Here is a 288,358-nt window from a genome sequence, read left to right on the forward strand (position 1 = left end):
TCATGGACTGTCTCTGGTTTTAACCTCTGATTTTTATGGATATTTATTGGAACTGTTTTTAACCTCCACAATATCCTTGTGTTTATGGATTATTTATTGATTGAACAATTGCTCTGCACTGCTTTTGGAAACTTTAATTTGTTGTAAGGCCACACACCAAATTTTGTAAAGAAAGAAAGCAAATAGTTGATTATAGACTTGATCAAATAAAAATGAAGTCTGCAAGATTGACATCACATTAGGTTTGGTTAAAAAATAAGATATGCATCTGCAAATGTGATGCATTGAGCAAAAGCTAAAAGATGTTGTGGTTTTGCTCAGGCAGTTTTTGAAATAAGTAATCAAGTAGGTCAAGAGATCAAGAACTACAGACACTCTTATTATGTTTTATTACTGAGAGTCCAAGTTAGTTTAAATGATCCCTAACTGAGATAAACACTGATGGGACAGAAATGCCTTTGCATAGTATTTATTAAATGAAGAAAGAGTTTCAATTAACAATTTGAAATTCTGGACCTGAAAAGACAAAGACTGTAGAAAACAAAAAAATATATATATATATATATATATAAATCTTAAAATGCATCTCATAATTCAAACTTTTTGTTCAAAACATTTTACCTTGCTAAAAACAGAGACACATGAACATATAGATTATACTAAAATTAAACCTCACATCCTTTTAGAAGATAAAAGAGTTTCTAATATAAAAACAAAAAAAAAAATTACAATTGATATGTAATTTGTTATTTTTACACAATAAAGTTTTAGACATATCCATCGCACTGTTTAAGTGGCTTCATGCTCAATATCATCATATTCCAGTGGTAAAGTGTACTCCGCAGCAGCATGAGAATCTGTGAAAGACAAATTAAAAAGAAGGCTCAAAGAACAGTTGAACTTGCCAAAATCTCAGTAGTAAAAATGGCTGTAGGTACTTAAAATAATTGCTTTTATAAAAGTGACATAAAAATAATTTTTTGTATCTGCATTAACCAACAATGGATGAGATGCCTGTCAAATACAGCTGGGATTCCAAACCTGTTTCAAGTCAAGACATCTCTAACATTCTTACCTCTGGTTGAGGACAACTAAGACCCCATCTAAGAAAATGACATATGCCCTATACAGTGGAGGAAATAATTATTTGACCCCTCACTGATTTTGTAAGTTTGTTCAATGACAAAGAAATGAAAAGTCTCAGAACAGTATCATTTCAATGGTAGGTTTATTTCAACAGTGGCAGATTGCACATCAAAAGGAAAATCGAAAAAATAACTTTAAATAAAAGATAGAAATTGATTTGCATTTCATTGAGGGAAATAAGTTTTTGAACCCTCTAACAAAAAAAGACTTAATACTTAGTGGAAAAACCCTTGTTTGCAAGCACAGAGGTCAAACGTTTCTTGTAATTGATGACCAAGTTTGCGCACATTTTAGGAGGAATGTTGGTCCACTCCTCTTTGCAGATCATCTCTAAATCCCTAAGGTTTCGAGGCTGTCTCTGTGCTACTCTGAGCTTGAGCTCCCTCCATAGGTTTTCTATTGGATTAAGGTCCGGAGACTGACTAGGCCACTCCATGACCTTAATGTGCTTCTTCTTGAGCCACTCCTTTGTTGCCTTTGCTGTATGTTTTGGGTCATTGTCGTGCTGGAACACCCATCCACGACCCATTTTCAGTTTCCTGGCAGAGGGAAGGAGATTGTCGCTCAGGATTTTACGATACATGGCTCAGTCCATTTTCCCGTTAATACGATTAAGTTGTCCTGTGCCCTTAGCAGAAAAACACCCCCAAAGCAAAATGTTTCCACCCCCATGCTTGACGGTGGGGACGGTGTTTTGGGGTCATAGGCAGCATTTTTCTTCCTCCAAACACAGCGAGTTGAGTTAATGCCAAAGAGCTCTATTTTGGTCTCATCAGACCACAGCACCTTCTCCCAGTCACTCTCTGAATCATTCAGGTGTTCATTGGCAAACTTCAGACGGGCCTGCACATGTGCCTTCTTGAGCAGGGGGACCTTGCGAGCCCTGCAGGATTTTAACCCATTGCGGTGTAATGTGTTTCCAATGGTTTTCTTGGTGACTGTGGTCCCTGCTAATTTGAGGTCATTAACTAACTCCTCCCGTGTAGTTCTAGGATTCTTTTCACCTTTCTCAGAACCATTGACACCCCACGAGGTGAGATCTTGCGTGGAGCCCCAGAGCGAGGTCGATTGATGGTCATTTTGTGCTCCTTCCATTTTCGAACAATCACACCAACAGTTGTCACCTTCTCTCCCAGCTTCTTGCTAATGGTTTTGTAGCCCATTCCAGCCTTGTGCAGGTCTACAATTTTGTCTCTGACATCCTTGGACAGCTCTTTGGTCTTTCCCATGTTGTAGAGTGTGGAGTCTGCTTGATTGATTGATTCTGTGGACAGGTGTCTTTTATACAGGTGACTAGTTAAGACAGGTGTCCTTAATGAGGGTGACTAATTGAGTAGAAGTGTCTAACCACTCTGTGGGAGCCAGAACTCTTAATGGTTGGTAGGGGTTCAAAAACTTGTTTCCCTCAATGAAATGCAAATCAATTTCTATCTTTTATTTAAAGTTATTTTTTCGATTTTCCTTTTGATGTGCAATCTGCCACTGTTGAAATAAACCTACCATTGAAATGATACTGTTCTGAGACTTTTCATTTCTTTGTCATTGGACAAATTTACAAAATCAGTGAGGGGTCAAATAATTATTTCCTCCACTGTATGCCTATAATAAACTGCTATACACACTTACAGTACAGTATCCTGTTTAAGTGTATGTAATAAATGTATATAAAATGTATCTAAAAACAATACAAGTTATGGAAACATATTCTATGCTGGCAAAAATGTTCACGATACACAGTGAAAATTTTAGGTTTGAATATTCTTAAACAATTTGACCATTCTGGGCTGCAACTGACTTAATAATAATTGCATACAGGAGAAAGTAGGGTGAAATGACACCTTTTATTGGCTAACTAAATAGATTACAAATGCAAGCTTTTGAGGCAGCTAAGGCCCCTTCATCAGGCAAGGTGTAACAAAGAAACTGAAAATATTCTTGCTTATGTTGGGACAGCAAAGTAATTTTTTTCTTTCATCTTAACAACATTTTTGTTCAAATGTTAGCAAAATGACTAAACCTTAGATGAACTAACCATGAAAGAAGAGAACAATTAACTAATAAAATGTAGAGATAAGATAACCATCACTAGAGAAAGTCCTGTAAGGTTTTTTTGAAATGCATTGTCTGTAAGATAGGCCTCTGATGTAGTCAGCTAGTCAATCAGTTTGTTAGCCCACATATCTGGACATAAAACTCTTGCCTCTATTCGGACCATTTTGAAGAGTATTGAATTTAAGCATAAGTTTGTATTTCCATTCTCTCCACTCCTGTTGGGTCTTGAAATTACCAATAAGCACAGTGACCCTCATATCCTTTATGCTGTGGCCATTACTGTTAAAGTGTAATTGCTTGTCATTTTCCACATGTAGACATGTTGGACTTCTTGTTTTGAATCCTTTCAGTGTGGAAACATTTTCCTCACAAAAGGACATTTTTGCAAAGGGTGTAAGACATCAAATGGCTTTTTAACTCAGAACTGGGTATTTGTTTCTCTGAGTGCTCCACAATTCTGACAAAAAGGAGTTTCATTTTCAAACTACTGTCATTGGCAATTTCAAATAGTTTCTTCTGTGACTTCAACTCAAACTGTTTGTTATCTTTTTTTTTTAATTCAATTACTGATCCAATTCAATTGATGATTGTGTAGCTCTTGCAAAAAGTTCCTGAAGTCTAATATTGGAGGTCAGGAGCCATCTTTGGTGACACTGGATGTTCCAAGTTCCTTGTGAAAAAGCAAGAAAATTTCTATGTAGCGTAATCTCCCAGTCCGAGTTTTCATATAAATGCTCAGATTTTATCTACAAATTAATTATGCTGTGTTTACGAGCCATGCATGCTGTGATTCAGGCTAATTAAAGTTGAAATATTTCAAACAAGTATGCAAGCTTCAGAACCTATGAATGTTTTCAAAACAGGGAGTGAACTGCGAGTTCCCAGAAGACAGAAATGAACACAGCACTTTGCACAGTTAAATACTCATTGAAAAACTACACAGTTTGGCAAACAGTTTGGTCTGTGTTTAGTGTGCATGCTTTGAAATTTTTAGAGTTTACCAACCTCATCCCCCATTCCTTTAGCAGCAAGTGTTTTCATGGTGAAGCATGCAGTTTATTTCCAAAGCATTTGCAACCTTGGTTTTTATCAAAGCGATGATGCCACTATGCTTACCTGTCATGGCACCATTCATACAGACCCCATTCAATGAGGCCAATTTGCCTGCAAAAACACATCAAAAATTTCAAAAACATTCTAACCTATTGTGTGTCTCTAGATTGCTTTGTAGTTGAAGCTCCTCCACAAATTTCCAGTCTTCACTAAGTCAGACATATTAGCTGTGCTGCGTTATCTACATGTGCTTTCACCCAACTTCAGTTCAAACCAGGGTCTGTCTTTAACCTGTTCTAGCCTTTGTTCTGCTATTACCAGTCTGGAACACATCTGATACTTGTCTGCACACAGTGTTGACAATGGAAGTGTCAAGCAATTCCAAAACTATGTCTTTGGTTGCAGGCAAAATCAGATCTTCTCCAATTGTGTGTGTCTTCTGTAGTAAGTGTAAGTGTAACTTTCCCTGAACAGATGGCGCCAGTCAGGACAGCCACGGTTGTTTAGTTGCTGCTTATGTATTGTGTTGTTTTTGTCTGTTAACTTTGCCTTTATCAACAGTATGAGAATTATTTACACCGTGATCAGCTCCTATCTGTTGGGTTTGGACTTCATTTATCCTCAACCGATCAAGAACACTTACATATGGATTTACTAGGTATGAACCCTCCAACTGCAGACTAGGACTCCCAGCCAGGTAACTTGCAAATGAAATAGAGAAGGGGGAAGCGTACAGAATCTCTTGTGCAGTTCAGAAGCTGCGCTTTTTGAGTGCCTCTGCCCGGTCTAGTTTTATCCAATGTCAGATTATTAGACTAACTTAATCTTCTTCTCTTAACAAGTAAGGATTATTTTCTTTCTTCGGCATATTGCTCTGTGGAGACATGACTTAATGCATTAGCTCCCAACTACCAGGGTTTCTGAGCACATAGAGATGCTGATTGTTACAACAAGTCATATTAACGAAAAACTACTCCAGCAAAATGGAACTACTCGCTATTAACTGTAAGCCATTCTATTCACCTCGTAAATTATTTTGCAATAATTGTCGTTGGAGTTTACATTCTCAGGTGAAAGTGAATGAAGTACAGCAGTAGTTATTAGATTTCCTTACTAGTTTGGAAAGCAGTTATGCAAATTCCCTACTTATAGTGATGGGCTGCTTTAATAATGTGTACCTAACCACTGAGCTTCCCAGATACAAACAGCTTGTTTAATGCCCCACGAGGGATGGTAAGACTTTGGATCACTGCTATTGTGCTATAAAGGACATATACCAGGCTTTACCTTGCACCCTGCTGGGTATTTCTGATCATGTTATGCTATAGTTGCTATCCACTTATAAACTAAGCCTAAAATTAAGAACATCTATACATTTATGGACTGATAAGTCAGTTGAATCATTACAAGATTGTTTGGATGATACAAATTTTTAAAAATGTTTGTGAAAACATTCATGAGCTGACTGATATTGTTACTTCTTATATAAGCTTCTGTGAAGAGGTTTGCATTCCCAGCAAAACTATTGTGATTTTCAACAACAGAAAGTCGTGGTTCACCAAAGAACTAAGGAATATTCGTCAAATAAAAAAAAGCCCATAAAACTTGTAATATGAATGCTTTCAGAAAGGCCAGGAATAGGCTAAACAGTGCAACCAGATATGCTATATGGAAACAGAAAAATAAACTGGAGCTTCAGTTTTCAGCAAACAATAGCTGCTCTGTATAGAGAAGCCTTCAGTCTGCTATGAATTACAAAAAGACATCTCCCAGTGCTTATTCAGGCTCATCCCTCCCTGGTAATCTTAACAAGTTTTTTAGCAGATTTGAACAACAAATTAGCTGAAAATCTACAGTTCCTCTGCTCCTCCAGTTCTGAAGTGGTTTTGACACCAGCTACTTTTTCACAATAGCCTCACCCTTCTTCTTCCATTTCTATCAAAGAATATAGAGTCTGGAAGCAACAGAGAACTGAAAAAAGTCAGCCGGTCCAGATTCTTTCTCACCTGCAACAATCAAACACAGTGCTAGGAAGCTTGCTTCTCTCTTTACATACATCTGTATCCAGCCTCTTGCTCAGTTTACCAGTCAATAGTCAAGTCAAGTCAAGTTGGGGAGCATCCACTGGTACAGTGTGTTGCCGCACCCACTACATGAGGAAACAAATTGGGATCCCGGTTGGCAACCCCCCAGGCAGGCACGCGGTCCAGTCCCACCCTCCAGAAATGACCCTCTATGTGCCGCAGCCAGGCGTTATATGGGTAGCCCCTTGACCTGCTCCAGCCACTCGCATCCCCAACAATGAGGATCTTACGTGCTGTCGATTTTCATAAAGCATTCGACTCAGTTGATCAAGCTGCCCTGTGGGACAGCCTGAGGGTTTGCTGGATATCATGGCCGGCTTGTACACTGGTACTGTGAGTGCTGTGCAGAGTGGAGGCAGAACTGGATAGCGTCCATGTCTCGCAACCATATAGCAAGACCGGAAGCACCACTACTCTAAAGACTTGGACCTTCGTCCTTTTGCATAGATATCAGGAGCGCCACACACCCCTTTCCAGCGACCTCATGAACCCCCCATGCTCTCCCAATCCGTTTACTGACTTCATAGGAAGAGTCACCAGAGACATGAATGTCACTGCCAATGTAAGTAAACCTCTCGACAAGGTCAACACTCTCTCCGCAAACAGACACACTGCTGATGGCTGTGCCCAAGAGGTCATTAAAGGCCTGTATCTTGGATTTTATTTAGGACACTCGCAAGCCCAGGCTACCAGACTCCTCGCTCAGTCTCTCAAGCGCCCCGATCAGAGCATCCATTGACTCAGAGAACATCACAGCATCGTCAGTAAAGTCAAGATTCGTGAATCTTTCACCAACAGATGCCCAAAAGCCACTGGACCTCATGACCTTGCCCAACACCCAGTCCATACAAGCATTGAACAGAGTAGGAGCAAGAACATACCCCTGATGAACCCCAGAATCAACTGGGAAAAACACAGAGGTTCTGCCTCCACTCTGCACAGCACTCACAGTACCAGTGTACAAGCTGGCCATGATATCCAGCAACCTCGAGGGGATCCTGCAAACCCTCAGGCTGTCCCACAGGGCAGCTTGATAAACTGAGTCGAAAGCTTTATGAAAAACGACAAAGGCTGCAAAGAAACTCTGCTGATATTCGCGTTTGTGCTCCATGTGAACCCTTAGTGCCAGGATGCGGTCGATGGTAGACTTCTTAGGTGTAAAACCAGACTGTTCCAGTTGCTAGTAGGTGAGCAAGTGATCACTGATCCTATTGGGGACGACCCTAGCAAGGAACTTACCCGGCACCGAGAGCAGTGTTATCCCCCTGTAGTTGCTGCAATCCAGGCGATCACCCTTCCCTTTCCAGAAAATAATAATAATAATTCTTTGCATTTATATAGCACTTTTCTCACTACTCAAAGTGCTAAGCAATTGCAGGTTAAGGGCCTTGCTCAAGGGCCCAACAGTGCAGAGTCCCTTTTGGCATTTAGGAATGACAAGTCCCATTTTCCAGTCAGTTGGGATGATGCCAGTCCTCCAAATGGAAGCAAAGATAGCAATACCAGGAGGACAGCCTTACCACCTGGATACCACAGATCCCTGAAGCCTTTCCCCCTTCAGCTGGTTCACCACCTGTGCAATCTCAGTAAGATTGGGTGGTTAACAGCTAATTGGAGGATCAGCCTCAAGAACCGTGGACCCAGAGATATCCAGCATCCTAGACAGAGTATCAGCTTTAAACAACTGCTCAAAGTAGCAGCCTAGCGGGTCACAACTACAGTGTCATCCGTAAGGACTGTTCCTTCAGCCACCCTGACTGCGACTCCCCGAGGAACAGATTCAGATGTGCATGATGCTTCAATTACTGTCTAAGCAGGACGTGGGTCACTAGACCACAGATGGTGTGTCACTTGCTCTCAGATTCCTCTAACAAACACTGTTTTTTTACCATACCAGATCACTTTAAATCTTTTGTTATTGTTCCTGTTCCCAAAAGTGATAAAATAAGAGACCCCAGTGATTACAGGCCCATTGCTCTTACATCAGTGCTAATGAAAGTATTTGAACAACTTGTTCCAACTCATCTGAATTCTGTCACTGCTGCTGATCTTGACCCTCTTCATTTTACAAATTGAGAAAATAGATCTGTGGATGATGCCAACATGGTCCTTCACTTTGTACTGGAGCATATGGACTCTAAAGGAACTTATGCCAGAAAAAATATTTGTAGACCAGTTCAGATTTTAACACCATTGTCCCTGAACAGTTGTTAACTAATCTTCTACAGAAATTAATCCTTGTATCTGTAAATGTACCAGAAACAATGCATTTGTGTGGGCTCCCACCTCTTAGACTGGCTCCGTATTAGCAAATCATTACCTCAAGATTGTATAAATTCCCTCCTCTTTATTCACTGTACACCAATGATTGTAGGTCCACTGATCCTGACACAACATTATTGGTCTAATTACTAATGGTAATGAAACAGCTTATGGAAAAGAGGTGTCTCATCTTGTGCCTCCAACAACCTAGTCCTCAATGTCACTAACAGAGTGGAAATGGTCATTGACTTTCGCAAATAGCACTTACAACCTCTCTCACTAGAAATTAATGATTCTGCAGTCAATATGGTGGAATCATTCAAATGTTTGGGCACAAGTATCACTAACACTCTCAGCTGGGACATTAACGCCACTGCCATCACTAAAAAGGCTCAGCAGCAACTGTACTTCTTATGCCAAGTAAAGAAATTAAATATTTCCAAGCCAATCCTAGTACAATTTTACAAAGCCATAATTGAAATTGTAATCACATTCTTCATTATTGTCTGGTTTGGTTTAGCAATGGCACACTCCAAAAATAAATCTGCTGAGAAAATAATAGGCTGTGCTCTTCCATCTGTTGCAATCTTTTGTGCATCTCGTGTCACTAGCCACGTCATAAGGATCTTCACAGACTCAGCTCACTCTGCTCATCACTTATTCCAAAAACCCCTCTCTGGTAAACTGTTCAGGTCAACTAACAGACACCTCAATAGTTTTTCCCAGAGCTATAGCCCTCTCAAACTCTTGACTTAGTTTGTCTTCTTTGTATATTCATGCATTCTGTCATATACTGTATGAAGGTGTGTGTGTGTGTGTGTGTGTGTGTACGTATGTGTACACACTACACACTCACACTTTCACTTACACATCTTCTTTATAATTGTATTATTCTGTAACATTGTAAGTTTTTCTTTTTAACTTATGCTAATTACTTTACTTGTAAGTGATGTTGTGTTCTGTTATAAGCAGCTCCAAATCTACAAAGTCAAATTCCTGCACATTAATTACTGGGTACGGGTGAATAAAAGGATTTCTGATTCTGATTTACTTAGGTGATGTAATAGGATGCCAAAAAACTGTTACTTGCTACGTGAAAGTACTCACCTGTTTCACTAGCAGTGCTGGTTGTTTTTGTAAGATGTCAACATGTTTCCTGATATCAGTTAAATGTTTTGTGTTAAATTTCATCCCAACTTTGTCATTTGTTTGACAGAATTTCTTGGCAAAGAAGGCATTTGGTATAATCAAGGACATCTGGGTATTTCTTGATAAAACCCCTATTCAAACCCTTGAATTGTTTATGGTTTCACACAACTGAACTCTGCTCCTGAAAACTAACAGAAATTTTCAACTCTATCAATACATTTTACTGTTAATAAGATACTTGTTTGTGAACAGGTTCCCCCACCAGTTAGAAACTTTTTGTATTCTAAATGAAACGATTATTCTCAATAGCCTGGATTGTATGTCCAACTAGTCAAATATATGGATGTATCTTGCCTTTCGTAAGTTGCCTGGAGTAACAAAAAAATACATAAAAAAGTGTTGTCTTTAGTGTAACCCATATCAAGCTGGCAGTGTGGCACATGTGCATACCTATTTTGGTGTTTTCTAAAGGATCCTCAGCATCATCATAAGTGTAAGACAGCTCATCATGAAATACATTTTCTGTAGAGAGAAGAGTTTATACAAAAAAAAAAAAAACAAAACATACGTATTATTAAAGTAGAGCTTAATCAGATTTGTCTTCACTGACCACTTAGGGTATGATCTTATGGAATATTTATTGTTTATCTGTCAGCTTTTCTCCATTCATTACATGATTTACAGACAGAATTTTTTTTTCTGACACTGTGACAAATTTATTGCCCAAATGGCAAGAGGCTGCAAGTATAGAGTACTCATTTAAAATGGCATAGAGAAAAGCAGGGTCACACAGAAAGTCTCCATGTCTCCAAGACAAAGACAAGTGTTTGGTTGGTTAGGGGGTGGTTTGTTCCAGACAAAATGGCAGGGAATCTACAGTACAAAAAAGAATGAAAAAGGTAGTCTGGGCATAAGCATACAATACCTTCTTAAGACAACTGGATGTGGGAGACAGTGAGGCCATGTTGTCTATCTAAAAAAGCATTGCCATTGAGTCTCAGCCCTTTTTCAACTACTACAGTGGTACCATTGTTAATGGACTTCTATGTGAGTGTTCTAGTGCCAATGTAGTGCAACCCCTGGTCCCAGAATTGTGATTTAAAGGCAACTCACAGGCAGAGTACAATTGAATCTGGAGGCAACCACCACTTGTGGAAAAAGTTCCATTGGCAAGAGGGGTAGAGTCATAATTGAGGGAGAGAGAGAGAAGTGAGAACATGAGTGTTTAGCACTTTAGTAGACAGTAAGCCCATTCATCAGGTAGACAGTGGCATAAGCCTGTATAGGCAGGCCAAGAGGGCCACCTGAATTTTATTTAACTTACTACTTATTTGTATGTTTTTGTTTCCTGTAACCATTCATCATCCCCTTGGTTTATTTTTGAGTAATAAAAGCACCACATTTCTTTATTCTTTTGTTCATCAATTACATTGTCAATATATTTTTTCTTCTAAACATTGTTTTACTCTTATTACTCATTCCTTTTCAAATAATTTTCTACAATTGATTTGATGAATATCAGCTTGCACATAATGATATATAATGAAATATTGAAAAGTGAAAATTTGTCATTGCCTACCAAGAATATGGCTATCTATGGCATATTCTCTAGTGCTTTAAATTGAACTCTGTTTACTATCCTATGTTTATACAGTATAAGAATATGCTGTGCATTACCTTGCAGGTCTTCAGTTTTTTCTATTGCAATGTCATCATAGTAGCCAGAGCCATCTGTCTCCAAAGAAGCCACTTTCCCACCTGAGATAATCATACAATGTTTGTTAAATTATAGTGATTCAAATGAAAACAATAAAACAAATGCAATAAATGTACAAACTACAATTTTCAGTGTTTACCTATAACATAGTCTCGTTCATTGTTCTCAATGTCCTCAGAGCCAAATGGTAGGTCATCTGGTAGAATACTCCCAAACAATAGGAGTCAAAGTCAGTTTGAGATAGTTTTTAAATTTTCTCAGTCACTAATTGTAAGAAGTCATCCAACCAACCAAAAATTAAGTAAACTTGTTAAGTCCTTTACAAGAACGTTGGGGAACTGTAGGCCATCCGAGCAGCATATGATGTTAAGTCCAGTGCAGGGAAAATGAGTGAATATAGGTGTGCTGAATTGTCCCTTGTAATGGAATAACATTTCATCCAGGGTGGACCACTGCCTTGGACCCAGCGCTAAAGGGATAAACATTGGCCTCCACCTATCTTAACTATCAGTATATACTATGAATAAAACAGGTTCATAAAATTGACAATTACAAGAATGTCATTGCTATTTCCAAACAACCCATAGCCATTTCAAGTGTATTTTATTGAGACTAAATATTGTTGTGCCGTTTGTGCGGCGTGGGTGAAAAAACTGGTCCACGACAAAGATATCCGTCAGGAAGCCTTTAATAATTAACTGAACATTATTCAGAATTATTCAGCAATACATTGGCATTGACTTTAATGAAAAAGATGCTGCTTAACAGGTCATTGCTTTAGCTTAGAGTACAGAGCGCTTTTAGTGTGCGTCAATACACCAAGCCTGTAAGCAAACAACCAAAAAATGCACGCTTTAACTGTGCATAACAACCAAGATAACTCACCACGTGTCAAGGTCACCCTGAACATTAGACGTTAAAACAACAGCCCTGAACTTTTTCTGGTCACTACACTATCAATGCATTGGACTCCCAAATGTTACTCCCAAACATGGTATTCTTTATAAAAGTTAAATAGCTTTAAACTGAACATTAAATGCACTCATAGTTTCCAAAATAGGTGTAAATGAGCTTCAATAGATTTTTCCAGCATTGCGCTAATGTACAATAGTTCACCCTTATTTAGAATGAAAAATGTGTAACATCAACTTTAACCTTTAATATCCGTGCCCTGTCATTATCAAATGAAGAACTCATGATGAGCTTTGTACCTTCTTTATTAAAGTTAATGAGTATTGTTGAAAAGACATTTTAGCATTTTGAAAAACACAAGCAACACATTAACCACAACACAGAAACAGCTAATGTGGTATTTCTCTGTTTAGATTTTTTTTTCTTTTTCATCCATATACTGTGTATAGTTAACATTAAATTAGCTCTGTTTTACCAGGACACTGTTATTATGAGTACAGTCAACCCTCGTTTATCGCGGTTAATCCGTTCCAGACTCTGCCGCGATAAATGAATTTCCGCGAAGTAGGATTCTTTATTTATAAATCGAATATTTTCGCAGTTAAAGCATAGAAAACCTGTTTACGACCTTCTAAATACAGTAATCCCTCCTCGATTGTGGGGGTTGCGTTCCAGACCCCCCCGCGATAGGTGAAAATCCGTGAAGTAGAAACCATATGTTTGTATGGTTATTTTTATATATTTTAAGCCCTTATAAACTCTCCCTCACTGTTAACATTATTAGAGCCCTCTAGACATGAAATAACACCCTTTAGTCAAACGTTTAAACTGTGCTTCATTACAAGACAGAGATGGCAGTTCTTTCTCACAATTAAAAGAATGCAAACATATCTTATCTTCAAAGGAGCACCGTGAAAAGCAGATAATGTCAGAGAGAGCGCTCGTTAAGAAAAGCAAACAATCAAAAAATCAATACGTGCTTTTAAGTATACAGAAACACCGCGGTAAAGCGGCATTTTGTAGAGGAGCGTCCTATCTTCTAGGCAAACAGCCACTGTGTAAACAGCCCCCTCTGCTCACACCCACTCCGTCAGGCAGAGAGAATGAGAGAGACAGATAGAAGCAAACAAAACAAGCGCCACGCGGGAAGCATATCTTATAGCATTAAGGAGTTTTAGTTAATATGTAATACATGCTCTGATTGGGTAGCTTCTAAGCCATCCGCCAATAGCGTCCCTTGTATGAAATCAACTGGGCAATCAAATTGAGGAAGCATGTAACCTAAATTAAAAGACCCATTGTCCGCAGAAAGCGGTGAAGCAGCGAAAAATCCGTGATATATATAGATGTGCTTACATTTAAAATCCGCGATAGAGTGAAGCCGCGAAAGTCGAAGCGCGATATAGCGAGGGATTACTGTATTTGTTATTGTTGATTTCTTGGTTTAATATTTAGCTCACCACTGCTGGTGAGGATTGTTTGTGTTTTTGATGAATATGATGCTTGTCATTTCAGTTAAGAGGAATGGGGTTGGAGATGGTGGTTTGAATCGTTGTGAATAGAAACCAACGTGCAAGTTACTTTTTCTATTCCTCCTGAGTTTCTAATTCTGTAATTTATTCGTCAGTTTACTGGCTACTCACTTTTTTCATCCAATATCATAAAAAGCTTCCTGGAAAGCTGAAACAGTCTACAATTTTGATCAATCAATAAATTCTATAAGCTGCAACGTTAAAGGTCTCAATCACTATCTTAAGAGAAACAAAACAAAAGACCCGTGTGTGTGCGTAAGTGTATGGAGCAGTCCACTCTGCTTACACTCAACCACAGCCACTAGATGGCGCATGCATGAACTTTTACATTTTTTTTGGTGCATGTGGGCACCTCAGTTCTCACTACGATGTGTATGTGTGCATGTGTGTGTGTGCCTGTGTGATCAACCACACCCTTGTGAGTTGGTGTGAATTCTGTGGAAGATGTAGAAGCTTATATAAGTGTAACTTGTACTTGGTAAGATGGCTTATGCATGCACTTTCAAATTTTTTCAGCGCTGGCATGTGCCTCACTTCTCATTCAAGCCAAGCAGACAAACTCAGTTTTGTAGTACATGCATACTGTACGTTCAAAAAATGAGCTACCATATGTTTTCCTGAGACAGGTTCCAGCCTGTCCCACTTAGTTTGTGACACAGCTGCACTTGACTAATATCTGTCTTGGACAATATGACCTGTCCCGGCCCACTTAGCTGATGCCTCTGCAAGTTCACCAATATAGTAAAATTGCTAGGGAGGTTGTTTTCTGTCCCAAAGACCACACGCAGCTAGTATCATACATTCTTTAACAAATATACTATTTATGCAGTAAGGATATGTTTTGAATCAAAAGAGAAAATTTTTCTGTTCAAATATGATAAGAAAACAATTCCACTTATAGCCACTCAAGTAGTGTCTACTTTAAAAGATACTGATGGTTGAAAATTTTTACTTAAAGTACTTGTATTAGTACCTAGTAAGGACACTCATAATCTTTTAATGGCTGGAAACCTTCATTGTTTATTAAATCAACACTTACACATGTCCTCAGCAACTGCCCTAATAACATCTATAGGGGGAGTTACATAGTTTATTAAAGATTGTAATCTGTTTGACTCAATATAATTTTTCTATACAAATTTGAGAGAATGTTCTTTGCGATTGTCAGTACAATGGAGCAGCAATTAATGCCACCACGTAATCAGATCAGAAAGTTCTTTTTATTCAAATGATATGTTTTCGTATGTCTCAGAACCATATTAATGTATGTAATCAGTATTAAACTTACTAGGAAAATTTTAAGATGTCTCTCGATTGAAGATAAATTTGAATTAAAGCATGCCTCCTTCAGTGAAATGTCTTGCAAATCAGACCAAGCCAGGTCAATTTTCACTGTTGTACATACGCAAAGGCTTAATCTGCCCAACTGAAAGAATCATAATCTACCTTCTATAGCAATATTCTATATTATCTCAAACTGGAAAAACAATTCTTGTAAGGATCTCTTCTGATTGTTTTCTGACATGCCAGGCTCATGCTAAACTTTTTGATACATTTAATTTGCTGTTGTATCCTACTGAATCCTAAAAGAACCATCTTATTTAGGGCTCTGCAGACATATATTTCACATTGCTGGGTCTAGGTTGACTGCTGAGTTTCATGTATTATTTTCGAAACATACAATTGTTACTACTATTATTATTGTTAATACTATTATTTTCATTTTGTTTGATTAGGTTTACTTTGACATCATGTTTTAATTCATAAAAACAAACCTAAAATACATAAGATGAAACGTTTGATTAGCCACCAGTACTGTTCACCATTACTTAAGGCTTTGTGTGTCTGCTGAAGGTGATTTCATGTACTCCTTGTACTTCATCTTACCTTTTGTCTGTGCTCTATAAGTTCTCTGTCTGGCCAGATTGTACCCAATTTCCTCATAGACTGCATTATTGATAGGAACAGGTTTATCCATGGCCATTCCTGTTAGAAGATACAAGGACACACTCACTGGTTCCTCTGTCCAAAGTTTGATAAACCACCATTACAAAAGTTTAGTGGTTCAGAATTGCTTGTACTTAATGTGTATTACTTAATCTGTATTACTAGAGCTTTCACATTTATTTGAGTCCTGCAGTTTTCTGCGCTTATTGGGTGTTTTGCAAATAACAGAGGTGGCCAGTTGTGATCTTTAAGGAGTAGAGTTACGTCATGTCAGGCAGCCATAGCTGGAAGAAAACAGGTTTTGTGCTTTTGTCATTTACTCTCAATATTTTTAGCTTTTTTGTAGTGTTCCAGAGATGAAATATCAGTCCAAGTGACCCTTTCTTTCTATAATTCTGGAGAAGATTGTCTTTCTACAGATGCAAATGTCTTTAAATGAAAATGGCATTTTTGAAGTATTTCAGTCTGGTTATAAGTCACACCGCAGCACAGAGTCTCCACTTTTAAGGGTTCTATATTATCTTTTATTAAATAAATGACTTTACGATACTGTTGTCCAGTTGCTTTTAGATCTGACTGCAGCATCTGATACAGCTGATCATGCTATCTTTATTTTCTATCTTGAGCAGTCTGTGGGTATTTGGGGAACTGCTTTAGGTTGGTTCAGGTCATACCTCACTGGCAGAAGCTTTTCAGTCAGCTTGGGCAATTTCTCCTCATCCTCAGACCCTATCACCTGCGGGGTCCCTCAAGGATCTATTCAGGGGCCTATTCTTTTTTCCCCTGTGTTGCCCTTGGGATCTATATCTTCCTACTGAAACAGATCAAATCAAATTCTCTTTGACCTTTATTGAAATGTCTGGAAGACATAATAATATGGATGTCACAGTATTTCTTTAATTTATATGACAAAAAAACAAAAATTGTCTGTTTTGGAACCTCTGATTTTAATTGTGCTCCTACAAGTAATCATGGCCCTTTGACAAATTACTGCAAACCCTTTGCAAAAAGAGTTTACAGTAAAAAAAAAGTGCTGTGATTTTTGATAATGCCCTTAAATTTGAAAACAAATTAACTGCATTGTGTGACATGTGAGTCCCTGTCTTACACACCAAAAAATGAGGCTGAGTCTCAGTACTTTAGTAAAACCAACTTTATTCAGCTTGAAAAAGGAACAGCAGTGTTATTTATTGTAGTGGGATCTGCCACTCTCCTATACACAGACACTGCAGTCGGGCAGGGTAATGGCCAGGTTAGTTTCCCTGCATTTATAATGTCCCTTGCATCACCCATTGACAGCAAGCACTTATAGTGCGACTGCGATCGACTCAGATCTGCTTTAGCTGTGAGCCGCTTCCTCGTTAGGAGCTTCAGGTTGCCTGAAACCTGAACTGATAAACTGTCTTCCGCAGACGCATCAATCGTTCTTCGGGACACTCTTCAGTCTGTCATGCTAATGGGGGGAGTCCCAAACAAGTTTAGAAACCTTACAATTGTTAAAGCCTGTTTCTATCAGCTGAGAGTATTAGCTAAAGTCAAGCCTTTTCTTTCTGTAGATGATTTTGAAAAACTGTTTCATATGTTTGTCGTTTCTCAACTTGACTACTGCAATTCATTAAACACTGGAGTTAATCAGTCATCTCTTGCTCATCTACAGTTAGTCAGTAATGCTGCTGCTGGGCTTTTAACAGGAACATGGAAACAGAATTACATCTCACCAATTTTAGTTCTCTCCACTGGCTTCCTGCTCGCTGCAGGATCAGGTTTAAAATTTCACTGGTTTTAACTTCTTGAATGGTTTAGCCCCCTTTTATCTTATTGACCTCTTACACCCTTATTCTCCTTCACTGTCACTGAGGTCTTCTGATCAGAAGTTATTGGTTGTGCTGAAATCTAGACTGAAACTTATCGGGGGACCATGGTTTTGCAATAGCTGCCCCTAAGCTTTGGAAGAGTCTGCCCTTTTCTATTAGGTCAGCACCAACTTTGGTTAGTTTTAAATCTAATCTGAATGCTTTCCTATTTACCTTAACTTTTTAAACTTTTTGTTTTGTTTATACTATTATGCTATTTATTTAATCTGTTTTTGATGTATTTATTTTTATCTATATATGTATTGTGTATGTATGGAAGCTGTATAGCACTTTGGTCAACTTCTGTTGTTTTAAATGTGCTTTATAAATAAATTGACTTGACCTGACAAAGATGGTTGTCATGTTAAGATGTCATAAAGTGTGGTGACATGATTCTATGTATATAATCACTTTCCTAGCATGTAATGTCATGCAAGTGTAGTCCTGGTAGCCATTTCGCACCACACTATAAGGTAGCCTGCTCAATTGGAAAACTCTTAGCAAATCTCCTCATTTTAGAAAAGTCACACTCTGTCATGTTTCATGGGTTTTTTGGTTGTTCTTAGTAATTTTTTCTCTTTTGTTTGTGCTTTTTTGACATTCATTGTTGTGTGTTTTGTACTCTTTTTTATTGTGTTCCTGTTTATTTGCTTTGCTATTGTACTACATTTTGCCAAAGTTCTTGTTTATTTTATACTTTTTGTAGTTACCTTTCTTTAAAGTCCTATTTCTTTGAAGCTGCCCAACCAGCAGGACTAATATGAGGAAGAGAAGAGCTCCAAGTACAATACAGACAATCATGAGGATGGGCTGGTATGGGAAAGCCTTGATGTTGGGGACTTCTGTTTAAAAGAGTCAAATAAAAAGAAGTGAGACACACTAACTACATTCTGCTATCCCAACAGACATGACAGTAAATGACATGATAAAGACAAGAACAAAAGTGAGTTTACAAATGTTCGCCTGACCTTTTGAAGCCTTGATCTCCTGTGCAAATCCTAAAGAAAAAAATAACTTATTTGAATGGTCCACAGTTAACCTGAGAGTAAAAACACTTTTGGACTTTTCAACATTTTTAAGAAAGAACACTGTCTAGCAATATTCCAGTCATGCAAATTCATGGCTGTTGCACCTTAGAGTCAGTTTTTTGGGAAGAATTTCCCTTCTTATAACACTTGCATACACAACTTCCCACACAAAAGTCTGAGTTTATAAAAGACAACTTGACGGGAAAGCTTGTGTATATTTGCAGCAACTCTGATCCATCCATCCACCCATCCAGTATCCAACCCGCTATATCCTAACTACAGGGTCACGGGGGTCACCTGGAGCCAATCCCAGCCAACACAGGGCACAAGGCAGAAAACAAACCCCAGGCAGGGCGCCAGCCAACCGCAGAACTCTGATCCATGCATACACAATATCTTTGAGAAAGTGGAGAATGATGACGTCCTTAATCAAGAAGGGAAATTAACTCAAACACGCTAAATAATAATTAATGTCACCAAGCTGTTATGATAACATGCGCTGTCGTAATATTCACATTAAACTTCAAAGGTAAGGAATATGATGCATATACTTTATTTTAGCTTCCTTTTAAGAGCGCCAATACTTATTTGGACTGAATAATTTTTGTTTTTTCATCAGTTTATATAGGCCACCTTTTGTAGCAAACCCTAGCACTGTAAAAACACAGGTGTGATTCACTCCCTGCATACAGTAAGCATTACAGCTTATTTATAGTCTAATAATGTCATACAAAATGGCTTGTTTGGTACTGCTTGAAGACTATGCAAATGGTAATACACAGAAGGATTGAACTTTTTTTTTTTGGTCTCGTCCGTTGCGAGAGATGGACATCTGAAGCGGAGTTCCGGTAGCAGCGGTGTTATTTTTCATTTTATCTTCTTATTATCCTGTGATATCCTGTATTTATCCAACCTGAGGGGCACTACTACAGTATATGCAAGCATATATAAACATGGCCAACAAGAAAGGGTTCTGAAAGAAACGAAAACTAAAGCTACATCCAAGCTCAGATCGGCAAGCCCAAGTTCAACCTCAAGGTACAGCCTTTCAGAGACTGACCTGGATCACACTCCTCGGGACCATGGTCTGCTACATCATCTCCAGCTGAGAGCGAAATGGGGAGTGAATGTACGAGTGCGAGTGACGCAGGTCACAGTAGCTCGCCGATTGGAGAAGATCATCTGAAACTGGAAAAGGCCTTGCAGTCCGCGCTTTCAACTACTCCATGCGAGCTGAGAAAACCAGCTGCAGTAGAGCCCACCACCTCACCTACGGTGCATGAAAGCACAAATGATCTGTCTGAACTGAACTCAAGCAGAGCTCAAGCAAGAGATAAAGAAAGATATAAAGAAAAGCGAGAAGGCAAATGAGAAGTCAAGGAAAATGCAAATGAGAAGCTAAATGAGAAGCTGCAACAGACATGGCAGCAGGATAATAAAGACTTGGAGAAATGCATATGTATTCGCTTTGAGGCTGTCTTTAAAGATATGGTGGGTAAAATTGAAGAGCACATTCAGGAAACCTCGTGTAAACTGAGCATATTTGCTGATCAACTGGAGGATGTCAAGGAGACATTCATGACTCGGATTGAAACAGCCGAAAATCTAGCTGCCAGTGCTGAAGAAAAAGCAACAACTGCCAACTCCGAATGCAAAAAACTCGGAGACAGACTTGCTGCTTTGGAAGATGGAAGCAGAAGGAATAATATTAGAATCGAAGGTCTACCTGAGAATCGAGAAAGTCCAAACCCAGTGAAATTCGCAGCTGAACTATTTTCTAAAATAATTGGAGAGGACTTTAAAGCAGATTCTGAGATAGCAGCGGCTTATTGCGTACGCGGATCAAATACCATTAGACCTAGATCTTTTATTATTCGCTTCGAGAGATTATTATTTAAGCTAGAGGTGATGGCACGCCTCAGACACAAGCAAGAGAATATATATGAAAATAACCACTTTCATATCTTCCCTGATTTCTCTCCAGCAACAGCTACTAAACGTGCAGCCTTCTACAACATTAAACAGCAGTTACGGCAAGCCAATATCAAATACAGCCTCCTGCCAAACTGAAAGTGGAATTGCACGGTCAATTCTATGTCTTCGCCAGCAAGGAAGAAGCAGAAAAGGAATTAAGAAAGCTGATCTGAAAGCTATTCTGAAACACAATAGTGAGTAAATAACCTACTGTTTGATCTATTTGTTAAGATACAGGTTTTTATCATTATATATCCTCTTTATTACTCGGATGCTATCTGTTTATGTTTTAATTAAAGTTATAGACATTTGTGCTTAATTCTTTTTTTTCATTTTATTTTTTTAATCTTATTTATTTATTTATTCTCTACCCTAAAGGAGACTGTTTAACATCATACCCTTGGTTTATTGTTATTGTTATTATTGCATTAAGACTTACTATGCTTATTCTGGACCACTTTCTAACACCATTCCCCGGGTTTATTATCCGGGTTTATTATCTTAATACATTAAGATTGCTGAAGATTATATATATTTTAAGTTCATAGTTTGTTAATGATTATGTTTTAGGCATATAGTATTTAAACTATATTGGCAATAGATATCTCTATTTTTTAATCCTAAAACACGCGTGGGGCTTGTTTTGCTTTGTAAGTGCTCTGTCTCTGGGTATGTCAGAGGACTGTGACTGTGTGAAGTGGGGTCCAGCTTCACATGGGGAGGCAAAATGGAAGGGTGGGGGGTTAAGGGGGGAGAGAAAGAGAGCAGGCTATATCTATATCTAATCTATCCTTTTAATCTTTATAATTATAACTACCAATGTAACAATAGGCTGCATGGCAATAACTCTTGGGGAAATAGGAAATTAAGGTTAAAGCTGTCTCACTTCCAGTTAAGACTATAAAATGACATCAAAAATTCAGAATCAATGTCTCCATGATGGGACACTTAACTGTGAGCTGGAATGTTAAAAGCCTGAATCACAAATTAAAGAGAAAGAAAGTAGTCTCTCACCTAACAGGTTTAAACACTAAAATAGTATTTTTACAGGAGACCCACTTACTAAGCAAGGATCAGTTCTGGCTGCAAAAGGACTGGACTGGCCAAATGTTCCATTCTAGCTTTACAAAGAAAACTAGAGGTGTGGGAATTCTCATACATAGAACAGTCTCATTTGTAGCATCAGATGTAGTATTGGATCCTGAAAGGAGATATGTGATGGTCATGGGTAACCTATCTAACTGTAAAATGCTTATGCACCTAATTTCGATGATAAGGAATTTATACAAAATTTATTTGCATCCATTCCCAATGTGAACACTCATAAAATTACAATGGCTGGGGACTTTAATTGTGTTTTAAATCCACTCTTAGATAGGACTTCTATCACAGGGGGGACGACATCTAACACTGCAAAGATAATTACAAAGTTTATAACTGATCACAACTTATCAGACCCTGGAGGTTTTTAAACCCAAACTCAAGAACATATTCTTTCTACTCACCAGTACATCATTGCTACTCAAGAATTGATTATTTCTTTATAGATAATAATTTCTTGCCTACGATTAAATCTTGCAAATACAATGCTATTGTTATTTCTGACCATGCACCTCTGATCTTGGAGCTAAAGTTACTATGCCCCACACACTCACCTCGCAGATGGCGTCTCAACCCGCTTCTATTAGCAGACGAGAATTGTACAGAATTTATATCCAAACAAATCAGTTTCTTCCTAGAGACAAATACATCCTCAGAGATTTCTGCAGGAATACTCTGGGAAACTCTTAAGGCCTTCTTAAGAGGACAGATTATCTCATATCTTTCCCACAGAAATAAATTAGAAACCAAGAAAGTAGCAGAGCTAAAAAGCGAAATTACTAGAATAGATGAAGAACATGCCAGGCTTCCAAGCGAGGCTCTACATAGGAAAAGGCAGGCTCTGCATTCAGAACTAAACCTCTTGACAACTAAAGAAACTGAACAACTAATTTATAAATCCAGACATCATTACTATGAACATGGAGAGAAAGCTAATAAGCTTTTAGCTCAACAAATTCACAAGCAAGAAGTCCGCAACGCAATCCCAGTAATCACCAACACGAATGGAGACAAAATCATTGACCACAAAAATATAATGCACACATTTAGAGACTACTATAAATCCTTATATTCTACTGAGTTTAAAGAAGACAACACACAATCTAATGCATTTCTGGATACATTACAGATACCACAAATAGACACTTTTAGTGTGGAGGATAAACCTCTGGCATTATCAGAATTACTAGATGCTATAAAGTCACTTCAAGGAGGGAAAGCAGCAGGCCCTGATGGCTACCCTGCAGAATTTTATAAGAAATTCTCCGCTCAGCTAGCTCCCCTCCTATTAGCAACATTTACAGAAGCCAGAGACAATCAAACTCTTCCTCAAACTTTTCGCCAAGCATTAATCACCATTTTTCCTAAACAAAATAAGGACTTATTACAATGTGCATCATACAGACCAATTTCACTTTTAAATAATGACGTTAAAATACTCTCAAAAATCATAGCTAGAAGGATGGAGAAAGTGCTCCCTTCAGTAATATCACAAGATCAAACTGGATTTATCAAGGGTCGACACTTATCTTCAAATCTTCGATGCCTGTTTAATGTAATATACTCACCAACTAAGTCAAACACCCCAGAAATATTATTATCATTGGATGCAGAAAAAGCATTTGACATGATTTAATGGAAATACCTTTTTACTACATTGGAGAAATTTGAGTTTGACCTGAACATAGATCAAACTATTGCATACCAATCCAGAAGCTTCAATTTGTATCTATAATAATAAAAGGCAAAGCCCTCACTCACTCACTCACTCACTCACTGACTCATCACTAATTCTCCAACTTCCCGTGTGGGTGGAAGGCTGAAATTTGGCAGGTTCATTCCTTACAGCTTCCTTACAAAAGTTGGGCAGGTTTCATTTCGAAATTCTACGCGTAATGGTCATAACTGGAAGCTGTTTTCTCCATTTACTGTAATGGAGATGAGCTTGAACGCCGTGGGGGCGGAGTTTCGTGTGACATCACGCCTCCCACGTAATCACGCAGTACATAGAAAACCAGGAAGACCTCCAAAAAGCGCTGAAGAAAACATGCATTATATAATTGAGAAGGCAGCGAAACAATAAGAAGCGAGCGAGTGACATATACAACCATATTTATGAGTTCTGCTACTTCGGAAATAAAGCACGATGTAAACCTACACTTTAAATTAAGTTCATAGACAGGCTGCGCTGGCGTTTGTAATTTAGTGCCTGCCCATATAAGGCCTCCGTCAGCGGCAATCAATAGCAAACTCCACTAAATATTCACGGGTGAAGGACTGTGCTTATGCAGAGGAAGATGAGATGGTCAGGGTGGTGTTTGGTACAAACTCAGCGAAACTGCGAGAGAAAGTTTTAAGTGCCAGGACTAAGGTAACATTAAATACAGCCATGGACATAGCACGAGATGGCACCAGCACAGCTGGGAAACTTCGATGCATGTACACGAGTGGCTCACGTGAACTGGCGCAGTGCACAGATAAAAGCAACAGTTCCAAAAGCGCTGAACAAAACCGAATTACACAATTGAAAAGGCAGCAAAAAATATGAAGCGTCTGATACATACAAGCATATTCATAAATCCAGCTACTGCGGAAACAAAGCACACGTTGGAAAAAGTCAATGTCCCGCTAAAGGAAGACAGTGTAAAAAAACCCATGCATGCAGTGTGTCAGGTCTCAGATAAAGAAGAAGACGAGCTGTTTATTGATGCAGTAAGAAACGAATCGATGAATGAAACCTGTCATCTTTACAGCGATTGACAAACACGGAATGTAACTTGAACACAACACATCCTACAAATACGAACCTGATTGAAAGAAATAATGATAATCAAATCCTTGATGACAGCAACACTCAGTAACACTCACAAAACAAATACTGTATATTGACAGTCATGTTACGTTATTTTTAAAATGTTCCCTTTTCTTTTTCTAGCTTTTTTAACACACTACTTCTCTGCTGCGATACGCGGGTATATATATATGTATATATATATCCCGATCTACATACTCGAATAATGGATACTTTATTCGCCATCAATGATTGTTTTGGTAAAGCCATACTCAGTGTATTCATTAGATGAGCGGTAAAAAGTAAGAGCGAGGGAGGATGACTTATTGAGGCATGCAGGCTGTAGTGCGCGTCAACTCTATCTGAATTGCGATCACATTTAAAAAATATATCTTTTCAAGTTCTATTTAGTCCATATGTGTCAAACTCAAGGGCGCGGGCCACATCCGCCCGGCGTGTAATTATATCCGCCCGTGAGATCATTTTATATACTGTATTATTGTTATTAATGGCCGGGTATATGAAGCGCTGGTAACACAATAAACTACAGATCCCATAATGCAGCGCTTCAGCTGCCTTGCCAACACTTACGCGTTAATCAAGTCTAGCTTATGATGCTGCAAGTTATTGCGAAGCTAGCTCACACGATGCTGAAGAGAAAAGTTGATTCTGAAAATAGAGCCTTTAAAACCGATGGGAGGCTGAGTATATGTTTACTGAACCCGTGTGTCTCATTTGTGGAGCTAATGTGGCTGTAATTACAGAATTTAATCTAAGACGGCACTATGAGACAAAACATCAGGGTAACCTGAATGCAATGCAGAAGATACAGAAAGCAGAAGAATTAAATAAGAATCTGACACTTCAGCGGACTTTTTACCCGTGCACAATCACAAAGTGATTTCAAGTGAAGCTGCTTTTATGGGAGACACAAATGCACCAGTGCAACTTGCCCCACTTTCCCTGTTGCCAAGTAATGTTAAACCAAGTCGTCACTACGGTGTTCCCAAATCGCACTTTGCTGATAAACTGAGCGCACTGAGTTTGCACGGCGCTTTGGTGACTTTGAAGAACAAAAAAAGTCCGTCTACATGCGGCTCGAACCTTGTGCATGTTTGGTAGCACATATCTGTGTGAGAAGCTCTTCTCAGTGATAAAGACTAACAAAACAGCACACAGGAGTCGCCTCACTGATGAGCACCTGCAATCCATCCTGAGAATCTCCACAACACAGAACCTCACACCAAACATAAACGAACTTGTTGCCAAAAAAAGATGCCAGGCATCCAGCTCTAAAATGACATATGAGCAAAGACAACTGAATGATTTGATTTGTTATTGCACGTAAGAGCGGGAGTCAACCGTTTTAACAAACAGCGTATTGCACTGATACTGAAATAGCTGTGTGTGTAAATATGTAGATATGTATGTATATGTATATATATGTTTATATATGTGTGTGTGTATGTATGTATATATATATATATATATGTATTTGTGTGTATATATGTGTGTGTATGTATGTATATGTGTGTATGTGTGATGGCGAATAAAGTATCCATTATTCGAGTATGTAGAGCGGGATATATATATATACATATATATATATACCCGCGTCGCAGCTGAGAAGTAGTGTGTTAAAAAAGGTAGAAAAAGAAAAGGGAACATTTTAAAAATAACGTAACATGACTGTCAATATACAGTATTTGTTTTGTGAGTGTTACTGAGTGTTGCTGTCATCAAGGATTTGATTATCATTATTTCTTTCAATCAGGTTCGTATTTGTAGGATGTGTTGTGTTCAAGTTACATTCCGTGTTTGTCAATCGTTGTAAAGATGACAGGTTTCATTCATCGATTCGTTTCTTACTGCATCAATAAACAGCTCCTCTTCTTCTTTATCTGAGACCTGACACACTGCATGCACGGGTTTTTTTTACACTGTCTTCCTTTAGCGGGACATTGACTTTTTCCACCGTGTGCTTTGTTTCCACAGTAGCTGCATTTATGAATATGCTTATCAGACGCTTCATATTTTTTGCTGCCTTTTCAATTGTGTAATTCGGTTTTTGTTCAGCACTCTTTGGAACTGTTGCTTTTTATCTGTGCACTGCGTCAGTTCACGTGAGCCACTCGGTGTACTTGCATCGAAGGTTCCCAGCTGTGCTGGTGCCATCTCGTGCTATGTCCATAGCTTTATTTAATGTTATCTTAGTCCTGGCACTTAAAACTTTCTCTCGCAGTTTCGCTGAGTTTGTGTCAAACACCACCCTCACCATCTCATCTTCCTCTCCATAAGCACAGTCCTTCACCCGTGAATATTTACCCGTGGCAGTTTGCTATTGGATTGCCGCTGACGGACGGCCTTATATGGGCAGGCACTAAATTACAAACGCCAGCGGCAGCCTGTCTATGAACTTAATTTAAAGTGTAGGTTTACATCGTGCTTTGTTTCCGAAGTAGCAGAACTCATGAATATGGTTGTATATGTCAATCGCTCGCTTCTTATTGTTTTCGCTGCCTTCTCAATTATATAATGCATGTTTTCTTGAGCGCTTTTTTGAGGTCTTCCTGGTTTTCTATGTACTGCATGATTACGTGGGAGGCGTGATGATGTCACACGAAACTCCCCCACGGCGTTGAAGCTCATCTCCATTACAGTAAATGGAGAAAAACTGCTTCCAGTTATGACCATTACGCGTAGAATTTCGATATAAAACCTGCCCAACTTTTGTAAGGAAGCTGTAAGGAATGAGCCTGCCAAATTTCAGCCTTCCACCCACACGGGAAGTTGGAGAATTAGTGATGAGTCAGTGAGTGAGTGAGTCAGTGAGTGAGTGAGTGAGTGAGTGAGTGAGTGAGTGAGTGAGTCAGTGAGTGAGGGCTTTGCCTTTTATTAGTATAGATATATATATATATATATATATGACAGCAACACTCATCACTCACAACAGTGACAAAACAATTACATTGACAATCATGTTACGTTATTTTCAAAATGTTTCCTTTTCTTTTCATTGCTTCTTTAACACACTACTTCTCCGCTGCGAAGCGCGGGTATTTTGCTAGTCAACAATATTTGTTCAGACTACTTTAAACTAAAATGTGGTACCAGACAAGGATGCCCCTTGTCACCGCTGCTGCTTGCAATCGCCATTGAACCACTGGCAATACACTGTCGAAATGCTGATCAGATAAAGGGGATTATCAGAGAAGGAGTGGAACAGGAAATTTCTCTATATGCAGATAATATGGTACTGTATATATCAGACCCACAAAATTCTGTGCCTGCAGTCTTAACAGCACTCACAGAATTTCAAAAGATCTCTGGGCTCAGAATTAATCTGAATAAAAGTGTACTCTTTCCAGTGAATTCTCAAGCATATAATATTAGATTAGACACCTTACCTTTTATCATTGCAGAACAGTTTAAATACCTAGGGGTAAACATCACAAGTAAACATAAAGCTCTTTATCAACAAAATGTCGCCATCTGCATGGAAAAAGTTAAGCAAGACTTGCATAGATGGTCAACCCTTCATCTCATTCTAGCTGGAAGAATTAACACTGTTAAGATGAATATTCTTCCTAAGCTCCTTTTTTTATTTCAAAACATTCCAATATACATCAATGAATAATTTTTTAAGCAATTAGATACAACAATAACCTCATTTATTTGGAATTCAAAACATCCACGTATCCAAAGAGCGACCCTACAAAGACAAAAGGCAAAAGGTGGCATGGCTCTACCTAACTTCCAGTTTTATTACTGGGCAGCAAACATACAAGCTATAAAAACCTGGACTCAAATAGATGAACATACACAGGCCTGGGGCCTCATGTATAATGCCATTCGTAGAATTCGCACTATAACATGACGTAAGCACAAAAGCCGAAATGTGCTTACACACAGAAAATTCCAGATGCAGGAATCTGTGCGTTCTCCAACTTCCGTGTTCTTCCACTCCCTAAATCCCGATCAGTGTGGAAACTAACGCATGTGCACGCGTCTTCTGTCCTGCCCCATCTCCTCCCAGAATTAAGCATCTTTGAATATGCAAATCAATATAAATAGACCTTAAGCTCAGCATTCTGTGAAAAGGCAATGGCAACAGCAAGACGGAAAAATATAAGAATTTCAGCGAATACCAAGTGGAGGCAAAGAAAAACATACTATTTGTTGGTTTATACAGTGGTATAATCAACAAAAGGAAGCTGATCGAGTGACATAGCGTGTTGGAGAAACAAGCTCAAGTTCACAAAGTCGCACAGTGGCCGACATAAAAAAGAAGTTGCCACATATCAAACTCGCCGTGAAAAGGCAAGACGTAGCCCACCGTCTGAGTGTTAGATGGAAGCTTAGGGTACAGTGAAAAAAAAAGGCACAGAGTAGGAAAAAAGCACGACTTCAATCTCGAAATATCCACTTTAATCACATAGTTTATTTTGTCATTAAAGTAGAACATAAACTTCATCTTAAAATCATTTAATTTACTAGATTCTCAAATCCCATCGTAACTAAAGTAGCATGTTAAATGCTTTGTTTTGTATTTGATCTTCAATGTGCTGTATATGTGTGAATCACTATGTGCTTCCATTCTTTCTCTTTCTCTGACAGGACACAGAATCCATTACATTTGTGATATTACAGCTCTCTGAATAATTAAAATACTGAGATGTATACGTGATATCATTTTCATGATGATTGGAATGAAAGCATGTTATTAAGAACACGATGGCGCAGTGATTGTTCATGTCTCACACAAGATGCTGCTGCACCATGCGCGGGACCTTCGATGAAATAATTTATTGTAGCAGTACTGTCTCTTTCAAATGTAGTAACCTTCAATTCTTGTCCTTACTTTTCTTTCCCCAAATACCCAATCGCCACACAAGCAGCTCTGTAATAGACGTTAACCCATCTGTAAGCTTACAACGACGATTCTTCAAAACTTTTAAGAACATTGAAATATCTTCATAGTATGTGTTTAATTATTCTATCCATCTCTACTTCCAGTGTTGCGCCAGTCTCAGCAAATATACAGCAGCGGCACCGTGTCCTCACATGTTTAATTATTAGCAATACAGATTATTTAAATGAAGTTAAAGTTTTATCTGTATAATATAATCAACATATTTTGCTGCATTTCATCTTACAAATGATACTGTCATCATATGTAAATACACGCTTTATAAAGTGACGCAGGTTGTGTAATATTATAACTGTAGTGCAAGTTTACAGTGGGGTAATCGTACTTATAAGTACAAACAGTTCTACAAGGAGCAATTGATTAAGTACTTTTAAAGTTCTTGGGATGAAACTGTTTCTGAACCGTGAGGTCTGTACAGGAAATGCTTTGAAACGTTTTGCCGTGGCTGAGGCAGCATGGGCTTGATGCTGTATACCGATAATTCTCTTTCTGATCAGCTGCTGCTGTGATTCCCCACTCAGATACAGTCATATAAATACTCCGAGTGGTGCAGTGAGAGTAATATGGAAAAAGATGATCCGCTGTGGCAACCCTTAAAGAGAGCAACTGAAAGAAGAAAAAGAAGAAGAAGAAGGTACAGTGAGAGTAACAACGCTAAAGCAGTTATGGTATTTGGAATACTATGGCCATTCCCTGGACCATTATATTGTTACAAGTTAATTACAATCAGATGCATTACACTAATAAACAATATGCTGTTAGTTTCAGTGTATTTATAAAGCCGCGTCAGGAAAATAAACAGTAACCACACAGGAACAGTAGCACTGCTTTGATGCTGGGTGCCGCCAGTCTGCAAAACTGAGCGGAGAACTTGCGTACAACAAGGTATGAGGTACCGTGCAGACTTATTTTGCTAAACTGGAAGAATCCTAACTCTTTTCTTTTAAGTCAGTGGGTAACTGATGTTTTATACTATTTGAAACTGGAAAAAATCAAATACTCAGTGAGAAGATCTGTACAGATTTTTTTCAAAACATGGCAGGATCTATGGCGTTATTTCAGTGCCACTATTCTGAGCGCACGTAAAAAAATATTGCAAGTGCAAGTGTTGCATTTTGAGGAGAAATTTATTTTGAGCGTACAAAAGCTGAATTTGAGTGAACAAAATTCATTGCTGCGTGCAAAAAATGTATTTCAGTGTTTGCACTTATCCATATACACACACACAATAGCACCCCCTCTCGCTCAGTTTTTTCATTTGCGCTTGCTCGCAATGTGTTGCTTGCGCTCACAACATTCTCTGCTGCGAGCGCTCAACTCTCTGTACACCGTTGTAAGTGTGCCACAAAACCAACCAATCACAGACTTGGTTTCAAAAATTCTGATTGGCTCTTACGGTCTCCAATCAGCTCGCTAGCTGCTGCATTCCGGAAACAGTCCGAAATGTAGCTAAATCCAGCTAAACTCAATTAAACCGCAATTTGCGGATAATATCTTTAATTATTTTATTTTAAAATATATCATTTGTTAAGACTATCGTTGGTGTAGTATAATGTAGTTGCATTATACAACCATGCCAACTGACTGTTTCCGGAATGCAGCAGCTAGCGAGCTGATTGGAGACCGTAAGAGCCAATCAGAATTTTTGAAACCAAGTCTGTGATTGGTTGGTTTTGTGGCACACTTATAACGGTGTACAGAGAGTTGAGCGCTCGCAGCAGAGAATGTTGTGAGCGCAAGCAACACATTGCGAGCAAGCGCAAATGAAAAACTGAGCGAGAGGGGTGCTATTGTGTGTGTGTATATGGATAAGTGCAAACACTGAAATACATTTTTTGCACGCAGCAATGAATTTTGTTCACTCAAATTCAGCTTTTGTACGCTCAAAATAAATTTCTCTTCAAAATGCAACACTTGCACTTGCAATCTTTTTTTACGTGCGCTCAATATTTTTTTACGTGTGCTCAGAATAGTGGCACTGAAATAACGCCATAAGGATCTAATCAGTAATATTTTAGAATAAGCTCTTAAAGCCCAGAGGAAGCAATTATTTCTGTATTTCTTTTTCTTCTCCATTCATCTCTATTGGCTTATCAAACTCATCAATTTAGGTATGTTTACAAGCCTTAAGTTTTACTCCGTTGGCCTTGCTCTCTCTCGCAGGGGTGGTGGTCGACTTGTTCTCAATCCTACTTTTTGTAAAAATTGATTGATTTGTATGGAATGATTGCAATAAAATTAACGAAATTTCAAAAAAAAAAAAAAAAGAAGGAATGAACTTTAAGGGAATGGTCAGAATTTTTTGGCCATGATGATGACTGATTCACGAGCTGATTTAAACTTTCAAGAGTCATTCTCTTGGAACAATGTGCTCAGTTGGCCAAATCATTAGAAAGACAGACCATCCTTTTTTATTTCTTGCTGTTGTTTCTTTGCACTTTGCTTACAAATTTTGAATTCTTAACTAAAATAAATTAGTTGGGTAGTATTTTTTTGCTGTTTTCACCTTCCCTTTTATTAATTATCACAATTTGTTTTCCTTGCCTCTTCTCAAATAGTTAATCTTCTATTATGGACCTCTCTAGCACTGTTTATTTTAAAAAGAAATGTCATTTTGCATCAAATAATACAGTTTTGAACATTTTTGTTATAGTATACATTTGTGTATCTGTGTCACTGCTATGAGACTGTCCAGTAAAATATAGGAAAAAAATTAACTGTAATTATAATGTACACCACATTCTTCCTCACCTGTACACTTCACTCCTGCATCCTCCTTGTGTACACAGTCATTTTTTCCCAGGGGTTCATGTTGGCAGTCCCACAAGTGAGCTTCAGTTCCCCTGCACTTCACTTTGTTTAGCCAGATGACACCACTTCCACCTCCAAACTCCAGTTCTGCACTCACAGCGTCTCCACAGCGAAGCTGTCGACAGACCACCTTCACATCCTTAAGGTCCCAGTCATCATCACAGACTGTGCCCCAGGTGTCTCCATATTTTATTTCTACTCGCCCTGAGCAGTTATCAGTTCCTCCAGCCAGTCTTAATTCTAGGGGCTCTGTAACAGAAACCCAGGGTCATTAATTTGTTTTAGATTCACTTTACTGTGTGTCTTAAAAAATTATGAGCTCACCTGTGCAGTGCTTCTGAGTGAGGTCCTCTGAACAGGGCTTTTGCTTGTTGGTGTTGACTTTAATCGTTCCTGAAAATCATTAAATGGAAAGATAAAGTTAGCCATGACTGTATTATATTCACCTTTGAAGTCTTAATTTAAGGCACAATGGTGCTTATGGTGCATTCCTAGATCGCGAACAAAGACATCTGTCATATATGATGCCTGAAAATTATATTTTAATATGTGAATTTTGAGAAATATAATGACAATGAGTATATTATAAAAGCTATTGCATCTGTTTAAACAATCCTTATGTTTTAAGTCATTGTTGCTTAGAATTAACTGCCTTCACCCATAAGACAACAAGTCTGACTCAACAAATATAATAATAAAATAGACAGAACTATACCTGCTCTACCATTTCAAGTGAATTTAGAATGTTTACTGAATAAGCTGTCATTCAGAGAGATTTCACCAATGGATGATTATGAAGTGCTCAGGCATACCCTGGATATATGGCTGCTTTCTTAATATTCAAAAGATAAAAAACAACACTTTATTTATAAGAAGAACACTTATCCCCTTTGAATATTTCTGAGTCACTTTAAAATTATTGATGACTAGCAAAACACCCGTGCTTCGCAGCGGAGAAGTAGTACGTTGAAGAAGTAATGAAAAAGAAAAGGAAACCATTTTGAAAATAACGTAACATGATTGTCAATGTAATTGTTTTGTCACTGTTATGAGTGTTGCTGTCATATATATATACACACACATATAAACATACTGTATATATACATATACACATATACATATATACATATACATACATATGTTCATATATACATATAGACATATATATATATATATATATACACATACATATTGTCACGCACGAGTGTTTGAGGAACAGCGGATCGACCCGGTTTGCTTCGGAAAACGTTCCTTTATGGGTCGACAGCAGTGTACTAACTTGTCTTTCTTTCCTTCTTCAGAAAGTCCAAAACCTCACAGCCGTAAACAACGCCTGGACGGCTATAGGAAGCATACACTTCCGGGTCTATTCAACCCCTCTGTTGACCCTTGATGACGTCACAATCCCAGAATCCATCACGACTATCCCAGCATTCCTCACATCAATGTCCGGTCCGCCTCCATAAAATGTCCGTCCTTTCTCCCTTCAGTGTCTTTTGATTTCTTGTATGAAACGACTGACGAAACATTTTGTTACAGTATACGGGGCTAAAACCCCAAACCTTAAACAATTCTTGCCTCTGTATTACAATATATATATATACACACATACACCCACATATATACATACTAGCAAAATACCCGCGCTTTGCAGCGGAGAAGTAGAGTGTTAAAGAAGCAATGAAAAAGAAAAGAAAACATTTTGAAAATAACGTAACATGATTGTCAATGTAATTGTTTTGTCACTGTTGTGAGTGATGAGTGTTGCTGTCATATATATATATATATATACATATATACATATACACATATATACATACATATATATATACATACATATATACACATACATCCACATATATATACATATATACATATATATCTACATATACTGTACACACATACATATACATACACACACATATATACACACAAATCTATACTAATAAAAGGCAAAGCCCTCACTCACTCACTCACTCACTCACTCACTCACTCATCACTAATTCTCCAACTTCCCGTGTGGGTGGAAGGCTGAAATTTGGCAGGTTCATTCCTTACAGCTTCCTTACAAAAGTTGGGCAGGTTTTATATCGAAATTCTACGCGTAATGGTCATAACTGGAAGCTGTTTTTCTCCATTTACTGTAATGGAGATGAGCTTGAACGCCGTGGGGGCGGAGTTTCGTGTGACATCATCACGCCTCCCACGTAATCACGCAGTACATAGAAAACCAGGAAGACCTCAAAAAAGCGCTGAAGAAAACATGCATTATATAATTGAGAAGGCAGCGAAACAATAAGAAGCGAGCGAGTGACATATACAACCATATTCATGAGTTCTGCTACTTGAAACAAAGCAATGTAAACCTACACTTTAAATTAAGTTCATAGACAGGCTGCGCTGGCGTTTGTAATTTAGTGCCTGCCCATATAAGGCCGTCCGTCAGCGGCAATCCAATAGCAAACTCCACTAAATATTCACGGGTGAAGGACTGTGCTTATGGAGAGGAAGATGAGATGGTCAGGGTGGTGTTTGACACAAACTCAGCGAAACTGCGAGAGAAAGTTTTAAGTGCCAGGACTAAGGTAACATTAAATACAGCCATGGACATAGCACGAGATGGCACCAGCACAGCTGGGAACCTTCGATGCATGTACACCGAAGGCTCACGTGAACTGGCGCAGTGCACAGATAAAAGCAACAGTTCCAAAGAGCTGAACAAAACCGAATTACACAATTGAAAAGGCAGCAAAAAATATGAAGCGTCTGATACATACAAGCATATTCATAAATCCAGCTACTGCGGAAACAAAGCACACGGTGGAAAAAGTCAATGTCCCGCTAAAGGAAGACAGTGTAAAAAACCCGTGCATGCAGTGTGTCAGGTCTCAGATAAAGAAGAAGACGAGCTGTTTATTGATGCAGTAAGAAACGAATCGATGAATGAAACCTGTCATCTTTACAACGATTGACAAACACGGAATGTAACTTGAACACAACACATCCTACAAATACGAACCTGATTGAAAGAAATAATGATAATCAAATCCTTGATGACAGCAACACTCAGTAACACTCACAAAACAAATACTGTATATTGACAGTCATGTTACGTTATTTTTAAAATGTTCCCTTTTCTTTTCATAGCTTCTTTAACACACTACTTCTCCGCTGAGATACGCGGGTATATATATATGTATATATATATCCCGATCTACATACTCGAATAATGGATACTTTATTCGCCATCAATGATTGTTTTGGTAAAGCCATACTCAGTGTATTCATTAGATGAGCGGTAAAAAGTAAGAGCGAGGGAGGATGACTTATTGAGGCATGCAGGCTGTAGTGCTTGCGTCAACTCTATCTGAATTGCGATCACATTTGAAAAAATATATCTTTTCAAGTTCTATTTAGTCCATATGTGTCAAACTCAAGGGCGAGGCCACATCCGCCCGGCGTAATTATATCCGCCCGCGAGATCATTTTATATACTGTATTATTGTTATTAATGGCCGGGTATATGAAGCGCTGGTAACACAATAAACTACAGATCCCATAATGCAGCGCTTCAGCTGCCTTGCCGAACACTTACGCGTTAATCAAGTCTAGCTTATGATGCTGCAAGTTATTGCGAAGCTAGCTCACACGATGCTGAAGAGAAAAGTTGATTCTGAAAATAGAGCCTTTAAAACCGATGGGAGGCTGAGTATATGTTTACTGAACCGTGTGTCTCATTTGTGGAGCTAATGTGGCTGTAATTACAGAATTTAATCTAAGACGGCACTATGAGACCTGAATGCAATGCAGAAGATACAGAAAGCAGAAGAATTAAATAAGAATCTGACACTTCAGCGGACGTTTTACCGTGCACAATCACAAAGTGATTTCAAGTGAAGCTGCTTTTATGGGAGACACAAATGCACCAGTGCAACTTGCCCCACTTTCCTGTTGCCAAGTAATGTTAAACCAAGTCGTCACTACGGTGTTCCCAAATCGCACTTTGCTGATAAACTGAGCGCACTGAGTTTGCACGGCGCTTTGGTGACTTTGAAGAACAAAAAGTCCGTCTACATGCGGCTCGAACCTTGTGCATGTTTGGTAGCACATATCTGTGTGAGAAGCTCTTCTCAGTGATAAAGACTAACAAAACAGCACACAGGAGTCGCCTCACTGATGAGCACCTGCAATCCATCCTGAGAATCTCCACAACACAGAACCTCACACCAAACATAAACGAACTTGTTGCCAAAAAAGATGCCAGGCGTCCAGCTCTAAAATGACATATGAGCAAAGACAACTGAATGATTTGATTTGTTATTGCTGAAAGGAACACATTTTATTTATATTTCCAGGTTTTGTTATGCAGCATGTTCATATTTGAATTTGTATAATTTTGACAGGATATATTTTTATGGAGAGCAAAATCTTTTGGGATATTTAAAATCTAAGTTTATTTTTTATATAAAATTACATAAGAGTAAAGAAATTTGAATGTTTGTTCTTTTAACGTTTACTTTATTTCTAACTTGTATAATTTAGACAGGATATATTTTTATGGAGAGCAAAATATTATAAGTTGTTTAAGGTTTGAGTTGATTTATTCACGAATAATATTCCTGTCTGTTTTTACCATTCCTACCAAAGATATTTCTGTCGACTAAATAAAAATTCCTTCTATTTAAAATTTAAATAGAACTTGAACAAATACTGATAGTTCATAATATCCACGCAGACTTGCACGTAAGAGCGGAGTTATCCGTTTTAGCAAGCAGCGTATTGCACTGATACTGAAATAGCTGTGTGTGTATATATGTAGATATGTATGTATATGTATATATATGTTTATATATGTGTGTGTGTATGTATGTATGTGTGTATATGTATGTATGTGTATATATGTAGATATATATATGTGTATGTATATATGTGTATATATGTGTATATGTATAGATATGTATATATATATGTTTATGTGTGTGTGTGTAAATAAATAAATATATATATGTGTATATATATATGTATATATGTATATGTATATATATATACTAGCAAAATACCCACGCTTCGCAGCGGAGAAGTATTGTGTTAAAGAAGCAATGAAAAGAAAAGGAAACATTTTGAAAATAACGTAACCTGATTGTCAATGTAATTGTTTTGTCACTGTTGTGAGTGATGAGTGTTGTTGTCATATATATATATATATATATTTACACACACACACATAAACATATATATATATACATATCTATACATATACACATATATACATACATATATATCTACATATATACACACACATATATACACACAAATACATATATATATATATACATACATACACACACACATATATAAACATATATATACATATACATACATATCTACATATATACACACACAGCTATTTCAGTATCAGTGCAATACGCTGTTTGTTAAAACGGTTGACTCCCGCTCTTACGTGCAATAACAAATCAAATCATTCAGTTGTCTTTGCTCATATGTCATTTTAGAGCTGTTCGCCTGGCATCTTTTTTTGGCCACAAGTTCGTTTCTGTTTGGTGTGAGGTTCTGTGTTGTGGAGATTCTCAGGATGGATTGCAGGTGCTCATCAGTGAGGCGACTCCTGTGTGCTGTTTTGTTAGTCTTTATCACTGAGAAGAGCTTCTCACACAGATATGTGCTACCAAACATGCACAAGGTTCGAGCCGCATGTAGACGGACTTTTTTTGTTCTTCAAAGTCACCAAAGCGCCGTGCAAACTCAGTGCGCAATAACTCTAGTAAGCGGTAAGTGTTGGCAAGGCAGCTGAAGCGCTGCATTATGGGATCTGTAGTTTATTGTGTTACCAGCGCTTCATATACCCGGCTTTAATAACAATAATACAGTATATAAAATGATCTCGGGCGGATATAATTACACGCGAGCGGATGTGGCCCGCGGCCCTTGAGTTTGACACATATGGACTAAATAGAACTTGAAAAGATATATTTTTTCAAATGTGATCGCGCAATTCAGATAGAGTTGACGCCAAGACTACAGCCTGCATGCCTCAATGAGTCATCCTCCCTCGCTCTTACTTTTTACCGTTCATCTAATGAATACACTGAGTATGGCTTTACCAAAACAATCATTGATGGCGAATAAAGTATCCATTATTCGAGTATGTAGAGCGGGATATATATATATATATAAATATATATATACCCGCGTATCGCAGCGGAGAAGTAGTGTGTTAAAAAAGGTAGAAAAGAAAAGGGAACATTTTAAAAATAACGTAACATGACTGTCAATATACAGTATTTGTTTTGTGAGTGTTACTGAGTGTTGCTGTCATCAAGGATTTGATTATCATTATTTCTTTCAATCAGGTTCGTATTTGTAGGATGTGTTGTGTTCAAGTTACATTCCGTGTTTGTCAATCGCTGTAAAGATGACAGGTTTCATTCATCGATTCGTTTCTTACTCCATCAATAAACAGCTCGTCTTCTTCTTTATCTGAGACCTGACACACTGCATGCACTGGTTTTTTACACTGTCTTCCTTTAGCGGGACATTGACTTTTCCACCGTGTGCTTTGTTTCCACAGTAGCTGCATTTATGAATATGCCTGTATGTATCAGACGCTTCATATTTTTTGCTGCCTTTTCAATTGTGTAATTCGGTTTTGTTCAGCTCTTTGGAACTGTTGCTTTTATCTGTGCACCGCGCCAGTTCATGTGAGCCACTCGGTGTACTTGCATCGAAGGTTCCCAGCTGTGCTGGTGCCATCTCATGCTATGTCCATAGCTTTATTTAATGTTACCTTAGTCCTGGCACTTAAAACTTTCTCTCGCAGTTTCGCTGAGTTTGTGTCAAACACCACCTGACCATCTCATCTTCCTCTCCATAAGCACAGTCCTTCACCCGTGAATATTTACCCGTGGCAGTTTGCTATTGGATTGCCGCTGACGGACGGCCTTATATGGGCAGGCACTAAATTACAAACGCCAGCGCAGCCTGTCTATGAACTTAATTTAAAGTGTAGGTTTACATGCGTGCTTTGTTTCCGAGTAGCAGAACTCATGAATATGGTTGTATATGTCACTCGCTCGCTTCTTATTGTTTCGCTGCCTTCTCAATTATATAATGCATGTTTTCTTCAGCGCTTTTTTGAGGTCTTCCTGGTTTTCTATGTACTGCGTGATTACGTGGGAGGCGTGATGATGTCACACGAAACTCCGCCCCCACGGCGTTGAAGCTCATCTCCATTACAGTAAATGGAGAAAAACTGCTTCCAGTTATGACCATTACGCGTAGAATTTCGATATAAAACCTGCCCAACTTTTGTAAGGAAGCTGTAAGGAATGAACCTGCCAAATTTCAGCCTTCCACCCACACGGGAAGTTGGAGAATTAGTGATGAGTCAGTGAGTGAGTGAGTGAGTGAGTGAGTGAGGGCTTTGCCTTTTATTAGTATAGATATATATATATATATGACAACACTCATCACTCACAACAGTGACAAAACAATTACATTGACAATCATGTTACGTTATTTTCAAAATGTTTCCTTTTCTTTTTCATTGCTTCTTTAACACACTACTTCTCCGCTGCGAAGCGCGGGTATTTTGCTAGTACATATATATATACATACACACACATATATAAACATATATATATATACATACATATCTACATATATACATATACACACACACATGCACACGCACACATATATAAATATACACATATATACAGTCTTTGGGGTTCGAGCAACTGTTGCTGGGGGTGCCAGAATCCATGAAGGAAGAAAAATGAAAAACATTATTTGTACAAAATCTTAATTTATCCATTCCTAAATAATTAAATGGGCAGGCTATTTTGTATCAGTGCAATACACTGTTTGTTAAAACGGATGACTCCCGCTCTTACGTGCAAGTCTGCCCGGATATTATGAACTATCGTATCTGTTCAAGTTCTATTTAAATTTTAAATAGAAGGAATTTTTATTTAGTTGACAGAATATTATTCCAGAATAAATCAACTCAAACCTTAAATAACTTATGATATTTTGCTCTCCATAAAAATATATCCTGTCTAAATTATACAAGTTAGAAATAAAGTAAACTTTAAAAGAACAAACATTCAAATTTCTTTACTCTTATGTAATTTTATATAAAAAATAAACTTAAATTTTAAATATCCCAAAAGATTTTGCTCTGCATAAAAATATATCCTGTCAAAATTATACAAATTCAAATATGAACATGCTGCATAACAAAACCTGGAAATATAAATAAAATTTGTTCTTTTCAGCAATAACAAATCAAATCATTCAGTTGTCTTTGCTCTTATGTCATTTTATCAGAGCTGGACGTGTGGCATCTTTTTTTGGCAACAAGTTCGTTTATGTTTGGTGTGAGGTTCTGTGTTGTGGAGATTCTCAGGATGGACTGCAGGTGCTCATCAGTGAGGCGACTCCTGTGTGCTGTTTTGTTAGTCTTAATGACTGAGAAGAGCTTCTCACACAGATATGTGGTAACAAACATGCACAAGGTTCAAGCAGCATGTAGACGGAGCTGAAGCATTTTTGCGGGAATGGAATGAATAAACTGTGCGGGCCGTGCAGTATCGTACTTTGCCTTCAGTATGACATTACACTGCAGCTCAATCACCTCCATCTGAATCTGCACAGGTGCAGTTTCCACATCGACGGCAAATGGGTTGCGAAACAACTCAAAATTCTTTTTTTGTTCTTCAAAGCCACCAAAGCGCTGTGCGAACTCAGTGCACAGTGCGCTCAGTTTATCAGCAAAGTGCGTATTTGGGAACACTGTAGTGCCGACTTGGTTCAACATTACTTGGCAACAGGGAAAGTGGGGAAAGTTGCACTGGTGCATTTTCTTCACTTGAAATCACTTTGTGATTTTACACGGGTAAAAACGTCTGCTGAAGTGTCAGATTCTTCTTTAACTCTTCTGCTTTCTGTATCTTGTGCACTGCATTCAGGTCTTTCAGGTTATCTTGATGTTTTGTCTCATTGTACCGTCTTAGATTAAATTCTGTAATTACAGCCACATTAACTCCACAAAAGAGACACACGGGTTTACCGGCAATGTCAGTAAACATATACTCAGCCTCCCAACGGTTTTTAAAGGCTCTATGTTCAGAATCACCTTTTCTTTTTGGCATCGTGTGGGCTAGCTTCGCAATAACTTGCAGCATCATAAGCAAGACTTGATTAACGCGGTGTTCGGCAAGGCAGCTGAAGCGCTGCATTATGGGATCTGTAGTTTATTGTATTACCAGCGCTTCATATCCCCGGGCCATTAATAACAACAATATATAAAATGATCTCGCGGGCGGATATAATTACACGCCGGGCCGGATGTGGCCTGCGGACCTTGACTTTGATACATATGGACTAAATAGAACTTGAAAAGATATATTTTTTCAAATGTGATCGCGCAATTCAGATCAAGTTGACGCGCACTACAGTACATTGAGCCCGCGTGCTATTGTGGTTTTGCCTGCGTGCCTCAAAAAGTTACCCTCCCCTCACTCTTACTTTTTTACCGTTCATCTAATGAATATACTGAGTATGGCTTTACCAAAACAATCATTGATCACGAATAAAGTATCCATTATTCATAAAGCTTCAACTGGTGATCTGTCTTTCTGCGTTAACCGCATATTTTTTCATACGTCTGAAACCAAGGGGATGCGAGGCTAAAATGAATCAGTAAGCGCGCATAGGTACTCAGGGAATCCCCTCTCGGGAATCGAACCTCGGACGCCGGTGCTAGAGGTGACGCTTTTACTATTGCGCCACGGCGTGTGGTTTGTCTATTTGAGAGTAGCAGTGTAATTCGGTTTTTGTTCAGCACTCTTTGGAACTGTCATTTTTTGTCTGCGCACTGCGTCAGTTCACGTGAGCCGCTGAATATGGTTTTCTATGTACTGCGTCATTACATGGGAGGTGTGATGATGTCACACGAAACTCCGCCCCCCACGGCTTTTGAGCTCAACTCCATTACAGTATATGCAGAAAAATAGCTTCCAGTTATGACCATTACGCGTAGAATTTCGAAATGAAACCTGCCCAACTTTTGTAAGGAAGCTGTAAGGAATGAACCTGCCAAATTTCAGCCTTCTACCTACACGGGAAGCTGGAGAATTAGTGATGAGTCAGTCAGTCAGTCAGTCAGTGAGTCAGTCAGTGAGTCAGTCAGTCAGTGAGGGCTTTGCCTTTTGTTAGTATAGATATATACATATATATATATACCATATATATACATATCTACACACATACATATACACACATACTGTACATACACATACACATACATATATATACACGCATACATACATACACACACATATATATATACATACACACACATATATAAACATATATATACATATACACATATACATATACATACATATCTACATATATACACACATACATATACATACATATATATATACATATATACCCTTTGGGGTGTGAGCAGATGTTGCTGGGGGTGCCAGAATCCATTGAGGAAGAAAAATGAAAAACATTATTTGTACAAAATCTTAATTTATTTATCCATTCCTAAATAATTAAATGGGCAGGCTATTTCGTATCAGTGCAATATGCTGCTTGTTAAAACGGATGACTTCCGCTCTTACGCGCACTTAGTGCTGCGTGGGTATTATGAACTATCGTATCTGTTCAAGTTCTATTTAAATTTTAAATATATGTAATTTTTATTTAGTCGACAGAAATATCTTTGGTAGGAATGTAAGTTAAATTTAGTTTTTATATTGCATGCATTTTTTTTCACCATAGAAATGTAAAGACTAAATTCAACTTACATTCCTACCAAAGATATTTCTGTCGACTAAATAGAACCTACTTTTATCCAAATAGAACTTGAAAAGATATATTTTTTTCGAATCTGATTGCGCATTTTAGATCGACTTGACGCGCACTACATCGAGCCCGCGTGCTATTGTGCTCTCGCATGCCTGCCTCAATAAGTCACCGTCACTTCACTCTTACTTTTTTACTGTTCATTTAATCATGGCTAGTTGTGAAAAAAATTGAAAATGGAAGGAGGATTACACTGAGTATGGCTTTACCAAAACAATTATTGATGGCGAATAAAGTATCCATTATTCATAAACCTTCAATGGGTAATCTGTATTTCTGCATTAACCTCATATTTTTTTATACTTCTTCTCAATCCAAGAGGGTGCGAAATCTGCATTGTCCCGGCACTTAAAAGATTCTCTTGCAGTTTCGTTGAGTTTGTGCCAAACACCACCCTGACCATCTCATCTTTGTTTCCATAAGCACAGCCCTAAACCCACAAATACTTATCTGTAGAGTGTTTCTATTGGATTGCCGCTGACAGACGGCCTTATATGGGCAGGCACTCAATTACGTGGGAGGCGTGACGATAAGAGATGCAACTCCACCTCACACGGCGACAGAGCTGTAGGTTATGGCCGGTATATATGTACATAAGTAGGTTGCAGTTATGACTGTTACGCGTAGAATATCGAAATGAAACCTGTCTAACTTTTGTAAGTAAGCTGTAAGGAATGAGCCTGCCAAATTTCAGCCTTCTACCTACACGGGAAGTTAGAGAATTAATGATGAGTGAGTCAGTCAGTCAGTCAAGTGAGGCTTTGCCTTTTATTAGTATAGATATAGAAGGCATAATTTATGCTTTATATCCCCTATTTTCACCGTCCTTACAAGACAAGAATGCAGACTTTTCAATTGTTCATCAAAGTAGACAAAAAACTCTTGTGGAGTTTTCTTGGGTCTTAGAAGCTGTTTGTTTCAAAACGCTTAGCTACATTAAAAGACAAGTGCTATTTTCATGTAATGTTCCACAAGTTTGTGCCTCCATCGTCAGTCTGTATGTGAATGTTAAAGTGGTGCAGTTAGCTGAGAGTATATGAAAAATACCATTCATCAGGGAGAATGTGTTCAACTAAGAATACACTTTAATTCTTTGCCTAAATTACTTTCCTGAGATAATTAGGGTCTCTCCTATTCAAGTTAGAATTAAACCTTCAAGAGTTGATTCAGTTCTCATCCAGAACATAGCATCAATGCCAAAAACACTTAAAGACTAAGATGTTATCATTAATTGAACCCTGTGGCCAGTGAAGGGCAGTCAAAGCAGACCCCTACACACCCAAAAATAAACCAATGAAGTCCTGGTAAACAAAAAAGGGAAATTGTATAAACAAATACACACGGGAAGGTAAATATAGAAGGAGAAATTACACAATGTTAAGAAAAATAAAAGAAACTAACATCCTCTCTGATTCTACCTAATTACAACTGTGAGATCCTTTGTATCACATGTGGTAGCTGGTTCAATAACCCATAAACAAAGCATTAACTACCTTGTTTCCACAAACCCCGGGTAGGGCACCAGCCCACAGCAGATGCCATTTTTAGTGCAATCTTTTTTTTTTTTTTTGCACCTTCACAATACAATCAGAATGTACGGCGGCGTATTTGAGCCACAGAGAAAAAAAATAAGGATGTAATGAAAATGTCTATTTTGTGATTAAAGTGGAAATTTCGGCTTTAAACTCGAAATGTCCACTTTAACCTCATAGTTTACTTTACCATTAAAGCAGACCATCATAAACATCATCTTTAAACTGACCCAGTTGTTAAATCGCTACGTGCTTCTGGGGTTTCCTCCTGACCAGACAGCAGCAGCAACCAGCATTGCCACACAGAACAGATTAAATTTATAATATTTCAGCTCTCTGCACATTTAGAATTCTCAGATTTATACTTGATTTCACTTTCATGATGAAATTCATTAAAATATGTATGTTACATTTACAGATAAATCGTTAACTTTGTTTAAATAATGAATACTGTTAATAGTTACATATATGGGGTGGCACGGTGGTAGAGTGGTAGCGCTGCAGTCCCGCTGGGAGCCATGTCCCTTGTGTTCCCTGCCTGAAGTTTGCATGTTTTCCTGGTGGGTTTCCACAGTGGGCTCAGTTTTCCATCCAAAGACATGAAGGTTTGGGGATTTGGTGAAGCTACAATGATGTTAGTGTATGTGTGTGCTTGTGTTCACCTTGCGATGAGCTGATGCTCTGGCCAGTGATTTTGTTTCTGTCTGGCGCTGATGCTTGCTGAAATGGGCGCATCCCCGAATTGATGGATGTAATAATTCTGCTTCAAAATTTATTGCTACCTTGTGTAAGTCGAGTGTAATTGTGGAAAACCATTTAGATCAGTTAACATCAAATGTAAACGTGGAATACAATTTAGATCAGCTAACATCACATTATAATGTGACCTTGAGAGATGCTCTGGACACAGTGGCTCCCTTAAAACAAAAGTGATCAAAGCACATAGAAACTCTCCCTGGTTTAATGAAAAAACTCGAACTCTTAAATTAGAGTGTCGAAAACTGAAGCGCAGATGGAGAACAACAAAGCTACATGTCTTTCAAATTGCATGGACAGAGAGTGTTAATAAATATAAAAAAGCTCCCTTTAAAGCTCGCTCAGAATACTATTCTATATTAATAGATAGCAATAATAAAAATCTTCTGGTACTGTTTAGAACAGTGGCTAAATTAACAAATGGGAATTCAGATCAACAGTGCAAAATACCAACAGATATTAGCAGTACAGACTTTATGAACTTCTTCAATGAGAAAATTAAAAATATAAGATCCCAGATCTCAGCATCACAGTACAAACCAAATACTAGCTTAGCAGACCCTGTCTCACATTGCATTCAGCACTTTAATAACTTTAATCCTGTAACTGGGCAGGAAGTCTTAACTTTAATTACTAAAATGAAGCCCACTACTTGTTGCCTAGATCCAGTGCCAACAAAACTAGTCAGTGCCATAGATGTTCTTGCAGCAGCTATTCTAACCATTATCAATAGTTCATTACTGCATGGCACCGTACCTGATGCACTAAAAGTGTCAGTCATTAAACCATTACTTAAAAAGTCAGACCTAGACCCACACATACTAAATAATTATAGGCCTATTTCAAATTTACCATTTCTCTCTAAAATACTAGAAAAAGTAGTCACCAGTCAGCTTCAGTCACACCTTACGCATTACAATTTATTTGAGAAATTCCAGTCTGGTTTTCGCACTGGTCATAGTACAGAAAGGGCACTAACACGGGTTGTAAATGACATTCTGATATCCTCTGATGAAGGAAACTCCACTGTAATTATGTTGTTGGACTTAAGTGCAGCATTTGACACCATTGACCATTCTATTTTACTGCACAGGCTAGAAAACGATGTTGGGCTTACAGGCCCGTGCTCGCTTGGTTTAGTTCTTATTTATCAAATCGATTCCAATATGTACAGAAATGTGCTGACAGTACTCCATCATTATACACAGAAGTTCAATATGGTGTCCCACAGGGCTCAGTACTGGGACCTTTACTGTTTTCACTTTACATGCTTCCACTGGGATCTCTCATTAGGAAACATAATGTTAATTTTCACTCGTATGCAGATGACACCCAGTTATACCTTTCATTTAAATCAAATGAAGTTTCTCCGATGTTGTCTTTAATTAGTTGTGTTAGTGAATTAAAGGAATGGATGAATGAGAACTACTTGTCTTTAAATACAGATAAAACAGAGATGTTAATTGTTGGAGGGAATGACGCTGATCACAGCAATATTTTGTCATCATTTAACTCAGTTGGAATCCCAATTAATTTTACTGAATCAGCCCGCAATCTAGGAGTTATCTTTGATTCTAGCATGTCATTTAAAGCACATATTACAAAGTTGTCCAAAACATGTTTCTTCCATCTTAAAAATGTTAGGAAATTAAGGCGCTTTCTAAATAAACAGGATTCTGAGAAATTAATTCATGCATTTATCTCTAGTAGGATTGACTACTGCAATGTGGTGTTCACTGGCTGTTCAAACTGTTCTCTATACAGCCTCCAGTTAATCCAAAATGCGCTGCAAGAATTATTACAAGAACAAGAAAATATGAACACATAACTCCAGTTCTTAAATCCTTACACTGGCTCCCAGTTAAGTTTAGGGCAGATTTCAAAATCCTCCTTTTAACGTATAAAGCATTAAATGGCCAAGGTCCGGCTTACTTGTCTGAACTTATCATGACTTACAAACCTGAGTGCACATTAAGATCTCAAGATGCCGGTCTGCTTAGGATTCCAAGGATTAATAAAATAACAGTGGGAGGTCGAGCTTTTAGTTACAGGGCCCCTAAACTGTGGAATGGTCTTCCTGCTTCTATAAGAGATGCCCCTTGGTCTCAGCCTTTAAATCCCAGCTGAAGACTCACTACTTCAGTTTAGCATATCCTGACTAGAGCTGCTGATTAACTGTACAGACTGCATCTCTGTTGTTAGTCATTAGCACTAAAACATAAGTAACATGATAGTTATAATTGAATACTAACCCTCACCTATTCTGTTTCTGTTCTCGGTACTCAAATGTGGCATTGGTGCCACGCCCACCTGCCAAGTTGTTTGCCTGCCTATGGTAAAGTCATCCCTGATGGAGGATCACAGGAATCATGGGAAAGAGGGGTCCTTTCATCGGATTGGCTGGGGAGGCAGCTTGATGGATGAGGTCTGCAGGACTCTAAAAATATCCAAATCTATTATGTGATATCATCTACTGTTAAATTCTGCTCGTACTTCTAAAATTTTTATTTTATGCTGTGTTAAGGATTTGTTCTGTTCTGTGTATTGTAGTGTATTGACCCCCTTCTTTTGACACCCACTGCACGTCCAACCTACCTGGAAAGGGGTCTCTCTTTGAACTGCCTTTCCCAAGGTTTCTTCCATTTTTCACTACAAGGTTTTTGGGAGTTTTTCCTTGTCTTCTCAGAGAGTCAAGGCTGGGGGCTGTCAAGAGGCAGAGCCTGTTAAAGCCCATTGCGGCACTTCCTGTGTGATTTTGGGCTATACAAAAATAAATTGTATTGTATTGTAATCATTAACCATCCTTTTCAGAGATATTGTGGCAAGGTGTCCTCAGAATTTAATGGATGTTTCCGGCACATGCGTCACATCGTGTAAAGCATAAACCTCGCCTTAGGCGCCTTACTTTTCAGCTGATGATATTGACTAGAGCTTAGTTTTGGGGTAGGGCTTATATTACAGAGCAGCCAGAAAATCATGCTAGGGCTTATTTTCGGAGTAGGTGTTATTTTCAGGGAAACATGGTATATTTTTCCTACCATTTCGTGTGTACTATTGTGGAATCATTACCACAATACATCCCTCTCCAGTCACATGCACCAAGATAACTGCTAGTTTCCAGCTGGGAACCCATGACAACCATCAGCAAAATAGGCCAATGTCACTTTATGTGACTCTTTGTAGTGTGGTATGTTGGAGTTTCTGATCGCAGCTGCTAATCTTGTTGCTCTACCATGTCAAGTTACATGACTGAAAATCACTTTACTGACCAGGTTGTGATTTTCCATCACAATTGTGCTCTCCCCTTTTTCTAACAGCCAATAACATGCTACCTGACAGACCTTTTGCTCTACCAGTGCTGCGTTAAAGCTTAACAATTCAGCTGCAATCTCTGCCTTTTTTTCTTTTCTCCATTTTGCCATAGTACATAAAACACAATACATCAGACAGATGAGCATTCCAAAGCTCCAAAAGGGAAACCACTGCAGCAAGTTCAGTTGCAGTCTGTGCCCTTTTTTGATTTTTTCATTCTGTTTTAGTATGTAAAACCCACAACATCAGAAAGATGAGAATCTCTTCTGTTTGTGAGGTTCACAACATGCATACATTCTACATATATCGAACTTCCAGAGGAGCATTAATTGTTTGTCGGCTCTACTGCACACATAATCTGTCCTTCCGGCTAAAGAGAAAATCAGATCTGTTTGATATTATTTTAGCCAGTCATGGACTAGTTGGTCTCAGTCATTGGGTATGTCACATTAGGTGATCAATTTCACGGGAGAGAGCCACCAGAGGTGGGTAGAGTACCCAAAAATTGTACTCAAGTAAGAGTAGGGTTACTTCAAAGTAATATTACTCAAGTAGAAGTAAAAAATAGTCATCCAAAAAATTACTCAAGTAAGAGTAAAAAAGTATTTGGTGAAAAGACTACTCAAGTACTGATTAACTGTTTGATCGTAATAAATTATTTATTTTTTAGAAATGTTGTAATAAGACAGACAAAAATATAAAATAATGTGCAAATTCTGCTATTTCCAAACAATAAAATAAAAATGAATAAAAATAAATAACATCTTTACAAAATAAAGATGCACAAAGTTCCAAATCTCAGTTTTTCACAACAAAGCTTTTGAAGCCAATACCTACAGTAGGTAACATGTATGTTTGAACAGTGCAAACTACTTACAGTGACCAGATATCCTCTACACTGACAGTATAATACTGCTTATGCACTTGCCCTCCAAATAGCACAGCTGATAGAAAATAAAATTAGAACAAGGCAGCTTGCAAACGTACAAGAAGTCTGACTTTACCTTAATTGTCTGTGTCTGTGCATGTTTGGCTAAAAAGTGCTTGTTTTTCACTCAGTGAGGTAAGCTTCAGCAGGAGTTGGCTCTCATTTTTCATGTACAGTGGAACCTTAGATTGCAAGTAACTTGGTTTGCGAGTGTTTTGCAAGACGTGCTAAAATGTTTAATAAATTTTGACATGATCAATGAGTGAGGTCTTGCAATACGAGTAGTCCGTATACGCTTTGTCGCTGAGCATCAAGGGATCACAACTGAGCTGATGGTTCTTCTGTTGCTCGCTGTGGGATTGTGGGCAATCATCAGTCTGCGTGCCTCATTCATATAGTCAACATCCATACAAGCGTATACTTTTTACTACAGCATTGTGACCACGTGTGTGTGCTGTGATATGTGAGTCCCCATCTTGCACCCCAAAACACGGAGCTGAGTCTCAATACTTTAGCGACGGCATCTTTATTCAGCTTGAAACAGGTACAGTGCGGTTATTTATTGTACTGGATTCTGCCACTCCTGTACACAGCAGTCAGGCAGTGTCTATGCCACCACAGTTTGTTTATGGTCATGTGACTGCATGGCTATGTAGGATTTGTGAAACGGAGCCATGTGATTATTGTTGCTACATCTGATTGGTGAAACGGAGTCTTGTGGTTATTATTGCTACATCTGATTGTGAAACAGTCATGCAGTAGATCCACTGGTGGCTTCTCTCTGGCAAAAATATAGTGTATCTAATGGAAAAAAAGTAACGATTTAAGTGTTGCCCAATGTAGTAGTTTAAGAGTAGCGCTTCTTCTTCACAAATGTCCATCCATCCATTATCCCACCTGCTATTTCCTAACTGCAGGGTCACAGGGATCTGCTGGAGTCTATCCCAGCCAACACAGGGTGAAAGGCAGGAAACAAACCCCAGGCAGGGGGCGCACACACACAGACTAGAGACAATTTAGAATCGCCAATGCACCTAACCTGCATGTTTTTGGACTGTGAAAGGAAACCAGAGTACCCGGAAGAAACCCACGCAGACACGGGGAGAACATGCAAACTCCATGCAGGGAGGACCTGGGAAGCGAACCTGGGTCTCCTAACTGACAGGCAGCTGCGCTACCTACTGCACCACCATGCTGCCCTCCTCACAAATGTACTCAAGTAAAAGTAAAAAGTATGGTGCAGTAAAACTACTCTTAGAAGTACAGTTTTTTTAAAAAAGTTACTCAAGTAAATGTAACAGAGTAAATGTAACTTGTTACTACCCACCTCTGAGAGCCATTGACTGCCATTGACTGGCTAAAATTATATAAATAAAGGTTACAGCTGAAAATAACTGCAAAAGTTGCTTAATGTGACATGATCTTTACAAAGGTCCTCAGAAATAACTAATTTAATGATGAACAAAGCGAGAACTCTCATGTTGATGCATACAGGGACTGTCTGTAAGTACTGCAAGAGAAACACTTTCTTGTGAGGTCCCCTGAGCTCTCTATTGCACTCAGCTCCCACCTTCTCTGCATCATTGCCACTACACCTTCTTCTAGAACAACTTTGACCACTCTTACTCATTCTGGTTTGCTTTTGCCTGTCACTTCACTCACAGCCCCAAGCTCATTTCACATATTGATCAGTGGGACCTTTTAAAACCCAGCCAGGAAACTGCTTCACGGTTGGCTTTCTGGATGACTTTGAGGTTCAGGAATGTCATCTGCAAATGTCTGGCTGCCTGAGATGTCTCTCCTGTTCATAATCCCAAACAAAACTAAAACAAACAGGCAACCCTGCAGAAGTCTCTTTATTGTAGGATGTAGCATGAGGCTCTGCATACAGAACTGACCCTTCCATTTAGGTGAACTAGGTGGTCGCCTATGACAACAAAGTCTTTAAGGAAGGGGTTTGCATATTGAATTTTTCCATTCATCACAGGCCCTGATCTACAAACACTTGAGCCCAATATAATATCAAGGAGGAGTCCCACCCCACCACATGAATTGATATAATAGACATAAAACGTTGTCCTCAAACCACTGAGGTTTAGGTGTGACATTAACAGCTCAAGCCATCCCTGTATGTATAAGCTGAAGCACCTTCTTGCTCCTATCAGCAATTCAGCTCAGTTCAATTTATTTTTATTTAGTGCTCTTCAAGGAGTGCAGGAGCATGGAGACATTTATTCCTTTATGTAACTTCCTTCATTATCCTTCCATTAGTACATCATAACAGTAACAGTTACTTGGAGAATTTTCCATATTTGTAATTCAGCTTTCCCTTCCAGGACAGATTAGGATTGATTTGCTGTCCATAAAAGTGCAAGACCAATTTAACTTTACAACCTGTACAAGACAATCATACATTTCTATCATCCCTAAAAGAGACACATTTTAACAAATTAAAAAGTGTTTGGTATTGTAATCTTTAGAGACAGTTATATTGACAGTATATGTTTATTCTTTGATAATCTGTGCTTCATACATAACTTTTTTTTACTGCTCTGAAAGTTAACAAATAATGGTGCCAGAGAGTGGTGAATTGTTGGATGTCGGTTGGACATGCAAGTAAGAATTTCATTGTGCTCTGCCATATGGCAACATTAGAACTACTATTGCTACTAAGATATAAACTGATTTATTATTTTATTTTACATTTTACCTTGGGCTAGATGAACATTGTTAGAAAAAGAATAACAGATGGATTGGTGGATGAATGGCTTTCTATATGCATATTTAGTGTTTTCTCTGTCACTTTTTATTTCTTAAAATGTTTATTTTTACATCTTGTATTTATTTTAAATTGATTTTACTTGAATAAGAAATCAATTTGCAGAATTATGCTTTTCATATTTCCACATTTTGTAGGTTTATATTGGTTAAAAATTTTCAATGTTCATTGTGTGCTACAATTGTAGTGTTGAGTAACTTACATCATTAATAAAATGATTGAACTCCATAGAATCAATAAAATAACAGAAATCAAAGGCAGCATCAATTGAAGCAGTAGTTGATGTTGCTGGATGGCAATCTATTTTACAGAGCAAAATGACCAGAGTTAAAAAAAAAATTAAGCATAAGTAGGTACACAGTTTCCTTTTAAAAAATTTTAGGGGTTATTTTGATTAAATGTGACAGTAGCTATTTTGCTGTATACCAGTATGGAGATAGAGTGTTGACTTGTGTTATACTGATTATGTAAACCTGTATACAGGGAAACACTGCTGCCTAATCAATAAAAAGATATATTGGATATTTTCCATCATAACTGTTAGATCAAATCAATAAAATGTACATTACAAAGGCAACTTTGGATTTTTTTTTTTTACCTGAGCAAGAGAATTCTGCTACTTCATTCCTGGTGCATTTATTTTTACCCCAGGGGGAAGAAGGACACTGCCAGATGGAAGTTTCATGTCCTCTGCAATTCACTTCATCTAGCCATTTTGGATCAGAGTTCAACTTCGATATTCCTTCAATAATGGTAGATTTAAGACTTCCACAGCCTAACTCTTGACATATCATTGTAGCTGTGGCCTTATCCAACTTATTAGCACAGATGCTGCCCCAAAGGTTTTTATAGAAAACCTGAAGTTGTCCAGAGCAGCCATTTGTCAACCTCAGCATCTTGAATTCTATCAAAACAGAATTTTAAAAGTAAAAATAAATGTTATAATGTTTTTTTTAAATATTCCACGTAGTACTAAAAACACAAAGTACATAATAAATTGTTGAAAACTATAGTTAAAGATTCAAGCTTATGGATAACCCACAATGAAGCAGGCAAGGAGTTTATTGATGTGAATTTGATTCCAGGTTCACATATACTCTGGATAATTAGTTTCTTTCAACTTTTAACAAATTAACAAATTAACTTAAATTATAATTACCTGTACAATTTACTCCAACATCCTCCTTATGCCTACAGTCATGTTTTCCCCATTTCTGATGTCTACAGTCCCACAAAAATGATTCATTCCCTCGACAGCGCACATTGTCCAGCCAAATGTGTCCAGTTCCTGGTCCATATGAGACTGGAGTTATGGCATTCACAGCCGCCTCACACTGGAGCTGCCGACAAACTACATTTGCATCTGGAAAGCCCCAGGAATCATCACACACTGTCCCCCAGGATCCATTGTAAAATATCTCCACTCTTCCATCACAGACACTTGTTCCATTTAACAGCCTGAGGGCAATGTGATCTGGAAATCAGAAATAAGACACACTAAATTATAACCAAAAACAAATTAAAAAGGCAGCCTAAGCCTGAGAACCATACAACAGTGAAGCACTGTTGAGGTTTAAGACAGGTAAAAGACATGTTCTTTTTCAGATTGTTCATCTATGTTCACATAACAAGAACAGTTAATATGTATAATAATAGTTAAAGTTACGAAAAGAAGCCTGTCTTTACTGTGCCATCACTTTCCACACTGATTTAATCTTCAAAACTTCTTCAATCTACAGATCTTCCCAGCTATGCACACTATTTTCAAAGCAAAAAGACAAATAAATAATAACATGATCAATCAATACACTTAGTCATAATTCATCCATTTGCTTGGACAAATTAAGATAAGATGATGGAGAGGCAGAGAGAATGAACAGGTTGTAAAAATTCCAGGGGATTGAATGCTGGCAGTGGTTTAACACTGCACACTAAAGAAATGCTCATAGTCCAAAACTGAATAGTCACAAGCAGGTGATGAGCACCCTTTTCTTTTTGTGTAGTCCATTGCAGAATCATTACTTACATGCATGTTAGCCTTCGATTCTAACACATCCATGTTTTTTTGTTTAGCACATGCGCAGTTGACGTGCACAGGCATACACAAGACCATACAGACATATAAAAACTAAAAAGGCATGCAATAGCAGACACATACATGCATGGCTGTTGAACACATTTGCATCATGCAGACTCTTCACAGACCCTCTTTGCTAAGCGAATGTGGAAGGTATAAACAGGTCTGAAGAATACAATACACTTTATGCTGATATATGTGTACTCTTCATTGTGGGAAGAGTATGAAAAAAATGAAGTTGTCATTTCAGAAGCATAAATTTGGATATGTTACTGTTGAAGTTAGGAAACGAATATTCACTCACCAACACATTGGACTGCAGCATTAGCACTACCTACACATTTGTTTTCCTTTGGTTGACTGCAGGACCCCAAATGTTTTTCATTCCCAGAACACAGAAAGCCTTTTAGACACACAGTTTTACTGCTCTTCTTGTATTGTGAAGAATTTGGCATTTGAGTCCTAGTGCCACAGTTAAGTTGTCTACACACCACTGTGGCATCTCTGGAACTCCAGGATTCCATCATGACTCTTGCCCAGTTCTTCTTGTAATAAATTTCCACCCATCCTTCACATCGACTGGGGCCACCTGACAGTCTGACTCCAAAATTCTGGTCTGGAGAAAGACAAAAGAAAACAGGGTGTAAAAATGTAAGGAAAACTAATCTCATAAATTAAGATAAGTCAATGAATTTATATTTAATGTTCCTGCTCTTTCACATTTTCAAAAATGATATGATCACAGTTTATGCTTTTATTGTAAGATATTGATGATAGCTGTCAAAGAATGGATTTCAATTGTTTACATTAACATTAAACTCCTCTGTATCAACACATCTGTCAGTTAATATGCTGTGTTATTAAAGCTTGTCATCAAAAGCTAATAATGACTGATATACTGTATACTAATGTTTCATACTTTTTTTTTACAAGCGACTAAATATTCTGCCAAATATAAAAAAATTACAGTTATATGAAAAGTGAATATAGTTTAATTTCTTTCCAGCATTCTTAATTTTGGCTTCATAATTTTTTTTTACTGTCCCTTATGCACATCTGTCATATTTCCTAAAAATATAACCATAGCTTAAGAAGAAAAAGATAACCATAATTTACCCACTACTTTCCCTAAGAAGATCAATGGTATTTTAGCATCTTGCCTTTGGCTGGCGTGGATAATGTTAATGCTTGGAACACATGATCTTTTTGCTCTCTCTCTCTATTTTTAGATAAGATGCAGGTTCTAACATCGTGATTACTATGATTGTCTTGTGTTTCTTAAAAATGAAGTTGAAGTGACACCGTTTAGTGAAGTTACATCACTGCAGTGTTGTTTCCTATCAAGGTCAAAATGTAATCCAAACAGAAGATACAAAGATTTGAGATATCTGAGACTATCGATTTCTAAAATAATGAGAAAATATTCAAGAACAAATTATTAAAAATGGAACAGAAATCTGAAGAGACAAGATGTGCCAATATAGGCATCTCAATTTTTTACAAGTGAAAATTACTCAGATTCTAAATCATCTGCTGTTTTAGCAAGGTATTTGTTAATTATCTACATGGAATTGAACTGGCTACCAGATTGCAATTTTTCTTTGTTCTGTTTTATATCTTTTATATTGTTGTTTACTAACTACCTATAGTTTGACACTCCCAAATTGATACCGTCATTCCATCTATTCATCTTCTTAACTTGCTAATGCATGACAGGGACATGGTGTAGTTGAATCTTATCCCAGACAGCACACAAGTCCATCACAGGGCAAGCATACACTAAGGTTAATTTTGCAACACCAATTCACCTAACCTGCATGCTTTTGGACTGTGGGAAGAAACTGACAGACCCAATCCTCCTTATACCAAGGTAGCAGTGTTAACACTGTGCTGCTATGCCAACACCAACATTGATACCTACAGATGCAAATGTTGTTATGTTAAGGTTAACCTTTAAAGCTTTTTAATAACCAAAAAATAGTGAATGGAGGCTTCTTTAGGAGAGAAATTTCTGAGATTTACAAATTTTGAATGAATGAGCTTCACTCTTAGTTTAGGTGGAATTATTATTTTTTATATTTTTATGTGATTTCTGTCGATCTTGCTTATTATTGATTAACTATGTTCTGTGGCCTTAAATTTGCTTATGTTCTATGTATTTTTGGATGGAGCCCCAAGAGGTGAAGACAAGCCTGATGTCACCACTCTTAAGCATGCCGTAAGGCTATTTAAACTGATGAAAAAGTAACCTCAGAATGGGAATCATTCCTTAAATTGGAGTCTTGTAATTACTGTGTTTTCAGTGTTAACATGGCTATTTTTACAAATAAATGCTTCTGGTTGACATTGACACTCCTCCTTGTGGGGCTTTTGCTTTATTTCTGGGACTATTATAGTTATTTTTCCAGCTCCTCATTTTTGGACCGGCTCCACCCAAAGCTAGCACATGTAAAAGTTGCCTTTGCTGTGCAGACCAGTGTAGATTCTGGACTGCTTCCTATCTTCTTTTTGGAGGCCTCACCTTATATTTTCCTGGGAGGAAAGCCTTTTCATAACACACACACTATAAATTCAAGAATCCCATTTTGTGAATGTTACAGGATGCTTTTTATAATGCAGTCCTAACTGATCAATGGCAGATCTTGCATAAAGACAACACAGGCAAAACAGCAATATTACACTTTGGTCAATTAAATTTAAAAAACATCTTGCATATAACTAAAGGTTAGTTTACAAGCTTACAGGAGGTGTCCTTAAGATGTACAGTTAAACAAACTGATCAATAAAACCTGATAAAGTCAAGCTTTGCCCAAAGAGGTAAATTAAGGAGCTTAAAAAGATTAATAAGATGCAATCAAACTTACTTCGCAGACTGCGGACAGACTACCTGCCTCAAGACTGATTTTTTTTCATACTGTGTACTTCTTGTTTGGTTATAGTCTTTTAGAGACACCACAATTTGTTATGGACACTTTTTCTAACCTGTGTATATAATTTTAAATTTGGATACACAATATAATGTTACAGTCTATGTCACTAGTTTTGTTTGCCTATTCTTACATTTATATAGATAGATAGATACTTTATTAATCCCAAGGGGAAATTCAAATAATCCAGCAGCAGTATACTGATACAAAGAAACAATATTAAATTAAATAGTAATAAAAATGAAAAAAATTAAAATAAAATTAATTTTAGCATTTACTCCCCCGGGTGGAATTGAAGAGTCGCATAGTGTGGGGGAGGAACGATCTCTCAGTCTGTCAGTGGAGCAGGACAGTGACAAAAGTCTGTCACTGAAGCTACTCCTCTGTCTGGAGATGACACTGTTAAGTGGATGCAGTGGATTCTTCATGATTGACAGGAGTTTGCTTAATGCCCGTCTCTCTGCCACAGATGTTAAACTGTCCAACTTTAATCCTACAATAGAGCCTGCCTTCTTAACAAGTTTGTCCAGGTGTGAGGCGTCTTTCATCTTTATGCTGCCTCCCCAGCACACCACCGCGTAGAAGAGGGCACTCGCCACAATCGTCTGGTAGAACATCTGCAGCATCTTACTGCAGATGTTGAAGGATGCCAACCTTCTCAGAAAGTATAGTCTGCTCTGACCTTTCTTACATAGAGCATCAGTATTGGCAGTCCAGTCCAATTTGTCATCCAGCTGCACTCCCAGATATTTAAAGGTCTGCACCCTCTGCACACAGTCACCTCTGATGATCACAGGGTCCATGAGGGGCCTAGGCCTCCTAAAATCCACCACCAGCTCCTTGGTCTTGCTGGTGTTAAGGTGTAAGTGGTTTGAGTCGCACCATTTAACAAAGTCTTTGATTAACTTTCTGTACTCCTCCTCCTGCCCACGCCTGATGCAGCCCACAATAGTAGTGTCATCAGCGAACTTTTGCAGTTCAGTCATATTGGAAGTCTGATGTATATAGATTGAACAGGACCGGAGAAAGTACAGTCCCCTGCGGCGCTCCTGTATTGCTGAACACAATGTCAGACCTGCAGTTCCCAAGACGCACATATTGAGGTCTGTCTGTAAGATAGTCCACAATCCATGCCACCAGGTGTGAGTCTACTCCCATCTCAGTCAGCTTGTCTCTAAGGAGCAGAGGTTGGATGGTGTTGAAGGTGCTAGAGAAGTCCAAAAACATAATTCTTACAGCACCACTGCCTCTGTCCAGGTGGGAGAGGGATCGTGTAGCATATAGATGATGGCATCCTCCGCTCCCACCTTCTCCTGGTATGCGAACTGCAGAGGGTCAGGGCGGACGGACCTGTGGCCTCAGGTGGTGAAGCAGCAGCCGCTCCATGGTCTTCATCAGATGTGACGCCAGAGCAACAGGCCGGAAGTCATTCAGCTCACTAGGACGTGATACCTTTGGGACAGGGGTGATACAAGATGTTTTCCAAAGCCTTGGGACTCTCCCCTGTTCCAGGCTCAGGTTGAAGATGCGCTGTAGAGGACTCCCCAGTTCCAACGCACATGCCTTCAGCAGTCGTGGAGATACACCATCTGGACCCGCTGCTTTGCTGGCACGAAGTCTTTTCAGCTCTCTGCTCACATGGGCTGCTGTAATTGTGGGTGGGGATGTCTCACCTATGCTGGTATCAGCAGAAGGATGGTTGGAGGATGCAGTACTCCGAGGTGAGAGTGGGTTACTGTGATCAAACCTATTAAAGAAGTTGTTCATTTGGTTTGCTCTCTCCACGTCTGTCTTGATGGCGCACCCGCTCGAGCTGCAGCCAGTGATAATCTTCATCCCATCCCACACTTCCTTCATGCTGTTGTTCTGCAACTTCTGCTCCAGCTTTCTCCTGTACTGCTCTTTCGCCTCCCTGAGCTGGACTCGGAGTTCCTTCTGCACGCACTTGAGCTCATGCTGATCACCACCTTTAAAAGCCCTTTTTTTCTGGTTCAAAAGGCCCTTGATGTCACTTGTAACCCATGGCTTGTTGTTAGCATAGCAGCATACTGTTCTTACTGGAACTACAATGTCCATACAGAAGTTGATGTAATCAGTTGTGCATTCAACAGCCTCTTCAATGTTCTCACTATGTGACCCAAGCAATATATCCCAGTCTGTAGTTCCAAAGCAGTCTCTCAGAGCCTGCTCTGCCTCAGGGGACCACTTCCTGAATGAGCGTGTAGTTGTAGGTAGCGCCCTCACTCTTGGTTTGTATTGAGGCTGAAGCAGAACCAGGTTATCATCTGCTTTCCCAAACGCAGGCAACGGGGTGGCGCTGTATGCGTCTTTAACGTTTGCATACAGTAGGTCGATAGTCCTGTTTCCCCGAGTGTTACAATCCACATACTGGGAGAAGGCAGGTAATGTTTTGTCCAGCGTTACATGGTTAAAGTCTCCAGCAATTAGCACAAGTGCCTCAGGGTGCTGCGTTTGTAACTTAGCAACTTCGGAATGGATGATGTCACTCGCCATCTCCGCGTTCGCTTGAGGGGGGATGTAAACAATAACAGCAATCACGTGTCAAAACTCTCTGGGCAAGTAATAGGGGCGCAGACTTACGGCCAAAAGTTCGATGTCCCTACATTTTCCAACATTTAAGGATTTACAGTTCACAGTTGTAATGTACTCAGGACTACGGTCCACTAACTTTGTCACTAGTTGCTTCAGACCTAACCCAGGTATAACTGTTACTGTTGACTTCTCTCCTTCCAAATCCTTGACTGATGTACCTGAGAAAGACACTGCCACTGGCAGCAGAACAGAGGAAAAGTACAGACAGGAAAAGTAGCTTTAATTAGTTTTAATCTTTTAGTGTTTAGTAACATAAAGAACAGCAAACAGAGTGTAACAACTCACACTATACAACCTGGATTGTCCTGTAGTTCTGTAAGCAGATGAAGATCACCAAAAGGTGTCCAAGAGGCACATGTCTTGTAATTTCTTGAAAACATCCATAGTAAGTGAAAGCATTCTTAGTTCTACTTCAACCTCCTTCTGTCCTTTTTTCCATCTTATCTGCCTAACCTTATATGGTTATACTTAGGCATGGTCCTTTTGTCCCGGGTTCATAAAATTTAAATCCTTTTGCCAAGGTCAGCCATTTTACTCACATCTCTGACATCAGAAGTGGAAGACAACAGCTCTGTATGCTTATATAACTTAGAAACTGTTTATACAACTATAAACACCAATACAGGAGAAAGCTGGAGCAGAAGTTGCAGAACAACAGCATGAAGGAAGTGTGGGATGGGATGAAGATTATCACTGGCTGCAGCTCGAAGCGGGGTGCCGCCATCGAAACAGACGTGGAGAGAGCAAACCAAATGAACAACTTCTTTAATAGGTTTGGTCACCCTAACCCACTCTCACCTCGGAGTACTGCATCCTCCAACCATCCTTCTGCTGATACCGACATAGGTGAGACATCCCCACCCACAATTACAGCAGCCCATGTGAGCAGAGAGCTGAAAAGACTTCGTGCCAGCAAAGCAGCGGGTCCAGATGGTGTATCGCCACGACTGCTGAAGGCCTGTGCGTTGGAGCTGGGGAGTCCTCTACAACGCATCTTAAACCTGAGCTTGGAACAGGGGAGAATCCCAAGGCTTTGGAAAACATCTTGTATCATCCCAGTCCCAAAGGTATCACGTCCTAGTGAGCTGAATGACTTCCGGCCTGTTGCTCTGACGTCACATCTGATGAAGACCATGGAGCGGCTGCTGCTTCACCACCTGAGGCCACAGGTCCGCCACACCCTCGACCCTCTGCAGTTTGCATACCAGGAGAAGGTGGGAGCGGAGGATGCCATCATCTATATGCTACACCGATCCCTCTCCCACTTGGACAGAGGCAGTGGTGCTGTAAGAATTATGTTTTTGGACTTCTCTAGCGCCTTCAACACCATCCAACCTCTGCTCCTTAGAGACAAGCTGACTGAGATGGGAGTAGACTCACACCTGGTGGCATGGATTGTGGACTATCTTACAGACAGACCTCAATATGTGCGTCTTGGGAACTGCAGGTCTGACATTGTGCTCAGCAATACAGGGGCACCGCAGGGGACTGTACTTTCTCCGGTCCTGTTCAATCTATATACATCAGACTTCCAATATGACTCAGAGTCCTGTCATGTGCAAAAGTTCGCTGATGACACTGCTATTGTGGGCTGCATCAGGAGTGGGCAGGAGGAGGAGTACAGGAAGCTAATCAAAGACATTGTTAAATTCTGTGACTCAAACCACTTACATCTTAACACCAGCAAAACCAAGGAGTTGGTGGTGGATTTTAGGAGGCCCAGGCCCCTCATGGACCCTGTGATCATCAGAGGTGACTGTGTGCAGAGGGTGCAGACCTTTAAATATCTGGGAGTGCAGCTGGATGACAAATTGGACTGGACTGCCAATACTGATGCTCTATGTAAGAAAGGTCAGAGCCGACTATACTTTCTGAGTAGGTTGGCATCCTTCAACATCTGCAATAAGATGCTGCAGATGTTCTACCAGACGGTTGTGGCGAGTGCCCTCTTCTACGCCGTGGTGTGCTGGGGAGGCAGCATAAAGATGAAAGACGCCTCACGCCTGGACAAACTTGTTAAGAAGGCAGGCTCTATTGTAGGAGTAAAGTTGGACAGTTTAACATCTGTGGCAGAGCGACGGGCATTAAGCAAACTCCTGTCAATCATGAAGAATCCACTGCATCCACTGAACAGTGTCATCTCCAGGCAGAGGAGTAGCTTGAGTGACAGACTTTTGTCACTGTCTTGCTCCACTGACAGACTAAGGAGATCGTTCCTTCCCCACACTATGCGACTCTCCAATTCCACCCGGGGGAATAAATGCTAACATTACTCAAAGTTATTGTCTGCTTCTACATGCATTTTTATTACTATTTAATTTAATATTGTTTTTTGTATCAGTATACTGCTGCTGGATTATGTGAATTCCCCTTGGGATTAATAAAGTATCTATCTAATAGCCAAGTAACATAATAAACTGTTTTAGCATGCAGAAGAAAAGGAATAAAGTGTCTTTGTAATATCATACTTTTTAAAAGTTTAAAGAAAAGTTCTGCTCTTTCCAGAAACATTCTTCTCCTTCCACCTACTTTTGCATTTTTGTTAAATAACCTACGGAGCAGAAACTATTCATAGAGTGGTCTAGGTGATCAGTTATTTAACATGTTGAATTTGTTCTGGTAAAAAAAAAAAAAATCTCTCTTTTTACCAATATTCATGTCTTGTACAAAGAAGTGTGTCATGCTAATAACATTTAATAATACTTTGGAATCTAGTTTCTGAGGAAGTGGACTGAAAACACAAGTTTACTAATTCAACTCCCTCTGCTTTACTGAGTGATCCTGTTTTAAATTCTTAAGCTGAAAGCTCTAAATTGCAGCAATGTGTCAACAACCATATCATTGTGATGTGTTCATCACTTTAAAAAAAAAACGTTTTCAACAAAATGAACATTTGTCAGAAGAGGTAATTATTCTGATTTAAAAGGAAATTAAAATGACCCTGTGATCAAAGAAAACAAGTGCAAGTTTTTTCCTTGCTTTGCTTATAAAACACTGTAGCCATATGATTCACATTCAAATGTAAAAAGTTTTTTTATGAAAGGCATTTTTATGTAAACATTAATATTTGTGTAATATAACTGCAAGCAAGACATTTCCTTAACTTGGTTTACTGAATGACTAAATAGATGGATATACTGTATGTGTAAAACTTTCTCAGTTACATTTAACAGTTTTAATTTGCAGCCATCTTTAAACAGATTGATTTTACATAGATTTAAGTAACAGCAATCTGAATAAAATATTTTAGGTGATCACAGAATGTGACAGATACTCACTAGAACAAATAACACCGGCATCATTCTTATGTGTGCACTCTTCACGTCCATAATCAAGAGCTGGGCACTTTGTCAGGTCAGCCTCATCTCCCTCACAGTGAAGATTATCTCTCCATATTTCTCCTTTGCCTTCTCCAAACTGGCCTGTCCAGGGGCTTCAATTGCGTATCCACAGCCTATCTGGTTACAGAGAACACTGGCGTCCTGCAGGTCCCAGTAGCGATCACAGACTGTTCCCCACCTACGGTCATAGTAAAGTTCAACTCGTCCAGAGCACTCAGAATCAGAACCGCTCACTAGTCTGTAAGCTAAGGAGCAAGCAAGAAGGAGAGAATCATCAGACAAAGAGTGTAATAAGATGAGCACACTGTTTGAATTCAGTTAATCAGCTAAATTGATGGCATCATATCTAACAGGAGCAATCCCTTCTAGTCTTGTGTGTACGTCTTGGTGCTGTTATTGTAAATTAAAGATGAGCAATGAGAACCAGTAAAAACAGGTAAAACTCATCCTAAAAACTATATGACAACTAAGTGATTAATGACAAAGTTACTTGATTCAAACCTAACCATTTTATATTCCCATTTCCCATTTTATATTGTATTTATTATTTACTAGCCATGTTACCTGTCAAAGACTGGTTAAAAATGAGAGCTGGTCTCAGTACAACAGGCTGGTGTAAGAAATGCAGGTGAGATAAAGTCCAAACGACTAGACACGATCAGATGTCTGGCCATGGGAGGTGCCGCTATTAACTCCACGGTGCTACAACTTTGTTTGTAAACTCCCCTTTCCAATATCGAGGTAACGATTAATCTCAAAAACAATCTGAACTCTGAAAGTACTTTAATTCCTGTTGCTGTGGTCTGTAAACAAAATTAAATACATACACTAAGTTATAACGTTACGTACAAGTACACATTTTAAATACTCCGAACGTGTACGTTTAACAAACATTTGAACTTCTTTATATCAAATTATCTATGATAAACTTACTTTTCCGCAAGGACGCACAGCATTAATGGCTCAAGTGATAGGAGAAAAGGACAAACTATTCTCATAACGTGCAGCAAGTAAACAAAGGAACAAAAGACGTGTGAAGCCTGACCTTTCACCTGGAAATATGTAGGAAAAGTTCTACAAGTGTTTCTAATATTCTGGCATTAGAGGTCGCAGTTCAACCTGACAAAGGACTTTCTGACATAGCCGCCCCTAAATTTGTTAGCACAAATTTGTACTTCAAGAAGAAAGTCCTCATCACCCATCTGGTCTATATCCATCACAGTCTTCAACAGCTGGAAGCCTGACTAATTTGACTGTGGGTCGGACATACAGTCGATCCTTCACCTGAATCTTCACCGTACGTATGCGACCATCAGGTCCTGGGTAGGTTTCAATGATTTTACCGCTTGGCTATGATGCTCTTGGGAGTTGCGCATCAATAATCATGACTACCTCTCCAACCTTTAACTCATCACAGTCAGTCTGCTATTTCTGATGGAGCTGGAGACCAGGTAAGTAATTCTTGACAAAATTACTCCAGAAGTGATAAGCTAAAATCTGACTGTGATGCCATCACCATTGCCCCAGCAAATCATCTGGAGGGTAAACTACCTGTGGTAGTGAAGCATCTCGCCGCCCCATGAGCAACAGATTCTGAGTTATCGGGTCAGGATCTGCCACATCTGAGGATACATAACCCAGGGTTTGGAGTTCAAAATACCTTCAACTTCTATAAGAACGGTAGCTAATACGGCCTCAGTCACAACATTGGTTCCAAGAACTACTCATAAAGCATTCTTCACTGACCTGATTTCCCATTCCTAGGTCCCTACAAAATGTGGACTACTTGGTGGGTTGAACTGAAATTTCACTTGTTGCTTAGCAAGTTGCTCCTGCAAGGAAGGTGTCATGGCAGTAATAGCTTCCTTTAACTCAGATTCTCCTCCTCGAAAATTTATTTGTACCTCTGTCAGACAGAAGTTCAGCAGGCTGGCCTCTTCTTGACACAAACTGACGGAAAGCCATGAGAAATGCATCAGTATCTAAATTTTCAATTAAATCTAAATAAACACAACGAGTAGTCATACATTTGAATATAATTCCCCAACGTCCTCCAGCCAATTTTCACCGTAAAGGGACCAAAGCAATCAACCCCTGTGGACCAAAAGGGTGGCTTAAATAGCCATAGTCGTGCTGGAGGTAGATCCGCCATCTTTGGAGCCTGAGTTGTGGCACGCCAACGTTGGCATTCCCTACATTGGTGCTGATGTCGCGACCCCTTAATATCCAATATTTTCGTCTTACCTCCGCAAACACCCGCTCTGGGCCTGGGTGCAGAAGTTTTTCATCATAGTTCTAAATGAGCAGTTTAGTTATTGGGTAACATATTGGGTAACATCGGTCCAGAACAATAGGATGGATGCCTTCCTCATTAAAACCCTCTATACTTCTTAGTCGGCCACCAACTCGAATGAGACCCGCTGTATGGTGGAATTCTGGTGATAATGTCCTCAAACGATTGCTTAGAGGTATTTCCACTCCTGATTGAAGATTCTTGACTTCTACAGGGAAACTGCTCTGTTGAGCTCTTCTTAGGAGTTCAACTTCCGTCTCCCTCCAGGTTTCTGCTAAAGAATAAGCACTTGAATTCCCATCAGCCGCCCCATGAAGATCCTGGATGGTAGGTAGCCTTAACTAAATCATTCCAAGACTGGAAAAAACTGGGATCTGGAAGTCTAGTGTACTGCTCCATTACAAGACTTCCACAACAGGTGGCATTGCTCATTTCGGTGGAGTCCTCAGGTGGGCCAGTAATCAAGGAACATGTCCATTCGTTAATAGGCTGTTTGAGAAAGTAAGGTCCATTCCTCCATCTGTTTAACTCACTAAGCTCCATTAGGGTCTTTCCCCGGGTAATGTCATCATCTGGATTATCTTTGGTTGGTATGTAATTCCAGTTGTCTAAATTGGTTAAGTTCTGTATTTACTCTGGTGCCTACAAACACTTTATACCGACAGGATTTGGATTTCAGCCAGGTCAATACTGTAGTGGAATCACTCCACAAGAGTACCTGCCCTATAGGCAAGCTCAGCTCTGTGATAAGTAGATGCGCTAACTCAGCACCAGTTAAAGCAGCACAAAGCTCTAGACGAGGCATTGAGATTTGCCGTTTGGGGGCTACCCTGGACCTAGCCATCACGAAGCTAACATGTATTCCCCCCTTTTCATCTTCAGTACGTAGATAAGCAACAGACCCATATAATCGCTCGGAGGCATCACAGAATACATGTAAGTCTCTCTTAGCCCCGGGAGTATCAGCACATGGTGGGATGTAGCAGCGAGGCAAGATTACATGCTTTATACTGCCTAGCTCCTCTGCCCAGGTAAACCATCGTTGCACAAGGGTGTCAGGGGTAATGTGATCATCCCAACCACTTTCAGTCTGCCAAAGTTCTTGTACCAGAACCTTGGCTCGTGCTGTAAAGGGAGTGAGAAACCCCAGTGGGTCATACTGGCTGGCAAGTACCTTATAAATGTTCCACTTAGTTGGCTCAATGCATTCAACTGGGCAACATCTGTAACCAAGACTGTCCATGGCACAGTTCCAGCGGAGACCTAGTGTTGGCTCTAGTGGCTCTTCGCCATGCTGTGAAAGCCAAAGTACAGAATTCTCTGATCTGGCCTCATCTGGGAGATGTTGAATGACTGATACGAAATTGCTGGCCCACTGCCAAATTTCAAAGCCACCTTCAGAAAGATGTTGACGCAATTTATCTACTAGCTGCTTGGCACTTTCTATACACGGTAGGCTGTACAGACAGTTATTCACATAAAAAGCTTCACTGACACAATTCCACACCTCTTCATCGCCTTCCTGATTGTCTTGAGCATGCTTTCTCAATGCATATGTTGCACAACAAGGGCTACAGGTTGTGCCGAAAGGTAAGACTTGCCATTCATAAACACTTGGTAACTTATCACGGTCCATATTCCTCCATATAAACCTCAGTAATGACCTGTCAGAAGGTAGCAAACGTATCTGATGAAACATAGCCTTGATGTCACCAGATATGGCAACTATATGCTGGCGAAATCGAAGAAGAACACCCAGTAATGAGGGTCCCAAAGTTGGACCTGCAAACAGATGATCATTTAAGGCAAGTCTGTCCCTCTGATAGGAGCAGTTGAATATAAGCCTGTATTTACCATTATGCTGCACCATATGATATGGTATATACTGTACCAAGCCCCTTCATGTGACTTTATTTCTTTTCAGTCAGAATTCTGACATGGCCTGCATCCACAAGCTTCTGGATGTGCAGTGTATGTATGTCAGCCAAATATTGATCTTTCAGAAGACACCTTTCTACACGTCTGAGGTGGGGAAGCATAGCTTCTGGAGAAGCAAGGAAGCATGGACTTCTGGAACGTCTCAATAATGGGGTGGCATATCTTTTGACCCCATGAACCTCAACAGTCCCTGTTTCAAGCAAGTCCAGGGTTTGTTGGTCTTGCTTGGACTGGGTCACCTGCTGCAGGTTCAGATACGGTAAAGTGTTGGTCTGCCAAAGCCGCTCTACATTTCTTATCAGTTCAGTTGTGGGGGATGAGACATTCATCATTATACATCTTTCATCTTGTCCCTGTCCTTGGATTAGACCTGCAGGCCCTTGTAGTGTCCATCCCAAAGCAGTGTGGACTGCAACAGGTGGATTTGGTGGACCAAAATTTACTGGTTGAATCGGCATGACCAGTTGGGGAAAATCTGAGCCTATCAGAAGCAAAGGACAGGCCCAGTCTATTTGGGGTAATGGTACATTGTGGAGATGCAGGTAACGCTTCGTTAACTCATTAATAGGGTATGAGTATTCTGACAAGCACAGACCGTTTGCAGAGAAGGCCCGTTGAATGGTATATTTCTTGTTGGGTTAATTCACCAAAGAGACTTCAAAGTTCACTGCATTACCAGAAATCCGGACAATATCCTGACGGACTGTTCTAAGAGTCATTACCTACGGGGTTTGGGGGTAGCTTTAGTGTGCTGACTGCCGCAGTCATGATAATGGTCCTTTCCAATCAATCATCTAGGACAGCAAAGGTCTCAACTGAACGCCCAGCATAGTGTACTAGAATCTTCACGACTTTAAGTAGCACTTGATGTGGACGTCTGTTCCGGTTAATGTATATGGCATCAGGCTTGACTATAGTCATGAGTACACTCTGACCTCTTCTCTGCATAACAGTATCATGCAGAATCGTAAGGTGGAGCTCCTTGCATGTGTTGCATGGCTTCTTTAGCGTACAAGAGTCAGGGGTGTGTGTACGGCTACATTTCCAACAACGCTCGTTATCTCTTATCCAGTTGGCAACCTGTTCAGCACTTAATTTCTTAAAGTCTGTGCAGGCATTCAGATCGTGCTCCTTGTTATTGCAGAATGGGCAATAAGGTTTGAGCTTTTCATTGGACGTTTTAAGTGAAAGAGAGGACTGAGGATTCGGTTGAAATGCAACTGGCTCAGCATTATAATAATTTGTGTTGGTAGGCTCTGTTCTCCGGACTGAGAGTGTATTCTCCTTTCTACCATGCTTCAATGTCTCCCCCCGATACAGGGCAGCAGCTTGTTCCGAAATGCATTTAACACGGGACTTGGTTTGTAGCCAGATTGAAAGGTCCTGCAGTGTGTAGGTACAAGTCTGCATTGGACTGTAATATTCCTTAGGCAAAGCAATATTCCACAAATCCATCATGATAACTAGGGGGCAACTTGCTCAAAAGCCGATCCACATGTGATCCACACCTCAATTCGTAATCACCTTCTCCTTCCAAAGCCTGAAGCATACCAACCAATGAATGTACTGAAAGGGCAAAGTCCTCAAATGCTTCAGCATCCCCAAATTTATAGGTGAAGCATTAAGTATTGTTCCTATTTCACTCTGAACTAGCTGCCTTGGTTGACCATATTTCTCTTTCAGCGCTTGCAGGGAAATCGAATATGGATTTGGGCAATGCATATACGCTTTGGCCAATTTGTGTGCACCAGGAAATTTCAAACATCCAAGCAGCACTTGGTATTTGTACTGTTCAGTTAGATGGGGATGGCCATTTAAAAGACTGTCTAGTCCCATTTTGAAGAGAGCAAAATCACTCTTTTTGCCACTCTCAAAGCATGGCAGTTTCAGCTTAGGAACCACATGATGAAGCAATAAGCAAGTCCATCATATTGGGTGCGACTTGTACTGAAGGTGCATAGGCAGATGGCTTTGACAGGAAGAGTGATTCTGTAGGCATGTCAGAAATCGTAGGAGGGACATCCACCAGCTGGAAAGGCTGATGTACAAGTCGTGGACCCCCAGGCAGTTGGTGCCTGGCATTTCCACTCTGCATATTGTTTGTTACATGTTGGATTGGTGTAGTAATTATAGGAAAACTAAAATCCTGGTGGTCTTGGGACATTATTGTTGCAGTAGGCACCCTGGCACTGTCATCCTTGTTTCTGCCACTCAGGTCTAATGGATAGGACAAGGTGAAGGGCTCTGCATTCACATTAAGCAAATCTTTAGTTGGTGCTGACAGATTTGAGAAGCACTTTGGGATCTGGGGAACAGTAGGGGTCACAATCCCTTTGCTTTAATTTTCCATAACAAATGAAGAAATCATCTGTGCTTCTTCTAAGCCCTGTTCAGCCCTTCGGAGACATTGCTGCTGGGACATCTGCTGGGCTATAGCCTCTCTTTCCTTCAATGCTTCTCTAGCCTGAGTGTCTAGTAGTCTACATCGCTCATATATTTTAAGGTTTTTAAGGTATTTTAAGCTTGTAACAGAGCGTGCCTTTTGTCTTGATGGGTAATATCCCACCTCATAGGCTCCTAGCTGGGGTGGAACGCGAGTCTCCCGGTGGATGTGGAGGCGAACTGACTGCATGCATCTGAGGCAGAACTTGTTTGGCAAGTTGTGCTAACTGTGCATTCAGGAGGGTAACTCGTCTCACTACATAAAACAGAAAGACTGACCTGACCAGCTACTGAAGGGTTAATATTTCCTGTTATTTTGATTAGGTCCGCCTTATCTGAAGTGTTACTTTGAAGAGCAGGGCACAGCTCATCAGAGCTTTGCTCCTTATCCATTTGCCTTTGAAATTTATCCTTGTAAAAGAAATCCAGCTCGAAGGATCATAAAAATGAGAGCTGGTCTCAGTACGACAGGCTGATGTAAGAAATGTGGGTGAGATAAAGTCCAAACTACTGTAGACACGATCAGATGTCTGGCCACGGGAGGTGCCACTATTAACTCCACGGTGGTACAACTTTGTTTGTAAACTCCCCTTTCCAATATCGAGGTAACGATTAATCTCAAACACAATCTGAACTCTAAAAGTACTTTAATTCCTGTTGCTGTGGTCTGTAAACAAAATTAAATACATACAATAAGTTACAACGTTACGTACAAGTACACATTTTAAATACTCTGAACGTGTAAGTTTAACAAACATTTGAACCTCTTTATATCAAATTATCTATGATAAGCAAGTGATAGGAGAAAAGGACAAACTATTCTCACAACGTGCAGCAAGTAAACAAAGGAACAAAAGACATGCGAAGCCTGAACTTTCACCTGGAAATATGTAGGAAATGTTCTACAAGTGTTTCTAATATTCTGGCATTAGTGGTCGCAATTCAACCTAACAAAGGACTTTCTGACACTGGTAATAGAATAAACTTTAAAAATACTTGATATCTCTTGCCTTATCTATAGCTTCATCTCTTTTCCTTCTGTATCCTTGTGTGTCTTAATCTCTCATGACTGGTATGTTCCCATAAAGCTTTCTCGTAATTCTTTCTTTTCGAGGCACCTTGTTTGCCTTCTGTCTGTTTTTATACTGTACTTCTCATCTTTAAACGTGACTCTAAATGTAGCTACTACCCCTTTACTCCTCCTTGTGAGTCTCACTAATACTTCCTCTTATGATCACTGAAGCTAGACTGACCAATCAGATTGATCTGAGGGACTGGACACATGCACAGACCTACACCATTTTATTATATAGTAGATGTGGTAAAACTAAGACTCAAATGTAGACTTCAAAGCATTGTGTTCTAACCTTTTAGAAAATTTGTTATACAAAGTCTCATCCCAATAATGGGCTCAAAATTTCTTTCAGACATAGCAAAGGTGGAGTACAGTTTAGATAATCCCTGAATCTTTCAATCCATTCTAATATTGACTGAACTAATATTTTAGAAACAGAAATACACTTTTAACATATTGCTGCTTTGATGTTGTAATACAGTATTATTTGGGACCATGTGTTATTATTTATGCCACATACACTTGTTTAACTATAACCAGACCTATTAAGCAATGCCATTCTAAAAATTCAACATTTGTTTTGTGTTATTTAAATGTTGTAAAACAAAATTTGGTTATTAGTTAGCAAAGACACATAATTTACCCAAGTAATGAAGCAAATACAAAGTGAAAAGCAATTTGGAAGCACACAACTTCTTTGGAGTGAAGACAATTCTGCAATGGAGTTTTCAAGCTTCAAGCTACCTCTCTACTGTATTAAAGGTAACACTAGCCCTTTAGTGAATCATGGGATACTTCACACTCAACTGTGTTAATGTGGGAAACTAATAATGTTCAGTTGTCAAGCTCAATCTGAGGTCTTTATTTAAATACATAAAAAACAACAAAAGAATATTCTTGTACAATGTAGCTATTAAAATGTCTTAATCAGCATAAGCCATCCTAATTTGGAGTGTTCATAAGAAAAGTAAAGATTTACTTCATGAGGTAGAAGTACATAATAAAATCAAATGTTTGAAATATAAAAATGTGCATCAGTTTAAATGTTTAAAGTCTGAATATCCTTGATTGTAATATAATGTGTCTTTTTTCACCCTCTGACATATTGGGATAGACAAATTTAAAGGATGAAAAATAAAATAAAAAAATGTTTGATATTTGTCATTTTAACATTCTGGGAGTAGATCTTAGCTAGCTAGGACGACCAATAAAGTATCAAATGTCAAAAATATTATCATATTCATGAACAGCTACCTTAGAATAGCATACGCGTAAAATGTCATTCTAAATGCCTATATTACTGATCCTCATTTTTTTAATCTTTGTGAAAAGGATTAAATTTGACCCTTCATATCCTTTTACGGGGTGAACACCTGGTTTTCGTCAATGTGGCATTCACAGCTTCAAATTGTTCTGATCATTTTTACTAAAGAGACTTATCGGTTCAAAATAAAGGTGCAATTTACTGCACAAAATATGGGCAAAAAATTGTGTTTTGGGGGTCTAAATGGACAAAACTAGGGGAGACCTCAAAAAGCTCAGTATACTAGATATTAAGATGAGTTAAACAGTACATGATATGTGAGGGATTTCTCATACCGGTGAGTCAGGTGGAGCAGTACAAAGAAAATAAAAACCTAAAATAATATCAAATCATTTGTAATTATTCTTATGAAAACAATCCTGAAATGATCTGTAAACTTAAGCTTTTATTATTTGAATTTAAAAGATTTTTCTTATTTATTCAATACTTCAAAGAATAACTAAAAAAAACAAAACTTACGAACACAAACAAGGCCAACATCATTCCTTTTAGTACAATGCCCTGCTGCGCTGTTAACGGTTGAACAGTCAAAAATCTTTCTTTCACTTCCTCTGCACTGAATCTTTTTTTCCCAAACTGAACCACTTCCTTGACCAAACATTCCTCCCTGATATTTTTTGGGAGCTCCACAATCCAGTTCGCGGCAGACAACCTCAGCGGCCATCTGATTAAAGTTGGTGTCACAGATGCTCTTCCAGCTGTAACCGTCTAACATTTCTAGTCTCCCAGAGCAGGAGCTGCTGCCACCAACTAAACGGGCACCAGAACCTGAAAGGGAAAAACAAATGTAATGTAAAAGTGAAAAACAAGCATACCTAGAAGAGCAAAACTGGAGCCTCATAACAACTAAAACACAATATGATAATAATTGAAAATATAAAGCAAAAAAAAACTTATTTTAATTCATTGTATTGTAATTACAGCTCCTAATTCATTATTTTAAGTACATGTAACTTTCTCATAAGTGAGTGATTATGAATATATATCTAAGTGTCATCTGCAATGGACTAAGCTTCATTTCTGTTTTACATCTTTGGATGCCAGGATGGGTTTTAGCCTCACAGACACTAACCTGACTTAAGCGGGTTCAGCATGCAAGGGTGGATGGATGGTTGGATGGAAACAAACAGAATATCAGTACATGATTTTGAAAAATATCTTAATATATTTCTCATACACCAAGAATGAAAGCTGAGCTGCAGCTATGTAATACATGTAATACATTGTAGTTCCAGTAAGAACAGTACGCTGCTATGCTAACTACAAGCCATGGATTACAAGTGACATCAAAGACCTTTTGAACCAGAAGAAAAGGGCTTTTAAATGCAGCGATCAGCATGAGCTCAAGCGAGTGCAGAAGGAACTCCGAGTCCAGCTCAGGGCGTTGAAGGAGCAGTACAGGAGAAAGCTGGAGCAGAAGTTGCAGAATAACAGCATGAAGGAAGTGTAGGATGGTATGAAGATCATCACTGGCTGCAGCTCGAAGTGGGGTGCCACCATCAAGAGAGACGTGGAGAGAGCAAACCAAATGAACAACTTCATTAACAGGTTTGACCACCCTAACCCACTCTCACCTTTTAGTACTGCACCCTCCACCCATCCTTCTGCTGAAACCAGCATAGGAGAGACATCCCCACCCACAATTACAGCAGCCCAGATAAGCAGAGAGCTGAGGAGACTTCGTGCCAGCAATGCAGTAGGTCCAGATGGAGTATCACCACGACTGCTGAAGGCCTGTGCATTGGAGCTGGGGAGTCCTCTACAGCGCATCTTCAACCTGGGCCTGGAACAGGGGAGAATCCCGAGGCTTTGTTAAACATCTTGTATCACCCCAGTCCCAAAGGTATCACATCCTAGAGAGCTGAATGACTTCCGGCATGTTGCTCTGACATCACATGTGATGAAGACCATGGAGTGGCTGCTGCTTCACCACTTGAGACCACAGGTCCGCCACGCCCTCGACCCTCTGCAGTTCGCATACCAGGAGAAGGTTGGAGCAGAGAATGCCATCATCTATATGCTAAACCGATCCCTCTCCCAGTTGGACAGAGGCAGTGGTGCTGTAAGAATTATGCTTCTGGACTTCTCTAGCGCCTTCAACACCATCCAACCCCTGCTCTTTAGGGACAAGCTGACAGAGATGGGAGTAGATTCATATCTGGTGGCGTGGATTGTGGACTGTCTTACAGACAGACCTCAGTATGTGTATCTCGGGAACTGCAGGTCTGACATTGTGGTCAGCAGCACAGGAGTGCCGCAGGGGACTGTACTTTCTCCGGTCTTGTTCAGCCTATATACATCGGACTTCCAATACAACTCAGAGTCCTGCCACGTTGAAAAGTTTGCTGATGACACTACTATCATGGGCTGCATCAGGAGTGGGCAGGAGGAGGAGTATAGGAACCTAATCAAGGACTTTGTTAAATGGTGTGACTCAAACCACTTACACCTGAACACAAGCAAAACCAAGGAGCTGGTGGTGGATTTTAGGAGACCCAGGCCCCTCCTGGACCCCTTGATTTTCAGAGGCGACTGTGTGCAGAGGGTACAGATCTGTAAATACCTGGGAGTGCAGCTGGATGATAAATTGAACTGGACTGCCAATACTGATGCTCTGTGCAAGAGAGGACAGAACCGACTATACTTTCTTAGAAGACTGGCGTCGTTCAACATCTGCAATAAGATGCTGCAGATGTTCTATCAGACAGTTGTGGCGCGTGCCCTCTTCGACGCGGTGGTGTGCTGGGGAGGCAGCATAAGGAAGAAGGACGCCTCACGCCAGGACAAACTGGTGAGGAAGGCAGGCTCTATTGTAGGCATGGAGCTGGACAGTTTGCCATCCGTGGCAGAGCAATGGGCGCTGAGCAGGCTCCTGTCAATCATGGAGAATCCACTGCATCCACTGAACAGTGTCATCTCCAGACAGAGGAGCAGCTTCAGCGACAGACTGCTGTCACTGTCCTGCTCCACTGACAGACTGAGGATATTGTTCCTCCCCCACACTATGCGACTTTTCAGTTCCACCCAGGGGGGCTAAACGTTAACATTATACAAAGTTAATGTCTGTTTTACCTGCATTTTTATCACTCTTTAATTTAATATTGTTTTTATCAGTATACTGCTGCTGGAGTATGTGAATTTCCCCTTGGGATTAATAAAGTATCTATCTATCTATCTATCTATCTATCTATCTATCTATCTATCTATCTATCTATCTATCTATCTATCTATCTATCTATCTATCGAATCTAAGTGAACCCACAGTACATATGATTGTGGTGAAATAATCTGGCGTTCTGTCATAAAATCTATGCTTCATGTGTTTAGATAAGTAGCATACAAAGAGAATAAAATACCGAGCATAACCAAGAGTACTGTATATGCAAAATTTCTTTACTTGTCCGTCTCTGTAAGTACATCTCAAATATTAGTCATGAAGCCAAAATGAGGACTCTTTTAAACAGAGGCTATTCTACTTTACTTGGCAACAAGCAGCCATTAAGATTAGTCTATCTTGACCATTTTCCTTTTTGAAAATGAAGGATTCAGAAGAACACAAACTTCATGGCTGCTCTGCAACAGCTGTCATGGAATTGACAAAATCGATACTTGAAGCCTCTGTTCCAGTTTTCAAAATTACACAGTGCAAATGTCCCCAAGTTTGGAAGGGGCAATCTTAAGGGCTAATCAGTTTTCAGTGGGTTCTGCAAACTAGCATTTCCACTGTATGCTGCCAAAAAAAAAAAAGATCGTTTTTACTGTACACCTGAATATGCTCTGTATCAGTAAGCACTTTTCCAGTGTAGCAATATACATTTACAAGTATTGTTTGCTGTCTTTTTGTGATGCAAAATTTGTTATTATTATATTTAAAGTTTTTAATATTAGAATTGTTATTGCACTACTGTTTTGACTTCCTGGTGTAAAGAAGCCAAGTTACACCATTTGTGGCACATTTTTCATACAAGTCTCAAGACAGTACACAGGCTAGGTCAGGGGTTCTCAACATTGGTTCTGGGGACCCCCTGTGGTTGCAGGTTTTTGTTCCAACCAGATTCCTAATCAGTGACAACACCTTATAGCACTGATCTCATTTAATTAGCTGGTATTTATTTTTTCTTTTATTTGACATTCAGAAAAGCATAGCAGCATGATTTTTACATTTATACGACATTTATAAATATTTCTGCTTTTGCTATACAGTAGATTTAAATGCTTAACTTTCTTTTGTTGATTTCATTATCCTTTGCTCTTTCTCTATGCAGTTTCCCCCCCTTCATTGTATCTTAATAATGACAACTTAAAACGAGCAGATCAGACACCCAGGCAAGCAACACTGAATAATCAAAGGCTGCAGCTACTTTAGAGTCAGACCCACTAATTAGTAAATAATGGATTAATTAAACAACTAGAACACCTAGAAAAGTAGAATGAAAATCAAGATGAAAATACTGTTAAAAAGAAAAAAAAATACATTATTCCTATATAACTGCTTGGTACATTTTTAGCAAACTTAGTTTTCTAATTAATATATTGTTCCTTAAACACAGAACTTGGGAAATATCAGTTCACTTAATTAGCCCAGGAGTTCAATTAAAAACAGAAGCTGGTTGGAACATAAACCTGCAGCGACATGGGGTCCCCAGGACCGACGTTGAGAACCCCTGGGCTAGGTGGTCTAAGTGGTTTCTTCTGAGCTGCCCTTTTTAAGATTTGTGTGTATGTTTTTGGATAAATTAAAATAGCTGTTTTAGGAATTGTGTGTGTCTTGCAAAACATGGAGGTTTGATGAGCTGAGTCATCTAAACCCTCCAAAAAAGAAATTCTTTACTCTTTTGTTCATTTTGCAATTTACATTACATGTTTTATGCAGTGTAAACATTAATATAGTGTTCAGTTTATTTGTACTTGATAGTTGGTGAATAAGAGGTCTTTACATCTTCTACCCAATCCGTTTTTTTTAGTAATCTTTCTATAGTTTATAGAATTATTGTCAAAGTAATGTTGCATTTTTCCATCGCTTATACAGTAGAAATTAATTTAAAGCCATGCAAACTTCCAACTTAACACAGAGCTATCCCTTTTCTTGTTTTAAGAATTAATGAGAGGATCATCCAAATATATTGTTAGCCTTACTAAACTTTGTTAATCTGTAACAATTAATTGCAGTATTAACATAAATGTTAAACTGAAGAATAAAAAAGTTAATATTTTCTTAACACATTCAATAAGAGTTTGACTTTATATTTATGTTTTTGGTATGAGGGCTGGGTAGCGTGATGGCACAGTACAATCTTCCAAAGACTGAGTTTTATTTTGTCCTGGTCACCACATGGGAGGAATCTGCACATTCTCCAAATGTCTGAATGTGGAGTTTACATTCCAGGTATTTTCTTTTCTTTCTACATTATAAGAATGAGATGAAATGTTAAGTTGATTGGTGGCTCTAAATTTTCCCAGTATGAGTGACTGTTGCTGTGTTTTGCAATAGACTAAATAACCCACTCAGTTTTGGTTTCTACCTTACATTCAGTGCTGCATGGATAAGCTCAAGCTGCCTGTAACCTTGAAATGGACATAAAATATGTAAAAATTGAGTAATGACAATGCTTTATGCAACAATGCCTCCCACTTGCTTTGTTCCCAGTTTCTTTCTACTGATTTTGGCTTCTCCTCACTTATGTGAATGTATCTTTTAGAATTCTGGCTCTCTTCTACAATCCCAACTCCAGCCTGTACTTAAATAGGCTCTCCATAGAGTAACAACCCTTCCAAATTATCTTCTGTTTTGAACTTTGTTGATGAAGTACATGACTCTTTCCTCACACTCAGAATTAGACTTAGAAATTTAAAAAATTCAAAGATTAATTGCTTTAATTGTGATGGTTTTAGCTTTGACAAATGCATGGTAATACAGTGGTGTGAAAAACTATTTCCCCCTTCCTGATTTCTTATTCTTTTGCATGTTTGTCACACAAAATGTTTCTGATCATCAAACACATTTAACCATTAGTCAAATATAACACAAGTAAACACAAAATGCAGTTTTTAAATAATGGTTTTTATTATTTAGGGAGAAAACAAAATCCAAACCTACATGGCCCTGTGTGAAAAAGTAATTGCCCCCTGAACCTAATAACTGGTTGGGCCACCCTTAGCAGCAATAACTGCAATCAAGCGTTTGCGATAACTTGCAATGAGTCTTTTAAAGCGCTCTGGAGGAATTTTGGCCCACTCATCTTTGCAGAATTGTTGTAATTCAACTTTATTTGAGGGTTTTCTAGCATGAACCGCCTTTTTAAGGTCATGCCATAGCACCTCAATTGGATTCAGGTCAGGACTTTGACTAGGCCACTCCAAAGTCTTCATTTTGTTTTTCTTCAGCCATTCAGAGGTGGATTTGATGGTGTGTTTTGGGACATTGTCCTTGTTGCAGCACCCAAGATCGCTTCAGCTTGAGTTGACGAACAGATGGCCGGACATTCTCCTTCAGGATTTTTTGGTAGACAGTAGAATTCATGGTTCCATCTATCACAGCAAGCCTTCCAGGTCCTGAAGCAGCAAAACAACCCCAGACCATCACACTACCACCACCATATTTTACTGTTGGTATGATGTTCTTTTTCTGAAATGCTGTGTTCCTTTTACGCCGGATGTAACGGGACATTTGCCTTCCAAAAAGTTCAACTTTTGTCTCATCACTCCACAAGGTATTTTTCCAAAAGTCTTGGCAATCATTGAGATGTTTCTTAGCAAAATTGAGACGAGCCCTAATGTTCTTTTTGCTTAACAGTGGTTTGCGTCTTGGAAATCTGCCATGCAGACCGTTTTGCCCAGTCTCTTTCTTATGGTGGAGTCGTGAACACTGACCTTAATTGAGGCAAGTGAGGCCTGCAGTTCTTTAGACGTTGTCCTGGGGTCTTTTGTGACCTCTCGGATGAGTCGTCTCTACGCTCTTGGGGTAATTTTGGTCAGCCGGCCACTCCTGGGAAGGTTCACCACTGTTCCATGTTTTTGCCATTTGTGGATAATGGCTCTCACTGTGGTTTGCTGGAGTCCCAAAGCTTTAGAAATGGCTTTATAACCTTTAGCAGACTGATAGATCTCAATTACTTCTGTTCTCATTTGTTCCTGAATTTCTTTGGATCTTGGCATGATGTCTAGCTTTTGAGGTGCTTTTGGTCTACTTCTCTGTGTCAGGCAGCTCCTATTTAAGTGATTTCTTGATTGAAACAGGTGTGGCAGTAATCAGGCCTGGGGTGGCTACGGAAATTGAACTCAGGTGTGATACACCACAGTTAGGTTATTTTTAACAAGGGGGCAATTACTTTTTCACACAGGGCCATGTAGGTTTGGATTTTTTTTCTCCCTAAATAATAAAAACCATAATTTAAAAACTGCATTTTGTGTTTACTTGTGTTATATTTGACTAATGGTTAAATGTGTTTGATGATCAGAAACATTTTGTGTGACAAACATGCAAAAGAATAAGAAATCAGGAAGGGGGCAAATAGTTTTTCACACCACTGTATAAAGACATTTCTAATTTCCTTAGTTGAAGCCTGTCCAGCCACCCCATCTCTGCATTTCTATCAAAGTGCTTTGAAAACCAAAAAAGCAAGTGCTGCCTGAGGAAGAAAGAGTCATTTACTGGTGTTGATTTATTATATAAACACATAGCAATTAACATAGAAATTCGGACATATACATTAAAAAACGCATAATATGTTTGTTGAATTTTTTCACTGGTCTCTTTTACTTGAACGACCTATAAATTAAAATGGCCTCAAACTATTTTTGTCCAAACATAGTTCCATCCAGGAATTTCTTGTGGTCAGACTTCTGTAATTCTGAATAATAATCATAGTTAAAAAATCTCTTTAAACTGACATTAGTGAGTCTGTAACTGTGTTGCTCCTTTTCCTCACTTTTTCCCATGCTTGAAAAAATAAATCGAAATAACAATGGAGAATTTTGTACATGGAGTATGTGTGTTTATTGGAAGATATCGAAAAAAGTTACAATTGATAATTTATAAATAAGCAGAGTTGTAAGAAGAAAATGTCAGAATGAATCAGAAATTTCGTTCCTACCTGAGCACACCGCACTCACGTCGTAATAGTGATCGCAGGAGAGGTTTTACTTTGACAGTCCTTCAGTGCAGACTCCTGTCCATTACAGTTAACATCATCATCAAGACTCGCCCAGTTCCCTCTCCAAAGTGAGCATAGACTGGTGCTGACAGAGCCTCTCCACAACCCAGCTGTCTGCACACCACCGCAGCGTCCTTCATGTCCCAGTCAGAGCTATAACCACACACGGTGCCCCACTGCCCGTTACGAAGCACCTCCACTCTCCCCTCACATGGTCCTCTGCCGTTCACCAGCTTCAGATCTTGACTGTCTGAAATAAAGAAAACAATTTTAAATCTCCGTTCTGTAACACATGTGCTTAGTCAAGATCCGCGATTTAACCCTGTGAGTTCAGCATTCAGATTTAGAACTACCCTTTAAGATTCACTGAGACATATTTGCAATTTCTTCAGAACTTTTTTAAATATAGCGTGGTCAAAAATAAGAAAAAAGTGTGTATCCTGTAATAGATTGTTTAGTAGCGATTGCATCCTTTTAATAAGCGCTGATACGATTTTCCCAAAATCTAAATTAAACTGTTTAACCAATTTGTTAATTAGCACTTACAAAAGCACATGTTTTATATAGCGCCTTTCAATAGCAAAGAAAACCCCTGGGTCTTTAAAGTTCATCTGTTTCTATGTATTGTTTACAAGCTCAGCACAGGTAGAGCCAGTGACTTATTAGGTTGACAGCAACTGGTGGGTCAGGACCGATTTAGGACCCTTGAGCTTTACATTCCACTTAGTCAGTCACTTACAGTTATACACCCATCCTGTACTTCAATTCCCCAGTCGCGTTTCATTTGTTGCTCTTGGAAATAAATATAAAGATACAGAAATCAACTGTTTTAAATATTAAGTTATTCTGCAACTGGTTTTTATATACAGCATTTATTTAAATAATGTATCATCATCAGTAGCTTCATATAGGTGTTAATTCATTCATCAATTTCTGGTACTGCTTGTTTTCTTATAGCTAATTATTTATTTTTTAATTTCCACATTATGAAATGCCCTAGAGCACAGAGCTTAAATAAAGACCATCACATATAAAATTTGGCAAATAAAAACATTTAGCATATGCCTAAGATGAAGTGGAAGGAGATAAAGATGGATAAAATAGAAACTTAAGCACTGCTTTAAAAACAAAAAAAACAAATAGTGGTTCCACAAGTCTTTCATATTAGGAAAAGCAGTAAATGCTTAGCAGTCATAGAATTCCGGATGAAAGTACTGTAAATATTTTAAGTGACAGGGAGCACTGACCAGGGGCCTCATGTATAACGCCGTGCGTAGAACTCGCACTATAACATGGCGTAAGCACAAAAGCCGAAATGTGTTTACGCACAGAAAAATCCAGATGCAGGAATCTGTGCATAATCCAATTTCCACGTTCTTCCGTTACATAAATCCCGATCAGCGTGAAAACTAACGCTCGTGCACACGCATTATGTAACGCCCCAAATCCTCCCAGAATTACACCTCTTTGAATATGCAAATCAATATAAATCGCCCTTAAGCGCAGCCTTCTGTGAAAAGAAAATGGGAAAAGCATGGGGAAAATATAAGAATTTCAGCGAATACCGAGTGGAGGCAAAGGAAAAACATACTATTTGTTCAAACAAACCGTGGTATAATCAACAAAAGGAAGTTGATCGAGTGACATAGTGTGTTGGAGAAACTTGAAAGCTCACGAAATCGCACAGTGCCGAAAATAAAAAAGAAGTCACATATCAAAGTTGCCGTCAAAAGAAGAGTTGTAAGCCCACTGTCTGAGTGTCATATGAAAGTTTATTAGGGTACAGAGAAAAAAGGCACACGGTGGGGAAAAAGCACGAAATGTCAACTTCAATCTCGACATTTCCACTTTAATCACGTAGTTTATTTTGTCATTTAGTAGAACATTATAAACTTCATCTTAAAATCGTTTAATCAACCAGTTTCTCAAATCACATCGTAATTAAAGTAGCACGTTAAATGCTTTGTTTTGTATTTGATCTTCTACTCGTATGTGCTCTATGTGTGTGAATCACTACTTGCTTCTTAAACTGGCTCTCTTCCTCCAACTGGACACAGAGTCCATTACATTTGTGATATTACAGCTCTCTGAATAACTAAAATACTGAGATGTATACGTGATGTCATTTTCACGATGATAGGAGCTAAAGCACGTTATTAAACATGTGTTTCATGAGCCTCGTGCTCATGACAAGCATTTATCTTTTGTCGAAATTTGTCGCTGCGTTTTAGCTGTGTTGTTATTTTCTCTTTCTGTTTTATATTCAATATATATTGGCGTGGCCCCAAGAGTCCTTGCTTTTCTTTCCCCAAGTAACCGATCGCCATACAATCAGCTCTGTAATAGACGTTAAGCCATCTGTAAGCTTAGCGCCGATTCTTCAAAACGTTTAAAGAACATTGAAATATCTTCGTAGTACATGTTTAATTATTCTATCCTTCACGACACTCCCAGTGAAGAATATAGATTATTTAAATGAAGTTAAAGTTTTATGTGTATAATTTAACAAACATATTTTGCTGCATTTCACCTTAAAAATGATATCGTCATCATATGTAAATACGCGCTTTATAAAGAGGCTCAGGTTGTGTGATATTATAACTATAGTGCAAGTTTACAGTGGGGTGATTGTATTTCTAAGTACAAACCGTTCTACAAGGAGCAATTGATTGAGTGCATTTAAAGTTCTTGGGATTAAACTGTTTCTGAACCGCGAGGTCTGTACAGGAAAGGCTTTGAAACGTTTTGCAGTGGCTGAGACAGCGTGTCCTTAAAGCTGTATACCAATAATTCTCTTTCTGATCAGCTGCTGCTGTGATTCACACTCAGATACAGTGATATAAATACTCCGAGTCGTGCAGTGAGAGTAATATGGAAAAAGATGATCCGCTGTGGCAACTCCTAACGGGAGGAGCTGAAAGAAGAAGAAGAAGAAGAAGAAGAAGGAGGAGGAGAAGTGAGAGTAACAACGCTAAAGCAGTTATGGTATTTGGAATACTATTGCTGTTCCCTGGACCATTATATTGTTACGAGTTAATTACAATCAGATGCATTACACTAATAAACAATATGCGGTTAGTTTCTGTGTATTTATAAAGCCGCGTCATGAAAATAATGAGTAATCACACAAAAACAGTACCATTGCTTTGGCGCTGGGTGCCGCCAGTCTGCAAAACCGAGCGGAGAACTTGCGTACGACAAGGCATCAACAACAACAACAACAACATTTATTTATATAGCACATTTTCATACAAACAGTAGCTCAAAGTGCTTTACATATTAAAGAATAGAAAAATGAAAGACACAATTATAAAACAAAATAAATCAACATTAACATCGAATAAGAGTAAGGTTCAATGGCCAGGGGGGACAGAAAAAACAAAAACTCCAGGCGGCTGGAGAAAAATAAAATCTGTAGGGATTCCAGACCATGAGACCGCCCAGTCCCCTCTGGGCATTCTACCTAACATAAATGAAACAGTCCTCTTTGGATTTAGGATTCTCACGGAAGGGCTTGATGATGATGATGGTCACGTAGACTTCTTCCTTTTAATCCATCCATCATTGTTGGAGCATCATGAAGCTTTGAGTAGGTGGAGGTGGCAGGCCACCACCACAAAGAAACGGAAAAAGAAACAGAAAAGAGAGTAGGGGTCAGTACCGATTTTAGAGCCACCATGAATAGTTATTATGATGAATTGAACATACAGAGTATCAGGATTAAGTTAAATTAAGATTAAAATGAAGTTATAAAAGGCCATGTTAAAGTAATGTGTTTTCAGCAGTGTTTTAAAGTGCTCTACTGTATCAGCCTGGCGAATTCCTATTGGCAGGCTATTCCAGATTTTAGGTGCATAGCAGCAGAAGGCCGCCTCACCACTTCTTTTAAGTTTTGTTCTTGGAATTCTAAAGAGACACTCATTTGAGGATCTGAGGTTACGATTTGGAATATAAGGTGTCAGACATTCCGATATATAAGATGGGGCGAGATTATTTAAGGCTTTATAAACCATAAGCAGAATTTTAAAGTCAATTCTGAATGACACAGGTAACCAGTGTAGTGACGCGCTAAGACTGGTGTGATGTGTTCTGATTTTCTTTTCCTAGTTAGGATTCTAGCAGCTGCATTCTGCACTAGTTGCAAACGATTTATATCTTTTTTGGGTAGTCCAGAGAGGAGTGCATTACAGTAATCTAGTCGACTGAAAACAAACGCGTGAACTAATTTCTCAGCATCTTTCAGTGATATAAGAGGTCTAACTTTACTTATGTTTCTTAAGTGAAAAATGCTGTCCTAATGATCTGATTAATATGTGATTTAAAATTCAGATTACAGTCAACAATCACCCCTAAACTTTTACCTCCGTCTTGACTTTTAATCCTAATGTATCCAGTTTATTTCTAATAGCCTCATTGTATCCATTATTGCTGATCACTAAAATTTCAGTTTTCTCTTTATTTAACTTGAGAAAATTACTATTCATCCATTCTGAGATACTAGTCAGACATTCTGTTAGTGAATCAATAGAATCAGGGTCATCAGGAGCTATTGATAAGTACAGCTGTGTGTCATCAGCATAGCTGTGGTAGCTTACGTTGTGCCCTGAGATAATCTGACCTAACGGAAGCATGTAGATTGAGAATAACAGCGGACCCAGGATAGAGCCTTGTGGAACACCATATTGGATATCATGTGTCTTGAGTTGTAATTCCCACAACTAACAAAATATTTTCTCCCTGTCAGGTAGGATTCAAACCAATTTAAGACACTGCCAGAGAGGCCCACCCATTGACTAAGGCGATTTCTAAGAATGTTGTGATCAATGGTGTCAAATGCAGCACTCAGATCTAAGAGAATGAGAACAGATAAATGGCCTCTGTCTGCATTTACCCGCAAGTCATTTACTACTTTAACGAGTGCAGTTTCTGTGCTGTGATATGTTCTAAAACCCGACTGAAATTTATCAAGAATAGCATGTTTATTTAGGTGGTCATTTAACTGCATAATGACTGCCTTCTCCAGAACTTTACTTAAGAAAGGCAGGTTAGAGATGGGTCTAAAATTTTCAAGAGCTGAGGGGTCGAGATTATGTTTCTTAAGTAGGGGTTTAACTACAGCAGTCTTAAGACAGTCTGGGAAGACCCCAGTATCTAGTGACAATTTACTATGTCCAGAACATTATCAATTAGCACGCCTGATACTTCTTTGAAAAACCTTGTTGGTATCGGGTCAAGGACGCAGGTGGAGGGTTTTAATTGAGAGATTATTTTCTTTAAATCAGGTAAATCTATCCTAGTGAAAGAGTTTAATTTGTTTATAACAGGATGCTGGGGTTTAGGGGGATCCTTAGTGTTGGGGAGATATACTATGTTATTTCTAATATCATTAATTTTTTGATTGAAAAATACAGCGACAGCCTCACAGGTTTCACTGGAAGCACTTAGGAGGCATTCCTTTGAGCTACCTGGGTTTAGTAGGCGATCAATTGTTGAAAATAAGACTCTGGGATTACTAGCATTGTTATTTATAATCTTGGAGAAATAGCAGCGTGAGGTACCGTGGAAAAGTGCGTGGCTTTACGCCAAGTGTAGGTTTTATACATCGCGATTTGAACGTGGAAAAGTTCTTACGCAACATTTCTGTGCGTACGCACCGTTTATACATGAGGCCCCAGGTCCGATAGTGAATGCCATTTGACACAATCTCATCATGAAGGCCTTTTTAACTTCAAATCTCCCTGTCACTGTTATGTTCTGCTGTACGTTCATCCACCATCTCAATTTGTTCACTTCAGTTGAAGTTAACATGGAGCCAGCAAATGAAGTCCACATTGGACACCAGCATACAGCAGAACACACTATGTACTCACAGCACATCTGATTAATTTAAAATGTCCAATATATTCAAGTCTTCTGAATCTGCAAAGAAAACCACAGAACCTGCTGAAAAAGCAACAGTGGCACAGAGATAATGTGCAAAGTCCATCAGTCAGTGAAGGGGTGAGAACTGAAACTAAAATACAGTATACTTATTTTAGTAATGAACATAATTTATGATTTTAAAGGGGTTTTAACCTGTAATTTTAAGATTTAACCAGTTGGGGGCACCTTAGTGGATTTGCCCTACTGAATTAAATATAGATGAGCAGTATTACTCCCAAAGATTAAAATTATGTATTAAAATTAAGAATTCAAATTTAAAGAAATGTCTAGGTTTCTCCGATAACCCAAATGGATGAAGGTAATTGATAGTAAAAAGTACATTTTTACAGAAGGAAATAAGTGTGCCAGAGCGATGCCGCAAGGCACTCATCCCCTACCCTACCTCTGACTCCTGAAACTGCGTGGAAGCATCTCTAAATAACATGTTCTCACATCCCAGTCAGTCATGTTTTACTTTTCATATTAACATTATTTCTGAAGTGAAGTAAAAATCATCTGTTCATTTTGTTGTTCACCTGGATATTATGCTCAGGGACACAGCAGGAACCAATCTAGTGAAGACACTGGTCAAATAATAAGGAACACAAAAGTTCAGACATGCACAGGGCCAGCATGGCAATTTAGAGACAGCAATCAAATGGACAACATGTGCTTAGGCAATGACAGAACTGGAAAATGCAGAGAAAACCCTTTAAAAAACAAGAAGACATCTGCACAGAAGTCATCTTGGCCAGTACAGGTTTAAAGCAAGGTGACATGGTAGAGCTTCTTTATCTGCTACTTCATGTTAAAGTCGATTAATGATGTGTGATTAATGATGAGATTAACAGGACCCACTACTTTACCAAAAGTAAATAAAAGTAATTTCTCTCTTGTACAGCTGCAGCAAATTAAATGAAAGAACCATCTACATAAATAGACTAATTTTATACTTTTTCATATTTTAAAATCCCATTGCACTTTCTTCCATGTTGACCTGCACTTTAATGATTTTAATCAATGTTTTAAGGTAAAACTTATAATTGCTTTATCTCTGGTGAAATCTACAAAAGAAGGAACACTAGGTAATCATGATCATTTACAGTGGTAAATTGGTTTCTTGAGGAGCTCATAAGTTCAATTCTGTCTTTATGCTATTTTAGTTGGCACATTGGTGCATTTACTTTATCAGTTATGAAAGAAAGTAAAATCAAATTATTAATTTGTTGTTATGGTTTATCTTGTTTTATTAACTAAATGAATTAAAAGTGCAAGGTCTTTGTTTCATTTATTATGTATTTAATGTTTTGTGTGTATTTTCTTAACAAACATTTTACCTGGAGTTTCAAAGTGATACGGGTCTTACAAATGTATTCAGACTTTTTAAATAAGTAAAAAATTATACTTGCAATAATTCTAACAATTCCTGAACAGACTCAGAGTTCATCCAGAAAATGTGATGGGCACTTCAGTGGTTAATAGACAAAAGTATGGCGATTATACTACTACTAATAATAATTAATAACATTTATATATTGCTTTTCTTACCTACTGTATTCAAAGTGAGGGGAATCACTTCCACCACCCCCATGTGTAGCATCCACCTGCTTCAAATCTTTATAAAGAAATTATGAAAACTTAAGCTACACGGACACAGGAGTCTGAATATCGTTTGCAGATTTTGACTTTGTTTAAGGTATCAGTTGAAAAAAAATCACTCAAAAAATGTTGTTTGCAACTAAAATGCAGATTTGAACAATTATAATTTGTTATATGCAAATATTTGAAAGGTGCTATATTTGCATACTTACAGTATGCACATGCTTTGGTTTTAATTGTTGAATGGAAAACATTATACTTTTTTACCTGACAATATTTTTAATTAATAAAAACCAAGACTGAATGGACAAAAAAACAAAAAGGTGTTTTAAAAAGTGCAGTGTATTCATCTATGTTGTGCTCATTTCTCTGCATTTCACATGGAATCTGCCAACATAAATCCTGCGCTGCCTTAGACACTGATGGCTCACTGGACTCAACTGAAGGAAGTGGAGACAAATCAGGGTAGTGGATATTTGGACAGGTTTTGTTTGCATTATTCTAGTTTTTAAATTAAACATTACATGGAACTGTTTTATTTCTTTTTAAATTAATAGCTCAATGCATATCAGGTTCTTCCATAAAGTATTCCAAGATGGTGTTTCTCAACTCTGAACTTCGATGGCTGGCTAATTTTATTTCAGTCATATGTTCAATAAAGCCCAATTGTTCACTTTTAATTGAACCCTCTGTTTAGACAGGCTTCATCTGTCTTCATTTTACAAATATGTAAACTCAAATAAACTTTGTAAAAATATATATTTTGCTATTAATTTATACAATTAAGTAATCTTTCTTTTTTTCTGACATTTTCACAGTTAGTGGTCAACTTCTGTTTTTAATTGAACTCCATATTTAATGTTTTCATCTCATTTCTGTTTTAATTTTGTACAATTACACATGCATTGCATTTTTTGGATTGTATTTTTAAAAAGTGTAGTATGATGTTTATTTTGCACAGGTGACAACAATGAAGCAAAATCAGTGTATTTATGCATTACTTAAACAAGTAAAATAAAACAAAACTGAGTGAAAAAATTATTTCTGTATATGTAACAAATAAATATTTTCTAAATATCTTTTTAAGAATAAAAGCAACCCTATATTTTTTGGCAAATTCAATAATACAGTTTCTCAAAACTAACATTATGTCAGGAATGCAATTAAAGGCAGAAATTAAGTAATACTGTTTTGTTTTTGCCATTATTTCTGATTTTTGTCTAAACTACAGTATTTCTGACATGCGTCATTAACTTTATGCTTTTGATGTAGGCAAAAAGTAGCCTTTCAGGTTCTAAAAGTTATTTTCAAATTGGAATGGTAAATTTCTAAATTTGTTTGTACACCAACAGTATCTATTATATATAGTGTACAAAGGAAAAAAGAATTAAAAACTATATCATTCTTTTAATAATTTCTCTAAAGAACACAACAAAAATCATAAACATGTTCTCTATTCACGTGAAACTGAATTTCTTAAACAGAATTTTTATGGAACTACTTTTAAGATGCTAAGAACAGTTTAAGTGTCTTCTTAATATGATAAAAGGTCTGACACACTGGCTGTGTCTATAGGAGAGTTAGAAGTGCGACTTACAGACTGGTGTGAGCAGAAGCAGGGCGGCCAGGCACATCAGTAACTCTCGTTGACCGCTCCTCATGGTTCATCAGCCTGTGTGTTCTCTCCTCACAATGAAGTTGAGTCTCTGCTGTGTCCTTATATGACTGAATCTGTTAATCTGTCATCTCACACCTGCACATGAGGCGCAGTTCTCCAACCCACGAATCACACAGACCTCAGCTTTATAAAGGTTCATTAAGGAAACCTCAAGAGTTAATTTCTTTTACATGAATATTTTAACAAGATATATAATAAAAAATATATATACATAAATACTTGAACTTTTCTTATTACTCTTGATTCTTTGGATCTTCTTTATAATGTTTAAAATGCAGGCAAACTAAAAGAATTAAGATGATTTTTTTTTACATTAGCAGGATACATATTGTAGTTATACTGTAGTGTATAATAACCAAAGCTGCCAAAACCTTATCTCTGGTTAATTCTATGACTGCAGCTGGCAGTTAGAGGGTTCCTTGCACTTTGGTCATATTAGAATCTGAGACAGAAAGGGAACTAATCAATTGATGTTAATCAATAAATGAACTAATTAACTATCAGGTTTTCTTTTGATACCACTAACATCTAATTAGAAGGTTCACACTTCATTTTCCTTTCCTTTCTCTGTAGATAGAGTTTCCCAGCTCTTATATAAAGGTAACTGATCCACTCTCATCTTAAGAAATATAATTATAAAAATAATTTTTAAATAAAAGATATTTTAAAATATAATAACTTCTTATAAAGCAACATGCGGTGCCCTGCAAAAGTATTCATCCCCTTTAGTGTTTGTCCTGTTCATTACAACATAAAAATTATTTCTATTGTATTCATATAGTGTTTCCAAGCATCTACATTGACCAGACATTCATAAGTCCCAGCTCATGGTGCTTTGAAGAATGAGCTGTAGAAGGAAAATTTTTTATTAGCATAAGAGAATAGTAAATTAGCATATAAAGTCATAAAAAGTAATTAAAAGCTTCTAAAATATTAGATTAAGCCAATATGATAGGTCTAGCAAATATTTAACTAAAAATCAGTTATATTGCATTATTTTATAGGTTTACATTAAAATTTCCAAAGTAAAGAAAAGAACAGCTAATTGATACACCGAGACCAGTTTTGGACAGGATAAGAGTTTGAGAACACCTGTGATTCAAGGCTAGGAAGAGATAACATAGAGAAGAGGCCTCTGAAACCAGCAGGGTTGCCGAATTTAGCAGAAAAGCTTGTGCTATAAGCAGGGTCACGCTGACCTAATGCATGAAGAGAAAATCTTAGTAAATGCAGGTACAGTGAACCCTCGTTTACCGTGGTTAATCCGTTCCAGACTCTACCGTGATAAATGAATTGAAATGGTTATTTTTATATATTTTAAGCCCTTATAAACTCTCCCACTGTTTATAAATATTCTCCGCACAGTTATACAGTAAACCCTCGTTTATCGTTGTTAATCCGTTCCAGACTCTAGCGCGATAAATGAATTTCCACGAAGTAGGATTCTTTATTTATAAATCAAATATTTTCGCAGTTAGAGTATACAACACCTGTTTACGACCTTCTAAATACGTTTTTTAACATTATTAGAGCCCTCTAGACATGAAACAAGACCCTTTAGTCACCATTACACTCGTATTACTCAATATATTAGACAAAATAAGAGAAAATAAGACATATTAGACGTTACAAATATCATATTACTAGGCGCACTCGCCTTTTAAGGCGACCGACTTTTATCTTCAATTATTGTGCGCTCCATGTGTACATCAGGCATGTAAGTGTAGAGAATGAGAACATCAAAGTGTCCATTCATAACATCTTTTTTTTTTATCCCCTCAAGTGCCTGTCCAAAGTCATACAATGTCAGCCCGAATCTGTACCGCTAAAGACGGAGTTTCATGCACTAAATAAGCTATAGATGAGAGTAAGCAAGCACCATCTCCCCTGATATTTACTACGCGGTGAGGCATTTGTACTCCATCAACATTAATTATTTCCAGAGACATCATTTTTTCTATTTTTCCAGCGCATCGCGCACAAAAGCAAGGGAATGATGAGAGCACCAGAACTCTGCTCACATCGCGTCGCTTCGTACCTCAAGCCGCAAGTAGTAAGTCTGTAATAAGCGGAATACCACTACGCTTTGCACTCATGGGACGGAAGGACAATCCCGAACGCTTTTCTATAGTAGATTATTGTACTGTACATTTAATTGCACACAACCACTAACCTATGAAGGCACGACCTCAGCAGGAGAGTCTTCAGAGGTGGTGCAGTATCTTCAGCAGGTGCGTTGTTGTCTTCTTCCGCTAAAGAAGTACTAGGAGTAGGCAGTGGGTGTCTGGGTGCGGCTGAAGAACATCTTGATAGGCAGTTGCTGGCGCTGTCTTTTCACATGCGTGAGGAGGCTTTTGTAGGGTATTGCCATCTTTAATCATATACAAGAGTTTCACCTTCTTCTGGATAGTAAGCATCTTCCTCTGGCGTTTAGTTTTATTCTCAGAAGGCTTAGAAAAAGCAGCACGTTTAGGAGCCATCGTAGGGCTTAGATAAAAATTCTCAGAAAGCGCATGCGTAGTGACGTAAGCGTGTATGAAAAAAATCGCGATAGAGTGAAGCCGCGAAAGTTGAAGCGCGATATAGCGAGGGATTGCTGTATTAGCAAAAATATTATAAGAATATATTAGCAATTAACTTTAGTGTAGAAATTAAGACAAATCAAGCATGCCAAGCAATGATCAAATGAAAGCACATACTATACTTCTTTTAATTAAAGCTTAAGCTTCAGGTCACTATTGTAAAAAGTTTGGAAGGCTTAAGAGAGGAAACGATGAGAGGAAAACCCATATATGGAATTGAAGCCTTGGCCAGCAACAGAGAAAATGGGAACAGAATAGAAAGATAACAAATTCCATAAGGGGGCCAGTAATAGGAAAAGTAAGGAGATAATAAGGGTTCCCATGGAAACTCAAAGTCTGATTAGTCTGGTTAGACAGGAGTAAAAGGGAGTCAAAGGAGGTAAGCAAACAAGCTCATTAGAGCAAGGTCAGAAAAGCCCAAAAATGGTGAAGAGGAAGCCTTCCACCCAGTCTTAGACCAATCAAAATAAGCCAAACAAACACCAAGAGGAATAATGGATAGTAAAGCCAGGTACATAATGAGCTAATTGAATGAGCCAAAATGATAAGAAATTGTTATAAAAACTTCAATGGCTGTAATGATCGGCGCTCAATCACATTTGGCCGAATTAGGTTGAGTCCATGTTGTTGATTTATTGCAATAAAGCCTTAAAACTCTGTCTGTCTATCTCGAGTCCTAATAGCCTTTATTTTTAGGTAAAAAGCCTTCTGGTCTCGTCCGATGCGAGAGATGGACGTCTGAAGTGGAGCTCCGCTAGCAGTGGTGCTATTTTTCATATTATTTGCTTATTATTCTGAGATATCCTGTATTTATTCAACCCGAGAGGGACCGCTACAGTATATGTAAACATATATAAACATGGCCAACAAGAAGGGGGGTCCGAAAGAATCGAAGACTAAAGCTACATCCAAGCTGCGATCAGCAAGCCCTAGTTCGAGATACGGCCTCTCAGAGACAGACCTGGATCAGATGGGCGAAAGTACAGACTCCTCGGGACCACGGTCCGCTACATCGTCGCCGGCTGAGAGCGAAAAGGGGAGCGAAGGTGCGATCGTGAGTGCAGATGTGGATAGCTCGCCGATTGGAGAGGATTACCTGAAACTGGAAAAGGCCGGGAGGTCCGCGGCTTCAGTTACGCAATTACGCGGGACTGGAGCAGCGGGACACCGCTTCAGCAGAGTCTGCTGCTTCATCTACGGTACAAGAAGGCACATTTGAGCTATCTGAACTGAAAGTGTTGCTCGCTGAGCTCACGCAAGATATAAAGAAAAGCGAGAAGGCTAATGAGAAAGCAACGGCAAAGGCACATGAGAGACTGAAACAGGAATGGAAACAGGAGATGAAACAGGCCAATGAATGGCTGCGACAGGAAATCCAACAGGCAAATGAAAGGCTGCGTCAAGAGGTACAACTTGAACTTCGACAGGTGCTGGGTAAAATTGAAGAGCGCATTGAGAAAAACTCGGTTAAACTGAGCACGCTTGCTGATCAATTGGAGCATCTTAGTGAGACATTCACGAATCGGATCGAAATGGCGAACATCTAGCTGCCAGTGCCGAGGAAAGAGCAGTAAATGTCAGTTCGAATGTAAAAACTCGGAGAAAAACTTGGAGACAGACTGGCTGCTTTAGAAGATGGGAGTAGAAGGTATAATGTCAGAATTGAAGGCCTGCCGGAGAATCGAGAAAGTTTAAACCCTGTGAAATTCGCAACTGAACTTTTTTCTAAAATAATCGGGGGCGACTTTAAAGCAGAATCTGAGATAGCAGCGCTTACAGCGTCGCTGATCAAACACCGTCAGACCCGACCAAGATCTTTTATAGTTCGTTTTGAACGATTATCATTTAAGTTAGAGGTGATGGAACTCCTCAGAAAAAGGAAGATATTATATATGAAAATAGCCACATTCGTCTTCCCTGACTTCTCTCCAGCAACAGCTATTAAGCGCAGCCTTCTATAATATTAAACAGCGCTACGGCAAGCCAATGTCAAATACGCCTCCTGTATCCGCAAAACTGAAAGTGGAATGGCAGGGTCATTTCTATGTTTTCGCTAGCAAGGAGGAAGCAGAAAATGAATTAAGAAAGCTGATCCGGGACTATTCTGATACATAATTGTGAGTCATGGCGGTAAATGATAAAGCTAGGATTAATAATCTACTGTCTGATCTATTTGTTTTAAAATACGGGTTTTTATCAGCATATATTCTCATATTCTTATATTACTTATTATTATTATTACTTACTTATTACTTATTATTACTTAGTATTACTAGGGCTAAATGTTTATGTTTTATTGTGCTTAATTACGTTTTCCTCCTCTTTTTCTTTTCTAATTATTTCATGTGTACCCTAAATGAGACTGTTCAATATCATACCCTTGGTTTACTGTTATTGCTATTACTGCATTAAGACTTGTTATGCTTGTTTTGGACACATCTTTAACACCATCACCTGGGTTTATTATCTGGGGGTATCATCTTAATGCACTAAAATTGCTGAAGATTATATATATATATATATATATATATATATATATATATTAAGTGCAAAATTCTTTTCTTTTTCCTCTTTTAAAGACTATATTGGTAACAGATATCTCTATCTTTTAACCTTAAAGCGCCACTGCATGGGGGCTTGATGTGCTTTGGACGTGCTCTGTCTCTGGGTATGTCAGAGGACTGGGACTGCATGAAGTGGGTTTTAGCCTCACCTGGGGAGGCAAAAGGGAGGGTGGGGGTTAAGGGGAAGAGAAAGAGAGCAGGCTTGATCTATATCTAATCTATCATCTCAATCTTTATAATTATAACTATCAACGTAATAATAAGCTGCATGGCAACAACTCTTGGGGAATAGGAAATTAAGACCTAAACTATTTCACTTCCAGTTAAGACTATAAATGACATCAAAAACTCAGAATCAGTGTCTCCATGATGGGACAGTTAACCGTAAGCTGGAATGTTAAAGGCCTGAATCACGAATTAAAGAGAAAGAAAGTACTTTCTCACCTAACAGGTCTAAATGCTAAAATAGTATTTTTACAGGAAACCCACTTACTAAGTAAGGATCAGTTCCGGCTGCAAAAGACTGGACTGGCCAAATGTTCCATTCTAGTTTTACAAAGAAAACTAGAGGGTGGGAATTCTCATACATAGAACAGTACCATTTGTAGCATCAGATGTAGTATTGGATCCTGAAGGGAGATATGTGATGGTCATGGGAGACTTATCTAACTGTAAAATGATTTTGATAAATGTTTATGCACCTAATGTTGATGATAAGGAATTTATACAAAATTTATTTGCATCCATTCCCAATCTGAACACTCATAAACTTATAATGGCTGGGGACTTTAATTGTGTTCTAAATCCACTTTTAGATAAGACTTCCTCCACAGGGGAACGCAACTAACACCGCAAAGATAATTACAAAGTTTATAACTGATCACAACTTATCAGATCCCTGGAGGTTTTAAACCCAAATTCAAGAACATATTCTTTCTACTCACCAGTACATCATTGCTACTCAAGGATTGATTACTTCTTTATAGATAATAACTTCTTGCCTAAGATTAAATCTTGTAAATACGATGCTATTGTTATTTCAGACCATGCTCCGATGATCTTGGAGCTGAAATTACTAAGCCCCATACACTCACCCGCAGATGGCGCTCAATCCGCTTCTATTAGCTGACGAGAATTGTACTGAATTTATATCCAAACAAATTGAATTCTTTCTAGAGACAAATACATCCCCTGAGATCTCTGCAGGAATACTCTGGGAAACTCTTAAGGCCTTCTTAAGAGGACAGATTATCTCATATCTTTCCCACAGAAATAAATCCGAGCGAAGAAAGTAGCAGAGATAAAAGCGAAATTACTAAAATAGATGAAGAACATGCCAGACTACCAAGCGAGACTCTACATAAGAGGAGGCAGGCTCTACATTCAGAATTAAACCTCTTGACAACTAAAGAAACTGAACAACTAATTTACAAATCCAGACATCATTATTATGAACATGGAGAGAAGCTAATAAGCTTTTAGCGCAACAAATTCACAAGCAAGATGTGCATAGCGCAATCTCGGTAATTACTAACACGAACGGAGATAAAATCATCGAACACAAAAATATAATGTACACTTTTAGAGACTACTATAAATCCCTATATACTACTGAGTTTAAAGAAGACAATATACAATCTAATGCATTTCTGGATAAATTACAGATACCACAAATTGACGCTTTTAGTGTGGAGGAACTCGATAAACCTCTGTCATTATCAGAATTACTGGATGCTATAAAGTCACTCCAAGGTGGAAAAGCAGCAGGCCCTGATGGCTACCCTGCAGAGTTTTACAAGAAATTCTCCGCTCAGCTAGCTCCCTCCTATTAGCAACATTTACAGAAGCCAGAGATAACCAATCTCTTCCACAAACCTTTGCCAAGCACTAATCACTGTCTTTCCAAAACAAAATAAGGACTTATTACAATGTGCATCATACAGACCAATTTCACTTCTGAATAACGACGTTAAAATACTCTCTAAAATCATAGCTAGAAGGATGGAGAAAGTGCTCCCCTCAGTAATATCACAAGACCAAACTGGATTTATTAGGGGCCGACACTTATCTTCAAATCTTGACGCCTGTTTAATGTAATATACTCACCAACTAAATCAAACACCCCAGAAATATTATTATCATTGGATGCAGAAAAAGCATTCGACATGATTGAATGGAAATACCTTTTACTATTTTGGAGAAGTTTGGGTTTGGCCCGAACATTTGTGCATGGATTAAATTACTGTATACTAACCCAGAAGCTTCAGTTTGCATCAATAACATTTGCTCAGACTACTTTAAACTAGAGCGTGGCACAAGACAAGGATGCCCTTTGTCACCACTGCTGTTTGCAATTGCCATTGAACCACTGGCAATACATTGTCGAAATACTGATCAGATAAAGGGGATTAGCAGAGAAGGACTGGAACAGAAAATCTCATTATATGCAGATGACATGGTACTGTATATATCGGACCCAGAAAATTCTGTGCCTGCAGTCTTAGCAGCACTCACAGAATTTCAAAAGCTCTCTGGTCTCAGAATTAATCTGAATAAAAGTGTACTCTTTCCGTGAATTCTCAAGCATATAATATTAGATTAGACACCCTTCCTTTTATCATTGCAGAACAGTTTAAATACCTCGGGTAAACATCACAAGTAAACATAAAGCTCTTTATCAACAAAATTTCGTCGTCTGCATGGAAAAAATTAAACAAGACTTGCATAGATGGTCAACCCTTCATCTCACACTAGCTGGAAGAATTAACACTGTTAAGATGAATATTCTTCCTAAGCTCCTTTTTATTTCAAAACATACCAATATACATTAATAAATCGTTCTTTAAGCAATTAGATTCAACAATAACCTCATTTATTTGGAATTCTAAACATCCACGCATCAAAAGAGCGACCCTACAAAGACAAAAGGCAGAAGGCGGCATGGCTCTACCTAACTTCCAGTTTTATTACTGGGCGCAAATATACAGTCGATAAGAACCTGGACACAAATAGAAGAACATACACAGGCATGGACCGCAATAGAAGTAAAATCCTGCAGTACTTCTTTGTATTCCTTGCTTGTGCTCCAATAAACACACGTTATCGGCAATACACTAATAACCCAATTGTGCTCCACTCACTTAGAATCTGGAACCAATGTAGAAAGCATTTTAAGACGGAGAAGCTTCTTTCTGTGGCACCCTGCAAAAGAACCACCTCTTTCAACCCTCACAAACATATGCAGTTTTAATATCTGGAAAAATTTGGAATTAACTTGCTTAGAGATCTTTATATAGACAACGTCTTTGCATCCTATGAACAATTACATTCCAAATTTAACATTCCAGCTACAAATTTCTTTCACTATCTTCAAATCAGGAACTTTGTTAAACAGAACCTTCCAGATTTTCCTCATCTTGCACCCTCATCCACGCTGGAAAAATTATTGCTCAATTTCAAGGAGTTAGACTCCATCTCTACAATATATAAAATCCTTTTACAATCCCTTCCTTTCAAAGATCCAAGAGGACACTGGGAAAATGACCTCTCAATTAATATATCAGAAAAGGAGTGGAAAGTAGCAATGCAGAGAATTCACTCAAGCTCCATATGCAAAGCATACAATTATACAACTCAAAATTATATATCGAGCACATCTGTCTCGACTAAAACTCTCCAAAATGTTTCCAGGGCATGATCCAACCTGCGAACGTTGCAACCAAGCCCCAGCCTCACTAGGTCACATGTTCTGGGCCTGCACCAAATTAACATTATTCTGGACAAAAATTTTTAATTACCTCTCAGACAGTCTTGGACTCACAATCCCTCCTAACCCATTAACAGCTGTGTTTGGGGTTCTTCCAGAGGGTCTTAAAGTGGAGAAAGACAAACAAATTGTGATTGCATTCACTACACTGTTGGCACGCAGACTTATTCTGATAAACTGGAAGAACCCAAACTCTCCTCTTTTAAGTCAGTGGGAAACTGATGTGTTATATTATTTAAAATTGGAAAAATCAAATACTCAGTTAGAGGATCTGTGCAGACTTTTTCAAAACATGGCAGGATCTAATCAGTAATATTTTGAAATGATTTATAAAGCACAGAGAATTTGTTGATTTAGGTATTTTTAAAGCCTTAAATTTTACACGTTTGGCTTGCTCTCTCTCTCAAGGGTGGGGATCGATCTGTTCTTAGCATAATTCTTTTTTTGTAAAACTTGATTGCTATGTATTGATTGTAATAAAATTAATAAATAAAAAAAAAAAAAAAAGCCTTCTGATGATGAATTTTTCGCCACGACAGAGCCAGCCCTCTCTGCTAATAATGTCTCAAATACATTAATGAAATTGTGTAGCAGAGCTATTGTAACACAAGACTTCAATCAGCAAACATGACATTTTTTTTGGTTTTGGTGCCAAATCTTTATTAGCATAACAAATACACTTGATTAGAATAGGAAGACACACTGAAATAAAACAAAAGTCCTTGAACCTTTAAACAATGATACATTCTTATTATTTTATTATTGTGGTACATTTTCGTTATCTTGCGCCGTGCCCGGGGTTTGTTTCCTGCCTTGCGCCCTGTGTTGACTGGGATTGACTCCGGCAGACCCCCGTGACCCTGTAGTTAGGATAATAGCAGGTTGGATAATAGATGGATGGATTTTTGTTATTTTATTATATTTCATTATATTATATTTAATTTTCTACCAAAAATTGTAGAACGAGTTACTGTATGTCCACATTCTAGCAGATTTGATGGTACAATAATGTTAAATGCTGAGCTGCAGTCTTTAGGAATTACCTTTGCACAGCAGGTTTCCAGGTGTGCCAGGATGGAATGAAGTGTGAGGAATATGGCATTCTGCTTGGGTGTACTGTATTGTGATGATATGCAACTTTTAGGAAAATTCGCAGAAATAACAATTGTGGTAAGCAGGCTGGACACAGACAGGTAGACATGTTTAAATCACCCAAAACATGTTTATTTGCACTATATATACAACGGTGAAACACACACAACCCAGTGGCACAGCACCAATCACCCCAAAGTCCTAGCCCTCAATACAATGCCTTTTCTCTCTTCAGGCCACCTCTACTCCTCTCCTCCAAGACTATGTCCACTTCCACCCGACTCCAGCCATCGAATGGAGGGAGGCGGCCCCTTTTATACACACCCAGATGTGCTCCAGGTGTGCACCTGGCTCCAGGTGTGTAACGGCTCCAAACCTGGAAGCACTCCAGGTGTCCCTGATCCTCTTCCCCCCTCCAGGGCTCCATAGGCATCGGGGCACCCTCTGGTGGTGGTGGTGGTCCTCATAGCCACCAGGGCGGTCGCACCCACGTGATCTAGGGGAGGCGTTAGCCCTCCTCCAGTCCTCCTGGGCGTCCCGGCCGGGTCACCCCCCCAGCCACCTGTGACACTGTTAAAATCACCACTCCAATTTGAACCAATATGGATATCCTTTATTACATCAGATCTAATGTGACCTGCATATAAACAGCTCAGTTCACTAAGGCAATATGGAAGAGCTATTTCTTATGAATCTTGTATAGCACTGCTATGATATTCCCAACTTGCACTAATTAAAATAAAGAGAAATAATATAACTATTAGCATACTCTATGTTTTTTAGATAGAAAGATCCCAAAATATCTAGATAGATTAAAAGTCTTTGGCAAAACATCTTATAATTAAATAGGAACTTCTAATATGTAAATATTAGAGTTAATAAGACTGAAAGTTAAATGTCATGGTAAATATGCTGGAAATAAATGGCACATTAAGTCTTGGTTGCACAGAATTGCACACAGTAGCATGAGAATCTGTGAAAGACAAATGCAGAAGAAGCTCAAATGAAAATTGAATTTGCCAAGATCTCAGTTGTAAAAATAACTGCTGGTATTCACATGGATTGGTTTTCACACAGTGATGTAAAAAGTGCATCCATTTTCTGTGCCAGGTCTGTTATCTTCAGGGTGACCTGGTTGCAGTGAGAAGTTAAGTAAAATGACATATTTTATTGGCTAACTAAAAAGATTACAATTTGCAAGCTTGCGAGGCAACTCAGGCCCCTTCTTCAGGCAAGATGTAAACAAGATGTGACATGGTTTAAAGCCCTACCTGGACAGATTAATAACCAGAAATAGATGAGATGCCAGTCCATTACTTGGCACACTCACATCCACACTTTAGGATATGGGAGGAAAATTAGAATAACAGGAGAAAAATAAAGACTCAAAAATATGTAGCCTCACATATTAAAATTAACTTAGGCATATGGACCCATTAATTTCACTAGACTGCCCTTAAGGGTGTGGTAGCCAGCCCGGGCACAGAAAGGCGGACACGTCAATGTCACTCAAAACACGTTTATTTGCCATATTTACAACTCCCCAAAGTCCCCAAAATTCTGGCCAACACAAAATGCCTCACTTTCTCTTCAGGCTGCCTCCTTGCCACCTCCCAGACCTTGTCCGTCTTCCACTCGACTCAAGCCATTGTATGAAGGGAGGCAGCCCCTTTTATGCTCCCCCATATGTGCTCCAGGTGTGTCCCGACAATCTTCCACCGACATGCCACAGTGTGGCGGAAGTGCCGGCTGCATTCCCAGAAGCACTCCGGGTGTCCCTGCTCCTCTTCCCCCCAGCACTTCCAGGTGTGGCGGAAGTGCTGAGGTCCAGGGCTCCAAATGCATAGTGGTGCCCCCTGGCTTCAAAGCTCTGTACCCGTGGCCCCCAAAGGTACCAGGGCAGTCGCCCCCACATGGTCTGGGGAAGGCGTAAGCCCTCCTCCGGTCCTCCTGGTCGCCCTCCTCCCCACAAGCCATCTCCGACAAGGGTTAAAATAATAAACACTGTAACAGTAATAAAACATTATATATGTAGAATTTTTAAAGAAAGGCAAAATGCATACATGACTTTTGTTCCCATTTTAAGAAATATAAATATTTAAGCAAAGGCAATACTAGGTGTTCATATTCATTGCTGGCTAAGCCACCCTGAATAATGCGCATGCTCCAGCCTCTCCTCTCCTCATTCATCTAAAAATCTCCAAGTTGATGTTTTAATAGTGTTCCTCTCTCTCTCCATCACCTGTGATCAGTAACCATGGTGTGATCATGGATGACTATTGTTAATAACCCTGTCTTGTCTCTTTTTCCTTCACAACATCTATAATATTTGTTCCTTCCTCATGACACATGGCCTTCATCTTATGTTCTTTTGCTCTTCCTGCTGGTGTGGCTCTAGATAACAGCTACTGAACCCCTTAAGTTTGTCCAGAATGCTACAGCTTTTGCCCATTGGTACAAACTGTGTTTCTCCATCTACTGGCTTTCTATTAATATTAGAATTCACTTCAAAACCCTAGTCCTGACCTGTGACTCCTTTCGCAGGTTTGCTCCTTACTGTCTCCAAGCTGTAGAACAAGACTTTATTGACTGTTAAAAAGTCTTCCAGCATACTGACTTTTGGCCTCTTCAAACTTTAAGAATGTTCGTATGTTCATTAAAGAAATTCTGCTCTAAATAACTCAGTAACTTTAAAACCAATAACTTTATTTCACTTTCAGCTACAAGTTTATCACTTAATTCAGCAACAAACATTAGTTTGAAACTTTATGTATTTAATTAAAATAATTATTCTGAATACCCTGAGCTTTCAAACAGTGTACTGTATAGAAGTATGCAAACTTGTGTATAGTGCCTTCTTTATTTAAATCAATGAATGAAGAAGTAAAGAAAGAAATACATAAACAAGAACTGCTTTCTTTGTAACCCTAAACAAGCTGGTGGTCTGGTGCGAATGTGTACCTATTGTGGAATTTTCTAAAGGTTCTCCAGCATCATCATAGCTGTAGAGCAGCTCATCATGGAGGATGTTTCCTGCAGGGAGAAAAGTTTATAAAAATGAAAAGGTATTATTAGAACATTAGAACGATCTAGAATAAAACAGGCCATTTAGCCCAACAAAGCTTGCCAGTCCAATCCACTTAATTCTTTTAAAAATATATCGTCTAGTTTTGAAGGTCCCTGAAGTCTTATTGTCTACCACACTACTTGGTAGCTTATTCCAAATGTCTATGGTTCTCTGTTTGAAGAAAACCTTCCTAATGTTCGTGCAAAATTTACCCTTAACAAGTTTCAAACTGTGTCCCCGTGTTCTTGATGAACACATTTTAAAATAACAGTCTTGATCCACTGTACTAATTCATTTCATAATTTTAAACACTTCAATCATGTCACCTCTTAATCTTCTTTTGATTAAACTGTAAAGGCTCAGCTCTTTTAATCTTTCTTCATAATTCATCCACTGCAACCCTGGAATGAACCTAGTCGCTCTTCTCTGGACCTTTTCTAGCGCTGCTATGTCCTTTTTGTAACCTGGAGATTAAAACGGCACACAGTACTCCAGATGAGGCCTCACCAGTCATTATAAAGATTTAGCATAACCTCCTTGGACTTGAACTCCACACATCAAGGCGCTATATAACCTGACATTCTGTTAGCCTTCTTAATGGCTTCTCAACACTGTCAGGAAGTCGATAGTTTAGAGTCCACTATGATTCCTAAAACCTTCTCATAAGGTGTATTCTCGATTTTCCGACCGCCAATTGTGTATTCAGACCTAACATTTTTACTTCCTATGTGTAATACTTTACATTTACTGACATTAAATTTCATCTGCCACAAATCTGCCCAATTCTGTATGCTATCCAAGTCCTTCTGTAATGATATAACGGATTCCAAATTATCTGCTAGTCCACCTATCTTGGTATCATCTGCAAACTTAACCAGCTTGTTACTTATATTCCTATCTAAATCAATTATATATATTAAAAATAGCAGCGGTCCTAGCACTGGCTTCTGTGGAACACCACTCTTAACATCGGCCAGTTCTGATGAGGTTGCTTGCTCTGTCACCCTCTGCTTCCTGTGTCTGAGCCAATTCTGCACCCATCTAAAAACATCACCCTGAACTCCCACTTCTTTTAGTTTAATGCCCAACCTCTCATGTGGCACCATATCAAATGCTTTCTGAAAGTCAAGATAAATAATACAATATGCTCCACTTTGATAATATTTTTTATTGCTTCCTCATAGAATTCCTGCATGTTAGTAAAACATGACCTCCCTCTTCTGAACCTATGCTGACTATTCGGAAAAGCTCCTGTACTTGCAATGTGCTGTTCAGTCTTATCCTTTATAATTCCTTCCATTAATATTCCAGTGGTGCAAGTTAAGCTTACTGGCCTATAGTTGCTTGTATCTGCACAGTTACCCTTTAAATATAATGAGATAATATTTGCTTTCAGAATCTCCCCTGTGTGCAGTGACTTCCTAAACATATGTGTCAAGGGTTTACATATGTTCACACTAGCTTTCTTCAGAGGCTTATTACTGGATAACAGAGATTAATCAGATTTATCTTGACTGAGCTCTAAGGGAAGGGTCAAGGAATGGTTGTTGTTTATCTAAATTCTTGCATGCATTTACAGTATTATATACTTTAAAATCGTTCACTGAATGAAGTTACTGTAGGTTTTGCTTCTGTCTCTGTGATATAAAGTGAAGTACAAATCAATTGCCCAGCTAGCAAGATGTTGTCAAAGTGCAGAAGTAGAATGACACAGGTCAAAGTAAAGACACAAATAAAACTTCCAAGACTGACCCAGGACCTGCAGGTGTTTGTGGAACTTGAGGATGGGTGACTAAGTGGTTGTTACACATCCCAGAAGCCCAACGGGAAGGGCTTCACTTTTACAGTGTAATGCTTTCCCAAGACAGTAGAGAGCAGGCGAAGCATGAGATAAGATCATACTGTAACCCTTATAAAGCAGGCAACAGAGAGGCATTCTTTGAGACCTATGCATAGACACCAGGAGTGATGGAATTGTAAGATATTGTCTTTGGAGTCAATGTGAGGTCATCTCTGGTTCCAGAAGTGAGATTTTAAAGTCCTCTCATATTCAGACCAGAATTGAATCTGGAGTCACTCACCACTTATGAGGAATGCCAGAGTTAATGACAGACAGCAAGAAACTTGAGAGAAAGAGAGAGGTGAGAAGACTTGAGAAAGGGGCAAGTGGATAAGCCCTTCACTTGGATCAAACCTGTATGATCAGCACAAACAAACAGCATACTTTTAATTAACTTACTCTTTATTTGTGTATTATTTGTTCTGGTGTCTATCCTTCCAGTTTGAATAGATTTGTTATATTTGTAGAACTTTTTGATCCAGAAGTAATCTGTCAATATATTTTTTCATCCTAAACCTTCTGTTTATGATGTACAGTAGCTGTAAACATTTTTTAAAATACTAACATATTATAAAAGGACAGCATATTTTTTTACTTCAGCTATTTTTCATATTATTTTCAATACTTGATTTGATGATTATCTGCAGAATAACAACAATGTTAAGGCAGCTTCTTAATTACAAATTATTTTCATCTTTTAACACATTACCTCAGAAGATGGGTTACTGGGTATATTAAGGTATATCATTAGAGGAATGTGAGTAGTTTCAGACTGACAGATGTCATAAGAACAATGAAAATGCATTCTAGTGAAACAAAAACCTTTGCCTAGATTAAATATTTCAAAAGTGAAATCTTATTATCTTATGAGGATAATTCTAAGTGTGCTGTTATCTCTAATGTCCCTAATTGATCTCCCTTTAGTGTCCTATGTTCCTAAAAGAACATGCTGTGCAGTACCTGACAGTTTTTTCTATTGCAGCATCATCATAATAGCCAGGGCCATCAGCCTCCAAAGAAGTCAGTTTCCGACCTGTGAAATCACTGTAAAAGTATAGTGATTTGAAAGCAAATGACCAATGAATTTACAAACTGCAGTTGTCAGTATTTACCCTGGGTGTGGTCTTGGTCATCGTCCTCAATGTCCTCATAGTCATATGGTAGCTCATCAGACAGAAAGCTCACTGAGAATAGGGGGCAAAGTTAATTTGCTTACTATTTTCAAAATTTCCTTAGTTGCCCACCACTCCAAATAAATCTGCTTAATTATTTATAAGCTTATTTTTAAACTGGAGTAGAATCAGGTACAAGAGAAATCAATACTGGATGAAGTGCAAGTCCAGTGCAGGGAAAATGAGTGAATGCTGGTGTGGTGAATTGTTCCTTGTAATGGATCAACATTGCAAAAGGACAAAGTGCTAAATATATAGGCAATAGCCTCCCACTATCTTAAGTTTGTATAATGAATAAAACAGGTTCAGAACATGTATGATTAAAAGAGTATTGTTGTCATTTCCAACAACCTATATACATTTCAAGTACATTTGATTACACAATTGCATTTGAATGGTGTAACTTCCAGAAATGTCAATGTTTAATATTAATGCACTCAGTTTGTTGATGGGAAGAAGTTCATCCATGACCTTTCCTGTATGGAGATATATAACACACTGGTCTCTGTGTAGAATTTGATAATCCACCTTTGCAACAAGTTTAGTGCTGCAGAATTACTTGTACTTAGTATGGAGACACATCTGTACTAATAGGACTGTCACATTTATTTGTGCCCTGCATTTGTCTGAGCTTATTGGGTGTGTTGCATACAACACAGATTGCCAGTCCTGATCTTGAAGGGGTGCAGTTACTTTATACTGGGTGCTCAAAGCAGGGCAAGCACAGGTTTTGTGCTTGTCATTAATTCTCATGAATTTTCCTTTATTATTGTTCAAGTGATCAAAGATATTTACCATATAAAGATGTTAAGGGATGTGGTCATTGTGACAGGCCACATCAAAGAATATTTTGGGATGGTTTAATAATTGACTATAGCCTTTCTGTGTTTGTATAGTTTAGTTATAAAAAAGTGCACTTAACTGTTTTGGTAGGGGAAGTGGCTCATGGAGAAACAGCTGAGGTATTGGTACAGTGGCACAGCAAAGGTGGAAATGCTGCCAATGGTTCAAAATGGATGAAGATGCCTGTAATCTGTGAACATCAGAGCGTTACTTTGTGGCAGACGTCAAGAAGGACATACATTTGGCTGCATGAGTCGCATAGGGGTAACTAGTTGGTAAAAATGGGACATAAGCCAAGTGTGCAGAGTAGCTGTGAGTTTTGGACATCCCGGAGAAAACGTAAAAATGAAAGTAAATGGAGGAGTGTACATGTGTGTTTGAATGTGCCAGCAGCCATGCACATTAGTAAAGACACCCAAGAAATAGGAAGACTTTCATCTCAATTGAGGCTGCATTGGTGGAAGGTCACAAGTGACATTGCTGACTGGAGGGTGTCAGGGTGGCATTAATGATTGGCCAGGTAAATCGACCTGTATATAAAGCCAAGGGAGCCCCAGCAGGGGTTGTCCTTTGACTGTCTGGCATTAGAGTGAGAGTAGCTGAACAAATTTAATAGCGATCCCTTTTTGTATATTCTTGTATAGACCAAATTATTATTTTTTCACTGAGTTTTTCTAGTGCTTCTGTCATTTTTTTCACTATTGATTTTGATAACTTTTTCTTCTGTGCTCTTGATTTTTGTTCTGCGAGAAAGAGGAAGAAAAATAGTTGTCTAATCATTTGTTTTTTGTTATTTTTTCATAACCTTTGATTTGGGCAATTATACATATTTAAATATTTACCATCATCTTCCATAATCCAATAATTTCTAGAATGGTCAGAAAATTTATTCTGGCTTGTTTAAATTTCTTTTTGTTTATAAATGTGGAATTAATTGATAGATAATATAGTTCATAATTTTCACTAATATAAAATCTTATAAATGATGGAAAAAGAAGGATGAATTTAATGAAAATTACGGATTATGGAGGGTCTTCATATTGAATAAAATAATTTACTACCATATCACCTTATTTTAAAAAGTTATAACAATAAAAAGTCAGATCAAGTCATCGATCAGCTACAGGGGAATGGGACAAAGAAGGAGGTGGTGAAAACTGTTGAGGGGTACATTTATTATATAATTCTACAAAAAAGAAAGCATCCTGTTTCCACTTCAGTGTAAATACTGTAAATGTAAATTATTACATAATAAAGTCACATTTTTTTCATGTTAAACATTAAAAAATTAAATAGCACATTAAATACTTTAGAACTACATTTATACGTGGTCTTCAGATTTTATGAGACCGTTTAACTGTGAAGCTCACAGTACGGAGCTGAAAACTTTAAAAGCAATTTGAATTAAACACAGTCGAAGTGATAGGTATTCTAAAGATCTAAGTGGAACCAGGTACAAAGGACAAAGAATTGTGGGAAATCGGGTGCAAAACCCCACTCATTGAACCATGCTATTTGCATGTTGAGAACTTACAAATGAAAATTCAATGAGCAGCAGGTGGTGCCAGTGCTTATATCCATTTTAAATTTAATTTTTGTATCTTCATTGCTGTTCATGACTCAAAATGAAGTTGTAAATGCTGTTCATTTTATTTTTCATTTTTGCAGCAATCTTGTCGATAGACTTTGAAAAGCAAATCGAAAATGGTGTCATGATATTTTATTTTTAATTTCTGCAGCCTTGTTGTGCATAGAATTTGAAACTGAAATTCCAAAGGGCATTATTTCATTTTATTTTTCATTTTTGCAGCATTCTTAGGCATAGACTTTGAAAATAAAATTGTGAAAGAGAGATTGGATTTTTATTTATAATTTTCATTTTTATTTCCTTTTAAGCTTTAAATTCTTATCATATCTATGTATCCTTTGAATTTAAGCTTTTGTTTAATAAGACGGTTTGCCTGGGAAATCTGATGACACTCTCAGAAATTAATATAAACAATATGCAGAGAAATCTTACTTATGTTGTGGCTTTTAATGGACAAACATCTATTTAGACTTAGCATATTTTCCATTGACATTAGACCTTTGCCCTTTTCAGTGCTGTTTTCTGTCTTACAACCAAAGCTATTGAGGCTCTAAAATAGGAATGAGAATGTTGTTTGTTGATTTATTTTATTTACTCTTTCTCATTGTTCTGTTTTCTTTATTTAACATTTATTCTTACTTTTTTGTTAACTTGCATTTGGTTATACTATAGTTACCTTTTTTAGCGTCTTATTTCTTTGAAGTTGCCCAACCAACAGGACTATCATAAGGAAGAGGAGAGCTCTGTGGACAATACAGACAATCACAAGGATAAGCTGATCTTTGAAAGAGCAGGAAACCATCGGTATCAGTGAAGATCATTGAAAGAAAGAAAACAGTTTCTTTTTTTGCCAGACCTGGGAATACTTCTGGTGCCACAGCATTGCACACTGGAAGCAGTTCTAGGTCAGGTGGGAGTCCTTTAAAGAGGACTAACCCTAACCCTGGCAGCACCCAAGAATCCTAACAGGGCTATCCCTTTGGATTGTGATTTACAGTCTGGTGTTTGGTACATTTAATAAAGACAGCACAGCAGCAATGAAGAAAGACCACTTAGAGGAACATTGATTGAATTCTGTGTCTGAGTCCTCAACCATCAGCTCCTGAACCCAACATTTTCATTGTTATTTCAATTAAACCAGTGGGATATTCATTCTCACATCTTGCTTCTTGGAGCCTTGTCACAACTACCATAAATGTTGTCTGCATTGAACGCTGCTTTTGCAATCACTTTTAACAGATATTGTGGGAATGTATTATGGGAATTTAATGGATGCTCTTCTGGATGGGCTTTCTATGTTTGTGAAACCTACCAAACCCCAATTCCTGTCCTTACATTTTCTTTCTCCACTTAACCAATCACCACAAAATAAACATATGTAAAACCAGCTGTAAGCTTAGAATACCAATTCCTAAAAACTTTTAACATTAGAATCCCTGATGTCTCAGAAAAAAAACTGTAATCCCAGGCCACCTTAAATTCCTTCACACCTCTCCATTAGTGTCTTTTGTTTTGCAAGTGTGTTAAGTACAAGCAGCATGTAGTCTGCTATCTCCCCCCAAACACCAAGACCCCGCCCCCCTCAGCTCAACTCGGGCATATAATTCTCCCAGCTCAAGTATGTTTATCTCAGTGTGAGCTGCCTGGAGTTGCAGAGGGTAAATAATATATCGTTATTTGGAACACATGCATTTCATGTGTGATCCATGTCTACAACTATCTATGTAAATGTAAGATGACAGGAAATGCAAGGAAAGAAACTTTTTCATATTATAATACTGACAAAATTTTGACATGAAGTGGGAGAACTTTTTGCCTAAGTTGAGCTGCAGCAGTGGGGGGGGATGGGATGGCAAGCTGCTTGCTGCTTGTGCTGATCAACACATTTGCAAAACAAAAGATGCTAATGGAGAAGTGCAAGGGAATTTAAGATGGCCTGGGATTACAAGTTTTTTCATGGGCTTCAGGGATTTTAGTGCTAAGGAACGTTGAAAAATCCTTCATTACACAGATTTAATTACTCCATCTATCCACCCATCCATCCAGGGTTACTCCAATCCCAACAAGCATATAGGGTGAGGTAGGAACAATCCTTGGATGAGGCGCCAGCTCATCGCAGGGTGAATACGAGTACACACATACACTAGCAGTGTCAATTTAGTATCACCAAATTCCCTAATCTGCATGCCTTTGGAAGGAAACCAAAGTACAAAGAGGAAACCCACCAGGAAAATATACAAACTCCAGGCAGGAAACACCCGGGACATAACCCCATTACTGCAAGGCAGCAGCTCTTCTGCTGCACAACCATGCCCCCAATGTTTATTATTTAAATGACATTAACAATCTATACTAATAAAAGGCAAAGCCCTCACTCACTCACTCACTGACTCACTCACTCACTGACTCATCACTAATTCTCCAACTTGCCGTGTAGGTAGAAGGCTGAAATTTGGCAGGCTTATTCCTTACAGCTTACTTACAAAAGTTGGGCAGGTTTCATTTCGAAATTCTACGCATAAGGGTCATAACTGGAAGCTATTTTTCCCCATATAATGTAATGGAGTCTTGAGTTGGAGATGGCCGTGGGGGGCGGGGTTTCGTGTGACATCATCACGCCTCCTACGTAAGTACTTAGAGAACAAGGAAGAACTCCAAGCACAAAACGCCATTTCACAATTGAGAAGGCAGAAAAAACATTATGAAGCAAATGATGCATATGCGGAAACAAAGCACGGCGTGAACCGTAAGTTTATATTAAATTAAGTTCATAGACAGGCTGCCACTAGCGTTTGTAATTTAGTGCCTGCCCATATAAGGCCGTCCATCAGCGGCAATCCAATACAAACACTGCCGGTAAATTTTCACGGGTGAAGGACTGTGCTTATGCAGAGGAAGATGAGATGGTCAGGGTGGTGTTTGGCACAAACTCATTGAAACTGCGAGAGAAACTTTTAAGTGCCGGGTCTTAGCTGACATTACACGACATGGCACCAGTACAGCTGGGAACCTTCGATGCAAGAACACCAAGCGGCTCACGTGAACTGACGCAATGCGCAGACAAAAAGCAACAGTTCCAAAGAGTGCTGAACAAAAACCGAATTACACAATTGAGAAGGCAGCAAAAAAATATGAAGCATCTTATACATACAATCATATTCATAAGTGCAGCTACTGCGGAAACAAAGCACACGGTGGAAAAAGTGAATGTCCTGCTAAAGGAAGACAGTGTAAAAAAAACCCGTGCATGCAGTTTGTCACATCACAGATAAAAGGAAGACGAGCTGTTTATTGATGCAGTAAGGAACTAATCGATGAATGAAACCTCTTATCTTTACAACGATTGACAAACACGGAATGTAACTTGAACACATCCTACAAATACGAGCCTGATTGAAAGAAATAATGATAATCAAATCCTTGATGACAGCAACATTCAATAACACTCACAAAACAATTACTGTATATTGACAATCATGTTACGTTATTTTTAAAATGTTCCCTTTTCTTTTTCATAACTTCTACTTCTCCACTGCGGTACACGGGTATATATATATATATATATATATATATATATATATATATATATATATATATATATATATATATATATATATATATATATAAATGTATATATATACCCGATCTACAATACATACTTTAGCATAGACAAGCCACACGCTGTGCTAATTGTAGAGTCTTAAGCCTCTAACGCTGACATTCGAGGTTCGATTCCCGAGAGGGTGTACTGACTATGTACGTGTGCTACCCGATTCATTTTACCTTCGCATCTCCTTGGTTTGGGACGTATGAAAAAATATTAGGTTAACGCAGAATCATGTTACGCTATTTTTAAAATTTTCCCTTTCTTAGCACAAGCACAGCTGAGAAGCTTCGATGCATGTACTCCATAACGCGTTAAAAATAACGCATTTAATCACACTTTCAATTCCAAGCAAACGGGAACTTTTGTCAATGCATGATTTCCTGGTACATCCATTACACTGATGCACACATCACAGCTACAAAAATGTTAGAGTCGGAAATAAAGCGCGTTCCTACGACTCATCATTTCGACTACCCGAAAGCCTTGATAAAAGCATGGTTTTGTGCACACTGAAAAGCAAGCAAAATTAGATGCATTACAGAAAGCGGACTTTGTGGCTCTTACTGGGGATCATTGGACTTCCGTGACCGTTAGTAATTCTAATTACATCTAATTACAAAATGTTCAATGATCACACTGTTTTAGCCTAATGTACAAAATAATTTTGGCTAATGTTACTCAGAGTTTAAAGAGTAAGCTGGTCAAATTACCTTTTATGTTTCTGACTTATTTTTTTAAGAAGAAAACTGCACTTTATTTTGAAATTTTGGTTATTATTATTTAAAGAAAATACTATTCTGAAAATGTACTTCAAGTACTTAAACTACCACTTTATTTTTAAGTCTGCCCAATTTTAACCAGGGATGATATTTTTGTTTCTGTTTTGAATTCAAATGCAGTTTAAAAGCTTTTTTCAGAAATTAAAACAGCTTCAGTTTACAATATTCATGTCCATGTCTATTATTTGATTCTGTAAGCCCACTAAAACCGTTTTAAATTAAAAAAAAAAAAAACATTTGCGATTTGGGGCAAATTTACCTGTGCGATTACATACGATTAATCAAGATTAATTCTTACACAGCCTCTAATTAATTGGATTAATTTTTTAATCGAGTCCACCCTAATATATATATATATGTAGATATATATATGTAGATTTGTATATATATGTGTATATACAGTATATATGTAGATATGTATATGTTGTATATACAGTATGTATATATGTGTGTGTGTATATATACAGTATGTGTATATATATATATGTATATATATGTTTATATATGTGTCTGTGTGTGTATATATATATATGTCTATATATATATATATATATATATATGCCAGCAACACTCATGGCAATGACAAAACAATTACATTGTCAATCATGTTACGTTATTATTAAAATGTTTCCTTTTCTTTTTACTTCTCCGCTGCCAATCGCAGGTATTTTGCTATATATATATATATAATATAAATAGATAGATATGACAACAACACTCATATCAATGACAAAACAATTACATTAACAATCATCTTACGTTATTTTTAAAATGTTTGCTTTTCTTTTCATAACTTCTTTAACACACTACTTCTCCGCTGCGCTGCGGGGTATTCTGCTATATATATATATGTGTGTGTGTATATGTAGATATGTATATAGATATGTAGATATGAAGATATGTATGTGTATATATATATGTATATATATATGTATGTATGTGTGTGTGTGTGTGTGTGTGTGTGTGTATATGACAGCAGCAATCCAAGCTGTGAGAAAACAGTAAAAAGGAGGCGTGTCAGACGTCGTGGTACATTTTCTGATGCAGCTAGACGAAAATAACTTTGTGACGCTACCACCAAATACACAAAACAATTACTTTGACAATCATGTTACATTATTTTTAAAATGTTTCCTTTTCTTTTTCATAACTTCTTTAACACATGACATCGCTGCGAAGCGCAGGTATTTTGCTATATATATATCACAGCGACACTCATAACAGTGACAAAACAATTACTTTGACAATCATGTTACATTATTTTTAAAATATTTCCTTTTCTTTTTCATTACTTCTTTAACACACTACTTCTCCGCTGCCAAGTGGGGTATTTTGCTATATATAGAGATATATATATATATATAGATAGATATGAGAACAACATATATATATATATATATATATATATAGATAGATAGAGATATATATATATATATATAGATAGATCTGAGAACAACATTCATATCAATGACAAAACAATTACATTAACAATCATGTTACGTTATTTTTAAAATTTTTCCTTTTCTTTTTCGTACTTTCTTTAACACACTACTTCTCCGCTGCGAAGCGCGGGTATTCTGCTAGTTTATCTATACGATGCAACATACATATCATCATAAAAATGATATCAAGTATACATCCTAGTATTTTAACAGCACACAGCTACAAGAGGATAGCTCTTGGAAATCTAAATTGACTTAGAAGCCAGTCATCATCATGGATAAAAAAATCAGTATGATCTCTAAATACACATTCTCTTCAGTTTCTTCCATTTGTGATGTCATCTAACAACATTAAAGCAGCTGTGGTGGTTGGAATAGTTTGGCCATTCCGTGCATCATTATATTTTTACAGAATGATTCAAATCAAGTGCCTTAAATTTGTAAACAACAGAAATGTTGCGTAAGAACTTTTCCACGTTCAAATCGCGATGTATAAAACCTACACTTGGAGTAAAGCCATGCACTTTTCCACGGTACCTCATACCTTGTCGTACGCAAGTTCTCCGCTCGGTTTTGCAGACTTGCGGCACCCAGCGTCAAAGCAGTGCTACTGTTCCTGTGTGGTTACTCTTTATTTTCCTGGTGCGACTTTATAAATACACTGAAACTAACCGCATATTGTTTATTAGTGTAATGCATCTGATTGTAATTAACTTGTAGCAATATAATGGTCCAGGGAATAGCCATAGTATTCCAAATACCTGTTACTCTCACTGCACCTTCTTCTTCTTTCAGCTGCTCCCGTTAGGAGTTGCCACAGCGGATCATCTTTTTCCATATTACTTTCACTGCACCACTCGGAGTATTTATATCACTGTATCTGAGTGTGAATCACAGCAGCAGCTGATCAGAAAGAGAATTATCAGTATACAGTATCAAGCACACGCTGTCTCAGCCAAGGCAAAACGTTTCAAAGCGAGTTCCTGTACGGACCTCGCAGTTCAGAAACAGTTTCATCCCAAGAACTATAAACACACTCAATCAATTGCTCCTTGTAGAACTGTTTGTACTCATAAGTAGAATTACCTCACTGTAAACTTGCGCTACAGTTATAATATTATACTACCTGCGCCACTTTATAATGCACGTATTTACATATGATGTCAATATCATTTTTATGATGAAATGCAGCAAAATATGTTGATTATATTATACAGATAAAACTTCATTTAACTTCATTTAAATAATCTATATACTTCACTGGGACTAGCGTGTAGGATAGAATAATTAAACATGTCTTACGAAGATATTTCAATGTTCCTTAAACGTTTTGAAGAATCTGCGTTCTAAGCTTACAGATGGCTTAAGGTCTATTACAGAGCTGATTGTGTGGCGATTGGTTACTTGGTGAAAGAAAAGCAAGGACTGCAGGGACGGCCACGCCAATATATATTGAATATAAAAAAGAAAGAGAAAATAACGACACAGCTAAAAATGCAGCAACAAATTTCGACAAAAGTTAAATGCTTGTGTCATAAGCACGAGGCGGCTATGCAGTGTCTGCAGCGGACGTGGCCATCCACCGTGCATAAGCTACCTTATTGACATTGGCGGGTGAAGGAGCCACCGATTCTTCCTCTGCCCAGTGCCACCACAAGCGTAGAGCTGTCCCTGAGTACTGCTGCAATAAATTATTTCATCGAAGGTTGCACACAATCACTGCGCCGAGAAACCCATGTTTAATAACGTGCTTTAACTCCTATCATGAAAATGATATCACGTATACATCTCAGTATTTTAGTTATTCAGAGAGCTGTAATATCACGAATGTAATGGATTCTGTGTCCTGTTGGAGGAAGAGAGCCGGTTTAAGAAGCACGTAGTGATTCACACACATAGAGCACATAGAAGATCACATACAAAACAAAGCATTTAATGTGCTACTTTAATTACGATGTGATTTGAGAAACTGGTTAATTAAACGATTTTAAGATGAAGTTTATGATGTTCTACTTTAATGACAAATAAACTACATGATTAAAGTGGAAATGTCGAGATTGAAGTTGACATTTCGTGCGTTTTCCCCACTGTGTGCCTTTTTTTGCCTCTGTACCCTAATAAGCTTTCATATGACACTCAGACAGTGGGCTACAACTCGCCTTTTGATATGTGACTTCTTTTTTATTTCCGGCACTGTGCGACTTTGTGAATGTGAGCTTTCAAGTTTCTCCAACACGCTATGTCACTGGATCAACTTCCTTTTGTTGATTATACCACGGTTTAATTAACACTAGAATTACCAGAGCCTACGAAAAAACTCGTAATTCCGTCCCACCTTAAACTGCTTCTTAAATCCCTTCACACCTCTCCGCCAGCGCCCTTTGTCTTCTAAATGTGCTGATAAAGAGAAGCTAGGAGCAGCCGGCTATTCCATCCCCCCACCAATTTAGAACGTGCACGAACTACAGCTTGATTGAGTATCTGGGAGTGAAGTGGAGTTTTAGAGTGGAAATAATAGATTGTTATTTGGAACACACGCATTTCATGTCTGTTCAGTTTCTACAGTAATCTGTGTCAACACATTGTTAAAACAGAAACGTTTTTTATATTCTACTAGTAGATGACAAAATGTAGGCATAAACTATATAATGTATGAAGCCTGAAGTCCAAATAGCAAAGAAACATTTTCACAAGAATAACACAATTGCGCTTTTATTCAAAAATATAACTGCAGAAACAAAAAGCCGCCTTAACATGCGACATTGACACCAGTTTACTGTAACTGCCTCCGTGGTTCAATAGACTCAGCCCCCGCTTGGGAATCAAGAGGTCACGAGTTCGGTCCTGCGCCCCTCCGTTTTGAGAAGTAAACTGCTCTTATTATTACTGTTTTAGAATAAAAGCATACATTTGATTTCAGTCTTTAACAGCCGGTGCAATTTATGATCCTTGTAAAGGTTAGCTTTTTTTTTTATTCACTTTTCATTCTCTCAGTCGCGTTCAGAATCAATCCATACAACCCCATCTGATACGGCTGTTTTCACTAAAGACGCGCTATAGCTCTGCAGTGTACCACGATGCATACTAACGCCCCCCAATTCTCTGATGCGGGACCTTCCCCCAGGGAAGAAAGTACAGTGTCAGGTGCTCATTCAGTGTAATAGAAAGCATAGCACAGAGAGGTGTGTACACGGCAACAAGTACACGTGTCGTAAATGTAGAAAGGACAGTCCTTGGGTGTGAGGGAACTGTTAATATTTGAATGTGATGATTTTATATAGCACGGAATGAAAATCTGCACTTCTTAGCATTGCACCATGCAAGCTGTTGTATCAATCGCCTACTGTAACTTGCTTTCTTTTTTCTTCGGTTATACAGGTAGTCTTGAATAAAAGTGCACTTGTTTTGTTTGCGAAATGAAGTGTCTGCGTGCACTTTTCGTGGCATTACACGTGTATTTTTTGAGCATGCCCGTTTGAGCAGTATAAAAAGTATTGAAAAGTATAACAAAACAACGGGCAGATGGGGAGTGTCTGATGATTGCATATAGCGCCGAAGTTATTGCTCTTTACTATTCTCTCCTCTGCGTGCCCTGGAGTACAAAAGAAACAGAATACAGGCGCGCTATAGCTCTGCGTTGTACCACGATGCATACTAATGCCCCCCCACCCGGTTCTGACACACAGACGCTGGCGAAGCTGCCTTCTTCGTATCTCACCGTCACTTGATTTTCTTTTTATTCAGTTTTATTGAGTGTTCCTGCCAGTCCCAGCATGTTGCTGTATGCTGGATATGTTCACATGTATTGTCTCTTTCTTTCAAGTGTGTAATAGAAACCACAGCATAGAGAGACATTGCTTCTTACATACATGCTTCCTCATGTATACATGCTTCCTCAGTTTGTTTGCCCTGTTGATTTCATACAAGGGACGCTATTGGCGGATGGCTAAGAAGCTACCCAATCAGAGCATGTATTACATATCAAATAAAACTCCTCAATGATATACGATATGCTTCCCACACTTCCCACGCTTCGCACACTTCAAAGCTCTAACAGCACATATTGATCTTTGATTGTTTGCTTTTCTCTGTCTCTCTCACTCTCTCTGACATTCTCTGCTCCTGACGGAGGGGGTGTGAGCAGAGGGGCTGTTTGCACAGAGGCTGTTTGCTTAGAAGATACGGACGCTCCTCTAAAAAATGCTGACTTTCTTCACATTGATCCTTTCATTGCGGCCGCTTTATCGCGGTTCTTCGTTTACTTAAAAGCCCAACAACCCTATTGATTTTTGATTGTTTACTTTTCTCTCTCTCTCTGACATTCTCTGCTCCTGACCGTACTACTTTGAAGAGGAAGATATGTTTGCATTCTTTTAATTGTGAGAAAGAACTGTCATCTCTGTCTTGTCATGGAGCACAGTTTAAACTTTTGACTAAAGGGTGTTATTTCATGTCTAGAGGGCTCTAATAATGTTAAAAAACGTATTTAGAAGGTCGTAAACAGGTTTTCTATGCTCTAACTGTGAAAATATTAGATTTATAAAGAAAGAATCCTACTTCGTGGAAATTCATTTAACAGTCTGGAGCGGATTAACCGCAATAAACGAGGGTTTACTGTATAACTGTGCGGAGAATATTTATAAACAGTGTGGGAGAGTTTCTAAGGGCTTAAAATATATTAAAATAACCATACAAACATATGGTTTCTACTTCGCGGATTTTCACCTATCGCGGGGGGTTCTGGAACGCAACCCCGCGATAGAGGAGGGATTACTGTATAGGCCAGTGGAATTTACTTACATTCCAAAGGAAATTCTTTGAACATTTGGTTTACAACAACAAAATTTGAACAACAAAGGCTAAGTCCTTCCAGGATAACCACCAATTTGCTTACTGTGCAAATGGAAGAGTAGAAGATGCTCTGCTGGTTACTTTACATCATATCTGCTCTTTTCTTGATAAGCCTGATTCCTATGTCAGAGCACTATTTCAAGATTTTTCTTCAGCATTCAGTACCAAACAACCTCATGTACTGACTGAGAAATTGAATAGTATGAATGTTAACCCATATATTGCATTATGGATTCAGGATTTTCTTTTAAATCATTTGCAAATATTCAATGTTCCTGACACTTTTCAAAGGTCTTCCATTCAAATACAGGATCTTTTCACAAAAAGTATAATTCTAAATGCAATCACTCTCTTTTCTCCTTTGTAAACTCAGACTATTTAAAGCTCATAATGACCTAGTGCTGTTTTTTTTTATCACAGTGAGACTGAGTCTGTCATTACCTTCAGTTTCACTGCCTTATTTATGAAGTCCAAAAATCAAAATTTAAAAAGCTCCAACAGGATACCAAACATACAGCCCCGATTATTGGAGTTTATGTAATTGATATGATAAGTGAGTGTCAGATGGCAATGTGGAAGAAACTGGATATCATCTCTTTTGAATGCAGACACCCATTACATGCAGAATTTTCTTTCAATAAATCAGGGAGGATAGTCACTTTAAAGACTCACAGAATCCGCTCCAGAAACTCATGCCTTCCTGGTGCCATATGGATTTTTAGTAAGGATTACTGAAGATAATAAACTTTCCAGAAGTTTTATAGGACATAGTGGGCATTGCCCGTTCTGCTAGGATTTAGTGGCACATCAGGCCTGCCATGGCAGCAGATTTAATAGACATCTATATGCACAATAGATGCCTCACGCCTGGACAAACTTGTTAAGAAGGCAGGCTCTATTGTAGGAGTAAAGTTGGACAGTTTAACATCTATGGCAGAGCGACGGGCACTAAGCAAACTCCTGTCAATCATGAAGAATCCACTGCATCCACTGAACAGTGTCATCTCCAGGCAGAGGAGTAGCTTCAGTGACAGACTTTTGTCACTGTCTTGCTCCACTGACAGACTGAGGAGATCGTTCCTCCCCCACACTATGCGACTCTTCAATTCCACCCGGGGGAGTAAATGCTAACATTACTCAAAGTTATTGTCTGCTTTTTAATTTTTTTTTTTTTCATTTTTCATTTTTATTACTATTTAATTTAATATTGTTTCTTTGTATCAGTATATTGCTGCTGGATTATGTGAATTTCCCCTTGGGATTAATAAAGTATCTATCTATCTATCTATCTATCTATCTATCTATCTATCTATCTATCTATCTATCTATCTATCTATCTATCTATCTATCTATCTATCTATACCTCTATACATATTCCAAACTAAGTAAGTGAACTTCAGCTTGTTCAAGGATTTGCTTGTACTTCATCTGAAAACAAAGGTGTAAATCAGATGAATCAGATTAAAATTTTACAGAGGCTTCTCTGCAAACTTCTTGTTTCAGAAAGCTGTGATGGTAAAGGGGGCACCAGAGAGCCCCAAACCCCAAACACAAACACACAAGACAGTCCTGGGTTCAAATAAAGGGTTGTTTAATCCACAATACCTCAGTGTACACAAGCACAAAACACTGTTATCTCTCCTAAAGTTCACTTCTTCTCTTTCACCACCACACTGCTCTTCTCCAGTTGAGTGTTGCATTCCTTTCTCTCAGCTCCATCTCATCTGGACGAGAGTGTGGTCCCTTTTATCGAGGACCCAGGAGTACTTATGGTGCCAGAGCTGTTGCCAATTGGAAACGGTCGTCCTACATAGCAGGGAGCACCTCTCCCGGAAGCTCCCTTTTGTGACAACCACAGACCCCAGCAGGGTTGTGCTGCCAGACTACAACTCATGGCATTCCCTGCAGGTTCCTGAATGGGCCCTGATATCGAGGGATGCTGCCATCTAGCAACTGGGAGGAGTAAATTTCTCCCAGAGACAGTTCTTCCCTGTCCTTCCCTTTCTCCCTGGCCAGGGAAGGTCCTAGGAATATATCCAGTCAGACGCTTGTGCATTTGCCTGGAGCTTCCCACCCAGGTAAAGAATCTTTTTTACAGCTCGGGATGTCCATCCATCCACCAAGAAGTTTCTTTTGGGTCTAGCACCTTACTCTCCCTTGGCCGGGATGCCTTTCTGTCCTCTAGGAACCTCCTGTCTGGGTAAGGAACCATCCCTTCTCCTGATTGGGATGCCCATCCACCTTGTGTGGTACTTACAAAACACAAAATAAACTCAGGCAAGAACAAAGACTTGTACTTCAAGGAATGACAACAGGGATGCACAGAGTAACTTGCCTATGAGCAGCCCCCAATTTTGTAACTGCAAGTGTCTTTTTTTCCAATCATGAGAGGTTCCACCTTTCTTCATAAACTACTTACACTCATCCCATCTGAAAATATTCTCTGGACATTCTTACTGAACTCCCTGGAGACTATCTTGAGGCACACTCTCTGGAAGACTCTTCCCCCGGGGATAAACTGTATTGTCATTCTGAAAGATGACCTGAAGCTTCTCTCTAAAATTAAAGCTGATGGGTAGCAGAAACTGACTCCTCCTGAGATCTATCAATCCAGACTGCCAAGCCAAGCTCTGTGTCAGTATTCTGAAAAGAATAAGAAATAGCCATTACTTCAAGAAGAAAATTTCAGTATCTAAACCCTTAAGGCCAGAAAGAGTAATGCTTTTCCATATGAAGCAGCACATAACACTGCAAGGGGCCTAACAACAGAAAGCAAGTTGATAAATTACCATCACAGAACACCACAAACAAAGGATCATGCAGAAAAGAGAAAGGCTGCACTCCAACTCAAGAAGAATCCTCCTTTTGAACTCAGAGAAGCAATAAAGCAACAACTCCACACAACCTCAGATAACAAGTCTTGGTATCGTAAAACTATTTACCTGTGCCAAGGTAAAGTAGAATTCTAAATACCAGTAAACAGCCAGCCTATATATCATATATATATTGTCACACATGCACATCGGAATACCTCCTTGTTGGCTCACTTGAGGTAGGTGGTAGCCCTAGGGTGAAAGAGGGTGCTTTTGCTAACTGTGTCATCTCCTTTTCTCCCCAGAGCTCGAGAAGTCATCCAGTGAAGAAAATTAGATCTGTCCCTTCTGGTCCTCCCGTTATAAGCAGCCTGACTGCCTTCACTGAGCTGTCGTTTGTTACAAATACCTGCCGGCTCCACAGGACACCTGCTATTTCATTGAAGAGGCTAACCTCTTACCGCGTTAATCAAGTCTAGCTTATGATGCTGCAAGTTACTGCGAAGCTAGCCCACACGATGCCGAAGAGAAAAGTTGATTCTGAAAATAGAGCCTTTAAAAACCGATGGGAGGCTGAGTATATGTTTACTGAACCCGTGTGTCTCATTTGTGGAGCTAATGTGGCTGTAATTATATCTAAGACGGCACTATGAGACCTGAATGCAATGCAGAAGATACAGAAAGCAGAAGAATTAAATAAGAATCTGACACTTCAGCGGACGTTTTTACCCGTGCACAATCACAAAGTGATTTCAAGTGCAACTGCTTTTATGGGAGACACAAATGCACCAGTGCAACTTGCCCTACTCTTCCTGTTGCCAAGTAATGTTGAACCAAGTCGTCACTACGGTGTTCCCAAATACGCACTTTGCTGATAAACTGAGCACACTGAGTTTGCACGGCGCTTTGGTGACTTTGAAGAACAAAAAAAGTCAGTTTACATGCGGCTCGAACCTTGTGCATGTTTGGTAGCACATATCTGTGTGAGAAGCTCTTCTCAGTGATAAAGACTAACAAAACAGCACACAGGAGTCGCCTCACTGATGAGCACCTGCAATCCATCCTGAGAATCTCCACAACACAGAACCTCACACCAAACATAAACGAACTTGTGGCCAAAAAAAGATGCCAGGCGCCCAGCTCTGATAAAATGACATATGAGCAAAGACAACTGAATGATTTGATTTGTTATTGCTGAAAGGAACACATTTTATTTATATTTCCAGGTTTTGTTATGCACCATGTTCATATTTGAATTTGTATAATTTTGACAGGATATATTTTTATGGAGAGCAAAATCTTTTGGGATATTTAAAATCTAAGTTTATTTTTTATATAAAATTACATAAGAGTAAAGAAATTTGAATGTTTGTTCTTTTAACGTTTACATTATTTCTAACTTGTATAATTTAGACAGGATATATTTTTATGGAGAGCAAAATATTATAAGTTGTTTAAGGTTTGAGTTGATTTATTCACGAATAATATTCCTGTCTGTTTTTACCATTCCTACCAAAGATATTTCTGTCGACTAAATAAAAATTCTTTCTATTTAAAATTTAAATAGAACTTGAACAAATACGATAGTTCATAATATCCACGCAGACTTGCACGTAAGAGCGGGAGTTATCCGTTTTAACAAGCAGCGTATTGCACTGATACGAAATAGCTGTGTGTGTATATATGTAGATATGTATGTATATGTATATATATGTATTTGTGTGTATATATGTGTGTGTATGTATGTATGTGTGTATGCATATGCTTCCTCACATACATCGGATACACCTTCGGAAACCGTGGAAGAGGTGCCCCAGGAAATGGCACCGTCATCTGAAGAGATGTAAAATACAGTCATCGGCTGCGCAGTAAAAGTCATCATCACCTTCATCGTCATCATTTTTATTGCACAGCATATTCATCACCATCATCACATCATATATAGGTATGTGTACTTCGCTATACAGTAACTGTAAACTTATCTACCGATTTCATATTGCTTAACAGTTGTCCCTGTTATTAATAGAGTAAAGGGTGGGTTGTAAACAGTATAGGAAGGGTTTAAAAACGTCTAAATAAACGTTAAATAATTAAATAAATATGGTGTCCCTACTTCACGGAAATTCAGTTATTGTGGCCAGCCTTGGAACCTATCTACCGCGATAAATTTCCTGGGGCACCTCTTCCACGGTTTCCGAAGGTGTATCCGTAGTAGTAGTAGGAACTGGCTCTTTTTTTGCAAGGCTGCAAAAACATTGTGATCGGGAGTTGCTGCCGCTGCTTCTTTTTCCGGTCGAAGAGCAGCTTGTAGGCGGTCATGACGTCATCGACCTTGTTGCAAAATTGGACCGATCGAACCATTTCGTCGACCCATTCCTGTGACCGCTCTTGCAGATCCTTAGCCAGTCTGTGGGATCTGGGCTTCAGTTAAAGCACCAATCACGGGCCCGATTAGAAAAAGGGAAGCTGTGATTTGTCGTCTCCCTCCCATGTACCAATCACAGCCCGTGTTACAACGCACTTAGTCACCGAACTTGTTTTGTTGTTCTTAGACTAGGAAATACTACTACTATATTTAAAAACCTGCGAAGTCGTGAATCCGCGTAAAGTGAACTGCGAAGTAGCGAGGGATTACTGTATTCCAAATAATGATCTATTATTTCCACTCTAAAACTCCACTTCACTCCCAGATAATCAATCTAGGCATGAGCTGGGAGAAGTTTGTGCACGTTCTAAGTCGGTGGGGGATGGAATAGCCGGCTAATTGCAACTTTTCTTTATCAGCACATTTAGATTAACAAAAGACGCTGGCGGAGAGGTGAGAACGGTTTTAAGCGATTTAAGGTGGGACGGATCTACAAGTTTTTCCGTAGGCTCTGGTAATTCTAGTGTTAAACTGTTTACATGATCCCTGATGTCAAGACGAAAGCTACTTACTATATTTTTTAGTTCCTTTTTGTAGAGATCCGTTGGGTCTTCTTGCAGTTTGTAATAATGCATAGTATTGGACAATTGTCTTTGTGCCTCCTGTATATAATCTGATGTGTTCATGATGACTAAAGCACCCACTTTGTCTGCTGGTTTAATAATGATTTTTGTATTTTCCCTTAGTATGGCTCTCCGCTCATCCCCAGTAATGTTTTCTATCCGATTTTGCTGCCTGTTTAAGATCACTGTTTTCACTCTCTGTCAGAAGCAGTCTATGTAATTATCCGTGTCTGCGTGGGTTTCCTCCGGGCTCTCCGGTTTCCTCCCACAGTCCAAAGACATGCAGGTTAGGTGGATTGGTGATTCTAAATTGGCCCTAGTGTGTGGTGGGTGTGTTTGTGTGTGTCCTGCGGTGGGAAGGCACCCTGCCCGGGATTGCTTCCTGCCTTGTGCCCTGTGTTGGCTGGGATTGGCTCCAGCAGACCCTGTGTTCATATTCAGCGGGTTCGAAAATGGATGTATGGATGGAATCTATATATACAAAGTTATAACAGAATGAATTATTAAACATAAGGAAAATACTTCAATGTAACTCAAGGGTTAACTAAATGTAATTTAAAGCTGAAAGTATAAGAGGTCTCTGCCTCATCTCAGAGAATCTACCAACATAATTTTTCAAGGAATGAATGAGGTAAAGAGTAACAAACACCACTCCAGAAAGTGGGGATAAACTGATGGGAACAACCCTCCTATGAAGCAGTGCTAAGATCAATGGGAAATTCCATTAAACACCCCTCTTAACAAAGCAGTGTTCAGAATAATGGAATATTCGACATGATGGCTTTAGCTGATTGAAGGATATGATAAAGTTCTGCATATTAAGAGTCAGATGATGTGACTTATTAGATAAGGTGACGTAATCAGAAAAAAAAATTAACGAAAAATGAATTGTTTAATAAAAATGAAGTATATTAGAAAACAGCAAAGAGTGGTATCAACTGAACACACTGAAGTGGGTCTGCCTATTACAATATGTTTCAGGAGTAAGGGACGGCAGCTGGGGTGTTTTTTAAAAAATAGAAGGGTGTTACAGTTTTGCCCCAGACAGTTCTTGAAATGAATTCAGTGTACTTTTGTGGAAATGGAACTTCAAGAGGTCGAGAGGCAGTCATGTTTTATTTTGGGTCTGAAAGTAAATTGTAAATCGGCAGTAGACATACACAGTCATTATTCATTTAATGAAAAAATTGCCCCAAATAGCAATGAGGAAAAATGAAAGGAGTAAGAAAGATTACAGAAAAAATGATCTTTGCTATTAAAAAGTAAATTTAAAAGTGATTTTTGTAATTTTAAATTTCTGTTTAAAATGTTTTAAACTGAAATTTTGCCTAAACAGAGGCACATGAAAGTAAAAGGTCTCTAAAACCCAGTCTCTTGTTCTACATCCTTATGACAACAAAAATATTTTCTAATACAAAGATTTAAAAAAAATTACATTAGTAACATACAATTTGGCATTGTTTCAATAAAGTTGTAGACATGTTCATCACACTATTAAAGGGCTGACCACAGTCTAGAGTTAGGGTGATTGTTCTCCAACAGCCTCATCCTCAATGTCATCGTATTCTGGAGGTAACGGGTACTGCACAGCAGCATGAGAATCTGTGAAAGACAAATGTAGAAGGTAGCTCAAAGAATAACTGAAAATGTAATATTAAAAAGTCCATCCATCTTCTTTGTCTAGTCTGTTCACCTTGGAGTCACATGCATTTCTTGGCCAGATTATATAGCCAGCAATAAATGTGAATGCTATTTCATTACAGGGCATACTTAAATCCACAGTCAAGCATACAATTTATACTTACCAAAATAGCAAATGTGAAGAAAAATGGAGTACCAGGTTAAAAAAAAAACAACCACTCTGGTAATTAGGTAATAATGGTGACTCTAAAATACATATGCAGCCATACACACTGAGAATAACCTCTGCATTTGGACCTATTTATTTCTCTTTCCATAGTTGTCCTCTTTGTTTAAAAATAATAAACATTATAACAGCAACAAATACAGTATATTATACATTCAGAATTTTTCAGAAAAAATAAAATGTACATATTAATTTTTATTCCCTGAAATTTCTCAGATCTACTTCCCAGAAATAAATATTCACTCAAAAGCAATACTAGATGTTCATATTCACTGGCAGCTAAGCCGCCCTGAGTACTGCATCGTCTTCAACTGAAAATCTCTGAGTTGAACAGTTGTACCTTCTTTATCCTTAACTCCATTGGTGTCCTTGTTCATGTTTTTATAGACAATGTCTAGCTGTCCCCTTCACTTGGGGTCAGTAGCCTTACTGTGACCATTAATGACTATTGTCATTAGTCCAGTCCTGTCTCTTTTTCTTTCACGTCATCTACAACATTTGTTCCTTCTTCATGACCTGTGTAACTGAACTTTTGTTTCCTTTGCTCTCCCAGCTGGTGTGGCTCCAGTTAACAGAAACTGAACATTTTAAACTCATCTATAATGCTGTTGCTTTTTGTTTCTCAGCACACCTCTGAGCTGTTCTATCCATTGAATTTCCATTACTGCTAGGATCCACTTCAAAATTCTTCTAATTTATGACTCCTGTTATAGATTTACTCCTTCCTTTTCCAAGCTGTAGAACAAGCCTTCACTGACTGTTAAAAAAGCTCTCTGCATACTGACTTATGTGTGCTCCTTGAAAACAATCTCTTTATACCCCCAGATTGTTTACATGTTCAATAAGCCAAACCCTTTTTCTAGATAACTAAAAACAATTCCTAAACTTATCAATTTAAATTTACTGTTGGTAAGGTACTAATTGTCATCCTGTTCACCAACAAATGTACTGTACTTTCAACCAGTCAAATATATGAATGTATCACTTATGTAAATTGGCTTGAGAAAGAAAGAAAGAAAGAAAGAAAGAAAGAAAGAAAGAAAGAAAGAAAGAAAGAAAGAAAGAAAGAACTGCTTTCATTGTAACTGCTAGTGGTCTGACACATATGCATACCTACTGTGGAGTTTTCTAAAGGTTCTTCGACATCATCATAACTGTAGAGCAGCTCATCATGGGAAATGTTTTCTGAAGAGAAAAACAATAAAAAATATATACTTATTATTTACTGAATAATTAAGTTTGATCAAATATATTCTTAATGAGCACTTACACAGTGATTGCATTGGATGGTTGTTGTTTATTTGTTTGCTTTCATGTTTTACATGCTTTGAAATCTTTTACTGAAAGAAATTAGATTTTGTTTCTGCCTCTGTGATCCAGTATGATTTTTTGAAAGTACATAACAAGAATGACACGGGACAACATAAAGACACAAATAAAGATTCCAAGACAGATGTTTGTGCAACTAGAGGATGCATGGTGTGTGTTTGCTACATGTCCCAGAGGAGCAATAGGTATAACAGTGTAATGTTTTCCCTGGATAGCAGGGAGCAGGTAAAATAGAAGATGAGGCCAGGCTGTTTGTCTAATAAAGCAGGCAGCAAAATGGCTGCCTTCGAGACCCAAGAAGGGACACCAGGAGTAATGAAATTGTAAGTTGTCATCCTTGGTGCAAATGTGAGATCAGTGTGATTATAGAAGTGATTCCAGAAGTGTAATTTAATGGCCTCTTGTGTCCAGAACACAAATGAGTCTGGAGTCACTCACCACTTGTGGAGAAGGCTTAACTCGCAAGTGGAAGGCTGGAGTCACAAGACAGACCCAGAGAATCAGGAGAGTGGTAGGAAGAACAAATACTGTATATTTTAGAAAGGTGCACGGGGGTAAGCCATTCCACTGGATGCTCAGGGTTCCAAACCTGAAAACCTGTGTGTGCAGTACATAGAGAAAGTAGAGTTTTAATTAGCTTACTGATTGGTGTGCTATTTGCCCATTATTTGTCCTAGAGACTATTCTTCCATTTGATTTATATTTGTTATATTTTTGGGCCTTTTTGTCTTCCTGTTTATGATGTACTGTAGTTGTATACATTTTAAAAGACTGATAAGCATATTGTTTTACTTCAGTTGCATATTCATTTTCATATTATTTTCTAAGCTTGATGTGATGAATGGCAGCACATAAATAAATGTTAAGGTGGCTACTTTCATCTTTTGACACATTACCTCAGAAGAAGAGTTACTGGGTATATTAAGGTATATGTATTAGGTTATTCTGAGTAGTTTCAGTTTGACAAATGTCACAAGAAAAATAAAAATGCATTCTAGTTTAAGAAAAATCTTTGCCTAGATTAAATATGTCAGAACTGAAATCTTAGGTTTTTTCTTTAATGCTTTAAACGGAATGGTACTAAATGCCATTTACTGTCCTATGTTTCTGTAAGAACATACTGTGCAGTACCTGGAAGGTTTTCAATTTGTTCTATTGCAGTATCATCATAGTAGCCAGGGCTATCCGTTTCCAAAGAAGCCAGTTTCCTACCTGAGAAAATCATACAATTTTTGTTACAGTGATTTCAAAGCAAATAACCAATAAAGACACAAACTACAGTTGTCAATATTTACCTAGAGTATGATCTTGATCGTCATCTTCAATGTCCTCATAGTCATATGGTAGCTCATCAGACAAAAAGCTTCCTGAGAGTAAGAAGCAAAGTCCATTTTTTGATAAATTTTCATAGTAATTATGACAAGTCGTTCACACCTACATAGATTTAGCAAACTAGATTAGTCCTTTACAGGCTTATTTGGGAAATGGAAGTTATCTCAGCAGAATTAGGCACAAATCAGGAATCAATACAGGATGAAATGAAAGTCCAGTGCAGGGAAAATTAATGAATGTAGGTGTACTGGATTGTTCTTTGTAATGGATCAATGTTTCATTCAGGGTGGACTCCTGCCTTGGACCCAGCATTAAAGGGATAGACAATAGCCTACAACTATCTTAAGATTGTACAGTATAATGAATAAAACAGATTCTGAACATGTATGGTTAGAAGAGTATTATTGCCATTTGCAGTCTACCATAGCAATTTCAAGTGTATTTAATTGCAAAAATGTTATTGCATTTGAATTAAACAGCTTCCAAGAATAAAAGTACTCTAATTCTGTGCACCCTTACTTAGAAAGAAAGATCTGTAACATCAGCTTCTACCATTGATATCAGTGGCTGAATCAACAGTCACTAAAGAAGAACCTATGAAGAGTTACCTTGTGACACATATCATTGAAAAGATTGTGCAGTGTTTTGTCTCACACGGTCATGTAATATGTTTACTGTGTTCCATCTTACCTTTTCTGGGTGCTCCATAAGTTCCCTGTCTGGCCAGCTTGTACTCAATTTCCTCATAAACTGCGTTATTGTTGGGAAGAAGTTCATCCATGGCCATTCCTGTCAAGAGATATAAGAACACACTCACTGGTTCCCCTGTACAAAATTTGTCAAACCACTATTACAAAAGTTTAGTGGTTCAGAATTACTTGTACTGTATTGCTAGAGCTGTCACATTCATTTGAGTGCTGCAGTTGTCTGAACTTATTGGGTGTTTTGCAAATGACACAGGTGGCCAGTCATGACCTTTAAGGATAGCAGTTACTTCATGTCAGGTAGCCATAGCTGGAAAAAAAAACAGTTTTGTGCTTTTGTCATTTATTCTCATTAAGTATTCCAGAGATCAAATATCAATCCAAGTTACCCTTTCTTTCAATAATTCTGGAGAAGGTTGTCTTTCTACAGCTGCAAACCTTTTTAAATGAGAATGGCATTTTTGAAGTATGTCAGTCTGATTTTAAGTCACATCACAGCGCAGAGTTTGCACTTTTAAGGGTTCTGAATTATCTAATTAAATAAATGACTTTAGGAAACGGCTGTCCTGTTGCTTTTTTATCTAACTGCAGCATCTGCTACAGTTGATCATTCTATCCTTATTGCCTCTATTGAACAGTCTGTGTTTTAAGTCCTTGAATGGTTTAGCCCCCTTTTATCTTATTAACCTCTTACACCCTTATTGTCCTTCACGGTCATTGAGGTCTTCTGACCAGAAGTTATTGGTTGTGCCGAAATCTAGACTGAAGCTTATGGGGAACCATGATTTTGCAGTAGCTGCCCCTAAGCTTTGGAAGAGTCTACCTTTTTGTATTAGATCACCACCAACTTTGGTTACTTTTAAATCTCATCTGAAAGCTTTTCTATTTACCTTAGCTTTTTAAACTTTTTATTTTGTTTATACTATTACTTATTCTGTTTATGCTATTTATTTAATCTGTTTTTGATGCATTTATTTTTATCTATATATGAATTTGTGTATTTATGGAAGCTATACAGTAATCCCTTGCTATATTGCGCTTCAACTTTCGCAGCTTCACTCCATCGCGGATTTTAAATGTAAGCATATCTAAATATATATCATGGATTTTTCGCTGGTTCGTGGATTTCTGCGGACAATGGGTCTTTTAATTTATGGTACATGCTTCCTCAGTTTGTTTGCCCAGTTGATTTCATACAAGTGACGCTATTGGCGGATGGCTGAGAAGCTACCCAATCAGAGCACGTATTACGTACTGTATTAAATAAAACTCCTCAATGATATACGATATGCTTCCCGCGCCGTGCTTCGCACACTTAAAAGCTCTGACAGCACGTATTGATTTTTGATTGTTTGCTTTTCTCTGTCTCTCACTCTCTCTGACATTCTCTGCTCCTGACAGAGGGGGTGTGAGCAGAGGGGCTGTTTTGCACAGAAGCTGTTTGCCTAGAGGATATGGATGCTCCTCTAAAAAATGCTGAAAGACTACCTTCACATTGCGCCCTTCCTTGCGGTGGCTTTATTGCGGTGCTTCGCATACTTAAAAGCCCAACAGCCCTATTGATTTTTGCTTGTTTGCTTTTCTCTCTCTCTGTCTCTCTCCCTGACATTCTCTGCTCCTGACACGCACTCCTTTGAAGAGGAAGATATGTTTGCATTCTTTTAATTGTGAGAAAGAACTGTTATCTCTGTCTCGTCATGGAGCACAGTTTAAACTTTTGACTAAAGGGTGTTTTTTTCATGTCTAGAGGGCACTAATAATGTTAAAAAACGTATTTAGAAGGTCGTAAACAGGTTTTCTATGCTCTAATTGTGAAAATATTAGATTTATAAATAAAGAATCGTGGTAGAGTCTGGAACAGATTAACAGCGATAAATGAGGGTTTATTGTATAACTGTGCGGAGAATATTTATAAACAGTGTGGGAGAGTTTATAAGGGCTTAAAATATATAAAAACCATACAAACATATGGTTTCTTCTTCGTGGATTTTCACCTCGAGGAGGGATTACTGTATAGCACTTTGGTCAACTGCTGTTGTTTTAAATGTGCTTTATAAATAAATTGACTTGACAAAGATGGTTGTCACGTTAAGATGTCATGAAGTGTGGCGACATGACTCTATGTATGTAATCACTTTCCTTCCATGTAATGTCATGCAAGTGTAGTCCTGGTGGCTATTGCGCTTTTGTTTGTGCTTTTTGGCATTTTCATTGTTGTGTTTTGTACTCTTTTTTTATTGTGTTTCTGTTTATTTGCTTTGCTGTTGTACTAAATTTTACCAAAGTTCTTGTTTATTTTATACTTTTTATAGTTACCTTTCTTTAAAGTCCTATTTCTTTGAAGCTGCCCAACCAGCAGGACTAATATGAGGAAGAGAAGAGCTCCAAGTACAATACAGACAATCACGAGGATGGGTTGCTCTTTTAAAGCCTTGATGTTGGGGACTTCTGTTCAAAAGAGTCAATTTAAAAAAAGTGAGACACACTAACTACATTCTGCTATTCCAACAGACATGACAGTAACATGATAAAGACAAGAACAAAAGTGAGTTTCCAAATCTTTGTCTGACCTTTTGGAGCCTTGATATCCTGTGCAAATCCTAAAGGAAAAAAATAAGTTATTTGAATGGTCCACAGTTAACCTGTGAGTAAAAACACTTTGGACCTTTCAGCATTTTTTTAAGAAAGAACACTGTCTAGCAATACTCCAGTCATGCAAATTCATGGCTGTTGCTCCTTAGCGTCAGTTTTTGGGAAGAGTTTCCCATCTTATAACACTTGCATACACAAATTCCCACTCAAAAGTCTAAAAGAAAACTTCACAAGAAAACTTGTGTATATTTACAGCTACTCTTACCCATGCATACACAATATCTTTGAGAAAGTGGAGAATGATGACACCCTTGATCAAGAAGGGAAATTAAGCCAAACACGCTAAATAATAATTCATGTCATCAAGCTGTTAGGTAATGTGTGTTGACATTATCAACATCTTATTAACCCTCAAAAGTAAGGAATACGATGTATATACTTTATTTTAGTTTCCTTTTAAGTGGGTCAATACTTCATATTTGGACTGAATATTTTTTGTTTTTTCATCAGTTTATAGAGGCCACCTTTTGTAGCTAACCAAAGCACTGTAAAAACACAGGTGTGATTCACTCCTTGAATACAGAAAGCATTACAGCCTATTTATAGTCTAATAATGTCATACAAAATGGCTTGTTTGGTACTGCTTGAAGACTATGCAAATGGTAATACACAGAAGGGATGAACTTTAAGGGAATGGTCAGAAATTTTTGGCTATAATGATGACTAGTTTATGGGCTGATTTATACTTTCAAGAGTCATTTAAATGTGCTCAGTTGGCCAAAGCATTAGAAAGACAGACCATCCTTCTTTATTTTATTGCTATTGTTCTCTGCGCTTTGTTTACAAATTTTGAATTCTTAACTAAAATAAATTAATGAGTTGGGTAGTATTTTTTTTGCTGTTTTCACCTTCCCTTTTATAAATTATCACAATTTGTTTTCCTTGTCTCTTCTCAAATAGTTAATCTTTTATTATGGACCTCTCTAGCACTGTTTATTTAAAAAAATGTCATTTTGCATCAAATAATATAGTTTTGAACATTTCTGTTATAGTATGCATTTGTGTAACTGTGTCACTGCTATGAGACTGTCCAGTAAATATTGGAAAAAAATTAACTGTAATTGTAATGTACACCACATTCTTCCTCACCTGTACACTTCACTCCTGCATCCTCCTTGTGTACACAGTCATTTTTTCCCAGGGGTTCATGTTGGCAGTCCCACAAGTGAGCTTCAGTTCCCCTGCACTTCACTTTGTTTAGCCAGATGACACCACTTCCACCTCCAAACTCCAGTTCTGCACTCACAGCTTCTCCACAGCGAAGCTGTCGACAGACCACCTTCACATCCTTAAGGTCCCAGTCGTCATCACAGACTGTGCCCCAGGTGTCTCCATACATTATTTCTACTCGCCCTGAACAGTTATTCGTTCCTCCAACCAGTCTCAATTCTAGAGGCTCTGTAACAGAAACCCAAGGTCATTAATTTATTTTAGATTTAACCTCACTGTGTGACTTAGGAGATAATTGGGTGAGGTCCTCTGTACAGGGTTTTGGGTTAGTAGTGCTGACTTTCATAGTTCCTGAAAATCATTAAATGGAAAATAAAATATTACCTCTCAAATAGTAAATCTAAGATTGACCATCTAATTTAATTTCTGCAACATTTGCACATAACCTTACAGTACATGTTTAAATAGTGAACATTGGTACTATATGAAAATGTAATGCTAATTTGGGAATTCTGAGAAATATGATGCCAAACAGTGTGTTATAACAGCTCTGACATCTGTTAAACCCTTCCACATATGTTAGAGCAGGGGTGGGCAAACCTTTTGGCTCAGGGGCCACATTGACTTTTAAAATTTGACATATGGGCCGGGCCAGCTCTACATGCATACATATCAAACATAAACATAAAAAAGGCATTATAGTGTTAATATTTACATTCACTTTTAGTGGGAACAGTGTTGTTAATCACCCTTTTTTGCCAGTGCATCGAAGTCTGGTGTTAGTTTTGTTGTGGCAATTCTCAAAACAGATCTGTGGTGTTCATCACTCAACAGGGATCTGTGGGGTGATTTGTTGGTGTTCATCATGCTAAAAGTCTGTTTATACACATATGTAGAACCAAACAACACCAGCATCCTCTGTGCCTTCTTCTGGATGTTTGGAAATTTGGCTGCGCTTAATGAAGCATAAAACTAATCCAGTTTAAGAGTGTTGAACTTGTCCTTTAAGATGTGTCACATTGGAAATCAATCAGTTCCAACTGCAACTCCTGTGGTGCCGTTTCAGGGTCCTGTGTGAAGGGACATGAGACCAGCTGAAGTGATTTGTAAATTTTTCCAAAATCAGAGAACCGACGGCTTTGAATGAAGCAGAAGAGCCGTCCAGTGATTTTCTGTATTTTTTCACAAGTCGAGGGGCCTCTTTCAGCGTAACCAGTGTGGGGAAATGAACAAATGAGTTGTTTGACATTTGTTTTGAGAAAAAAGCTAACTTGGTTTTGAAGGCTCTGACGTTTGTGTACATTTCATGCACAAACTGGTCTTTCCCTTTTAGCTTCAAATTCAGCTCATTCATGTGTGTCAGTATGTCCACAGCAAAAGCTAAATCACAAAGCCAATCTTTGTCACTCAGCTCAGGAAAATCGTCAGCTTTCTCAAGTAGCTCCAAAAATGAGATAATCTCCTGTTTGAGCTCCCACACTTGTCTACATACTTTCCCCAAACCTAACCAGCAGACATTGGAGTGGTAAAGCAAATCCTGGTGATCAGCGTCAATTTCTTCAAGAAACTTAATAAACTGATGATGCTGATGTCCCCTTGCTCAAATAAAGTTAACGAGTTTTACAACTGGCTTCACTACATAGTCAAGCTGCAATACGGATTTACACAGTGCTTCCTGGTGGATTAGGCAGTGTAAGAAAACTACCTCCTGCTCAGGGTTGTCCTTCTTCACCCTCTTCTGGATTCTTTTGAGCAAACCAACGTTTTGTCCAGTCAGATTTGGCGATCCATCTGTGGTAAAGTTGGCGAGCATACTCCAAGGTAGCTTCTGCCTATCATACAAGTCATACAAGTCCTCTCCCCGCGTTTTCCCAAAAACACAGCTCATACTACATTTTGGCCAAAAACTCCTCTGTTACCTCAAAATTGTCATTAATCCCTCTGATGAAAATTAAAAGCTGAGCGGTGTCCTCTATGTCATTACTTTCGTCCAGTGACAAGGAATATAATGTAAATGACTCCGCTTTTTTATTTAACGTGTTAGCTAAGTCTTTGTCAATTAGCTCAACACGGCGAGTCACTGTCCTGCGTGATAAGCTAATTTTTTCAAATTTGTTCTTGCTCACAGAACACAAGATACCTGCTGTCTCTACCATGCACTCTTTGAGAAACTCCCCTTCGGAGAAAGGCTTGCTGGTCTTTGCTAATTTGGATGCCAGCACATAACTTGCCTTCGTGCTTGATTCTTGGATGGCAGTTTGTCGGATAAAGGTGTTTTGCTGAGCCTGCAAATTAGCTGCCAACCTCTCAGCGGTAGCCGTCCGTTCTTGCGTTGACTGGTTGTTAGAGTAATTAGCATGCTTGGTGAAAAAGTAACGGCTGATGTTGCATTCCTTTAAAACCGCAACAGTTTCTTGGCAAATAAGACATACTGCCTTTGACCGGACTTCAGAGAAAAAGTATTTAGTTGTCCATTCCTTATTAAACACTCGGCACTCACTGTTGACTTTTCTTTTCTTTGGCCCACTCATTGTTGCAGATGGGTTCAGAGCAGTAGCAGAGTAATAACAGAGTAAAATCCGCAAAATCAAGTTAATGTATCACTGTGCCTAATGCGCCACCTGGTGGAACGCCAGGCATTACAGGACAATGTCAAATGAATGCAGTCATAATTATGATATGATTTGATTTTGGCAATTTTGTACCAATCTTCGTAGTTTGCCCAACCCTTGTTCTAAGTGAATGAAGGGCAATTGGATTATTAGTGTATTGATAATAATTTTTATTTACTGTGGCACAGAGCAGGGAATATAAAGAAGTAGTGCAAGATTTTAATTCTATTGCAGACCAGGCTTGTGTATATTCACTGATATGTGTCAATGTCCAGCGGCCCTATTTATAACACTATGTGTAGAATTCACTCTAAAATATGGTATACGCACAAAAAAATCCAGATGCACAAAATTGTGTGTAAGCCAACTTCCATGCACTTCGGTTCTATTAATCCCAGTCAGCATGAAATGTAACGCATGTACACGCGCTTGCCGCCCCACACTGACTCCTCCCAGAATTTTGCATATTTTAATATGCAAATCAATATAAATAGCCCCTCCTGTTAAATGTTTGGTTAACAGACAATGGCAAAATCATGTAAAAAAAAAAGAAGAAAGTGGGGGAATGAAAAACATACTATTTGTTGGCTTAAGCAGCGGTATAAACAACAAAAGCGTGGCGGAGACACTCAGAAGTTCAACTTCAGAAAGTCACACAGTGCCCGAAATAAAAAAGAAGTAGTCAGATATCACAGTCAACGTGAAAAGGCCTGCCATTTGTTTAGTCTGTTTTAGACACTATTACAAAAGCTGACCCCCATGTCGATGATATGACGGTGCTACTGTGCCGAGCACGTCTTCTGGCACTGGCTGCATTCACACCTCTGCCTCAGAAACTGCTGGGAGGCAATCTGGCTGTATGCAGATGGAAGCTGTTTTGAGTCTCAAAATGCAACACTTGATGCTGTAAGAGATGAGGCCAATGAACTAAGGAATATAAGGGCTGTACTATGTGACATTGACCACAATTTAAATGAATTGGATCAAAAAATAAATGCATCTGATTACCTGTTTTTACATTCTGCCAATTGTATTCAAACGAATTTGTAACTGATTTGTCTGATTTAACTGATCATTTGGTGGGTCATGGTACATTATAGCGCTGTTCAGGTACATGCCTGCACAATGCGACACACTTTCTGTGGACAACAGAGCAGCACATTAATAGAGAGGAAATGAATTCTATTTACATAAGCAAATTCATTCTCTGAAGGTGCCTTTATAGTGTAGCATCGGCACCAAGCAATACATCAGATCGATTCACTTCTTTTTACATAGCTATTTGAGGTGATTCACTATCTTTAAAAGAACTGCTTGCATTTTGACGCACTTGTTGGAAAAAACATCTGTGACTGTACTAGTTTCTCCAGCTATATGTGATGTAATGTCAGCTCATTTTTTTGGTGTTTCAACCCTGGCTGATGTAACTTGTCCAGAGCCATTGCAAAAGCAATGCGTGTTCAGTTGACAACTTAGATTACATTTGAAAAACCGGACATTGCTGCAAATTGTTCTAACTTCTAGCTAGAACTTTGTAGAGTATCTTAACGTCATCATTCAGGAGTGAGATTGCTCTGTATAAGGCACATTGTAGCAAGTCCTTATTTTTCTTAGGAAAGATGGAAATTAACCCTTGATGAAAAGTCTGAGGTGGACTTTTGTTGTCTTTAACTTCTGTATACATTGCTAATAGTGGAGCTAACCTCTTTGGAAATATTTTATAAAATTTCACTGAGTAGCTGTCAGGGTCGGCTGCTTTCCTGTTTTTGAACAGAATTTATAGCATTTAGTAATTCTGAAAGTATCAAGAAATTTATTCAGTTCCACAGCACTAACAGTATCTAGCCGTGGCATCTGTAAAGAATCAAAGAACTCAATAGATTGTGTCTTACCTTCTTTAGACTGAGTGGAATATAAGGACTTACAGTACTCTCAAAATATGTGAGTTATATTTTTATGGTCTATGCTTTTATCTCTATCTATGTTGGTAATTAGTATTATTGCATTGTGGACTTCCTGCCTGTGGATTTGTTGAGATAAAATCTTATTGGCCTTCTCTCCATGTTCCTAATAATGTTGTGATTTAAAGATTAACTTTTATGTTTCTTTAGTAGTGAAGAGGTTAAATTCTGATTGCAAAACCTGTCTTTTCCTATAATGTGCCTCATTTGGAGTCCTGACATATTCTTGGTTTCCAATTTGTTTTAGTGAGAAAGATATGAAATAACCATACTCTCAAAAATGCCTTCAGAGTTTTCCAGAGTATAGATATGTATGTATGTAGTCTTAACTTAAGGTAGTGCATTTTTACATAAGTTAGTTTTGACCTAGATTTCATATTATGGCCTGGTGTTATGGCTATAAAGCCTATTGCTGTGTTGGCATTAACAGTTGTTAGAGTAGAAAGGATAAATAAGCAATAGCAAAGCTCTCATAATGCTCCCCTTATTTTGCCTCCCCGAGTGAGGCAGACCACGCTCATAAAGTTCCAGTCCTTTGACATGCCGAGAGAGACAGAGCACATCCAGAGCAAAATGGGTCCCCCCAGTGGCAGTGTAGAAAAGGTTAAAATTGAGGGATCTTGAAAGTACAGTCCCAATACAATAAACTAGGGAATGATGTTAAACAGCTCCCATGGAGACTGAGGTAACGTATGGTAGTACATTCCCAATACAGTCAAGTATATGAAGTAAAAAAAAACCATGTGAATAGCTACCAAAAAGTACATATATTAATTGAAAGAGATTCCAATATACAAGCCAGAATCTTCTTTGCCTTATCAGAATACGGTATGACTCATGATCGTGTTTCAGAAGGATGTCGGGATCAGTCTGCTTAGCTCCTCTTCTGCTTCATTCGGAGAGCTAAACATGTAAACCTGACTTTTAATATTCACTTTTAATTTGGTGGGGTACAAGAGTATGTATCTTATATCAGCACTATGTAGACATTGTTAAATACTGTAGTATGAGCTGTGTTTAGCAACTGTTGCAGGGGAGAAATCTGGGAAAATACAAATGCAGCTATTTTCAAATATAATCTGTTTCTGTCTGAGAAAGAACATGACATTTTAATAATAATAATGTGTTGCATTTGTATAGCACTTTTCTCACTACTCAAAGCGTTCAATTTTGCTTGGCCTTCGCAGTTTTGAGGCATTCAATCCATGTATAATGGTAGGCTGCTGAGATCTCGGTGTTTAAGTTGAACTTCCCTCCACTTATTTAAGAGAATAGTTCAGCTATGAATTTCACTTGATTTGAACTGTCACATTTTTCAGGGAGACCTTCAATTCTGATGTTGTTCCTAGGTGAAGGCATTAATAGACTCCGAGAGCAACATTTCTATTGAGCATTTCCATTGTTGCTCACTGATATGTACTTCTTCAAAAGTGGAATACTTGTAAGGCTAGTCTTACCTGTATCTGCAGGGAAAGCCATTGGTATAGATCCATCAAATGTGTGCACACATTTCAGGGGAAACTCAACCCTTGATGGTAGCTACTATCCTCAGCCCACCATATTTTGTTATACTCGGGCAGGACTGGTCTAACAAGAAAAGTGGACAAGTACAAACTCCACCTGTAAGGACTAGGTAGAACATTTGGTGAAACAGCCAAATTGTCAACCAGCGGAAATAGTTTACCGCCTAAATCTTTTGAAACAGTGGAAGAAACAGGAACTAAAATTCCCTCCAGCCAACTACAATCCTATTTTTTAAAAAACTGGAAACTAAAATTTTTTAAATAATTTGACACCCAGACAACAAGGAATCAGTTAAGCTGTCCAATAAAGGGGTCTTGGATGAAAAACAGACCTCCCTGAATGAGCACTACATTGTTACAGAGTCGGGGTAATTGTCAGAGGATGCCCATATGACTGCTGGAAGCGAAGAAAGCAGAAAGTGTTATTGAGGAAAGTTTACTTCCTGTTATAGCTCTGTTGTATTAGTACAAAAGACAGATGGTAGTTGATGCTTTTGCAATGACTTCTGCCAACTTAATCAAGTCTCCAATTTATAAGCCTATTTGATGTGAATGGATGAGCTCCTTGAGCACCTCAGAAAGGCATGTTTCTTCACTACTCTAGGCATGACAAAAGAGTACAGACAAATACCTTTAGTAGAATCTGCCAATTAACACCCTAAGTGGACATTGGCAATACCATGTCCTCTCATTTGGGTTGCACAGGGCCCCAGCAACTTTACAAAGTCTGGTGGATAAAGTCAATCAATCAATCAATCAACATTTATTTATAAAGCACATTTTCATACAAAAAATGTAGCTCAATGTGCTTTACAAAATGAATAGAAAAATAGAAGACACAATAAAAAATAAACATAAGTCAACATTAATTAACAGAATAAGTAAGGTCCGATGGCCAGGGTGGACAGAAAAAACAAAAAAACTCCAAAAGCTGGAGAAAAAAAAAATCTGTAGGGATTCCAGACCACGAGACCGCCCAGTCCTTCAGCCCAACAATACCTACAGTCCTGTCTACTTGGATGAGGTTGTCATCTATTCCAGCACCTGGTACAGGCACAGGAGAAGCAGGTCCAAAAAAGTTTGGGTTACGTAGTGGGTGGAGGAATACTCAGACCACAATGCTCCCAATACAGTGGTATGGGATAGGTGCAGAAGCTATGTTCCATAACCTTAAGGAGGTCCTTATATCAGTACCTCTCTTAATTTCCCCTAACTTCTTTTTGATATTAATTCTTCAGACTGACACCTTGGACAGAGGTTTGGGGGCCATGCTGAGCCAAATCATTAACGGTACTGACCACCCTGTGATGTACTTGAGCAGAAGACTACATATTTGGAAGACAAGGTATGTGACAGTTGAGCAGGAAGCTCTGGCAATCAAGTGGGCCACACATCAGCTGAGGTACTATCTTCACAGTCGCAAGTTCATTTTAATTACTGATTATACCCCTCTTCAGTGGATGGCCACGCAAAAAAAGTCTAATCCACATGTTAACAGATGGTTCACCGACCTCCATACATGAATTTATGGTCTTATATTGCCGGGGCTCCCATCATGCCAATGCCAATGTTGAATGGGAGACAACTTCAGGGCTTATTTGTCATTGTTCATGCTTTCTTTCTTACCGTATATATAAGTCAACTATTTCCTTTTTAAGGATTATTTTGAAACTGCAAGATTAAATTTAACACTGGTGATTTTGCTGTGTACTATTACAGATGATAAACCTATATATTTTTTTGTTTTATAGTGATTATGTACACCTACATATGTTAAATTACAGCTGTATTAAGAAAGTGAAAATGTGCTAGATATTCAACACTTTAAGTATTTGAATTCCAAATAAAATATTAAAACATGTATTTTTGTTTGTCTGTTTACCTGTGCAAGAGAGTTTTGCCACTTCAGTCCTGGTGCATGCATTTTTACCCCATGGGGAAGAGGGACATTGCCAGATAGAAGCCTCATGTCCTCTACATCTGACTTTGTCCAGCCATTTTGGATCAGGGTCCAGTTTTGATAATTCTTCTTTAACATCAGAGGTAAGATTTCCACAGCCTAATTCTTGGCAGATCATGGCAGCAGTGGCCTTATCCATGTTATTTGCACAGACGCTGCCCCATGAGTTGTTATAGAAAGCCTGAAGTTGTCCCGAACAGCCATCAGTTAACCTCAGCATCTTGAATTCTTTCAAAATAGAATTTTAAAAAGTTTAAAGAAATGTTATGCTTTTAAAATATATACATTACTAAAAATAAAGAGCACACCATAAATTACAGAACATGACTATTAAAGATTCAAGTGTCTGGATAACACAGAATAAAAAATGCAAGATAAGAGCTAATTCATATGGTTTAATTTCATGTTCATATATATACTCTGGATAGCTACTTTTTTCAACTTTTAATAAGCTTATACATTGACTTATATTATATATTATAATTAGTTTACCTGTACAATTTACTCCTACATCTTCCTTATGTCTACAGTTATGCTGCCCCCATGTTTGATGTCTACAGTCCCAGAGAGATGATTCATTTCCCTGACAGTGCAAATCATCCAGCCAAATATGTCCACTTCCTGGTCCATATGAGACTGGAGTTATGGCATTTACAGGTGTCTCACACTGGAGCTGCCTACAAACTACATTTGCATCTAGTAAGTCCCAGGAATCATCACACACTGTCCCCCAGGATCCATTGTAGAATATCTCCAGTCTTCCATCACAGACACCTGTTCCATTGGTTAACCTGAGGGCAAACTGATCTGAAAAACAGAAATAAGAGGCACTAAAGTGTGGCCAGGAACCAAATAAAAATAGCAATCTATCCCTGGAGAAATGATCATCTTTAAAGCCAAAAAATTCACCCCCAGTCTGCCATTATGAATTTCTCAGTGGTGGGCTGTCAGGGCCTGCAAGGCCTTCTCTGCTGGCCTAAAAAAATATCTGAATCATAAACTGATGTTAATTATATTATGTCCATGAATACTTTTTAAATAATTCCAAGTAGTCTGCCCGCTTCCTTTCATAGCTTTTCCGATGGTTGTGCTGCTTCCAGACATGTATTTTCGTATTATAGCATTTAACCTATCACATTTCAGCCATCATTTGTTGCCAGGCAAGGTCAAAGTCAAAGAAGTCTGTCCGGAGGCCTTCACAATCCGTTCTGCAGGCCCTCTAACACAAAATAAATGTCGATTAAACTGTTGCTTCAACCAATCAGATTTTGAGTTGGTGTCACTAGGGCCCTCTAGCAGGCTTACGGCAACGTCACCGTATTCAGACCCGTTGATTGGATATGATGGTGTATTAGAAAAATCTGAATGAGAGCATGGGGCAGCTGTTCACATTGGTATATTTGGCGGTGACCATTCCCGTGTCCACTGCTTCTGTCGAGCAGACATTTTCAGCCCTAAAACGAATTAAAACTTATGCCAGAAGTACGACAGGGCAGGTTCGACTTTCAGCATTAGCTTCGATGGCGATAGAAAGGGACTTTGTGATGGAACTGAAGCACACGGATAATCTGTACAACAGAGTAATTGAACTGTTTTTGAGGAAATAGAGGAGGATGGATTTTTTTACAAATAATCCCAATTTTTGGTGAGTAAAATATTGCAATTTTCCTAAATAATATTGCACGTTTATGAGTTATTATTGATGTCTTTTATGTGTGTCGCGGCTGTAGCTGCAGTAGAAAGGAACTTGTTCACCCCTGGTTTGTCTATTCAATAAAGGCATTTATTGTGGCTACAGGAGTTATCTATCTGTGATCCAACGGCTCTTTATACTGTATTTCTCCATATTAAGATGGTTTTTATAACTATAAATTAGTTTTTGAGGGGCAGGTTGATTCACTACTGAAGGCCTAGGTGTGAAATGCACGGCCCGCCACTGGAATTTCTAAATATAATTTTACCACTGTCACACTACTTATTTCTATTTTATCCACAAGGCTAAGTCTATTGGCACATTATAAAAGAGGAAGTATAAGCCTCTGTTTATTTTTAGACATTTCACCCAAGAGAAGGAAAGCATCAGCAATCATGTTAGATAATTGCACCCTTTGTTTGTCTTTGTGAATAGTTTTATATTTTGAAAAACAGAACAGCTGATAAGAAGCATATTATAATGACTTCAATCACTATTTTTGCAACAGCTTTTTTTTGTGCATATGCATATTGTGGTTTGGCACCTTTAAGCAACCATTTTGTGAGCATTTTTTGCTTCTCTTCTAAAAACATTTTTATTTCTTTATTCTCTTTGGGAACTAATTGATTTAGGCAAGCACTTGTGAGGTGAGTGGTAAAACTAAGAGCAAATAACAGACCTTAGTGAACCAAATCCACATATTTAATAAAAGTACACCACCTGGTATAGGGTTTACTGGGGCCTCCTCCTGGAGCCAGGCCTAGGGGAGTGCCTGCAGGTGAATTGCTGGCCAGACAGAAAGAAATAAGCAAAATCTTACTGCCCTCTTTCTGCGGGTGGAACATGGGCTTGATGTGATGTGACTTGGGTGGTATTCAAAGGCAAAGGCTTTGTTAGACTGGAACACAGACAAACTGACTCTTGGGATATGGAATGTCATCTCTGTTGGAGAAGGAAGGAGCTGGAGTTGGTGGGTGAGGTGGACTACTACCAACTAGATATAGTTCAGTTCATGTTCACCTATTTGCTTGGTTCTCGAACCAAACCCTTCAAAAAGAGGTTGGACTGTCATTTACTTTGGAGTTGCCCAGTGGGAAAGGTGTCAGGTGGGAGTGGACTTCTTAGCCTGGTTGATGTCATGTTGAAGTTTTTCCCAGAGAATAAGAGTGTTGCCTCTGCAACTAAAGGTCTCTGAGAAGACTCTGACTGCCATATGTAATTATGCACCAAATGTCAGTTTGGAGTACCAAGCCTTCTTGGAATGTCTGGATGAGAGGCGCGATTGGGAGGAATGGCCTCCCTGATCTAAATCCAAGCAATGTTATGTCATTGGACTTCTGTGCTAGGCATGGTTTATCCATAACAAACACCATGTTTGAATGTAGTTGTGTAGGAGGAGGATTTGAGGGTTTATTTAACAGGCAAGGGTCAACACCTGGAAGACAAAGATCTAATTAACAAAAGCCCAGGATGTGAAAAAAATTGTAGTAAAGAAAAATATTAAATGAATTAGTAACAAAAATAATTTATAAACTCAGAGCTAAAACAAGGCATAAATCAGTAAGAACAGAAAATAATTATTAACCAGAGATCTATTTTTAACATTCAACAACACTGGTAAATGTCCTGGTCATAGCACAAATTTGGACATCCCATAATTGCAAAACATTGACATTTAAGCCATTGTCTTGCCTAGCAAAGATGTAGCAACCAAGGCATGAAACATCTCCAAATTGTGATACCCACAAGAAAATTAAAATGGTGTTACGACAGAACATAATGGGTCAGTTGCAGTGTACCTGAGATAGTACTACTCTAGCTGCAGATCAAGTCCAGACTCTGTAGTACAGTATAAAGAAGAGAATATCCTCAGGTCTAAGTGCTGTTGCAGTGAACTAAGATCAATACCAAATTTAACTTGTACATTATATTCATGCCCCTTGATGTGCGAGTGACAGCTGATTTAAATCTCCAAGGGAGAGTATCCTCTGGAATGTTTTATTTTTATATGTTATGTTGATAGAGTGTAAATATATGCCTATGACACCCTGGGACCTGTTGGGGTCTTAATCTGTCCTTGCTGTAACTCATTTCCCTATGACGTAGATAATACAGAGACATTGATACAGTATTTGGCATTCATTATGTGCCCAGCTTTTCCTAATAACCAAATTACTCCAATAGTCACCAAAGTGTATATAAGAATCAGTCAGAGGTGGAACAATATTCATAAAGAATGTCTCATTGCAGCACAAATTTCACATTAGAGCACAGGCGCAATATGCTACATATTGTGAGAGATCTTATATCAGACCTGGAAAACATTCGCAAATATACTCTCATGATACCACAAAACTGGCCAAGTGATTCCTTAATTAGGGATACATACAATGTGTCTTTTTATTGAATATTAATGTTTAAATGTATGTTAATCCATATTTTTCTATTTCTTGTATTATGCAATGTACAGTACATTATTTCCATGCATCCTTGTCTTTTTCTGTGGCACTGAGTTAAATGTATTTGATTCAGTACCATGCTATACTTTAGGCCAAAAATAAATAAAACTTATGGTTTCCTTATTGTTCAATGACATATTTTTGATTTTACTTGTCCATAATGATTTGTCTGATGCATGCAGAATTCATTTTGTAACTTTACCCACCGTGCTGTTTGTTAAACCTGCTCACAAAGTGGTTTAAGTCAGTACACAAATTTGTTCCCCCTATCCAGCACCAAGAAGCACACTGCAACTGCAGTTAGTCTTAATCTTGGTCTGCTGGAAGTCCGTAGCTCTGAGGCTCACTGCAACAGCATTTAACCTGAAAGTGAGTCTTTGGAACATTAGAACAAGCTAGGCAAGAACAGGCCATTCAGCCCAACAAAGCTCACCAGTCCTATCCACTTATTTCTTGTAAAAAACATCAAGTTTATTGGCCTATAGTTGCTTGTATCTGCCCTGTCACCCTTTTTCGATAATGGGATATTTGCCATATTCTAGTCCTTTGGAATCTCTCCAGTGTGCAGTGACTTCCTTAAAAATATGTGTCAAAAGTTTATATACATACTTGTTAGCTACCTTAAGAACTCGAGGGTAAATTTTATCTGGTCCTGATGATTTGTTTGTTTCTAGGGTATTTAATCTGAGCAGTACTTGTCCCTCTACAATTTCTTAATCACTCAGAACCTCCTTAGTAGTCGTGTTTACCTCCACTTCCACACTTAAGATCTCAGAAAAATGCAAGTTTAGAGTGTGCGCTATTTCACTTTCTGTATCTTTTAATTACCCTTTTCTATTCCTGATGCACTTCACCTCCTTCTTGACTGTTCTTTCACTACTAAAATACTGAAAGAATTTCTTAAGATCGTCTTTAGCCTTATCTGCTATATTCCCCTCCTACCGTCTTTTAGCGTCTCTAATATCTTTCTTAATGGTTGCCCTCAAGTTCTCATAAGCCCTACAATTCACTTTGGAGTTATTAATCTTATACACCTTTTATACAGACGTTTTGGTGGGCAGTGGCTCAAGAGCAAAGAAGGTGTACTTTATGAAGATGGATTTTTTACAATTTAACCCTGGGCACAAATTAGTGTCCACTTTTATTTCACTGTTTTTAATTTAAGTGGAAATTTGGCTCAATATAATATTAAAAAAATGTTTTAATACAATTGCTGATTATGTCAGTTTATCAAAAAAAGACGTAGCACCACCTCTCTAGCACATATACTTAATTTTCCTCACATAGCACATCTTGACAAGACAAGGGAGCAAATTTTAAAAATTGTGGCAAATGTTTACATCATAGCAAATCAAATTAAAAATAATTTTACCTACATACTGCAAAATTTGAGTCAAATATTCAGGAAGCCACTAAATCTGGTACAATATATGGTTATTATTTTTTGTACATTAGACTTTCAGAACATTTAGAGTGTTTTGAAATCACAAGAATAATACAAAATTCCTGGGCTGGGGAATTCCTTCTCATTGAATGTAAGTATAAACATAACTTAGAGTTTAATGTGATAAAAAATTTAAATTGTGAGAGCACAAATCTTATATTTACTAAGAGAATATTATATCACAGTAATTTACTTGATGGTGCTGTCAATCAAGGTAATTATTCTCCTCTACATTAAGAATAAGACAACAAAGAAATATAAATGCATACTTCCTGTGTTTATCCAAGATTTTAATTTGTAAATTTACCTGTGTGTCAGCTCATATGAATACAAGAATCTGATCCAACAAACGTAAAATATGTGCTAGATCTCTAGAGTAGTATAATTGTCTATGCATTTAGAATCTTTACAAGAAAAAGTTATACTCTCACAAGGTTATTCTGATGTCACTGGCACAAATATGAACAAAATATGATTGTTTATACTTTAAATATTCAGGCTATTTAAATCTGATAAAACATTACATTCTCAGATACATTCTTTATTAATACCCATCATTTATTAATCTTTGCTAATAACCCTTTTATGTAATTGTAAAATTAGAGAAATTGTAATTAGATTTGCAAGATCAAAACCTGTTATCCAATGACCACAAACTTGCTCTGCTCTGGATATTCTTTGAATATGTTCATTTTGACAAGGGAATTTTAATAGAAAGATTTTTTTCTGCATATGCATTTAAAAAGTACAATTTCAGTTCTAAAGGCATGGTTTGTGGATTTTTTATGTCCATCATTTTATGTTGCTGAGAGAGCATATGTACCATGTAGGCAATGTTTGCAACAAAAAAAGTCCTGCCAAAAACAAGCACACTGTGCCAGACACAGTAAAAACAGAGATCTGTCTTATCATGCTACACTTTCAAATCTGGAAATGCCAAATTATTTTGTGTATGTATTGGTTTAGAACATGCAAAGTCAATGCAGACATGATTGCATGGACACACAACTTTGCAACAAATCTGTCAACTCTCTGGAAGAACAACGTTAAAGTGAGATCTTTTTTCTGTGCGGATTTGCCTACACAGGAAATGTGAACTGGCCATTAATATAAAATATGAACTGGCCATTAATTTTCATCATAGGTGAAGGAATTACCATATCAGCCTGTGCAGTTGGGGGGCTTTTTTGAATTTTTAAATAAATATTGTTAAAGCCAATGTGCATAAGAAACATATTGAACTAGTTTTTATTTTGGTAATAAAGCTGTGAAATATGTCAAATTAGTTGTTCTCTGGCAACAAGCCCTACATCCTTACACTCTGTAAATATATATTTTCATTTTCCCTCTGGTCAAGATGCTTTGTCTAGAATTGTTGCAGTCCACCCACAGCTAAATAAGTTGTTTGGTGAGTTTTGATAGATTTTTTGAATTTTGCATTTTTTTCTTCAAATTAATTTACAACTAGAATTAAATAGTCTGCGCTCCATTGTTAATTAAATTTGGATTTGTTGGAAGTTTTTTTTTTTGTGTTGTGTTGTGTTCTCTTGATTTGCATTTCTTTATACAAAGTTCTTATTATGATGTACCAAGAGAGGAAAAACAATTTAGTTAACTAGTTAAGAAGGCTGGTTCAATTACGGGACACATTTTTGACTCAATGTAGGTAGTGGCAGAGGAGAGAATGAAAACAAATGTGATAGCCATTGCTGTACATCTTCTCTATGACAAACTATGACTGAGTACTTATTGCCAACAAATTATTCAACAGAATTATGTCAACCCCCTATTGCAACACACCTTAATAATGCCTCACTGTGACTGCTCTCTATCTATCTATTATATAGTGACTTTCATATCTATCGATCCATCTATGTATTGATTGTTCACCCTAGCTCTATTTTGATTAAGATGAATTATGACAGCATTGTATGATGATGGTAATGTATTTATAAGCTTACACTGTACAGATTCCACCATAACAAAATAATTCACAAAATAATTTATATATAACAAAATTAAACTGCATGTATTTATAAAACTTTACAGATCATTTTGTCTAAGAAGGCCACTTGTATTTTAGGGACATGGTTTTGACTGACATGGATGATATTAATGACAGTAACTATTTGTTCACGCTATATTTCAGTCTCTTTCTGTCTCTCTCTCAAGATACTATTACTGCAGTGTTTCATGTCAAAAACAAATGTAACTCAAAGGGAAAAACATCTGTAGAGATTCAAACATTTAGAAAGATATGAAGAGACTATACATTTATAAAAAAAATAACAAAATGTCCCATATCAAATTAGAGAAATTCTTGAGTGAAACTCTATAGGATTCTGAAAGCACTGCAAGTCAAAATTACAGAAAATGTCAATGATCAGTTGTAGCAAGTTTTGTGTCAACTATTTACATGGGATTTAAATGGCTAGGTTGCACTTTTTGTTTGTGCAAATTTATCTATTTATTGTTGTTTACTCACTGCCTTCAGTTGGTTTTCTGGATCTTGAAGGTAGGCCCATATTGATACCTAAGGGAACAAATAGTTGGGTTCATTAAAGTTAAGTTTAAGAACAGTTTAAATTTTACAGGTATTCATATCTTATGAAACAGAAAGTGTTTAATAATTGTGGTTTATTGTGTGGTCCTGTTTAGAATCTTAACTTGAAATTTCTATGTCAGCAAATGTGCTATTGTTCTAGTGGAATTTGAATCATAAACCTGTCTAGAAGAAACAGAATAGTAAAAAAGAATAGTAAGGAGCAGGATCAGGTCACCAATGGGTAATCAATCATACTGATAAAAAGGATCCAAAAAATGCAAAACAAAACTTTAATCAGTGAAACAAAAAGAAACCTCAAAAGATTACTAAACAAATCTGATCTCAGAAACATCACTCAGGACTGGTGGAATTTACATTTTTAAGCTTATCATAAAGTTTCTTTTCATGAAAATAGGAAAAGGATCTCATAAACATGAAGTTTATAGGTTTCTGGGTCTTGTGAATAAATTAGAACATCATCTATATACACAAGGATATATTTTTCAAATATATATTGTACTATAGCATTTGCAAATAATTGAAAAATGTCCAGAGCATTGGCCAGACCATATCACATGTACTGGTAATACCCAGATATGGTGTTAAAAGCTGCTTCCTATTCAACTCCTTTTTTTATAAAAATCAAATTGCATGCACTCCATAAAACTAATTTAGTGAATATGGTAGTGCCTGTTACCTGATTTAATAATGAGGAACTCAATGAGAGACAGTAACTATTTTATATTGCTTTTTAATTCATACCCCTACTATCAACATAAAAACTACTCGGTTTCTCCCATATTTGTGGGAAAAAAAACATTTTTGATTAAAATTACTGGGCAGTCTTAGGAATCCATTAGCAAGATTTCCTCTAATATATTTCTCCTTATAGTTGTAGCTTCTGGTCTGGGAAGGGCATATACTCTCCCCTTACATAATGGAACCCCAAGGAGAAGACCATTGACACTATCATAGGCTGCATTTGGGAAAAGGGTCTGAGTTCACATTTTATTAAGAACATTTTTGAGAATCTCTGAATGTATGGTGCGGATAGATGACTTTGGCATTTTAGTAATCCTCACCCCAAATACTACTTATTTTATTAGCCAATCAATAAACAGATTGTGCTTCTTCTACTATAGCTAACCTGAACCATTTGCAAGATGACAAAAGATATGCATGGTGCCCAGCTAGTGAGTTATAGGAACTAAAATATATTCTATTCTTTTCTTACCAGTGGGTTGTCTGTCCATCAACAGAAAAAAATCTAAATCTTTAGTTAATTTTGTGCAGGTTTCCTTAAAACATTAAATTATTTAAATAAATCCGAGCTAGTAAAATTATCTACAGCACTGAAGTCTAGAAGGGAACAAAAAATGTGATTTATATTTCATTTAAAAAAAAGGTCAACAAAACAAAATATTGTGGAAAGTGGTAATAAAATCCCCCTGCCCTTGAAGAAAATAATTTATGTCTTCTTTTACCTACTTTGCTTATAAAGCACTAATAATACATGATTCAGATTTGAGTGTAAACTGTTTCTAATAAAATGCATACACTAATGTTTACAATAATAAGCATTTCTGTAAAATCATTACAACACTGAAGTTTCATTAAGTGGATTTATTGAATGGATGGATATACTTTTCTGTAAATTGTTTCCCGTTAAACAATGTATCAATTATAATTTACAGCAGCCTTGAAACAGTATTTGATTTTATATGCAGTTAACTGAGAACATCTATGTGAATAAAATCATTTAGAAAACCACATAATGAACAATCTACTCACCAGAGCAAATAACTCCAGCATCATGCCTATGTGTGCACTCCTCACTCCCATAATCAAGAGCTGGGCACTTTGTCAGGTCAGCTTCATCACCTTTACATTGAAGATTATCTCTCCATATTTCTCCACTGCCTTTTCCAAAACTGGCCTGTCCAGGGACTTCAATTGCATATCCACATCCTAAGTGGTTACAGACAACACTGGCATCCTGTAGGTCCCAGTAACGATCACAGACAGTCCCCCACTGCATGCCGTAATAAAGCTCAACTCGACCAGAACAGGAGTTGGAGCCATTTACCAGTCTGTAAGCTGTGTAGAAAGTAAAAAGAACAGGTATATGAGAAGATAGTAACTTGTGTACATTAAATGGTGTTGTTTTCAAAAAGATCACCATTTATAAAATAAAGCTGAACAGTAGTGATAACCAGTAAAACTAAATTAAATATACATTATTTTAGATTTTAACACATCTCATAAACAACATGAAAAGAAAGTGATTAATAAGACAATCTCACAGAATCATGCATTTTTGTGCCTGTACAGCACACTGATGTCAAAGAAAGATAAAAAAAATTAAGATATTTACAGATTATGTATAAAATTATTAGGTTAGCTCTATAACATCTATATATGGTCTCTGTAAGTGCTTTCAATTTTATATTCTGTGTCTGGTAAAATTAAGATTCAGATGTAAGTCTATTTAAAATATTGTCTACTTGCCTTTGTAATATACTGTATATTTATATATATTCTAACACTTCATTTTGGTCTGTTCTGGTATTTTCTGAAATAGTTTTAACTAGATAGTTGTAAATCTTACCCTAGTGTCCAGTGATTAGTGATAGCACCATTTAGCTTTGTATACACTACACAATGTTTACCGGCAGTAATATCAAGACAAATATTTTAAAAATTATCATTAAAAATTGTTTGGTAAATTTTGTAATTATTGGTATGATGTGAAGTTTTCAAAGTTTTGAATGAATCTTATCACATTCTTCATGGGATTCTGAGGCTGTATGTTCTGGACACTCAGGCAAAAAATGTTTTATTTGTGGTAAGTAAATCAGCTCAGATTGATGGAGTGTCTGCTGGAAAGACTTCAAAGACCCTGGTGCGGATGTGCAGAATGAGTTGAACTCTTACTCCTTCTCTAGCAACCTGGGTTGTGGGGCTTGGGTTATTGTGGTCAGAAACATGAAGTCGTAATTGATTCTTTTGAAAACTTTAGTGTACCACATGGTGTCTTGTGGGAGGTGCTACAAGAGTGTGGTGTTCTAGGGCTGCGGAGTGCTATTCCATCTCCTGTATTTGAGAAGCAAAACAGCTTTCATGTCAAGTTCATTCAATGTTTATTTTATATTACAAAATGAACCCTAGGTTGTTTAGCGCCCTTTTTCAGTACCATGGGAGAACATGAGAGAACAGCCTGTGATTTTTTTCCAGATCAAGCAGAGGATGCCGTAAAAATGCCTCCCCCGCAAACTTTTCCAGGTACAACCAACTTAAAGACCACCAGGGGCCAGGCTATGGACATGCCAGGGGAACTTTATCTCTTGCCTTGTCTTTACACACTTTTAAATCCTCAGTGGAAGATGAAAAAAGTTGCAGAGGAGATTATGCAGTGACTCCATCTAGGTGTGATGTCACTAACTCTTCAAGAATATGAGAGTGATTTTGAATGAAATTTGTACTCTCAGTTGAGGAAGAATTGTTATGTCTTATATCAATAAAGAACTCAATGTTGTTTGCAGCACACCAATAGAAGACTACAGTCTGGCGGAACCTTGAAGCCCACAAGGTGCCTAATCCATTACTGAATACATTTATATTATAAACACAGAAATACACATTTAATAAATCTTCTGATTTGATATTTTATTAGGAACCATGTCCTACAAGAACAATGTTATTTTTTAATTTTGTAACATATATTTTCTTAATTACAACTAGACCTATTAAGATATCTCATTCTAATTCAACACACACAGGTTGTGTTGTGTTAATATTGTTAAAGAAAACCTATCCATTATTCTAAAAAACCAAGTAATTTACTCAAGATTGAATGGTTTATGGAGGAATGAAGTATTATACAGTTTAAAAGAATTAGTTTTCCAGGCAGGTTCTTTGAAAAAGTGATACTGATTCCCCACAGCACAAATTCATTTCAGGCTTGAAGCTGCCTAAATACTGCATTAAAAACCATACTAGCCATCAGTACGTCTTTGGGTGCTTCACACACCACTGTATGAAAGTGGACACTACTCAGTTTTCAAGATCGATCTGAGCACTTCTTTTAAATAAAAATGCAGCAAGAAATGATTCTTGTACAATATGGCAATTAAATATTGAAGTGATCTATAAACATCACTTTTTATTGTATCAGTTTAAAAATTCTACTTTTACACTTAATATTTCAAAGAAAAAAAAAACTTACGAACACAAACAAGGCCAACATCGTTCCTTTCAGTACAGAGAGTTGCACTCTCAGAGAATGGACAATCAAAAATCTTTCTTTCATTTCCTCTGCACTGAATCTTTTTCTCCCAAAATGAACCTTTTCCTTGACCAAACATTCCTGCTCGATATTCTTTTAGAGCTCCACATTCCAATTCCTGACAGACAACCTCAGCTGCCGTCTGATTAAAGTTTACATCACAAATGCTCTTCCAGCTATTATCCCGCAGCACTTCTAGTCTCCCAGAGCAGGAGCTGCTGCCACCCACTAAACGTGCACCAGTACCTGAAAGGAAAAACATTGGTTTAATGTGAAAGTGTAAGAAATGAGAAGACAAAATGTTCCATTGCGGTTGAATTACAGTTCATATTGTCTATTCCAGTGCAGAAGGAAATTTGTATCCAGGAAACTGGATAGCATTGCTGTATTTATTTACATACTTCCCACAACTGTACACACTTAAATCCATTACTTATTAAACAAGTATTTAATTGGTGTTTTAAATTCTTTATATTATGCAGGAATGCTTAGTGTACTGTAATATAGGTGTTTAGTGATATTTGGAAAAAACGATTTAGAGACTTTGGATGTGCTGAGAATGCATTTTTATCTTTCCAAAACTGTTAAACAAAATGTACTCTATTTGTTTATCTGTTTGTTCACCAAGTGTGAAAAAAGGTGAACAGATTTTCATGAAATTTTGCATCTGTGCTGCTGTTGGTCCAACTCAAATTGCAGGCTACATAACATATTTGTGGAGAGGTCTTGTAATGGATGGGGCAGCCCAAAAATAGTGTGCCAAGTTTGGAGCTTTAGTTCCATTCAGGCAGCAGGAGAGCACTGAGGCTGATGAAAGAGCAACATTACCAGCAAACATGTTTTATACTGGCCAAAGCTGAATCTTATCTAAGAGAGCAGGTACAGCATTTTCTTCTTAACTAATGTGGATAACAATGTTATTATCTCACTTGATTACTTTTTTTGCCTAAGAGTACATCATTTTGTTTCATCATGGGTGTAACTATGTTGAATATCCATCCATCCATTTTCCAATCCGCTGAATCCGAACACAGGGTCACGGGGGTCTGCTGGAGCCAATCCCAGCCAACACAGGGCACAAGGCAGGAACCAATCCCGGGCAGGGTGCCAACCCACCGCAGTATGTTGAATATACAAAAGACAATTTTTCCTTTTCTCAGAAATATATGTGTCCAAAAGCACTGTATGGTGTTGCCAAACCCTTAAGGAGAAAATTCAATCTTTCAACTCTCAAAAAAACCTTTACAATGCCGAAAATCTCTTTGAAAGTGAGATTCAAAGTTGAGAAATGCTGGTGAAATGAAGTTTAGCAGCAGTTTTACAAATCAAAAGGATGTGGAAGGAAATTTGGCTGCTTTGCTCACTGCCTATTATTTTGTGATGCTATATTATATATAACATATGGAGAGAGATTTCATCTACCAGACAAGGACAGTGGTGGCCTGGTCTGTGTTTGTCATACATGCAGAAAGAAATTTCTTTGAGCTACATTTTTTTGTCAAAGCAAAGTCTAGTAGCAGAGCTTATGGGATCAAAGAAAAGAAGAGGGTCAGGAGAACTTCTTCAAGAGGTGTGGACAAATGAGAGTGAGAATAGCTTTCTATCTCTTAAAATAAGGTTGGCATCGGCTGCCAGTCTTTTGTATTAGAAATTGATTCAAGTCATAATGGTCTTGGGGCTATTCTTTCACAGGAGTGTGATGGCAAGCTAAAATCATTTGCTTATGCAAGTTGCGGAGTTAGGCCCACTGAGAGGAATATGCAAAACTATAGTTACGTGAAATTGGAATTTTTTGCTCTTAAAGGGGCTACGACTCAAAAATTAAGGGAATACTTGTTGGGGAATCAATGTATTGTTTACACCAATAATAATCCTTTGATTCATCTACAGACTACAAAATTTAGAGGAACAGAACAATGATATTAAATGCCCTGGACTTATATGGTCACTTGTTGGCTTCATGGCTACTAGAAATTTTGGCTAATAACTTTACATGCTTGGAATTATCTAGCGATGGCAGAGAAAATATTTTCATAATGACTGATGTCTTCTCCAAATATACCCAAACTGCTTCTACTAGGGATCAGCAGGTCATACCAAAGTTAGCAGGAATAGCCAGGGTTCTTTTTGGTGTACATGCAAGAATACATTCTGACCAAGATCCAAATTTTGTATGTCATATTGTTTGATAGATGTGCCAGCTGTATGGGATTCACAAATCTCATATCACTCCTTATCACCCTGAAGGAAATGGTTAGTGTGAATCTTTGCTTCCATTTGGGAGTTGGGCATCATCCAAGCCGACTGGAAAATGAGACTTGTCACCCCTATCTGGAAAGGGAACAGTGGTCACCTGGATTGTGGCAATTACAGGGGATAACACTGCTCTTGGTGCCAGTAAAGGTTCTTGCTATGGTCATCCTCAATAGGATCTGCAATCACTTGCTCACCTACCAGCGACCGGAGCAGTCTAGTTTTACGTCTAAGAAGTCTACCATCAACCACATCCTGGCACTCTGGGTTCTCATCGAGCACGAACATGAATATCAGCAGAGTTTCTTTGAAGCCTTTGTTGATTTTCATAAAGCGTTCCACTCAATTGATTGAACTGGCCTGTGGGACATCCTGAAACATTGTGGGATCCCCCAAAGTTGCCGAATGTCATGGTCAGCCTGTACATTGGTACTGCAAGTGCACAACCTGTGCGTTTTTTTTCCAGTTGATTCTGGGGTTCGTCAGGGGTGTGTTCTTCCTCCTACCTTGTTTATTGCCTACTTGGACTGGGTGTTGGACAGGGTCATGGGCTCCAGCAGCTGTGGGGTATCTTTGAGTGAAGAAAGATTCACTGATTTTGACTTTGTTGATGATGCTGTGATCTTCGCAGAGTCAACAGAAGCTCTGATTGGGGGCTCTTGAGAGACTGAGCGAGGAGTCTGAGTGTCCTGAACGAAACCAAGATCCAGGCCTTTAATGACCTCTTGGGCACAGCCATCAGCAGTGTGTCTGTCTGCAGGGAGAGTGTTGACTGTGTTGAGAGGTTTACTTACCTCAGCAGCGACATTCATGTCTCTGGTGACTGTTCCTATGAGGTCATGAGGTCACTAGAAAATGGTGTGTGGCACTCCCAATATCTTTGCAAAAGGAGGAAGGTCCAAGTCTTTAGAGTTGAGGACTGGACTCCTTTGGTACTGTGTCTCTTCGGAGAATCCTTGGATACCATACAATGGCCATGTGTCATGGTTCGCCAAGAGTTATCTGGTTCAAAGGATCCTCATCATTGGGGAGACCCAAGCGGCTGGACCAGGCCAAGAGGACGCCAACGTAACACCAGGCTGTTCTAGATAGATTGTCATTTCCAGAGGGTAGGATGGGACGACGTGTCTGCCTGGACGGTTGCCAACTGGGATTCCAAGCTGTTTCATTGTGTGGTGGGTTCGGCGAAATGCTCTACTGGTGCATGCTCCTCAGCCTGACCTATTATAGAAACTCTGAAATCTACTGCCTCTTATATTTATTGCTTTGCTAAATCCTAATGCTTCAAGGGTTGCAAAGACTGCTCTGTAAAATATAAAGAGATGCCAATCCCACCCTCTTCTCAAGATCTGATTCCAACTGACTGCCACTTGTTCCCAAATCTATCCACCGTATTCAGATCTATCCACTGTGGGAGAGGCTGCACTAACAAGACAAAATATTTTATTTAAATGGTATAGAAAACACTTTCTGAATGTTAGAACAAATATTGTACTGGCCACAGGAGTTATGTTGAAGAATAAAACTTGTTCAGTTTTACTGCTGTTTATCTTCTCTTAAAACATTTTGATCAGCCCTTGCACCTTTATCACTTGAGACTTTTGATCATTCAGTGCATAATAAAAACTTAAATGAAGGCTAAATAGCTTCATGTTCAGCAAAAAATGCACACTTATTACATTAGGATTCATCTGTATGTGACTAAAGTGTCCAAAAAAATTTAGTTTCTTTGTAACTGGCAGTCAGAATAGAATTTTTTTTATTAATACAGCTTGTGTATTTGCAAAGATTGTGGATGATTCCCCTCATCACCTAAGCATGGAAAGATGACTACATGTGAAGATTCCATTTCAGTGTTTTTACATAGCAATAGATATTTGCCAAGCAAAGAACACCATGCCCAAGTAAAAAAATGGTGAACCAAGATGCAATATTTAAAATATTGCCACTTAAATTTAAATAAATCTGTGTCTTAGAACTGTGCAGTAAGCAAGTTGTAAAGGGAAAACCTATCATCATGCATTGAAGACTATAAAGTTATGTTTCTGTTTATTTATTTACTTATCAATGAGCTTGAATTGTAACACTTGTACACATACTGCTCTCTGAGTAATTTAACAATCCAGTGATTCTACATTCGTTTCTCTGTCATCTATGCAAGGACACTGAGCACTGGTTAGTCAAAGGGTTTACTTTTAGAATAGCACACACATATTGAAAGGATTAATGAAAAGCCATTCATGAAGTCATTTGCAAACTGACTTTCAAAATGTTTGTATAGTTTCAACATTTTTACTTTAGGTTTGCTAACTGTGCATCATCTGGATGATTTTTCTTTTTGTTTCTATTACCCTGACATTCTGTAAAGGATGAAAAGGGAATATTCAAGAAACTCACAGCTAAATAAATGCCCACAATGCATACTTGTAACTAAATGAGGTGGACTAATTGTATGCCTCAGTGGGATGATGACGCATCCAGGTTGGTATCTGTATTGCACACAATGCTGAATGTATAGTATCCAACCTTGCAGCCATGAACTGGGCAATGCAGGTACTGAAAAGGAATAAACAGATGAGTGAACAGAAAGATTTGTGTAGTTTGGTTACTCCCACGTTGTACATTTTTTTTAAAAAGGTGATTTAGAAGAAAAGAGAAAAAAATCTTCAAAACCATCAAAAATAGCATTTTGACATTAATATTATGCTACAAAGTTGTATGACATGTAAGATGTGTAAGGAAAAATGTAAATAGCACGTTATCAAATGTCAACTAAACAGTTATCGATAATAGTTAAATATTTTTACTAAATAGATGAGAGTTATAGGAAATTATCAGTGATTAAGTTTTAAATACCCAGACATGACCATGTAGCACCAGGGGACTGGTAAAGCACGTAAGGCAAGAGCCTGACATGATAAGCAGAGATATGCAATGTACCTTTTGGATTTATAAAGATAAAATTTGTCTTATAATCGGGCAGCAAACACATTCACAGTACAATCAATGTAGCACTAAAACAAAAATTCTATGTCAGTGGGTTCTATGTAAATAAGTTTAATAATTTAACACATGACAAAATATTAATTAAAAGTAATTATTATAAATAATTAATAATTATTTCACTGCAGTTAAGTTTCCATACAACAGTTAAGTTAGGAGGTATTAATATTGGAGCAACCCTTAAAGTACATTTATAATAAATCAATACATTAAACTTATGATAAAAGAAAAATGTTTTAATTTCTTGTCTTAAAGATATTATTATTGACTACCCAAAGTACCTTTTATCGTTGGATACTGTATATTTGTATAATTTGTTTAGTTAGAGGTTAACTACTTTCTGGGTTAAAGCTTTAAATGAGTTCTTTGTATTTAGTGTGTTTTTAAATGTTGACTTGTTTAATAATTGAATCCATGGATCTCAGAAAGCATTTTCAGTAATTGAGGGATTGGGGTTCACAGACATCGCTGCAGGTTTCCATATTATTACAGGAGAGAACACCAGTGGTAACACTTGATAAAGTTATAAGGATGATTCAAAGTTGATTTACTCAACATTAAAGTTGCTGCAAATCATCACATTGTATTGGCATGAAAGCCTGAAACGATAACCGCCTCATTATAATATGGACTTGAATAAATGTCTACATTAAGAATGAATAAAATTTACAAATAACATCATCGGTCATTCACTTTCTACCATATTCTAAACAGCAATACTGAATGTGCTGCAACATCATGCTTCATTCTGTGTCATCATGGCTTATCTCTATTGTACTCTTTTTCTGGTATACAATAGCATTAGCTTTTTCAAAAATGTAAGGTTGTGCTTTGATAAAAAAAAAATATATTGTTACATGTAATGTATATGATGCAATGAAATTCCTATCTGCATGTTTGACCAGCACAGAGCAGGCAACCACTGTCCTCGCTTTGCTTGTTATGTATAATGTTCATCCATTTTATAAATATGCTTATAATATCAAAAAATAATTGGTAAGGATGAATTAATAAACAGTTTTTTGAAATTACTGTTAAAGTTTGTTTAGTGGGATTTTACTGAAAACTCTCTGAAAAACATATTTTGGAGATTCAAAAGTTTGGAATTTGAAAGAAAGGATCATTACTCCTTAAGGGTTTAGTATTAATGTACACCCCTTTTGGATCCATATATTTTTCATAAAAGGGTGTTAATTAAAATAAATGGACAAAAACTGCCTTTTGTAAATTAAACATGGCTAAACACAACCCACAAGGAGACAAAAGGCCATGCTGTTAAACAAAAGCTGTAATCTAGGAAAACAATGAAATTGTTGTCCAAGTTAGTTAAGAGGAAAACGCTATACTGTACCTGCAGTCTTGGGTGAGCCCCTACTTTGGCCAGTATGAAACTTTGTGTGTGGTGATAATAATATCCTATCATCAGCCCCAGCACACTCCTGTTGCCTCACATTGTTTTTTTGGTTGCTGCTCCATTACAAATCCTCTCCTTGATACTAAAAATGCCTTTAATTAAAGTTGGATCAATGGCAACATAAATGCAAAATTTTGCTAAAATCAGATCAATGGTTTTTGTGCGATTGGTAAACAAACAGATTTTTTTATTTGTAGTAATTAATTACATTTTGTGTGTTCTGCAATTTAACAGAGATTAACTATGTTGTCTCAATTAAAAAAAGAAAAAGTTGTTTTGTGAAGTAGTGCTAAATAAGAGAAAACAGCCTAGTATTAAAAAACGCCTTCCACAACTACATAAAACTAGTCATTTTATGAAAGAGTTATTTATCCTCATTTAGTTTATTAAATATTTTTGCAACATATTTAAATTTTATGATAATAGTGAGAATAGAATGTAATTAAATGTATGAAGAGAGTACATAAATATAAGATTTTTAATATAATTTTACAATATTATTTAGTTAAGAGCAGCACAAATATGCTTGTGATGGCTTAAACAGTTTTCATGGATATTTACTGGACATATTTTTTAACAGATATAAGCAGCCCTTCAAAAAACTCTGTAGTATCCAAGGGATTCTGCTGTCTTCTGTGGAGGCAATGCCAAAAGCATTGAAACTTAGGTAACTAATTAAATAGCCTAATAATAAAAGGATTTTGAATGTGACACATATGAATGGACACCTGTTTTCTCCAGAATTTAGTTTGTTATTGCCACATAAGTTTCAAGGCTAGCCTCTGCATCTGAGTCATCGCAGCACTGACTGAAAAAGGTAATCTCAAAAATTGTGTGAAGCCAGCAAATTTCATTGAACAAAATTATTCTGTGTTGATCTACATGCAGAAGGGATGGTAATTCCCATTAATAAAAAGATATATTATTCTTGAAAATGTATAATTTTATTATAAAAATTCATCCGGTCAATTTCTAATGAATCTGTCATAATATTAGTTTTTTTGTTTTCTGATGACAGCATATCTGGTGGAAGAAGTAAATGTAGTTCTGCAATTTCAAAGAATTAGTTATTTTAACTTTTAGTACTGGTCTTCCTTTTATTTTGCTGAGCTAGTCATACCAGGTCATTCTTTCATTAATAACTTTTTCCAACACCTCCATTACAAATTCTCAAATGCTCCCAAACCATTCTGATGATGCAGTATATCCCTCCCTGTCCTTCCATAGGATGAAAAATGAAGGCATTTCCATCCTAATCCAAACTAAGGTTCACACTTCATTGCTTTAGGAGCTTGGTTTTAAAGCCTGGCCCAGTGACTGTGAAGTTTGCATGCAGGGTTTCTCAGTGTACTCTGACATGCAAATATAGGTTGATTATAGCTGGCATTAAATAGATTTATTATAAATGAGTATGTGTGTGTGTGTGAGGAAGGAGGGAGTATACCCCACCATATACTAGAAAACCCTCTAGTTAATTTCTGCTTTGTCTGATTCTATCATGATAAACTCCTTCCCCCTTAGAACTTGTAATAGAATAATGAGGAAAGTTGATTGATGGATAATAACAAATGATATGCCTATGTATGTTGTCTACACTATAGATTTAAAGCAGGAAACATACTGGTACAAATCATGTGATACATTAACTTAAAACAGTACAGACCATAAATATCCGTCCATCCATCAATCATTCTAACCCACTTATTCAGGGAAGGAGGAGCCTGTCCTAACAAGGCAGGAACAACACCTGGACAGGGCATTAGTCCATCGCAGGGTGAATGCACACACACTAAGGCCAATCCACCTAACCAGCATGTCTGTGTACTGGGGGAGGAAACTGAAGCACCTGAACTCATGTGAACAAGGGGAGAACATCCAAACTTCACACACAGACATAGGGACATGAAACTCCTTATTGCGAGGCAGCAGCAATACCACTGCACCACCATGCCACCCCCATAAATATTCATGTAAGTGAAAAAAAACCTGGACTGTGTAAGGGTAGATATGAGGTACTTCTTTTCTCCAGTATTTTACTGTAAGTTTATTAGTTTATTGTTTATTTGATAGCAAGAAATCAAAAATTTTCTTTTTTCTTTTCTATAAATTCTATAAATTAATGTGTAAACTATTTGGTTTACCTGCTGTGAAAATAATTATTATTATTAATTATATAATTATTATGAATGAAAACTACTTACATTGCAACTGCTGAAAATTATTGTAACATTGTTTTCTTTTTTCAATAGATATTGTATATTCTTCAATTTAAAGGAATAAAACTGGCATCTGTCTTACTATGTTTTGAAACCTTACTGTAATTTAATGGTGAATTTGAAAATACTTTTTAAAATAAATGCCAAAAAGCAAAATCTGCAACATGATAATGAGAGATTCATCTCGTACCTGAGCACACAACACTTGCGTCTTCATAATGTTCACAGCCAGTAGTTTGTGCACTTCTACACTCACTGAATGTAGACTCCAGTCCATGGCAGTGATAATGCCAGATTCTCCCAGTTCCTTGTCCAAAGTGAGCAAAGGATAGGGCTGACAGTGCCTTTCCACAGCCCAGCTCTCTGCACACCACGGCAGCATCCTGCATGTCCCAGTTGTCATCACACACTGTACCCCATGCTCCACTGTGAAACACCTCCACTCTCCCCTCACAAGGTCCACGTCCCTTCACCAGCCTTGCCATATTACTACCTAGAAAGAGAAGAAAGAAACTTTAAATCTCCATTCAACAGCACACTCTAATCACTTTCAGAGAATAATTAAGAATAAAGCACAAATAATTACTGGACCCTGTTCACCGCAGTGATTCACTTATAGGTTTTTTTATACTTTACAAAATCTGCCAAAAATATTAACCAGTATTCCACAAACTTTAATAACATTGTAGAAACCTATACAGTGAGCTAAGTTAGCCATATTTCATACATAATTCAATTAAGATATTTGTTTTCATATTTATATCATTGATTCCTGTGCTTTTACTACTGGTTTAGATGTATGCAGTGTTTGCTTTGCATAGGTAATACTAAAAATTAATCTAAAACTGATTCTACATTTATTCACAAGTATAAAATCTAAATTATTATGTAATGTTTTCAAATCAGACTATTTAAGAGCTAAAGGATTTCCAGAAAAAGCAGACACAAGATGGTTTAAAATTTTAATGTGACTATTTTTCGCAAGATTAAAAGTTCAACTGATAAAAGTTCTTACATTAATTTTTTTTATTGTTCTGTGCAATTGTCAAAGCAAACAATTGCATTCATTTTAGTGCAGCGAGGGAATTTTATACATGGCTTTTCAGTTAAATAAATTATGCAAAGTAATTTCTCTAATATATTTGTATATATTTGAATATACAGATATATTGATCTGTATACTGTATGTATTTCAACATATTTTCTGGGATTTATTTTCACCTCATATATTACATTTTATAAAACATTCCTGGAAATATATAAAGAAATTAACAGATTTACTGTATTATGGTAACAACCTTCATGTGACAACTCGGTATAGAGGGATCATAAACTATTTTTGTGTATTACATATAGAGTTGCATTATGGCAGAAGTGTGCACTAAACATTCCTATCTCATATAAGTATTAATTATAAGTTGCAGCATTCCTAAACAATACTTTATGAAGGATATTTTGGAAGCTTTTCTGAAACAATTTTATTTTGAAGCTTAAAAAATTATAAGCATGAAAATAATTTTAATCATAAATAAAATAGTAAACAGTTAATAAAATTTGAGTGGACTGTTTCATATGTGATTAAAACTAAATCAAAAGAAATTAAATATGAAATTAATCCAATTCTTATCAAATAGATGATGATGGTACAATTGTGTGTACAAAAAGTAAAATATTCTAAATTTGACAAATGTAATGATTTGATTATTATAAGCATACAGTATATCATTCTAAAACAATGTGTCATTCCAATTTGGATATCTATGCAATTTTCTGTAGTTAAAAAATACATATTTCACATTTCAAAATGTAATATTTCTGGATTAAATAAAGCTCTAGAATTTTGAAAGCTCACCTTCTTACATTGCCTCAAACAAAACTGATTCATGCTTTGTGTCCAATGCTTCCAGAATAATCTTCATTCCCTAGAAGCCTAGAATGGATTAATCGGGCTTTGAAAATGGACAGATCCTCCTTTCATTATTATATCCTTGCAGATATTCTGCATACTGTTTGTAATTCTTTATTTTAAATAACAATTTGTGAATATGTAGAAGCTGTTCAGTATTACACTGATTGTCACTTTCAATATTAACACAGACTAGTTAAGTTTGAAAAATGCATGAAGGCATGTTGTTAATCAATTTTTTGAAAAGAAAATAACAGTTAATATAGAAAGCTAGGTTAATGATAATTTTAAAATAAAAAATTAAGGCAATTAGCAAAGGGCAACAGAATTCCAGGGTCCCAAGTTTGAATAATGGTCCAGGTACTGTTCTTTTTTATGTAGAATTTGAAAATGCTTCCAATGTTATTTGTGAGGTTTTTCTCTTAATGCTAAAGTTTTCCTTCCTCAAAGGTTTGTGTGTTGGCTTAAATTGTTAATTAGCATTTCTAAATTGGTCCTATATAAGAGAGAACTAATCTTGTTTTTAATAACTTAAGTTAATTATCCATTCATGTTGCATCTGTTTTGATTAAGAAAACATGATTTCATTAAAGTAACATTAAAAGTAATATTTAAGAATTACAGTATCTTTGTGATGTTGAATATTCTAAAAAAACTATTTAGAAGCAAGAGCAATCCACACATTTCACAGGGCATATTTTCAGGAATTAAAACAATGACTTACAGACTGGTGTGAGCAGAAGCAAGGCAACCAAGCAGATCAGTGACCCTTTTTGGCAGCTCCTCATGGTTCATCACCCTAAGTGTTCTCTCTTCACAATGAAGTCAAGACTCTTCTATGCCCTCAGATCACTATATCTGGTAATCTGTCATCTCACACCTGCATTAGAGGCGCAGCGCTGTAATCCACCAATCACACACATCTCAGTTCTCTAAAGATTTAGTAAGGAAACATTAAAAGAAAGTTTCTTCCAAACCATATTTGTTTTTTGTTTTTTTATGTTTTGGTGTATGTTTCATGAGGTTTTCCTGATTTTGGTTTCTTTAGATTTTGCAATACTCTTAAAGGAGATGGATTTTTTTAAAAGTTAGCATGAAATTAGCCTAACCCAAAAGAATATTAACATTATTAATCTAGTTAAGATTATAGAGTTTTAAATGAATACATTTATGGCATTATAAAATTATCCATCGATTAATTGCCAGACCTGCTTTATCCAATTCAATTTCCAGGGGCCTAAAGATTGGACCAAATTATTACCATTAGAAAAAATTCAAGAGAAAATATTTCCAATAGCATTTATTTGTGTATTTTTGAGTTTCTAATTCAATGCAGACACTTTAAAAATGATAAGAACCTAAAGACTTTTTAAAATTATTGTGCATAGTATACGTCACTTTTATATTTTTTACATTGGTATATATAATTTAGGGCAGTGGCAGTGTTTAGTGCTACTACCTGACAGCTCCAGCCCTGCATTTTTAATAGCAATCATCTGTTTAGAGTTTCCACCATCTTCCAATGTTTGGATGGAATTTCTATGGCTATGGTAGGTTTCCTTGTACACCACAAACATAGGTCTTAATTGGTAACTCTGAATTAAATCATTATGAGTAACTGACAATTTAGAGTGTTATCCCTACCCTTGTCCTTGGGATTAGATAACCAGATGAGATGGTTTGATTTAATTATATCTAAGCCAGGGAGGGATCATTGTTTCCTAAATTAAGAAATTACATCAGAGGGAATCCATCCAACCTTGTGTTCTTTTTCCGGGATGAAAGTTGATATCCGAGCAGTGTGATGCTCCATGCCCACAGCTTTAGGCACCAACCATTGTTGGTGCATCTTTGTTCATCATGGCTGGGATGTGCCAATGAGATACACAGACAGAAAAAATAGAGCAAAACCTATAAATTATTTATTAAAAAGTTCAGTCTTTTTCACATAATGTTAATGTGCACTTACTGTATATAAATACACTAGCAGAATACCCGCGCTTCGCAGCGGAGAAGTAGTGTGTTAAAGAAGGTACGAAAAAGAAAAGGAAAAATTTGAAAAACAACGTAACTTGATTGTTATTGTAATTGTTTTGTCATTGATATGAGTGTTGTTCTCATATCTATCTATCTATATATATATATATATCTCTATCTATCTATCTATATATATATATGTTGTTCTCATATCTATCTATATCTATACTAATAAAAGGCAAAGCCCTCACTCACTCACTGACTAAATCACTGACTCATCACTAATTCTCCAACTTCTCGTGTGGGTGGAAGGCTGAAATTTGGCAGGTTCATTCCTTACAGCTTCCTTACAAAAGTTGGGCAGGTTTTATATCGAAATTCTACGCGTAATGGTCATAACTGGAAGCAGTTTTTCTCCATTTACTGTAATGGAGATGAGCTTCAACGCCGGGGGGAGTTTCGTGTGACATCATCACGCCTCCCACGTAATCACGCAGTACATAGAAAACCAGGAAGACCTCAAAAAAGTGCTTAAGAAAACATGCATTATATAATTGAGAAGGCAGCGAAACAATAAGAAGCGGCGAGTGACATATACAACCATATTCATGAGTTCTGCTACTTGGAAACAAAGCACGATGTAAACCTACACTTTAAATTAAGTTCATAGACAGGCTGCGCTGGCGTTTGTAATTTAGTGCCTGCCCATATAAGGCCGTCCGTCAGCGGCAATCCAATAGCAAACTGCCACGGGTAAATATTCACGGGTGAAGGACTGTGCTTATGGAGAGGAAGATGAGATGGTCAGGGTGGTGTTTGACACAAACTCAGCGAAACTGCGAGAGAAAGTTTTAAGTGCCAGGACTAAGGTAACATTAAATACAGCCATGGACATAGCACGAGATGGCACCAGCACAGCTGGGAACCTTCGATGCATGTACACCGAGTGGCTCCGTGAACTGGCGCAGTGCACAGATAAAAGGTAACAGTTCCAAAGAGCTGAACAAAACCGAATTACACAATTGAAAAGGCAGCAAAAAATATGAAGCGTCTCATACATACAAGCATATTCATAAATCCAACTACTGCGGAAACAAAGCACACGTTGGAAAAAGTCAATGTCCCGCTAAAGGAAGACAGTGTAAAAAACCCGTGCATGCAGTGTGTCAGGTCTCAGATAAAGAAGAAGGCGAGCTGTTTATTGATGCAGTAAGAAACGAATCGATGAATGAAACCTGTCATCTTTACAGCGATTGACAAACACGGAATGTAACTTGAACACAACACATCCTACAAATACGAACCTGATTGAAAGAAATAATGATAATCAAATCCTTGATGACAGCAACACTCAGTAACACTCACAAAACAAATACTGTATATTGACAGTCATGTTACGTTATTTTTAAAATGTTCCCTTTTCTTTTTCTAGCTTTTTTAACACACTACTTCTCCGCTGCGATACGCGGATATATATATATGTATATATATATAACCCGATCTACATACTCGAATAATGGATACTTTATTCGCCATCAATGATTGTTTTGGTAAAGCCATACTCAGTGTATTCATTAGATGAGCGGTAAAAAGTAAGGCGAGGGAGGATGACTTATTGAGGCATGCAGGCTGTAGTGCGCGTCAACTCTATCTGAATTGCGATCACATTTGAAAAATATATCTTTTCAAGTTCTATTTAGTCCATATGTGTCAAACTCAAGGGCGCGGGCCACATCCGCCCGGCGTGTAATTATATCCGCCCGCGAGATCATTTTATATACTGTATTATTGTTATTAAAGCCCGGGTATATGAAGCGCTGGTAACACAATAAACTACAGATCCCATAATGCAGCGCTTCAGCTGCCTTGCCGAACACTTACTGCGTTAATCAAGTCTACCTTATGATGCTGCAAGTTATTGCAAAGCTAGCTCACACGATGCTGAAGAGAAAAGTTGATTCTGAAAATAGAGCCTTTAAAAACCGATGGGAGGCTGAGGATATGTTTACTGAACCCGTGTGTCTCATTTGTGGAGCTAATGTGGCTGTAATTACAGAATTTAATCTAAGACGGCACTATAAAACAAAACATCAGGGTAACCTGAAAGACCTGAATGCAATGCAGAAGATACAGAAAGCAGAAGAATTAAATAAGAATCTGACACTTCAGCGGATGTTTTTACCCGTGCACAATCACAAAGTGATTTCAATTGAAGCTGCTTTTATGGGAGACACAACCACTTGCCCCACTTTCCCTATTACCAAGTAATGTTAAACCAAGTCATCACTACGGTGTTCCCAAATACACACTTTGCTGATAAACTGAGCGCACTGAGTTTGCACGGCGCTTTGGTGACTTTGAAGAACAAAAAAAGTCCGTCTACATGCGGCTCGAACCTTGTGCATGTTTGGTAGCACATATCTGTGTGAGAAGCTCTTCTCAGTGATAAAGACTAACAAAACAGCACACAGGAGTCGCCTCACTGATGAGCACCTGCAATCCATCCTGAGAATCTCCACAACACAGAACCTCACACCAAACAGAAACGAACCTGTTGCCAAAAAAAGATGCCAGGCGTCCAGCTCTAAAATGACATATGAGCAAAGACAACTGAATGATTTGATTTGTTATTGCTGAAAGGAACAGATTTTATTTATATTTCCAGGTTTTGTTATGCAGCATGTTCATATTTGAATTTGTATAATTTTGACAGGATATATTTTTATGGAGAGCAAAATCTTTTGGGATATTTAAAATCTAAGTTTATTTTTTATAAAATATAAAATTACATAAGAGTAAAGAAATTTGAATGTTTGTTCTTTTAATGTTTACTTTATTTCTAACTTGTATAATTTAGACAGGATATATTTTTATGGAGAGCAAAATATTATAAGTTGTTTAAGGTTTGAGTTGATTTATTCAGGAATAATATTCCTGTCTGTTTTTACCATTCCTACCAAAGATATTTCTGTCGACTAAATAAAAATTCCTTCTATTTAAAATTTAAATAGAACTTGAACAAATACTAATATAAGTTCATAATATCCACGCAGACTTGCACGTAAGAGCGGTGTCATCTGTTTTAACAAACAGCGTATTGCACTGATCTGAAATAGCTGTGTGTGTATATATGTAGATATGTATGTATATGTATATATATGTTTATATATGTGTGTGTATGTATATATATATATGTATTTGTGTGTATATATGTATGTGTGTATGTATATGTATGTATATATATATATATGTAGATATATATATATGTATGTATATATGTGTGTGTGTATATATATGTGTATATGTATAGATATGTATATATATATATATGTTTGTGTGTGTGTGTAAATATATATATATATATTTATATTTATATATATATATATATATATATGACAGCAACACTCATCACTCACAACAGTGACAAAACAATTACATTGACAATCATGTTACGTTATTTTCAAAATGTTTCCTTTTCTTTTTCATTGCTTCTTTAACACATTACTTCTCCGCTGTGAAGCTCGGGTATTCTGCTAGTATATATATATATGTTGTTCTCATATCTATCTATATATATATATATCTCTTTCTATCTATCTATCTATATATATATATATATATATATATATATATATATATATATATATATATATACCCGCTTGACAGCGGAGAAGTAGTGTGTTAAAGAAGGAAAGAGAAAGAAAAGGAAACATTTTGAAAATAACGTAACATGATTGTCAATGTAATTGTTTTGTCACTGTTATGAGTGTCGCTGTGATATATATATATATATATAGCAAAATACCCGCACTTCGCAGCGATGTCATGTGTTAAAGAAGTTATGAAAAGAAAAGGAAACATTTTAAAAATAATGTAACATGATTGTCAAAGTAATTGTTTTGTGTATTTGGCGGCAGCGTCACAAAGTTTTTTTCGTCTAGCTGCATCAGAAAATGTACCACGACGTCTGACACGCCTCCTTTTTACTGTTTTCTCACAGCTTGGATTGCTGCTGTCATATATATACACACACACACACACACACACATACATACATATATATACACATACATATCTTCATATCTACATATCTATATACATATCTACATATACACATATATATATATATATATACATACCTATCATCATATATACACATACATACATACATACACACACACAAATTATATATATGTGTGTATGTGTGTGTGTGTGTGTGTGTGTGTGTGTGTGTGTGTATATATATATATATATATATATATATATAATGTAGATAGGGGTGTGTGTGTGTTTATATATATATATATATACACATACATACATATATATACACATACATATACTTGTGTGTATGTTTGTATGTGTCTATATGTGTGTGTATAGCTTTGGTCACTGAGTGCAAGGGAAAAATAATAAAATATAGTCTATAAGTTATTAAACAGTAAAACATTAACGTTTTAAGAAGTACAGGTACATTGAGCACTACTGGAGTGGTTTCAGGTAAACTACATTTTAAAGACTGTGTAACACAACAGGTAAGTAACTAACAGCAGCTAAAATGTATATGGATCATCTCTTGGTAGTAGATCCCTTTTGAAAGGCGCTACACGACGGCTGTGGTATAGAAATTACATTTTCTATGTGAACGTTCAAATTTGTGCCTCTGGTAATGTGCCTTACCGGCATTTAAAGAAAATTAGTTTTGTGTCCTCTGCAGTGTTAAGAGAAAGGCTTTGGTTTGGGATAAAAGGAAAAAGGTGTAAAGAAAGGAAAGTTGCCTTTTTCTTTTATATAGTATAGAGAGATGTGTTCGCTGACGTTATGATCGCCTTTTGGGGACAGTCGCGTGGGTCTTGTGTAGACTGGTGAGACGTCCCGCCATTAATCAGCTGTGATGGCACTGTCAGTCCTCCACTCGTGTGCGTGTCTTCATAATCCGAGGTGAGGACCTCATAATCGTATACGTGCAAAAGAAAGTGTGAATCGCCTTAATATTATTTTTCCGTGGTGTAGAAAAGGGGTCCCGTGTTTGCACTTGTCTGGGCTATAGCGCAGGGGGAGGATGAAAAAAATTAAAAGTGCTCACTTTGACTTAAGGCAGAAGCGCAGTCAGCGTCTCAAAGGCCGGCACAGCTATGCACGCGCGCTGGCTGCTCGACTTTTGCTGGGCAGGAGACCACAGTTTTTGCAGACACGTTCATGATATCAAAAGTCTCAGCTCTTTGGAGGTCATTCATATATATATATATATATATATATAAAATCCCAGCCTCGAGGAGAAGTAGTGTGTTAAAGAAGTAATGAAAAGAAAAGGAAACATTTTAATAATAGCGTAACATGATTGACATTGTCATGAGTGTTGCTGTCATATATATGCCTGCCTAAATAAGTCACCCTCGCTTTGCTCTTACTTTATTTACCGTTCATTTAATCATGGCTATTGGCGGAAAAATTATAAAATGGAAGGAGGATGGCTTTACCAAAACAATTATTGATGGCGAATCGATTATTCATAAAGCTTGAATTGGTGATGTTTTTCTGTGTTAACCTCATATTTTTTCATACTTCTTCTCAAACTAAGGTGGTGCGAGGGTAAAATGAATCGGGATGCTAATCAATGTAATCGTGTACAGTACCAGGAAATCATGCATTGACAAAAGCTCCCTTTGCTTGTAATGCAAAGTGTGATTAAATGCATTATTTTTAACGCGTTATGGAGCACATGCATCGAAGCTTCTCAGCTGTGCTTGTGCTAAGAAAAGGAAAGATTTTAAAAATAACGTAACACGATTGTCAATGTGACCTTTTGTAAGTAGTGCCTGGAGGATTCAGTGTTTAGAAACTCGAGAGATAGCGTGTGTATTAACTTGTGGATTTTTCTGTGAGTATTTGGTGGCAGTCTGACGAAGTTGCTTGAAGACGGCATTAGCATGAGCTCAGCTCAGACCGAAATTAGATGAATGGGAGGGAGATGATGACGTGACTCCCCACCGCCTTAACTGTCAATCCCCACAAACACAGTCTCGAATTTGCATAAGCACACCCCTTCACCTACAATTTTAACTTAGTTACAAAGTGATCAAAACTCGTTTATATCCTCGTCCTCTCATTAAACTTGTATCCCGCATTACCTGTGGGCATGTGAAACGCCAGCGGTAGCCTGTCTATGAACTTAATTTAAAGTTTAGGTTTACACCTTGCTTTCTTTCCGAGGCAGCAACACTCATGAATATGGTAGTATATGTCACTCGCTCGCTTCTTATTGTTTTTCGCTGCCTTCTCAATTATATAATGCATGTTTTCTTAAGCGCTTTTTGGAGGTCTTTCTGGTTTTCTACGCACTGCGTTGACAATCAGTTCACGTGATTACGGGAGGCGTGATGATGTCACACGAAACTCCGCCCCCCCACGTCATTCCAGCTCAACTCCATTACAGTTAATGGAGAAAAATACCTTCCAGTTATGACCATTAGGCGTAGAATTTCGAAATGAAACCTGCCCAACTTTTGTAAGTAAGCTGTAGGGAATGAGCCTGCACAATTTCAGCCTTCTACCTACACGGGAAGTTGGAGAATTAGTGATGAGTGAGTGAGTGAGTGAGTGAGTGAGTGAGTGAGTGAGTGAGTGAGGGCTTTGCCTTTTATTAGTATAGATACAGTGCTTATTCAAGTACGCTCACACACACACATTATATTACAAACAAGAGACTTAAAATCTCCATCTCTGACTCTTTATACTTGCCAAATGACAGAAATTCACTGTATCTTTTCCATCAGCTGTACACTCTCCTCCATCATTAGTCTATTATGCCTGATCCCAAAGCACGTGCCATCCTTTTTGCAGACACCTTTACTTTGGTCACTGATCTGGAATGGAACAAAATCAGCAAACAAAACATCTGCATCCCTCTTGGTACCTTGACACCTTGATGCCTCCCTATTTTACTTTCACCCAGACAAAAAAAAAATTCTACAAAAGACACTCAGCTCATCTGCACCATAATGGGAACTAATTATTGTCAAGCTTTATAACACACTGGTGATGCCTCATCTGGAGTACTGTGTGCAGTTTTGGTCTCCAGGCTACAAAAAGGACATAGCAGAGCTAAAAAAGGTCCAGAGAAGAGCAACTAGACTGATTCCAGGGCTACAGGGGTGAATTATGAGGAAAGATTAAAAGAGCTGAGCCTATACAGTTTAAGCAAAAGAAGATTAAGAGGTGACATGATTGAAGTGTTTAAAATTATGAAGGGAATTAGTACAGGGGATCGTGACTGTTATTTTAAAATTAGTTCATCAAGAACACATGGACAAAGTTGGAAACTTTTTAAGGGTAAATTTCACACATACATTAGGAAGCTTTTCCTTACACAAAGAATGGAATTGGACATGTGCACCTACAGGTGTTTTTTCCTTAGGTATCAGGCCACAACTTGAAAATGTCATACATTTCAACTTACTAATTATAACTTAGCTTTCATTTTGGCAACTTCATTCAAAGGATGAACAGCATAACCAAGGTCAAATTTATAATGACTTACACCAAACAAAACTATACCAAAGAAATGTGGGAAGAATTGTTATCCAGCCCATCATACTTAACTCAGTTTAACTGTAAATGTGACAAGTCAGAGATAATTAAATTAAAATTGGTAACAAGTAACAATACATGTGGCACCTAGCTCTCAGACACTTGAAGGAAAATAGTTTGTCCGAGATCCTCCTAATGCAGTACTTGGGGAGTAAGCAAATAATATAACACACATATATATATAAAACATATAATTAGAAATGTGCAAAGATATTGACATATAAATTTCATTATTAGAGTTTCACTGTAGAGAAATAAATATTCACTTAATACTTCAATTCTCACTCAAGACACAGAGCATTCAGTTAAATTGTTTAAAATTAGAAGACAAGACTAAATGTAGTTATCCTTACAATTGTCACCAGTCCCTTTCATGAGGCTCTTTGTAAGGCAGTTCAAGGTGGTCAAAAATATCTTTCTCAGTCAGAGTGGGAAGTGGGAAGCCAGTGCTTATTTTCAGATTGCCCTTGCGGACAACGTTACTGTTGAGGGAGTGTTCAGAAAGGCTCATCCCCTTGGTCTTGGCCAGTGCCCGCATGGAACGGTTGAAGTGTGCTGAACCAGTAAAGTACATCAAAGCGCAGGCAAATTCACTGTAAGGCACTACGATGATGTCAAGTCTCCTGTGTTTACGTTCAGGTCCTAGGAAACGACAGACTCCAAGGTATTTCTTTTGATGTCCCTTTTCCTCATGGCTGACCGGATCATCTGTTAGGAAGCCACAATCAAGGGTGCCATCTTTTGCAATGTGAGACGTGAATCCAAGCAGGCAGTCCCTCAACTTTAACAGCGTGTGGTGTCGACAGCAAAACTTGGAACGGTCCTCTCCACCGAGGGTGATGCCAATGATTCCTTCAAGTATCTCTAACCAGAATCCAGGTTCCTAACAGAATCGGGGAGTCCTTTGATGGAGGACTAGTTCTCCAGGCCTGATTCACCTGCTCGTGGACGTTCTTCAGAGAAGCTCGGAGACCTGTAAGACTGGAAAGAAGATCATTGTCCACAGTATGCAGTGTGACATTACCTACGACCATGCTAACTGGCATGGGCCGTCCGGTCAGAATTTCGAATGGCGACAGCCCTAACTGCTGATGTGTTCTTCCCCTTAATCCCATCAAGGCCAGTGGCAGAGCATCAGGCCAAGTTAAATTTGTTTGCTCACAGATTTTAGCCAATTTAGATTTCAAGGTACCATTGCATCTCTCTACTATACCCCCACTTTGAGGGTGGTATTTGCAATAATGATGTACATTTATCTGAAGCCAAGTAGTCAATTCATTAATTACAGAATTCACAAAATGACTACCATTATCAGTCTGCAATTTCTGTGGTATTCCCCATCTTGGAATGATTTCCTTTATCAAAGCTTTTGCCACAGTTTTGGCATCTGCATGTTTGGAAGGGAAAGCTTCCACCCATCGGGAGAACACATCAACAATTACTAAACAGTATCGGTACCCCTTTGATGGTGTTAATTCAATGAAGTCCATTTGAAGGTGTTCAAATGGACCCATTGGGTTAGGTGTAACGGCGGGACTTACCTGAATACCCTTTCCTACATTAAATTTCTGACATACTGCACAGCGTTTACAGAATTGCTCTGCGTATGTAGAGAAGCCTACTGCTTCCCAATGTCTCTCAACCTCTTGAACCATTGCATCCTTTCCAGCGTGATCCAGGCCATGTGCAATTTTTGCCATACCTGGAAAAGAAGCTTTAGGAAGGAAAGGTTTATTAGTTTGCTTATGGGTCCAGATCTCGTTGACCAATGATCCTTCCTTAGACCAGTTTCTCCTTTTTTTTTCTGAAGCTGAACTCTGTAAAGAAATGACTAAATTACCGGAATCTCTTTCATCTGTCTGTTGGAATAAAGAAATTGGGGTATTATTATAAGCAGCTTGTTTTGCGAAGTGATGGGCCAGTTTGTTTCCTTTACTAATGGGATCTTGTTTTTCAGTATGGACTTGACATTTAACTATAGCCAATTTTGATGGCTTGGTTATAGCTTCTAAGAGGCATTCTATTAATTGTTCATGCTGAATGGGCTTGCCAGTACTGGTCTTGAATCCCCTGAGTTTCCATAATGCCCCATGATCATGGCAGACTCCAAAAGCATATCTAGAATCAGTATAGATAGTTACAATTTTTCCCTCTGACAACTGACAAACTTGGGTGAGAGCTATCAACTCAGCTGCCTGTGCGCTCAAACTTGAAGAAATTCGGTTTGCTTCCAGCAGGTGGTCACCTTTGACCACTGCATAGCTGGTTGAAGGTGTTCCATTTTCCAATCATAAAGAATATCCATCCACAAAAATTATCTCCCCTGTTCTTAAGGGTGTTTCCTGTAGGTCTGGTCTAGGTTTTATAACCTTAGTTATTTCGTCATGACAGTTGTGGGGCTCCCCTTGATCTTCAGTTGGAAGAAGTGTAGCTGGATTTAAGGTGGAGCACCTTTCTATGGTAACGAGTACATTTTGATAGTGTATTGCCCTAGCAGTAGTGAGATGTGAGGTTTTAGCTTGTACTAAAATGGAGTGTATGGTGTGAGGCACTTTTACCTCTAGGGGGCTCATGAGCACTATATCTGTACTGGCTAGCACGGCCTCTGTTGTTGCTGCTACAGCTCTGAGACAGGTTGGAAGTCCCAGCCACTGGATCCAATTTTTTCAAAAAATAGGCAATTGGCCTTTGTTTTTCTCCATGGAGTTATGTAAGAACTGCATTCATATATCCCCCCTTTTCATCCACGAACAAAGTGAATGGACGCACATAATCAGGAAGTCCCAACGCCAGCGCAGAGAGGAGTGCGTTTTTTAAGTCACCTAGAGCCTTCTCAGCTTGATCATTCCATGCCACCTGACCAGAAAGGGGGAGATTAGGGGTGGTTGCTAAAATTTGCAAAGTTAAGTTAAAAATCCATTGCCGGCAGTATCCTAGAATGCCTAATACAGACATAACCTGTTGCTTTGTAACAGGTCTAGGAAGATTTTGAATGGTGTTTATGCGATTGCTGGATAGAGCTCTTGTTCCGCAAGAAATGTCATGACCTAAATATTTCACAGTTGTTTGAACTAACTGCAGTTTTGCTTTAGAAACTTTATGGCCATTTTCTGCTAAAAATAATAACAATTTCTGAGTATCATGTGCACAATCTGCTCCCGTAGTACTACACAATATTATATCATCCACATACTGTATCAATACACTGTCTTTATCTGGCCAAAAGCCTTCTAAATTTTGAGCAAGAGCTTGTCCAAATACAAAAGGGGCTTCAGTATATCCCTGAGGCATAACGGTCCATGTCCAATGGCGGTTTTGGAAAGTAAAGGCAAACCAGAATTGAGAGTTGGGGTGCACAGGAATAGAAAAGTAAGCGTTAGTAACAAAGAAATAACGGGCGGACGGTGGTTTTGTAGAAAGAATAGTGAAAGGATTAGGAACAATAGGTGCCCTAGGAAAAACTGCAGAATTAACTTTGAAGATCTTGAACAAAACGCCATGAACCATCAGCCTTTTTAATTGGTAAAATGGGGGAGTTGACTGGAGAGTATTTAATTGGAATGATTGCTCCACGTTTCACGAGATCGGAATGCACGGCGGAGATGCCAGCCTCTGCTTCTGGAGACAGAGGATACTGGGCGCGATGCGGGCGGAAGGAGGATTTTGGGTAAATCACCAGTGGCTCACAGTGCGCTATCCTTCCATAATCATTTTTCCCCTGGGACCAAAGTGCATCGGGAAGTGAGGAAAGCCAAGAGGGATATGAAGTCTGTAATGAAAATGTGGAAAGGGTGGGATGGCATAATGAACGGATAACTGGAAGGTCATCCCGAAGTAAAACCTTAGTTATCAAATGATCTGAAGTATCAAAATACCGGAGCAACGTGCAGCCAGTCCGTCCTATTGAGACAGTGTTACACCCATTCCCCAATTTCGACCCAGCGAATGGTGCTAGATTTGGCTGAAGAAACATGGGGAACCGAACCTCCTAAATAGAAAATGCTTTGTGAATATGTAAGGTGCACTGCAGCAGCGGCTTTGGTGGATGATAAAAAAATGCAAGGGATATGGAGGGTCTCTGGGCTAGTGCCTGAAGAGAGAAAAGATTCTAACCAAGGTGTGTCCACTTCAGCAGGGAAGTACTGGGCAGTGCAGTGGAGGGTGTTGGGGACTTGCAAGTGGGGAAAAAGACATGAAGGAAAAGAGTGTAGGGCTTTAAGGAGAATGGTGTGTGAGGAGATGTTCAGGGTCCAGGCTGCAAAAGAGGGCTTAGTGTGGGGGGAGGTTTGGCACAGGAGTTTAGGAATAGAACAGTAAAACCCTTGTTCGGTTAGAGAAATAGAGAGGGAGAGCTTAGTCATCAGATCCCTTCCTAACAGATTAACAGGGCAGAGCTGATTTAACAAAAACCGGTGCATCAAAGTGGAACCAGTGGAATGAAGCTGGACCCGAAGAGGTTTAGACACCAGCTGGCTGTCCAGAAGCAGGAAGCACAGTCACTTTATCGCTCGAGGCAGGGACCTCGTTCAGCGAAAGAGTGGAACGAGTAGCTCCAGTGTCAACAAGAAAAGCAGTTTCAGTGCCATTCACCAGCAAAGTCAATAAAGGATCTGTGTCCGCATGGCGAGTGAGCAAAGGCAACTGAAGAGAGTGGCTGGGGGTCCCTGCGAATTCCTAGGACCAAGAAATATCCTCAGGTTCAGGTAAGGGAGGCGGGGGAGGAAGCTGATGTGGGCAATTGCGGCAGAAATGTCCCGTCTCACCGCACCCGTAACAGGCATTAGATGTAGGTGCTTGATCTGAGGGGAGAGGCGGCTGAGCAGACGAAGAATTCTGATTAGGAAGCAAAAATCCGTGACCTCTCCCCTAGTCTTGCCCCTGTCCTCGAAAAAATCCACGTCCTCCACGTCCTCGGCCCCTGCCTGAGGCGGATCCACCTACATAATAATTAATTTGTGCCGCGATTAACTTGGTCTGAGTATCTGACTCTTTTTGCTTAGTCTGTCGTTCAGCATGTTCCACGTGTCTTTTAACTTCATCAAAAGTGGCACTTTCCCATCCAAATACAGGACGTGCGTACCTTATTTTGGATATCACTTCTGAGTCCTGACACAAAAGGAGGAACTGCTGCCTTGGCACGGTCGTCTGGGCTGTCTAAACCAGAATGGTTTGTCATCAAGTCCTGAATGCGGTGTGCCCATTCATCTACCGTCTCATCTTTCTTTTGTTTGGCAGCTGAAATAAGGGACCTTAAAAAGGGTGCCCTTTTATATTTTGCAGCTATTGCAGTTTTCACGTGTTCCCATTGGGCAAGGAAAGGACCCTCATTATTTTGTCCACGAGGCAATGCCTCATTCCACTGCCACTGTACTCCATTATGCTGCCCATGGTTGACAGTAGCCCAAGTAGTGCCCAACTTTCTGTGTAGCACCTGGGTCCACTCGGCAGCACTGGGTTTGTACATATCGTCTAGTTGCTGCACCTGTTCCACAAACTTCAACCCACCGATTACCTTAGGATCAGGCAATTCGGACACTACGTCTTTCAGCTCTTGAATATCCCAGTTACGATGTATCATTACAGTAGTGGGGTTAGCATTTCCTGGGGGTAGTATGGGATTGTGTCTGGGGTTAGGGACCTCAATTAAAGGGCATGAAAATGTGGGTGCTAAAGGTTTTGGGGACTTTAACGGGGTAAGGTTTTCAGGAGACTTATTTCGGAGGGTCTTGCTTCTAGTACGTTGTGAAATGGAGGGCTTTTTGTGTGAGTTAGAAGAGCCTCCCATAGCCCTTAACAAGTGGCCGTCAGTCTCATCATCCGGATCTGTAAGTGAAGAGGGGTCGTACTGATATTGTTCATCAAAGGAAGCATCTGTAGCTGGGGCATCGGTAACCACAGGAGATGTTGGGGCAATGATTGAATGTGGTGGTTGAAGGGGTTATGGGTAAAGTGTTGGGGAAGAGAGCATGGGATATAAAGGGTCTTTTTAATCATTCCTCTTCCTCCTTCCTTCAGACTGGGGTCCCGAATCAGCCTGCACTTTCTGTAAAGCTATAAGCAGCTCTTCCTTTTCCTTTCTAGTCTTAAGTTCGGCAACTAAAAGCTCATTCCGTTACTGTGCTGCTTCCAATGTACGTTCTTTAATAACCAATTCCCATCTGTCATACATATCCATCCGATAAGGACCTCCATTACAACAACCCTGTGTATTTCTGCACAGTATTTTTCTAATTTCCTGTATCTCACTCATATCTCCGGTTCCTTCCACTGGCCATCTACCTCCACTGTCCTTATTCCACTTCCTACATGACTTTTTAAAATCTAATCCTGTCTTCTTTTCAATGAGGTTTCTAGGGGACCCGCCTTTCGATCCCGACGGCGCACTAGGAGCCTGTTGATCCCCCGAAAATAATCCTTCTAACAGTAGGTTTTTAGGACTCTGAGGGGACTGTTTGACTGGCTTGCTGATTGTTTTTTCCATAGTGAGCGGCAGGATATCAGAGAAAGTGACTCAGCCCTCGATAAACTCCGTTCCACCCACCGTCCGCTCCTATCCCCGGATTACAGCTTCAGGTGACTTCGTGTCCGTTTATTCGCAACAGCAGAATCCTACATCAATACTCCCCATGGAGTCCAGGATATGGAGGTTGTTACCCCGATCCCTTCATCAGACGGTTTGTATGCGTCAATCTGCCAGGGTATTGTCTCCATCACCTTAGCAACCCGTTGAAACAAGAGTATGACTAGACAGCGGATGAAAAACTCCCGTTTATTTAGACACACATTCTCTAAATACGTCCTTTCACCCCCATTCTTCTACTTATTATAGGAGCGTGCCACTCGCTCCTTTCTTTGCCGCTTCACAAGGGGTGACTAGCTAACATTCACACTGTGCCGTATTCCGTAGGGTCCCAAAAGCCACTCTCCGTGAGTCCCTAGAACCCTCCTATGGTCTGATATAGTATGCTCTCTTATTCTTGATTTTGCATATGCTTTTTATTCTTTTTCTTTCTATATTCGTATTACGTCCAGACACCAGTCAAACAAACAGGAATCCCCCGATCTACTCACCGTGACTCCGTTCACCTGCCTGGAAATGCCTGTCAAGTCGTGCCTCGTATCAGCTAGGAGGAGGTCAGGGACTCCCCACGCAGGAAACGCCCAAGGCAGGCCAATCCTAACTTTTACCGAAGCTGGACCCGATCCGACTGGAATCCGTGACCTCTCCCCTAGCCTTGCCCCTGTCCTCGAAAAAATCCACGTCCTCCACGTCCTCGGCCCCTGCCTGAGGCGGCTTCACCTACATAATAATTAATTTGTGCCACGATTAACTTGATCTGAGTATCTGACTCTTTTTGCTTAGTCTGTCGTTCAGCATGTTCCACGTGTCTTTTAACTTCATCAAAAGTGGCACTTTCCCATCCAAATACAGGACGTGTGTACCTTATTATGGATATCACTTCTGAGTCCTCACACAAAAGGAGGAACTACTGCCTTGGCACGGTCGTCTGGGCTGTCTAAACCAGAATGGTTTGTCATCAAGTCCTGAATGCGGTGTGCCCATTCATCTACCGTCTCATCTTTCTTTTGTTTGGCAGCTGAAATAAGGGACCCTTATAAAAAGGATGCCCTTTTTATATTTTGCAGCTATTGCAGTTTTCACGTGTTCCCATTGGGCAAGGAAAGGACCCTCATTATTTTGTCCACGAGGCAATGCCTCATTCCACTGCCACTGTACTCCATTATGCTGCCCATGGTTGACAGTAGCCCAAGTAGTGCCCAACTTTCTGTGTAGCACCTGGGTCCACTCGGCTGCACTGGGTTTGTACATATCTCTTATTCTTGATTTTGCATATGCTTTTTATTCTTTTTCTTTTTATATTCGTATTACGTCCAGACACCAGTCAAACAAACAGGAATCCCCCGATCTACTCACCGTGACTCCGTTCATCTGCCTGGAAATGCCTGTCAAGTCGTGCCTCGTATCAGCTAGGAGGAGGTCAGGGACTCCCCACGCAGGAAACGCCCAAGGCAGGCCAATCCTAACTTTTACCGAAGCTGGACCCGATCCGACTGGAATCGGCTCCACCACGGTCCTCTGGACGATCCTGCTCGAGGAGTCATCTGCCCGTCTCCTGCCCCACGTTTGGGCACCAAAAAACTGTGGACGAAGACTTCTGACAAGACAGCAGGTGTGGTTATAAAGCAGCTTTATTTTGCAGAGTCACAGCGAGAAGAGTTTCAGAAAAGCAGACAATCAATATACATGACAGCGTCAGGGCTTCTCTGAACCCCATCTGTTGGGTGGGGTAAGTTTTTATACCCCAAGAATGCGTGATTTAATATCATTATGAAATGCAACAGACAACATGTTTATTATACACAATCCTTGAGCCCCTTCAAAGTCCCTTGTGCAACTTGATTTCTTGGCCCCTTTTGTTATGGCGTTCAGATATAAGCTAAGGGAAAACGTGATAAGGCAGACTCATGTGTGGAATGCTTAGATCTTGAGTCCTTTGGATAAATATTTTTCTGTTTTGCTCAGCAAAGCATGCTTTTACATCAGACATGAATTAGTACAAGGGAATGAAGAGAACATTCATTTTCCACAACTGTTCATAGAGGCATGTTTCTCGCAGAAGTGAATCGCTATATGCAGCGTGTAAAACAGTTTGCAAGGGGTATCCAATGGGATCCTTAAAACAATCCTTTAAAACTGAGGTTAAAACACAATGAAGGAAGCAGTCTTTAAAAACCAATAAGCCCTGTGCCTCTGTTTCATTACCGTCTCACCTGCTTCACCAATGCAGGCCCTGCAACAGTCGAGACGCTTTCTCAGCAGCTGACCTTCTCTGTGCCTGACCAGTTCACACAGAGGCACCACATGACCAGGCGGTGTGTATGCTTCGAGAACGAGGGTGGACACGGCAGGACTATCTAAGAAGAGGCATGTTTGTCATGGATGTACAGTAAATCGCTGTTTGCGGAGTGTAAAACAGTTTGTCGCGGATGTGAATCGTTGTATGCAGCATGTAAAACAGTTTCCGAGGGGTTTCCCATGGTCTTAGACTTGGTGGCCGGGTCTCTGTCAGTTGCTCTTGTGACCGGGCACATGACCAGGCAGTGTGTATGCTTCGAGTGCGAGGGTGGACGCGACAGGACCATCTAAGAAAAATCATGTTGTGGATGTGAATCACTGTATGCAGTGTGTAAAACAGTTTATTTGTCTCAGATGTGAATCGCTGTATGGTCTAACAGTTGGTGGGCGGGTCTCTGTTAGTTGCTCTTGTGAGCGGGCACATGACCGGGCAGTGTGTGTGCTTCCAGAGCATGGGTGGACGCGACAGCACCGTCCAAGAAAATTCATATTTGTCGCGGATGTGAATCGCTGTATGCAGCATGTAAAACAATTTGTCGCGAATGTGAATCACTGTATGCAGCGTGTAAAATGCTGTATTGTATGTTGCCCTCTCCAAAGTTACATCTTTTCATTCACCTACAGTCATATACACAATGAAGTAAGCAAAAACCTAGTTTTCGGGTACGACTCACGACTGCGTGAACCATAGCAAACTGTTTTACACGCTTCATACAGCAATTCGCATCCACGACAAACATGCATCTTCTTAGATGCTTCTGCACTTTGTACACAAAGTCTTGGTTGATTATATATAGAAAGGCAGCCAAAACCGCATAGAGCAATGAAAAGTCTACGTGAGTCACAGGTGAATCTGGACTGTGCAAAGACGACAACGACTCAAGTGACGAGTTGGAGGTGGGCACATGAGCAGGCAGTGCATACTGAACGAGAAATCAGCAGACTAGCATTACGGAGGGAGTGGAGTGGACGTCCTTTTCCTCTCCTCCCGTTCCACCCTTCGAGCCTGAGCGCTGCACAGACGATTGTATGTTGGTTCATTCCATGCATTGTTACAATGTTGTTTTTCTTGATTTTTCAAATGTTAATTTTCTCCCTGTGCTTAAAAATCATTAAAAAACCGGCCTGATTATGCGGCGTATGGTACGCCGCGGGTTGGCTAGTTATTAATACTTTTAAGACTGCACAATGCATGTATCACAGAAAGTCACACTTTTTAAAAACTATGTGAATACTTTACATATGGAGAAAATTAATAACTAAATTTACATTTACATTTATTTGGCTAATGCTTTTACCCAAAGTGACTTACAACATTTAAGATACAATTGTTTACTTTTTTTTTTCCCAATTGGAGCATAGGCGGGTGAAGTCCTGTTGACATTATTTATTAACCTTCACTGCATTTGACAATATTAAACTAACAATGCATTGGCAAAAATTTATACTGCCTATAATGGTTCTGAAAATTAATCATACCTTTCTTTTATGTCTGAAGTGACTTTCGTCAATAACAACAAACTCCCTTGGTCCTCCTATGCACTGGCCTTTTCTTCTTCTTCCATTGCCGAAACACAAACCTCTCACACTTTTTTTGCCATGTTTGTTAATGTAGCATAACTTTCTGCAATCTCATCTGCCATCATGCCAATCTAGTGTAACCACAGGCCTTGTGAAAACCTAAACATTTTCAAAAGTCAGTACAATAGAACTATTTAAAAAAAAAAACAATTCAAAGATGTACCACATGCAATCATCTCACACAAGTATTTCAACCACTGTCAAATTTTTCTCCTCACTTATATTTGCTAAAATAAATTAAGCATTTAAAAACACACCAAAACCTTCAAATATGTTAAGCTATTAAAAGATAACTTTATATGTATAATACTATTAAGTTTGTTGACTAGTGTATACTTGGAGATTACTTTGCTCTTTATATGTTTTCTGACCTGTATAAGAATTTCATCAAGTCAAAGAGGTGAAATTTTGGAGTGACTGAATATGGACTTGTGTCTGATTGCTTTCATGCTGCTCCTTCCTCTGTGTGTTGCATGCTGACACATCCTTCATAGAAAAGTAATTTGACAATATCTGATAATGTCTAACATCTCTGTATTATTACCTTAGAGCAGTCTGATTTAACATTTCTAATGGGCTTATTTATATAAAGTGACACAAACATTTACACTTCATGTTTAAATACATGTATCATCATTATTATGAAAAAAATGTATATGTTACAAGTAACACTTCTTTACAAATTTTGTGATTGCATGTACTGCATTTGATTTTTCTTAGTAGTTTTCTTTTCTGCAGCCACTTTATTAATCTAAAATGTTTTTTTATTGGTCTTCCATTTTCAAGAATTCGCTGCAGCTCTTGCAGTAAACTTGGCATTGTGCTCAATTTTACACTAAAGTTTCCTAACTCTACGGCAGAAAGTAGAAGCACGAGAAAGTAACAATAAATGTCCATCATATTTTCTTGTTCTAAGCCAATTGAATTATTTCACTAAATCTTGAGACACATAAACGTCAAACACTTCCTACAAAGATTTTGTTGCTAGAGTAGCGTTACCTACCTATCATTGTAGATAACTTGAGAAGTAGCTGACTGTAATATCGCTATGGATGATGTTTGTCATGTCACACGTTCAAGACGAGGTAGATTAAACAATCCAGTGTCGAAAACAGGGTCAAAAAAGAAAACACACCTGTAAGAGCCAATCTAAGAAAGTTAATGCTTTAAGTTAAGTTAAATTCATATTAGACAATGGTACAGTATTGCCTTTTAACCCCTGTAAGTTAATAAGAGACAGAACTTAACTATAACTAAGATATAGTGTGATAATTTAGTCAGTTGTTGTTTACAATAGGTCCCAGTACACAGGGACTTAAAAGACACTGTAAGAAGAAGAGACTTGAGGCATGGCAAGGTTTGGGGCAGCCACCCGTTTAATCCGGTTTCCTGGCTGCAAACGTAATCGATTCATCAGAGTCAAGTTTACTCAACAGAGTCCAAAACAGAACTTCCTGCCAGAGCAAAGGCAGGAGGCTTTATAGGACGGAGGGCGGAAGTGATGTCGTCCTCTGTGCCGGAACCGGAAGTGATGCCGTCCTCGGTGCCGGCACCGGAAGTGATGTGTCCCGCTTCGAAGTGTCGGCTCCTGGTGGGTTTTCCCGGGAAAGACCTGTAGAGAACTCAGAAAGAGCGTTAGCGTACCCCACCCCCCCGGGCAGATGTATCATCTGTCCTCTCTAAGCCCTTCAGCTGCCTCCCATGCACACGTGTGTGACAAGACTCCCCCCTCAGCCCAGACCCGTCGGGTCGGGTGACCTGCACCAAGAGGTCGTGGGCCCGGGAGAGGGCATCGGTGTTGGCATGAAGAGACCCCTGTCGATGAACGAGCGAAAACTTGTACTGCTGCAGGTCAAGAAACCACCTCGTGACCCGTGGATTCGACTCCCTGTGAAGGGCCATCCACTTCAGAGGTGCATGATCCGTCACCAGAGTGAACACGCGACCCAAGAGGTAGTACCGCAGCTGACTCACCGCCCATTTGATCGCCAGAGCTTCCTTCTCCACCGCTGCATACCTGGTCTCCCGGTCCAACAGTTTCCGGCTCAGGTACATTATGGGGTGTTCAACACCGTCGACGCTTTTGGCTCAACACGGCCCCCAAGCCTGTGTCCGTCTGGAGGACAAATGGGAGAGAGAAGTTAGGGGAGATTAATATAGGTGCTGAAGTCAGAGCCTTTTTCAAGTCACTGAATGCAGCCCCCGCTTTATCAGACCATACTACTGTATTAGGAGCTCTTTTCTTCATCAAGTCGGTCAAGGACGCCGCTCTCTCAGAGAAGGGGACTACTACTCTCCTCGATTACTCCTAGTTCCAGCATTCGCTTGATTTCCAGTTCCACCTCCGCTTTCTTTGCCTCCGGGTGTCTGTAGGGCCGCTCTCGGACAATCACCCTCAGGTCAGTCAATATGTCATGCGCAATCAGAGAGGTCCGACCGGGCTGTTCACTCACCACCTCTGGGACGGAGCGGATAGCTGCTTCGAGCTCCTGCCTCTGTCTGGGAGATAGCTGCTCGCCGAAATTAAGAGAACTTACTTCAGCGAAGAGAGAGCGGGGCTGACCGGAGGAGGGATTGGGGTCCCTCTCCTTCCACGGTTTCAGCAGGTTTACATGATACACCCGCTCGCTTGGTCGATGATTGGGTTTTTTCACCAAATAGTCAACCAAACCCTTCCTCTCCTTAATTTCGTAAGGGCCCAGCCAATGTGCGAGCAGCTTGGAGTGAGAAGTAGGCACCAACACCATGACGCAATCCCCCGGGCGGAACTCCCGGAGAGTCGTACAACGGTCATAAAGGCGGGCCTGTGCTGCTTGCGCCTCCTCCATATGACTTTTTAGAATGGGTCTAATTGCATCAAATCTATCGCGCAATTGGGTGATATACTCCAGAATATTTGTTGAGGGATGTGCCTCTCCTTCCCAGCCCTCTTTTAAAATATCTAATTTACCCGGGGCTGTCTTCCGTACAATAATTCAAACGGAGAGAAGCCCGTAGAGGCTTGGGGAACTTCCCGGTAGGCAAAGAGGATGAGAGGGAGGAGTTGGTCCCAATTCCTCCCATCCTTGCTGACCACCTTACGTAGCATTTGTTTGAGACCCATCGGTTTGAGGATGATACACCAAGGTCTTTAAATGCTTTATCTTCAGTAACTTGGCAGTCTCCTTGAACGTTTCCGAGGTAAAAGGCGTCCCTTGGTCCGTCAGGACTTCTCTAGGAACGCCCACCCGCGCAAAGACTCCTACTAGTTCCCGTGCAATTATTTTAGAAGTGGCCGAGCGCAACGGAACGGCTTCCGAGTATCGGGTTGCATAATCCACGAGGACGAGTATATATTTATGTTCTCGGGCTGAGGGTTCTAGGGGTCCTACTATGTCGACCCCAATTCTGTCAAAGGGAACGTCAATCAGGGGAAGGGGGACCAGAAGAGCACGGTCTCTCCTGGGAATTTGCTGCGGTTGACACTCCGGTCCGGGAGTGCCTTCGTCACTCTCTTGGCCTTCCGCCCCACACCCTGTCGGCTGATTACACGGCGTGGAAGCTGCTTGAGATGAGTCTTTCTCACCTATAACGAGGCCTAAAGCTTTTCCGGGAATGCTTTCTAGGCTACCGCTGTTACTTTCAGACCAGTCCCGCCCGAGGATTACGGGAAACGGAGGATCTGGGTGCACCGCTACGGTGAGTTTTCGAAGGGTTCCTCCGAGACATACGTAACACCGGGCGGTTACCACTTTCACATTTCCCTTGTATATATCCTGTACCACTCTTACATATTTCTCTGCCACTCGTGACTTCCTCATACAATACCACAACTCATCTCGAGGCACCCTGTCAAATGTTTTCTCCAGGTCCACAAAGATGCAATGCCTTCTGGCCTTCTCAATACTTCTCCATTAACGCCCTTAGAGCAAACATTACATCTGTTGTGTTCATTCTTGGCATGAAACCATACTGCTGCTCACTAATCATCACCTCACTTCTTAACCTAGCTTCCACTACTCTTTCCCATAACTTCATACTGTGGCTCATCAATTTTATCCCCCTGTAGTTACTACAGACCTGCACATCCTCCTTATTCTTAAAAATCAGTACCAGTACACTTCTTCTCCACTCCTCAGGCATCCTTTCACTTTCCAAGATTCCATTAAACAATCTGGTTAAAAACTCCAATGCCATCTCTACTAAACACCTCCGTGCTTCTACAGGTATGTCATCTAGACCAACGGCCTTTCCATTCTTCATTCACTTCATAACTGTCCTTACTTCCTCCTTGCTAATCCACTGCACTTCCTGATTCACTATCTCTACATTATCCAACCTTCTCTCTCTCTCATTCTCTTCATTCATCAGCCTCTCGAAATACTCTTTCCATCTTCTCAACACACCCTACTCACTTGTATGTTTCCATCTTTATCTATCACCCTAGCCTGTTGCACATCTTTCCCAGCTTGTTCCCTCTGTCTAGCCAATTGGTACAGGTCCTTTTCTCCCTCCATAGTGTCCAACCTTTCATATAACTCATTATAAGCCTATTCTTTAGCCTTCGCCACCTCTCTCTTTACCTTGCGCCTTATCTTCTTGTACTCTTGTCTACTTTCTGCACAAGTAGAATGCAGAGCTTCCCATGTGCATATACAAAGTACAGCAAAGGCAAAAGTGCATTTTTGATCCGATGTAGAACTGTCATCATGATTTGAGTTTACCTCTGTTATAGCGCGTCTATGTGAAAACAGCAGTGTCAAATACTTGAGGGGGAGTTGGGATCGTGAATGTGGCTGAGAGAATAAAACTGAATAAAAAAAAAACAAAGCTAACCTTTACAACTACCATAAATTACACCGGCTGTTACAGACTGGAATCAAATGTATGTTTTTATTCTAAAATAGTAAGAATACAAGCAGCTCACTTCTCAAAACTGACTTGTCCGGGATCGAACCCATGAAGCTTTGATTACCAGTTGATACCGTTGCACCACCAAAGCTGTTGTAGCAAATGTGTGTTAATGTCACACCCTAATGCGGGTTCTTTTTCTGCAGTTATATTTTTGAATGGAAGCACATTTGTTCTGTTATATTTGTACCATTTGTGAAAGTGTTTCTTTGATATTTGGAATTCAGGCTTCACACATTATACACTTCATGTCTACATTTTGTCAATTATTACTAAAACATGAAAACGTTTCTGTTTTAACAATGTGTTTACATAGATTGTTGTAGACACAGAACACACATGAAATGCAAGTGTTCCAAATAACGATATAGTATTTATAAAAGGGGTCATTTTGCTTGACTTCTCACTCTATACAACTCTAAGTAACTGACACGCAGGTAAACAGACTTGAGCTGAGAAAACTGTGCGGGGTGAGGGATGTGATAGCAGGCTGCTTGCTGTTTGCTGCTCATCAAAACATTTAAAGGACAAAAGATGCTGACAGAGAGGTGTGAAGCGTTTTAAGGTGGGATGGAACTACAGGTTTTTTCATAGGCTCTGGTAATTCTAGTGTTAAAGTAATTTTTTCATCATTTTGAATATGCTATAAAGTAACGTTTTATCAAAATGCTTTCTAGCATGCTCTAAATTATTTTTGTTCATTTTTGTGCTCTTTTATTGAATAACAATGCGATTCACTAATAAGGAGATGATGTATCTAAGACAGGTTCGATTTTTTTTTTATAGGATAACCGCCATCAGCAGTGAGTGTGTCTGTCTGCGGAGAGAGTGTCAACCACATCGAGAGGTTTACTTATATCAGCAACGTCATTCATGTCTCTGGTGACTCTTCCTATGAAGTCAGTAGATTGATTGGCAGAGCATGGGGGTCATGAGGTTGCTGGAAAGGGGTGTGTGGTGCTCCAAATTTCTTTGCAAAAGTACGAAGGTCCAAGTCTTTAGAGTCCTGGTGCTTCCCGTTTTGCTATATGGCTGCTAGACATGAACACACTGACCTGAGACAAAGACTGGACTCTTTCAGTACTGTATCTCTTTGGAGAATCCTTGGGTACCACTGGTTTGACTTTGTGTTGAACGTGCAGTTGCTTACGGAGTCCCGAATGAGGCACATTGCCTACGTTGTGAGGGAGCATTAATTAGGGCACTACAGTCATGTGGTGCAATTCCCCAATTGTGATCTGGCTTGCAGGGTCATCATTGTTGAGGACCTGAGTGGCTGGACCAGGCCAAGGGGATGCCCACATAACACCTATCAGTGGCAGATAGATGGTCATTTCCAGAAGGTGGGACTTGACCGCGTGTCTGCCTGGGGGGTTGCCAGCTGGGATCCCAAGCTGTTTCGTCATGTGGGTGGTGCGGCAATATGATGTACCAATGCATGCTCTCCAACCTGACCTGACCTGACCTGTTAACCATCATCTCAGACAGTTACCTTTTCCCACATGGTGCTGCTGCTGTTGTTCACTTTTCCTACCTCTTTCTACTGCTGCTTGAACCTGCGTCATTACAATCTATTTATTAATTACGTTTTCAAAGCTATATGCCGCATGAGGGTTCCCTGTGGTAAAACAGCTATAATTTACAAAATTAATACAAGTAGTCCTCAGGTTACGGACATCTGACCTACGACTTATGAACACGGCCACAGCTGTGACGCATGCGCCTCATTAACTGCCACTCCATCATCTTTGGCCTGGGGACACTGCAAGCAGTGGCTGGAGGGTGGAGATTTCGCTGCTTACACAGTGTAGTGTCCCTCAGGCGGCGGCAAGCGGTGACCCATTGTCCATAGTCACCGGGGCCACAGCTATCGCTCCTGTGCAGGACAGAGGCTTGATGGGGTGGTTTGCTGTCCGCCCACTACGCCGCCGCATGCTACTGCTCCTGACTGGACGCAGGCTGGATGGAGTGGAGGGAGGCGTTTCACTGCCTGCCCACCACACACGGCTGCCCCGTTTGTTCTTGGTGGCCGGCTGGTAATACCGCAAGTGGTGACCCAATGAGGCCATTAAGGGTGAACGGGGTGGTGGGGAGTAGCATTGTAGTGTGCATCGGATGGCTGCCTATTGAATGGGGGTGATTCACTACCTGCCTTTGGCCACACCATGTTCATTCTCGGTGGGCGGATGCTGCAGGTAGCATACTGTAGTGGAGGTGACTGCCTGCTTGCTTATACTATTACGTACATAGCAGGAAGTTGTCTCTTGTCAGTACACCAGACGTGCTGACGACGGATGCCTCCTGCTTTGATGGTGTGTACAGTGCTGTGCAGAAGAGCTCACCTTAACCTTTTGTCTTCACCCTTCAAGAATGTCTCTGAAACACAAATCTGATACAAGTGCTGGTGATACAGTAAACAAGAGAAAAACCATCACCATTGGAAATAAAGTAGAAATAATAAAAAGGTTAGAGAGAGGTGAAACTTCATCATTCATTGGCAGAGCACTCGGTTACAGTCGGTCAACAGTAGCATTTATTAAAAAAAATGTACAGTACCTTTCCGATTTACATACAAATTCAACTTAAGTACAAACCTACAGTCCCTATCTTGTACATAACCCAGGGACTGCCTGCCTGTTAAAACTGATTATAGTGAGGCATTGACTGTGTTGCACTTTTTGCCCATTTCTTCCTGTGCCTCAAAAGTTAAACTTAATTACAAATGAGAAATTTTGAACTTACATTCAGAGTACATATATTGAAGGGTGTCTGAAAATTCCTATTACTATATACTAGTTTTGCATTTGGCTATGGTCAGTGTCACTGCTGGTAGCATGAGGCAATATCTGGACCCTACAGAGGTAGCACAGGTAGTCCAACTTCTCCAGGATGGCACATCAATACATACCATTGCCAGAAGGGTTGCTGTGTCTCCTAGGACAGTCTCAAGGGCATGGAGGAGATTCCAGGAGACAGGCAGTTACTCTTGGAGAGCTGGACAGGGCCGTATAAGGTCCTTAACCCACCAGCCGGACCAGTATCTGCTCCTTTGGGCAAAGAGGAACTGGATGAGCACTGCCAGAGCCCTACAAAATGACCTCCAGCAGGCATGAGGGTGGCCTGAGGGCCCCACATCCTGTAGTGGACCCTGTGCTTACTGCCTAGCACTGTGGAGCTTGATTGGCATTTGCCATAGAATACCAGAATTGGCAGGTCCACCACTGGTGCCCTGTGCTTTTCACAGATGAGAGCAAGTTCACCCTGAGCACATGTGACAGACATGAAAGGGTATGGAGAAGCTGTGGAGAATGTTATGCTGCCTGTAACATCGTTCAGCATGACCGGTTTGGTGGTGGGTCAGTAATGGTCCTGGGGGTTATATCCATGGAGGGACACACAGACCTCTACAGGCTAGACAATGGCACCTTAACTGTTATTAGGTATTGGGATGAAGTCCTTGGACCCTTTGTCAGACCCTATGGGAGATTATGTTTTGGTTCATCCAACGATAGGTTGCACCGCAGACTGTCCAGGCTCAGTGATGCGTGATGCCCTGGTCCAGATCTGGGAGGAGATCCCCCATGATACCATCCGTCATCTCATTAGGAGCATGCCCCGACATTGTCAGGCATTCATACAAGCATGTGTGGGCCATACGAACTACTGAGTACAATTCTGAGTTATTGCAATGAAATTTTGGCAAAATGGACTAGCCTGCTGCATCATTTTGTCACTTTGATTTTCGGGGTGTCTTTAAATTCAGCCCTGTGTAAGTTTATCGTTTTCATTTCCATCAAATAATATGGCATCCGTTCATTCCAAACACATTACCCAGTCCATATCAGTATAGATATCCAGCATTATTTTTTTTCCCACTGAGATCTGATGTGTTTTCCAAGTGTTCCTTTAATATTTTTGAGCAGTTTGTTGTTTTTAGAGGCACAATTTCTTGAATTAGTAATAACTGCTCTCCTGTCTTTAGGACATTACTAGTTGTTACTGCTCTTCATTTATTTTGTCATTCATGAAGAAATGTAAAATCAAATTTCTTACTTTGTGTTGTGGTTAATGTTCCTTTAATTATTAAACGAATATATAACACAATTACTATAGTTAGAATTGATGTTTACTTCTTGTTATTTACTTGCATGATTCATAACTAAAATATTAAAACTGGAATTTTAAAAATATGTGCCTTACAAATGAATTCAGACCTTCTATATGAATGGTAAATGATACTTTCAGTGATTTTAACAATTCTTGAATAGACTAGATTTATGACAATTACATATTTATTGAGAAAATATCTTAAAGGCTTAGAGCTAAAAGAGTAAGTCTGAATACTGACTTCTGTTTGTAACTTTGGTTAAGATAACAGATGAAAATATGACTCCTTTTGGGTTTAAAATTATTCTTCTTGCGCAAGAGAGTTTACAAACACATTAGAAAGTCCCCATACTATGTTTGGTAAACTTGAAAAGTCCATCTGGGGTGGCGAATGCGATTTTCTCGCAACTGGATTCCTCCAGGGTCACTTGCTAGTACCCTTTTGTGAGATCCAGGGTGGACATTTACGAGGCTTGCCCGAGGTTCTCCAACAATTCATCTACATGCGGCATTGAGTGTGCATCAAACTTGGAAATCTTGTTCGGTCACTGGAAATCTATACAAAACCGGACTGAGCTGTCTGAGAGTGATCAAACATAGGAAACTTATGAAACTGTTTCTGGACATAGGTAGAACTGTAACAACAGTTGCGTCCAACTGCAGCTGAAGTCATTCTCATACTGAAGTAGTATTGCACATGTACTTTGCCCGCATGCCTGAATTGATCAAACACAGTAAGCTCTGCAGTCTACTTGTGACTTTATGCTGTAGGAAGATAAGTAATTAAATAGAGGTAAAAACATTCAATGTGGCTTTTATATAAGTAACATATACATGTTTTTCATATAAAGACCATCACAAAACATGCAGTAATTACAAACAGAACTTTGAATAGGGACACGTGTGGGGTAGACTGACTGGCAGGACGACACCCGATCTGTTGCTGCATCCAAACGATGCCATCTTTCGCCTTTACGCTTGATGCAGCTGCATTGTTCTTATGTATGAGTGGACGTTTCTTGAGGGGAAGGCTTCTGTTCTCTTTCTCTGATGTAGAACCCTCACCCTATTCTAAGTTCACCTCTGTTATAGCAGCTCTTTATTTGAAAACAGCAGTGTCAGATCAGGGGGAGTGTAAATGTGACTGAGAGAATAAAACTGAATAAAAAAATGAAAAAAGAAAAATGCTAACTTTTACAAGTACCATAAAATTACACCTGCTGCTGAAGACTCAAATCAAATGTATGTTTTTATTGTACAATAGTAACAATAAGAACAGGTCACTACTCAAAATGATAATTTTGGGAAGAGGCCGGAATCAATCATGGGACCTCTTGATTATGAGTCGGCAGTTTTTACCACTGCACCCCCCAATATAAACTTCGGTTATATTCTTGAATACAGTAAAAGCGCACTTGTTTTGTTGTATGTGTACCTTTTGTGAAAGTGTTTATTTGATATTTGGACTTCAGTCTTCACACATTATACACTTCATGTCAAAATGTTGTTGTTAGTATTATAACACTCAAACATGTTCTGTTTTAGCTATGTGTTTAACATTTCTTGGATTTCTCATAGTTCCTGTCTTCATACATTTACATAAATCCTTGTTGACATGGAATACACATGAAATGCATGTGTGCCAAATAAAAATATATTGTATTATTTACCCTATACAACTCCAGGCACCTCACATTGAAAAAACAAGACTTGAGCTGGGAGAACTTTTTGCCCTTTCTTCAGTGGTCGAGTGGATGTGATAGCAGGCTGCTTGTGTTGATCGACACATTTGCAAAACAAAAGACACTAATGGAGAGGTGCAAAAGAATTTAAGATGGCCTGGAATTATGGGTTTTTTCATAGGCTTTAGGAATTCTAGTGTTAAAGATTCAGAAAAGAAAGTATAAAAGATATTTTTGACAAATTATAGCTTTCTTTTTTTTATCAGGATATTTTTGTTCTTTGTTTTGAGATATTTCTCATGGTCTGGAAGTGGAAATGTTCAGTCAGACGAGCATAATCACAAATTAAGTATTTTATATAACTGAAAATGAAAATTTCTGCTATTAGAAACTCAAATAGTTATATGAAAGCTTAAGTTATGAATAGTGTATCTCTGGTTAATATCATGGGTATAATCTACAATCGGAGCTTCTTCGCATTATTCTTAGTCCTCTGCAATTAATTATTTTGATAAAGTTAACAGGGGGACCGAAATAAGTCCCAAGCCAACTGGGTGCTATATGGTATTTTAAGAGTAAGTGTTGGCTCAAGACTACAAGAACATCTAGGATAGCTGGTGGGAACCCAATGAAGATGGCCTCAGGCCTTCCAGAGCACCATCATGCCCCATAATAAGCCACAAAATGACCCCAGGATAATATTTTATGCAATTTCAGTTCCAGAATCTAATTACATCTGGTGTTAGGAGATATGTTTTCTTCCAAAGCACAATGGCATGTTGCTATTGTTGTTGACCTGTGACTGGCTAATGTGCTTTCTGAAGTGGGCTCCTGCTTTATGCTTGCTACACCCAATTCCATTTTGAAAAAATGCAGCAGTTAAAAATAGAGATGAGTGTGAATCATGAGATATCATCAGTTACGTTATTATACTATGAGCACAGAGTTATATAAAGTCAGGCTTTGCTTCAATCTGGAAAAGATTACAAGGTAGTCAGACATGGTGTTTACCTGAACATGATAATAGTACTATGAATGCTAAATTTAATAATAATAACAATAAATGTACTTAGCATATTTCACAAACTGAACTCAGCTCAAAGTGCTTTATAAAAAATAGCAAAATATATCAGAAGACACTAATATGATTTTACCAAACCTATTGACATAAATTGAATATGTAGACAACTGATGCCCTGAATACTGATCTACTGTATAATGGTGACCTTTGACTTTAGTCATGTGCTGCTCAAATGATTAGATGCACTGATTCAATTTTGTAAACAAACGGGCAGTGTTCTACTGGTGAGCTTTGAGTCTGAGGAAAGGAAAGTGGAGAATAATATATTCAAGAGACAACGTTAAAGGAATTGCAAATAGAAGTGTTTTCTTTGTTGGTGATCATCCAAGATTGTAGTTAGTACTTGGTGATCTGTCTGTTAAGGGACCTATGTATGCAAAAATTGAAGAGAGACTAAACAACTATTGCTGTCTCAGCTGGATGTCCACCATTGATTAAATTAACATTTTTGTGCTTTAGAAAAACAAATGGGTTTACACAAAATTGACTTGTTTTATTTGATGCTGAGTAAAATACTTATATTTCAATATACATTGGTGGTATTACCTGCGGTGGGCTGGCGCCCTGCCCGGGGTTTGTTTCCTGACTTGCACCCGGTGTTGGCTGGGATTGGCTCCAGCAGACCCCTGTGAACCTGTCGTTAGGATATAGCGGGTTGGATAATGGATGGATGGATGGTGATATTACTATATTCAAGGTTAATTAACCAATTTGATATCTTGCTGTGTTGTAATAATTACCTAAGCAATTCAATTTACTACCTGGACTTACACCACTTATTTATAAAAAATAGGCACTGCGCAGTCTTTCTAAAATTGCTGGCTATGAATTTTCAGAACTGAGCTAAATGTTTAACACATGAGCGATGATCAGAAGGTTATGGGGCTGACTCTTATTCAAGAGTGTTTAATTTCTTAAAGTAATAGATAACTAAGCTGATCAGGCCTAGTGCTGAATTCACATAAAAATTCCATTTTATTTTTATAAGAGAATATAACAAGAATTTAAGGAAGTGCATTTGAATTAAGAGATCCTGCATTTCTCACATGATTCTGGGTGACAATAGTTTCAGAAATTCACGATTTGATGTTTTTAGTTAATGTGATATCATTCCAGAAGGCCAGACTATTTTTGATAAATAAAGTCAAAGAAGAGACATATATGATATGATTGAGCCAAATAAAAATGTGACAGTGGGTTTACTTCAGGCTTATACTGTAATCACAAGCAAAGGAAAAGGAAACTGAGCAACATTTTATTTTAGTTGTCACATGCATGCACATGGGAGGCAGTCAATGATCCTTACTGAATGCGCTTCCGGCTCCTCCCCAGATGCCACTTCCAGGTACAGCCCAAAATACCTCCCATCCAGTCCCACTCCTGACATCACTTCTGGCTGCAACTCAACAGCCATGTCTCTTCCTCCATCTCTACTATAAAGTCACCTTTCTTTTGTATTACCTCAGTCATGTTTTAACTCTGATGAGACTACTCTCTGTTGCATTTTTTTTGCTATTTTTTGCACACCTATTTTCAAGTATACAGGGTGGAACCCCACACTTTTTCTTGTCTCTGTGTTTGTGTTGTTACATAGTGTTTCAAAATCTGTTAAACTTTATCTTTACAACTTTATCTTTTGCTTCTGGCTTTGCTGCTGTACTATATTCCAGATCCTACTATGATCCCTTTTGAAAAGCAGTATATTGTATTCAGAAGAATATTTTAATAAAGTACTTATGTAAGTTGTGTCACTTGTTAGTTAACAATCTCATTTGACTGAGTACATGTATGTAAATGATGAAGGCATCAATTCTGTAAAAAACTACTCTTGTAATCTTGTTCCTTTAAATTGTATTTTTTGTGTCCTCTAATTTTTATTTTTAATGAAAGATGCTGTGTGAAATAAAGTTTGGGGGCTCACATTGTATGAGACAAAGAAAAGTAAATTTAACCTCAAAGAAGGACAAACAGCAGGTAGCTGTGAGGGACAACAGTACAAGAGCTTAAGGGGACAAGGGGTAAAATAGCTGTAGCAGTTCTTAATGTTACCATTTAAGTTAAAAAAGACAGTTTTCCTAATCCTAAATTAAATTTTAATAATGAGGCCAGTGTAATGCAAGTCCTGTTGGATGTTGGACTTTTTAGATGATGGTTTGGAGGAACCAGTTGTCTATGAGGGCTACATCTGCAGGAGATGCCATTAGATCCAGCACCTTGAGCTTAGGGTCTCTGAACTGGACGAGGAGTTGGCTGGCCTGCATTGTAGAGAATTGTCCTTTAGAGAGATAATGTGCACCCCTAAGGTTGCACGGGAGGAGATTCCAGACCAGAGAGATACAAATAGGTGGTCACTGTCACAAGGTGTAAGGTTAAGGGTGCACACTGTACGGGGACATCAACCCCAGAATTAGAAGTGTCAAACTGTTATCACAACCTTGTGGAGCTTGATGGATGCATCGCTGGATGAGTGAATCTCTGATGATTCTGAGCTGATAGACAGGAATGAGGAGCCCCAATGGCCACCTCAAAACCAGTTCCCAGAAAGAGAGAGGTAGTGATAGGGAACTCAATCATTAGGGGGACTGAAGCACAGGTGTGCTCCAGAGATAAAAAGTCTCACATGGTGTGTTGCCTTCTGGGTGCACAGGTGGGAGACTTCCTTGGAAGGGTTGATAGGCTCTTGGCCGCAGCAGGGGTGGATCCAGTTGTCATTGTCCATGTTGGAAGAAATGACATACACAAGGGTAGTCTGTCAGTTCTGCGATCCAAATTCAAAGAGTTAGGTACCAGGCTGAGGAGCAGATCTGACAAGGTAGTCTTCTCTGAAGTTCTGCCTGTGCCACTTGCCAGTCCAGGTAAGACTGAGGAGATTAAAAGGCTTAACGCATGGCTCCAATCTTAGTGCAGGGTAGAAGGGTATAGGTTTATAAGGCATTGAGACTCCTTTTGGAAAAGATTGGACCTGTTCGACTGTGATGAGGTACATCTGAACTGAAGGGGAACCAATGTATTGGGGAGGTGTATGAGTAGGCTAGTCGAGGATTGTTTAAACTAGGGAATGGTGGGGTAGGGAGTTTAGGACAGGCCAGATTTAGATCTATGCATGGAGGAACAAACAATGATGTAGAAATAAAAATGCGTAGTAATGTAAATTCTAACCCAACATTTAAATGTAGAAGGTGTAACACATTAAAAATAGTATAAAAAATAAGGTAAGTGAGTTGGAGTTTTATGTAGCACAGCATACTGTAATTATGATATTGCAATACTGGAAACCTGGATAAAAACAAAGATGGGGATGAGTGTAACATAGAGGGATACACATTTTTTAGGAAGGAAAGACAAAACAGAAAACAAAGTGGGGTTGCTCTTCATGTCAAACAGAATTTAAATGTATGTCCTCTTCATTTGGACGATGAGCCCCAACTTAGTGAGGACATGTGGCTTTGCCTGGAAAATTTTATTTTAGTATGTTATAGACCACCCAATTCAGACAGTAATTTCAACACACATCTTTTTAGTAATATCATAACGGCAAGTTTACAGATATAGGGATATTATAGTCATGGGGGACTTTGATTATCCAAATATTAACTGGGATAACCTTGCAGATGGAGGAGCACAAGAACAGGAGTTTTTAGAACTAATCAGTGACTGTTTTTTAACACAGTATGTTAAAGCACCAACACGGGGTGAAGCCTGTCCAGATTTAGTATTCTGTAATAATCAGGATAGAATTGAGGGTGTAGAGGTGATTGAACCACTAGGGTCAAGTGACCATAATGTAATACAATTCTCAGTATTTTGTAAGAGTGCAGATGCAAAGACTAAAATTGTTAAGTTGAACTTTGGTAGGGCTAATTTTGAGCAGATGCAACAAAGTCTAAGTAGGATAGACTGGGATAAGCTTTTAAATGTGGAGACAGTCGAGGAGCAGTGGAACAGGTTTAAAAATGTTTTACATGTAATGCAGGACAGATACATACCTAAATTTGGAAGTAATAGGAAACTTAAAAAAACTCCATGGTGGATTAATAAAGATTTAAAAAAGAAGTTGCAAAGGAAAAACTGCTGTATAAGGCATATAAGACTAATGACTGCAAAGTGAATCGTAGAGCGTATGAGAACATGAGGGCAACCATTAAGAAGGATATCAGAGAGGCTAAAAGACAGTTGGAGAGGAATATAGCAGATAAGGCGAAAGAAGAGATTCTTTCAGTATTTTAGTAGTAAAAGAACAGTCAAGGAGGAGGTCAAGTGCATCAGAAATACTAAAGGGAATTAAAAGACACAGACAATGAAATAGCAGATTACATTTTTCTGAGGTGTTTACAAGTGAGCATGTGGATAACCTCCCAGAGATAAACGTGATTAGTAAGGAGGTACTGAGGGATTTGGAAATTGTAGAGGGAGAAGTGCTGCTCAGATTAAATAAGATGAAATCAAACAAATCACCAGGCCCAGATAATATTTATCCTCGAGTTCTTAAGGAGGCTAGTGAGTACATATATAAACCCTTGACACATATTTTTAGGAAGTCACTGCACACTGGAGAGATTCCAAAGGACTGGAAAATGGCAAATATCATCCCATTATATAAAAAGGGTGACAGGGCAGATCCAAGCAACTATAGGCCAGTAAGCTTAACATGCATCACAGGAAAATTAATGGAAGGAATTATTAAGGATAAGATTGAGCAACACATGGCAAGGACAGGAGTTATTCTGAACAGTCAGCATGGGTTCAGAAGAGGGAGGTCGTGTTTTACTAACATGTTGGAATTCTATGAGGAGGCAACAAAAGGAAACGATCAAAGTGGAGCTTATGATATTATTTATCTGGACTTTCAGAAAGCATTTGATAAGGTGCCACATGAGAGGTTGGGCATCAAGTTAAAAGAAGTGGGAATTCAGGGTGATGTTTTTAGATGGGTGCAGAATTGGCTCAGACACAAGAAGCAGAGGGTGATAATGCAAGGGACCTTATCAGAATTGGCCGATATTAAGAGTGGAGTTCCACAGGGGTCTGTTCTAGGGCCACTGCTATTTTTAATATATATAAATGATTTAGATAGGAATATAAGTAACAGGCTGATTAAGTATGCAGTAAATGTAAAGTATTACACATAGGAAGTAAAAATGTTAGGTTTGAATATACAATGGGCGGTCGGAAAATCGAGAGTACACCTTATGAGAAGGATTTAGGAGTCATAGTGGACTCTAAGCTATGGACTTCCTGATAGTGTTCAGAAGCCATTAAGAAGGCTAACAGAATGTTAGGTTATATAACATGATCTGTGGAGTACAAGTCCAAGGAGGTTATGCTCAACCTTTATAATGCACTGGTGAGGCCTCATCTTGAGTACTGTGTGCAGTTTTGGTTTCCAGACTACAAAAAGGACATAGCAGTGCTAGAAAAGGTCCAGAGAAGAGCGACTAGGTTGATTCCAGGGCTACAGGGATTGAATTATGAGGAAAAGTTAAAAGAGCTGAGCCTATAAAGTTTAAGCAAAAGAAGATTGAGAGGTGACATGATTGAAGTGAATTAGTACAGTGGATTGAGACTGCTATTTTAAAATGAGTTCATCAAGAACATGGATACACAGTTGGAAACTTGTTAAGGGTAAATTTCACACAAACATTAGGAAGTATTTCTTTACACAAAGAAGGACAGAGACTCGGAATAAGCTAGTGTGGTAGAGAGTAACACTTTAGGGACTTTCAAAACTCAACTTGTTGCTTTTTTGTAAGAAATAAGTGGATAGGACTGACGAGCTTTGTTCGGCTGAATGGCCTGTTCTCATCTAGAGTGTTCTAATGTTTTAATGTCTAGTTGATTAATGACTTCAAATTATCCATACACTGTATTAATGAGATAATACGATGTATGTTTTTGAGTATTCCCAGCACAGGGTTGATTTCTGCCTTAATTATAATACCTCCAGGAAAAAGTGAGTTAAAAATAAATTCACTCTTGGCTAATGACTACTAATTCTAATTGTAATGTAGTGATAGGATGAATTGCAAGGCATTCTAGAATTGAAAGCAGAGGCTCTATCATGATGCAAGTGTCTGCTTATTAAATTCTTTTAAATTTGCTATTTTTAAAATACAATCAATATGTACTAGATGTAAAATGCTGAACATGACAGTGTTTCGGACTAGCTGCTAATAATTGTCTTAAATTGGTTTGAATCCTACCTGACAAGGAGAAAATTCGTTAGTTGTGTTAATTACAACTCAAAGACACATGATATCCAATATGGTGTTCCACAAGACTCTATCCTGGGTCCGCTGCTCTTCTCAATCTACATGCTTCCGTTAGGTCAGATTATCTCAGGGCACAACGTGAGCTACCACAGCTATGCTGATGACACACAGTTGTACTTATCAATTGCACCTAAAGACCCCGATTCTCTGGATACACTAACACAATGTCTGACTGGTATCTCAGAATAGATGAATAGTAACTTTCTCAAGTTAAATAAAGAGAAAACTGAAATCTTAGTGATTGGCAATAATGGATACAATGAGGCTATTAGAAATAAACTGGATACATTAGGATTAAAAGACAAGACGGATGTAAAAAGCTTAGGGGTAACTGTTGACTGTAATCTGAATTTTAAATCGCATATTAATGAGCTCACTAGGACAGCATTTTTTCACTTAAGAAACATAGCTAAAGTTAGACCTCTTATATCACTGAAAGATGCTGAGAAATTAGTTTACGCGTTTGTTTTCAGTCAACTAGATTACTGTAATGCACTCTTCTCAGGACTACCCAAAAAAGACATAAATCGTTTGCAACGAGTGCAGAATGCACCTGCTAGAATCCTAACTAGGAAAAGAAAATCCGAACACATTTCTCCAGTTTTAATGTCACTACACTGGTTACCTGTGTCATTCAGAATTGACTTTAAAATTCTGCTTATGGTTTATAAAGCCTTAAATAATTTCGCCCCATCTTATATATTGGAATGTCTGACACATATATATATATATATATATATATATATATATATATATATATATATATATATTCCAAATCGTAACCTCAGATCCTCAAATGAGTGTCTCCTTAGAATTCCAAGAACAAAACTTAAAAGAAGTGGTGAGGCGGCCTTCTGCTGCTATGCACCTAAAATCTGGAATAGCCTGCCAATAGGAATTCGCCAAGCTAATACAGTAGAGCACTTTAAAACACTGCTGAAAACATATTACTTTAACATGGCCTTTTCATAACTTCACTTTAACTTAATCATGATACTCTGTATGTTCAATTCATCATAATAACTATTCATGGTGGCTCTAAAATTCGTACTGACCCCTACTCTCTCTTCTGTTTCTTTTTCCGGTTTCCGGCCTGCGCCCCACCACCTACTCAAAGCATCATGATGCTCCAACAATGATGGATGGATCAAAAGCCAAAGTCTACGTGACCATCATCATCAAGTCCTTCCGTGAGAACCCTAAATCCAAAGAGGACTGTTTCATTTATGTTAGGTAGAATGCCCAGAGGGGACTGGGCAGTCTAATGGTCTGGAATCCCTACAGATTTTATTTTTTCTCCAGCCGTCTGGAGTTTTTTTTGTTTTTTCTGTCCACCCTGGCCATCGGACCTTACTCTTATTTTATGTTAATTAATGTTGACTTATTTTATTTTTCTTACTGTCTTTTATTTTTCTATTCTTCATTATGTAAAGCACTTTGAGCTACTTTTTGTATGAAAATGTGCTATACAAATAAATGTTTTTGTTGTTGAATTGCTGGAATTTGTAAAATCACTTATAACATGCGACTTTCCTAAATGTAAACAAAGTGAATAAACATTTGCCCTGAACTGGTTCAGCAATTTTGTTTACTAATCGTGACTGTCTGTTGAGGTTTTTAAATCTAGCAAAATAGCATTAGCCCCAGTCAGTTAGAATATTCAATCCAGTATTTGCGAGAAGTTTTTACATTCCTTTATGGAACAAATTTCAGAATACAAAAACCTAATAAACTGATGTTAAACCCATTTGCAGTTCCTGATACCCAGAAGTAACAACACAGCATTATATGATATCTAATGGAAAACCTTTCCCAGACCGCAGGAGAAAAAATTTAACAGGAAGGAATTGATTGTTGCTGACCACAAAAGAGAGTAACCTGATAGGCATTGATTGAACATTGGTGAAGACATATGCTGTTGCTGTTTTGTTTCCTCCCTTATAAATTTTTGGCATCTTAGACAGTACATTGGGTCCACAGTGAAGGAAGCACAAAAGTGATTTCATACCTACTTAACATCTGACGTTTATTGCATTTTTAATTTTATACAGTGGGTTTATGCATCTCTTTTGTATCTTATTTTTTTATTGATTTTATTGAAATCACACAACATTCCATACAAATAAATTATTTTTTACAAAAATAGGATCAAAAACAAATCACCCCCACCCCTGAGAAAGAGAGCTAAGACAGCAGAATAAAACTTAAAACTAGTAAAAATAAGTAAATAGATTAATTAATAAGTGAATAAAGATAAACGGAGAAGAAGAAAAAGGGAAAAAAGGGGAGAGAATCTGCTTCCTCAGTGCTTTAAAAGCTTATTCTAAAATGTTATTGATTAGATCCTGCCAGGTTTTGAAAAAGTTCTGCACAGATTCTCTAAGTACGAATTTGATTTTTTCCAGTTTCAAATAATATAAAATATCAGTTACCCACTATCTGGAGAGTTTGGATTTTTCCAGTTGAGCAAGATAAGTCTAAGTGCCAATAGTGTAGTAAAGGTAATTAGTTTGTTTGTCCTTCTCCACTTTAAGCCCCTCAGGAAGTACACCAAACACAGCTGTTAATGGGTTAGGAGGTATTGTGACACCAAGGCTCTCTGAAAGGCATTTTGGTCCAGAATAATGTTAATTTGGTGCAGGCCCAGAAAAAGTGACCCAGTGAGGCTGGAACTTGATTGCAATGATCACAGGTTGGATCTTGTCCTGGAAACATTTTAGGCAATTTTAAGCGAGAGAGATGTACTTGATATATAATTCTGAGTTGAATAATTGTATGCTTTGTGCATATGGAGCTTGAGTGAATTCTCTTCATTGCTACCTTCCACTCCTTTTCTGATATATTGAGTGAGAGATCCTTTTCCCACTGTCCTCTTGGATCTTTGAAAAATAAAGTACATTTTAAATATATTTAAAAAAAATAAATTTCTACCAATATGAATATATTGCATTTTAAAATATGATGCAATATATTTTAAAAAATAAATATATTACAATATCTTGCAGAATATTGAAATATATAATACAATATATAAATTATGGCAATTTTTGTTTATTGCAATATATTTTCCAAAATGTAAAAATATAAACTGCTCAAAAAAATTAAAGGGACACTTTGAAAACACATCAGATCTCAGTGGGAAAAACATCATGCTGGATATCTCTACTGATATGGACTGGGTAATGTGTTAGGAATGAAAGGATGCCACATTGTTTAATGGAAATTAAAATGATCAATCTACAGAGGGATGAATTCAAAGACACCCCAAAAATCAAAGTGAAAAAAAATGATGTGGCAGGCTAGTCCATTTTGCCGAAATTTCATTGCAGCAACTCCAAATCGTACTCAGTTGTTTATATGGCCCCCATGTGCTTGTATGTCCTCATGAGACGACGGATGGTGTCCTGGGGAATCTCCTCCCAGATCTGGACCAGGGCATCACTGAGCTCCTGGACAGTCTGAGGTGCAACCTGGCATTGTTGGATGGACCAAAACATAATGTCCCAGAGGTGTTCTATTGGATTTAGGTCAGGCAAGCGTGGGGGCCAGTCAATGGAATCAATTTCTTCATCCTCCAGGAACTGCCTACATACTCTTGCCACATGAGGCCGGGCTTAGTCATGCACCAGCAGGAACCCAGGACCCACTGCACCAGCATAGGGTCTGACAATGGGTTCAACAATTTCATCCCAATACCTAATGGCAGTCAAGGTGCCGTTGTCTAGCCTGTAGAGGTCTGAGAGTCCCTCCATGGATATGCCTCCCCAGACCATCACTGACCCTCCACCAAACCGGTTATGCTGAATGATGTTAAAGGCAGCATAACTATCTCCACAGCTTCTCCAGACCCTTTGATGTCTGTCACATGTGCTTAGGGTGAATGTGCTCTCATCTGTGAAAAGCATAGGGTGCCAGTGGTGGACCTGCCAATTCTGGTATTCTATGGCAAATGGCAATCGAGCTCCATGGTGCTGGGCAGTGAGCACAGGCCCACTAGAGGACATGGGGCTCTCAGGCCATACTTATGAAGTCTGTTTCTGATTTTTTGGTCAGCGACATTCACACCAGTGGCCTGTTGGAGATCATTTTGTAGGGCTCTGGCATTGCTCATACTGTTCGTCCTTGCCCAAAGTAGCAGATACTGGTCCTTCTAATGGGTTAAGGACCTTCTACTGCCCTGTACAGCTCTCCTAGAGTAACTGCCTGTCTCCTGGAATCTCCTCCATGCCCTTGAGACTGTGGCGGGAGACTCAGCAAACCTTCCGGCAATGACACATATTGATGTGGCATCCCGGAGAAGTTGGACTACCTGTGCAACCTCTGTAGAGTCCAGGAATCACCTCATGTTACCAGCAGTGACACTGACTGTAGCCAAATGATAAATTACTGAAAAAACAGTCAGAAAAGATGAGGAGGGAAAAATGTCAGTGGTCTCCATCTGTTAAACCATTCCAGTATGATGGTTGTTTCATTGTTGCCCCTCTAGTGCACCTGTTGTTAATTTCATTAACACCAAAGCAGCTGAAACTGATTAAAAACCCCCTCGGCTACTTAACTGACCAGATTAATATCCCATAAGTTTCATTGACTTGATCCTATACTGATTAAAAAGTGTTCCTTTAATGTTTTTTGAGAAATGTATTTCTAAATATACTTTGCAATACTGTAAATTCTAGTTATAATATATATTTCAGAGTTTACAAATATTTCAATATATTTTAATATATATTTGTCATTTTTGTATATTAAGTTACCACTAAGTGAAACATTTCTAAACAGATGCTGTACTATTTTATTTATCTATAGAATCTAATATCAAAGAATTACACATTTAACAAATTACTAGTAAATTTTAACATCACTGTCATTTTTTTTTTTTTACTTTTTATGAAATGTCAAAAAAAAACAAGCTTACTGTCTATGTTTCAGCATGGAACACATCACAACCTACATGTGCTAACACTAATAAATTGGATTCTTAGAGAAGCCAGTATTTAACGTTTTTCAAGGTGAAACATAAACCATTAATTATCATTCAGAAACAAACATTTTGACATACAATATATTGCTTGTCTTATATAGAATGTATTAATAAATATGTTTGTTCAAAATATATCAAGGGGAATCTATGTTTCATATTCCAAGTGTAATCATGAAACTATATACTGTATATACACTGCTCACAAAAATTAAAGGAACACTTTAAAGAAACACATTAGATACATCAGATCTCAATATGAAGTTGGATATCTATACAAATAACGACAGGGCAATGTCTTAGGAACAAAAGGATGCCAAGTCTTTTAATGGAAATAAACGTTTTCTGCCTACAGAGGGCTCAATTGTGTAGACACCCTAAAATCAGAGTGAAATGAAGATGTGGCAGGCTAGTCCATTTTTTCAAAAATTTAATTTCTGCTACTCAAAATGCTTTTCAGTATCTTGTGTGGCCCCCACGAGCTTGTATGCATTCTTGACAACATCGGGGCATGCTCCTAATGAGACGACGAATGGTGTCTTGTGGCATTTCCTCCCAGATCTGTATGAGGGCATCCCTGAGCTGTTGTACAGTCTGAGGAGCAACCTGGCGGCGCCTAATGGACCGAAACATAATGTCCCACAGATGTTCTATTGGGTTTAAGTCAGGGGATCGTGAAGGCCATTCAATTGTTTCAATTCCTTCATCCTCCAGGTACTGCCTGCATACTCTTGCCACATGAGGCTGGGCATTGTTGTGCATTAGGAGGAAACCAGTACCTACTGCACCAGCGTAGGGTCTGACAATGGGTCCAAGGATTTCATCCTGATACCTAATGGCAGTCAAGATGCCGTTGTCTAGCCTATAGAGGTCTGTGAGTCGCTCCATGGATATGCCTCCAAGATCATCACTGACCCACCACCAAACCAGTCATGCTAAACAATGTTACAGGCAGCATAATATTCTCCACGGCTTCTCCTGACCCTTTCACGTCTTTCACATATACTCAGGGTGAACCTGCTCTCATCTGTGAAAAGCACAGGACGCCAGTGGTGGACCTGCCAATTCTGGTATTCTATGGCAAATGCCAATTGAGCTCCCGGTGCTGTGCAGTGAGCACAGGGCGCAGTAGACATTTGGGCCCTCAGGCAACCCTCATGAAGTCTGTTTCTGATTGTTTGGTCAGAGACATTCACACCAGTGGCCTGCTGGAGGTCATTTTGTAGGGCTCTGGCAGTGCTCATCCTGTTCCTCCTTGCCCAAAGGAGCAGATACTGGTCCTACTGATGGGTTATGGACCTTCTATGGCCCTCTCCAGCTCTTCTAGAGTAACTGCTTGTCTCCTAGAATCTCCTCCATGCCCTTGAGACTGTGCAGGGAGACACAGCAAACCTTCTGGCAATGACACGTATTGATGTGCCATCCTGGAGAAGTTGGACTACCTGTGCAACCTCTGTAGGGTCCAGGTATCGCCTCATGCTACCAGTAGTGACACTGACTGTAGCCAAATGCAAACTAGTGAAGAAACAGTCAGAAAAGATGAGGAGGGAAAAATGTCAGTGGCCTCCACCTGTTAAACCATTCCTGTTTTGGGGGTCATCTCATTGTTGCCCCTCTAGTGCATCTGTTGTTAATTTCATTAACACCACAGCAGCTGAAACTGATTAACAACCCCCTCTGCTACTTAACTGACCAGATTAATATCCCATAAGTTTCATTGACTTTATGCTATACTCTGATTAAAAAGTGTTCCTTTAATTCTTTTGAGCAGTATATATAATTGAACAACATAAATTTAACATTGTATTACAAGACATGTCCACGTATTTTTCTGATATATTGGAATATATTTTATTTTTTGTAAGGATAGTAGGGATGAGTATAAGCAGGAGTCAATATAGTAAGTCATAAATAATGCAAATATTTAAAGTAGACAACACAAAATACAAAACATAGAAAAAAAATAATATATTCAAGGAAATGTACATAAAGACCACAGCAATAATAATCATCCACCTTAACAAAAAGACAAATGCCTGTGTATGTTTGTGTCTGTCCGGTTGCTACATCTCTGTCATATGTCATTTGGTACGGGATTCATAAAATCAGTGTTAATGTCTGTGATGTGCCTTCTGTTGGAATGAAAAATGCAATGCATTTTGTTACTACACATATTACAAAATACATTCCAATAAATGGTGCACTGCTGTCTTGCTATGAGGGCGGCACAGTGGTGCAGTGGTAGCGGTGCTGCCTTGCAGTAAGGAGACCTGGGTTTGCTTCCCTGGTCCTCCCTGCATGGGGTTTGCATGTTCACCCCGTGTCTGCGTGGGTTTCCTCCGGGTGCTCCGGTTTCCTCCCAAAGACATGCAGATTAGGTGTCTTGGCGATCCTAGTGTGTGCTTGGTGTGTGTGCCGTGCGGTGGGTTGGTGGCCTGCCCGGGGTTTGTTCCTGCCTTGCGCCCTGTGTTTGCTGGGATTGGCTCCAGCAGACCCCTGTGACCCTGTGTTAGGATATGGCGGGTTAGAAAATAGATGGACATGGATGCAATCCAGTGCCTCATCAGAGAATCCTTGGGTACCGCTAGATTTGACTTTGTGTTGAATCAGTGGTTGCTCATGGAATCTTGAATGAGGCACATTACCTGCATTGTGAGGGAGCGTCAGTTATGGCACTATGGCCATATGGCGCGATTCCCTGAGAGTGATCCAGTTCACAGAATCATCATTGTTGAAATGAGCAGTTGGACCAGTCCAAGGGGATGCTCATGTAACACCTGGCCATGGCTGATAGATGGTCATTTCCAGAGGGTGGGACTGAACAACTTGTCTGCTTGGGGGTGCCAACCAGGATCCAAGCTGTTTTGTCGTGTGGTGGTTGCGGCAATACGCTGAACCAGTGCATGCTCCCCAACCTGACCTGACCTGACCCAATGGTGCACTGCAAACAATAATGCTGAATACATCCTTCAGAGTGTAACTGCCAGACGGACAGAAATCCACCTTAATACAGTGTTTTTTTGTGTTTCTGTGAATCTGTCCAGTTGCTATGTCACTGTTATAAGCCATTTGATATGGGATTCATAAAAGCAGAGTTGGATGAATAATCTAATGCGTTTTATTACTACATGCATTACAAGATGCATTCCAATAGATGATGCACTGCAAACATTAATGCTGAATACACTTAGGTCTATGTTGATTTCTTAGATTTCAACTCATTGTAGACTAGTAGCACAGTTAGTCATTATTAATAAGTACTTTATTTTTTTCAATGATCACTTTCCTTCCCAAACTTATTCCTGTTACTAGTTAACCTTACACAAGCCACTTCCCTTACAGGATGAAAACCACTTCCTCCAATTTGATTCCTCTCGATGTCTTCATCTCCTGATCCATTCTGATCTCCAGCAATCTTCCGCAAACATTTAGTTTTGGCAGTACAGTCTGCTTTGCTATGTCCACTGGTGTCCAAATACAGTAAGAATCTAATTCTGTTGTGTCTTCTGCACATCCCTAGAAGAAGGTCCTTTTCTGGTTTAGTTGGCCTGATGAATGTCTCATTTCTCACCAAATGTGCCATTGTATGATTACACTTAAGATGCACATTTTTGGGGAGTGGAGGAAAACAGAATACACAGGTGTCATGATGAATACAATCTGGGAAATAACATTGATATGGAGATTAAAAATTTTAAGGGCAATTAATGGGAGAAGTCAAAGTATGAATCAAAACACTAAAGAAGATTTGGCAAAGTTTAAAGGTCAAATAAAGGCTCAAAGTCATTACAAACAATGCTTGTTATAATCAAAGGGAATTCTTCACAGAAGGCTTCTCAAGAAGGAATTGTCCTTTAATAGAACCTTTGTTTTTGAAAATATCAGGTGCCAATTGACACGTGATTCGATCTCAAATAGCCAAATATAACATGTTGTGTAGTATGTAAGTTATGTTCTTAACAAAGCTTAGTGCCATGACAACAACAAAATAGAAACCATGGAAACAAATGAAAAATACAAACAGCAAAAAACATTTATTAAGTGGTCAGAACAGGGAATCTCCATATTATGAAATACTTTGAGAAGTTAATTAAGAGACAGCTACTTAACAAAAACCAGGATTATCTTGACTGCTAGCAATTTGTTTATGGAGCAAAGAAGAGTGTGGAGGATGCTACAGCAACACTTTTTAACTTATAGTTTGGTCACTTGGAAGTAACAAAATCCATACAAAATTGCTCTTTATGGATTTCTCAACACCTTTTAATACAATCCAGCCCCACATGTTGGTTAACAAACTGATTGATTTGGGATTTAGATGTAGATTTAATACTAAAGTGAGAGCCTGCTGTTGACATAGTTGCATGGAAGACCCAGAGTGTCTGATTTAAAGATAACATGTCGTAGAGCTGAGTGTAAATGGAGGAAAACTAAACTGATTATCCGCTATGAGATACTGAAGGTTAAAATAACAGAATAAAATAACACAGTCCGTCTTGAAAGGCGCTGCTATTTCTCTAAGATTATAAATAACAATGCTAGTAATCCCAGAGTCTTATTTTCTACGATTGATCGTCTGCTAAACCCAGGTAATGCAAAGGAATGCCTCCAAAATACTTCCAGTGAAACCTGTGAGGCTATTGCTGTGTTTTTCAATCAAAAAATTAATGATATTAGAAATAACATAGTATATCTCCCTAACACTGCGGATCCTCCTGAGCCCCAGGATTTGTTTAAAAAAAAAATTAAATTCTTTCACCAGGATAGATTTACCTGATTTACATAGAATGATCTCTCAACTGAAACCCTCCACCTGCATCCTTGACCCAATACCAACAAGTTTTTTCAAAGAAGTATCGGGCGTGCTAATTGATAATGTTCTTGACATAGTAAATACGTCATTTGATACGGGGGTCTTCCCAGACTGTCTTAAGACTGCTGTAGTTAAACCCCTACTTAAGAAACATAATCTTGACCCCTCAGCTCTTGAAAATTTTAGACCCATCTCTAACCTGCCCTTCTTAAGTAAAATTCTAGAGAAGGCAGTCATTATGCAGTTAAATGATCACCTCAATAAACATGCTGTTCTTGATAAATTTCAGTCAGGTTTCAGAACAAATCACAGCACAGAAACTGCACTCGTTAAAGTAGTAAATGACTTGCAGGTAAATGCAGACAGAGGCCATTTATCTGTTCTCATCCTCTTAGATCTGAGTGCTGCATTTGACACCACTGATCATAATATTCTTAGAAATCGCCTTAGTCAATGGGTGGGCCTCTCTGGCAGTGACCTAAATTGGTTTGAATCCTACCTAGCAGGGAGAAAATTCTTTGTTAGTTGTGGTAATCACAACTCAAAGACACATGATATCCCATATGGTGTTCCACAAGGCTCTATCCTGGGTCCGCTGCTCTTCTCAATCTGTATGTTTCAGTTAGGTCAGATTATCTCAGGTTACAACGTGAGCTACCACAGCTATGCTGATGACACACATCTAGTTTGGTATCATCTGCAGACTTAACCATCTGATTATTGATTATATTCTTCTCTAGATCATTCATCTGCATTAAGAAGAGTAGGGACCCTCACACTGACCCTTGATGGACACCACTTTTAATATCAACTCATTCTGAAAATACTCCTTACTCACACCTTAAGGCTTTGTGTCCTGTGTTTGAGCCAATTTTGCACTCGCCTACACATTGCCTTGAATTTCCATTTGTTTTATTGTGATCTCTTGTTCTATGCATGTCAAGTTACTCACTTTGGATAAAAGGATAAAGTAATAAAATAAATATAAGCATTAAATAACTCACTTATATTCTGTTAGGTTAGATTTTGTCTCTTTTTGTTCCTCCTTTCTTTTTTTATCTTTCTGATGTTTTTTTCTTTTCTTATCTTCTTTTTTTCTAGTTTGACTATGAAGTCATTTGTTGTATAAGTTTGGCTTGATTGTATGCATGTTATTTTCTTCAAATAAATAAATGAAAATTTAAATAAATAAATAGTTCACTGCAAGTCATGTACAATAAACTGTTTGTAATCCTGGAACACTGAACATGGAACACTGAAATGTATTCTTGATGCAGATGATGTGACTCTATGATAGCTAAAGTAAACTTAAGCAACAACAGGAAGGATGGATAAATACACACATAGATTTGCCTTTCAGGTCAAAAAATGAACTGACCAAATAACAGAAGAGACAAGTAGGTCTGTCTGACCCATGTGCTGATTTAACAAGATGAACTCTAGTAAACCAACTGCAGTCCAGCGTCCTATAGTGTGCTCTCCAAGCTGTTTCTGCACGTAAATTATGGCTGTCCTTCTAGTCTTCCAACAATTTTTCACTTCTTAAATGTAGTTTAATTAATCATTTTGGAGGATGGTCTTAAATGTCCTGTCCATGGTTCATAGCTTTAGAAAAAGTGACACCCTTTATATCTGCAGTTTTCACAAGGGAAGAGAAGCTGAGTGAGACCTGTACTACCCACAAATGGCTGTAAATTATTTTTAGCACACTGCTCCGCTGGTCACACTAGAGTACTGTTTTATAGAGTGGCAGTTTGTGAAATATACTGACTTGTTTATTCTTCACCTGTCTTCTAACCTATAACATACTGCACTGACCATGACAGACAGAATGATAAAATTTAATCAACTTTACTTGCATATGACGTTGCACAGGAAATGCAAAATGTGACTAGTCCAAAATAAGTGTACTGTATATGAGGAAACAGAAGTTCCTGTAACTTGGCTGTCATTTTTTTGAAAGAAGATAGACTGAAAAAGAGAAGTTTACAGATATGAGTGAAGGCAACACGAGGCATGCTTAGTTATGAAGGCTTAGTGTTTTTAATACTAACTCTGGAAATAATTGTAGCAACTGTTTAAGGTAAGCTGTACTGTTTTGTTATGGTACATATATCTACAGCTACATTTTTATATTACTAATGTGATGATTCAAGTGCAGAAAGATAACAAAGATACACAAAGGGGCACAAACTCTGTCTGTTTTATTATCTTTTTTTAATGAATTATGGTTAGAATAGAAAGTTATGGTTCTGTTCAGCTTCTTGTTACAATTGCATTGAGTGCTGGGCTGTGTATCAGTTAAAATATTGAAATAAAAGTGCAAAACTGCTAAATAATGTTAAGAAGACCTTTACAGTTTTCCTTTTGCTTTAAGATTTAAGTCATTTAAATTATTCTAATATTCATAAAGTCAAGTTACATCATGCAGATGAGCTGCCTAGGGATGAGGAGTGGGTACAGTAGTTGTAACTCTTTGGCTGTGTGAAATGATGGGGCTGGTGCCATATGTACTGTACAGAACTGAGAATGGGGGATCATGGGCTGCCCTGAGTTACCTGCCGAGGTCTCGTCAGTGTTTTGTCTGATTTCTGTGTATTGCTTGGAGCAGCAGAAATTTTATTCAGTGTAGGAGCTTGCATCAGTCATTTGTTGTTTATTTATGTACTGCATAGGTTTTAAGCTTTAAAATATAGCTTTGGTAGCTACTGCCATTAATATGTATTTTTGAGCTGCCGTCACAAAGAAAAATGATCATATTAGAAAAGTAAAAACTTGCAGCAAAGCCATTCCTTTGAATTTACCATTTGATCTGTTGCTTCGATAAAGTCAGCGTCTTTTAAACAGCAAACTGCTAATCATAAACTCCTTTGCTTGTTGTGTTATTAGTAAAAACCAAGGTGTGCCAGTAGATAAATGTTAAAAGAACATATTTGCTTATTTTTTTCCAGTTACCAATATAATAAAAATAGTGTAATTGTTGCCCAGTCAGGCAAAGATTCAACTCAAATATTCTATAATATATATCTTAAATAACTGGTAAGGCCTTTTTTGATAAAGCAAAACAAAATGTTCTCACTTATTTTCTAATTTTGTGAAAATTCTTTATAAGACTAAAACACTATTAAAAGGTTCTAACTATGCAAGAACAAAGAAAGCTTTGAAGCAAGCAATAATAATCACATTTATTCATAAGAGCAATAATTGGAAGCTCTAAGATCCTGAAACTAGCATACTAAGTCATTCAAAATGCATTAGTAATGCAGACATTTAAATGTGTTATAAAGAAGGACACTCCTACAGTACTGCATATTTTCTGCAACCCAGAATATACTCTTTTACAAGATGTGTGTTTTTCAAGTAACAGCTTGACACAGTTTTAAGCTAAGTAACTCACAAAGATAGAACAGATAACAGAAAACAAATGGGTTTAGTCTATTAAGTACAACTATTGTAAATGCCGAAGACTGATGCATAGGCATGCTTTAAACATTTAAGTCGTAGTATTCAGGTTAACGAAACAGTCTACTGAATCAGCCAAAAATTACAATCTGATAATGTTATAAAGAATACCACAGAACAATACAGAAAATGAGCAATTTTGTATTGTTACTGTTAACTACATCTTGATGAGATGAGAGATGAGTGGGAACTGACGATGCTGATTGTTGATAAAAGTATTGATAGCAAAGCAACATGTCTGGTTAAGAAATACTTAAAGAATTTAGAAGCACATATGAAATTTTAATAAAAGAGCTGAAGAGCATTCATTTTCCAAACCTGATTATCCAGAGCAGGGTTGAGGAGAAGGTGTAGCTTATCCCAGCAAACATTAAGCACAAGACAGGAACTAGCCGAAGAACAAGGCACTACCACAATGCTGGTTGAATACCCAAGCACAACTAACAATGACAGTTCAATTAAACTCCATGTCTTTGGACTGTGGAAGGAAACTGTAACACCTGGAGGAAAGTCTTGGGTAGCAGAAGAACATACAAACTCCACACAGGGAGCAACAAAGACTTAAACCCCAGTTGCAAGGCAACCACTTCACCACCCAAGTCCAGAAGATGGCAGAAGCAATTATTTTAGAAAATGGTGTGGTATCTGATTGCACTACTACCTCTATGCATCTGCGTACCTGCCAAATGATTAGTTACATAAATAATAATAATAAAATACAAAAATACACAAAAATTCAAACACAACTGCATTCAACAGTATTTGCAAAAAGGTCGTGTTCCATAAGAAAATGAGGAATTTGTCACCAACCAAAGGTTTTGCATGGCCTTTTAAACATCATTGTTAAATTTCGGTCATTTCCATTGCTTCCATTTTACTATTTTGTGAAATTGATTTAAACTAGCCTTGTCCTTTTGCCTTTTTATTTTCTTTCTTATTTTAAATACTTCTGTAGTGTGACCAATTAAACTAAAAAACTCAGTTTCTTCAGATCTTTCCTGATAATGTAGCTGATTAAACCAGGACATAAAGACAAAGGGATTTAGCAAAAAGAAGTGAACAAACACAAACCATGTGGTAACCAGGAAGTCAAAATGATTGTGCAACTAAAATCAAGACTTCAGGAAAAAAATCAAGAAATAAAGAATCTTAGCTAGGAGTCAAAATATGCATATAAAAAAGTAATTAAAATGGGTGCAAGAATAGTTGATGAGGATTCAATTCAAAATATGTAATGTCATTGATGTGACATAAGATGTCACTCTATGTGAATCACTTGATTGGCAACCACAGTTAAAAAGAATAAACAAACGGTGGTGCTGGGGTGTCCATGTCATTTTCAAATTGTTGTGAAAAGTGACAAGTTTATTACAACTCCAAAATCATGCACAACTACAGTAATATGTTTATATTAAGTGCTGAACGAAAATCATTATTATACCCAAACATGTGCTCATTGTCCTTATATGTCATACTGGATGTATATTTTCTAGTGTACCTTGTATTTTAGTCTTTTTGTACCAGTACTAAAAGTTCATATCACTGAAGTAAAATCACCAAGGTTTGTCCAATCCTATTTTTAATATAATGGTTCAATGTATTCTGGTGTAAATCTTTAATGAATTGAGTTTGAATATATATTTTGATCATTTTTGTGTGCAATCCCTATCTTTTTTAAACATACTGTACAAGCAAAAATGTTCTTTGTTCTCAGTTTTTAGCTTATCATAACATATCTCTCTATAAATTCAGTGTTTTCATATAACCACATCTTTGCTTTGGCTTCTACTTGTAGCCTATTAGTGACCTCTTCCCATGCTTAGTTCTAACTTTCACAGTAAAAATGTAAGAATTAAGATCCTCTTTCATAAGGTACACCTCTAATTATGGTGTTGATCCTACTTTCACACTGACCCTCAGAATCTTCCTCAATGGATTACATTTTAAGTTTGTCATACAATCTCCCACAGGACAAAAGTGTGAGACCGTCCAATTCTATACCATATATCTAGATGTTTAATAATCTTAATCTCAATTAACAGAAGACGCTATCACCTCTCTAGAATGTTGTCTCCTTGGACGGAGGCTCCCATGAGTAGGATTAAACATTGAGAAACCTTATAGCTTAACTATTGTGGAGGACTGCCGGCTTCTCATGCCGGTCCTCAACCCCAGGCCGCCAGGAGGAGCTCTCCCGACAGCAGGATCGTGCCCCGAGGTCCAGCAGGGCCTTATGGACTTTGTAGTATTTATACACAGCCCTGCTGGATAACTTGGGGATCAGCAGGAGTCGCTGAGGGGGGGGGGGCTTATGGACTCTTTTATGCCTTATGACCCGGGAGTACGTCACGGTCACATGACGGGAAGGAATGATGTGCTCCCGGGTTGAAGTGAAGAACTGATTGCGCTGACCTGGAAGGAATAAGGAACTGTGGACTGTGGGGACAGGAACACCTCCGGGTCAGGAAGTATAAAAGGATGATGGCTCATTCCAGATACTGAGCTGAGCTGGGACGTAGAGGAGCAAGTGTCTGGGCGAGGAGGAGAGTTTATTGTGTGATTTAATGATTTATGAGTAGTGTGGAAGGGTGCTTGGTGCACTGTGAAAAATAATAAAGAGTCTTGGACATTTATCCGGTGTCTGGAGTTGTACCTGAGAGTTCAAGGGAGCACTAGCGCCCCCTACTGCCACACTATATATTACCTTTCTCTGTTTTACACACCTCCTAATCTTTGTCCATTGACTGCCATCTGCCTCCAGTTTCATAATGCTCTCAAAACTTGGCAACCACTCCATTAACATACATGCACACTCTTTTATCATTTGAAACCAAAATATTGCACTTAAAAAACTTCTAAAGGCAAAAAAACTGAAAAAATGTAAAAAGAAATGCATGTTTCATAATGGTCTAGGAACAACAATATAAATGCTATAATACTAAACAACATGATAAATGCATTTACTGTACATAGTTACATTACAAGTACTATGACTACATGACCTCCACTCTATACTCTTTGGCAAAGCAAATAGATAGATAGATAGATAGATAGATAGATAGATAGATAGATAGATAGATAGATAGATAGATAGATACTTTATTAATCACCAAGGGGAAATTCACAAACTCCAGAAGCAGCATACTAATAAAAACAATATAAATTAAATAGTGATAAAAAGGAAAGTGCAAGTTAAAAAATGCAGGTATAACAGACAATATTATTGTATAATGTTAACGTTTACCCCCCCAAGAGGAATTGAAGAGTCGCATAGTGTGGGGGGGAACGATCTGTCAGTGGAGCAGGACAGTGACAGCAGTTTGTAGCTGAAGCTGCTCCTCTGTCTGGTGATGATCCTGTTCAGTGGATGCAGTGGATTCTCCATGATTGACAGGAACCTGCTCAGCGCCCGTCGCTCTGCCACAGATGTCAAACTGTCCAGCTCCGTGCCTACAATAGAGCCTGCCTTCCTCACTAGTTTGTTCAGGTGTGAGGCGTCCCTCTTCTTTATGCTGCCTCCCCACCACACCACTGCGTAGAAGAGGACGCTCATCATAACCGTCTGATAGAACATCAGCAGCATCTTATTGCAGATGTTGAAGGACGCCAGTCTTCTAAGGAAGTATAGTCGGCTCTGTCCTCTCTTGCACTGAGCATCCTTGATTAGGTTCCTATACTTCTCCTCCTACCCGCTCCTGATGCAGCCCATGATAGCAGTGTCGTCAGCGAACTTTTGCACGTGACAGGACTCCGAGTTATATTGGAAGTCTGACGTATATAGGCTGAACAGGACTGGAGAAAGCACAGTCCCCTGAGGCGCTCCTGTGCTGCTGACCACAATGTCAGACCTGCAGTTCGCGAGATGCACATATTGAGGTCTGTCTGTAAGATAGTCCACGATCCATGCCACCAGGTATGAATCTACTCTCATCTCTGTCAGCTTGTCCCTAAGGAGCAGAGGTTGGATGGTGTTGAAGGTGCTAGAGAAGTCCAGAAACATAATTCTTACTACACCACTGCCTCTCAAACAAAGGGAGAAGATTTATCAATCAAAGTACTAACCAAAGGTTATCTAGTTATATAAGCTGTTAAATGTTAGATAAATTACAGGAAATGTGAGGTCTGCTTTACAGCTTATAAAAACACTATCTACCAGTAACGGCAAACTACACGATAACCAGCAGTGAATACACTTGACTTGAGCATTCCCAGTTTTCCTACTCTTTCTCTGTACGTTTAGCATTTGTTTTCTCAGAGGTTGATGCATTTGCTGCTTCCTGAGCAGCTCTTCTTTTTTCCACCCTAGCGGCCCGCTTCTTCTCTTCTTTTGCGTTAAAACTGATTAAGTCAGTGTTTGTGTTGCAATTATTTAGTACGTTTTCTTTCATTTTCACTTAAGCAGGCATTTAAGTCTTCAATGTGCCTCAAGAATGATTTAAGATACGAAGAGGTAGAGGAAGTGACGGCAAAGGTGGTAGGGATGCTGGCCGCTGCCGAGAGTTGATTCTTCAATAAAATAAAATAAAAGTAAAAAGAGGAATAACCTTGGAGGTCAATCATCAGCAGATAGTAGACATCACGAAGTATATGTGTACCAAATTTCAGGTCAATAGGTGAAATAGTTTAAGAGCTACAGGTGATTTAAAATTCTGGAAAGACAATCAAACAGCCATCACAGTGTATTATATATAAAGATAACTGGCTTTTATGTGTGTTTAAAAAAATCAAAGTTACATTTCTTAACTAAAAATATTTTGAATAATCTTGTAAAAGCTTGAAAACTGGTATTGTGAATTTATAAGATGACAAAGATTAGCTTCTGTTTAGTGAAATATGAAATTCAAAATTTCAGCATTTGTGTTTTAGATTGTACAGTGATCCCTCGCTATATCACACTTTGACTTTCGCGGCTTCACTCCATTGCGGATTTTAAATGTATATATCACGGATTTTTTGTTGGTTCGTGGATTTCTGCGGACAATGGGTCTTTTCATTTATGCTACATGCTTCCTCAGTTTGTTTGCCCAGTTGATTTCATACAAGGGATGCTATTGGCAGATGGCTGAGAAGCTATCTCAGGAAGATATGTTTGCATTCTTTTAATTGTGAGAAAGAACTGTCATCTCTGTCTTGTCATGAGCACAGTTTAAACTTTTGACTAAAGGGTGTTATTTCATGTCTAGAGGGCTCTAATAATGTTAAAAAACGTATTTAGAAGGTCGTAAACAGGTTTTCTATACTCTAACTGTGAAAATATTAGATTTATAAATAAAGAATACTACTTCGTGGAAATTTATTTATCTGTCTGGAGCGGATCAACCGCTATAAACGAGGGTTTACTGTATAACTGTGCGGAGAATATTTATAAACAGTGTGGGAGAGTTTCTAAGGGCTTAAAATATATAAAAATAACCATACAAACATATGGTTTCTACTTCGCAGATTTTCACCTATCGAGAAAGGATTACTGTATTGATTGTTTTAAAACCAAACTGTAAAAATCGACTATTGTGTTATCATTAAACCTCTAAAGCTAGAGAAAAATATGGTGCTCGAGATTTTTTGAGGAATTCCTGTCAAACACTACAATGAAGAAATAAGCTGTACACTTCAGTCATGGTTGACTCAGGGTCCAAATAACTTTAAAATAATGGAAGCATGGTGATCTCCACACAAAATAAATCCATGGTTCAAGTTGGTGCCAGGAAGATCATGTGTAAAATGTTTAATAATGTTGACAATGTAATCAATATTGGTTACATGTCTGAAAAGGCGTGGAAAATATGAAGTTAATTTGCTCTGGTATCTTTGGTAGTGAATGTAGGAAAAGCAGTGAAAAGGCCCTCTACCTTCTGCTTCAGGACCATGTCACAATTCACACTTGTTTGTGGTTTGCAAAGCCTGCTCTGAACCACTCTGGATTAGAAGAGATGTCACAGCACTTCTCTAATTCAGATTGAATGTTGTAACTACTACCTTCTAAACTGGAAGTCCCTTCTAAACTGGAAGCCACTTTTTCTGATTTTCCATAGATAAAAATGTATTTTTAGTCTTCTAAGTCACCAAAGGAAGTGAGCAACACATAAACAAGTGAGAAAATCACAGACAAATCAGGCTTGACAATTTTGAATGAGTTAAAGCAGTTGGCAAAGGTTGATGGCACAGTCGAGTCCTACCATGAGGAATGTTCAGTAATCTTGTAAAGGTATGACCACTTGTTGGAGTGGAAGTTGTGTCAATGATGTGGTCATGATCTGTCATTTTTGCAGATGTGGTTTTTAGTAATAAGTCACTAGAGTGATATTTTGAATAAAACAAATATTTCATCCACATTTTTATGTAGTTGTGCCTAAAAATTTTGAAAGTGCATTGAATAGGAGGTTGGGAGAATGTGCTGATACAGCACCCACCACACCACAACAATCCTAGCCCCAAACCTCAAGGTACCCAAGCAAGCTGGAGGACCTGCTTGTGGGGCTAGATGCAGGTTAACGTCATACCAAGGATGAAGCAATTGCAGGTTAATGTCCTTGCTCAAGGGCCCAATGCAGTAGAGTCACATCTGGCGTTTACAGGATTCGAACCAGCAACCTTCTTATTGCCGGCACAAATCCCTACCCTCAAAGCCACCACTACACTTGAAGTGTTGAACAGGATATGGATCAATTAAGTCTCAGAGCGACTGTCTAGCTTGGCTCTCTTTCGAAAGGAATTAAAGAGATCTGCATATTAAAGAGCAAAAAATTTAATATGTACAGTATATGTTATTAGAATATCAATGAATGGGAAAATATTTTTGAAAGCAACTGTATAAATATTAAATTAATATAAAAATTAGGATTGGTATTCTACTTTTTAATAGCCTTATTTGTGACATTTAGTTTTGTGTTTCCTGTGAGCACTGGTTGTCTATATATGTTATCTGTGTAACAGACTTTGTTATGAGTATGTCTGATAATTCTCCTGAAATGCCAATAAAAGTAAAGTGCTATACTACTCTCCTAAAACTGGAAAGACTTGCATTGAAATTTCACATTTGGGTAATAGAAAAGATTGAAATGTGTACATTATAGGGCAAATAGTTTGGGCAAACAGGGAAGTAACAGATCTGAAGAAGATTTGGTCGCATGGTGAGCAAAAAAAGAGCTTTAAAATGTCACCTTTACAGAGCAGAGTTGAAGAATACAAGTGTACTATATGTTTAGAAGGGGGCTACTGTATAACTCAAAAGAACAGACTGCTCTAGATAAACATCTCATAAATGAATATTAAAAGTTAGTTTGCACCAAAGGAGTGACAAGATTCACTAAGCAGAAAAACTGAAAAGGATGCGGAGACATGATTTTCATGGGTGAGAGGATGTTAACAGATCAAGAGAAGTGAAAGGTCATCCTGACCACTTACATCTGGTGTTTCCACTCAGCAATATACACCTAAGCTATAAACACACGAGTGTCTAGGCCCATCTAGAAGAAAAAGGAAAGTAAAAATTTAAAGAAAGAAATAATATGGGTAGCATAGTGAATCTTTTGTGAACACATGGAAAATTGGCAATTGAAAAGGTCAAGGAAGAAAAACCAAACACATGGAGAGGAGGATCCTGTATGGAACAAGAGACATATTTGGAAGCTAACAAAAAAACAAAAAACAAAGATCTAAAATCACGAATAAAGTAAGATGGTCCTTATAATACTTAATCCCTTCCATGCCAACAATAGTTTACATGCTTTTTATTTGTTTTTTAGTTAATCCAAAAACTTGAGTGACACTTACTTGCCACTACTGTCTTATGCCTCTCTATACTGACATCTGCGAACAAAAGTCTTTGCTGACAACGTGGTCATTGTCATTTATAATACATTTCCCAGATGCAGTTACAGGCAGAAACAGTATAAGCAAATGCCAGGGTGGCAAATCATCTCCACATAGTGTGCACCCATTTCTCTCATCCAAATGATTGCACCCAAACAGACTTTCCCACTGGTCTTCACTGCACCTCCCACTACTGCTGCTTTCTTCTGGCTAGAATGGAGTCCAAGAAGTTTATTCTCATAGTCTCTCACAGTACAGTGAAATGAAATCTAATATTATGCATGAATGCTTCCAATGTATTCTTTAAATGCACATAAGAATATGGAATTTTACCCCAGCAAACAATATACAGTACAAAGCCTGAAATGATCCCCTGATTTACAATTAATAACCTAATTAAATAAAATAAACAATGAAATTACATTTGTAGCATGTTGACTTGGTTTAGTCAACAGCCAGCCATAACCTTTGAGTAATAGGGAGACTGGCAACCACTTCATAAGATAACCTTGGTAGTGTATCCATTATAAGAGCTGTAACAGTTTATTTAACATTGAAAATCATAATGTTTAAACATGAAGAGCTCAAAGAAATCTGCCACTTTTCTAAAAATGAAAGAAAAAGGAGGAGAAGACAGCTAAATATTAAGGTTACACACACAATATGTTACATTTTAATGTTACTCTTTTTCATTAGTTAGCTGTCAAATGAAGATAAGATCAACAGGTAGTTTACATTATTTAATGGTACATATCTTAATACATTGTCACCAGGCTGCTGCAAAAAGGCTACAATATAAAATTATTGAGTATGCTTTTTTATTACATTGATGTAGCAGAATGAATCTGGAGTTTTCATTTTGATGTCTGCAGGCATATAACTAATTTAATTGTAATTCAAGACGAGGATCGCATATTTCTTTTTGCATGTGAAAGCCTAACACTGATTACAATACCTTAATATTTATTTGCTTTTGTACTATGCAATGTATGTGCTATATCTGTACCATTTCAGAATTGGATTGTTACTTATTTCATTTAGCACTGAATATTTAAATTTCTGCCTAACAGGGAGAATGTATTATTTTACTTTGTAATTGTGTTCTGAAATAATTTGTTGTAATAAACTTGGTACTAATAGCACAGAGTTCCAAATTCATAAATACAGTTTGAGCCATTGAAAGGTGTGGGGAGGCACCTTCTGTGATTTCACCTGTAACACCAAATGATCCAGAACTGCCATTGATGTTTTTCTTATTTTGCATAAATAAAGCTATATGCAATCATTTTAAATATTGTCTACTGTATATGATTTTCATTTTTTTTTCATTGTTGCCTCCACAGCGTTTTCTGTTCCATCAATTTATTGGATCAATCCTTCTCTTTCTTGTTGATAGATGAAGCATGAATTTAAAGAATTCTATACCACATAATGAAGGTAATTATTAAGTAACTAATTAAGTAATTATATGAATATTTGTTGCAAGCAGGCTTCTTGTGATATGAACAATATTGATGTGTGAAGCTTTTGTTATTCAAAGAACCTTTAATTATTTCAATTTCTATTATACCTTAGTAATATTTTTTGTGTGAAGCTTTTACTTTACATGAATACTTTATAAATTTACAGTGCTTCTTTATTTTAGCAATGGTTGCTATCCAGCAATAGATTAATGCCACATGTGTCCTGTCAAGTACCTGATACTGCTCTGTTACCCTCCAGCTGAACATGGGCCTGAGCTGGAAAGAACAGAGTCACAAAAATAGATAGATAGAACAGATATATTTTAATTAATATAGAGTATTTCCTTACTTTTGTTTGTTAAACAGTTTTCCTTTTATGTGATTTATCATGCACCAAAGCATTCACCCACCTGTCCATTTATTTTCTAAATCCAGTCATTTGTAAGACTAGAGGCTTTTGCATCAGCATCCAGATTTAACCCTGAACAGGATACAAGTCCGTTAGAGGAACACACACAAACAGACACTGTCACTGAATTTGGATCAGTTTAGAGGGGTCAGTTAACCTAGTATGGATATCTTTAAAATGTACCTGCAGAATGTAGTGCATGGGAGACAACACAAAGGCAGTGACCAACAAGGAACTGTAACCATTGGACCATTGTGCCACCCAACTTCATTTCATTAATATTTTAATATAAAATGATTAATTGGCTGGCATGATGATGTAGTGGACAGGACTACTGTCTAATGGCTCCCCACATTTGGAATAGAAACACAGCAGGTCAGCGTTCTGTGTTGAGTTTGGAATTTCTTCCTGTGTCTGCTAGTATATTCTTAGATGAAAAGAATTTCTCACCTATAAATGTATAACAAGGCAGGGAAATGGGACCAAAGTCACATACAGCAGTGGTAAGTTCCAACAGAGATTACAAGGAATGTGGCCATGGAGGCCTGGTAGAAGGTATCAATACCCCCCTGCCTGAGAAGTGACAACACAGCTTCTGGAAAAAAGAAAGACAACAAATTGCATACGATATAAAAACTAAACATAAAGTTTACTATTTTTTTAACTTTTGCACATCTGCTGGAACATGGGGGCAGTGGTCCACTTGCTCTAATGCTGCATTCCATTTACCTTGGAAGTCAGATGTCAGAGCTAGGAATGATGTCACGCCCTAAATGACGAGGTTCCAGTAAAACATTTGGGAAAAAAAATATGAACGCGCCCAGGAAAACCTTGTTTTTTGGAATAAATAGAAATGAACAACAACATACGGTATTTTGTGCATCCAAAAAATGTAGCGAATGTCCACAGATAGAAGTTGGACAGTACTGTATGACTACTAAATGAGACACAAATAGACAGAAGTGCTAACAAATTGTATAACAGTACAGCTTTCACTAAAGAGTGCGGTATAGATTGCCATTTTGGATTTATGTCATGATCTGAAATCAGACAAACTCGGACTTGGCAGACCAGTCTTGAGTGTTCCAGTTGAAAATTCTGACTTTCCACTTGAAATGGAATGCTGCATAAATGCACAGACACTACTGTTTAATCTCGTTTATTATGGTCTTTTTCTGATTATACTGCACAACATAAATTTTGCTTCCTTAAAAAATGTTGGTTGTATATTATGGATTTGGACCTATCACATATCATTTTATTGCAATCACTTATTTTTGTGATTTCCTCTCATATTAAAAGTGTACATATATATTCTAATCAGGTACTTCTTGATAGCTGATAACAATATTATTGTTGAACCAAAGTAAATATGTTTATACTATTGATCTGCAGAGGAAATTGGCATGCACCATTGTTTAACTGATCATCATGTTTTTTATGGAACAATTGAAGCATTTATATATTTTTGGGTAAATGAGAATAATGTAGAACATAGAAGTATGGTCTGGCACTCATGACTACTGCCTGCTTATTTTATTCCTTTCACCATATTACTGCGGCTACACCCTCTACCAACAGTGGCTTGTACCTGGCCCTGGTTCCCCTAGGCCGAAGGCCAGTAATATTAATACAAACTGAGACTTCTGGACTAGTATAAAGTAATCTGATCCATACACATATGTTTGGGCTGAAACCAAATTTGTGCAATGTGGTGAATAGGTAGTCCCATTCAACCATGTCCTGTGCTTTTTCTGCATCCACAGATAGTACGATTTCTGGAGTTTTAGATTTAATGGGTGAATATATTAAATAAACATTGAAAATTACAAGCTAAGTGTCTGCCTTTAGTAAATCCAGTTTGATTTTGTGATATAAGCACATTCTCAATCCTTCTAGCTACTAGAACTAAAACTTTGGAGAGTATTTTAATGTCATAATTCAGAAGTGAGATTGGTCTGTATGATGCACATTGTAGTAAGATAGAAAAACAGAAATGAATGATTGTTGAAAAGTCTGAGACAGATTAGATTCTGTAAATGTTGCTAATAATAGTAGGGCTAACTTATTTGAAAAAAAAAATGTTATGAAATTCCACTGGGTAGCCATCAGTGCCGGCTGCTTTTCCACTTTGAAGTGAGTTTATAGCATATAGTAATTCTGAGAGTGTCAGAGGTTTATCCATTTCCACAGGACTAAGACTGCCAAGCTGTGGCATATGTAATGAGTCAAAGAACTTATTAGATTGTGTTGTATTTTCTTTAGACTGGGTGAAATATAAGGATTATTGTACTCTCTAAATCTGTCTAGGTTGTCATTGCTGTTATTACATTGCGGGCTTCCTGCTTGTGGATTTGTTGAGCTAAAATCTTATTGGCCTTCTCTCTGTGTTCTTAATAATGATATTGTGGTTTAAAGATGAGTTGTTCCATTTCTTTAATATTCAAGAGGTTAAATTGCAAAACCTTTTTTATCTTTTCTATAAAGTGCCTCATTTGGAGACCTGGCATATATAAGATCTATCCATCCATCCTCTTCCGCTTATCCGAGGTCGGTCGGGGGCAGCAGCAAGCAGAGGCCCAGACTTCCCTCTCCCGGCCACTTCTTCCAGCTCTTCGGGAGAATCCCAAAGGCGTTCCCAGGCCAGCCGGAGACATAGTCCCTCCAGCGTGTCCTGGGTCTTCCCCGGGGCCTCCTCCCGTTTGGACGTGCCCGGAACACCTCACCAGGGAGGCGTCCAGGAGGCATCCTGATCAGATGCCCGAGCCACCTCATCTGACTCCTCTCGATGCGGAGGAGCAGCGGCTCTACTCTGAGCCCCTCCCGGATGACTGAGCTTCTCACCCTATCTTTAAGGGAAAGCCCAGACACCCTGCGGAGGAAACTCATTTCAGCGCTTGTATTCGCGATCTCGTTCTTTCGGTCACTACCCATAGCTCATGACCATAGGTGAGGGTAGGAGCGTAGATCGACTGGTAAATTGAGAGCTTTGCCTTACGGCTCAGCTCCTTTTTCACCACGACAGACCGATGCAGAGCCGCATCACTGCGGATGCGCGCACCGATCCGCCTGTCGATCTCACGCTCCATTCTTCCCTCACTCGTGAACAAGACCCCGAGATACTTGAACTCCTCCACTTGGGGCAGGATCTCTCCCCAACCCTGAGAGGGCACTCCCCCCTTTTCCGGCTGAGGACCATGCTCTCGGATTTGGAGGTGCTGATTCTCATCCCAGCCGCTTCACACTCAGCTGCGAACCGATCCAGAGAGCTGAAGATCACGGCCTGATGAAGCAAACAGGACAACATCATCTGCAAAAGCAGTGACCCAATCCTGAGTCCACCAAACGGACCCCTTCAACACCCTGGCTGCGCCTAGAAATTCTGTCCATAAAGTTATGAACAGAATGGTGACAAAGGGCAGCCCTGGCGAGTCCAACTCTCACTGGAAGCGGGCTCGACTTACTGCGGCAATGCGGACCAAGCTCTGACACGGTTGTACAGAGACCGAACAGCTCTTATCAGGGGTCCGGTACCCCATACTCCCGGAGCACCCCCACAGGATTCCCGAGGGACACGGTCGAATGCCTTTTCCAAGTCCACAAAACACATGTAGACCGGTCGGGCAAACTCCCATGCACCCTCAGGACTCTGCTAAGGGTGAAGAGCTGGTCCACTGTTCAGCGACCAGGGCGAAAACCACACTGTTCCTCCTGAATCCGAGGTTCGACTATCCGGCGGACCCTCCTCTCCAGAACCCCGAATAGACTTTTCCAGGGAGGCTGAGGTGTGATCCCTCTATAGTTGGAACACACCCTCCGGTCCCCTTTTAAGAGGGGACCACCACCCGGTCTGCCAATCCAGAGGCACTGTCCCGATGTCCATGCGATGTTGCAGAGGCGTGTCAACCAAGACAGTCCTACAACATCCAGAGCCTTAAGGAACTCGGTATCTCATCCACCCGGGGCCCTGCCACCAAGGAGTTTTTGACCACCTCGGTGACTTCAGTCCCAGAGATGGGAGAGCCCACCTCAGAGTCCCCAGGCTCTGCTTCCTCGTGGAAGGCATGTTAGTGGGATTGAGGAGGTCTTGAAGTACTCCTCCCACCGACCCTAGCGTCAGTGAGGTCAGCAGCGCACCATCCCACCATATACGGTGTTGACACTGCACTGCTTCCCCTCCTGAGGCGCGGACGGTGGACCAGAATCTCCTCGAAGCCGTCCGAAAGTGTTCTCCATGGCCTCTCCAAACTCCTCCCATGCCCGAGTTTTGCCTCAGCAACAACGAAGCAGCGTTCGCTTGGCCTGCGGTACCTATCAGCTGCCTCCAGAGACCCACAGGACAAAAAGTCCTATAGGACTCCTTCTTCAGCTTGACGGCATCCCTCACGCGGTGTCCACCAGCGGGTTGGGGATTGCCGCCCGACAGGCACCGACCACCTTGCGGCCACAGCTCCGGTCAGCCGCCTCAACAATAGAGCACGGAACATGGCCCATTGGACTCAATGTCCCCACCTCCCTCGGGGCGTGGTTGAAGTTCTGCGGAGGTGGGAGTTGAAGCTACTTCTGACAGGGGACTCTGCCAGCCGTTCCCAGCAGACCCTCACAACACGTTTGGGCCTACCAGGTCTGACCGGCATCTTCCCCACCATGAAGCCAACTCACCACCAGGTGGTGATCAGTTGACAGCTCCGCCCCTCTCTTCACCCGAGTGTCCAAGACATATGGCGCAAGTCCGGCGACCGACCACAAAGTCGATCATCGACCTGAGGCCTAGGGTGTCCTGGTGCCAAGTGCACATATGAACACCCTTATGCTTGAACATGGTGTTCGTTATGGACAATCCATGGCGAGCACAGAAGTCAATAACAAAACACGCTCGGGTTCAGATCGGGGGCCATTCCTCCCAATCACGCCCTTCCAGGTCTCACTGTCATTGCCCGTGAGCATTGAAGTCTCCCAGCAAAACGAGGGAATCCCAGAAGGTATGCCCTCTAGCAACCCCTCAGAGACTCCAAAAGGGTGGATACTCCAAACTGCTGTTGGCATATGCACAAACAACAGTCAGGACCCTTCCCCACCCGAAGGCGGAGGAGGCCACCCTCTCCACGGGGTAAACCCCAATGCACAGGCTCCAGTGGGGGCAATAAGTATGCCCACACCTGCTCGGCCTCTCACGGGGCAACTCCAGAGTGGTAGAGAGTCCAGCCCCTCTCAAGGAGATTGGTTCCAGAGTCCAAGCTGTGCGTCGAGGTGAGTCCGACTATATCTAGCGGAACCTCTCGACCTCGCGCACTAGCTCAGGCTCCTTCCCCTTCAGAGGTGACATTCCCGTCCCAAGAGCCAGTTTCTGTAGCCGAGGATCAGACCGCCAAGGTCCCCGCCTTCGGCCACCACCCAACTCACACTGCACCCAACCTCCTTGGCCCCTCCCATAGGTGGTGAGCCCATGGGGAGGAGGACCCACGTTACCTCTTGGGCTGTGCCCGGCAGCCCCATGGGTGCAGGCCCGGCCACCAGGCGCTCGCCATCGAGCCCCACCTCCAGGCCTGGCTCCAGAGGGGGGCCCCGGTGACCCGCGTCCGGGGCAAGGGAAAGCGTTGTCCAAAGTTTTATCTTCATTGGAGGTTTGTTGAACCGCTCTTTGTCTCATCCCTCACCTAGGACCAGTTTGCCTTGGGTGGCCCTACCAGGGGCATAAAGCCCCGGACAACATAGCTCCTAGGATCATTGGGACACGCAAATCCCTCCACCACGATAAGGTGACGGTTCAAGGAGGAGATATAAGATCTATTCTGGTGATTTTGCTGATTAACTCATCACATTCTTGGTTTCCAAGTATGAAATAATGTGTCCTCTTAAAAATGCTTTCAGAGTATACCTGCTGAGACCTCTGAGGATACATTTGTCTCAAGGAAATAATCAATTTGCTTGGATATGGATTCTGTACAGTTCTCATCAGCTAATCACAAGGGGTTTAAAATACCAACTACGAGATTACTGTGCTGGATGCAGTAATTTAAGCTCCATGATCAGAGGATCATGGTCAGAGATTACAATAGCATCATACAAGATTTGATAGAAGGTAAAAAATTATTGTCTATGAGGAAATAATCAATTCTTGAGTAGCAATGATGTATTGGGGAGAAGAAAGAGTATGCTCTTAGATTAGTATTTAAAAACCTCCATTGCTAATAAGTTATGATCCATTGCAAACTGTGTAATTATCTTTGCAGTATTTAATGTTATCTCTGCTGCAGCGTGAGGATCTATCCAGGTCTGGATTTAACACACAGTTAGTCTCTGGCCATTATAATTTGTGAGTGTTCATATTAGGGATAGATGCAAGTACATTTTAGAAGAAACTTCTGTTTTCCATGTTAGATGCAGAGACATTTATTAAAACCAGTTTAGTATTAGATAAATTGCCCATCACCATGACATATCGCCATTCAGAATCAGATATTATCTGTCACTACAAATTGAATAGTTCTGTGTATTAAGATTCCCACACACTTAGTTTTCTTTTTATAGATGGAGTGAAAAAAATTGGCCAATCTACTCTTTTTGCAACCGAAACAGGTTCTTGCTTAATAAGTGAATCTCTTGTAAAAATACTATCTTGGCATTTAGACCTGTACTTTCTTTCTCTTTACTTCATGATTAGGACCCTAGACATTCCAGCTCACAAAGTTCACTATTTGGTCATAGAAACATTGCTTCTGAACTTTGGTTGACATTTCGTAGTCTTAGGTTAAGGTAGTACATTATTACATTTGATAGCTCTGAACTAGAGTTCATATTATTGCCAGGTGTTATGGTTATGGAGCCTATTGTATATTGGGGAAGAAGGGATAAATAAGAAATAGCAATGCTTTCTTTCTCTCCCCAAATCCTTCCATTTTGCCTATGCCAATGAGGCAAACCACACTTTGCGAAGTCCCAGATCTCTGATATGTCAAGAGACAAAGCACATCCAAAATTAAACAAATCCCCCGGCAGTCGTGTAGAGAAGGTAAAAACTGGGATATCTTATGAAGGGTACAGTCCAAATACAATAAATCTTGGATAAACAGTCTTAAACAGTCCCAATATAAAAAACCAAGAATATAATGTAAAAAAAAAACAAACTGTAAATAGCTGGTTACTTTGTTGCAGCCAAAGTGTCCCTATAATTGATGGGAGAAGGCCCTCACTGACTCATCAGTAATTCTCCCACTTTCCATATAGGTGGGAAGTTGAAATTTGGCGTGCTCATTCCTTGCAGTGTACTTACAAAAGTTAGGTATGTTTCATGTCCTATTGCAACACTCAATTGGAACGGGTGTACCCGCTAAACTGTATATATAAATAGGGGAAACCCCTCCTCACTATTTCTGCGACTTCCAATATATGAAGGAAGCCCAAATTTCCTATGCTCATCCTTTACACTGTACTTAGAAATGTTCAGTATGTTTTGAAAATGATGTTTTCTTTTTGGTGGTTCTTACCATTATGCCATAAGGAACTTTTGAACCTGACCTCTCCTTTTGACGGTTTCATTCCTTATTTCCGTTAACAGAGGATTTATTTCACGGCAGAGATGCACAAGGGCCGCCCCCAGTCCCCCTTCCTTTTTCTGTATGGCCATTGTCCTCACACTTGCCATGTGGTTGGTTCCCTGCCTATATACATTAACGACATCCCGTGCTCATGTGCCTCCTTATTCACTTCCTTACTTTCCTTAGCTGTTCGTCATGCTCACTGGAAAGACTGCTCATTCTTCTTTCAGGCTACCACTAAACCTCACCCATACTAATTCCAATTCAAACGCCTCCAATTTCCAGTAACAGACTGCTTTGCTATAACAATAAATAAGTCACAGGGCCAGACTTTAAAAAAGGTCGACATTGACTTGACACAAGATTGCTTCTCACATGGCCAACTGTACGTTGCATGCTCAAGAGTAAGCTCAGCAGACAGCTTGGTCATTTTACAGCCTAAGGGCAGAACTGTACATGTCGTTTACAAAGAGATCCTTACATCCTAAAAATGTGCATTTCTTATACACAACATTTACAATCATAACTTAAAATCTTTACAATCATTAAATTCACTCTCAATACTAAAATAAGTCTACGACAATTACATTGACAATCATGTTACATTATTTTAAAAATTTTTCCTTTTCTTTTTCATAACTTCTTTAACACACTACTTCTCTGCTGCGAAGCGCAGGTATTTTGCTGTTATCAATATAAAAGTTAAAGCTTAACAAAAAGTCAATATCTGGTTACTTTTTGATAGCCAATGTGTACATATAATTAATTGAATAAATATCAATATAATAACTGAAGCTTACACAAAATAAAAAAAACAAACTGTCAATAGCTGGCTACTTTGTGATTGCCAAAATGTATATATAATTACGCAAAATGTAGCCATAAGTACTCATTTTATCATTATTAGTATTAGTTATGCTTAATAAGTGTTAAATACTATATGTATTATTAACAGCACCAAGTCTTTAATGATTTAATGCAAAATCCTTACATTTGTAAGGATTCGTAACCATAACAAAAAATGTTTATATTTTTATGTACAATATAAAAACTGTATTATTGCAAATTATACATTTAAAAACCTACAAATATCTATCTGTTTATAAAGAAAAGACATTATTTCAAGAAAGGTAAAATTTTGTTGTATTTTTCCCTACAGAGAAAATAGATTATGATTCAATAGGAAGAGGTGCTGCATGTGTCATCATTATTGTAGGAGTCATTTGTTGCTGCTATAGAGCCAAAAAGAAAGGTACAGTACTCTTTATCTTTGTCAATAAATGTTTTAAACTCTAACTATTAACCTGGGAGTTTCTGTACATAAAAAGTATAATCTAGAGAACTGTGTCAATACAAACTATAATATATCCCATTATTATAAGAAAAAATACTTTTTAAAATAGTATTGAGAATGACCAGAAATATTCATATTCTACAAATGTGTCCTTGAGTGATGGTACGTGTACTGCAGTGGACAATCTGATATCGTCAGGTTCAAGTTGTTCTTCCAGTGCAATTATTCATCTTAAACCAACCAGATTTAAACTTCCAACACCATGAACTAGAAACTGCATAAAGACAAACAAAAAATATTTATTTTAATAAAAAAGGACCATCCTGTTAAGATTCCAAAGGTAAGCATATGTATTTGAGAATAAGGCCCTGCCTTTATGATGTCAGAGGCTCAGTTAATCAAATTAATATTCAGATTATGCTCAACAGCAGGGGTGCCCAATGCGTCGATCGCGATCGACCAGTAGATCGCAAAGGTAGTGCAAGTAGATTGCATTGCATTCAAAAACATTTTTTTTTAAACGTTAGTCTATCATATATCCTCCCTATGGCATTTGCCACTTGATTGACATACAGGGTGGCAAGTCTGAGATCTCCTTTCTTCTAACACACTGGTCATCCCACACGCACAATCAAAAACGCGAGCTACTGCAAAACCCCGGGCTATGATCTAGTTAGCCTTCCAAGTTATGTCGACTAAAGAAGGGATTTTAAAAAAAAATTGTTTGGGGAGGGTATGGGCTTTATGTGGAATTAGAAGAGGATTTTTTTCTCTCACAATGTCACAATTGAAGTGCGTGTGTCTGACCTGTCAATCTATCATTGCTATTCCAAAGAAGGAAAATGTGGAAAGGCACTTTTGAACTTCATAAAAACTACGAAACTGACTTCCTAAACTAAAATCGCAGGTAATCGGACAGCCGTCATTTTTCACTTGGCTGAATTCAAAAGCTCCTTGACTGCATTATTCGGCTCTTCTTATTTATACGAGTCAGCCTTTTCCCACATGAAGATTATTAAATCCAAATACTGTAGCGACCATAAATGCATTGAATTGTTATTGTGCCATAAAGGTTATTCAGTTATGCAAGGTACGACAACATATATTTTATGTATGAACTATACTCAGTATATATATATACTGTATATACGAGGTGTGGCAGAAAAGTAATGAGTCTGATTTTTTATTTATCAAAGTTTTTATTTTTTTCAAACATCAATGTTATCCCCTTCAAAGTAGTTCCCTTGGGCAGCTACACACCGATGGAGACGTTGTTCCCACTGTTGATAGCAGCGCTGGAAGTCTTCAACTGGTATGGTCTTCAGCATGTCCGTTACACTCTTTTGGATGTTTTCTAAAGTCCCGAAATGATGTCCTTTGAGGACATTTTTCAGTTTAGGAAAAAGGAAAAAGTCACACAGACTGAGGTCAGGTGAATAAGGGGGCTGGGGAACCACAGGAATGCCCTTTGAGGTCAAAAATTCTGTTATGGAGAGGGCAGTTTTTCAGCACCATTTTGGCACAGACCTTTCGCATGTGCAAATTTTCAGTCAAAATTTGATGAACTGTAAATCTGTTCAAATTTAATTGTTCACTCAACATTCTTAATGTTAAACGACGGTCTGATCTCACAAGAGTGTTCACACGTTCAATGTTTTCATTGGTTTTCGAAAGTTGAAGTCCTCCCTGAACGGTGTTCATCTTCAACGTGTTTTCTGCCTTCCAAAAATGATTTGTGCCAGCGAAAAACTTGAGCTCGGGATAAAGAATGTTCCCCATAGGCCTGTTTTAACTTTTCAAACGTCAGACTTGCCGTTTAATGGCACAACGTTGCTCCAAATTCCGCTTTTCCATTTTGCGTGACGCACAACCAAAAACACAACTTCGCTAATAGCAGTCACAAAAATCACGTAGTTAATGGAAGGAGTTGAAACTCGCACTGAGCTATGGGAGGGTACTGATACACGTGCTCTATCAAGGACAACAGCGCAGCGTTGCCAGATCGCTTGCAGTGTTGCCAGTCTCATTACTTTTCTGCCACACCTCGTATATACAGTATATATACACACTCACCTAAAGGATTATTAGGAACACCATACTAATACTGTGTTTGACCCCCTTTCGCCTTCAGAACTGCCTTAATTCTACGTGGCATTGATTCAACAAGGTGCTGAAAGCATTCTTTAGAAATGTTGGCCCATATTGATAGGATAGCATCTTGCAGTTGATGGAGATTTGTGGGATGCACATCCAGGGCACAAAGCTCCCGTTCCACCACATCCCAAAGATGCTCTATTGGGTTGAGATCTGGTGACTGTGGGGGCCATTTTAGTACAGTGAACTCATTGTCATGTTCAAGAAACCAATTTGAAATGATTCGAGCTTTGTGACATGGTGCATTATCCTGCTGGAAGTAGCCATCAGAGGATGGGTACATGGTGGTCATGAAGGGATGGACATGGTCAGAAACAATGCTCAGGTAGCCCGTGGCATTTAAACGATGCCCAATTGGCACTAAGGGGCCTAAAGTGTGCCAAGAAAACATTCCCCACACCATTACACCACCACCACCACCAGCCTGCACAGTGGTAACAAGGCATGATGGATCCATGTTCTCATTCTGTTTACGCCAAATTCTGACTCTACCATTTGAATGTCTCAACAGAAATCGAGACTCATCAGACCAGGCAACATTTTTCCAGTCTTCAACTGTCCAATTTTGGTGAGCTCGTGCAAATTGTAGCCTCTTTTTCCTATTCGTAGTGGAGATGAGTGGTACCGTGGGTCTTCTGCTGTTGTAGCCCATCCTCTCAAGGTTGTGCGTGTTGTGGCTTCACAAATGCTTTGCTGCATACCTCGGTTGTAACAAGTGGTTATTTCAGTCAAAGTTGCTCTTCTATCAGCTTGAATCAGTCGGCCCATTCTCCTCTGACCTCTGGCATCAACAAGGCATTTTCGCCCACAGGACTGCCGCATACTGGATGTTTTTCCCTTTTCACACCATTCTTTGTAAACCCTAGAAATGATTATGCGTGAAAATCCCAGTAACTGAGCAGATTGTGAAATACTCAGACCGGCCCGTCTGCCACCAACAACCGTGCCACTCTCAAAATTGCTTAAATCACCTTTCTTTCCCATTCTGACATTCAGTTTGGAGTTCAGGAGATTGTCTTGACCAGGACCACACCCCTAAATGCATTGAAGCAACTGCCATGTGATTGGTTGATTAGATAATTGCATTAATGAGAAATTGAACAGGTGTTCCTAATAATCCTTTAGGTGAGTGTGTATATACGAGGCGTGGCAGAAAAGTAATGAGACTGGCAACACTGCAAGCGATCTGGCAATGCTGCGCTGTTGTCCTTGATAGAGCACATGTATTAGTACCCTCCCATAGCTCAGTGCGAGTTTCAACTCCTTCCGTTAACTACCTGATTTTTGTGACTGCTATTAGCGAAGTTGTCTTTTTGGTTGTACATCACGCAAATTGAACAGCAGAATTTGGAGCAACGTTGTGCCATTAAACGGCAAGTGTGACGTTTGAAAAGTTAAAACAGGCCTATGGGGAACATTCTTTATCCCGAGCTCAAGTTTTTCGCTGGCACAAATCATTTTTGGAAGGCAGAAAACACGTTGAAGATGAACACCGTTCAGGGAGGACTTCAATTTTCGAAAACCAATGAAAACATTGAACATGTGACTTTTTCCTTTTTCCTAAACTGAAAAATGTCCTCAAAGGACGTCATTTCAGGACTTTAGAAAACATCCAAAAGAGTGTAAAGGACATGCTAAAGACCATACCGGTTGAAGACTTCCAGCGTTGTTACCAACAGTGGGAACAACATCTCCATCGGTGTGTAGCTGCCCAAGGGAACTACTTTAAAGGGGATAATATTGATGTTTGAAAAAAATAAAAACTTTGGTAAATAAAAAATCTGTCTTACTCATCTCTGCCACACCTCGTATATATATATATATATATATATATATCATCATATTATTTTTAATGTAGGTATATCATTTTGACCTGGTCATTTTAAAAGTAGCTTGCAAGCCAAAAAAGTGTGGGCACCCCTGCTCTAGAGAATTACATTGTGCCTATTATTAACTTAGTTATGTTTTTTTTCTGCCATTTATATTTTTGGTCATGACGTGTCAAACTATGCCAGCTGAACCTGAAAGTCATTTGGTACCAGCTACACAGCAAAATACTTAGTTTATAATGAATACAAGAGGGTCTTGAATTACACAGGTCTCCAGTTACTGCAATTCCACACATATGACCGAGAACCTAAAACTGCTCAATTTTTTTTCAACTGAATTTAAATTAATTTTGATCAATATTTTTCATTTTTCTGTTTATAAAAGAAACAAACAGTTTTGATACAATACATACACAGCAAACATAACTTACAGTGAAGAATAATTCTAATCATATTAGATATCTCTTGCCCTACATATACATTCAGTGCCTTTCTTTTGTATCCTCATGTGTTGGAATCTCTCTGGCCCAAAACTCCTTCTCTCGATTGCATTACTATAAAGCTTGCTCCTCAGGCTCTGTCATATGCTTGCCACCTGTCTGCTTTCATACTTTCCATTTTTGAACTTATAAGTTTGATGGCGACTCTCAGCCTGCCTCTTATGGCTTTAGTCCTTCTCATTTGTCTCACACTTGCACTTCATCTTTGGATGACTTCAGCAATGCCAGACTAACCAATCACACCAGAGCTAAACTGACCAATCAGATTACTCATTGGAATTTGACACACACTGAGACCTTAAGAGTTTTATTATATAGTGGATTATCAAATAGGATTTTCAGCTTGGTACTGATTCCTATTATCCATCATTTAATTATTTATTCATTAATTATCCTTTGTTTCCATTTATTCACCTAATCCAGTTATTTTTTAGTTTACTAGATTTATCTTTAGCATTTAATATACTGTAATATAATGTACTATATTTGATATACTCTGATTGTTTATGCTGTACTCTGACATGTGTTATTTTTAAATGTGTTATTTTTTGATTTCCCATATTCCCATATTGTACTGATACTTTACCACTAGATATATGTATATGTTGGGCAGTTGTTTCATATTCCTAGCAAAATACATTTTATATTGTATTTGAAAAAGGAACCATTATATGGATTTGTGGACTTTTATTAATCATTTTTATGTAATTTAATAATACTTCTTCTAGGGTATACGTGCTAAAGTTTTCCTTTTATTGATACCAAAATAGTATAATTAAATAATATAAAAGAAAGTTACTGAGTGTACTTTGCACCTACTACTGGCATAATACTGACCGTGCTAGTCTAAATCTCATGCTCTAAGCTTTTTGAATTTACCCTTAATTAGGTTGATATATTCCATAAAAGTTATTAAAAGAAATTATGCAATTATTTATTAATTATTGCCACTACTTTTAGGTGAAGCAGATGAAACAGACTATGCCATAATAGCTGCACTAAAACCTGAAGAAGATGGTAAGTCAGCAGAAAAGTCTATTAAAATAATGTTTGTGATAAAACTTTTGCTTTTAGTTCTAACACGTCTATTTAATTTACTATTTTACATTTCATTACCTTTTCGAAATCCTTTCCTAACTATGCCCACTTCAGTATTCATCTTGAGTTCATATATGTCTTCATTTGAACAATAGGAAATAACAAAAAACATCATTTGTGTTGATTTGAATATTGAGACTATCAATATTTGTTTATTTAAAATATTTCAAAACCCAAGCATTTTGTAGTATTTAACTGGTCAAAGAGTGTTAGGTGGTCCTGTCTAAAACAGTAGCATAGCAGTGGTTAACAGCACTTTAAGGCCATGGTTTACAGTAATGCTGTTCATCATAAAAGAGTATGAAATGCAACATACTAAAGCTATGGTTTTATGGTCCTTGAAACCGCACCCAGGCCAGACAAACCCCTATGTTGACACCAGTAATAAATGAGCAAACTATTCAAAAGTTTGCTGATACATTAGATAGCTACTGAGAAGTCAAGGTACCCTTAAGCTTCACATCACCTTTATACTGAAAACTGCTGCAAAGTAAACATACATTTTGTGTTGCCTGGACAAAGCAGGTAGAGAGTGTCGTAAAGTTCAGTCAATAATAGAATTAGAATGGGTGGTAAGAACCACACACAGACCACATAATGAGCATTGGTGACTGCAGAACAAAGTGTGAGTGTGTTGTGTTTTCAGCCGGCCAGGTTGATAATTTTGAAAGATGTCAACCACCAGCCACATAAAACTTTCCAATGCTGCTAAGGTGGGGATGGGCTTTTTTGTGAACTGAGTTCTTTAAAGTGAAGAGTTGCCATCATTAGAGGAGCTTTATTTTATTTATATAAATACCTGGATGTGAGACAGATATGGAGAAGTAAAGTTTCACAAGACATTGATTAATACAAGTATTCTATCTATCTATCTACTGTACAGTATATGAACAGAAGTATGTAACCCATACTTTTAGCTTGCCTAAAAACAAAATAAAAATAACTAGTTAAACATGAATGTACTTCTGCAATGAAAATTCACATACAGTTTCAGAGGTGTTCTTGGTGACATAAGGTTTTTTGGAATTTTTAAATAAATATTAAATGGATCTTAATAAAAAGGGTGGCAGGTTTGTCTCAGGCATTTTGAGTTTATTTTGTGGCATAGGCTTTAACACTAGAATTACCAGAGCCTACGAAAAAACTTGTGGATCCGTCCCACCTTAAATCTCTACTTAAATCCATCCACACCTCTCCCAGCGCCTTTTGTCCTGTTAATGTGCAGATTAAGAGCAGCAAGCAGCTGGCTATTCCATCCCCAACCGTCGCAGAACATGCACAAACTTCTCTCAGCTCATGCCTTGATTGATTATCTGGGAGTGAAGTGGAGTTTTAGAGCGAAATAATAGATCATTATTTGGAACACACGCATTTCATGTGTGTTCCGTTTCTATAGTAATCTGTGTAAACACTGTTAAAATAGAAACTTTTTCATATTTTAGAAATAAATGTTACAAAATGTAGGCATAAACTATAGAATATATGAAGCCTGATTTCCAAAGATCATATAAACACTTTCACAAAAAGTTCAAGAATGATACATCTCCCATGAGTAGTGGTAAGATATGTTGTCACAGCCTTCCTGTCGTGCCTCAGAGACCTGAGCTTGATTCCCAGCTGAGAAGAAACGGACATAAAATTTATAAATCTGTAACATTTATTACTAAAATATGAAAAAGTTTCTGCTTTAACAATGTGTTTATACAGATTACTGTAGAAACGGAACACACATGAAATGCATGTGTTCCAAAAACAATCTATTATTTCCACACTAAAACTTCACTTCACTCCCAGATAATCAATCAAGGCATGAGCTGGGAGAAGTTCGTGCATGTTCTGCGACGGTGGGGGATGGAATAGCCGGCTGCTTACTGGTCTTAATCTGCCCATTAACAGGACAAAAGACACTGGTGGAGAGGTGAGGACGGATTTAAGAAGCGATTTAAGGTGGGACAGATCTATGAGTTTTTTTCGTAGGCTCTGGTAATTCTAGTGGTAATTAACTTTTAATGTTTGCATAAGAATCTGAAAAGTAACACCAGGAATAGCAACATTGGTTGAGCACTAATATGAGATATTTAGAATTTCTGTGGGAGGTTTTCACAAGGGAAGAATGTCACCTGCCAGATTTATTCAACCCAAATTATACTTTGTGCTTTGCCAATGACTTCATTTTCAAATGCACTTATTTTTATTGAAGACTAGGGGGCTCCGCCCCCTGCTCGTTTCGCTCACCCACTCCCGGGTTTGGTTTACAGGATACTCAATTTAAATAATTATTTATTTTCATGGGAATTGTTACATATGCATTTTTTTCATTTTTACTTTAAAACTTTAGTAAAAACAATATTTGGAATTAACTTTTCTTCAAGATCGCATTGAATTTTGATTCCATGTTTGGACTTACATTGCAAGAACGCAACGTATAATTGCCTGTGAGTGAATATTGTTTCTCTTTAATAAATAAAACAACTTTTTCAATTGTTTGTCCATGCTCTTTCTTCTTCACTTTGTTGTTGATGTGTCATCTAGAACGTATAAAATTATTGTCTTGATAAAATTTATAAGAGCTGAGAGTGCAGGAAGTGTGTCTGCCAAAAGTATTCACACAACTGAGAGCTGAGAGCACAGGAACTTTGTCTGACAAAAGCATTCACACGACTGAGGTTAGATGACCATGGTCTTGTTTGAAAATAGTTGTAAGTAGGGTGTGACTTGAAAGAATCTCATGTTAAAAGTCTCTGTCTCACAGGACTTCATACCACTTCAATGTTTTTGGAAGATTTCAATTCTTGCCGGCAACACGAATTAGACGATCTACAAGTCTTCAACTTAAAGTTTAAATCCGAACAATATATTCAATCTCTTTTCACTGTTCTGTTATTTCACCGAGTAATAATTTCAGTTTGTTTGCGCTAATGAAATCTTTACTATACTTTTTTTGAGACTTTAGAATTTTCGTATTTCCATTAACTCTAACCTGCTTTGTATGTGTACTGAGCCAACGTTTTTGGAATCTTTTAATTCTCGTGGATGCACCTTTTCATTGGGAAGAAACATCCATCCATCCATTGTCTAACCCACTGAATCCGAATACAGGGTCACGGGGGTCTGCTGGAGCCAATCCCAGCCAACACAGGGCACAAGGCAGGAACCAATCCTGAGCAGGGTGCCAACCCACCGCAGGACACACACAAACACACCAAGCACACACTAGGGCCAATTTAGAATCGCCAATCCACCTAACCTGCATGTCTTTGGACTGTGGGAGGAAACCGGAGTGCCCGGAGGAAACCCACGCAGACACGGGGAGAATATGCAAACTCCACGCAGGGAGGACCCGGGAAGCGAACCCAGGTCTCCTAACTGCGAGGCAGCAGCGCTACCACTGCGCCACCGTGCGGCCCATGGAAGAAACATTACTTTTTTTTTTTTTTCCTGATGGCAACACGAATTAAACGATCTACAAGTCTCTGGCTTAAATTTCAAGTCCGAACAATATATTCAATCTCTTTTCACTTTCCATTATTTCACCGAGTAATGATTTCTGTTTGTTTGTGCTAATGCAATCTTTCCTTTCCTTTTTTTGAGACTTTCAAATTTTTGTACTTTCATTATTTCTAACCTGCTCTGCATGTGTACCGCACAAACAGTTTTGAATTTTCTATGACGCTCTACTTTCTCATCTACTCTTTGTCCTTTATTTCTGGCCCTAGGTGTGGTTAAATCTCTTTCTGGTGGACATAGATGTGTCTCTCTCGTGGGATGTATAAGTGTCTCTCCGAGAAAATCACGTCTCGTCTCTGTGCAAGTTTTTTTTATAATAAAGACATTTGTACAATGAGAGGTGAAAGGGATATACTGAAACACTGACCAAGGCTGCATTAATGGAGCTGCAGTGCTTTTTACAACAGGATGTGAGTGGTTTCAAGAGCTCTCTCTCGATTTTCAAAACATAAAAATATACGTATTTTAGTGTTTTGAAAGAGTAAATGGTAAATAAGTAAGTTAAAATGAACTAAATGTATCAATGAAAAACATTAACTAAGTATTTATTTTTTCTAACAGTAGAACATTTGAGGTTTTTTTTCTTAGAATAAGTTATTCAGCCTCACAAAACTGGCCAGTCCTACCCACTTAATTTCTCCAACATCAAGTTGAGTTTCAAAGGTCCATGAAGTCCTTCTCCCTACCACACTACTTGGTAATTTACTCCATGTGGCTATGGTTCTCTATGTGATTACTTTGTTTTCTCTGTTCCCTGCTCAACTTTTTCTCATTAAGTAATAACAATAAGACACTCTCTCTTTAAATAATACAAATGCAGAAGAAACAATAAGCATTGTTATTGTGCTTACATTGTTTTCCCTTTGTCTATCATCTATGACATAAGTAGACCAATAGGCAGGTACTTTATTGAACCAAAAGTGCATTGCAGTTCTACAGCTGCTTACACTCAAAAGTTTCACAAAAATGTTTGAGTTAACACAGTAAAATACATAAATATTATGACCATAGTGTATTTAAAATTAACATTTTAAAATCCAGTAAATCATGGTTGGCTAGGCAGTACATTATAAAATCTGAAGGCAGTTGGTAAAAAAAGACCTCTTCCCCTGATCTTTTTCAACACAATTTTGGTAATAACTCAATGTTAACAGATCTACCCTTTATCTCACCTTAGCAGGGAAAATCAATATTGTCAAAATGACCATCATTCTTAACTTTCTATTTCTATCTCAGTGCATCCCTATATACATTAACAAATCATTCTTTAAGAAACTAGACTAAATTACAATCTCATTCATTTGTAATTTACGATGCCCATGCATTCAAAAGGTGACTCTACAAAGATCTACTCCAAAATGAAGCACTTGACTGACCTGCTAACATTTTCATGTAAATGTGCGATCAGCCAAGCAACCCCAATCAACCTCAAAAGGGCACCTACATGCTCACACAAGCATTTACTCGGAGCCTATTTCACCAGATACCCACACAGGGCAATTGAAGAGCCTGGAGGATTGAAACGACCGTGGGTGGAAGAAAAAAGTATGGTTAGAGATGGGGATAAATGTCGCACAGCACTGTTTGGTGGATTGTGGGGGAAGATGGTAAAATGGTTTTGGAGCATCTTGGTAGCTGAAACAGCTTTTTTTTCTCATGTGCTTGTGATGCAGCAATGGCCATGTTGGCAATGATCATACAGTATACATGCAAGAAAGTTCTGTGCATGGCTGCTACAGCTAAGTGATATCACAATGGCCTTGCAAAGCATCATTGAGCTCTTGGAAAAAAAAATGTTTGCCTATGCTGGCTGTACGGCAAATTTCCAGGAAAATATTTGGCAAACTTGGTCACTGGCACACACAGTATATTCTTTGCGAAAAACGTTTTGGCGAAATTTGCCGATCAACACTAGTGATTAGTTTGAATTCACATGAAAGCTGATTTCATGACTAAACCCTGGATACTTGTATATTGCAATAGTTCATGTTTGTTAAAACAGTTTAAACAGAGGACTCTGTAGGTAGGGAGAAGCTAGTAGAGTAGTTGTATTCAATGCAGACAGTATGTTTACCAGATGCTTTAAAAAATACATCCGATACAACAAAGTTTTAATGAATAATGAATACTGAACTGTTCCTAGCAATTTCATATGAAATTCCATATGCAACAATAAAAACAAAACAAACTCTTTTTAATAATTAACTTGTTTTGCCATAAATATAATTGCAAACTAAAGATACAGAAATAGTTACTGCTGTATACTGTACAAGAATAGCTGTAACTATAATTTTGGGTAATTTATATAATATTCATTGACTAACTTTAACATGAGATTTTTGAAATTGGGAGGCATGCACTAGCTAACAGATTACATAGGCAGGAATAGGTTTAAACATAGATGAGCTTAGAAATAATAACAAAACTTGAAAATAGATTACTGGATTAGAATTTATTAAAAATGAATTTATGTTAGAAATCATCAAAATTTAGTAATTGACAATTGAGTAAGAACCCCAAAATGACACACAATTGTTCATAAGATATTAAGAGAGCTGAAATAATCCATGTATTAATGTTTTACCTAAAAGTGGTATACAGAAGTTGCTGCATTTGAATAAGAAAGGGCAAATGATGAAGACTTTTTGTGGTGTAGAATGGGGTTCACTGTCAGGATCATCAGTATTAAGTAAAACGCAGCCATATATGAAGGCATACAGTTGCATACTGTAGATGCCAAAAGGTATCTTGTGACATATCCATCATAAAATTGTGAAATGTCTTCCTCATTAAGCCAATCATACACAGAGGTTGTGAAACAGACTGTATTTGGCTGGGTGAATGCAGACAATTTCATTTTTAACTGGTTCCTTTAAAACAAATGGAAAGGAAAATAAAAACTGAAGTCAACAGAAAATAAACTTCTCGGGAGTCTACAGACAGTTATAACAGACAGAGTAATAGTTAAGGTCAGATAAGGCCACTGTATTTATGCATTGATAAGTTCTGTTGAGTAAGCAGAGCCCACACCAGTTTTGCATTTTATGTAAAAACATTGAGCTTGAAATCGGAACTAAACCTAACTGTAAGACAGAGGAAACAATTGAGAACAGAAGTTAATGCAGTCCTACTTCCCAGTAGTATTAATGATCCTTGCAGTAGCATTTTGAATTAAATGGAAGCTAGAAACTGAACAATTTGAGCAGTGTATAAGTAACACACTGCAGTAGTCTGTTTCTACTAGGAGTGAATGAATTAGTTATCTTCTCTTTAGCTTGCATACTAAGATCTAAAGTCTTCATTTTCACATGTTTAAGTTGAAACAAATAGTCTTCAGAGAGCGTTGTGTGGTGAAACTGGCTATTTATAATTATGCATTCTAATGGTAGTATGTAAAATAAAAAGCAAGTACTAAGCCTTGAGAGGCGCAAATTCTAAGGTTATAACCTAATGCTTGAGCAGTATCATCATTACTGCTACTGGCCTCAGGATTTATTCCTTCTAGATGTTATTTCTACTCGGTGACTATCACAACAGAGTCTAGTTCTGTTAATGAAGTCCTAACACTGTTCTCAGAAACGATGTGTTCTCAGTTCTGATTATCTTCAAAACATCTGCTAGCCATTGCAGTACTTGATCATGCTGCCACTATACCAACCTTGTGACAATGCAGTTTGGCAGCTCGATAGGATGGGAGACTTACTGTACATCTAAAACATTATAGAGGGGAGTACATCATAAGTTGCCCTAATCAATAAGCTGAAACTAGCAATTTTACAGGTCTACAGATCACACCATACCAAGTTGTCCAGCAACCCTGCTCTTCCTACCAAATTTCTTTGATTTTATCCATCCATCCATTATCCAACCCGCTATATCCCAACTACAGGGTCACAGGGGTCTGCTGGAACCAATCCCAGCCAACACAGGGCACAAGGCAGGAAACAAACCCCGGGCAGGGTGCCAGCCCACCGCAGTCTTTGATTTTACACTAGTACAAAATAGCTTTAGATTATGCTCTTTATGCTAGTTGGCACATAGAGGAAACTGAGGGCAGAGTTAATCAGCTAATGTGGAACTGAGCCATAGGTATTTTCCAGGTCTGACTAGACTATATCAAGATCAAACACCTTTCCCTTGACTGTCTGGACTTGTATGAATGCCATAGATAAGAGTTGCATACACCAAGCTGCCTTTCTGGCAGCTGAGAGCAATGTAGCCATTCACCAGAAGACAGTTGCTTACTCTTTTTTCATCTATAACTGAAAAGAAGATCTTCTCATCCACATTCAGCAGGGAAATACTTCTGAATTGATTTATAGTACAGGACTCCTTGGGATAAAGATAGCCACTGTTTGTCACCACATCCAAGGAAGGCATTGGTTCTTCCAGACATCTCCCATCAAGGGTACGTAACAATTTCCCAACCCTGGGATCGGTTTTGTGCAACCTAGTATAGTATGCCATTTATGCCTGCTGAAGTACATATCAGGCCATCTTTAGAATCTGCTTGATCTCAATTTGGGAGGTACAATGTTAAACTGTAAAAATGGCTGGACAGGTTAGGGTAGTGGCTTAGTTGCAGCCTTACAATTGTTCACAGAACTGTGTTTTTCCCTTCAATTTTTGTGCATCTTCCTCTTTTCTCAGTCCCAAGTCTGGCACCACGATAGGTAGTAGTCCTGAACACTTGTGGAGTGAGAAACTCCTTACTAGATACTGTACATATTCACGCCTTCTTGGACGGCATATTCTCCATTTAGCTCACTTCCTAAACACATTTGTTGTTAAATTTAACTAATTTAATTTCTCGTTTTATTTTTCCTCTTTGCCATTCTGATGTTAGGATAGAATGTATTCTTATCCTTCAGTCATTGCTAACCTTCTGGTGAACTAACCTTCTGGTGAAATGCAACCTTAATGATCACAGAGTTGCCAAGTCTATATTACGTCTTCTATATTACATCTCCCACAGCTTCCAGACAATGCTCTGTAATGACACTTCAATACATTGTTGCTCCAAAATTAAGAATTAGCTTCTAAACTTGTTTATCACTGGGTTCGCTTTCCGGGTCCTCCCTGTGTGGAGTTCGCATGTTCTCCCCGTGTCTGTGTGGATTTCCTCCCAAGGTCCAAAGACATGCAGGTCAGGTGCATTGGTGATCCTAAATTGTACCTTATGTGTGCTTCGTGTGTGTGTCCTGCGCTGGGTTGGCGCCCTGCCCAGGGTTTGATTCCTGCCTTGCGCTCTGTGTTGGCTGGGATTGGCTCCAGCAGACCCCCCTGACCCTGTGTTAGGATATAGCTGGTTGGATGATGACTGATTGACTTGTTTCTTAGCTGGAGATATTTTCTTGATATTAACACTGAGTCAGTCGATAATCCTTCATATGTGTGACTTAAAATGGCATAAAATAACAGTGTATTTCCTTCATCTTAAACCCATTAAGTACTTTGCTGTGGGACTGGATTAAGATTCAGACTGCCGTTCCTGTCAGGAAAATGCACATTTTTATTACATGTATTCTGTGTAATGTCCATAGGTTTCCACCTCTTGGTTCTCTGTTTCTGAATTTATCTCAGTTGCCCTTTCTATCAACATCATATCTCCCTTTGATTGGACCTCTCCTCTCCTTCTCTCTGTCTGTCTACTGTACATACCAGCAGACATCATTTTCTCTGGGAATGATTGATGTTAAGTCAATTGTCACCTCTTGCTGGAAATGAGCTGATTCTTCTTCTTTTCACCTCCAGAAAGCATCTCTAAACAATCTTACTTTTCACAAACTATCAGTAATGAGAATTAATATGTCTTCCCACCCTAAATTGTTAAATGGCAGTTTATTTTGCAATTAATCTAGAGACGGTTGTCTTCTAATCCTCACCGCTATTCTCCTCCTTACTCTTCTCATCACCAGAGCTTGCTGTTTGGGTCACACTCCTGTCCTTGGTGTGGGTGAAACTGTTGGGTAGGCGATTGTCTGTTGGGCATTCAGTGTTTCTTTTTACCTTTCCTTTCCTGAGAGTTTGAACTTTATCATTGAATATTTGTGTCTGTAAATCCTCCATCTTTTCTTGCTATAATTCAATAAAATTTGGTCAGAATTTGTTTTTTAATGGGATTAATGTAAGAGCTGCTAAAGGTGTTATAAAAATGCTTTACCAGTGTAAAATGATGTGTGCAGCACAATCTGTAACTGTCATTCTCATTTGTTTGAACTTGATAGTTGCTGATTTTTCAATTGCTTAAAACAAAATCCCAAATGCATTCTGTAGACTGAATTTAATGCACAGTATTAATATAGACTAAACCTGTATTGAAGTACATACTAAATAATATTCTTAAATTTAGTAACTACCCACTGACATAAAGGCTTCAGTAGTTTCTTGCAGAAGCTGGCCTTAGTATCAAAACTTATAAAAATGCCGTTACCTGTGCTCTTACCATTAATGTTATTAATTGTGCACCTGCTTTTTTCCTTTCTTTGCTCTTAAAAGTTAAATATTCAAAGAGAAATGTAGGCATTTTTGATATTTAAGCATGTTCAGTGTTCTTTGATGAATGTATATCAAAGGGAAATCAAAGCAATATAAACGCATAATTTTTGTTTTGTGTCATTATACCCTTAATGGGTGTGTGGGTGTGCATGTTTGAAGCTGGTGGCTACACTGCCTACAACATCACTAATGTAAAACAGATGCACTGTATAATGACCTGAAGTGCTGTGCATGTTGCGATAAGATAAAACCAGCCTGAATGAGACTTATCAGCAAGATTCTAAAAACTGCAAGCTCCACCAAGGTAGCATATTGAAAATGGTCTATCATTTGCAATACTCTCATACTTTCTCCACAGCTGACAAGAATGTTAAAGAACCAGACTATGCAGACGTAAATGAATTGAAGCCATTAGAGGAAAGTAAGTTGTTTTCTTAAATCTCACATCATAATTTATTTTTTTATCTGTAGTTGTTTGACTGTAACGTAAGGAAGAATATGTTATGCTTTTGTTTTAGAGAATATATAAATGCAATTTATTCCAGCTATATTCAAAATCATTATTAGAGCTTCAATAATAATGTTAAACCTTAGGTAAGCTGTTTGAACTCTGTATCTTAGCCAATAAAATGCTCCAGTTCAACATTAGAATATATAAATTAAAACTACAATCTTATTGATCTCTACTGAGCAAAGGCAGAATTTGTGAAACTGTTGTATAACAGTACACCCAGCAGTAAAAAGAATAGCCACATTGCAAAGATGTTGATTAATAAATTATCCTGAATGTTTAGATAACACTGACTGCAAAGAACCTGATTATGCAGTGGTGGAGAATCCTGCATTGCCTCTGGAGGAAGATGGTAGGTCTTCTATTTTATGATTACAAAAGCATCATATTTTAAGTGGAAGCACTATGTCTAGATTGCCTCAACAATCTAAGAAGCTTTTTTACATATACAGTGGTTGTCAAAATCCTATGCATTCTTACTGAAACTTTAGCATTTGTATATGTAAAGGCTGAAATCAAAACTAATTCTGTCAGACCATTTTCTCCTTCTTGTCATGTCATGATATGAATGTGACAATAATTAAAAGATCATTTTTGAATAAAATAATCACACACACACAAAACTTTCAATACCTTGACAGTTTAACTGTGCTCATCCTGTAACTAATACTTTAGGGAAGTGTCCTGATTCTTTGATCAAATCAGTAAGCCTATTCATATTGATCTCTATGAACTTAGCACACCTCGATTTTGCAATTTTATTTCAGTCTTCTTTATAAAAGTGTTAAAGTTCTGTGAATTTTTGAGCATATTTTTTGTGCACAATTCTGTTTAGCTGAGTTCAGACTCTAAAGGGCATTGAGGTCCAGGCTCTAAGTGACTCGTTCCAGAACATGATTTTCATTTTAATTTTAAAGTTAAAATTAATTGTTGTGTGAAAGGCATAATTTGTCTTTAACTTTAGTATTCTGGCACAGGGCAGGAGTTTTTTTTTATTTTCAAAAATATCTTTATATTTGGAACTCGCCATTTTTGACTTCCAACCTAGCTGGCACCCCTGTCTCCAGTGACAGAATTGAACTCTCACTATTATGCTGAACAATAAAAATAATAATAATAATAATAATACATTTTATTTATACAAGGCACCTTTCAAAGCACTCAAGGACACTGAACAAACAATAAATAAAAAACACATTATAAACAAACTTAAAACATCAGAAAATACAGACAATTTAATAAAACCAAACAAAGCCACTGTAATTATAGAGAAAAAGCCATTTTAAATGGATGGGTTTTAAGTTTGTAAAATTATTTAATATTTCTAAGCTCAGTAGGTTGTGAGTTCCAGAGCTTGGGAGTAGAATGGCTGAATGCTCTGCACCCAATGGTGGTTAGACAGGTGAGAGGGATGCTCAGATGGATGGAGGAAGAGGATCTTAGATTATGGGAGGGAATGGCAACATGAAGAAGGTTGGATAGATATGGAGAGGCGAGGTTATGAATGGCCTTAAATGTTAACAGAAGAATTTTGAAATCAAGCCAATGAAGCTGCTGCGAGACCAGAGTAATATGATGAATAGACGGGGTTCGAATAAAAATACGAGCAGCAGAATTCTGGACCAGCTGAAGCTTATGGAGAGATTTATTAGAGAGACCAAAGAGGAGTGAATTGCAATAGCCCACATGAGAAGTAACAAGACTGTGAACAAGGATGGCAGTGGTATGGGGAGTAAGGAAGGGGCGGATGTGATTAATATTATGGAGGCTGAAGTAAGCAGACCAGGTGATGTTATTAATGTGATATTGGAAAGATAGAGTACTATTCTAGGATGACACCCAGACTCTTGATCTGAGGTGAAGGGGAAACAAAAGAGTTATCAATAACAAGTCAAAGATTATCGGCTTTGGATAATGATGATTTTATACCAATGAGGAGAACCTCAGTTTTGTCACTGTTTAATTTAAGAAAATTTGAAGAAAACCAGGATTTAGTTTAAGCAATGCAGTCAATAAGCGAAGAGGGTGAAAAAGTAGAGGTGGGTTTACTAGCAAGGTAGAGCTGGGTGTCATCAGCAAAACAGTGAAAATTAATGTTATATTTACGAAAGATATTGCAGAGGAGAAGAAGGTAAATAATAAAAAAGCAGAGCCCTGGGGCACACCTGAAGTAACAGCGGTAGGTTGGGATGTGAAAGTTTTAAGCTGCGGCCTGAGAGGTAGGATCTGAACCAATCTAGCGGCGTGTGGGTAATTCCAAGGTAATCTATTAAGGAGAGTTGTATGACAAATAGTATCAAAGGCTGCACTCAGATCAAGGAGAATGACAATAATAATTAAACCAGAATCAGCAGCCATAAAGAGGTCATTAGTAATTTTAAGAAGTGCTGTTTCTGTACTATGGAGTGGGCAAAAACCAGACTGGAACTTTTTATATTGATTATTATGAGATAAGTGGATAAGTTGGATAGCTACTATTTGTTCAAGAATTTTGGAGATGAAGGGCAAATTAGAAATAGGGCGAAAATTATAGTAGGATCAGCACAAGGTTTTTACAGTATTGGGGTTATTGCAGCAGTTTTAAAAGAAGAAGGAACAGTGCCAGTAGTGAGAGAAGAGTGAATTATAGCAGAAATAAAAGGGACCAGAGAGGGGATGCAGGCTTTAACCAGAACTGTGGGAAGAGTGTCCAGCTGACAAGTAGATGGCTTAGATTTACAGATGAGATCTGAGATTTCTGAGAAAGTGGGAAGCTGGAAAGAGGAAAATGAGTGGATAGGTGAGTGTAGTTCAGAGAAAATACAGGGAGAATCTGGACCGAGGTATTGATGTATCCTCTGGATTTTCTCATTAAAAAAGAACATAAGAGAATTACAAAAAGTAGAGTAAAGGTGAGATGGTAAAGAGCGTGGAGGTTATGTAACATTATTAAGTAATGAAAACAAAGACTTGGTCTTGCCTTTAATACAAGAAATTAACTGAGTGTAATAATTGGATTTGGTTTGAGCTATGCAGTCCTTATAATAAAGTATATGATTTGTATGCATCTCTTTGTGAACAAAGAGTCCAGTTTTTTTTTTATATAACCGTTCAAGTTGCCTGCCTTTGGCTTTCAGAAGCTGAAGTTCAGGTGTAAACCAGGGGGCAGAAAAAGAAAAGGGAACAGATCTGTTTTTTAACGTAGAGAATTAAGAATATCATTGAGTCCATTTTTATAATATGAGACCAATTCTTCAAGAGTGGATAAATCATAAAAGTCCATGTGGGAAGAAAGAAGATCCAAGTTAATATTCTTAATATTACAAATAGATATGAGAGCTTAGTAATAGAAAAAGTACGTTTAGCATTAGGTGAAATGAGAAAATGATCAGTTATAGTGAGTTCATCTGCTGTAAGATCGAGAGGGAGAACACCAGAGCAGCAGATCAAGTCCAAGATATGTCCTTTACAATGAGTGGGAACACCAGTAAACTGCTGGTATCCAAAACTCTCAAGGTAAGATAAAAAGTCTCTAGCAAGAGGGATATTGATATTATATATATATATATGTATATTAAAATCCACCAACAGAATTATGTTTGAAGTAATTGTAGATAAATGGGTAAGAAAGGTAGCATGGTCATTCAAAAAATCATTGTTTGATTTAGGGGAGGGTGGAGACAGTTGCAATGATGGTAGGAATAGGCCCAGACAATTAACACACAGTGGATTCAAAAGAGCTAACAGCAGGAGCAGACAACAGCAGGACTTTCCACTTCTCGCGATAAATTACTACATACAATACCTCCTCCCAGGCCAGAGGCACTGGGTTGACAAATGTAAACAAACCCCAGGGGAGTGGATTCATTAAGTTGAGAAAAGTTTTGAGGTTGTTGTCATGTCTTGGTTAAACAGAGAAAGTCAAACATACGGCCAATAGAAAGATCCTTGATGAGATGCCCCTTGCTTGTGAGTAAGCGGATGTTCAGTAGACCGAAATTGACAATGGTGCTGTCACATTTGGCAGCGGTGGTAGCCGACCGAGCTAGGCTGGCCAAAACACTGTGGTCAGCATTCCTATCTGTGTTACGTGGAGGGTGCCGAGAGTTAGACCAGAAGGAGTTAATTCCTTTCGAGGTGTCCATTCAGAATCTCCGGTGGGACCCACGATGGATGTATATCCTATGAGGAGAAATATGACATCCAGGTCAAAATGCAGCACAGATTAGTGGAGACACAGTCAAAGATGCTCAGCAACTGAATACTGGAACAGGCCCATCGCAGGTTGGATAGCGAGCAACCAAACAAGACCAAACAAACATAAACCAGGTGAATATCCTACCAGTCCACATTGTAGGCGAGGCCACAAGCAGCTCAGGTGTCCAGAGAACAAACCAGGTAAGTTTCGAAATGGGGTTAGGCTGAAACTAATGTATACACAGCCACGCAGAGACATCAGCAATATCGCCCAGCAAAATCACCAGTCATAGCTAAAATCACCAGCGTCTCTCAAACTGGAAGTCTAAAATAAATGTTTATTAACAGTAGATATTATGTGTTATAAACACCTAACATAGGAAAAGGAGATCAATCGGAATTTATGCAAAGGACCAATAGTTCAGAAAATGGAAGACAAAAAATGATCTAGAAAAGACACAATCTAAACCAAAACAAGACATCAGTTACTAGGAATCTGTCCAAACCAAAACTCCAAAGCCAAATTGCAACTGCCCCAGTTTTTAGAAAAAGTGTCTGATGCTTGGATACTGAATGCTCTGTATAACCGTTTTAAATAAGGTCACCATCACGATCTTAACGTTACACAATAATGTTGTAATATGACAGTCAGTGTTTTGATATGCTTACTGTAATTATGTAATTCTTGTTAATATTGCTCTGTTTATTTATTATTTAGTACCTATGTATTGTGCTATGTTCTGTTGTGTGTCTTTGTGGATGCAACCACAAGAGAAAAAGGCCTCCCTAAAGTCACTGCTGTAGAACTGGCCTCAGACCTTATATTTTTAATTCTGAGAGAGGATCTTTCTTGGTTTCTTGATATTTTGAATGTGCTTTATTTCTTGTGACTATAGATTTATTTGAATTCTTGAATGTTTGCTTTTATTCTTAGATTTTGCTCTTGTTCTACAGATTTGCCCTGGATTGCTTCTTAAGCAAATCATTGCTGCCTATTTTGTAATTTTTTTGTTCTTAAATTTAAATAAGTAAATTTGTCTTTAATAAGCATTCATTGTTAAACTGATTATCAAGCCAAATGCGTGTTACAGTGTTCCTTTCCTTTCAGAGGCATTTTTTAATATATTTTGGGACATTTAAAGCTATTTGGACTTTAAAAGTCTGTTCCCCTTTTTGGGGACTGGGCAGGCCAGAAGCCTGCTTGTGAAATTGGGAGGCCTGGCTGCCTTGGTGACAATTTTCTGGGCAGACTAGGAAGAGGCCTTTCCCATTTATGGGTGTTTTTGAAGGCCATACATCATTTTTTCCATTTTGTGTGCTGCTCCATAAGAACTTGCAGGGTATTGACACGCAGTCATTTAACCAGCAAAGAATTGTTTCATGACAATGTGGCTGCAGCCATCTGAAAAAAAATAATCATAAAATAGACAAAATACCTGAACACAGATTAACTAAGCCAGGTTTTTTATGAGATGAACTGTATTGTCTCTGTTTACAAAGTATCTTTTGGAACAAAGAACAAAATGCCCTACACTGGTCTTATGAGAACAAAAGAATTGGATTGTGTTTTTTCACAAAACTGATATAACCTTTGTAAAATAAATGGCCTTGACACACGACAAAGGTTTGGGGCAGCCACCCGTGTATCTGACTGTGACTGCATAAAGGCAAAGTTTCAGTACAATAGTATACAGAATCGAGTCCAAAACAGAACTGATTTAATGAATGGAGGAGGTCGGGTTTTATAGGGAGGTCAGAGGAAGTGACATTGTCCTCGGGACCGGGACAGGAAGTGACATCCTCAGAGCCGAAATGGAAGTGATGTCTTCAGACTCAGGCAGAATTTCCTGTGTCTGGTCTGTGGGGATAAAATAAGAAGGTTTAGTACACACCACCATCCCGCAGCCTGGCATGGAATTCCCTTCTTTTCGTCCCTGTAGCTGGCTCCCATGCGCACGTGTGACACCTTATATACTGTTTTTGAGTAATAGCCTCAATTTTGCCACAATACTCCACTGCTTAAAATTGAGAAGAATATAGGTGGCCAGTTACAGCATTAAATCTCTGCCTCTTCTTCAGAGTTGCTGTTGGTCTATTAGTAGCCTCCCTGAATAGCTTTCTCCTAGAACACCCATAAATTTTGGGGAGACGTTGGGATATCCTGAACATTGCAGTGCCATAGTGAGAATTATTCTTTCACTTCTTAAAGATGGGCTGATCTGTGGTGTATTTAATAGCTTTGAAATTATTTGATATCTTTCTCTAGATAAGTACTCTTTATCAATAAGTTCCTATAGATTGCTGGCTCCTTGAGGACCTTGGTTATATCTATTCTATGCAACCGCAGAACCCTCAGGGAAATCCTAGAGGAGAAAACCAATTTATTTAAGGCTATTGAGAGGCACCTTTAGTTGATACCAGGTGAAAAACATTATTTCAAATTAGATTTGTTATTTCTCACCACAGTTACAATCCACTTATAAAGGGTGAGTGACCAAGACATTGAAAACCTAGTATTATTGTTTCTCCTAAAAAGATCCATTCAGTTAAAAGAGCTTATCTAAGGTACAAAAAATAAAAGGGATTTGTAGACATTACATTCATATATAAAAAGTAGTTTATAACAGATATCAGGGTATTAATTGAATGTTAAAAGGATAAGTTTAAACAGAAGGGAAAAACTAAAACTCCCAGAAAAAGTAAAAAGGTGGAATTTTCTAGAATGACAATTGCTTTTTTATGATTTTTTTTTACAAGAAGATAATGTTATAAAAGCAGATGCGTACCTTTCTATTTATTGGTAAAATTAAAAAAATGAACACATGTTCAGTTAGAATAGTTTATGGGTTTTTAAAAATATATCCTTACCTCAGTAGATGGGATTACAAAACAGAGAATTTCCCAAAACAGTGAATAATTGAGTGGACAATTGAAACTTATCTTGGGACTCCCAAGACATCCCTGGTAGTCAAGCCCATGAATGCCCCTTGCTCTTATAAGAGGAATAAAGATGAACATGTTATGATTTCTCCATCCATCAATCAATTATCCAACCTGCTATATCCTAACTACAGGGTCACGGGGGTCTGCTGGAGCCAATCCCAGCCAACACAGGGCGCAAAGCAGGAAACAAACCCCAGGCAGGGTGCCAGCCCACTGCAGTGTTATAATTTGTGTTCATTTTAAATTATTTATTCATCTATTGGAGCATTGTTTGTGATATTATACACAGTGTCTAAATATTGTTTTTTGGGGTTATAGAACCCAATTTTGGTATCAGATTTTTGTTTAGAGATTGTAATATATTTTTTAATATCTTCTTCCAGCATCATTTTTGTTTTCCTGGGCATTGTCATTTTGATCATCAATTGATATAGCATTGCCAATGTAACAAACCCTTTAAAGCGCACAATCCTGACATTATACCACGATGGGATAAAAGGCTGACACCATGGACTTTCCAGTTATCCGAATTTGTGGATTATTTGAGAGAAACCTCTGCGTGCTGCTTTTCATGTTCTTCCTTATTGTTACAGTTCTTTTTCTCAGATTTCAAAACTGATTCATCTATCAGTTAGGTTTGAGAACAGATAGGACAGATTCTTGCTGTTGAGCATTTTCTGGTATTTTTTAGGTTTTTCCTCCTGGACACCTGCATTAATGTAGTTTGCTTTCCTTTTTCTCTGCATACTTTAAAGGACATTGGTATCTTCACTACAACACTGCATGGAACCTGGGAGCTTCTTGCAATTTTTTTATTTGGGTGTGTAAGACAGCTTTTACAAAGCACTGCACCCTTTTTATATATAATAAAGACTCTTTGGCAGAAAAAAGTAAGCAATTTTAGCTTTTGTTGCAATTTCAAAGACCACTTCCCCTAAAAATGTTGAAAGAGTGCACCGCTAAAACTGACATTTTGTTTCATTTTTATAGAAACTGCAATGTGTAATTAAAGAAATATGAATTTAATCATATGTGAAACCCTTCTCATGTAGTTATATTTTGCTGTGAATATGCCCTTTCAAATTAGCACATAAGACACAGTATTTCACTTTCTAACTAGATTATTCAGTATACAGTTTGTACTAAACCCGGGCAAATTATGAGTTAACTTAAATTCTAGTACATTAAAGAAATGAAAAGAATAGGTTGGACTCTATAATTTGCAAAAAAAAAGTTGGGTATACCAAAAAATGAAGCAGGACAAGATAGTGAAATTATCACAATCTCTAAAAAACTTAAGACATAGCATTTAAGACATTAATATATTTATTTACTTACTTATAAATTAATATATTTAGTTATTTATTTATTAAGCTTCGTAAACAGATACATTTCTCCTGGGGACATATAAAGATCTATCTATCTATCTAGCTGTAGAATAAAGATTATTTGTGCCAACGTAATATGTGAAATGTATTTTTTTAATTTTATTGAAATCACACAACATTCCATACAAATAGATTAATTTTACAAGAATAGGATTGAAAACAAATCAACCCCCACCCCTGAGAAAGAGAGCATGGGCAGCAGAGTAAAACTTTAAGCTAGTAAAAATAAGTAAATAGATAAATTAATAAATGGATAAAGATAAATGGGGTAAAAGAGAGGAAAGAACCTGCTTTCTCAATTTCAATGCTTATTCTAAAATGTTATTGATTAGATCATGTCAGGTTTTGAAATAGATTTGTACAGATCCTTTAAGTGCAAATTAGATTTTTTCCAGTTTTAAATAGTATATTACATCAGTTACCCACTGACTTAGAATAGGAGAGTAAGGATTCTTCCAGTTGAGCAAGATAAGTGTCCTGCATCACTTGCACATTTGCTCCCATTTTCGCTCTCAACTGGAGACGATGCAGCGGACTGTGGACCCGAGGAGTCTGGGCTTTCGCCTGTCTGTTCCAGGTCAGTCTCTGACAGGCCGTACCTTGAACTTGAACTTGGACTTGCCTTTCTAGGCTTGGATGTAGCTTTAGTTTTCGTTTCCATTTCTTTCTGAGCCCCTTGTTTATATATGCTTACATATACTGCAATAGAACCCTCGGGTTGGATAAATACAGGATACCTAAGGATAATAAGAAATAATAGAAAAAAATAACACCGCTGCTAATGGAGCTCCGCTTCAGACGTCCATCTTCCGCAACGGATGTGACCAAATGTATTTCACAAATCCATGCAATTCAGCTGAGAGAGAAAGAGAGACTGCCAGGGGGATTGACAAATGACAGCTGTAAGTCAGGGTAGGGAAAGCAGAAAACATGTGAAGGACACAAGCAGGTTGTTTTGGGAAGTGCTGATGTCAGCTTAACCAATATAGTTACAGAACCCAGTGTGAGTGAAGGTAGTAATAACCAGGCAGTTCTGACATGAATTATATGAATATGTAATTATGCGAGTGTTTATAATGACGAGGATCCAGCATGACGTCAGAGGCGTCACTATACCACTGACATTCCTAGCTGCTGGATGGGACACATGATTTGTCAACATTCTCCCACTTGGCTGAGATGTCCTAATGCTTTTCTCTGGTCTAAATATGCATGTTGTGGGGTACAGCCCAGACACAGACAGGCAGACATGTTCTTTCTCCACACACGTGTTTATTTACAGCTTATATTTACAAGTAAGTGCAGAAACCCAGTGCCGCAGCACCAATCACCCCTTACAGTCCTGGCCGCACAACAATGCCTTGCTCAGTCATTCTGACCGCCTCCACTCCTCTCCTCTGAGCTCCGTCCTCTTCCACCCGACTCTTGCTGTTGACTGGAGGGAGGCGACCCTTTTATGTACGCCCGGATGGACTCCAGGTGCTTCCTGAGGAGCTTCCGCCGACACACCCCTGTGTGGCGGAAGCACCAACTGTGTAGCCGGAAGTCCTCTGGGTGTTCCTGGTCCTCTTCCCCCCAGCACTTCCTGGTGTGGCGGAAGTGCTGGGCTCCAGGTTTCTTCAGGCACTGGGGCGCCACCTGGCAGTAGCCACGGGCCCCTACAGGGCTGGGCTTCCAAGCCCTCTACCCGTGGCCCCCAATACAACCAGGGTGGTCGCCCCCTCACGGTCTGGAGGAGGTATAAGCCTTCCTCTGGTCCTCCTGGGCGTCCCGGCTGGGCTCCACCCCCAGCTTCCTGTGACAATGTATACAGGGTTATGCATTATATATCTGGGAATGAATGTTACCTGTTAAAGCAAGTTAAATATTTCTCTCTCTTGTAATTATTTTCCACCTGGGTGAAAAAGATATAGTATTTGGGTTCCAGTAAATTCTACATCAAGAAACAAATTCCAGGGAGAAAGGTAGATAGTGTATCCAGCAGAGAGTGTTCTATCTATTTATCTATGAAATGATTTGTCATTTGTAAAAGATTGTTTTTTTTTTTTATCCTAAGGCAACCATAATGGCAAAGAATCAGACTATGCAGAAGTCAAGGACCTGAAAGCATCAGAAGAAGGTATTTTTCTTTTTCTTTTTTAAATTGTCAGTTTTCCTTGTTTCTAGCATGTATCTAAGCTTACTAAATGAAAATCAAATGACATTGATTTTGCATATCATTAATAGTAACTACACATTATTATGTTTAATTTGTGTCTTATCCAATACAATGCTTGTGTTTTCTCTGTAGCATCCTAGGTGGTTTGTTAAAATTTCAAGGACATCTTTAATCATTGACTAAAAATAAGTTACTATGCTTTGCTGAATGGCTTGTTTGCATCAAAATGTTTCTTATATTTTCAAAGGCTTTGTTTTTGGATAGTGTAACATATAGTCTTCTTGGTTTCCTCTGAACGCTGTAATTGCTTTATTGGATTATTGTGAATAATAATTTTACAAAGGACATGCATTAAGATTTCCATTTTAAATGTCTTCTTAAATCTCCAGATGATACTAACTGTAAAGAATCTGATTATGCGCTTGTGCAGAATCCATCACTAACAGAAAATGGTAATAATTCTTATTTTTGCATGCACATTCCACATATTGCAACTTTAAAAGCATTTTTGTAATACTGATTGTTGCCAATTTGTGTCAATAATGTATTTTTTTTTCATTTTATTGATTTTATTAAAGTCAAGTAACATTCCACACAAATAACTCAAGTTTTACAAAAATAGGTTTGAAACAAATCAACCCTCACCCCTGAGAAAAAGAGCTAGGTCAGCAGAGTAAAACTTTAAGCTAGTAAAAATAAGTAGATAGATAAATTAATAAATAGATAAAGATAAATGCAGTAAAAGAGAGGAGAGAACCTGCCTTCTCAATTTCAATGCATATTCTAAAATGTTATTGATTAGATCATGCCAGGTTTTGAAAAAGATTTGTACAGATCCTCTAAGTGCAAATTTGATTTTTTCCAGTTTCAAATAGTATATAACATCAGTTATCCACTGACTTAGAATAGGAGAGTTAGGATTCCAGTTGAGCAAGAAAAATCTACGTTGCATTAGTGTAGTAAAGGCAATTACAGTTTGTTTGTCCTTCTCCACTTTAAGCCCATCTGGAAGTACACCAAACACAGCTGTTAGTGGGTTAGGAGGTATTGTGACACCAAGGCAGTCTGATAGGCATTTAAAGATTTTGGTCCACAATTATGTTAATTTGGTGCAGGCCCAAAACATGTGACCCAGTGAGGTTGGAACTTGATTACAGCGTTCGCAGGTTGGATCTTGCCCTGGAAACATTTTGAACAATTTTAAACAAGACAGATGGAGCTCGAGTGAATTCCACTCCTTTTCTGATATGTTGAGGGAGAGATCCTTTTCCCATTGTCCTCTTGGATCTTTGAAAGGGAGGGACTGTAAAATGGTTTTATAAATTACAGAGATGCTGTCTAAGTCCTTAAAACTGATCAATATATTTTCCAGCATAGAGAGAGGTGGGAGATGAAGCAAATTGGAAGGTTCTGTTTAACAAAGTTTGTAATTTGAAGATAGTGAAAGAAATTTGTCGCTGGAAAGTTACATTTAGAATGTAATTGTTCGTAGGGTGCAAGGAAGTTGTCTATGTACAGATCTCTAAGTTATTTAATCTCAAATGTTTTCTAGACATTAAAAACTGCATGTTTGCGAGGGCTGAAAAAAGTGTTTGTCGTGCAGAGGTGCCATCGATAAAAGATTCTCTATCTTAAAATGCTTCCTACATTGGTTCAATATTCTGAGTGAGTGAAGCACTACTGGGTTATTAGTATATTGGCGATAATTTGCATTTATTGGGGTGCAAAGCAAGGAATATAAAGAGGAACTGCAGGATTTTACTTCTATTGCAGACCAAGCCTGTATATGTTCATCTGTTTGTATATGTTGTATGTTTGCTGCCCAGTAGTAAATTTGAAAGTTAGTTAGAGCCATGCCACCTTCTGTCTTTGGCCTTTGTAGGGTCGCTCTTTGGATACGTGGATGTTTTGAATTTCAAATAAATGTGGTTATGATTGAATCTAATTTCTTAAAGAATGATTTATTGATGTATATTGCTATATTTTGAAATAAAAAGAGAAGCTTACGGAGGATATTCATCTTCCATCCATCCATTTTCCAACCCGCTGAATCCGAACACAGGGTCATGGGGGTCTGCTGGAGCCAATCCCAGCCAACACAGGGCACAAGGCAGGAACCAATCCTGGGCAGGGTGCCAACCCACCCCAGGATATTCATCTTAACAATGTTAATTCTTCCAGCTAAAGTGAGATGAAGGGTTGACCATCTATGTAAGTCTTGCTTGATTTTTTCCATACAGACAGCAAAATTATGTTGATAAAAAGCTTTATGTTTACTTGTGATGTTTATCCCTAGATATTTAAACTGATCTCTGATGATAAAAGAGAAGGTGTCCAGTCTAATATTGTGTACTTGAGAATTCACTGGAAAGCGCACACTTTTAGTCAAATTAATTCTGAGATCAGAAATCTTTTGAAATTCTATTAGTATTGTAAGGATTGCAGGCACGGTATTTTGTGGATCTGATATACAGTATACAGTACCATGTCATCTGCATATAGAGAAGCTTTGAGTTCCAGTCCTTCTCTGATAATCCCCTTTATCTCATAAGGATTTCGACAGTGAACTGCCAGTGGCTCAATGTCAATTGCAAAAAGCAGTGGTAACAAGGGGCGACCTTGTCTGGTACCATGTTCTAGTTTAAAGTGGTCTGAATTAATGTTGTTAATACAAACTGAAGCTTCTGGATTGGTATACAGTAGTTTGATCCATGCAGAAATGTTCAGGCCAAACCCAAATTTCTCCAATGTAGTGTAAACGTAGTTCCATTCAAACATAACAAATGCTTTTTCTGCATCCAATGATAATAGTATCTCTGGGGTGTTTAAATTTGTGGGTGAATATATATATATATATATATATATATATATATATATATTCATATATATATATATATGTATTACATTAAACACTTCCATTAAAGCACTTTCTCCATCCTTCTAGGTAGGACTTTGGAGAGTATCTTAACATCCATCCATCCATCCATCCATTTTCTAACCCGCTGAAAGAACTTATTACAATGTGCATCATACAGACCAATCTCATTTCTTAACATCCTTATTCAGAAATGAGATTGGTCTGTATGATGCACATTGTAATAAGTTCTTTTTTTTTTAAGAAAGACGGTACTTAATGCTTGGCGAAAAGTTTAAGGTAGAATTTTAATGTATCTAGCTTCTGTAAATGTTACTAATAAAAGGTAAGCTAGCTGAGTTGAGAATTTCTTATAAAATTTGTCAGGGTAGCCATCAGGACCTGCTGCTTTCCCACTCTGAAGTGAATTTATAGAAACTAGTAATTCTGATAGTGCCAGAGGTTTATCCAAATTCCTCTGCACTAAGAGTATATATGTGTGAAATCTATAAAGAATCCAGAAATGCATAAGATTGTGTCTTGTCTTCTTTAAACTCTGCAGCATATAAGGATTTATAGTAGTCTCTAAATGTGTGCATTATATTTTTATGGTCAATGATTTTGTCTCCGTTTCTGTTGCTGGGATTGCATTGCAAACTTCTTGCTTGTGGATTTGTTGAGCTAAGACCTTATTAGCTTTCTCTCCATGCTCATAATAATAATGTCTTAATTTAAAAATGAGTTGTTCAGTTTCTTTTGTTGTTAAGAGGTTGAGTTCTGAATGCAGAGCTTGCCTTTTCCTATGAAGAGCCTCACTTGGATGCCTGGGATTTTCTTGATCTATTCTAGTAATGTAAAATGTCTTCTTAAATCTCCAGATGATACTAACTGTAAATAATCTGATTATGCACTTGTGGAAATTTAAATACATTTTTGTAATACTGATTGTTGTTAGTTTGTGTCAATAATATAATTTATATGTAAATTTGAAAAATAACATTCCTTTTTCCTGTCATGCCAATTTCAAGGACTGTTTAATGAGAAAAACATTACATTTTTGTATTGTTCTTTCATTATGTATAGATATTTTCACTACATACACTGCAAATTTGATGTATAATGGATTTCAGTATTGAAATGAAACAAAGAGAGTGCATGTTTTCAGAGATAAGAAGAAAGACAAGCAAGATAAAAAAAATGATTTGAGAAGAAATAAGATGTTAATCTGGAGGGAGCAGCATCAAACTTTAAGTCCTGCAGAATCATCTGCTTAAAAACTGATTCTGTCTCAACAAGGGCCAGATATCTGGACGGAAGAGGAAAAATACTTCTGTGGGCATTAAGCTATGTGTGGTCTGACAGGAAATTGGTGGTTATGTGAAAGGGCAGAATACAAAAAAGAATTCTGCAGGTTCTTTTTTTTTGTTTGTTTTGTGTTTTTTCTCAAGGGGCTTGAGTTTCTCTCTGAACCCAAAGATATATGTGCACAGTTAATGATGACTTCTTATTATCCTAGTGTGAGAGAACATGGGTGTGCAAATGTTTATGCCTTGCACCACACTTATGCTCCATCCACTACTGTATCCTGTGTATGTCTGAAGCTGCTAAGGTAGACTTCTGTCTGGTTTGGATTAAGTGAGGCTGAAAATGGCTAAATAACATTCAGTATTTAAACCAGGAAACACTGCTAGTCACTGCACTACTCTACCCCATTGAGGCCAACTGAAAATACTCATACTCGGTTACAGTACAAACTATCAGAAGAGTAAAATATTAACCAACATAAGATCCTGATTGCCATTTAGAAATAATTGCAAGTAGAAAAATATTTTCAAATTATTTAGATTTATTGATTATTAATAAATTGTATCTCTTTCAGAGTTGTATTTTTTGATATTATTCTTTAGTCATACAAGTACAAAATTGTCCTCTGGTAGCAACAGACATGAGGCAGGAACTTATTTTAAACAGACACCAGACAATTATGGGGCACGCAAAACTAGCCCATGAAAAAATTGAGAGTCATTCTGCAAAAATGTTCTTATCTCCACAGTTAACGAGAATGAGAAAGAAAACGAATATGCAGATGTGAATGAACTGAAAGCATTGGAAGAAAGTAGGTTTCACTCTCATTTGTCACCCTGAATCTGCTAGCATATGTGTTATCCACAAAGATATTAGCATACTGTGTATCTCAATTCTTTGATACAAATTGATTTTACAATCCCTGAATTAAAAATATTTTTTTAAGTAATTAACAATAGTGTTACCCCTTATTAATCAATTTCAAGTCTGTGTCTTAAAAAAATATTTTTTTTTGCTTAATATTAGGCCAGTTACCTTGATACATTGAACAAACAAATTAGGCTGATGAAACACAACCCTATTTTTAATAGAAATCATCAAATTCAAACTAAAATCTTGATAATCTATTTACTCTGAAAACTGAGATAAAGTTAACGAATATCTGTGTACAAAAAATGAGCAGTGAAAATCATAAAGAACTGAATCTTAAGATTTTCATTGAAATGTCACTTGCATCTACAGATAATGCTGACCTTAAAGAATCTGATTATGCAGTTGTGAAAAAGTCAGCCTCAATTTCTGCAGAGGGTGGTAAGTATTCTATTCATACATTGACTGGTTTACATTTTACAAATCCAGAAAACATTCACTAAAACGCTGAATGAGTTTTTGATAGTTATGCAAAATAAGGTCGATGGAGATCAGAATATCATGGGTCTTTACTGGGTAGCAACACAAATATTCTGGAATCTTTCCATTAAGAGCTTTGCTAGTAGGTAACAGGTCTTGAAGTTGTTTGTCAAATAAATAACATGCCACTATAGATGAGGTTACTGTATCTTTTAAGTCATTAAAGCAGCATGTTCAGCCAGTTGCATTGTACTGATAACTGGAAGTAGGAGTACAACTGAAAATAGAACTATGCAATCCAACACTGAGGTAATGATATGAAAAAACTTTTTCATTGCAGAAGTTCAAGGTAAAAATGACCCTGACTATGCAGAAGTAGGCAGATCAAGTAAGGATACAAATGGTAAGATTGCAATCTAAAAAGAAGAAAGCAATGTATTAAACATTAATGGGTTGAGAATGTATTGTATCTTAACTGTTTCAGGCTCTTGTGAAGATAAATGAATGTAAATGTGAACATAAAGGCAAAAATGTAATAAATGTGCCCTTAATTGGGAAACCATATCCTGAATCATTTTAGTGAACCCTGGTGTGCTCAAATTGAAGCTTCCGTAACTTGTAAACTGTGAGGTTTCTTGGGGAGCCTGTCAACTACCTGTTTACGAAAAGGAGTAACTTGATTCCAGGCTTCTTGGTCAGGAACCTCATAGTTTTGTAGTGAATTGTGAGTGGAACATTGACCTTATTCCTGTCCTTCCTACAACAACAACAACAACAACAACATTTATTTATATAGCACATTTTCATACAAACAGTAGCTCAAAGTGCTTTACATAATAAAGAATAGAAAAATAAAGGACACAATAAGAAAACAAAATAAGTCAACATTAACTAATATAGAATAAGAGTAAGGTCCAATGGCCAGGGGGGACAGAAAAAACAAAAAACTCCAGACGGCTGGAGAAAAAATAAAATCTGTAGGGATTCCAGACCATGAGACCACCCCCAGTCCCCTCTGGGCATTCTACCTAACATAAATGAAACAGTCCTCTTTGGATTTAGGATTCTCACGGAAGGGCTTGATGATGATGATGGTCACGTAGACTTCTGCCTTTTAATCCATTCATCATTGTTGGAGCATCATGAAGCTTTGAGTAGGTGGAGGTGGCGCAGGCCACCACCACAAAGAAACCGGAAAAAAGAAACAGAAGAGAGAGTAAACACAACCTCAACTTAACTTGAAAGTACAAGTTAGTGTCAGATTTCCTAGTGTCACTGTGCTATCACCAGTTGGCCAGATGATATTTTGCCCTGTATGAAGCCTACACAGTTGTGGATTAAACATTATAGTCTTGCATAACGTTTTTCAGACAAACATAGCCCAGGAATTAACTCTGGCCTTCAATGAAACAACCAGTAACAGCACTCATTGTATTTTATAAGTATAAAAAAACTTTAAACTGTACAAGTCAAGTCAAGTTGGGGAGCATAAACTGGTACAGTGCATTGCCGCACCCACTAAACGACGAAACAACTCGGGATCCTGGTTTGCAACCCCCCCAGTCAGATACGTGGCCCAGTTTCACCCTCTGGAAATGACCCTCTGTCTACCGCAGCCAGGTGTTATGTAAGCAATCCCTTGGCCAGGTCCAGCCATTTGGGTCCCCAACAATGAGGATCTTACGAGCTGGATCACCCTCGTGGAAACGCGCCACATGGACGTAGTGCCGTAACTGACGCTCCCTCACAATGCAGATAATGTGCCTCATTCGGGACTCCATGGGCAACCGCTCTTTTCACATAAAGTCAAACCAATGATACCCAAGGATTTTCTGGAGAGACACAGTACCAAAGAAGTCCAGTCTTCATCTCAGGTCACTGGATAGGATCCATGTCTCACAACTATATACCAAGACAGGAAGCACCAGGACTTTAAGAGACTTGGACCTTCGTCCCTTTTGCATAGATATTGGGAGCGCCACACACCCCTTTTCCAGAGACCTGACTTCATAGGAAGAGTCACCAGAGACATGAATGTCACTGCCAAGCTAAGTAAACCTCTCGACAAGGTCGACACTCTCTCCACAAACAGACACACTGCTGATGGCCGTGCCTAAGAATGTGAATTTATATTTTTATTACATTTGCCTTATGCTTCCAGACTAAAAAATGTAGCGTCTTGAAAATCATGCATTGGATGTTAATCATTAAATTTGTTTCAATAAGTCTAAGAAAGTCAAGACATTTATTCCTGCAAGAAAAATGAGATGTTTCTTGATCCTGTAGGTTGCCCCAGTGAAGATGTAAATTCCATATGATGTATAATGGCCCACAGGTATTGCAAATTAATTTATGGATAGGGGATAGGGCCAGCATCTTCTAAAGATATATGGTGTCTCACATACCTTCATAGTTACATATCTGTGGCCTTCAGTCTCTGTCTTGCGTTCTCCAGGAATGTTAAAATATACTAGTTTCGAGGTAACGTATTTCTATGTTTGATGAGATTAGGAATGTATGAAAAATAAAGAAACTGCTAGCCTCATGCTTATATATTCAATCTAAATGAATATTTTTGCAGGTGGACAGATTATAACAGAGTCTGACTATGCAAATGTAGATGAACTAAAATTGGCAGAAACTGGTAAGGTTTTAAATATTTGCATTTTAGCTTCTTTTTTTCAACAGTTGGCACTAAGTTCTCTTTACGTTCCTCTTCACAAAGGAAATGTATATAACACTTTAAAATAATATTTATACATTTTTAAATACTGTAAGTTTACAAGATGTACTTCAGTATATTTTTTTTTGTCATAAACTACATTAGTTTTTAAGATGTCAAATGTTGATACTGTCCCTGCAGTTCTAAAACAGGCTCATGGATGTTTGCAGGATTTGATAAAAGTCCAAAATATTTTGTTCTGTACATCATTTGATTGATTAAAATGAACTACTCCCTGTGTCCATCATTTATCTAGTAGCAGAAATGTTTTCTAATAGCCTTGACTTTACATACCATCCTTGCCCACCTGGACAAAAGTGACAAATACGTGAAACTGCTGTTTGTAGATTACAGCTCAGCATTTAACACTATAATTCCCTCAAAGCTCTGGCAGATGGATCCTGAACTTTCTGTGGATTTGGCATCAGGCGATTAGACATGGGAGTCCGCCAGCTATGGTGTACTAAGTCCTCTCCTATATTCTCTCTACACCCATGACTGTATGGCTAGGTACAGGTCTAACATTATTGTGAAGTTTCATGATGACTCAACGGTAGTAGGTCTCATATTGATAGCAATGAGATTAAATGCAGAGAGGAAAATCAGAGCCCTAACCCATTATTGCCAGGATAACTGCCTCTCCCTCAGTTTTGCCAAGACTAAAGAGGTAATAGAGGATTTCTGAAAGTAAGAATGCATAAACTCCACTCTCGAACTCAGTGGGACTACTGTGGAAACAGTAAGCAGTTTTAAATTCCATGGTGTACATATCACCAAAGACCTAACATGAACTGTTCACACTAAAAATGTGGTGAATAAGGCTCAACAATGCCTTTTTTATCTCATGCGGCTGAAGAGGTTGGGCATGAGCCCTCGTACCCTCAGATCATTTTACTCCTGCACCTTTGAAAACATCCTAACTGGATGCGTCATTGTTTGGTATAGGAACTGCACTGCCATTAACCGCAAAGCCTTGCAGAGGGTAATGCATCCTGCGCAACAAATCATTGGAGGTTCTGTTCCCAACCTACAAAACATGCAATAATCCCGGCCATCCAAGTAATGAACTGTTCTCAGTATTACCTTCAGGCAGGCAGTACCATATATAACACACACATCCATGCTGCTGACTTAGTATTTGCAAATTCCATTGTACCACATATTTTTTCTGTTTTTAGTATGTATTGTATAGAGTACAAGTTTAATTGTTTGCTTATGTAATGTGTTTATTTTTGCACAATGTGTAATCAATGAATTCATATTTACATGTATTATAACGTGTATACTACTGTATATTGTCAGTATTTCTGTACTACTGTGGCCCTTGCATACAAGTTTTTAACTCACTTGTACATTAATGTTATATAAAAGGTGTCCTGACTTGACTGTGCTATGGTTATAACAGTAAAAATAAAGAAAGAATCCTCTATGTTTTACTGTTATCTCCAGAATCATTCATTTATAATGTTGATTGCAATAGCATAGTTTGCACTGATGCCTCTCAGGTGCAAGAGTGCTGGTTTGAATTCTGTTGCTGGGATAGGCTCCATCTCCCTAAGCTGTGTAATGAAGAAACAGAGGTGAATTAACTTTGTACACATTTTATAGTACATGAATTTATGTCCAATTACAGATGGAATAAATGCTGAAAAGTCTGACGATGCTTTTGTGAATACCACACAATCAGATGATAAAGGTACAGTATGCATGTACTGTAGATGGTATAATATATGTATATAAATCTCATTATAATCATATGAAGACTTTGATTTTAATGCTAATTTTAATTATTTATCTTTATTGCTCAAAAGCTGAACTGAGTTCTTTCCTTTGTAAGAGAAGGGAAATGTCTTTCATTTCCTTTTTCAGGAATCTGGAATTTTATACCAGTTCAATCCCATTTAAATAAAGCAGTACCCTGACTTTTTGTTTCATCACTACAACTACAAGTTTACATTTAGCTATTTTAATTTTCATATCTCCATCTCTATAAAAAGTGTGCATTTGACATATAAGTTGTCGTTATTGTGTGCACTTGATGATAAGAACAATGACTTGCAACTGACAATGTCAATATCTTTCAATCAGAAGAAATGATTGCTTCAATCAGTTATGATGAAATTAATTCCCTTCATTGCACTTTGCTTCAGTTGAGATATCTCAGAATGGCAAATGATGCTGAGTCAACAGTGGGCTCTTGAGATTGATTGATCTGCTTTTAAGTTTTCTAACGTCTCCTTATCCTAACCTTCTGCTTGCTCTACTTGTTGTAATGGCCAGTATTTAAAGTTGTATAATACTGAAATGTGAGAAAATTAAAAAGTTCATGAAGTAAAAAGCTTTTTGTTCAAATTTTTAAAAACAATTTTAAAAAGTGTTCAAGTAAATTTTCTAACCACCCTCTTTTTTTATTTTTATAAAAGTACTTCCAATGAACAATACTGCTTTTCAATGGCAGGCAGCACACTACGGCATGTCCATTCGCCGCCATTAGATGTTTCAAACACTTGTATGCTACAGTTCTGCATCACCCCTTACAGTAGTCATTCATGAGAATATTATGCTATGTTAAGAAAGCTTCAGAGTAAATTTCTTGAAGCATAAAAGTTCAGTAATTGGATCTTATCCTAATTTTTCAAACAGTGTGACAGAGGCACGACCGAGCCCCAAACCCACCCTGGACACAATCAACACAAATGAAGGCACAGAGGTTTTTATTATCAAAATACCTCAAAAAGGGTTCTTCCAAGGTTGCACAAGCATAGTAATAAACAAATTCCCATCATGCCCTGCAGATATCAATATGGTTACTGAGGTCCCGGGATGCTGACATCTAGCGGATGAGGGATAAACATATTCTAAAATAGGAGCCTTCCCCCACTGCTACTTTGTTTTGCTCTCCTGTCTGGGTAAGGGTCTCATACCCATTCCGGATGGGATGCCAGATAATCCTGCCTGGCCGTTACAATAGGTTCATAGGGCCTTTATTATTCCATGTTAAGAGTGCAATGAAATGCATTACTTGTATACCTATGAACAATACACTACCTGAAAAAAATAAAATTCAAATCTGTGATGTTACAGATGCAACAAATATTGTAGAACCAAACTACACAGAATTTTGTGAAATCCAAGCAACTCAGAATGGTAAGCGTTTAAGGTTTGGATTATGAAAATGTTTCTTCTGATGGCTATTTCTAAAGAGATATTTGTAAGAATAAAACTAGGTTGGTGTTCATTATATATACGTATTGGAAAAGAGGATTCAGCAAATGGTCTGTGGTTTCAACATATTTGACTGGTACCCTGTCCAGATGTTAAGCCTGCTGGGACAGATTTCTGCTGCCCCATGATGCTGCCCTAGGTATAAGGGTTAAGACAATGGATGGGTGTAATACTGAGTATTATTTCATTATAGGCTGAATAAAAAGTAGTTTTTTAATAAAATACATTTTGAATTCATGGTGAAAAGTATGAAAAATCTAAGGGCTATCTAAAATTGATAGTAAACAATTTACTGTGTATAATAATCAATTAGATCAAACATGAATGCAGGTATTGAGGCTAATAATAATAATGACATAATGGAAAAGTGCCAGGGGATGTTCTAGGTGTTATTATATGTATTCACTGGCAGTTAGGTGTTATTTATCTGCTTCACTCATAAAATGTCATAAAATTTTGTGAACATGGAATTAAGCTTTATTCAATTTGGTTTTGCAGTATGAAAACAAAAGGAGAAACATATACTGTACTCCTTCTGTTACATTAAATTATATTCAAGAAAGCAACAATGCAAAAATAACTATACATTTAAAATTGTTTTAGAGAATAACAGAGAATCAGTCTATAACGATGTGCAGTCTTTGGAAGATGAGGAAGAAGGTAAGTCTATTATATGTATGACATTCTGACACCCATTTTGTACAGTGATCAACAATACACATATTCAAAAGTAAGATCATTTTATTGTTATAGTACACGTGAATGTATTAAATTAGATACAAATTTTATATTGAAATTATTATTAAATCGGTCTCATTCCAAATCATTGTATTTGGGCTAAAAGACCAATTTTTTTTTTTTTATGAAATTATTTCAATGACTTACTGTCATTTACAATAGCTTAGGTTATAGACTCCTATATCAATGAATAAACTCCTATCAATGAATAGGCTAACCTAGGCTGCAACCTAGGGCCCCCTAATTGAAAACAACTTGGATTCATTTCTTACATTAACTGCAGGAATGGATTGGCCATTGGGACTAACAGGACAAATCCCACCATGCGCTCCTTCTCTGTGCAGCACTGTTGAGCTAAAAGCTGTAAAGAGCAAGTGTGGGGACGAGGGAGAGACATGAGTGGTCCACGCTGCATCTTCCATGCACTTGTCCCATCGTGTGATCGTACTAACTCTCGTCCACTAAACAGCAATTTATACCCAAGGGATTGTAGCAGAGTCAACGTGCAGAAGTGGTTAGTATAATGAAATTTGTTCTTGCCCATCTCCTAAGAAAGGTTAACAAAAATGCAATACAAAAAATTACCATATATATATATATATTTACTGACAACACATAAACAGGAACAACGTAATGCCATCAGAAGGAAGGACCCATAAAAATACACATAGTCAAGTTGTATCGGACACTGTGCAAGAAAAATTCAGAGCTAATACTAAGAGTGCCAGTGAGCTGGCTGAGTCATGGCCATCAAATGAAAATGCCATTAACAGACACTTGGACTTAAACCCAGCATATGCAGACTTAAAACATACACTCAAATAATAAAAAAGACTTTATAATCACTGAACCACACCTTATTAATTCACCTTCCCGCTTACAAACCCACTCCCCCATTTGCAATATATTGCCTTTGATTCCTTGTAAGTCTAATCATTTTCCTCTGATGATGACAGCTGGTTGGTTGTCGAAAGCTTAAGAATAAAAAAACTGTTTTAAGATATGTGATTCATTTTCTCCCTTTGTGGATTTCTAGCTACCAATACTATTATATACATGTAGTATATATGTATATAGTAAATTAAAAAATATCTGGCCAAAAAAAAAGACAGCACTGTTAGTCATTGTTGCTGCTATCATATGATGGGTCTAAAAACCAGATTGGTGTTTCATAGGCCACATTTCTATGACACATAACATATTGTTACATTGTTATGTTAAAAGCAATGTTGTATGTGCCAAGGGCCACACAGTGATTCTCATGTCATGGTTACTATGTGTCACTACTTGAAGGTAAGGTACAGAGAGGTAGGTGATTTTTATTAACAGAAAGGTCATGGGGGGGCTGAAGCTGGCTCAGTCTAGGGGTCCCAGGTTAGTTGATCCACCCCTGGTAACCTGAGAGGTTAAGCACTATTTAACTATTGTGTGATTTATAACAAAACCGCAGGGGTAAAATAGGTAGCTTAGCATGTTTAGCATAAATAATATTTCATATTCAACCTCAGAGGCTAAGCGCCATTTCCTTAGTATGCATGTAAGAGTAAAAGCTCAAAGACTAGGCAGCCTAACTTGAAACGTGTTACATATAACTCAAAATGTCACTATTAAAGAATACTAACCAAATATGAATATTCAGACTGTGGAAAGCAGAGGCTGAATTCCAGCATGTGTCTGCAGAGAAAGGGCTACATCGTTTTATCATTAATTACAATTATATCAGGCAAATAATCATAAAAAATCAATTATGGAAAATTTATTAATAGCAAGCTTAAAACTATATACAGTAACACAATTATGAAAAATATTGAAATAAAGAATGTTAGAATAGCATGGAGGTGCATTCTGGAAGACAAGGTTACTCATCTTCTGTTTGTACATTGAACTTTATCATTTTATACACTATGAATACCTAACATAAAGGCCATGTCTATAAAGACATTCCACAATTCCTAGAAATTCTAAAATTTATTGCTCTGTGAGGACATAAGAAAAAGAGTCCACCTTTCCTTGGAGTCAAACAGTTCTTAATGCCTCACTGTGTCTGTGACAGCCAAGCCATAAGTTTTCTTTCTTTTTTATTTTCTTCTTTATCCAAAACAAAATGTGTGTGTAAATTTATTTATTTATCTGCCTACTTGTGCATTTTTTTTATTTGAAGAGCTTATGTAATTCCCCCTGTGGACTAATAAAGTTCTGTCTATTGACAGTTACATACTGTATATGTAATGACTGAACAGGGGCAATATGAAACCACAACTTAGGATAACCTTATTGTAGCACACAATATACAGTCAATTGGAGGATGAAATGGAAGAAAATGAACATAACAACAACAACATTTATTTATATAGCACATTTTAATACAAAAAGTAATTCAAAGTGCTTTATATAATGAAGAATAGAAAAATAAAAGACACAGTAAGAAAAATTAAATAAGTCAACATTAATTAACATAGAATAAGTAAGGTCCGATGGCCAGGGTGGACAGAAAAAACAAAAAAAAAACTCCAGAGAGCTGGAGAAAAAAATAAAATCTGTAGGGATTCCAGACCATTAAACTGCCCAGTCAAACCCAGTATAAGGAAAAAACAACACAATACTTTTTAGTGTACGTGTTCTTAACTAATATATATTAATGTGACAATATCCTTTATTTAACAAATTACTACAAACTTGTGCAGTAAAATGAACAGAAAATAATAACATTAATAAGTAAACAGCATTAAAATACACGGGTGCCACACAGACTTGTTAAAAAAAAAAAAAACAAACTGAACAAAAATATGCCAGTATAAGTATTATAACTTAAGGGAAACAATATAATAAAGATTATTATTTTGGCAAATACTCCTGGGATGACACGCTAACAACTCAAAAAGAAGATAAATATTTAATTCAACCTTTCTTTTCCACAATTCCCTAGGCCTCCTTTTCACCAAGTATGCCTTCTTGGAGATAATTCTGGTTCCCTTTTAATCACACAAAAGCTCCTGTAAAAACTACACTTCATTAGAGGCTGTTCAGAAAGTTGGAACAAAGCACCCAAAAATTGCTGCTGCCCATTACAGGCTTGATGGAATTCCTTCAGTATATCTCCAGTCAAGACCCCTTTAATTTAAAATTCTGGACAGTACCATCATGTATGTAGGTATACATGTATGTATATCTATCCATCTATCTATGCCAAATAAATATGATAAAGATTTTAGGACCTACATGGTTCCATGCTTAATGTCCAACAAAGAAAGCTGCCAAAAAAAAAGAAAAGAAAATGAAAGGTTCGGGACAGTTATGGTCTGAGTTTAGAATATTCTAAGTAGGAAACTTTTCTGAAGTTGGAGCTCTGCTCTTTGCAGGTGCAAGAATAAAAAACCACCATTCCTCGATCTCTTAAATGTTTGCTATTACAGGTCTTCGTTTTGGGTCTGTCATCCATTCTATAGGTAAAAAGGGAGAAGAAGTCAATAACTGGGCTACTCACTCTCCTGGGGCCTCATGCATAACACAGTGCATAGAATTCACACTATAACATGGCATAAGCACAAAAGCGGAAATGTTCGTACGCACAAAAAAATCTAGATGCATAAATCTGTTCGAACACCAACTTCCACGTTATAAGAAAATAAGAAAGTTGTCAGATATCAAAGTCGTCGTGAAAAGGCAAGTCATAGCCCACCGTCTGGGTGTCATATGAAAGCTTATTAGGGTACAATGGAAAAAAAAAAATAGGCACATAGTGGGAAAACAGCATGAAATGTCAACTTTAATCACGTAGTTTATTTTGTCATTAAAGTAGAACATCATAGGAAAAAGTTGTAAAATGGATGTTACTTTTATGTTCCTGAATATCTGCAGATGTTCTTTTAGTTATTCATTGCAAAAAGGCACAGAAGATCACAGTGCCACCTCATAGCCTTTTGTCAATCCAGTCTGTAGATAGCAGTTTGTCTGTGTGGGGTGCACCTGTTTGTGCAGATGTCCAGAAATTACTTCAGTATTGAAATGCTTTCTATGTTATACATTTTTATCTGCTAGTTGCACAGCAGAATTGCATTTGTAATAAAGTTAACATTCACATAAGCTTTGACTAATAGCTGGTATTCACTGTAGATGTTTAAATTATTCTTCATACATATTCAAATCTGCAATAGTACCAAGTTACATCTGTTTAAAGTTTGAAGGTGTTGAAGCCGAATTGTGTTACTAAGAGGGAAATGAAATCTTACCTTGATACACTGAGCATCATGTACATTTAAATTTAAAATTGTACTTTTGTCCAAAGTAACTTATAAAAGAGGTCAACATAATCGAGTAACGCCAGTCTGGGAGACTATCTGGGAACAAGTGTTACAGGACAAGGTCATAAAATTGACCATTACAAGAGAAAAGCTCAGAACAAAAATAAGTGTGTTACAATTCCTAGGTAATAAAACCTAGCAGCAATCTATTACACAAAAATTCACTGAACAAGAGAGTATTTAGACCCTTTTTAAACATATTTAGGGAGTTAGAATTCTGAATGGAAGAGGGCAGCTTGTTCCACCTGCAAGGAGCTACACGTGTAATGTGTCTGGACTGAGATTTATTGCCACGCTGAGGTTGCATCACCAGATGCCATTCATCAGCAGACCTGAGTAATCACGAAGAAGCATAGGACCACCTAAGTGTCTCCATATATATTAGGTGTTGATCCATTGACTATGAAGGCAATTAACATAACTTGAATGCATTACTTGCCAATGCAGGTGGTCAATGTAGTGGTCTGAAGAGAGCAGCAACATGTACCCCACCTCTGCTGGATGGACACAAGATATTCCAGTACATTTTGAATCATCTGCAGTGGCTTAGTGACACATGCTGGTGCTCCTGCCAGTAGAGGATTGCAGTAATCCAGTGACAAGACCAAAGCCTGGACCAGGGGATGTACTGGATCCTCTGTTAGAAATGGTCTAATCTTGTGGATATGGTATAGAATGAATACTGCAAGACCAAGGGACTGCAGAAACATGGTCCCCAAAGCTGGTCATCAATCTTTGGCCCAAGGTTGCATATGAACTTGGTGTGTGTCAGTAATAATACACCAAGCTGAACAGAGATGGAGTGCTGAACAGAATGGGGCAAGCTGGGATAACAAGGAGGTCCATTTTTGCCAAGCTGAGCTTGAGATGGTGTTTCTTAATCTAGGTTGCACTATATGTGAGACATCCAATGATTCTAGCCAATATTGTGTAGTCATCTGGAGGAAACTACAGGTATAGCTCTCTGTCATCAGCATAGCCCTGTCAGAGGAACCATGGGACTGGATGATAGGGCTCAGTGAGGATGTGTACAGGGAGAAGAGGAAAGGGCCTAGCACCGATCTTTGAGGAACCCTTATGTTTGCCTGGTTCACCCCTGACATCTCTTGTGTATACAGTATATATAGTATGTATAATTATAACTATAGTATAATGCAGGATGAATGTATTTATTATTTTTAATAATAAAATAATTAAGAAAGTGTCAAGGCATGTGCTACTTTTAGTTTGTTGCTATTTATTTACTTTACACCTGAAACATTTGATGCTACCAAATTTTATTAGAATAGCATTATACATTCCATAATAAGGATTTAAGTAAATCAAATACACTTTGAAAAGGAATAATTCAAATATGTCTGTACATTTTAACTTATTTTAGATAACAACAGAGTGACAGTCAATGATGTGGGGCAGTCACTGAAAGATGTGGAAGAAGGTAGGTCACCCTTTTTTTATACTGATCAACATATACATGTGAGATTTTTTTATTCTTATGGAAAATACGTATTCATGCATCAAGGTATGCTTGTTTGGTGAGCAGTGCTGCTGCCTCATGGGTTTGAATCCCATACCCAGTTATTATCAACTTGGTGCTTGCACAGTGTTTGGATTTTTTTCTCTTTTACCTCTGGTTTTTCTCAGATCTCCCCAAAGACGTGCAGGTTAGGGTCACTGTCGACTTCATACTGGCTGCAGCCGTAATCTGATTCTGGGTGTGTGCGTAAGTGAGGCCTGCAATGGACAGGTGCCATGTTCGGAAGTGTTTACAGCCTTGTGTTTAGCACTGTGAGGATACCCTCATAAATATAAAGCATATTTTGACTATGAATTTAGGATCAGATATTCTTATGGGTTGTAGTAAAATATAGAAGACAAACCAAGAGAACAGAGAGTAGTTTTCTTAAAGCTTGTGTGGATTAACCAAATTTTAAGTGTGAAAAGTTAACAATAACCTAATGAACTCAACCCAGTTAAACAAATAATTACAGTAGGACTGGATGTTTAAATATTTTATTTAGAGCTCAGGCCTGATTTTGGCCGGGTGTGTGTAAATAAATTTGACTAACTTAGGCACTTACTGTCTCACTAAAGTTGTAAGCTTAGAAATTCTAGAGAAATGTCATTCCATGGTGAAAGGTTAATGCAGAATGTGGGGCACCATCAAACTACAACCAAATGTATCTGGACGATCATCAACAGTTCTGGAACAACTCTTTCTCTCAATATGTACTGTAGAACACTTTGTCTGGAAAAATGCTAGCATTGCATTTCTGTGACAAAACCCAAGTAACAACAATTAAGGCTGGTAGTGGTAGAGGAAGAGCTATGTTCTGGAAATTCTTTGCTGTATCAGGACTGGAGTAATTTGCTGTCACTAAAAGAACTTTAAATTCTGTTTCAGAGATTCTTCAAGGTGAAGCTGAAATGGAGCAGAACCACACAACATGACAATTTAATGAAACACATAAACATGTCTACGAAAGAACAGTTTAAAGAAAAAAATTAAACACTAGAATTTTGAAAAGGTTTCATCAAAGTCCACAAGTAAATCCCATTAAAATATTGAGCTATGATCAATATGGAACTGTTTGTGCTTGTAAATCTGCAAATGTAGCTGAAATTTAGCAGTTCTTCAAGAAGAAGCTTGACAAACTTCATCACGGCCCTCTATGAAAGTGTTCATTAACTTATTTGGGGTTGCAGTTGTTGGGGTAAAGGTGAAGCAAGTAATTTTTGAATCTAATAGGGCAAGTAGTTATTACATGGGGTAATAACTTTTAATCATAAATTAATGTAAAAAAGTATAGGCACAGTTAGTATGTATGTTAAGCATTTACTTATACACCTTTTGTGACATGAGTCCATTTTTCCATTGTTATGTTTCTGTTAAACATCAGAATGCAACACGGCAGAAAATGAGAAAAGCAGACTGGGCAAATTTTAAGCTTTTATACATAATTTTATAAATAATATATGTTGAAGTAATGTGTGCAGATTGGCAGCATCATTTTCTCTTCAAGGCTTGACGTATTCAGCAACAGAGTAGTATACAAAGCCCTTGCTGTACTCCTTGCTTACTTATGATTGTGTGGCCAAACACAACTCCAGGGGCCTCATGCATAATGCAGTGTGTAGAATTCACATTAAAACATGGCATATGGGCTTCCAGTTTGAGTCATTTCCTAAATGGCAGCATAATTTATTAGCTCCGTAAATTTGCACGAATTCAGTGCCCCAGAGTGAGATATTAACAAATTTCTAAGTGCTGACAAAATTATGGAGGGGGCAACTATCGAGAAAAGGGGAAGACCAAGAAAAAAACGCTACAAAAGACGATGATAACATCCCAAACGTACACGAACAGAATACCGCGAGCAGTGACGGAGTACATGAGGGAGAACAAATTAGCCTAGCAAAGATTCTTAACGAGATTAAGGACTTTCGACAGGACAGCCACAAACAACTTCAAGATATAAAAGAAGAATTGAATAAGTCTAATAAAAGAATTGAAGAGGCTGAAAATAGAATAGATGAGGCTGAGACCCGAATCCAAAACACGGAAGAAGTGCTGGCAGAGATGATACGGCTAACTAAGCAAATTGAAGCAAGGCTAAATGACCAAGAGGGCCGAGCCAGATGATCAAACATCAGGATCTATGGTGTACCTGAAAAAGCGGAGGCGAACTCTTCCGACTTCATTTCTTTTCTGCAGGATTTACTTAAATCGACTCTGGATCTGACCCCGCTGGTGGACCTCCAGATTGAATGGGCTCACAGAGCGCGCTCGCGCCTACTCCATCAGCCGAAGCCAAACCACGCTCGATAATCGTCAAGTTCCTCAACTACAGAACGAAAGAGTTGGTAATCAAAACAGCCTGGGAGAAGAAAGTGATCGAATGGAAAGGTAACAGGATTTTTTATGATCATGACTACGCTCCTGATGTGCTGTGGAAACGGAGGAAATATCAAGGTGCAAAAAGGATGCTGAGGGAACATGGCATCGGATTTCAAACGCGATTCCCGGCCAGGTTAAGGGTGTTTTACACTGAAGGCACGGTTATTTACAACTCCGCGGAGGAGGCAACGACCGATATGGTGAAAAGAGGTCTCCCGGTGATCGCTCTCAACACACCTTCCTCGCTGATTGAGCGTGTTCAGCGGCTGACCTGGAGAAAGACCGGCAAGAAGAGTGGTACACCTGCTCGCGTACATCCATCCTACAAAGACAAACTTCTTGCATTCAGATGTTTACAAACAGAAAATAAGTGAGGGATAAGAAACACCTTTTCTTTGGGACAGAAATTGAAGGTAATCTGATTTATTACACTGACTTTATTAGTTTCTACTAGTTTCTTAACTAAAGTTTCACTTCCCGACTTGAGAAGACATGCGTGTTAAGTGCAAATATTACCGAACAAAAGGACGAACTGTTTTTACATCGATATGACTTTAAGTGCATGGGCCCTTAGTATACCACAAATACAAGAGGTTTTTCCCATGGAGCATGCTTATCATCCTTGCTCATTGAAGGGTCGATATGTTGCGACCCCTTGCTTGGAAGTCTTGACTTTATTTTTTATAGTTTCACCTTTTTTAATTGAAAGTTTTGGTTGTTCTTTGTTTATCTGTTCATGTTTAATGCATACTCAGAAGGGGATGGTATTAGATGACTGTTATACAACTGTGAGTAAATTTGAATCAAAAACACAAGAAAATATGTGGATTAAAAGAAAATGAATAATTCCATAAAGGTAGCATCATATAATGTAAATGGGTTACTTAACCCTGTAAAAAGAAGCAAGATTCTAACTAAACTTAAAAAAGAGAAAATTGATATAGCATTGCTTCAAGAGACTCATCTCAGTATAATAGAGCATGACAAATTAAATCAGATAGGGTTTAAATATGTTTTTTCTGCGTCTTTTGGATCTGGACATAGGAGAGGGGTTGCAGTTTTAATCTCTAATAAAGTGACTTATGAACATCTTGCAGAAATAAAAGATAGAGAGGGTAGATACATAATGATAAGGGGCAGAGTTGAGGGCACCTTAGTTACTATTCTTAATGTCTATGCCCCTCCGGGTAGTAAATGTTCCTTTTTTAAGACTTTGATGAGCCTAATAGCATCCGAATTGCAAGGCATCTTTCTCTGCGGTGGGGATTTAAATTAGATTCTTTGAACACTTCCACCCATTTGGCGAGTCCATTAAGAAAACATATAAATACAATGATAAAATAAATAGGTCTGATTGATGTATGGAGAGACTTTCATCCAGGACATAGAGACTATACGTATTACTCACATCGACATACATCATACTCAAGAATTGATTACTTTCTAGCATTTGGACAAGACAAATTTAGAATAAAAAATTGCAATATAGGATTAATTGATATATCTGATCATGCATTAATATCACTTTATCTAAATTTAGAGTTTAAGCCAAAAAACACTCTCTGGAGATTAAATTCTGGCATTTTAAATAATAGAGTGATTAGGGAACAGCTTGTAGTAGAAATTAAACGATATGTGGAGCAGAATGATAATGGTTCTATAATTTGGGATGCATGTAAAGCAGTTCTTAGGGGTAAAGTTATAGCCATTACGTCTAAATTAAAGAAATCTAGACTTGAAAAACTTAACAGACTTACAAACAGGCTAAATAAATTAGAATTGGAAAACAAGAAGGATCCTATTAAAAAATAATCTCAAGAAATTAAGAAAGTCAGAACAGAGTTGAATTGCCTATATACACAAGAAATAGAGAAAAAACTAACGTTTTTAAAACAAAAATATTATGAGTCTGGAGGCAAAGCAATGAAGCTATTAGCTAGAAAGCTATGTAAGCAACAGGCCGATGAGACAATACAGAAGATACAAGACCCAATATCAAAACAGCTATTCCATAAGTCAGAAGATATTCAGAGAGTGTTCGAAGAGTACTACAAAAAACTCTATACTCAAGCACAGACTGTAAATTCTGACGAAATTGATTCTTTTCTCACTCCCTTAAAACTTTCTTCGGTTAGTGAGACCTGGAATGCTGAATTAACTGCAGATATAACTGAGGAGGAGTTAAATAAAGCAATATCCAGGCTTAAAACAAACAAATCACCGGGGCCACATGGTTTCTCATCTGAGTGGTATAAGGTATTTAAACAACAACTTATCCCCATTTTATTACCAGCATTTAATCATGTTTTACATGGAGGAGATTTGCCACCCTCGTGGAGAGAAGCCACTATTTCTGTTATTCCAAAGGAGGGGAAAAACAAACAAGATTGTTCAACTTATAGACCAATCTCTGTTCTAAACATGGACTACAAGTTGTTTGTCTCAATCCTAGCTAAAAGATTAGAATTGATAATGCCGGAACTAATTAACTCTGACCAAACTGGCTTTATTAGGGGTAGGCAAACACAAGACAACATCAGAAGGACTCTCCAAATTATCAATCATATTCAAGACTCTAAATTACAAGCGGTTCTCCTAAGCCTTGATGCGGAGAAGGCTTTCGACTCTGTTAATTGGCTTTTCCTTAAGGGCATTCTTGCCAAATTAAACTTCCATGAGAAATTTATTAAAGTAGTTCAAAATATATACTTATACCCCACCGCGAGAATTAAAATTAATGGTAATTTATCGAGGAGCTTTGCACTTGAGAGGGGTACCAGACAGGGGTGCCCTCTCTCTCCTCTGCTCTTCGCATTGTTTATTGAACCCCTGGGGCAATGGATCAGGCAAAATTCTAAAATTAAAGGTATTAACATCAAAAATGATGAACATAAAATAGCACTATTTGCGGACGACATACTAGTTTATCTAAAGGATCCAACTGAGTCATTGATTGAGTTAATGGAAACTTTAAAAACCTTTAGCTTTTTCTCAGGATTTAAATTAAGTATTTTAAAAACTCAGGTACTGAGCTTTAATTATAACCCCCCAAACAAAATTAAACAAGATTACTCCTTAAAATGGGATCTAACATTTATTAAATACCTAGGAATAAATATCCCCAAGGATATGAACAATTTAGAAATGCTTAATTATGGTCCTATTAATAAAAAAATAAAACTTGACATTGCAAGATGGAATCTTTTACCATTTTTTAGCATGAGATCTAGATTAGATTCAGTCAAGCAAAACATACTTCCAAGATTACTCTATCTATTTCAGTCTTTGCCTGTTCCCTTGCCCAAAAAACGATTCTCAGAATGGGATAAACTGATTTCCAGATTCATATGGCAAGGCAAGAAACCAAGGGTAAAATTTAAAACCCTTCAACTGAGTAAAGATAAAGGAGGGGTTGCTCTCCCATGTTTACAAAAATATTTTTGGGCAGCACAGTTAAGAATAATAGTTTGTTGGAGCCAAACCCAGCCAACACAAGGTGCAAGGCAGGAAACAAACCCAGGGCAGGGCACCAGCCTACCACAGAAAGCCAGTCGTCATCATCTGTAAATACATACTCTCTTCTACTGAATTGAATTGAATTTATTGTTATTGTATGGTACAATGAGATTCAATAAGCAAATTTTCCTATAAATTATAAAATAACAATAATTACAATACGATAAAAAACAATGAAAAATATACAATATGAAAGCATAAGTACAATATACATGTACATATAAAGCAGATAGTGCAAATGGTTCATAATGTGACTCAGGTTGTGCAATATTACAGTTGTAATGCAAGTTTATAGTGAGGTAATTGTAATTCTAAGTACAAACATTTCTGCTGGGAGCACTTGGTGGATTGATTGAGTGTGTTTGTAACTTTTGTTTCTGTTTCTGAACCTTGACGTCCGTGCAGGAAAAGCTCTGAAGTGTTTGCCGGATGGGAGAGGTTCAAATAGACTGTGGCATGGCTGAGTGGAATCCATGCAGATGCTGGTGGCTTTCCTGAGGCAGTGTGAGCTATAAATGTCCTCCAGAGCTGGAAGCTGTATCCCTGTAATCCTCTGCACTCTCGATACACCTGCCGCAAAGCTTTCTGATCAGCTGCTATAGAATTGTGATTCCAGACTCAGATACAACAGCTATGACATTTGGAATAGCTTGGCCATTTCATTCACCATTATATTGTTACAGGTTGATTATAATCAGGGACCTTAAATTTATAAATGATATGCGATTAATTTCAGTGTACTTGATAAAGCCTGCATCATGGATATTAATATAAAAAAGAAAGGGAGACCCCACAGAAACAATAGCACTGCTGTGCAGCTGAGTGCCACCACTTTGCAAAACTGAGCAGAAATGTGGGTACCCGGGTTGGGAGGTTTGGGGTGTTGGCTGCTGTTGTGAGAATGTGCATGGCTTTACACCAAGTTTAGTTTTTATGCATCTCAAAGTGAGCGTGGAAATGGGCGTACGCAACATTTTTGTGCATATGCACAATTTACACATGATGACCCAGCTCTACCTTTACATTTGCTGATAATGCAATCATCACAAGCTTGACCACAAACAAAAATGAGACAGCAAGCAGAGAAGAGATTTGCCTTCTGATAGGGTGGTACCAGAACAAGCACCTGGCTCTTACTATCTCAAAAAAAAAAATGTGGAGATTGTTGTCAGGAAACATTGGAATGGATCACAGGGTTAGGGGCTTAATATTTTTACAGTCACCATCACTAATGATGAAGTTGGCACAACACATCTTGACTATTGTCAAAAAGACTCACGAGTATTTTTAATTCCTTGGAAAGCAAAGATGTCTCAGTCTGTGCTCACCAACATCTGCATTTGCCTAGTGTAGTCCATCCTCACTTGCGCCATAACATCTTGGTAAGGCTTCTATTCAGTTTAGTATGGCAAACCGTTGCAAAAGGACATAAAGCTGTTGCAGAATATCATTGAAACACAACTCCATTCTTTTCAGTCATGTATAACATACTGTTTTATAAAGGCAAACAATACTATTAAACACCGCAGTCATCCTGAACTGTCACTTTTCTCACTCTTTCTATCCAAGACAATTAGCACCATCAGATTTAGGGATGGATTTTATTCTGAGATCATAAGGCTCCTCATCATCTCGCCTATTGACACATGCATAAGAATGCTGATGTGTGTCTTCTATATACCATGTGATGTTGTAAACTGTTGTATTCATCTTGTGTTCTTTCTCTGTACTATTGTAACTATTTTGTGCAAGTAAGAGTCTATTGACAAGAAACTTCAACATCAATTCTAATAAATAACAGTGTGAATAAAATATTCTTTCTCATAATGAGAATGGGAGAAATTTTGATATTTAATGCTATTTTAATTTTTGACAAACTGCAAAAAACTGAATATGGTGAAGAATTTTGCAATACACTTAACACTGCTCTATAGTGGATAAGCTATGTGCTGCTTGAAAGACATTTGTGTTTTGAAATATCGAAAGCTCCTCTAATTCTGTAAAGCAAAAATTCTGTAGCAATTCAAAATAACACAAGTATTCCATGTATTCTGGTGCAAGAATGTATTTTGTGTCACCACTCCATCTCCCATGGCAGCATTACAGTGTATTCCACACGGAGATGTTCCTCCATAAGAAGGTAATTTTCTATTTCCTATCCGCCTTTTTGTATCTAAGTCCAGTGGGTGACTTAGAGCAGTGGTCCCCAAACTCAGTCCTGGGGGACCCCATGTGGATGCAGGTTTTTGTTCCAACTAGATTCACAATCAGTGATAATAATCAATAACAGCTAATTTCATTTAATTGGTCTTTTTTTCGTCCTCTCTTATTTTGTATTCAGAAAATCACAACAGTATGGTTTTTACATTTAGAAGACATTTTCAAATATTTCAGATTTTTTTCTTAAGCTATAAATGCTAAACTCTATTTAGTTGTTATTATTTTTCCCTTTTCCTCAGTAGTTTGCTTCTTTCATTTAACCTAATAGTGACAATTGACAACAAGCAGAGCAGACATCCAGGATGATGAAAGCTGCAACTACTTCAGAGTCAGAACCACTAATTAGTAAATAATCAATTAAATAACCAGAGCACCTGGAAAATCAGAA

At 38.2% G+C, this 288,358-nt stretch overlaps 4 protein-coding genes across 9 annotated transcripts; 1 reads left to right on the forward strand and 3 right to left on the reverse strand.

The window, feature by feature from the left end:
- Nucleotides 1-782: 782 nt before the first annotated feature.
- LOC120538553 (scavenger receptor cysteine-rich type 1 protein M130) lies at nt 783-55,152 on the reverse strand. The gene is made up of 8 exons (XM_039767948.1): nt 54,933-55,152; nt 53,711-54,025; nt 53,150-53,455; nt 32,667-32,735; nt 32,283-32,591; nt 11,424-11,504; nt 10,197-10,268; nt 783-857 (listed from the first exon to the last, which is right to left on the reverse strand). The coding sequence occupies exons 1-8, from the start codon at nt 55,150-55,152 to the stop codon at nt 790-792; spliced, it is 1,440 nt and encodes a 479-aa protein (XP_039623882.1). The 3' UTR covers nt 783-789.
- Nucleotides 55,153-55,159: 7 nt separating this feature from the next.
- LOC120538554 (scavenger receptor cysteine-rich type 1 protein M130-like) lies at nt 55,160-107,186 on the reverse strand. Its single transcript, XM_039767949.1, has 8 exons — nt 107,099-107,186; nt 105,957-106,028; nt 105,805-105,877; nt 105,086-105,198; nt 102,899-102,970; nt 73,041-73,349; nt 63,447-63,754; nt 55,160-55,244 (listed from the first exon to the last, which is right to left on the reverse strand). The coding sequence occupies exons 1-7, from the start codon at nt 107,184-107,186 to the stop codon at nt 63,519-63,521; spliced, it is 963 nt and encodes a 320-aa protein (XP_039623883.1). The 3' UTR covers nt 55,160-55,244; nt 63,447-63,518.
- A 19,015-nt stretch (nt 107,187-126,201) lies between these two features.
- LOC120539004 (antigen WC1.1-like) lies at nt 126,202-166,065 on the reverse strand. Of its 2 annotated transcripts, XM_039768675.1 has the most exons (16): nt 165,980-166,008; nt 165,202-165,279; nt 163,540-163,842; nt 154,404-154,709; nt 151,970-152,275; nt 150,119-150,166; nt 142,530-142,844; nt 141,960-142,265; nt 133,901-134,209; nt 132,730-132,759; nt 132,476-132,607; nt 130,146-130,244; nt 129,419-129,490; nt 129,255-129,335; nt 127,908-127,979; nt 126,202-126,529 (listed from the first exon to the last, which is right to left on the reverse strand). In XM_039768675.1, exons 3-16 carry the CDS (start codon nt 163,832-163,834, stop codon nt 126,447-126,449), a joined length of 2,454 nt encoding a protein of 817 aa, XP_039624609.1. In that variant the 5' UTR covers nt 163,835-163,842; nt 165,202-165,279; nt 165,980-166,008; the 3' UTR covers nt 126,202-126,446. The 2 variants fall into 2 exon arrangements, with proteins under 2 accessions (XP_039624609.1, XP_039624608.1); XM_039768674.1 differs by lacking the exon at nt 165,202-165,279 and having other exon boundaries at nt 165,980-166,065.
- Nucleotides 166,066-214,946: 48,881 nt separating this feature from the next.
- On the forward strand, nt 214,947-280,920 carry LOC120539006 (myb-like protein X). Of its 5 annotated transcripts, XM_039768678.1 has the most exons (17): nt 214,947-215,184; nt 225,719-225,812; nt 234,945-235,037; nt 240,523-240,579; nt 251,024-251,086; nt 251,460-251,528; nt 261,740-261,802; nt 262,231-262,293; nt 266,749-266,811; nt 267,243-267,311; nt 267,691-267,753; nt 269,932-269,994; nt 271,706-271,768; nt 273,157-273,219; nt 273,901-273,957; nt 279,718-279,774; nt 280,741-280,920. In XM_039768678.1, exons 2-17 carry the CDS (start codon nt 225,779-225,781, stop codon nt 280,785-280,787), a joined length of 987 nt encoding a protein of 328 aa, XP_039624612.1. In that variant the 5' UTR covers nt 214,947-215,184; nt 225,719-225,778; the 3' UTR covers nt 280,788-280,920. The 5 variants fall into 5 exon arrangements, with proteins under 5 accessions (XP_039624612.1, XP_039624614.1, XP_039624613.1 ...); XM_039768680.1 differs by lacking the exon at nt 273,157-273,219; XM_039768679.1 differs by lacking the exon at nt 262,231-262,293.
- Nucleotides 280,921-288,358: the final 7,438 nt, after the last annotated feature.

The sequence above is a fragment of the Polypterus senegalus genome, chromosome 11, assembly GCF_016835505.1.
Source record: "Polypterus senegalus isolate Bchr_013 chromosome 11, ASM1683550v1, whole genome shotgun sequence".
Lineage (NCBI taxonomy): Eukaryota > Metazoa > Chordata > Cladistia > Polypteriformes > Polypteridae > Polypterus > Polypterus senegalus.

Excerpts from the sequence above, each read along its gene's own strand:
- LOC120538554 (XM_039767949.1), bottom strand. The coding sequence starts at position 107,186 with ATGTCCAAAACTCACAGCTACTCTGCACACTTGGCTTATGTCCCATTT. Across the intron at positions 105,199-105,804 it reads GCAATAGAAAAAACTGTCAG|GTTTGATCCAAGTGAAGGGC; the intron begins GTACTGCACAGC and ends CTGATCATACAG. Across the intron at positions 63,755-73,040 it reads TGTTGGCCTTGTTTGTGTTC|CTTACAGACTAGTGAGCGGT; the intron begins GTAAGTTTTGTT and ends CTTGCTCCTTAG.
- LOC120539006 (XM_039768678.1), top strand. The coding sequence starts at position 225,779 with ATGAATTTAAAGAATTCTATACCACATAATGAAG. Across the intron at positions 251,529-261,739 it reads ATTGCCTCTGGAGGAAGATG|GCAACCATAATGGCAAAGAA; the intron begins GTAGGTCTTCTA and ends TTTTATCCTAAG. Across the intron at positions 267,754-269,931 it reads ATCAAGTAAGGATACAAATG|GTGGACAGATTATAACAGAG; the intron begins GTAAGATTGCAA and ends ATATTTTTGCAG.
- LOC120539004 (XM_039768674.1), bottom strand. The coding sequence starts at position 166,043 with ATGAGGAGCTGCCAAAAAGGGTCACTGATCTGCTTGGTTGCCTTGCTT. Across the intron at positions 132,760-133,900 it reads TGCAGGAGTGAAGTGTACAG|GATTTGCACAGGATATCAAG; the intron begins GTGAGGAAGAAT and ends TTTTTCCTTTAG. Across the intron at positions 127,980-129,254 it reads ACAAATTGAAAACCTTCCAG|AAAACATTTCCCATGATGAG; the intron begins GTACTGCACAGT and ends TTTTCTCTTCAG.
- LOC120538553 (XM_039767948.1), bottom strand. The coding sequence starts at position 55,152 with ATGGAATCCTGGAGTTCCAGAGATGCCACAGTGGTGTGTAGACAACTT. Across the intron at positions 32,592-32,666 it reads CACTCAGAAGCACTGCACAG|AGCCCCTAGAATTAAGACTG; the intron begins GTGAGCTCATAA and ends TTTCTGTTACAG. Across the intron at positions 11,505-32,282 it reads TGCAGGAGTGAAGTGTACAG|GTGGGAAAGTGGCTTCTTTG; the intron begins GTGAGGAAGAAT and ends TGATTATCTCAG.